The 288358-nt window shown below is 42.5% G+C and overlaps 3 long non-coding RNA genes, 2 other non-coding genes and 1 pseudogene across 7 annotated transcripts, besides 9 other annotated features; 4 read left to right on the top strand and 2 right to left on the bottom strand.

Annotated features, from left to right (window-relative positions):
- The first annotated feature begins 32113 nt into the window (after window positions 1-32113).
- On the top strand, window positions 32114-85481 carry LOC105370739 (uncharacterized). Of its 2 annotated transcripts, XR_932005.3 has the most exons (6): window positions 32114-32218; window positions 35118-35200; window positions 40579-40669; window positions 60983-61143; window positions 63339-63714; window positions 85137-85481. It is a non-coding gene; the product is annotated as an uncharacterized LOC105370739 (long non-coding RNA). The 2 variants fall into 2 exon arrangements; XR_932004.3 differs by lacking the exon at window positions 63339-63714.
- Window positions 42075-59299, bottom strand: LINC00929 (long intergenic non-protein coding RNA 929). 2 transcript variants are annotated; one of them, NR_038852.1, is made up of 6 exons: window positions 59090-59299; window positions 58828-58932; window positions 49799-49903; window positions 43363-43442; window positions 42752-42821; window positions 42075-42228 (listed from the first exon to the last, which is right to left on the bottom strand). It is a non-coding gene; the product is annotated as a long intergenic non-protein coding RNA 929 (long non-coding RNA). The 2 variants fall into 2 exon arrangements; NR_038851.1 differs by lacking the exons at window positions 42075-42228; window positions 42752-42821; window positions 43363-43442 and adding an exon at window positions 48741-49501.
- Window positions 44594-45182: an enhancer, noted in NCBI's record as "NANOG-H3K27ac-H3K4me1 hESC enhancer chr15:26375077-26375665 (GRCh37/hg19 assembly coordinates)". NCBI's record gives its function as "activates a minimal SCP1, AML or CMV promoter by ChIP-STARR-seq in naive H9 embryonic stem cells {active_cell/tissue: H9 hESC(naive)}" and the evidence as "EXISTENCE:reporter gene assay evidence [ECO:0000049][PMID:30033119]".
- Window positions 48278-48970: an enhancer, noted in NCBI's record as "H3K27ac-H3K4me1 hESC enhancer chr15:26371289-26371981 (GRCh37/hg19 assembly coordinates)". NCBI's record gives its function as "activates a minimal SCP1, AML or CMV promoter by ChIP-STARR-seq in naive H9 embryonic stem cells {active_cell/tissue: H9 hESC(naive)}" and the evidence as "EXISTENCE:reporter gene assay evidence [ECO:0000049][PMID:30033119]".
- Window positions 56036-56330: a silencer, noted in NCBI's record as "tiled region #9219; K562 Repressive non-DNase unmatched - State 11:FaireW". NCBI's record gives its function as "represses a minimal TATA promoter and a strong SV40 promoter by Sharpr-MPRA in K562 cells {active_cell/tissue: K562}" and the evidence as "EXISTENCE:reporter gene assay evidence [ECO:0000049][PMID:27701403]".
- Window positions 92500-92569: a silencer, noted in NCBI's record as "silent region_6266". NCBI's record gives its function as "represses an Ori minimal core promoter by ATAC-STARR-seq in GM12878 lymphoblastoid cells {active_cell/tissue: GM12878}" and the evidence as "EXISTENCE:reporter gene assay evidence [ECO:0000049][PMID:35858748]".
- Window positions 92807-92878, top strand: TRE-TTC2-2 (tRNA-Glu (anticodon TTC) 2-2). Its single transcript has one exon. It is a non-coding gene; the product is annotated as a tRNA-Glu (tRNA).
- A 29113-nt stretch (window positions 92879-121991) lies between these two features.
- LINC02346 (long intergenic non-protein coding RNA 2346) lies at window positions 121992-272752 on the bottom strand. The gene is made up of 5 exons (NR_040082.1): window positions 272546-272752; window positions 159091-159778; window positions 125870-125987; window positions 122885-123084; window positions 121992-122745 (listed from the first exon to the last, which is right to left on the bottom strand). It is a non-coding gene; the product is annotated as a long intergenic non-protein coding RNA 2346 (long non-coding RNA).
- Window positions 166038-166172, top strand: LOC124900363 (small nucleolar RNA SNORA48). The gene has a single exon (XR_007064813.1). It is a non-coding gene; the product is annotated as a small nucleolar RNA SNORA48 (small nucleolar RNA).
- Window positions 231772-232272: an enhancer, noted in NCBI's record as "H3K27ac hESC enhancer chr15:26187987-26188487 (GRCh37/hg19 assembly coordinates)". NCBI's record gives its function as "activates a minimal SCP1, AML or CMV promoter by ChIP-STARR-seq in primed H9 embryonic stem cells {active_cell/tissue: H9 hESC(primed)}" and the evidence as "EXISTENCE:reporter gene assay evidence [ECO:0000049][PMID:30033119]".
- Window positions 243645-244144: an enhancer, noted in NCBI's record as "NANOG-H3K4me1 hESC enhancer chr15:26176115-26176614 (GRCh37/hg19 assembly coordinates)". NCBI's record gives its function as "activates a minimal SCP1, AML or CMV promoter by ChIP-STARR-seq in primed H9 embryonic stem cells {active_cell/tissue: H9 hESC(primed)}" and the evidence as "EXISTENCE:reporter gene assay evidence [ECO:0000049][PMID:30033119]".
- Window positions 244145-244646: an enhancer, noted in NCBI's record as "NANOG-H3K4me1 hESC enhancer chr15:26175613-26176114 (GRCh37/hg19 assembly coordinates)". NCBI's record gives its function as "activates a minimal SCP1, AML or CMV promoter by ChIP-STARR-seq in primed H9 embryonic stem cells {active_cell/tissue: H9 hESC(primed)}" and the evidence as "EXISTENCE:reporter gene assay evidence [ECO:0000049][PMID:30033119]".
- MRPS18CP5 (MRPS18C pseudogene 5) lies at window positions 246517-247066 on the top strand (annotated as a pseudogene).
- Window positions 276230-276730: an enhancer, noted in NCBI's record as "H3K27ac hESC enhancer chr15:26143529-26144029 (GRCh37/hg19 assembly coordinates)". NCBI's record gives its function as "activates a minimal SCP1, AML or CMV promoter by ChIP-STARR-seq in naive H9 embryonic stem cells {active_cell/tissue: H9 hESC(naive)}" and the evidence as "EXISTENCE:reporter gene assay evidence [ECO:0000049][PMID:30033119]".
- Window positions 276731-277231: an enhancer, noted in NCBI's record as "H3K27ac hESC enhancer chr15:26143028-26143528 (GRCh37/hg19 assembly coordinates)". NCBI's record gives its function as "activates a minimal SCP1, AML or CMV promoter by ChIP-STARR-seq in naive H9 embryonic stem cells {active_cell/tissue: H9 hESC(naive)}" and the evidence as "EXISTENCE:reporter gene assay evidence [ECO:0000049][PMID:30033119]".

Genomic DNA, 288358 nt, shown 5'->3' with positions numbered 1-288358 from the left:
TAGTCCCAGCTGCTGGGGAGGCTGAGGCAGGAGAATGGCGTGAACCTGGGAGGCGGAGTTTGCAGTGAGCAGAGATTGCGCCACTGCACTCCAGCCTGGGCAACAGAGCGAGACTCTGTCTCAAAAAACAAAAACAAAACAAAAAAAGAATTGCATTACAGATTCTAGACAGAAATATGGTTTTTGTCCTGCAAAAGGAAAATAAAATCTCAGGACTCCAAACTCACTATGCCTAAAGGAAATGTTAAACTTGGAAACTGAGTCATGAAAAAAAAATCTGCCTTTGCTTTTGTTCCTAAGCCAAGTTTTCCTCAGGTGGCCTCCCTTGCTTTGACAATGTAAATTAACAGTTTATCCTCATGGGTACGGGATAAGATGAGACTAGAAATTGTCCCTCCTCCCATTCCCTGACCAATGCATATTTGACTTATTCCTCAACTCTAGGTTGACTTTATCTGATGTAAAGTGCAGATTTACTGAGCATAAGCCGAATGCATAATTGACTCTTCCTCTACCCCATGCTTTTCACAGGCAATGTGTGGCTTCAGTGAGCACTAATCAAATCCTCATGAGAATGTGACCATACCCTCCCTCTTTTATTTTCTTTCCTCCTTCCCTTCCTGCCTTGTTTTTTCCCCCTTCAAATGTTGTAAACTTCAAAACTCTCTTTGGAAAATGTATGGGCCATAGATCCTACTGTGGCTTGTGTCTCTTTTTCCTGGATGTGTCCTCAACCTCGGCAAAGTAAACCTCTAAATTGATTGAGACCTGTTTCCGATACTTTTTTTTTGGTTTACTGCCGCTACACTGGAAAATAGTTTCATCAACGAAATAGCATCGTCCTCAGCACAGATGGTAAGTGCTGTCTGCTTGAAGAATGCCTCGCTTATTCATTTGAGGTGGTGGTGACCAAGTGCAGTCAAAGCCTTGATCTGATTTGATTTAAGCAGCTAGAAATAATCATGGCTGTCCTTCACGGCAACTAGAGGGGAGATTGTAATTAGCAGGATCTTTGTGTTTAGGAAGACCCACCTCAACTTTGAGGCTATTCTGTCTCCACTATTAAAATACCAAAACTAGAATGAACTGCTGGCTGTGCCACACACAAGCATGGCAAATTTAATATAGATCAAAAGGGATGAATTGTCCCCAGCCACATCTGGCTATGGAAGACGTGGCTATGAAAACCAGACATGATTCAGCATCTGTTGTTATGACAGAAGCTCTCCTAAGGAAATTTTGATGAGTAGTTGAGCTGTGGTGAACTGGCCCCAAATCTACTCCCTTTGAATTCATACAGAGCTCAAGGTTGGAAAAGAACCTAAATTAGCTCCTAAATTAGTAAAATCAAGCATTTTTATCATTGTATACACAGATTCTAAATGGAAACACATAAACTGAATAAGACAACTTGATAAAGGCAAGAAAGTAAATGTTACCTTTAACTCAGAGGATGAATATCATGTTTTTGGAGCCCAGGTATAAGAGCTGCATCTCAGGGACGACATTATGACAATAAAGAGTATTTATTTCAGACAAAAATTACATGACCTGTTTCACAGCCACATTTCACCAATTGTGTTGATTGTCGAACTTTTCTCCTTTGAACACATCTGTGGTTCATTGTTCTCCTGTATTATTCTCTTGTCAGCTTAACATTTTCCATTTCTTCTAATATTTCATCCAATTTTAGAGGCCTTTTGATATGGTTAGGCTTTGTGTCCCTACCCAAATCTCATCTTGAATTGTAATCCCCAGGTGTTTAAGGGAGAGACCTGGTGGGAAGTGATTGGATTAAGGTGGCAGTTTCCCCCATGTTGTTCTTGTGATAGTGAGTGAGTGCTCATGAGATCTGATGGATTTAAAAGGCAGTTTTTCCAGCTCTCACTAGCACTCTGTCTCCTACTGCCATGTGAAAAGGTCCAAGTTTGCTTCCCCTTCGCCTTCTGCCATGATTGTAAGTTTCCTGAGGCCTCCCAGGCCATGCGGAACAGAGTCAATTAAACCTCTTTCCTTTATAAATTACCCAGTCTCAGGTAGTATCTTTATAGCAGTGCAAAAACAGACTAATACACCTTTCAATGCAGATGGCTTTATATAAGCTAGTGTTAACCTGCATTTTTATTACTTGGTTTGGAAAAACATAATCCCATCCAATTATTGTACCTGAATGCTTTCTGGCCACTTACTCCCTCCTGAAATCATCCTTGCTCTTCAAAGCATCCTTCCATCTCACTTCTTCCTCTGGAATTCATAGAGAACCAAAATGGTTCTATTAATATATTTGTATGTGCTTTTTGTGGAAAGTATTCTTAACCCCTGATAAAGGGACATGTACAACAATAGTTGTTGCAATTTCACAAACACATTCAGATGGAAAAAAAAAAAAAAACCATCCGTAGGCAGGTAAAGCTATTGTAACAATGAAAAGGAGGCCTAGCGTGAGTAACTTTTTCTCCTAACCCCCCTGCACGCAGTGATGTCTTTTAGGTTCATTGCTTTTACTTATCTCTACATGTATATTAAGGTAACTATGGGAAGAATTTAGTTTATAGTTTAACTTTTTAAAGAAAAGATAGTAATAGTCTTTTTTCCAACATTAACCCCCTGAGGACATAAGAAAATATGTACACAATTAATGATGCCAAAGATTTATAGGAACACGGTGACCTGACTGACATTATCTGAAGTCAACTGACCAAGAATAAAGAAGCTTTACAACCTCCTCGGACCCTTGCTGCTACCCAGATGTCTGTGGTTATTGGTCCCCTCTTGGTCTCAATCCCCTCCCTCTTCTGCCTTCTACTAACGTAAAAGGAGCCTAAAATTCTATTAACTTGAGATGGTTCTTTAGGACACTAGTCTGCCATCTCCTTGCTTCGCTGCTCTATGAATAAAGTTACCTTTCTTGCCCCAGCACCTTGTTTCTGTACTTATTGGCTGCTGCACAGTGTACTGTAGGAGCTTGGATTGGGCTACACTAAGAGGGAGATAAGCAGATGAAGGGTAAAGTCCAGAATGGGGAAATTGAACATAACTGAAAAAAAATGCACCATCCTTAGCTTCCCGAGGCTCACAATGGTATGCAGGGCTCAGTTTGAGTGTGTTGATGGGAAGCAGTTGCTTGGCTGTGAAAAACGGAAACAATCTTTGGTCATGCTCATTCCCATCCTCAGTCCTGGATTTGGCTGCTATGTGCATGATCCGTCATGGCAGTGATGGTGGAAGAGACAGGGAGGGATACTTGATCTGTAAGAGCACGGTTTGCCTTTTCTCTGAATTGGTCCTTCCCAGCGACTCACAGTGGCAAGCAACGGGCTGGATAATGGGGTTTTCTTTACACAGAAGCGAAGTCTGATCTCACCACCCGTAATGCTTCACCATTACCTAAAGTAGATTATTTCTGCTGAATTCACCACTGAACTGTGAACCTTAAAGATAACCAAAAATATTTCACTCCAAAACATCCTACTTTGACATCTTTCGAAATGGTTATTCAAAAAAACGTGTGTGGTGAAACAACCAGCCAGGCTTTCTCTGCATGCCACCCCTTGTCCAAATCTAGGAAAGATTAACTCCAACTCAGGTAACCCTCCATTCTCTCCCAGGGCAGCTCTGACATTACCTGAGACACTTCATCTGCATAACAAGATAGCTTTGGTTTGCTAGGCTTTCCTCCCTTCATCCTCCGATAACCTGTGATGCCACCTCCCCCAGAGCCCAGGGAAACTTGGTCCCATGACATTGTTCTTTAGCTCTTTCATTTTCCCTGAAAATATTCACTCCTATAAGCCCCCATATTCCCTCTCCCCAATGAAGAGGATGTTTAAGTGACAACCATCTTGTCTTTCTTTATGTTTCTATACTTTTTATGCTTCCCATGCACACATGTGCATGTTAATAAATTTGTATGCCTTTCTTCCTATTAACCTGTCTATTATCAGTTTGTTTTATAGACTCAAATGATCGAATTTTCAGGGGAAAAATTTAAACTTCCTTACAACCACAACTGCAACAATGACTATGAAGCTAACATTTTCTACACCATAAAATCCGTATGAAAATCTTTGACTTGCAAGTATTTAGCATTTGCTTGAGTGAACCACATAAATCTCAGCCATAAGGATAATCTCTCAGAGCATCATCAGAAAGATAATGGTGGGTTACAATGAAGATGCAGCATCCGACTAAGGTTTCACAATAAAATGTAAAACATTCAGAGATAGCCCTTCATGCAATGAGAGTGCTGAATAATAACAATGATCTCATTTAAATTTATGTATCGGATAATGAAATGAAATGGCCCCATCATTTCCAGAGGAATCTGTAGAAATCACTGGTTTCATTATTTCATGTCCTGTGCTCTAGAGCTCACCTGGCGTGTAAATGGTCTCATTTATATCCTGTGTTCCTTCCACATCCCTTACACTCTCATCGCCATAGTCACTAATGTACTTTAATGAGAGCAAAGCATGGGGAGACTCAAATGAACCAATAAAAATAGAAGGGATAAAGTATTATTAGGTGGAATGAATACAAAACTAAACTTATGCTATGTGAAGTGCTGTTGATTTTATTGATGCAGGCTTACAAAGGCATGCCAAATTCATGCTTTAGCTGCCCATGAATAATGGCAATAGCAAATCATTTTCTCTAATAAGACATCACTACCATCTTTTCTTCAGGGTCCAAGTTTCCAAATTAATAACCATTTTTATTAATTTTCTTGGATGAAGCGACTACAGTTAGAAATAGTTTCTCCCTCCGGTCCCCATTTATTTCCTACACACAGACTTATGAAGTCAGACATAATTCTAACATTGTTATATAATCAGATTTATCTGTCTGGCAGTGGCAGAGTTTGGGGGCATTTTTTTTTTTTTTTTTTTTTTTTACCAATTTACATGCAAGCTTTAAAAGGGGAAAATTTAAATTTTTAAATGAGGCATAAAAGTGGAAGCAAAAGTTAGTTTCAGTAAACAGCAGAGAGCTGAAAAAAAGTGAAAAATTGGTTTCCTTAAGGGGAATACAGTAAACGACAGGAAACAAGAGGAGAGGAAGACGTGAGAGGAGAGAGCGATGGAGAGGCCTCCTGTTAGCCAGCTCAGATGGCACCTCCTTAAGACCTGCTGCACAAGAAGCACTTTCCTACATGTTTCCAGGAAGCATAGGTGACAAGAGTAGCTTACAGGTGCCTCTGCACTCCACAGGTGGGACACATGATGGAAGCACCAGGCAGATAGACTCATTTTTCTTAATACTAAATGCTGTGTCCAAAGGCTTGCTGGAGAGGAGACTGTCCGTGGGCTCCTGTTTTCACTTTTCAATTCCAGAGTTGATGGCAAAAATCTCAGTTTGGAAATGATGAAGAAAGAACCAACCTTTTGCTGTATTCTCCACACCTCCTGCCATCATCACCAGAGTCTCTGTCTATATAAGAACAGTAATTCTTATTCATTGAACATTTAAAATATGCCGAGAACAATACAAGGCTTCATAGACATTGTCTTATTGTATCTTCACAATGACCATGTGAAGGAGGCATTGTACATCCTGGTTTTCAAATGAGGAAGCCAAAAGGCTCAGGTCTGTCCAGGTTCTAACCACTGTGCCCAGTGCCTCCCCAGCACACATCCTAGCTTTACAGGTTCCCATGGGCTCAAAACTGGACTAACATGGTATGGTGGAAGGTGTTAATGAGTGGAAAACCCATTTGGCATAATCCTGAAAATGTTATTGAATGCCTCTGATTCTAAATACTTGTATCTATGAATAGGAAGAATTATATCCACCTAGTTTAGCAAATTGCACTAAGGATTAAATGAAATATTGTTGGTAAAAGCACTCAGTCCACATGAGCTCAACACATGTTCCTCTCCTGGTTCAGGGACAGTCTCCACTCTGCCTCAGCAACTGCCTGTGGCCACTGAGCTCTGCCCCAGTTCAAACGGCATCCTCTGAAAAGCCCTTCCCTAGCCATAGTCCAGGCGCACATGACACTTCCCCAAATCCACTCTTCAGCCTTGTGTGGCAAGAGCCTCCCGGCCAACACCTGGTGCTCCTCTCTCTGGCTTCTCAAACTCAGCATGGACGCCTGCTAATTCATTACCAGTGCAGATGCCTTTGTTGTTTTGTCTCTGTGTCCTAAGTTCCCTCTGAACCTAAAATGGTGTAGACCCTCTCAAAATGCAAAACTGGAAAAATGTGGGCCTTGCAGCCCGAGCCCAGACCTGCTGAACCAGATCGCTCTATGTTGGACTTGAGAATCCAAATTTTAACAGGCTTCCCCCAGTGAGCCATGGATTCCTGAAGTCACAGGATAAAACACACTGACCTTAAAAAGAAGAGGCTGACATGTCCTTTCCAGTGTTAGGTGTTAAAGAAGTTTCTGGGGATTGTACTGTTAGGCAGATGTTTTGCTGTGATGTTAAGTATCATAATCATAACAATGTAACTACATGAACAAATAACAACAGTGATGCTTTTTATTGTAGTAGGAAGTTAGAAAATAAACAGAAAGTAGGCTGAATGTGGCAATTACCAGATAATAGGGTCAGCCAGAAAAGAAATTCAATCAAATGTTTCCAAATACTCTCCTCCAGAGAGAGAGCGAGAGAGAGATTGCTGTAAAATTCCAATTTCTAAATACTCTAGCAGAGTAGCATGTGACAATGGATATATAACGTATCATCTCACAGAATAAAAAGAACTTGCATTAAAACAACCAGACTTCAGATCCACCAACTAAATAGAATTTCCCTCCTCACAAGATGGGATTGCTGAACACCCCTGATTGTAGTTGTTATTTCTTCCAAGTTTTTATTACAAAAATATTCAAATATACAAAAGAGTTGGAAGGCAAGTATAATGAACGCCAAAGTACTCTTCATCTAGAGTCAATCCTTGTTAAAATCCTACCATGGTTGCCGTATCTCTAAATATATGTGTGTTTGTTGTGTGTGCATTTGTGTACATTGAGTCATCTGAAATTATGTTCCAACACTTGAGCTCCAAATACTTCTTAGCATGCAAGAATAATTCTTAGCATGGAAGGTAATTCTCTAAATCATTTCTCTAAAATCATTTAATCATTTAGAGAATCATTAAATTCTCTAAAATCATTAAATATACATTCTATTTTCAAATGTTCCAAATTATATCCTTTATTTTTAGTTGTTTTTTTCTTTGAATCCCCCAAAAGGATCCAATCAAAGGTCATGCATCAGTTGCGTCACAAGCCTCTTTAGTCTTGTAATCTAGAACCTACAATAGTCCCCGCATTTATGTCACAACATGGACTCTGTGAAGAGTCCAGGACCATTGTCTTGTAGCATATTCCACATTCTGGATTTGTCATGTTCATTCCTCATTCCTGTATCCTTTATTTTTCCCATAAACTGTAAATTATGCCTGGAGACTTAATACTTCCAGATTAAACATTTTGGAAAAAAATACCGCACAGGTGATGGAGGTGCTTCCTATGGCATTACATCAGGAAGTACATAATTTCAGATTTTCCCTTCCTAGGTCAAGCTACATGTGATCATTTGGTTAGAGTGGTGACTGCTTACTCTGTGAACTTAAACATTAGATTTTCCTCTTTGAAGTTGTAAAAGAATTGAAGAGGTGATACTTTGTCACTACGTAAATATTCTATTCCCCCAAAATCTTTTGTATTTTTTGAGACGGGGTCTCACTCTGTTGTCCAGATTGTAGTGTAGTGACAAGACCTCAGCTCACTGCAACCTCTGCCTCCTAGGCACAAGCGATCCTCCCACCTCAGCCTCTCAAGTAGCTGGGACTACAGGCACGCACCATCATGCCTGGCTAATTAAAAAAAATTTTTTTTTTGTAGAGATGAGGTCCCACTATATTGGCCAGGCTGGTCTCCAACTCCTGAGCTCAAGCAATCCTCTCACCTTAGCCTCCGAAAGTGCTGGGATTACATACAGTTTTTAGCCACTGGGCCCAGTCCCTCCAAAATCTTTCACAGAACAATTTCAACCTTCATTGAAAATTCTCGCAGTATCAGTCATTACATTTGGGGTTGCAAAATGTTTATTTTCACATTCTATTATCCTTTCTGCTTTTATTATGTGACATTCTTTTATAAAGAAGGGCTTCCCTTTTTCTCTTTTTGTCGAAATATCACTCTAAATTCATGAATTTTCATTCAGTCAGTATGTGTTTTAGTTATTAATATTATGGCTGTGTAAAAATTATCTCAATGAATAAACAAAACACCGTGGATACATACGAGGGAATATTATTCAGCTTTAAACAAAAAAAAAGGACATTCTGACACATGGTACAACAGAGATAAACCTTGAAGACATGGTGCTCAGTTATATAAGCCAGTCACAAAAAGACAAATACTGTGAGACTCCATGTATACCAGGTACGTAGAGTGGTCAAATTCATAGAGACAGGAAGTAGAAAGGCGGTTGCCAGAAGCTGGTGGGAGGGGAAAAGGGAAGTGAGTGTTTAATGTGTACAGAGTTTCAGTTTGGCAAGACTGAAAGAGCTCTGTGAATGGATGGTGGCGATGGTTGCACCACAGTGTGAATGTACTGGCTGCCACTAAACTGCATGCACACTTAAAAATCGTCAATTTTATGCTGTATGTATTTTTACCACAATTTCAAAATATAATAAAATAAATAGAATCATCTCCAAATACAGTAGCATAAAACTACGGTTTATTGTATTTGCCATTCCTGTGGATCAGGAATTTGAATAAGGGACAGAGGGTGGCCTATCTCTGCTCATCCTCAGCCTTCAGCCAGAAGGTTGGAAGGACAGAGCGGGAATGACCTGCAGTTGATTCTGGGGGTACGGGGGGACCCAGTTACTTGCTCCTTCGTATCCTCTGCATGTGTTCTCTCTAGATGTGCTCGTTTTGGTTTCTTCACACCATGGGTGTCAAGGCCAAGCTTTCTCAGAGAGAGAGAGAGCGAGAGACAGAAGTTTTAATTTTTATGACCTCATCTCAGAAGTCACATAGAATCACTGCTATACTCTCTAGGCTGCAGTAGCCACAGGCACAGGTCTGGATTCAAGGCAGACACATAGCGCCTTCATCTCTGTAGGAGGAATTTTAGTCACATTGTACCAAGAGCACAGAACATATGGGATCTCAGGCACACCACCCCCCCTGCACCACCCCCGCCCCCACCAACACACACACATAGAAAGCCATCATAGAAAATACTTGCTGCCCATAAGGTGCAACTATCAATTACATTCATTATTCTGCGTTGCTCAGATTGTCCCAATCCTGCCAGTGTGAGCCATTTCAAGTACGGTGTTCATATCCTCTTTTCATCACTCTATGAGTCTTTGTGGCTTCCTCGCCTTCTGGCTCCACAGGGCATCTCAGGCTCATTTTGTTCTTTTCCTGTCCAAGCTGGTCTCAGCATTTCTCGAGGAAGCCTGGTTCTCTTGATGTGGGAAATCTAGGGACTGTGTGTGTTCCCTGCTATTGAGACGTCATTGCTTCTAACCCCTTTCAGTAGACAGAGCCAGGAATATCTTTTTCAAACCATGAATTCATACTTGCGGTATTTGCAATTAAAGTTTAATACCATAGGCCAGGTGCAGTGACTTACACCTGTAATCCCAACACTTTGGGAGGCTGAGGTGGGAGGATCACTTGGGCCCAAGGGTTTGAGACCAGCCCAGGCAACATGCTGAGACTTCATATCTAAAAAAGATACAATTTTTAAAAATTAATATTATAAATCTTTTTCCTACCTTCTTTGTTTTTTAATCTTACAGTAAAATCCTGGTTCCTAATAATGTTAATATATTTATTTATTTGCTTTATCCTACAGTCCACATTAAATAATTCAGAATTACAATGCCAATATTATTAACAATAAACTATCAAATGAGCTTTAAAATTTATTTTTAGTATTCATTGTCTTTAGAATATGTCCTGCTAAATATATTTAGCCAGAGAACTATATTTAAGGATTCTTTAAAATAAGTTTTTCCCAATATAGTCAGGTTATCAATTTGATATAGGTTTAGATTTATTTGTTTCAGTTTGTGTTCAACATTAGGGTTTATTTTATTCTCTCTGATTTAACTTTTTGGAGATTTCACATATGTATGAACATCCATAGACACGCACACACACACACACACACACAGAGACACACACACGGACACTACACACACACACACACACACCTCTAGTTCAAAAGTTAAGTTTATCTTTAAAAGTATTCTCAGAGATGTGTCTCTGCCAATCCTGTCCCCTTTGCTCTTTTGCCTTCCATACTCCATAGGTAACCATTTTCTTATGTCTCTTGTTATTGTCTTAGAGTATCTCTTATTTTCTTCATATGCGATAGTGAGCTCACACAATTGACTGCCCTACATTTCGCCATGACCTGGAAGAATGCACTAGGATGGCAGCCTCACATGACGGAGGAATGCTGGCCCCCAATCCACTCTAGGGAGCAATTCCCTGGACACTATTGGGCATTTTGTGAGCCTTGCTTTCAACCTGTGTGGTGCTCTGCCATGAGATTTCAGAGCTTGGTACTGCAGTGGAACCCATCTTACCCTGACCCTCTTTCCAATTCCCACTGCCACTGAGGTTACCTTAGAAAAGCATCCCTAGCACAGCAGCTGGCACATAGTCCATCCCTGCTCCAGTCCTCTCACAGACGCTGTGAAATCCCTCATTGTTTCTTTTCTGGGCTGCTGAACTAGCTTCCTAGCAAGTTTTGATTCCTGTTCTCCTACCTATTAATACAACCTTTATTTTCCCAAACGTAAGTGTAGTGAAGGGCTTACTCTCTCTCCCAATGCCATTTTCATAGTACGTATCACTCCCTGACTCTCATCCCAAAGCCCCCCTACTCTCATCCACCCATCCAAAGCCTGGTCACCCCCTGTCCTCTCTCCCACTTACTCATTGATCACATCAGCTCTGGGTCCACCACCTTCCTTGCCACCCACAATTACGCCATCAGCCTGGGTCCCTCACCATTCTCATGGATGACCCATCTGGTGTGGTCTGGGTGTTTTGTCCCCTCCAAATCCCATGTTAAATGTGACTCCCAAAGTTGGAGGTGAAGACTGGTGGGAGATGTTTGTGTCATGAGGGTGGATACCTCATAAATGGCTTGGTGCCCTCCCCATGGTAAGAAGTGAGTTCTTGCTCTGTGAGTTCATGTGGGAGCTGGTTGTTTAAAGGAGGCTGGCTCTTCCTCCCTTCTCTCTTATTCCTGCTCCTGCCACGTGATGGCTGGCTCCCCCTTTGCCTTCCACCATGATTGTAAATTTCCTGATGCCTCACCAGAGGCAGATACCGGCGCCATAATTCCTGTACAACCTGCCAAACCGTGAGCCAATCAAACATCTTTTCTTTATAAATTACCCAGTCTCAGATATTTCTTTACGGTAATGCAATGACTGCCTAACACACCATCTAAAACTCAGCCTCTTTGTTTCTTGACCTCCAGATCCTAATAATTTTTATTTTCTCTCCACTACCCATTTACGTTTAAGAAAGCACTAAACATCACAATTAAAAGTTTAAATGCTATACCAATGAACTCAAGTATCTACTAGAGTCTTCTTAGCTGATCAATAGGATGCATATTATTCATATTCTTATTCAGTGTACGTAAGAAATTCGTTACGTGAGTTTGAAGGTATGACAAGTAAACTTTTTGATTCTTTATAAAGGCTCATGCATCTGGAAAGAGCTGATCCCGGAAGCTTGATTGGCTGATTTACACAGAGCTAATGGAGCACACTTATGAGTAATGAATAATGGTGGGTGCAAGCTTGGAGACCAATGCTTCCACCATGCTCAATGGCTGCATGAGACAGGGAGCAGGTCTAAGAAGGGAGTGGGATGTCTGGAGGGAGTCTGGGGCCCTGTGGGTTGGCCAAAGCACACAAGAAAGGCAGAATAGACACAGTAGCCATGGAAAAGAAATAAAGAATCTCCAGGAGGAAGCATGTCCAATCAAGGTGTCTTCATGTGAAACGCTTTATGCTATGTTAGTCCTCTTCACTCTCTCCCCAACACAGTCTTCAGTGACTTCTTCATTTTCACCAGAGCTCTTGTACAGAGGGAATGCTGTGGACTAAATATTTGTGTCTCCCCAAAATGTATATGTTGAAATCCTAACCGCCAAGGAGGTAGTATTGGGAGGTGGGGCCCTTATTAAAGCTTTTATAGTGCCCTTATATAAGCTCCCTTGCCCCTTCGGCCATGTGAGAACACAGCAAGAAGGCACCATCTATGATGCAAGAAGCCCTCACCAGACACTGAATCTGCTGGCACCTTGATCTAGGACTCCCGAGCTCCAGAACTGTGAGTAATAAATTTCTGTTGTTTATTAGCCATTCAATTCAAGGTAAGTTGTTATAGTAGCTCAAACAGACTAAGACAGACAGTTTTGGAAGAGCTCAATGAACAGGTCTAGGGGACAGCTGACATGAGTTATGAGCCTAATGGAGTTTACAATGTCTATTAATAGTTGTTAAATAATTAATTAAGGACCACTGATGGAGTACCAAACCCCAGCCTGTCATGAGGTACTCACCTGTCTAGGTAGCCTGCTGCCTGCCCTATCACACCCCTGGAACCTCTTTTTTTTTTTTTTTTTTTTTTTTTTTTGAGACGGAGTTTTGTTCTTGTCGCCCAGGCTGGAGTGCAGTGGCACAATCCCGGCTCACTGCAAAGGCCACCTCCCAGGTTCAAGTGATTCTCCTCCCTAAGCCTCCTGAGTAGCTGGGATTACAGGCACACGCCACCATACCCAGCTAATTTTTGTATTTTTAGTAGAGACGGAGTTTCGCCATGTCAGCCAGACTGGTCTCAAATTCCTGACCTCAGGTGGTTCACCCACCTCAGCCTCCCAAAGTGCTGGGATTACAGGCTTGAGCCACTGCGCCCGGCTGCTGGAACCTCTTTGTAGAGAACAACTTGCAAGTCCAGTAGACATAGTTTGCATTTCACCTTGGCAACATGTGATACTGTAGCTCATGCCCCCCTTGTTGAAATATTATCTTCCTTGCTTCCTTAAATCTCTTCATCAGTCCCAGTTCCATGTAAGAAAACAGAAAGTCTAGGATTTCAAGAAGAAAAAAAAAATTTAATCCAAGAAATTACTTGCATAACAGAAATCACTGGATGAACTACAGAAGCAGAGGTCAGTGGACTTCTGCTGAGATCAGAGCTTAGAGGCATGTCAATAAAGCAGGATCCAGAGGCAGGGAGGCTGCTGCTGTGGCCACACTGTGCCCTCCACACCCACTTCTCTGTTTGTACAGTAGCTGGTGACAACCCACCAGAATGCTGAGTCCAGCCATCACAACCGCCCTAGCACCCAGGGCTTTGCAGCTCATGCCAGCAGTACCAGCAGGAGGAAGGTGGCCTCTGCCTTCCTGCAGCTGTCCATATCCACCTAACTGCAGAAGCTAATTATGATTTCAGGCCTTAGTTGCAAGGGCATCTGGAAGATGTTTCTGCTGCTTGTTTACGTATGTTCCAATGGCTAACACTGGAGAAAGGCTGACGTGCCAGTGGAGTGCCGGTCCACTGTGTCTGCCCAACTCACTGCGTGTTCTTCCTGCTTCCAGGATCACAGCCCTTCCTCCAGTCTTGGTTCCTCACAGGCATCTTGAACCCATTTCATGGTCTACATATTTGTTGGGCTATCTTATTCTCTTTCTTGTTTCCAACTCCCATCTACTTGCTAACATATCTCAAGCCAAGGTTGCTACCACAGATCCATCCCTGAATGTCTCACTGAAATCTCCCCTAGGACGTCTCAAAAACTTCAAGCTCTGTGTGCCAAGAGCTAAACAGATCACATGCCCCCAGATAAACATACCTTTGCCTTGGCCCCTAAGTCGGGCCACAGCATTGCCATTTATCCCATTGCAAAGGCAGGACCCTTTGCACCTGGTTTTAATTGTTTTTTCCCTCTCATGCCCAGACCAATTGCTATGAACTCCACCTGTATTGAAGCCATTCCACTCCACTGCATCAGTCTCCCTCAGACACATGCTCCATATCATGGCCAATGTCTGAAATGCAGGAGCTGAAACTGTGTCATTTTCCTCCTTAAAATCAAAGCTGGGCTAGATGCGGTGGCTCACACCTGTAATCCCAACACTTCGGGAGGCCGAGGCAAGTGGATCACCTAAAGTCAGGAATTCAAAACCAGCCTGGTCAAAATGGCAAAAACCCGTCTCTAGTAAAAATACAACAGCAACAACAACCACAAAATAGCCGGACGTGGTGGCAGGCACCTGTAATCTCAGCTACTCGGGAGGCTGAGGCAGGAGAATCTCTTGAACCTGGGAGGCAGAGGTTGCAGTGAGGTGAGATCGCGCCACTGCACTCCAGCCTGGATGACAAGAGTGAAACACTGTCAAAAAAAAAAAAATGCCTTCTGAAATGAAACATAAACCTTTGCTATGACTTAAATTGCACATCATGATCTGATTCATGCTCGCCCTCTCAGCCACATTACCTGCTTCTCTCCCATTGTTTCACCCTGAACCTTAATAAGCTGTCTTCAGCTTCCCAAATGCACGAAGCTCTCTCCCACCAACATAGTTTTGCACATTCTCCTCCGTCTACCCTGACTTGTTTTCCTAACTTCGCCCACCTGTTTCCTGACATCCTTGAGTGTCAGCTTAGCTGTCCCTAGGAAGCATTTCTCAAGCTGGCAGATCTGAGTAGGTGGACCTTTAATATCCTCCCAGGAGCCTGGTCCTGATGCCTGTATTATCTGGGGACTTGAAATTCAGAGACAGCAAGAACAGTCCTGCGGAGTTGACAATGCCTGGCCCACAAGAAACCTCTCCGAAGAATGCCATTTCTCAGAACCTGTTGATGGCCCAGCATTTCCTGCCAGTTAAATCCTGTATTCCAGAGCCTTCCTATGGTAACAACTGTGCAGCCTACAGCCGTCTGTCTTGGCTCTGCAGCTGCCCTCCCTGTGAAGAGCTAGCCCTTTCCTCGGTGCCTGAGAGTGCATCGCACCTTCTCGCATCTGTGTTTTCATTGATACACTCTTTTTCTGGGATTTCCTACCTTCTCTTTTCAGGCTGCCAGAACCCTTCTCAGTCTTTGAATCCTGCACCAAGCAAACCTCTTCCATGAAGCTTTTCCTCATCCCCTAGGCAGGGCTTGGTTCTTCCTGTCTTTGGGCTCATTGGTACTTTGTTTTACCTTCTCTGAGGCCCACTGAACTCTACCACAACACTGGCTTTTCCTCCCACCTAGACTGAAAGACAAAAGCTCTCAGGTGTGGGCCGGGCGCGGTGGCTCACGCCTGTAATCCCAGCACTTTGGGAGGCCAAGGCGGGCAGATAATGAGATCAGGAGATCGAGACCATCCTGGCTAACATGGTGAAATCCCATCTCTACTAAAAAAAATACTCAAAAAAGTTAGCCGGGCGTGGTGGCGGGCACCTGTAGTCCCAGCTACTCGGGAGGTTGAGGCAGGAGAATGGCGTGAACCCGGGAGGCAGAGCTTGCAGTGAGCCGAGATCGCACCACTGTACTCCAGCCTGGGTGACAGAGTATCAAAAAAAAAAAAAAAAAGTGTACAGGTATGGTGTCTGACGAATCCCTGTGTTTCATGGAGCAGACGGTCGCATGAGCCACTTAGTAAAGACTGAAGGTCATTCTTTTTAAATATCCTAAAAAGCAAGGAAACTGCTCTTCTGACTATCAAAGAAGAAAAGATGTGTCAATAAGCCACAGAATTCCTTACAGCCTTTGAAAAACTAGTCTGATTCATGTCGATGCCATGGGAGAGGACCCATTCCTCTCTAACTACTGATGTGGAGAGAAATCTCTGCTCTCACTTCTGTTCTCACCATTTTATACTTAAACAACTTCAATGGAATACCAGGATAATCACTGCATACTATTGGACAGATTTTTCTACTGAAAGAAATCTGTATGAGTAATGAAAGAAACAAGAAAAATCCTATCACATTTGTGTGTATTAGAAGGAGAGCAGTTGGAATTAATGAAAAGTCAAAATCCACATGCATGGGTTCCAACCAGCAATGTGTATTGCAAACTCACCCTGGCCCCATCAGAGGAATTGACTGTCATTTCTTCTTCACAACCTGCAGACCAGAGAAGGATATAGTTATCACTATTTTACAGGTAAAAAACCTGAGACTCACAAAAGTTAAGTAACTTGTCCAAAATTACAGTCAGTGAATGGAAGGGTCTGGATTCCAAACCAGAACGCTCATTCTTTACCATTCTGCTGTACTTTAAGAATAGACCTGTAATTAGTATGGAGCTAAAGGAAGGGGAAATTCCTGGGGGAGTTACTCTAATGAGTAGGTGAGTATGATTTGTAATTAGCATATCAAGGATTTCTAAGTAAATTAGTGTTTCCTTCTGGAAGGGGCTTGAAACTTGAAAATGGAGTTCTGTTAGGTAGGGTTACATGCTCAGCTTTCCTATAAGAAGCCTCCGAGATTAACTCTGCACCTCACTGTCTGAGTCATCTCAGGCCCTATTATGGAGGTGAGAATTAATTAGATTTGCCTATGTGTGTTTCATCAAACTAAAAGAATAAGAAGCATTAATCACCATCCTCTTTTCTATACTATCAATTTAATTAATTTGGGGCTGGTTTCCCACTGAGTGGTAAAGCTTAGTGATTTTGTGATGTTAGACTCCCAGCTTCCCTTGAGCTCTGTGGGGGTGGGGGCCACTCCCCAGGCATCTGTCTACACTGGCGTTCTACTATGTTCTGGCAATGGGAGAGCTCACTGCGGAGGCTGCAGATCACCTGCATCAGAACCCTGCTCCTGCAACTCAGAAAGATTAGTTAACCTATCTCCATCTGCCACAGTTTTTCTATCTGAAAAGAAGAATCCCAACTTTTTAGGATTGACAGAAAGATAAACAGAGTTAATTCTTACCTATAGTGCAATCTCCATAATTGGTACCTATTACTATTATTGCCAGTTCTTGTACACAGGTTGCTCAATACATGTTTTGAATTTGGGTACTACCATTAATTGAATGCTTGGGTGTCTCAAAAATTCATATGTTGAGGCCCAATCCCCAGTGGGATGGTCTTAGGAGAGGAAACCTTTGGAAGGCGATTAGGTCATGAGGATAGGTCCCTCATGAATGGGCTTAGTGCCATTATAAGAAGATGCAGGAGAGAGTTTGCTCCTCTCTGTGCCCTCCACCATGTGAGGATACAATGAGAAGATGGCCAACTGTGAACCAGGTGGTGGGCCCTCACCAGACACCGAATCTGCTGGCACCTTGATCTTGGAATTCCAGACTCCTGAACTGCAAGAAATAAATTTTGCTGTTTAAGCCATCCAGTCTCTGACATATTTATTATATCAGCTTGAGGCGACTAAGATAAACATTAACAGTAAGAAGAGAAGGAAGGCAGCAAGGGAGAGAAGGAGAAAGAAGGAAGAACAAGGCATCTGGAAATTAGTTCTTTCTGGCAAGATTTTAGTTTCACTCTGAAAACTCTTTTTTAGAGCTCAAATGGCTTACTCTCCTTAAAGCTGGGTCTCCTTAAAGAATCCATCCTTGTCCAGGGCATTATAGGGCAGCGCAAGTGTCAGCTCTCCACAATGGAGTCAGCCCAGCAGCCACTGGAGAAACCCTGAAAACAGACTTGCGCTGACCTCTAACGTGTCTATAGCACAGCCAGCCCCATCCCTGGGTCATTAGCAGGCTTCATGTTGGCACAAAAGCTGTGTAATCTGGGTAACAATAACATGAAGAAAAAAACCCGACATCCTGGGGATGATGCCAGTGATCTGGGCACTGTAATTGCTATAATTAAAAGCAAACCCAGCACTGCAGCAAAAGTAGGTCAGTCATCAGCTTGGCACAGTCTGGATGAGAGTGGAAACCAAACATTAAAAAAAAAAAAGACATGAAGGTAAACAACGTTTTATAATAGTTCAGCAAGAAATCGACTGGGATTCCGCATAGTTGTGTCTGTATATTAAAAGGTAACCTCATCAGTGCCGTGGTAGCTCAGACAATATTTCATAACTGTGGAACTTCAGAGCACAGGGGACATTTTGTTCCAGTTCTTAGTTGATGCTGACTTTGTTTAAGTAACAAACACATCGATCCAAATACAAGCTCCACTTTTTCCTTGTCAGGAGACAATTGCCTTCATATCCAGAGCAGGGATGGGTGCTTGGTGAAATCCCTGACTGCACACCCGTGAGGTTTTCTTTACAACAAATCAATCATGGAAACTGAAGCTGGCTGGAGCCACAAGTGGAAACTGGAGAAAAGGGCTTATATGTCAGGGCCCCTTCCTGTGGCTTCTCTTTTAGATGGACAAAAAGAGAAGTTTCGTGCTAGTCCTACTAGCTCTGTGCAAGGAGTAGATGTGGGACTTTGTAAATAGACAAACGGGGCTAGAATCCCAGCTCCTCCCTCTCTACTTAGCTAAACTTGAGCAAGTTAATTCCTAAAGTCTTGTTTTTCCTCACTATAAAATGTATACAATAATAAATTGAGATCATATACACATATGATATGTATACATATACACATATTACATATATATACATTCTTGTTATGCTATTGGCATCCAATCAATGGAAACCACTGATTTCAGCGCTTTGCTCACATTTTTCCAGGGGATGTCTCCTACCTGCTCTAATGGCCCCCTACCTGCACAAGCCCAACTGGGCCTGGGTCTCAGGAGCAAGAAAAGCCCGTTATGCTTGAGACAAGAAGAAACAAAAAGCGAGCCCAGATTCTTTACCTGCACCATTGTCAGAACGTACTGAGAGAAAGAACACCAGAGTGGAGCTGTTGCCATGCCAGCAAGCAGGCATGTCACTCAAATGCACCCACACAGCTCCCCAAGCTGACACGACCCCTGAGTCAAATTTCTTCATCCCCTCCACCTGCCTGTCTATGAAAATGTTTTGTCTTAAAGTATATTCCCCCTGGAGGAATGAAACACCTTTTATTGGGTGTCAAATGCCCCTCTCTGGTGTCTAGCATGGCTTTTGCTTTGTTTTCTGCCTCTTCCAGGCACTTAGGAGGGACAGGAGCTGTGTCCTCTGCCATCTGCCCCACCACAGAATAGGGCAGGGTGGGCGTGAGGGTCAGAGATGCTCAGGAGCTTCCTGGGACTCATTTTGGTGACAAGAGGGGAGAAAGCAACTGACCCCAGGCACTTAAAAATGTCCCACGCATCTCTATAGCTCCATGCTGTACTTTTCCCCTGCTGGAACCAGACAGGCTGGACATCTCAGTCCCAAGAGGTATTCCCCACAGCCCAACACACCGGCTGTGGCAGATTACAGTCAGAGTGCCTCTTCAGGCCTGACCTTGACCCATCCCTCCTCACTGGGAAGGGCCTCCCTACAGGAACTCCAGCAACTCCAGCCAGGGGCTCAGAGACAGAACTCTGAGCTCCCTGGGCCTGAGCCCCTAGTGGGCATGGTGGCTGTAGTCTCCACAAACCAGCAGACTTAGTCTTTCCTCCTGCTAGTTCCGAGGAATCTGGGCAGTGCAAAAGAGTGGGTTTCCCCCCAGCATAGCCACCCCCTCCATCAAGGGGCAGCCAAAGTGCTTTGTTAAACTGGTCCTGCTCCCCTTGCCACCCAACTGGGTGAGATCCTCCAACAGGAGTTGTCAGACACCCTATACAGGAGCATTCCTGCTGGCATCAAGTTGGTGCCCCTTGAGGTCAGAAATCCCAGATGAAGGAGCAAGCAGCCATCTTTGCTATTCTTCAGCCTCCTTGAGTGTCATCTCCAGGTGCAGGAGTGAACCAGATGAATAGGGCCTGAAGGGAACCCCCAGCAAACCACAGCAATCCTACAGAAGAGAGATCTGACTATTGAAAGAAAAACAAACAAACAGAAAGCAACAACAACAGTGTCAACAAAAAAGTCCCCACAAAACCTCATCTAAGGATCAGCAGCCTCAAAGTTCAAAACTAGATAAACCCATGAAGATGAGAAAGAATCAATGAAAAAAAATGCTGAAAACCCAAAAGGCCAGAGTGCCTCTTCTCCTCCAAATGATTGCACCACCTCTCCAGCAAGGGCACAGAATTGAACAGAGAATGAGATGGATGAATTTACAGACATAGGCTTCAGAAGATGGATAATAAAAAACTCTGCTGCAGTAAAGGAGCGTGTTCTAACTCAATGCAAAGAAGCTAAGAACCTTGATACAAGGTTACAGGAGCAGCTAACTATAATAACCAGCTTAGAGAGGAACATAAATGATCTGATGGAGCTGAAAAACCCAGCATGAGAACTTTGTGAAACATACACAAGTATCAATAGCTAAATCAATCAAGCAGAAGAAAGAATATTGGAGATTGAAGACCATCTTGCTGAAATAAGCAGGCAAACAGGATTAGAGAAAAAAGAATGAAAAGGAATGTACAAAACCTCCAAGAAATATGGGACTATGTAAAAAGACCAAATCTACAATTGATTGGAGTACCAGAAAGAGATGGGGAGAATGGAACCAAGTTGGAAAACACATTTCGGGATATTATCCAGGAGAACTTCCCCAACCTAGCAAGGCAGGCCAACATTCAAATTCAGGAAATACAGAGAATACCACTAAGATACTCCACAAGAAGATCAACCCAAGACACATAATCATCAGCTTCTCCAAGGTTGAAATGAAGGCAAAAATGTTAAGAGCAACCAGAGAGAAAGATCAGGTCACCTACAAAGGGAAGCCCATGAGACTAACAGCAGATCTCTCAGCAGAAACCCTACAAGCCAGAACAGAGTGGAGGCCAATATTCAATATTCTTAAAAAAAAGAATTTTCAACCCAGAATTTCATATCCAGGCAAACTAAGCTTCATAAGCAAAGGAAAAATAAAATCCTTTTCAGATAAGCAAATGCTGAGGGACTTTGTCACCATCAGGCTTGTCTTGCAAGAGCTCCTGAAGGAAGCACTAAATATGGAAAGGAAAAACGGGTACCAGCCACTGCAAAAACACACCAAAATATAAAGACCAATGACACCATGAAGAAACTGCATCAACTAGTGTGCAAAATAACCAGATAGCATCATGATGACAGGATAAATTTATACATAACGGTATTAACCTTAAATGTAAATGGGCTAAATGCCCCCAATTAAAAGACACAGACTGGCAAATTAGATGAAGATTCAAGACCCATGGGTGTGCTGTATTCAAGAGACCCAACTCACGTGCAAAAACATACACAAGCTTAAAATAAAGGGTTGGAGGAAAACTTACCAAGCAAATGGAGAGCAAAAAAAAAAAAAGCAGGGGTTGCAATCCTAGTCTCTGACAAAACAGACTTTAAACCAACAAAGACCAAAAAAGATAAAGAAGGGCATTACATAATGGTAAAGGGATCAGTGCAACAAGCTAACTATCCTAAATATATATGCACCCAATACAAGAGCACCCAGATTCATAAAACAAATTCTTAGAGACCTACAAAGACTCCCACAAAATAATAGTGAGGGACTTTAACACCCCACTGTCAATATTAGGCAGATCAACAAGACAGAAAATTAACAAGGATATCCAGGACTCGAACTCAGCTCTGGATCAAGTGGACCTAATAGACATCTACAAAACTTTCCATCCCAAATCAACAGAATATACATTCTTCTCAGTGCCACATGGCACTTATTCTAAGATCGACCACATAATTGAAAGTAAAACACTCCTCACTCAGCAAATGCAAAAAAACTGAAATCATAACAAATAGTCTTTCAGACCACAGTGCAATCAAATTAAACTCAGGATTCAGAAACTCAATACGACACAAGTACAAAGAAATTGAACAACCTGCTCCTGAATGACTCCTGGGTAAATAATGAAATTAAGGCAGAAATCAAGAAGTTCTTTGAAACAAATGAGAGCAAAGAGACACAGCTCTGAGACACAGCTAAAGCAGTGTTAAGAGGGAAATTTATAGCACTAAATGCCCACATCAGAAAGCTAGAAATATCTCAAATCGACACCCTAACATCACAATTAAAAGAACTAGAGAAGCAAGAGCAAACAAATCCAAAAGCTAGCAGAAGACAAGAAATAGCTAAGATCAGAGTGGAAGTGAAGGAGATAGAGACACGAAAAGCCCTTCAAAAAATCCATGAATCCAGGAGCTGGTTTTTTGAAAAAATTAATGAAATAGATAGACTATTAGCTAGACTAATAAAGAAAAAAAGAGAGAAGAATCAAATAGACACAATAAAAAATGATAAAGGGGATATCACCACTGACTCCACAAAAATACAAACTACTATTAGAGAATACTGTAAACACCTCTATGCAAACAAACTAGAAGAAAAGGATAAATTCCTGGACACATGCACCCTCCAAAGACCAAACCAGGAAGAAGTAGAATACCTGAATAGATCAATAACTATTTCTTAAATTGAGGCAGTAATTAATAGCCTACCAAAAAAAAAAAGAAAAAAGCCCAGGACCAGATGGATTCACAGCCTAATTCTGCCAGAGGTACAAAGAGGAGCTGGTACCATTCCTTCTGAAACTATTACAAACAATTGAAAAGGAGGGACTCCTCCCTAAATCATTTTACAAGGCCAGCCTCATCCTGACACCAAAACCTCACAGAGACACAACAAAAAAAGAAAACTTCAGGCCAATATCTCTGATGAACATTGATGCAAAAATCCTCAATAAAATACTAACAAACCAAACCCAGCAGCACATCAAAAAGCTTATCCACCATGATCAAGTCGGTCTTATCCCTGGGATGCAAGGCTGGTTCAACATATGCAAATCAATAAACATAATTCATCTCATAAACAGAACCAATGACAAAAACCACAAGATTATCTCAATAGTTGCAGAAAAGGCCTTTGATAAAATTCAACATTCCTTCATGTTAAAAACTTTCAATAAACTAGGTATTGGTGGAATATATCTCAAAATAATAAGAGCTGTTTATGACAAACACACAGCTAATATCATACAGAATGGGCAAAAGCTGGAAGCATTCCCTCTGAAAACTGGCACAAGGCAAGGTTGCCCTTTCTCACCACTCCTATTCAACTTAGTATTGGACGTTCTGGCCATGGCAATCAGACAAAAGAAAGAAAGAAAGGGTATTCAAATAGGAAGAGAGGAAGTCAAATTGTCTCTGTTTGCAGACAACATGATTCTATATTTAGAAAACCCCATCATCTCAGCCTAAAAACTCCTTAAGCTGATAAACAACTTTAGCAAAGTCTCAGGATACAAAATCAATGTGCAAAAATGACAAGCTTTCCTATACACCAACAATAGACAAGCAGAGAGCCAAATCATGAATGAACTCCCATTCACAATTGCTACAAAGAGAATAAAATACCTAGGAATACAGCTAACAAGGGAAGTGAAGGACCTCTTCAAGGAGAACTACAAACCACTGCTCAAGAAAATAAGAGAGGACACAAACAAATGGAAAAACATTTCATCCTCATGAATAGGAAGAATCAATATCGTGAAAATGGCCATACTGCACAAAGTAATTTGTAGATTCAATGCTATTCCCATCAAACTACCATTGACATTCTTCACAGAATTAGAAAAAACAATTTTAAATTTCATATGGAACCAAAATAGAACCTGTATAGCCAAGACAATCCTAAGCAAAAAGAACAAAGCTCGAGGCATCACACTACCTGACTTCATACTATACTACAGGGCTACAGTAACCAAAACAGCATGATACTGGTACCAAAACAGACATATAGACCAATGGAACAGAACAGAGACCTCAGAAATAACAACATACATCTACAACCATCTGATCTTCAACAAACCTGACAAAAACAAGCAATGAGGAAAGGATTCCCTATTTAATAAATGGCACTGGGAAAACTGGCTAGCCATATGCAGAAAACTGAAACTGGACTCCTTCCTTATACCTTATGCAAAAATTAACTCAAGATGGATTAAAGACTTAAATGTAAAACCAAAAACCATAAAAACCCTAGAAGGAAACCCAGGCAATACCATTCAGGGCATAGGCATGGGCAAATACTTCATGATGAAAATGCCAAAAGCAATTGCAGCAAAAGCTAATTGACAAATGGGATCTAATTAAACTAAAGAGCTTCTGCATAACAAAAGAAACTGTCATCAGAGTGAACAGGAAACCTACAGAATGGGAGAAAATCTTTGCAATCTACCCATCTGACAGAGGTGTAATATCCAGAATTTACAAGTCCATTTTCATGCTGCTGATAAGGATGTACCCGAGACTGGGCAATTTACAAAAGAAAGAAGTTTAATTGGACTCACAGTTCCATGTGGCTGGGGAGGCCTCATAATTGTAGTGGAAGGCAAGGAGGTGCAAGGCACATCTTATGTGGATGGTGGCAGGCAAAGAGAACTTGTGCAGGAAAACTCCCCCTTATAGTAACCATCAGATCTCATGAAGCTTACCCACTATCATGAGAACAGCATGGGAAAGACGTGCCCCCATGATTCAATTACCTTCTACTGGGTTTCTCCCACAACTCATGGGAATTCAAGATGAGATTTGGGTGGGGACACAGATAAACTATATCAGAACTGAAACAAATTTACAAGAAAAAAAACAACCCCATCAAAGAGTGGGCAAAGATATGAACAGCCACTTCTCAAAAGAAGACATTTATGCAGCCAACAAAATATGAAAAAAAACTCAATATCACTGATTACTGGAGAAATGCAAATCAAAACCACAATGAGATACCATCTCACAGCAGTCAAAATGGCAATTATTAAAAAGTCAAGAAACAATGGTTGTGGTCAAGGCTGTGGAGAAATAGGAATGCTTTTAAACTATTGGTGGGAATATAAATTAGCTCAACCATTGTGGAAGACAGTGTGGCAATTCATCAAGGATCTAGAACCAGAAATACCATTTGACCCAGCAATTTCATTACTGCATATATTCCCAAAGGAGTATAAATCATTCTACTATAAAGATACATGCATATGTATGTTTATTGCAGCACTATTTACAACAGCAAAGACATGGAACCAACCCAAATGCCCATCAATGATAGAATGCATAAAGAAAATGTGGTACATATACACCATAGAATACTATGCAGCCATAAAAAGGAATGAGATCATGTCCTTTGCAGAGACATCGATGAAACTGGAAGCCATTATTCTCAGTAAACTAACACAGGAACAGAAAACCAAACACTGCATGTTCTCACTCATGAGTAATAGTTGGACAATGAGAACACATGGACACAAGGAGGGAAACAACACACACTGGGGCCTGTGGGGGTGGGGCGGGGGTTAGGGAGAGCACCAGGAAAACTAGCTAATGCATGTGGGGCGTAATACCTAGGTGAAGGGTGGATAGCTGCAGCAAACCACCATGGCACGCGTATACCTAAGTAAGAAAAGTACACGTTTGCACATGTATCCTGGAACTTAAGGTAAAATAAAATTAAAAAAAAAAAGTCCCACACAGAGATAATTTTACAAAAGTAAGGTGCTGATGGGGATGCTGGCACCCCCTGAAGTTTCGGTGCCCTCCTGGCATGCTGGGGCCCAATCCATGTGGGGCCCTCGAGAGCAGAGTCCCCACGAGGCCCCAGGACCCCCTGGCTGCTCAGCCAGTGGCAGGCCCAGGCGGGAATGAGGGGCCCATGTGGCTCCCCAGAGACACCATGTTTAGAACTCTCTCTTGACTTTTCTTTAGAATAGAATACTTTGACTCTCAGAAAGACTTCGTGTTGTAAACAATACCATTGGGTTTTGAGGATTTGCTCTAAGCCGTATCTACTATTAATAACATCAAACCGTAATCTGAGGAAAGAATTTCCAGAGTTTGTGTCTATTCAGGCAGTTTGCACACCATGGGGACCAACTCCTCAGGGCTAAATCTATTTTCTATTTTCTTACCCACATTTTTTTTTTCCAGACAGAGTCTGGCTGTGTCGCCCAGACTGGAGTGCAGTGGCAGGATCTCGGCTCACTGCAGCCTGGACCTCCTGGGCTCAAGTGATCTTCCTTCCTCAGCCTCCCAGGTAGCTGGGACTACTGGCATGCACAACCACACCTGGCTAATTTTCTTATCTAAAATTTTTTGTAGAAATGGGGGTCTTGCTATGTTGCCCAGGCTGACCTCGAACTCCTAGCCTCAAGTGATATTTTCTCACCTTTTATTTCAGAATGATCTTGAGCTGCATTCCCCTGAAGTGGACTCTGGTAATAAGATTCACCTGCATGTGACTCATCAGGGAAGGGTCCCCCTACAGGGAAAGCTATAAGAAGGCATGGGAAGCAGAAGAGGGAAGGAGAAGGAATCAAGCCAGAGGGCAACCTCAGACAAGTCCCCACCCACCTGGTCCCCAGGAGCTCTGGAGCTGGCTTACACCTCAGACTTTGTCTCCATACAGGCAAGAGAGCTAAGTATGCATTCTCTGCTCCAGTGATTCATAAGCCACCGTTGTCCTGGGAGGAGGCGAATTCCCAGACACTCCCAGCTCTCTGCGCAGGAGGCTGAAGAGAGTCGAGTAGTTTTCTAGCCTTTTTCTGAAAGTTTCAGGAGCTGTAGAAACCAAAGAACAAAGAAGCTGAGATAGGGGTGTACTGAAACTGAGGTTCCCGGATTTGGCAAGTGCACATGCAGGACAAATATTGCAAGGACCATGCTTGCACTAAAAATGGGCTTGCCGTTGATCTGACATTCACACATAACTGTCTCCTGTCTCGCATCTGGCAATTCCAGCCAGCAGAATCGGGGCAGGGAGAGTGGGGGCGGTGCCCAGCATCTGATGAGCTCAATGCCACCCCGAGGGTCTAGAGATGGTGCCGTGAGAGAGAGCTTGCTGGTCCACAGTATTCACAAAATGTGATCTTCATGCAAAAATGTGTAAGGAAGACGAGCTGAACTTTTCTTAATGCAGCCTACTTTTTTATGCACAATGCGGTAGAAAATTTCCCACTAGATTCCAGATTTGAATAGGGAGAGGCAAGTCTAATCCACTGTCCATGTTAAACTTTTCTTGGGTCCTTGGGACTGCTATGTTTCATTCTGCTTCAGGCTAGAAATCCTGAATTCCTTCCAAAATTGCTCCAATACTTTGCTTCTAGAAGGTTCCAAGCAACATCCTAGGCGTGAGACTTTCACGGGAGTTCCTTGGGCACGGACCTTGTCTATCTTGGTCACAGGTGTTTCCTGTCCTAGCGTCGTGAGGGGTGCTCGGTGAGTATTTTCTGCAGGCTGAAAGTGGAGCTCCCCTTTGCTGTCTGCCCTCTCAGATGTCATCATCCTGACATAAAATTTGCATTGAATTACATTGAAATAAATAATGAAAGAAAGGGTATCGGGACTTCTTATTGAATTGAGTGGAGTTTTGTTAGGAAAGTGTTTCCCCAGCTTCCTGTCTTTGTCCCTGATACCTGTTTCTTTCGGAGGCTCTTGCTCATAAGCACAGATTATTTTTCTGCAGATGCACCAAAAGGTCCCCTGGATCTTTCAGGTAGATATGAACTTGCCCAGTGCTAAGCAGCACCCTGTCCAAACCTAACATTTAGGGACATTGTATCAGAATTAAATAGGCAAGCAGCTCTTCATTCCAATTGTTTTGCCACAAGACACCAAACCCATTCAACGGACATCAAGGTGACTATGGAGCCCCCACATGAAAAGGGGAAAATGTCATCAAACCGACTGGCCATTTAAATTTAATTTTTCATTTTGAAATGATAATAAGATGTTGCAGAAATAGCACAGAGAGGCCCTATGTATCCTTTATCCAATTTTTCCAATGATTGTCTTTTATCTACAAGTAGTATAATGTCAAACTGGGGACGGGGCACCTTATGACTGCTGGGTGGGGCAGGAGACTCAGGCTCCCCCCTAGAGAGCTGATGCTGGGGTCAGCTGCAGCTGCCTAGGCAAAAACTAAGCTTTGTGCCTAAAAAAACTGCAGTTTAGCAGGGGTAAGCTGCAGCTTTTCTATGGGGTTTAGCTGGAGTTTTTGCCTAAAATTTATCACCCTGTCTTGCTAGGCTGTCCCTTTCCTGGCCCTTTAACTAGAGGGGGCTGGCTTTTCTTGGGACTTTTCTTGTCTGTGTTTATTGGTGTTTGGGGTTACTAGCTACTCCAGAAGACAGTCCAGGACATACAAGTCAAAAAGAAAGCCAAATGAACTGAACCCTGGGACATTCCTCAGTCTCCAGGTCCCTAGTAGCTCTGCTCTTTCCTGTACACCTTGCAGTCTTATATTTGGTGTATACATAATGTCCAGAGATGGGATTTTAGCTTTACTTAGCTTTACTTAGTGGAACACATAGGGAAAGTTGTGTTTGCTCCTTCCTATCCCCAAAAATGGAAGCCTCACAGACTGCTTTTTCTGTACTTGGCTGTTTAATTTCTCCAAGGAGGTAAGTCTTTTCTTTCTTTATTACATGCGTTCTATCCAATTAGTGTAATACAGAGTGAAGCTGTTAAAAAAAAAAAAGAAAACCCACATTTGTAAAATAACAAGGCATTAGCTATTGTAGCAGATAATAACCTTGTTATTTTAAATAAAGAAAAAAAAAACCAGTGATGAGGTCATCCCTGGCCAAATGGAGTTCGCAGCATACATCTTTACATGCCACCCCGTCCTCCAGCCCCCTGGCATTTGTATTTAATCTGAATATCATAAGTGTTAAGGATTTTCCTCTCAATGGAACTGGGAGCATAAGCATAAGAAGCCCTAATGAACTGACAAGGTTTCAGCCAGGCTTGCTTCTGTTGTCATGGTGACAGCAGAAGGAAGGTGGAGCTTTATGAATGCCTTGAATCTTTTATAAAACCAGTCCACTGGGCTAACTTATTTTCCTCCTGCCCCCGACCACCTTGATTCACTCCACAGACACCCACAGTACGTAAGACCAGGACTACTGTCCCACATGAACCTATTTGAGTAATAGTTTCTACCAAGTAGTGGTAGTACCTATATATTCCTTTTAAATAAAAAGATCCTTTCCATCTATAGAGCAATTAAAAAAATTCTCCAATCTAACAATTGATTCAGATGAGCATCAGTGAATGCTAAAACCCTTAGAGGAATGGCAATTGGGAAATAAGATATTTGCAAGGTGCCAAAGAGTCCCTGCAGAGATGACTTGCTGATTGCAAAAGGATGGTGCATCTTCGTGATGGAGAATCTGTCAGTTTCCACCTGGGACAGCCAGATGTTATGCGCTTCCAGATGAGATGAGATATGAAGTGCACAGCACTGCCTAGGAAGAATTCTTGCCAAAAATGTTTACCCTGAATCTAAAAAGTCACCTAGACTCAACTTTAATTCACAGAAAATAATATAAATAGAGAGAAACATTAAATACCCAATAAGGAAAAAATCCTATAATTCCAGAGTGTTGAACACTAGACACAACAATCAGACCTGACTTCAAAAAATAAAGATGATGGAGAAGAAAAGCATGGACTATTTTAGACTAAAAGAGACTAGAGTCCCATACAAATCTAATGCAATGAGCTAACTTTGAGTAAATCCTGGCTGGGGTAAAAACACTCTAAAGGACATTTGGAAAATCATGAGTAAAATTAAATATAGTCTGAAAATTAGATAAAATTCAAGACATTAATTTTCTTAAGTGTCATAACGGCATTATAGTTAGGTAGGAGAATATCGTTAATTCTTCAGAAATGTATTCTGACATATTTAGAGTTGAAGAGATATCATATCTCTTCAAATGGTTTGCATTAAAATCATTCGAATGGCTTACATAGAAAATATGGCAAAATATTAACAATTATTAAATCCACTTAGAGCAGGGGCTCAGCAAACCATGGCTCATGGACCAATTCTGGCCAACTCCCTACTGTCTATGAGCTAAGGATGGATTTTACTGTTTTCAATGTTGAAAAAACTGGAAAGAAGAATAATGTTTTATGGCATGTGAAAATTCTATGTAATTCCAATTTCATTGTTCATAAAGACCTATTAGAACACAGTCATCATGGCTCACTTAGGGACAGTTAGGGCTGCATTTGTACTACAGTGTCAGAGCTGGGTAGTTGAAATAGAGACTACGACTTGCAAAGCCTGAAGTTTATGAGACTGACAGCCACAAGTGTTAGGAGGTGCAACAACTGAATGTTCATGCACTACTGCTGAGAGTGCATCTTGTACAATCACTCTGAAAAAGCTTTATTTGTTCGGCTTTGGTTGGAAATGTGTAGGACCAATCGGACCCAGCAATGCTAGTCCACATGCCCAACAGGAATGTGCCTGTGTGCAGGAACAGTCGAGGCTACAGAAACATTTATAGCAGCATTTTCATGATAGCCCCAAACCATATGCATTATACAGCATGAAAATGAATGAAATGTAGTGGCATGCAATGTGGATGGATATCACGAGCATAATATTACTGATCAAAAAAAGCAAGACAAAAAACAACACAGACTGTCTAATTCCCTTTTTATAAAAAGTTCAAAAGCAGGAAAAACTTAAGTCTACTGTTAGAACTCAGCATAGAAGTCACCTTTAGGGAGATGTGAAGGGCTAACACCATCACAGGGCACAGGGAAGGATTCTGGTGTGCCACCAATACTCTGTTTCCTAACTTCAGTGGGTTATTTTGTAATGATTTTTTGGACCACTCATTTAAGTTTTCACACTTTTTTGTAAGTGTACTTCATTTCACCATTTAAAAAGTTAAAACTGGGCTGGGCACAGTGGCTCACACCTGTAATCACAGCACTTTGGGATGCCGAGGCAGGAGAATGGCTTGAGACCAGGAGTTCAAGACCAGTATGGGCAGCAAAGAGAAACCATGTCTCTACAGAAAGTAAAAATAAAATAATTAGCTGGGTATGGTGGCATGCACCTGTAGTCCTAGGAACTTGAGAGTTTGCGGCAGGAGGCTCACTTGAACCCAGAAGTCTGAGGCTGCAGTGAGCTGTGATCTCATCACTGCACTTCAGCCTGGGCAACAAACTGAGAGCCTGTCTCAGAATAAAATGAAACAATAAAGTAAAGAAGGGAAGAAGACTAACATGTGATTCAGCATCTATTACATACTCTAATGTTGTTAGGCACATTCCACGTCCCTCCTTCAGCCCTTTCAGCATTATTATCCATAATTTTGCAAATGATGAAACCAGCTTTCAGAGAGGGTAAGTGCATTATGTACCACCTATAAAAAGTAAAGGGAGAGCTAAATGTGATTTCTTTTTCAGTGCATACTGCCTCAGCTCAGTAATCCATTTAACTGTGTTCTCACCTGAGCTTTGCTATTTTTAAGGATGGCAATTTAAATAATGAATATGCATTATAATATTTTGTAGGTCATATTGATACAGACTTAAACATACACTATGTATATATTCATGTTTATGCACATTCACATATTTGAATGTGAAAAACAAGGTCCAGTTATTTGAAAAGGCCACTTAATTTTAAACAGTTGAATGGTGGTATGAGATGACCAACGTTCAAATTATTTTTCCCTTTTTTATTTAGTGGTAAGTTCATGGGAAAATCAAGAGATGTGGATTATTATTTCTCTGCTCATGGTTTATCGGATAAATTTTAGAAAATCCTTTAGACTCCCTGTACTTTAATGTCTTCATTCCAAAAAGAGAAATTATACAACCCCTCCTCCCTCATAACACTGCTGTGAGAACATTGGAGCAGGAGCATAATAAGACTTTATTGAAAGCACCACCCTGTAGAAATGCAAAGAACCACCAGAAGCTGAGGTATGGCATTTTGCAAGGATCCACATTGCTCCCATGTGCTACACAGGAGCAATCATGAACAAGCAGAAATTTGTAACTATTTGAAAGATAAATGAATCTGAAAGGGGAAATAGAAATGAAATTGTCTTTCTCTAGTCAATCTTCCAAATGAGAAAATGTGTTTCTGTGTCTTCATCTAAAAGCAAGTAAATCAGTAGTTTGATATGTCATGTGATTCTTGAAGAGAAGGGAGTTAATAGTCTAAAACTACGTTTCTTTCTGTGTTCAAGTTGCTAAGTGGAATTGATGTAAAGAATGTTGCTGCTGAAACCAGTGGATACTTTGAACAAGTGTCTATGACGTTTAAATTATGTCCCAAGCATCTTACAGGCACTTCTGGATAGTACAGTTCACTTAATTCTAACAACAGGAACGAGGGTACTGTGGGCTTCATTTCAGAGAAGAGGAAACTGGGATTTGGAGCTGAAGTAACTTGACCAAGAGCAGATGGCAGGTGAATGATACACTCAGCACTTGAACTCAGATTTTCTGATTCCGATTTCAGGATTATAGTCATAAAAAACTTTAAAAAATCATTTATCACGTAGAAAAATAGATCCAGTGCTTTGCTTCTTGGCCTTTTGGCTAAGATCAAGTGTAGATCCAGAGAAGGCAACCCACTGTTACAAGGACATTCTGGTGAATGCATTAATACTAATTAACTCAGAAACCTTCCCTCAGTTCAAAGTTCTGTGCTAGACAATCATGGAGTGCAGAGAAAGAAAGAAAGAGAGAGAGAAAGAAAGAAAGAAAAAAAAAGAGAAAGAAAGAAGAAAGAAAGAGAGAAAGAAAGAGAGGGAGGGAGGGAGGGGGAGGGGAGGGGAGGGGAGGGGGAAGGGAGAGGGAGAGGGGAAGGAAGGAAGGAAGGAACGATGGAAGGAAGGAGGGGAGGGAGGGAGGGAAGGAAGGAAGGAGAGAGAGAAAGAAAGAGAGAGAAGGAAAGAAAGAAAGAAAGAGAGAAAGAAAGAAAAAGAAAGAAAGAAAGAAAGAAAGAAAGAAAGAAAGAAAGAAAGAAAGAGTGGGTTTAAATGCTGGACCTGGTTAAATAATCTGATGATGGAAGATAACATGAGATTTAGAGAAATCAGTAAAATTAATTATGATCCAAAGTATCAGAAATATTTATTAAATCACCAAACCTCTTAGACTGGATTCCTGTTGCATTAAAGGCTGAGACTCCAGCCTGTGACTGACCTTCTAGGGTGTCCTACACAGATCTAACTCAATGGACTCACATCCTTCCCATGTCCAGGCCAAGTTTCCACTTGAAAATTATTCTGTGAGTTAAGATCTTACTCAGCATCAAAGACATCCCTAAAAATAGCTTCACACATTTATTATAGACTTCCTTTTCAACAAAATGTTAAAAACTCTTTCTAAGAGAACCTCTAAAATTCACTTAACATTTGTTAACATTTTTATGATTAATATTTAAAAAGCACAGATGGAATTAAGGAATATAATAAATAATACTTAGGAGAAATAAATCATGCTATTTCTTTCTGTACAATAAACTAGTTTTCCCTCTAGTAACACTGGATTTTCTCAGTAGCTTTACATTTTCTTCACTATCTTCATTCAATATTAGCAACCAAGAGTGGATGCACATTTAATTCTTCAAATACACTGGAGGTTACAGCTCCATGGTAGGCCAAACTAATTCTGTTTTTACATTGACTTTTGTTAAGTGCCATGAGATAAACATGATTCGCAGAAAATATAGAAGCTTGAGTTGTAACAACAGATATTGCAGGGCTTCATGTGTGGTCTGGACCTTACCAACAGCATTCATGAAACAATAAATAAATTCCAATTAAAATATAAGATGTGTCTGATAAATTATGAGGCTATAACCTTAATGGCCCTGTTGTTTTGTAACCATATAATCCAGCTAATTGGTAGCTCAGGGACCAGCCACAAGCCCAATTACCTAGTGAGATAAATTCATGCTTGTATTAAAGCTGAGGAGATCCCTAAGAGACTTGGGAAAGACCTGCCCTTTAGGGAGGAGAACAAATAACTTCTTTGTAGATATCTGGAAGGGAATCTCACAGGCTTTCGCTGGTTGACCTTGTGGGAATTCACTAGCATTTGTATACACAAAGGTAACTGCTCCTCTAGAATATGTTGAAAAACACCAGCTTTCCAGCAAAATCTCCAGTGATACTTCTCTGGCCAAATCAGCTCCAGCCACACTTTCTTTCTCACTGCAGGGCCAAGTTTAACTTGCTTTTCTCTTCTCTGCACCTGCCACCTCCCACTCCATTCCTGAGGATGGTCCCTTCTTCAAAGACTGAAGCCAAAGTGGATACGATCTTCCCAATCCTGCTTTTCTTCTCTTCTAAAAATAAGCATATTTTTATTTAACTTAAACTATGCAATGCTAATCTCTAAAGTGAATCAAAGAGAGGAAAATAAAATGACAAAATAAACTCATAAAAGTTAGACAAGATTCCCAAACCTACAGATTTCTTGCAGCCTTCATCTCCAAACTACAGTCCTGACTCCCTTCCTAGATGATACCTTAGTCCATTGGTGTTGCTATAAAGGAATACCTGAGCCTATGTAATTTATAAAGAAAAGAGGTTTATTTGGCTCACAGTTCTTCAGGCTGTATAAGAAGCAAGGCAACAGCCTGTGCCCCTGGTGATGGCCTCAGACTGCTTCCCTCCTGAAGAAAGGCAAAAAGGAGCTGATGTGTGCAGACATCACATGGTCAGGGAGGAGGCAAGAGAGAGGCGGGTGGTGCCAGGCTCTTTGTAAAACCCAGTTCTCACAGGAACAAATAGAGCAATAATTCACTCATTACTGTGAGGAGGGCACCAAGTCATTCATGAAGGATCCATCCCCTTCATTCATGAAGGATCCATGACCCAAACACCTCTCCTTCAGTCCCACCTCTAACATTGAGAATCAAATTTCAATATGAAGTCTGGGGACACAAACATCCACACTATAGCAGGTATTAACCAGATCTCCTTTCTCCTCAGATCCTTGTCCCCCATCCCACCTTTTTCTCCACTTCCTCTTCCTGCCACTTTCCAGCAATGGGTTGGAAGTCTAGATTGAAGATCACTCTTTTTTTTTTTTCATCTCCATCTAGGTTGGCTCAGTGGGGTGATTCTGTATATCAATATAAACCTCATATATCTATCAGAATCCACTTCAAAGGGCTCAATTGCTCTCCAAATGCAAAACTTTAAAAGACGGCAACATTTCCATCCACAATTCAGATGCAAGGCTAGGTCCAGTGGTTTCAATGGGAAGGGAACCTATGTGATATGATTTGAGAATGATTCTCATAGAGGCTGTCCTCCAAAATGTATGTCACTTTTATTTCTTGGTTCTTAAAGGCACCCCTGAGCATGAAATATAAATTTCCCCCTGAGGATTTATGCCTTATGTTTCTAGAGGGACATAGAGAAGACAGATAACTGTAAGTATTTAAGACAGTTTGCCCCTCTTCCCAAAATATTTTCTCCCTAACTCCTAACTTTTACATGAGTATGTCGTTCTACCAGCAGTTCTGATTCAGTTGTCCAGAAGATGTTGGCACTGAAGCCCTTTGATTAGTCTCACACAGTAGTTAATTAAGGGTATGGTCAAAAAGTGTCAAGCCAACCTCAGTTATGCCTTCCTCCCAACAGTCCAAGAATTTAGTCAATTTTAAGTAAGTCCCAGAGATACAGTGTTTTTCAGATAGCCAAGATGTAGTCTAAGGTCAGACTACTATCCGTGACAACCCACTCAAAGGTATTTAGATTTACTTTCTGATCTTTGGTGTCATTGTCAATAACTAGAGGGGCAACAGATGGGCCACAAAGCATGCCCATTTCTAATGGAGCAACATTCCGTGGCCCACGTACAAACACAGAAGCCAAAGAGACACAGGTCCCTCCAGTTTGGGATTCATTGTTTCACAGTGGTTTGGTAAAGTTGCATGGACCATGTCACTGAGTTGTTGCAGCCTCAGTCACTGCCCGTGGCACATCCCAAGGCCTCTTGGATATGTGGAGAAGCACACGCACATGGATGGCCTTTGGGTCTGTGCATGTTCACAGCTGAGAGCTGAGGTTGATGGCACCAGGCACAGCAGGATCAGGACAAGAAGGTGTGTTCACGTGAGCTTATTGTCTTCATAGCTCACAGACAGGGTACAAACCCAGGAGCAGGTCGGATTGTCAGCTGCAGCCACTGTTTGACTTAGCCATTGTTGCTGGATCTGGGGAACAAAGAGAGTGTTAACTGCCACCAACACCCATGGTCTAAGGTGTTTCCTCCTTAGTTTCCAGGGTCCTTTCTCCTCTTATACCACCTAAATCAGCAGGTCCCATCCAGTTCCTATAGTTTATCTTTTCTCCAGTCATCCGCTCCTTCACCAGTCCCTTTTTCTGGAAGCATCAAGGCAGAATTCCCACATTTCAAAATAGCTCAGTATGATTTTACATATTCCTACTCAAAGCAATGAGAGAAAATGGTCCCTTTCTAGGGACAGCTGTATTCAGTGACCAAACTGGTGTACGGACCTAGAGGAAGTGAGAGAGGTAGAGTCAGAAACCTTTCTGAATAAATTTTCTAGAAGGCATTCAGGTGCTTATCTCTACCAGACATGGAGGAATTTTTGGGGAACATGGAATGTCCATTAAGTACATTGGTCCACTGATAGGTGGCCTTTCTGACAAAAGTGACCTTTATGAAAAATAGGTGTCCTTTGTGACTGAACAAGGTCCAGAAAGCTGATAGCACCACACAACTGAGGATCAAGAGCCCCTGTGGCATGGCTGCAGTTGGTGAGAGCAACACTATTAGCCAGACTTTCTAGACCTCAGCACTACTACCACTTGGGATCCAACAGTTCTCTGTTGGAGGAGCTGCCTGTCCATCGTAGGGTGTTTATCAGCATCCCTGGCCTCCACACTCTGGATGCAATTGCATCTCTTCTGAAATCGTGACAACCAAAATGGCTCCAGATGGTGCCAAATGTCCCCAGGGGAACAAAATAGCCCCCGGTGGAGCATGTTGTCTGCATCAGCAGTGTCCCCAGCACTGAGGACACAAATCTGAAAGCTGCAGGAAGATGTGTACTGACAAATAGGTCTTCTGAGCACACTCTGATAAAGCTAAATGCAGAGCACCAAGGAGGGCAAGGGGCACCACAAGGGCCAGACGTGGGAGGGAGTAGAGGGCCGGGGTGGGCTCAGCTAGCTTAAAAAGGAGGAGATAGTTTTGTGCAAAGCCACAGATGTCACCTGTCCTTTCAGGAAACTGTCAGAAAAGACATCAAGGCAAAGGGAAAAGATCATGGCCTTAGGGTCTAATCCTTGGGTTTGCATGTTGCTTCCACAACATTAGGACAACTGTACAATGTTGGACAAGTGATTTGGCTCTTCTGAGTTTCAGTGTCCTTATCTGAAATGCCCAGGTAATAACAGTAGCTCCTGGGACCTGTGTCAGGGCTGTTCTATGTTGGGATATGGTGAGTTGGTAACTGGCAGCAATACTTGGTAATTCAGGCCTGCTGGAACAATGCGTGAGAAAAGTGTAGAAAAAGATGAAGCAGTAAGGGAGAGAACAAGAGCCTTTTTATGGTTTTTATTTTGCTGTGATGGCTGGGCCATGGGAGAAGTTCATGCATAGAAGATGTGGAACCATCTGTATTTTAGTAAGATTTGTCTGACAGCAGTGTGAGGAACCATTGCAGGAGGCAGGACCAGAGTTGGAGACTCAAGTCAGAAAACCCCTGCCACAGTGTTGGCTTGGAAGTGATAAGAGTCTGAGCAGAAGCAGTGGATGATGGGAGGGAAAGGGAAGGAGTGGTTCTTTGAAGGAAAAAATGGTCCGAATTTGGAGAAACACTTGATATAGAATATTAGGGCAAGGAAAAGGAGGAGAGGGAGGCAGGGAAACAGAGGAAGAGAAGGGAAGAAAAACAGGAAAGTGAGAAAAACCCTGAGAGGTATCCATTAGCTTTAGAATTAAGGGATCAGTTAGTGAACTTGGAAAAATCAATTTCATGAGACTGAGAAGCAAGCATGACTTCTCCCAAACAGCATGTGTATGAACAACTATATTCACTGCCTCCACCTATCCCTGAGAATGTAAGGTATTCAAGTAAATGCACGCCCTCCACATCCCCATAAATGTGCCCCGTATACCCATAGGTCTCACCCTCCATTTTTACTGAATAAATAGTAAAAAATGTAAAGTAAATGTACAATTTTTAATGTCCATAATACTTATTTGCCCATACATATCAATTGAATCAGCACTCATTCATTGAACTGTTTCATTATTTGCTTTCTCACTAAGTTACGCTCATGGTAAAGATGAGATTTTTTCAACTGGGATTTTTTAAAAAATAATTTATCAGTCATTCTAACTAGAACAATGTAACACAAATGATAACACAGAGGTTAAAACGTCATTGAAAAATATTTTCAGACTAGCAGTTTGGTTGTGCTTAATATCTTTGAGGCAAGAAAAAACAGGGGCATTAAAAGATATTTGCTGTTATCATGTGTTAAAAATGGAATTAAACCAGAATTATGATGGAAACAAAAAACTCCACAGCTGCTTTTCTATCAGTTGTATGGAGAAAAATCAAGTATTAGCTTAACAACTTCTTTCGATATCCAAAGCAATAAAATTACTATATTTAAACAAATTTAAATAATGTTTAAAAATTACTTTTAAATCCCTTTCATAGGATTTGAAATGATAGCTATACAAAATGTATTTAATCGTCATATTCAGAAATAATTTATTTCTTTTAGATTCTTGTTGTAATGTTATTAAAAATATGCATGCTGGCAGTTTATATATTTACTATTGAATGTCATTTTCTTGCTATATTTAAGGGATAAATAATTATTACTTGCATAGTGAAGGGAAGTATAAATCATTATCTTAAAAGGAATAAATGACAAACATTAAAGTACTATCTGGGAAGAAAGTAACATTTTTTTAAGTCTAATAAAAATTATTATTTGTGGCCAGGAATGGTGGCTTATGCCTGTAATCCCACCACTTTTGGGAGGCCGAGGCGGGCAGATCACCCGAGGTCAGGAGTTTGAGAGCAGCCTGGCCAACATGGAGAAACCCAGTCTCTACTAAAAATACAAAAAAATTAGCTGGGCGTGGTGGCATGTGCCTGTAATCCCAGCTACTCGGGAGGCTGAAGCAGGAGGAGAATAGCTTGAACCCAGGAGGCGGAGGTTGCAGTGGGCTTAGGTCACGCCACTGCACTCCAGCCTGGGCAACAGAGTGAGACTCCATCTCAACAACAACAAAAAAATTATTATTTGCTAAGAATGTATGTGCTATTGACTAATTCTATGTGGTTATCAGTAAGTGTATTTTGATCTGCAGATGTAAGGCAGTGACATATTTATTTTATGTCATTTGATGTGTCAGTTTATTTCTAAAGAGAATTAAGGACTCTAGAATGAGTATTTTACTCACTATTCTAAAAGGCAGATACTAGACCCTAAGTCAAGCCTGTGTAGTAGGGCTGATAGCCTTTGGGAGGTTGCTGTGGGCTGGGTGTGTGCTGATGCTCTTCCCTAGATCACAGCTCCCGCCTTTCAGCTCTCACAGCCCATCCAGCCCACTCCTTTCCTGGATGTGTATATATACGAGAAATGCACGCACACCCCTATGGCATACACAGATAGCTCATTGCCAGAGCCTCAGGGGTCTTTTGTTGGCCTCTCCATAATTATGATCCTCTCCCTCCCTCTACAAGTCACTATTACTGATTTTGTGATAAATACTTCTCCATGCTTTTATTTATTTTTATTTTTTATTATTTTTATTTTTATTTATTTATTTATTTTGAGACGGAGTCTTGCTCTGTCTCCCAGGCTGGAGTGCGGTGGCACGATCTCGGCTCACTGCAACCTCCGCCTCCTGGGTTCAAGCGCTTCTCTTGCCTCAGCCTCCTGAGTAACTGGTATTACAGGCATGTGCCACCATGCCCAGTTAATTTTATTTGTATTTTTAGTAGAGACAGGGTTTCTCCATGTTGGTCAGACTGGTCTCAAACTCCCGACCTCAGGTGATCCCCCCACCTTGGCCTCCCAAAGCATGCTTTTATTTATAATTTAACCAGCTATGTATGTGTGAAAGGAAAATAAATCTCGGGGCTCCCAAATCACTAGGCTAAAGAGAAAAATTAACCCGGGAACTGCTTAGGGCCAACCTGCCTCCCATACTATTCACAGTCATTACTTTCCTCACTGAGATAAATGAATATCTGATTGGCTCCTTTGGAGAGGCTAACCAGAAACTCACAAGAATGCAACCGTTTTTTCTCTTATTTACCTATGACCTGGAAGCCCCGCCCCGCCACAAGCCTTCCCGCCTTTGCTTCACATTGTCCCGGCTTTTCCGACTGAACCAATGCTCATCTTACATATGTTGATTGATGTCTCATGTTTCCCTAAACTGTATAAAATCAAACTGTGCTCTGACCACCTCGGGCACATGTCGTCAGGACCTCATGAGGTTATGTCACCGGTGTGTCCCCTACCTTGGCAAAATAAACTTTCTGAATTAACTGAGACCTGTCTCAGGTTTTCGGGGTTCACATATATATCCTCACACACATCATCCCATCATTCTGCCTGTTTGGGAACTACATATGATCTGCAGGGATGGAATTGCTTGCTATTTTTTGCCTTGTTTCCCTCCCTAAATATGGAAATTCAACCTTGTTATTCTGTTTAGAATGAAAGAATTTTATTTATGTCCATTGATGTGTAATATTGGATCCCATGAATATGCCACAATTTATTTATGTGTTTTTACTTGCAGTAAATACTTGGGTTCTGGATTGGGGTTATGTCAAACATGCCACCGAAGATTCTTGCACACGTTATGCTGGTGTACATATATGGAAGTGTCTGTGAGTACACACGTCACGGAGGAACTGCTGTGCCATAGGGGATACACACCCTCAACCTTGGCAGATGATGCTGAGCTGCCTTCCAGAGCAGCAGTGCTGGTTTGCACTCTCAGAAGCTTTGTAGAGAGTTCCAACTGCTCCACTTTCTCACCCACGCTTGGTATTTCCAGACTTAAGTTTTTGCCAATGAGCTTGTATATGTAATGGTGCCCTACTGTGGTTTTAATTTGCATTTCTTTTCTTGCTGCAAATATCAGAGCCCCCTTTCTTCTGTTTATTGGCCCTTTGAGTTTCTTCATTTGTGGAGTATATCTCCGAAGTCTTTGGCCCATTTGTTTCCAAGGAGTCTTTTTCTTATTGATGTGTAGATGTTCTCTAGATGTTTCAAATGTCAGTCCTTTGTTGCAAAGTCTCAGTCTCTCTCTCTCTTTATGCCTTGCCTTTTCACTCTCTTAAAGGTGTTTTTTTAATTAACAAAAATTCTTAATTTTAATGTAGTCAAATTTATTTTGTTTAATGCCTTTGGTGTTTTATTAAGATGGGTCTCCACATAATGAAGGTGGAAAAATAGGTTCTCCTGTATTGTCTTCTAAAAGATTTATAGCTTAGTTTTTCACATTCAGTTGTACAATTTTTTCTTAAAATGATTTTCTTTTATAGTGTTATGTCTCTTATTGAAGATAGTTCATATTTTTTCTGTATGGATACTATATGCCCAGACACCCATGGCTTTGGGGGCCATTTCTGTCATATATCAAGTGTCAATGTATTCATGGGTCAGTTTCTGGATTCTCCAACCTGCGCCCCTCGTCTATTTGTCTATCCCCAGACTTAAGGCAAGGTATCACATTTATTATTGTTTTATAATCACCGCTGATATCAGGTGGTCCTCCCTCCCTATTTTTCTTTGGCAATTGTAGGACCTTTGCATTTTGACATGAATTTTTAAAACAAATTTTCAGGTTCTTTGCAACACCTGCTGAGATTCTGAGATGTGAATTGGCATCTTCCATATGGAGTCTTCCAGTCCATGAGCATAGTGTATGTCTCCATGTAATGAGATCTTCGCTAATGTATCTAAACAAAGTTGTTGCTGTTGCTGTTTTCTCTATAAGTCTTGCATATCTTTCGTTAGATTTGTTGCTAGGTACTTGATATTTGGGATGCTATGTTAAGCAGTAAAAATGTAAATTTTGCTTGCTAATAGTGTTTTTCTGATAGATGGGCTTACAATTGATTTTTTACATTGACTTAGTATTTAGCAGGCTTGTTAAACTCTCATTAATTCTGATTTATCATCAACAGATTATGCCTCTTCCCATGCCTTGTGTAATTTAATACGGCTGTGACTAGACAGTGGAGGAAAACATTCTTAAAGCTTCTGATCAAAGTGCATGGCACCCAGTGAGAGAGACAAGCATCCATCATTGTTTTATTAAGACTATGCTCTCAGTGACCCTGTGCCAGGCACGCTCTTAGAAGTAGCCCACTGTGAGCGGTGAAAGGATCTCAGGGAGCAGGACCACAGGAAGGGATGATTCATGAGACTTTTGCAAAACCTAGGCAAGAAAAGGGATATGTGAGGAATGTAGATTTCTTGATATTCCATGCCCTTTCAGGACCACAATCTCCCTACCCTCTGAAATGTTCTTCCCCCTTTCCTATTTTTTCTTACAAAACTAACTTAAATGTCTCTTTCACAGCAAAACTAGCTCTACACCTTCAGAGTAAGTTGCTCTGTCCTTCTTTATTAACTTTATTCTGATCCCCTGTGGATTCCAATGCATTCTAATCCCCTACCACCCACCACGGGACAGCATGGTGTTTCTGTCTATCACCCTCCCACCCTCTAGACTCTTAGATTTTAGGATAGTAATCCCTATACTGATACCGTGCTAGACACGAAATAAGCTCACATAAATCTTGACACGCTGAATACCAAACATATTACATGCAATGATTTCATTTTTACTGTATCTCACTGACATTAAACACTGTGGAGGGTTTTTTGTGGGAGATAAGGGGTTAGAAGTCTTTATTTTTATATAGGTTACATGAACCCCATGACTATTCAAGACTTACAGGTAGGTGGGTTCTCTCTTTCTCTCTTTCTCTCTCTCTCTGTGTGTCTCTTTCCTGAGGAAACATTTTTCTAAAATGTAATTTGAAGTGGAAAACATATCAAATATATATTACTTGAAGAAAGAGCAATAGATATTTGATAATGAACCTAGGATATAGTGTACATATGAAAATAACATAATCACTGAAGGCCAAAGCTACTAAAACTTCAGACTTAGAGAAACAGAAATATTATAGTCTTGTTTCAAACCACCACATCACATTCTTGGTCTCATTTTTAACAGGATAGGATATAGGTTAGGAAGAGGTATAAAAGAGAAAAGAGCAAGACTGTGATTTCACAACATAATCTTGGTGAAATGTCTTGTCTATAAAATGAGAAGTGGGTTAAACCACATGGTCCCAAAGTCTCTCCCAGCCCTAATGTTCCAGAAATCTAAGCAGAAACCACATTATGCATTTGAGTGAAATACAGGGAAGGAAGGAAGGAAGGAAGGAAGGAAGGAAGGAAGGAAGAAAGGAAGGGGAGGGAGGGAGGGAGGGAGGGAAAAGTTCAGAGTTGAATTTTGTAAATGACAATAAATTGCAAGAGAGATCCTTCGTCGCCTTACCTGAAGTCACGCCACCCAGCCTTCCACGTAGCATAAGTATGTAAAATTGCAAGGCAAAATCTCCTCTACCACAAGACAACCTGAAATGATGATTTGGGGTTATTCATATAGAGATTTTGGATTTGACTAAAAAGCTATAAGCCCTGCAATTAGATTCACTTGGACAGTTTGAGCTAAATGATGTGCAAAGCAATTGAAAATAACACTGAGTTCACTCTCCTTGGAAAGACTCCAGTGTAAACAGTCCACTCGACTTTTTTTGGGTTTTGCAGTTTGCAAAAAGGTCTAGTCCTAATTTCAGAGCCATGTAAAGAAGTTCCTATCTGGAATTATACAAAGAACATTAGCTTGATCCTAGAGATGTTTTCTATAATCATCTTCCAGAGGGATTAATAAAATCTTTTCACTTAATTGACTATTCAATGAAAACAATTAATTCAGTAACTTCAAAAATTCATTTTAATACATGTAGAACCAAATAATTATTTGGTCTGACTATGATTCACACACTTTTGCCAAGCATATTAATCTTATTTTGAAGATCAATAGACTGAGTTTCAGAATGCCTTAGTGACTTGCAACAAAGAAATAGCACACAGCTTTCTGATGTGCTGATGGATATGGAGTCCGTGTGGTCAGGAAGCACTACACACCACAGGCCACATTCTGGCCAATGTGGTGAAACCCATCTCTACTAAAAAATACAAAAATTAGCCAGGTGTGGTGGCGGGCACCTGTAATCCCAGCTAATCGGGAGGCTGAGACACGAGAATCACCTGAACCCGGGAGGTGGAGGTTGCAGTGAGCCAAGATCACGCCACTGCACTCTAGCCTGGGCAACAGAGTGAGGTTTCATCTCAAAAAAAAAAAAAAAAAAAAAAGAAATCTGGATATCTGAAAACATTCATTCTGATTTTTGTGTCTTTTGCATGCCTGCTTCTCCCACTCTCTACCAAAGACCCTTGAAATTTAAATTTTTGGATTTGAGGGCTAATATGATATTGATTGTGCTTTTGTTTGTCTTAGGGGAAATATTTGGATCTCCAAAACACAGTAAACAAAATCAAAGTGAAAAATCAGATCCTGAACTTATAACAAAAATTATTTGAGAGCTTTGTAGGTTGTTCTGTCTCTCAAATCTTCTCAAAGATGTGATTAGCACTAAATTCCTATCACAGTTTTCTTGTTTACGATAAACTCAGGCAACAGTCCATGCTGTAGTGTGTAAAATAAACTCTAACGATGCATTTGGTATATATCCCCCGCTGCTGTATTTGGATGTTAATTTTAAAGTAAAAAAAGAAAAAAAAAAATGCCATACCTTCTCTAGAACAAATGAACAAAGTGAGTTACATTAACATTATTTACATAAATTGGTGAACTCAGGAGGGGTTTGCGACATTGTACATGTTAAAGAAAAATGTTCTTTCCATATTTTCAAAGAAGACAGTCTTGGTTTTAAACAACGTTTGCTAAAAGCAATGATTGCTATTTTCCACAGAAATAAATCAACCTGTTTTTTTTTTTTTAATACAGGTATTTGCCCATGAGGGCTGTGCATTGTCATTGAAATGGCATCTGGTGACAAGCCTTAATGATCTCTTCTCTCTCACACTGTCCTTCTCTCTCAGTCCTTTGCAGGATGTCGTTAAGAGGGGATTTTTTTGTTTGTTTTTTTTCTGATAGGGGCTGACTCTGTCACCCAGGCTGGAATGTAGTAGTGGCACAATCTCATTCACTGCAGCCTTGCCCTCCCCGGCTCAAGCCATCCTCCCACCTCAGCCTCTAAAGTTGCTGGGACTATAGGCTCGTGCCACCACACCTAGCTAATTTTTTGGGTTTGTTTGTTTTGGTAGAAACGGGTTTTACCATGTTGCCCAGGCTGGTCTCAAACGCATGTGCTCAAGTGATCTGCCTGCCACAGCTTCCCAAGTAGCTGAGACTACAGGTGCCTACCACCATGCCTGGCTAATTTTTATATTTTTAATAGAGACGGGTTTTCACCATGATGGCCAGGCTGGTCTTGAATTCCTGGCCTCAAGTGATCCCCTCACCTTGGTCTCCCAAAGTGCTGGGATTACAGGCTTGAGCCACCGTGCCTGGCTATGAGGGATATATATATTTTTTAATCAGTTTCAGATGGATCTCCTGGGGCCCCTTATTTCAGTTTTCTGAATTATCATTGTTATTGAACACTCATGACGTTGAGTGCCTTATGGCTTATTGATCCCCAGTGAGGACCTGCATAACAGTCTATCAGGGATTGCCAGGGCTCAGCGTGGGATTGACTCCTTGAGAAAAAATGCAGTGCCTTTTGTGGCAAGATAAGACATTGCCGTCGTAAGCTCTGGTGGCTTTTAGCATGTGCTTATGAAGGTCTTGCCATTTGCTAAATCATGATGGTGGTCAGGAATATCATGCCATTTTGGTGTTCACAGACAAACTGCCCAATATTTGATTTAAAATCCCATTTCTAACTGGTAACCTCACACAGTGGGACTTAGCTCTCAGGAGCAGCAGCAGCTGTCTAGCCAAGGCTGACTAACTAATATTTTAAAGCCAATAGCTGTCTCTTTGGATCATATCTTCCTCGTTTGAGGGCTCCTTTTTAAAAAACATATGTTTATGTTTGTACATATTTTTTCAAAGTATGTTAAGATCATCTTATTTATATCAGCACAGACTAAAAATGGACTTAAACTTTCATTTGGGAAAATTTCCTGTCATTTGCAGATGTGCGGGCACCGGGTCAAGGTTTCCCAGCCTCTGCCTTTGTGTCCGTGTTATTCTTTTCTGTGGCTGTCTGTAGACAGTTACCATGGCTGTCTACTGCTGCATAACCAACTATTGCAACATTTAGTGCCTTACATCAACCATTTCATTATAGTGAATAACTCTGTGGTTCAGGAAATGGGTCAAGGACCAGCTGGGTGAATCTTCTGTTTCGTGAGAGGTAGACTGGGTTCACCTGGTGATGTTTGCTAGTGGCTGGGCTAGTTTGGGGAGTCTGAGATGGCTCCGGGTACATGCCTGAAGTCAGAGCTTGGAGGGGTGGGACATCCGGTGTTTGCTCTCCATGTGGCTTCTCCATGCGGCCAGCTTGGACTTAGGGTAGTTAGATATCTTAGATGATGACTCAGGGCTCCAGGAGAAAGTGTTTCCAAAGACTGAGGCAGAAGTTGCAGGCTGTTAGAAACCTAGCCTCGTAAGTCACATAGCTTCACTTCCACGGCAATTTATGGGTCAAACAAGTTTCTAAGTTCATCCCAGAATTTGACTGCCATGTCCCAATGGTCAAAAAATTGTCATCATTTCTAATCAACCACACACCTTCCCAGAGATCAAGTAGATTATTTTTTCATTCCTGTTCTCTTCATTGATTTGAAGTTATTCATTTTCTGGTGCTTCCCTGCACTTCTCAGCCCTTTTGTTGCTGGGTAAGGCCAGGTGACTACTTCTGGCCAGTGTGAATTCTCCACTTTGTGTGTGAATTGGACAATGTGTGTTGAGTTGGAAGATCCACAGTTTCCAAACAGTCAAGGAAGCTGAGCTGATTCAGCACCTAAAGGACTAACGATCCTCCTATAGTGGAATTTATAGGGTCAAGAGATCTTGAACTCTGAACTGAACATGAAAACTCGAGAGGACTTGTGAGCTATCTTCCTTGGGATATATATGGGAACAAAGGGGTATTTGGCAGCCATAAAAATGGGTTGCAACAGTGATGGAATTTTCACCAAACGTTTTCCATGTACCCCTAGACTGCACTGTGAGTCCCTGCAGGGAGGTTATCCATTGGATGTCATTTCTCAGGCTAAGGTAGAAGAGTGGCTGTGAGCTCCCATGCCTGGCCCTCCCTCTTGGTGTAGAGTGGGGAAGCCATGTCAACATGGCCTGTGTGCGCAATCCATCAAAGCCCCCAGGATTGGCTGGGGCACAGCAGGCAGGGCAGCTGCCTTGGGGAATTGCCCAATCTACAGTGGAATTTATGTGAATAATGAATAAAGTGCACATGGAGGCTAGAGATTGTGGATTTGACTGTCACTCAGCCTTACCTCTCCAATACACAATTCTATTTTTATTGTGTTAGAGGCTACTCTTAAAATGGAAACATGCACACAGTTCATACAACAAAGTATAAAGTTAGCCATTGTCTCCACCCTCCTCCCAATAAAATAAAAAAGTGGTTTTGAATTCCAAGCTCTGATCGCCACTTACCCTCACAAGCTTACGTGTTATTGTCACTTAGCATTTTTGTTTCATCTTTATTTATGACCTCAATATTGGTCATTTTTATCATTACTAATATTCTTTAAGACAAATGTCTTTTTTTCAGATTTACCTATAAATTTAGCAAATTTTGCTCCCTTCTTGTTGTAGTACCTGCCTTTGATTTGGGTTTTATTTCCTCCACTGAAGTAAATAGTTTAACCCTTATTTCAAAAAAAAAAAAAAAAAGGAAGGTAAACTTTCTAAATTTTTTGTTTTTTGAAATATTTTTATTTTACCTCCTCCTCTGAAAAAAAAAAAAAAGTTCAAGTATGTATAGAATTCTAGGTGTCAGCAATTTTCTCTCAGTGTTTTAAATATATTATTTCACTGAATTCTGTTCTCCATACCAGGGGTCAGCAAACATTTTCTGAAACAGAGGGCTTGTTTAAGAATCAACCACATGCAGACCATGTGGTTTCCATCACAGGTACTCAACAATGCTATTGAAGAGTGGAGGTGGCCATAAAGACATGTGCATAAGTGGGCGTATCTGTGCCAATAAAACTGTATTTGCACAGGCAGCCATCCAGACCATGGGTTGTAGTTTGCTGATCCCAGCTCTACAGTTCAAGTTGAGAAGCCTGCTGTGAGTCTAATTGTTTCTTCTATTTTAAAGTAACCTGCTTTAGGTTCGGTTCTTTGTCTTTGGTGATCGATACCTTGGTGCGTTTTAGTTTACAAATGAGTCCTTCTCAGTACTAGTACTTCCTGAATAAGGAACAATATCTTTAATGAATTCTGGAAGAAGGATAACTCTCACTTCTTCAAACATTATCATCCTCTCTTTTTACTTTCACCTCTGGAACTCATATTAAATGTATATCAAAACTTCTCTCCCAACCAGTATGGTGCTCCTGTTCTGCTTCCTAATTTTTTTGTGTTTTTGGTAGAGACAGGGTTTCACCGCGTTAGCCAGGATTGTCTCTATCTCCTGACCTCGTGATCTGCCCGCCTTGGCCTCCCAAAGCGCTGGGATTACAGGCGTGAGCCACCACACCCCGCCCATCCTCTGACTCTTAGTCATCATTTGCTCTTAACCTTACTGAGCCCCAGTTGCCTCATTTATGAATCAAAATAATAATTCCCATGCTTATCACTCAGTTCAGTTGCAGGGGAAGAAAAGTTATTTTAATTATCTAAAGCAGAAAGGAATTTCATACAGAGAACTGGGTGCTCACAGAATTGTTGGCAGAGTCAGAGTGGATGGCTCCCGTCTTTGCCTCTGGGACTGATGCCCAGAACTGGGGAAACAGCCCCGTGGGGGAGCTGCTGCCTTCGGGAAGAACGGTGTTAGCTGTGCAGCAGGATCAGGAAGCCCTGCACTAAAATGCAGCTGTGCTGCACCTGCCGGTCCACATAAGCAAAATCAAACCCTGATGGATGCCCCAGCCCTGCCACTCGGCCTCCCCAAGTGACTGGGTGCTGTTGGTGATAGATCCATGAGGCCATGCTTACCAGCAGGTCAACCAGAAAGGCAGCCCCCACGTCATCCCTGCCCTCCGGATCCGCATCAGGGCTGCTTGTTGCAATCATAGATCACATTCAGGGCCCTCTGCAGTGTGGCGTAGAAAAGCAGGTTCCAGCTTGCCAGCGCCTGCAAGCAGGATGCAGAGCCAGCCAGTTCATGGTATCCTCCACAGATCTCAAAGGCCAGGCCCGGAATCAACGAAACAACCTGCACAACGTGCTTGGCACCGGGCTTGGCGTGTAGCAATTGCCCTCATGTCTTCCAGTGTCTTGTGTGCTTCAAGACCATCCGTTGCCCAGTACGGCAGAACTTGTGCCATCTCAGGGGTTCCTGAAGCTTCAGCACATGGGGCTCACTCACACTTGCAAACATCAGTTTCACCAAAATCTGATTGTTTTTCTAAAAACAACGTGGAGGTGGTGATTTAGAGATTAAACCCATGGTTCTCCTCCATGGGGCAGCATTACTCGGTCCATCAGACACAAAGATGAACTCAGCAACTATACAGCCACAATGTCAACCCTAAGAATCACCATTGTGTCTAACAGGGGGAAGCATGGCTGTGCCAGCACAGTGGCCTGCATACAGTGAAGAGGGCAGCAATGCCGCTCCTGTGTGACTGGCACACACCCCCTCAAAGCCCACAGTGTTCCCCCGTGCACTCGCCCAGCCAGAGAACTTGGTTAGACTCCTCACCTGGAGTCGTTTCTCCCTCCTGTTGTGTACGAAATGTTGCCCCAAGTACCTCAGTCTGCTAACAACCTATTCTTCATCCTGTTTAATGTGGAATTCTGCAGAAGGCTGGGGGAAAAAGATATAAGCACTCTTGTTTAAGGTATTTGATACAAAAGAAGTGAACTAAACTAAAACGATATAAAACTTAAAATACAATAAAACTTCTCCAGACAACCTTCTCCTGACACTGTGAAGGATATTAACAAATTATTATTAAGTAGGCTACTCAGGCGATTATGCATCCGAGTGTTTTAATGTAGGGGGATGTTAAGTGGACACGAGGGACCAGAAGTGGAAAAGGCTTCTCGACGACACATGACTTGGGGCACTGCCTGTCTCCTCTGCGAGCCACACCAAGGCTCCCTGAGTCGGAGTTGTCACGGGGAGTCCTCTGGTTCCATACTGCGGTGTTCATCTCACTTAATCCCCACAGTGACTCTCAAGGCAGGCCCGAGCTGCTGGCTGACACCTTGATTTGTTGCTGGAGAGAGCTGGAAGTCTGGACATTTTAAGGTGGATCTTATCTGCTGAGGGGCTAATAGCATACATGAGAAGTCTAGTCCCAGAAATCAATTTTATCCCTATTCAAATACTGAATTGATTACAAAAAAAATGATAAAGATATTCCAGCACTTTCAGAGGCTGAGATGGGTATATCACTTGAGGTCAGGAGTCCCAGACCAGCCTGGCCAACATGGTGAAACCTCGACTCTACTAAAAATATAAAAATTATCCATTCGTGGTGGCCGGTGCCTGTAGTCTCAGCTACTCAGGAAGCTGAGGCAGGAGAATCGCTTGAACCTGGGAGGTGGAGGTTGCAGTGAGCCAAGATCGCACCACTGCACTCCAGTCTGGGTGACAGAGCAAGGCTCTGTCTCAAAAAAACCAAAAAGATAAAAATAAGGTACAAACATATGCTTTGCAAAGATCTATAAAAGTCTTCTGGGCCGGGCGTGGTGGCTCATGCCTGTAATCCCAGCACTTTGGGAGGCCGAGGTGGGCGGATCATGAGGTCAGGAGATCGAGACCATCCTGGCGAACACGGTGAAACCCCGTCTCTACTAAAAATACAAAAATTAGCCGGGCGTGGTGGTGGGTGACTGTAGTCCCAGCTACTCGGGAGGCTGAGGCAGGAGAATGGCGTGAACTCGGGAAGCGGAGCTTGCAGTGAGCCGAGATTGCGCCACTGCACTCCAGCCTGGGCGACAGAGCAAGACTCCGTCTCAAAAAAATAAATAAATAAATAAAATTTTAAAAAGCCTTCTGGACAAATATTCAAGATATTAACATCACAGTCTTTTTATTTTTGAGACAGAGTTTCGTTCTTGCTGCCCAGGCTGGAGTGCAGTAGCGCAATCTCAGCTCACTGCAACCTCCGACTCCTGGGTTCAAGCGATTCTCCTGTCTAAGCCTGCCAAGTAGCTGGGATTACAGGCATGCACCACCATGCCTGGCTAATTTTGTATTTCTTTTCTTTTTTTTCTTTTTTCTTTTTTCTTTTTTTTTTTTTTTTTTTTTTTGAGTCGGAGTCTCGCTCTGTAGCCCAGGCAGGAGTGCAGTGGCGCGATCTCGGCTCACTGCAAGCTCCGCCTCCCACGGGGTTTCTCCACGTTGGTCAGGCTGGTCTCAAACTCCCGACCTCAGGCGATCCACCCACCTCGGCCTCTCAAAGTGTTGGGATTACAGGCATGAGCCACTGCGCGTGGCCAGTGTCACAGTTTTTTAAGGAGTTAGGAGTTTCTGCCCACACGAATCTGGCTGTAGCCTCTTATAACAAACCTGGTGAAACCAGACTCAAGATTACGTCTTCTCGTTCTGGTAAATCTCCTGAATTCAGCCTCCATTCAAAACCAGGATCATCATTGCAAATTTTCTTTGCCAGCAGGAAGTTTTCCCGTCTCCAAAATCAGAGAACCAATGGCAAATGCCAGGCTACTCCGTGCTTCCATCAGCTTCCCGTAAAATTTTTAAATCGGAACACATTTGCATCTTTGCTGAGCTTCCTTTCAGCGTGTCCACTGACTCTGCCATTAGTATTGGAGGCCTCACTTGTTATGGTTATAAGGCTTCTACCAGTGGCAGTGCACACGAAGCTCTGCTGAGTGAAGGACCAGCTGCTTCACAAGTCCTGTTGGATGTGTGGTGCAGTAGGCCGGCGGAGACATATAACTTGCCTAAAGTTTTCAGCATAAGTGTCACTGTGACCTTGACTTCAATTCTAACTAAAAATCTATCTTATTTTTGCCTCACTGTGAAAACTCTCTAATGATAATAATAATAGACTCGTTGAACACATGCAAGTTTCAGACATGAATAGACATGTATCCAAAGATATACAGTTGGCCAATAAGCACATAAAAATGCACTCAACGTCACTTATCACTAATGCAATGCAAATGAAAACCACCATGAGGTCCCATTTCACACCCATTAAAATGACTACTATAAACAAACAACAGCAAAAAAAAAACACATAAAATAACAAATATTGGCAAATATATAGAAAAATTAGCACCCTTGTGCATTGCTGGTGGGGATGAAAAATGATGCAGCCACTGTGGAAACAGCATGGAGATTCCTCAAAAAGCTGGACATAGAATTACCATGCGATCCAGCAATCCCACTTTGGGGAAATATCCAAAAGAAGTGAAAGCAGGAACTCACACAAATATCTGTACACCACATCCCCAGGCGCATCATTCACGATAGCTAAAAGATGACTAAACAGTGGAAACAACCCCAATACCCACTGAGGAATGAATGCATAAACAAAATGTAGCCTACCCATACCAAGCAATGTCATTCTACCTTAAAGAAGAAGGAGATTCAGACACAGATGAACCTTGAGAACATTATGCTACATGAAATCAACTAGTCACAAACGGACAAATACTTTATGATTGGATTTAGAGGAGGCAGCAAGAGTAGTCAAATTCATAGAGACAGTTGAATGATGGTTTCCAAGAGCTTGGGGAGGGGGAAATGAGGACTTGTGTTTAATGGGTACAGAGTTTCAGTTTTGCAAGACGAAAAGAGCTCTGGAGATGGATGGTGGTGGTGGTCACACAACTAAGTTAATGTACCTAATGCCACTATGCTGCACCCTTAAAAGTGGTAAAGATAGTACATTTTGTATCACGTGTACTTTAGCACAATTTTAAAAATAGCTAAAAAAAATGAGCCTGGTGTGGTGGCGGACGCCTGTGGTACCAGCTACTTGGGAAGCTGAGTTGAGAAGACTGTTTGAGCCTGCAAGGCAGAGGCATGGTGGATCATGCAACTTACCACCTTGTTTGTACTCTTAGAACATCCCCTCAAGACAGCTGTTATCAGCCTGTCATGACAGATGAGGAGATGCATCACACAGGCTGATGATCCCAGCGCCCACAGCCGGACACTGGACCCAGCACATCCAGACGACAGCAGAGATGACACTACCAAGAGCACAGAGGGTGGTGCAGGTGCTCCGACTGGCAATAGCAACTTGCTCCTTAGGAAATGGGCCTCAGACTCCTGTGCCTCCAGCCCTGAGACCTGAAAGGCCCTCCCAACAGGGTTGGAAGCGGGCAGGGAAGCCATTTACCATTTAGAAACTATGAGGCGCAGTTGCTGAAGTTTCCAAGCATCTCATTTCTGCTGTGAAATAGCCATGCAAGAAGGAAAGTGGAGGTGGAGGTTGCAGTGAGCCAAGCCGAGATCATGCTGCCCCAGCCTGGGTGACAGAGCAAGTCTCCGCCTCAAAAAAAAAAAAAAAAAAAGAAGAAGAAGAAAAAAAAGCTGTCTGCATGGCATGGTAAATGCTGGCAGTCTGAACCTTGCTCTTTGTGTGTCATGCCAGCAGACAGACAGCTGAGCTTCTGCTCAGGTAACTTGATATTTAATGAGTGTATATTTCTCCTCTTTGGTATTTGCCTTAAAGTCCTAACATTAATTACATGGTGTGATTTTATTCACCCAAGAAATGCTAACCGATTAACTACTACGTGCAAGAAAATCCTAAATGGTAAAAATTTTATATCTTATTCTTAAGAAATCTACATCCTCCTAGATTTGAATTTCCATCTTCTCTCTGCATTCTTTTAGGTAGACCAGATAGAAGAGACATGTGTAAAGATGGCATCTAAAAGGCAAACCAAAAAGAACAGGTTCTGCACAGCCAACACCCAGTACTTAGAGTTTAAAATGTGAAATTATTCTCTGAGGCCAGGCATGGTAGTTCACGCCTGTAATCCCAGCACTTTGGGAGGCCGAGGCAGGAGGATCACTTGAGGTCAGGAGTTGGAGACCAGCTTGGGCAACATGAGGAACCCCTGTGTCTATAAAATAATACAACAACAACAAAATTAGCCAGGCATGGTGGTGCACACCCGTAGTCCCAGCTACTTGGGAGGCTAAGATGGGAGGATATCTTGTGCCCAGGAGGCCCAGGCTGCAGTAAGCTGCGATTGCACCACTGTACACCAGCCTGGGTGATGCAGTGAGACTCGATCTCAAAAAAAAAAAAAAAAAAAAAAAAGGCTGGGGGCGGTGGCTCACGCCTGTAATCCCAGCACTTTGGGAGGCCGAGAAGGGCGGATCATGAGGTCAGGAGATCGAGACCATCCTGGCTAACACGGTGAAACCCCATCTCTACTAAAAATACAAAAAATTAGCCGGGCGTGCTGGCGGACGCCTGTAGTCCCAGCTGCTCAGGAGGCTGAAGCAGGAGAATAGCATGAACCTGGGAGGCGGAGCTTGCAGTGAGCCGAGATCACGTCACTGCAAGCTCCAGCCTGGGCGACAGAGCGAGACTCCATCTCAAAAAAAAAAGAAAAAAGAAAAGGGAAAAGAAAAATTGTTTGCAATTGTTTCCAGCCATTGTAGAGGCTCTTAAGGAGATTTCCCTTTCGAAGTCAATAACAACAACAGTAGTAATACACCTGAGGATGGCTAGCAGGGAAGCGTGAAGCGTGGTTAACGTCAACACAGGAAAACAATTTCCTCCGTGATCCATCAAAACAAACGAACTTAGAAATAGACACTGTAAGAACCCAGAATACTGAAAGTATTGGGGTGAGAGCCACACTCTAATGCGGGAATCCCGTGGCTGTAAGGAAGCCTCTTTGGAAGTCTTGCCTTCTGCAAGTAGAACTGGTGGGGGTAAATGTGAAATTGGTGAAGAAGGAGGCGATCTGCCATTTTTGGAAGTCTTTAATTGCAGGCCAGATTCTGAGTAATGATACCCTGTTGCCCTACCAATCCTCAGATATATTTAACCACAAATTTATTTTTATCACTTTTGTTTTAGCCATTTCAATGGGAGGAAGTCATCTTTTGTGTCCTCTTGTGATCTTCTGTGATATGTTTTGGAGAAAATAGCTTAAGTGCATTTCACACCTATAATTTTATTGCTTGGAAAGGACCCCAGGCCTTGGCAGACCAGGTGATGAGATCCTGTGCTGACGAGCCCGTGGTCACCCGGGGTCCTGCTTCCGCAGCCAGGCTGACGTGGAAATGACCACATTCACGTTTCTCCCACATAGAGACACTTGGATTCCTGTTCTATTTTAGGCTCATGGAAGGTTCCAAGGGTGATTGATATTCCCCAGCATGTACATGGGATCTCTTTTCCATCTCTTTCTATGCTACCATTCTATCCATTCTCATGCCCACTCCGCGATTTATTCGTATTTATCAAAGGCAGATTTGCATTGCCGTTTCTAAAATGCCATTTCTTTCAACCTAAGTTACCACCCCCACTGCCTCTGCCACCTTCTGATTGTGGGTTGATTTGTGTGTCTCCACGTTCACTCACACGCCTTATGTCATCAATCCTTAACTGGGGTGGGCTGTCAGTCTCTTTTTTTATTAGTAAAAGTACATGTATGATTATTTCTCTCCTTATTTGATGTATTATTTCAAACTACTAATAGTTATAGGGCACCTATCAGCTTCTGTCTTTATAATGAGCATTGGAAGTTCAAAGATAAAAAAAAATCTCGTGGAGTTTATATTCCACCCTTTCTTTTGGTGCCGTGGCATTTGGTGAAAATAAGCATGGCTCTCTTTCTCCTGTGTGAAGGCTCTCCCTGCTCCCACACAGAAGGCACAGCAAGCAATGTGGCTGAGACAGGCCGCCTGACTGGAAGGGGCATGGCCGCGTCATGGCCTTCCAGGATCCTGGCAAGTCTTGTTTCCCACGTACGGCCTATCGTTTCCTTCCCGTCCAGGAACCACTTCCCTTCACAGTCACCTGGAGCATTACGCAAAACCATCCCACCTTGAATAAGTGTGAGCATCCCAAATGGCTGTAGCCTCCCTTCTCTGGGCATTCCTGGGTCAGCCTGTTGCCCACAAACCCAACAGGAACTCAGTTTTTCTAATCCCTGTACTTTCTTCACCTTCCCAGTGAGCAAGCTTAGATTCCATGATTCACCACCTCCATCACATATCTCTGCTAGCCTTACCTCCCTTGCTGCTGGTCTGTCTTCCTGTCACACCAGCAGACACACACACTGCACCAAACATCTTTGATTTCTGTACTCTGACGCTTCGACATCTGGGGCCCTGCTGACCCTGCAGGGACTGCCCCTCCCAGGGCGAGCTAATTCCAAGACAGGGTAAACAACCTGCCAGTGGGTATGCTTTTCAAATACGAACAAGCCAATCCCAGCCAACACCCCCGACCACGTCCAGCCATGACTGGACTCTCACACTGGGCCACCATCCCCCTTCCCACATCACCCCAGGGCTGGGTACCAGACAACAAGGGAGATTCTCTAGGCCCCAGAGCCCACAGAGATTGTTCTCACAACTCAATCTAAACCTGCTGACCCTGCCTTGCCTGTTCTTTCTCACTAAAAGTGCAGTAAAGGTTTCCATCCACAGTCCCCACTTGCCGTCTGACTCCTGGCTGCCCCAGTGCTTCTGTCTGGCCCCCACCAGCATGCAGCATGTCATGCTCCTCCCCTTGGGAACCACAAATCACAAACTATCTTGTCAGTGACAACCATCACCAGATCTGCAGCCTCACCATACCTGAATAATAATAAAGCCTGTAAGGCCAAGGCCAGTGGATCACCTGAGGTCAGGAGCTCCAGACAAGCCTGGCCAACATGGTGAAACATCATCTCTACTAAAATATACAAAAATTAGCCAGGCATGGTGCACGTGCTTGTAGTCCCAGCTACTCGGAAGGCCGAGGCAGGAGAATTGCTTGAATCCAGGAGGTGGAGGTTGCAGTGAGCTGAGATCGAACCACTGCACTCCAGCCTGGGCAACAGGGTGACTCCGCCTCAAATAAATAAATAAATAAATAAATAAATAAATAAATAAATAATAATAAGGCCTGCATTTTAAAAAGCAGACTGCCACCCCAAGAAAACCAAGTATTTCCTTGCCAGGAACTGGCTTGGGAGCAGCCTGGCGATTCTGAAGAAAACCACCTAATAAGGCTAACTGTGTTCACAATGAATTTACAATGACTAACAGGCTTAACACTCCTGCAAACCCCACTCACTTCTGCCAATGACACTAAGACAAGGGCTATTTCAAATCTTCTGCCTCTTCCCATGTCTCCCACCTGAAGGAAATAATGTATACAGTGGTCCATTTCCAAGACAAAGTGCCTTGAATGGGCTTAGGTCAGCAAACTACAGAAGAAAGAGGATATACTAGGCCGCTGCTTGGATAGCAGATGCCTGCTTGTCAGCCTTCCCCTTCTTCCCCTTCTCCTGCACCTTAGTTGCCCTCATCCAAACCAAAGAGGTTTAGTCTAAGATAAAACTTTACTAATCTGCAAGATAGCTCATTTTGTCTGTTCTTACCAGCCTGCCCAGCTACTTAGGTCATAAGTCAAATACTTGAAGAGCCCCTGAGCTAACTAAGATTGCAATGCATTGTGGGTTGCAACAAAATGCAGTAAGACAACCCTAAAGAAACACCTAAAGCCTCTACCCAACAATCAATAGATGACATCCAGGAAGATTGTGACCTCATAGTAGTCAGCCTATGAGAAACCTGGGGAGGGACCTGCGTGCTAGGGCATAAATTGCTCGTTGAAACTATGCTGGGTATGCCTCCCCACCAGACACCTGGTTTTACAAGTCTGTCATTAAAAGTCTCAGTTTCGCTAATGTTTTGGAAGACTTAAATGATGACTAGATCCATTACCTTATTTAATAAGAAGATGAGCATATCTTTTATTTATTTATTTATTTTGAGATGGAGTTTTGCTCTTTCGCCCAGACTGGAGTGCAGTGGCGTGATCTCAGCTCACTGCAGCATCCATCTTCCAGTTTCAAGTGATTCTCCTGCCTCAGCCTCCCAAGTGGCTGGGATTACAGGTGTCCACCATCATGTCTGGCTAAATTTTGTATTTTTAGTAGAGACAGGGTTTTACCATGTAGGCCAGGCTGGTCTTGAACTCCTGACCTTGTGATCCACCTGCCTCGGCCTCCTAAAGTGCTGGGATTACAGGCGTGAGCCACCACGCCTGACCAAAGATGGCCATATCTTAATCATATCATTTCTTCAGCAATTATTACTTAGATTTATTCCACACAAAGAACCTTTCATAATCAAATATTTACCTACCCTAAGGCATGGTTCTGAACAAGAAAGGTAGAGTAAATATTTTATTTTTTTCAAGTCTGTTTCCAGAAGAATGAATTTTCTGCATTGTAAACCAACTTTTAAAGTTTTGTTATAATCCCATCTTTGATGTAGTTTGGTCCATTGCCTTTTGCTCTTAACTGCCTCCTCCGGCCATCAGCCTTGGATGTGGATATCAACAAGCACAGTTCGTTCCCTAGCTCACCCTCTGACAGCCAAGCTCTTTCCTAGGTCTTGGGAGACTAGCCCAGTCAGTGATCTTCCCTTCCAATGAAAGAGATTTTCATTTTTATACAAGGGTTCATGCTAAGTTCCCTCTCCCCGATGGGTCAACCCAAAGCTGGAGTCTGCAGAAGTATGTGAGGAGTCCATATTCAAACACCTGGGCGGGCCTTTACCTGGACTAAAACCAGGGTTGTGCAGGAGCTGGCTTGCATAGGCTCACAGGAGGTGACTCTGAGTACCTCTCCCAAATTCTGTCTGCAGGGACAGCACTGCGGTAGCTGGAAAACAACCAAGATGGAAGTAATTATACCGTGGAAATTGGCAAACACTACAAATCAGAGCTGTTCCTCCCTGGAGATCTGCTATTAAACATTTACTGCACACTCCTGCAAAACCTCCGCAGGCCACCCCACAGCAGCGTGGGTTTCTACCTACCTCTGATTTTTCTTTCTGTTTTTGGTTCCTGGGAATTTCCATTTGCTTGTTTCAAATTGGCTGTATTTTTACATTTAATGACATATCAAATTCAGAATGCATTTGTATTGGTAGCAGGAAAGAAGGCCTTCCCAGTGTGCCACGTTGTCAGAGACACCTCTAAGCCACGGCGAGAGGGTCTGGAGGTTGATGGCGTGTGGGTTGGGGAGGGAGTGGCTGAAGAGGGCCGAGAGTGTTCCGGGACTGGGGAATCATCTGTCTGCTGCTCCCTGCACACAAGGGTTTCCATGACGCCCTGACCTAGTGGCCTACATTCCGATAGGTTTTGAAGTTTCAAAAGACAATAGTAACCACACAGCATGGAGAAAAGTGCTGGGAAAGGCACCAGAGAGTGCAGAGTCCAGCTCAGGATACACCGGAATCTACCATATGGTAAAGGGAGCTTTGCAATCAGTGAGGAAAAGATAGGTTAGGCCTCAAATCATTATTTTATTAAAACAATTTTTAAAACAAAATATTTAACTCATTCCTTGCAACAGATAAGCTCCAGATAAAATACATTTTAATTTTAAAAAAATTATAAAAGTAAAATAATACAAGCTAATTTAGGTGAATATTTTAATATTATTTTCACAAGCAGCCAAAGTTTAAACACTGACACATCATCAAAGCCAGAAGCTATAAAGAAGAATATCCATGGGGTTTATCTATAACTTTTTAAATATCAATTTTTTTTTCTCATGGATAAGATTAAGACAAATAGCCAACTGAGTTTAAAATATCTATAATAGGCCAGGCGCGGTGGCTCATGCCTGTAATCCTAGCACTTTGGGAGGTCAAGACAGGCGGATCATTTGAGGCCAAGAGTTGGAGACCAGCCTGGCCAACATGGGGAAACCCCGTCTCTACTAAAAACATAAAAATTAGCGAGGTATGGTAGTGTGCACCTGTAATCCCAGCTACATGGGAGGGTGAGGACCGAGAATCACGTGAACCTGGGAAGGCAGAGGTTGTATTGAGCCGAGATGGCACCACTGTACTCCAGCCTGGGTGATAGAGCGAGACTCCATCTAAACAAACAAGCAAACAAAAAAACCCCTAAAAAACTACAGTATTATATGGATTGTTTTCAACTTTCATTTCAAAATTATTCTAAAGTTTATGAGACAATAGAAAATAAAACTTTGAAAGAGAAAAATGATACAGAACTTGCATCAGTGCACATAAAGTTTATCACGAAGGTACAATTACAAAAGTATTATTCCAGCACAGAAATAGATTGGCACCCGGTAAAACTGCATAAAAGGACAGATACTGACCCCACTGTATCCAGGGAGTTATAAGTAATAATTTTTGCTGGTGGGGAAAGGAAGAGTCATGCAATAAATGATGCTCAGCCAATTGGTTAATTCCAAGGAGAAACGTTAAGCTAGATTTCTCTGTCACAAGAAACACTAAAGTTGGCTGGGCATGGTGGCTCATGCCACCATAGAGCAGGCGGTTGGGGGTTGGGGAGGCAGTCTGAGGTGAAGCCAGCTGGATTTTTAGTTCGGGTGGGGACTTGGAGAACTTTTCTGTCTTACAAGAGGATTGTAAAATGCACCAATCAGCACTCTGTAGCTAGGATTATAAAACGCACCAGTCAGCACTCTGTGGCTAGCCAGAGGTTTGTAAAATGCACCAATCAGCACTCTGTAGCTAGCTAGAGTTTGTAAAATGGATCAATCAGTGCGCTGTAAAATGGGCCAATCAGCACTCTGTAAAATGGACCAATCAGCAGGACATGGGTGGGGACAAATAAGGGAATAAAAGCTGGCCACCCGCAGACAGCAGCGGCAACCCGGTGGAGTCCCCTTTGACACTGTGGCGTTGTTGTTCTTTTGCTCTTCACAGTAAATTTTGCTGCTGCTGTCTCTTTGGATTTGGGCCATTTTTAAGAGGTGTAACACTCACTGTGAAGTTCTGTAGCTCCATTCTTCAAGTTAGCGAGACCACGAACCTGCCGGAAGGAACCAACTCCGGACATAGCAGATCAAGAAGGCAGTCAGAAGTGGGTAAGGACGTGGCCATCAAAGAGTACTGAGTGTTAACAATAAGACCAAAAGTAAAGGAACAGTGTAGTTCTACGGTTTTTGCCTAAAAATCTGTATATGCAGCGGGGATTTTTACAAAGCGTAGGAGATAAAGTATCTATGTGATACGAGGGATTCTTTTTTGGTGTTGAGTTGTTTGTGATTTTAGTATCTTCATGATATTGTGTTTCCTACAATGTTTTGAGTACATCTTTTTAGTAAACAAAAATGGGTTTATTGGTTTCCTTTTTTAACTGTACGTTGAACATATATCCTGAAACACCATCATGCTGAAATCAATGAAAAACAATAGAAAAGTTAAAAAGTATATTTTAAGTGAGTGGGGAAAATCATTTCTGAAAGTGCAGAGGCTGGAAAAGAAAACAGGGACCAGATTGGCAAGAGCCTGTAGCCCCGCCCCCTTCCTCAGGACGCCTGCGACCTCCAGGGGAAGCAGCCAGGGCATGCTGAGGCTCCAGGCCAGGGACCTACCCAAAGGGCACAGACCGGGGCGGGGACCAGTCAGGAAGGACCACCGCAATCACAGGCTGGCCTGGGGCGGGTGCTCTGAATTCATCGTGGCCTGCTATCTCAGAAATCTCCAGGGGAGCATTTACCCCAAAGAAGTCCCAGAATGACAGTGGGCTCCGGCCAGATTAACCCTGGAAACGTCATGGTGAGCAAAACAAGCAGGAATGAGTAACCGGAAAGAATAAATGTGTGTGTCCATGTCGATGATTTCCAAAAATATGAAAATTTTAATCATAAATTGTTTACAGGTATGTGTGACAAAAATTTTTTTTAAAAATACGTATAGCTTCAAAATGTAGAACTCCTAATTCTACATAGTGGTAGCTCTAAACTTCTCTCAGAAAGAGACAGATCTAAACCATTACCAATGTAAAGGCTTCAAATTCACAATCCCCAGGACTGCATTTATTCAGGAGGGCATATGCTTTGCTTTTGAACACACATGTAATTTTTAAAATAAATTATTCTCAACCACAAAGGCAATCATAAATTTCAAGAAGTTAACACCATTAAAACCACATTTATTTTCACAAAGCAATAAAATTAGAAAACAAACAAACATTTACATAACTCTTAATTAAAAATGAAATAGAAGTAGAAATTGCAAACCTGTGTAACTGAATAATAAATAAGAGCGCCTCTTCAATCCTGTGAGATGAAGGAGGCAAAAGACACTTTGAGAACCATGAGTATTCTTAAATGCATTAATTAGATTCAAAGATGCATTAAAAATAAATTAAGCTTTCCGCTCAAGAATCCAGGAGAAAGAACAGCACAATAAACCCAAATAAATTAGAAGAAAATTAATAAGGAGAAAAACAATTTAATTCAATAAAAACCCACAGACATAACTTTGAGATAATCAGCACCAAAATAATATTTTATGAAATCATCAATAAAACAAACTTCGAATAAGTAGAATAAACAACAGGAAAGACATAAGTAATGTAGGAAGCAAAAGGTACCCAGCAGGGTCAGGCGTGATGGCTCATGCCCAGAATCCCAGCACTCTGGTAGGCGGAGGTGGGAGAACCCCTTGAGCTCAGTAGTTTGAGAGAGGCCGAGGTGGGAGGATCCCTTGAGCTCAGTAGCTTGAGACCAGCCTGGGCAATATGGCGAAACCCTGTGTCTACTAAAAATACAAAAATTAGCAGGGCCTGGTGGCAGGGACCTGTAGTCCCAGCTACTTGGGAGGCTGAGGTGGGAGGGGACAGAGATTGCAGTGAGCCAAGATCATGCCACTGCACTCCAGTCTGGGTGACAGAGCGAGAGCCTGTCTCAACAACAACAAAAAAGCACATAGCGGTGCCGAGGCAGCAAGGATTTATGTGTTATAAAAGATTTATATGCAACTTTAGTTCAATAAAAATAAGGGTCAGCTTGGGAACTGTGGCCTATGTTGGCAACTCCTCTCCATCCTATTTTATTCCTGCAAGAGGGTTTCCTACTACACAACGATTAAATGTGTCTTTTTTGTGATAACTCACACTGAAAAGTAGACATTTTAAGTAAAGAATATGATTGAAAATGAGAGACTTTAGCAAGAGACAAAGGGCAGATATATAAACTAGTGTGCTCACACCTAGGAGGAATATTAGCGTGGGTCACAGCCTTTCTCCCTATTTACATTCTACTTAAATAAACAGGAGGTACATTTATGCCAATAAGAAGATGAGTTGTGATTTGGAAAACCGTGGGGCAGGAGAGGGCATGCAGCATCGTCAGTCATTCCTGCCAGTCAGCACCCTGATTGATGACCTACAAAGCCGCAGCAGCCAGGAGAACACAGGAGCACGCTAGAACGTCCAATCCAAAGGAAAAACAACCTATACTGTAAAGTGATCGTGCTCATCTCAGTGTGTGACAAGGAAGACGATGGCACCTGGTTCCAGGAGCCGAACGTTTCCACATCCCTGTGAGGTAGCTGTCTTCTGCACATTCTTTCTGGGGCATCAGCATCCCACTGTCCTCAGAGGCTTTGAAGTTAGTCTGGTACAGAGGACGTCACATGTACAGCAACAGGTAACCCGGCTGGGGAGGGTGCGCTTCCCGGTCACCCACCGCCATGGCACGTGGCTCTGGCACCACTGCCAAGTCTCTTGAGTTCTCTGCAATTCCTCAAGGGACTCTGTGCTCAGTTTCTCTGCAGAGAAGACTGCAGAGCAGGAAGTAACTCCCAGAAAGGATCACTTTAAGGACAGATTTTCCTAGCAATGACCGCCTCCTGGTACACAGGCTCCGTTTAAGCCTCGTGAATTTTCAATACAAAATTTCCAGAAGAAAGATTCAAAAGCTGCCTCCATGGCTCATTCTTAGATGTTCAATAAGCACCGTGATCTCGGCTCGATTAATTGGAGAGTATTTGGGGCTCTGGCTCAGTGACCTCCTTAAAGCAGACCAGGAACACCTCCTTGAAGGAGGGACAGTTGGCACCCCTCAAACTGGCTGTGCCCACCCATGAGGTAGAGATCCCCCAGCTGTAATATCCGTGGCCAGAACACTGCCTCCCATTTAATATTGAACGGTTATGTGTGTGAATCCCTTAATACCTGGGGTGGCGAGAAGAAAAGCACATTAACAGCTCCAGGTCAACCTAGGGGATATTTTAGAATTATTTGCCAGGAAAAGATTTTTATTGAAAATAATTCTTACTTCGGGGAGTTCACCTGCTCTCCCCAAGAGCAGCCCCCTTGATGAACCAAGGAACCCCAAACTTTCTTGGCCTGTCCTACATCTGCTCATTCACTCCAGGTGTCCCCACTCCCCTACAGATGGTGGACCCGCTGTGTGCCTGTCTAACCCTAGCGCCCAGACCGCTGCACTCATCTGTTGCTGACCAGGCAAAGTAAGCTCGCAGCATTTACCAGCTCAAGGTGATGGTCACATGTGGCCTTTTGGTGTTGGGGTACAACAGGATTTAATCTTAGGATGCAGGTTTAGAAAGTCGCCTGTGTGTTGTTGCTTGCCAAGTAACTCAGATATGAACATTGTGCTGATAAAGACCATGTCAAGCTTCTCATTGTCATTCTTGAGTTCTATAGGGGAATTGATCCTAAGTTGTAAGGCTATATCTGTTTTCCTTGGGACTCAAGCATGTTTATTTCAAAATATAATCTTTCATAAAATGTATCTCAGTATATAAATACTGCATCAAATATCACAAGCCATTGTAGAGACCTACAGAGAACATGGTCATGAGCCCTCCACCCTCTCCTCCTTCTTATCTCTAACAGTTCTACTGCAGGGCTCATTTTAACCTGGTAAATACTGTTCTAAAACTGTTCGTTATAAAAATATGAATACATATATGTGTAAATAAATGCCATCATATATTCCCATCTGTAAACAGATGTGTTTTTCATAGTTTTTAATGACCTAATTTATGTTGAAAGGGTGATAAATATACATAGTATAAATTTCAAATGCTCCAAAAGCATATACACAGGTGTATTGGGTTGAACAATGTCCCTTAAAAATTCGCATCCACCCAGAGCCTCCGAATGTGAGCTTTTTTGGAAAGAGGGCCTTTGCAGCTGTAACTATTCTAGAACTTCAAGATAGCATTATCCTGGATTTAGCATCAGCTCTCAAGTCGTTGACCGGGGACCTCATAAGAAGAGGAAAGCGCCCGGAGGATCACCGAGGGATGATGGCCATGTGAAGACGGAGGCAGAGGCTGGAGAGACGCTGCTGCAGAACCAGGAACCCCAGAGGCCACCAGAAGCTGGAAGAGGCAGAAGGATCCTCCACTGGGGCCTTCAGAAAGCTCCGGGCCCTGCCGACACCTGGATTTCAGATTTTAGCCTTCAGAACCATGAGAGAATGAATTTCGGTTGTTTTAAGGCCTGAGTTTGTGATCATTTGTTATGGCAGCCACAGGAAATAAATACAAAAGGAAAGAATGTAACACACACAGCCCTTGTCTCTTGTCCCCCACTTCCTTTCCTGAGCACTCACTGAGTAGTTTCTCATCTATCTTTCTAGAACCTTCACCTCCACGTGCACTTTCAGCAGATGGTGACAGTACACTCTGTTCTGCCCATTACTTCATAATAAATCTTGGCTTTCATCACGTATTAATTCACTGTTTCACTCTTTATGGTGGCCGCACAATCTTCATTTAATTATTTTTCCTAATCTTGTGCTGCCACAAATAATGCTACAGCAAATGCCCCTGCACACATACCATGTGCACATGTCTGAGTGTATCTATAGGCTACATTCCCAGCAGTGGAATCACTGGGACAAAAAGTGGATTTTTTTTTACATTCTAGTAGTTTTGGCTCAATTGTGTTCTGCCTGCAATATATACAAGTGCCAAGGTCCCTGCACCCTTCCCAGAAAGGCGTGCCCTCACCCACCTTGATCTTCCATAATCTAGGTGAAAAGTGGCATGAGCATTTGAGTTGACTATTTATATAGATATGAACAATTTTTAATTCTTTTCCTGAAAAAGGTTAAAATCCTTTTTTATGTTTCTGTTTGCTGGTTGAGGATTTTATTGAGTTATAGGAGCTCTTTGTTCAGTTAGGAAAACCGTATTTTTCTGTGATATAAATTGTGTATAACTTTCCCAGTTATTTGTCTTCTGATCTTGTTTATGGTGATGGGTGATTGTCAGGATTTTTTTTAGCTGTATGTATTGATTTTTTCAAAGTTTTTGTTTTATGCTGCTATGTGTTATTTACTATGGCAAAATATACACAACATGAAGTTTACCATCTTAACCAGGTTTAAGCATACCATTAAATGTATTTAATACAGTAGTAGTAAATATAGTCACATTGTTGTCCAGCCATTAACCACCATCCATCTCCAGAACTTTTTCATCTTCCTAAGCTGAAACTCTGCACCCATTAAACACTAACTCTCCATTCTGCCTCCTCCAGCCCCAGGCAGCCACCATTCTACTTACATTGCTGTATTTTTATAACATATTTTAAAAGGCATTCACCACTCCCTACCAACATTCTCTTATATTTTATTTTAATTTTTTGTTTTGATTTTTAGATAAAAATATTTGCCTATCTCTGGTTTACTTGGTGAAAAATGTAAATTTATTTGGATATGCAGATTCTCCAAGACCACTTATAAACTTATTCCCTATTAATTTTTTAAATATTCATATTTAATTAAAAAATAAAAATTGTATAGATTGAGTACAGCATACCTTGAAACATGTATACATTGTGGAATGGCTAAATCAAGCTGATTAACATATGCATTATTTCACATACTTATTATTTATCATGGTGAGAATACTTAAAATGTACTCTCTTTGCAATTTTCAAGAATAGAATACATTGTTATTACCTACAGTCACCATGTTTTTATTCCCTACAATTTTTACCCAATTTAGGTACTATCCATTCTATTTATCTTTCCTTTCATGAGTAGGCACCGCACTCTTTTCATTATTAACTTTAAAAAAATGTATTTCAACTTCTGATAAACCTGCTTTTCCACCATCACTCCTGCTTAGAATTTTCCTAGCAATTATTATTTGTTTATTTTTTAATACAAGCTTTCTAATGAGCTTGTCTAGTTCACGCAAATATATTCTGGTGGTATTTTATTGAAATTATTTTAAAAATACCAATTAATATAGTGGTAATCAATATCATCGTGATGTTAATTCTTTCTACCCAAGAAGGGTTTGCTAGTATCTTGATTTGTACTTCTCAGTGGTATTTTAAACATTTTTTCACATAGGTTTTGTACATTTCATATTAAGTTTATTCCTAAATACATATTTATTGTTGCTAAAAAATAGTTTTTTCTGTCATTAAAGCATTTAAATAGTTGTAGTTTGCACACATGAACCCAAATATTTCTGTTTTAATTTTATTTTTAATTAGCTGATTGCATCCTCTATTTGTAACGTTGTCTTGTAACTTTCTTAGAATTTCCAAATATAAAGTATACTATCTGCAAATAATGACCACTTTGTCTTCTCTTTTACATTTTTTTTTTTACTTTTTGCATTGGCTAATAGTTTTGAAATAATATTAACTAGTAGTGATATTTCACATCCTTGTTTTTTACCTAATTTTAGTGGTTGGAAGAGATTCTTGTGTTTTCTCATTAAAAATGACACTGGCCTTTAATTTGAGATTACACACACACACACACACACACACACACACACACGATTTTTAAATGTTAAGGAAGTATGTATTCTTATTTTATTAAGGGTTTGATAAAAAATGGCAAATATTTAAAATATCTCTTTTCAGTATCTACAGAGATAATATTTTTATAGATAAATGATAAATTATATTAATAAAATTGTGTTATATTCAGAAAATTATATTAAGAGATTTTCCAGTATTGAACTACACTTGCATCCTTTAAATAATCCAGAAATTGGTCAGTCTTTATGGGTCAGGAGAATAGGGAATTAGGGTAACCAGAGATTAAGACATAAGCACAAGAACAGCAGGTGCAGCCATTTCTAGGCAAGACTGGGCAGCATACAGGTCACATCTTCACTCCTGCGATAATAAGACAGAAGTTTCCACTTCAGCCTCTGATTCACAGCAGGCCAAGTCTCCACTTCAGGCTCTGATTGGTCGCCAGCCAATCCTTCATAGGGTGTAACCAAATGGAGGCCTCTAAAGGGCACCTAGGGTTGTTACCAAATTCTTTTAGCCTAATAAAAACCCTAAGGAACATTGCAATTGGGGATCTCAAGCTGCTTGCTTAAGCCTGCTCCCACTCTGTGGAGTGTACTTTTGCGTCAGTAAATCTGTACTTTCATTACTCAGTTCTTTAGTTGTTTTGTCTTTTGTTGCTTCCTCCTTTGGTTGTTTTGTTTGAGCATTTTGTTCATTTCTTTGTTCAACACACCAAGAACCTGGAAAAGTCACAGTCAAGACCTTCTATCTGGTAACACGATATTGTCTGCTGAAATATTTTATTAATTGGGATATATTACCTAGAATTTTGCATTGACATTTGTGTCAGCTTAGTCTGATTTTTTTCTGTTTTGTTCTTTTTATTGTTGTTCCATGTTTGGTAAATTTTATTTAAATACTTCAAAAGATTTTCTGCTTTTTCTGCTGTTGGGTAGTTTAAATAGACTTAGAACAGCTTCCTGTTCTTTTAAGGTTTTGGTAGAATTTCAGTGAATTCTATCATAATTTATTTTGTGGTTCCATTTTTGATTTCTGGTGTTTACTTTTGTGTTGGTGTGTCTTTTTCCAACCTGGAGAATTTTATTTAATTTTTATTTCAGCAATGAACTTTATGGCTTTACCATTATTCAAAACTCACTCCTCTGTCTGTTCAAACAGCACAGATTATTTCCCTGCTGTAACAATGAACATAGTGTATTCCCACTGCCAAACACTGTTCCTGTCTCCCTTACGCCACTGTATTTTAGTTGATTATTATTTTAGTGTTTACTTTTAACGTTTAAAAATACTTATTCCTCTATTATTTTATTTGTCAGTTTTGAAATTATCTTGACACCAGCTAGGAAAACAAGAGCATCAGGATTTTTCTTTTTTTCGTTTTTTTTTTTTGAGATAGAGTCTCACTCTGTTGTCCAGGCTGGAGTGCAGTGGCGTGATCTCGGCTCACTGCAACCTCAGCCTCCGGGGTTCAAGCAATTCTCCTGCTTCAGCCTCCCAAGTAGTTGGAACTACAGGCACGTGCCATCACGCCCAGCTAATTTTTTTTTTATTTTGTATAGTCTCAATCTCCTGACCTCTCGGTCCGCCCGTCTCGGCCTCCAAAAGTGCTGGGATTACAGGCATGAGCCACCGCACCCAGCCCAAGTTTCAGGATCTTTAAATCACCTTTTACCCTTTCTTTTATTTCCTTTGAAGGAGCGCTTCAACAGCACCGTCTGCAGCATCAGCATTCTGATATGCAATGTTTATCCTAATCATAAATTAATTCTCTAATCAGAATTCTCACATTGGCTTCAGTCAATTCCAATCACCTTTTTTCCACATGCTTTATCCATTTATCTATTGCTTAGCTGAAATTAGCATTCAGCACTTTCTTCAGGATCAGCTCAAAGGTGCTATCAGATTTGTAAAGGTTTGTCCTCTTGCCTTTATAACTGAAAGACTCTACCTTGGGATAGAATTTTGTCTATACCTCCTTTCCATAAGAACTTGAAATTACTTCTCTACTGCCTTTTAATACTGAATGTTTATATGGAGTAATCTAAGATGTAAAGCCAGTCATGTTTATAATTTTTTAAATTAAGTGCGACAATCATATACATGAATGCAAAGGGATTGTTTCTCAATTCTTGAAGTTCACAAATTTTGTTGGTATAAATTTGATATGTAATGTCCCATATCAGTTTTTTTTGGACAATAAATTTGTAGACTTGAATTTGTTTTTCTTTATTAATGTTTTCTTTAAATATGTATTTAAGTATTCCCATAGGTTTGTCCTTACATTATATCTCTCTTCTGTCTGAACAGTCAAACAATTAAAACATACAGCAGTAGTTCTCCATCAAACTATAATTAATTTATTTAGATTTTAGATGCTGGGGCCAGCAATCTTCTTACTTGTCTTGAGATTTCTCTTCTGATTAAAGCACTACCTGTTTCAGAAACTTTCACAAGTATTCTCCTCAATTATAATAGTTAGGTAATATAACCTAAATCAATGCACATTCAAAAGTATCATTTTTAGCCCTGGCAAGTGAATGCTATTTTAATTGGAGATATGTTCTTAGCTCACAATCCTCTCCTTTCAGTATTTTGCAGATGTTATTTCAGTGTTACCAGAGAAAAGTAGTTTTAAGTAGTCCTTTTTTTCAGTTTGAAGCTTAAACAATTTATACTTGGAACGTCAGAATTTGAAATAGGTATGTCCAGGCATCTTTTCAATTATTTTTTAAGTTAATCTTTTCACTAGCATGTGAGCCTTTTAAATCCGCAGACTCAAGACTTCATCTCAGAAATTTTTCTTTATTATTTAGTTATTATCTCTCTTGGAGCTGTTTATTTTTATCTCTTGGGACTGCTAAATTATTTGCTGGTTACAGTCCCAAAAATTACTTTCAGTTTCCAACATCTTTAATTTCATTATTTCCATTCCTTTGGCATTTTTGTTCTAACATTGTGAAATATTTTTCCAGTCTGCCTATAAAATTTAGAATTGGGGAAGTCATATTTGTGCTCTATTGTATCTCCTCTTGAGTCTTATTGCTTTTAAGCTAAATTGTGGACAGGATTTTTCGCTGGTTCTGATTCAATTTTTTTTTTTTTCCTTAAGACATAGTCTCACTCTGTAGCCCTGGCTGGAGTGCAGTGGCACAATCTCCACTCATTACAATCTCCACCTCCCAGGTTCAAGTGATTCTCTTGCCTCAGCCACAAGTAGCTGGGATTACAGGTGCCCACCACCATGCCCAGCTAATTTTTGTAGTTTTAGTAGAGGCAGGGTTTCACCATGTTGGCCAGGCTGGTCTCGAACTCTTGACCTCAGGTGATGACCTGCCTCGGCCTCCCAAAGTACTGGAATTATAGGTGTGAACCCCCGCGCACGGCCACAGTTCCTTCTCTTCTTTGGCTGCTCCTGAGCTCTCGGCGCCCTCCACTGCTGGGTCAGAAGGGTCGGCTGAGAAGCAGTGAACCACTTAGGAGGGTGGATCTGCTTCCTCTCCTGTGGACTGGCAGTGGGCCAGCTTGCAAACTACTAAGCTCTCTTGAGGCAGAAAGACAAAGTTTATTCTGGGAAACTACCCTTCTTCCAAATCGGTCCTTAAACAAACAAAAATTACCTCCCCAGATCTATTTCACAGTCTGACCCTATCCCCATTTCCTTGATCCTCCCTTCCACCCTGTCCTCCGTGTAACATGCCTCCCGTATTCTCCAATCGCAGCAGTGGACAGAGGACACAGTAGCTAAGTTCTCGAACAATCTTGGGCAAATAGCCTGAAAAGAGGAAAGCTTATCACATGCATTATTTCTGTCATCCTCACAAAACTCTGCAAAGCGTAGGCGATGCCCCCAGTTTTGCAAATGAGGCTACAAAGGCCCAGAGCGGTGGCCATGGAGAGGCTGCGGTGCACATCTGCCTCTGCTGACCTGGAAGGTGGGGCTGTGTGTTCCACACCCTCCCTTGGTCTTGCTTTGTGACTAAGGACGTGTTTCCAAGATAGCTGGAGAAGCAGTTTGAGGCTGTGACTCACACTAAAGTGAATCGTCACTGAGGCCGCAAATGAGTACTTTACAAAAACTATTATAGGAAACTAATTTCAAGCATAATAAAGAATGTTCAAATGTGCTCATAAATTAAATACATCAAAACTAGCACAGGATACTAGGTGGGGCTGACAGCCTGACAAAGATGAAAGCCACTGCCCCTCCTCCGTGCTGGTGGGGGCGTGGCAAGGAACAGCTTCCTCCCCTGCCTGTGGAAGTCACATGGCAGCAATTTGGTGAAAACACAATTTGGATATGTGTATTAAAGAACCTTTGAAAGGCGTTAAAATTTTACACGTTAATTCTAACTCTAGGGTTTCATCTGAAATGAGGTCAAAGATTTGTGAAGCATGTGGTTTATTTCGGCATGATTTTAGATAAGAAAAAGTTGAAAATAAACTAAATGTCCAACACAAAGAAAAAATAATCCCATGAAGGCCAAAAGGAATTGCAACAAATCGGTTGAGTTGGCTATTCCTGGTTGGAAGTGTGGGTAGGCATTTATTTTCATAATTACATGTTTTCAGAAGTTTCTACCATGTGTCATTGGATCATCAGGGTTAGCAGGCACTAGCCTGGCCTGCTAGAGCCTATAGCTGAGTAAGAAATGGCACATGGAATTACGTATGTGCCATAAGGCAAGACTGTGCTTTTCCTGCAGTAGGGACGCCATCGAATGCTGACAAAGCAAAAAATCAGAGGAGAGTCAGAGAACCTAGCATATTGCAAATAAGCATATGAAAAGGTGCTCAGCATCATTTGTCATTAGGGAAATGCAAATTAAAACAATGGGATACCACTTCCCATCTACTGGAATGGCTAAAATCCAAAAAACTGACGAAGTCAATTACTGGCAAGAATACAGAGCAAGAAACACTTTCATACATTGCTGGTGGAAATGCAAAATGCTACAGCCACCTTGAAAGACATTTTGGCAGTTTCTCACAAAGTGAAACATAGTCTCATCATGTGATCTAGGCATTGTGTGCCTAGGTATTTATGCAACTGATTTGAAAATGTATGTCTACACAAAAACCTGCATACAATGTTTATAGCAGCTTTATCCAAAATTGCCAAAAACTGGGTACAACCAAAATGTCCTTCAATGGGTGAATGGATAGACAGACTGTAGATGAAATACAGGAATATTATTCCATGATAAAAACGAATGAACTACCAAGCCACACAAAAACATGTGAATCCTAATGCACATTGCTAAGTGAAAGATGCCAGTTTGAAAAGGCCACATACAATGTGATTCCATTTATATGACATTCTGGAAAAGACAAAACTGCAGAGACAATGAACAGTGGTTGTCAGGGATCTGGGGAGGGAAGGTAGGTGAAGCACAGAGAATTTTTTAGGGTAGTGAAATCATTCTGTGTGATACTGTAGTGACGGATGCATGAAACTATGCATTTGTCAAAATGCATAGAACCTTATAGCACAAAGGGGAACTTTAATGCATCAAATTTTAAAAAATCATTTAGGAGTTTGGGGAATCTCAGGATGAAATGCGGACTGTGGCAAAAGAATCTAACAGTCTTACAAATGTATGACGGACCTCACTGAAGAGAGTTAAGGAGAAAAGTGCTGACCTAAGCAATTTTAGAAATGAGTAGAGATTGCAAGACTAATGGTAAAAGTAGCTATACATGGCACTGTACTCTATATGGTAATTTTTTCCCAAAGTATGAGTTTACACACCTGAAACTATTACACACTATATGGAATTAAAAAGGAAATGAGTGGTGAATGGTGGGTGCCAGGTTTCTCACTGTTAAAGGAGGAGGTTACATATAAGCAAAAGCAGGCTAGAATGACCCATAGGTAATAGATTAGAGTTGGAGACATCAGTATGTACTCACATTTAGCTTCATATATAAATGGATATGTATATATATGAATATATAAGCATATATATGAATATATAAGCATATATATGAATATATAAGCATATATATATATATATATATATATATATATATATATATATATATATATATATATATATATATATGCTTAAGAACCCAATTGCAATGTTCTTTAGGGTTTTTATTAGGCCAAAAAGAATTTGGTAACACCCCCAGGTGCCCTTTAGAGGCCTCCAATTGGTTATGCCCTATGAAGGATTGGCTGGCGACCAATCAGAGCCTGAAGTGGAGACTTGGCCTGCGGTGAATCAGAGGCTGAAGTGGAAACTTCTGTCTTGTTATCAGAGAAGTGAAGATGTGGCCTGGATGCCGCCTAATCTCGCCTAGAAATGGCTGCACCTGCTGTTCTTTTGCTTATGCCTTAACCTCTGGTTACCCTAATTCCCTGTTCTCCTGCCTCATGAGGATTAAATAAACCCTGTTCTGGTTTATTTAAAGGATGCAAGTGTGGTTCAATACTGGAAAATCTCTTCATATAATTTTCTGAATATAATGCAATGTTATTAATATAATTTATACATTTATATGTAAAAAGCCATCATCCCTGTAGAAAATGAAAAGATATATTTTAAATATTTGCCATTTATTTTTTATGAAACCCTTAATAAAATAAGAATACATACCTCCTTAACTTTAAAAATCTCTAGCAGTATCTATAAATGCAAACTCATACGTAGGGTGTGTACACACATACATGTATATACTCTTTTTGTTAAGAGGGCCTAGAAGCAGTGATGCCCCAGGAATAATGAGCGCACCTATCACACAGATCTTGATTCCTAACACGGTTCTCCAATAAAAGAAACCAAAGCTCCCTGAAGAAATGACTGATTCTAGGATTGGGGCAGGGAAGATACAAGATGAGCCTGGTACGTTTTATTGTGCCAAAAGGTAAGAAAAGTGCCAAAACTCACATGCACACAATAAATGATTAAATGAGTAAATAATGGAGAAGAATAGACAAATTTCCTTTGCAGAAGAATCTTAAATAATTCATGTAGATAGTCCACACAGTGAGATGGAGCATAACTCCTGCCTCCCTAAGCGTGGGCTCCATGTAACCCAACGGTGAAACCTGACAGGCAGGACCTCAGCCAGGCCATCAAGGTTAAGGTCGACAGTAGCAAGTCATGTTGTAATAGAATGCAATGAGAATGGCACTTACTTCAGCCATCTTTCCATTAAAAACACATAAATCCAGTCTAATCATGAGGAAAACATCAGTCAAATACCAATTGAGGGGCATTCTGCAAAATACCTGACCAGTACTCCTCAAAACTGTCCAAGTTGGCTGGGCTCTGTGGCTCATGCCTGTAATCCTAGCACTTTGGGAGGCCAAGGCAGGAGGTTTGCTTGAGCCCAGAAGTTTGAGATCAGACTGGGCAACACAACGAGACTTCTCCTCTACAAAACATGCAAAAAGTTAGCTGGGCGTGGTGGCGCGGTGGCGCGTGCCTGTAGTTCCAGCTATTTGGGAGGCTGAGGTGAGAGGATCACCTGAGTCCAGGAGGTCGAGGCTGCAGTGAGCTGAGATTGCACCACTGCACTCCAGCCTGGGCAGCAGAGCGAGACCCTGTCTCAAAACAACAATGGCAACAACACCCAAAACCTGTCAAAGTCATGAAAAGCAAAGGAAGTCTGAGAAACTCTCAGAGCCAAAAGAAATCTAAGGAGACATTACCACTCAATGAAGCGTGGTATCCTGGATGGGATCCTGGAGCCAAAAAAAGACATTAGGTAAGCAACTAAGGTGGTCTGATTAAAGTATGGACTTTAGTTGATAATAGTGTGCTGATATTGGTTCACTAATAGCAACAAATACACCATACTAATGTAAGATATTAATAACAGGGAAACCCACTGTGGCGTAATGGAAATGCTATGTGCTATCTTCACAATGTTTCTGCACATACAATACGATTCTAAAGCTAAAATTTATTAGTAAAACGACATCATCATTATTACTGTATTCAATTGAATACAAATTTATACGTATAATTTTTAGTTTGAAGCAAGTTATGAAAACAGTGGAAATTTAAATTAGAAAGCTGACGTGGGAAATTTGAAGCACAAGAAATTTAACCTTGGTCTTGAACAATCCAAGTATTGTACTAACATTTTTTACGGTAAGCTAATTGTTGAAGACTGTGAATCATGCCAAGGTTTCCTTTTATTTTGAAACCGAAGCCTCTTATTGTTATCTTATAGCTGTTGTGACAAAGGCTATCTTGTAAATGAACTTCTCAGTAGCCACAAAGAGAAACATAGCCTGATAACTTGTTTCTGTCTCTTTTAGACAATTTTGACTGTTTATCTGAGTTAAATCTTTCTAGAGTATATGCATACAACAACTGAATTTTTTTTATCAGTTAATGGGTAAAGTTTCTCACGAGATAAGAGTGTGACAGAATGAAAAAAGGAAGTGCTCTTCAGACCAAGCTAACTATCTTGTTTTAGTAAAGAGAGGAAAGAAAGTTTATATGTATGAAAGAAAGATTTGGACATATTCACACTCAAAAGAGTGTCATCTAGCTGGTTTCCACACAATGGGGATCATTAAAATTTTTATCAAGCCAACCGATCAAAAAGGTCAGACTTAGTCACGAAAAAGATGAAAACGAAGGTAGCGATAGCTCCCATGTTAAACAAAATGCTTTCTTTTAAGCAAGACAATTCCCTCATGAGGGTTTCAAACTTTTTAATATCTCAAGTCTCTACAAAATTTTCAGTCAAATAGTGAAGATCATGCAGTAAGGTGATTTCTTAGCCAATTTTAAATTTACAATCGTCTGCAATTTGTGGCTTCAAACCATCAACAACAACAATAACAGAAAAAGAAGTCTTTGGAAATGTCAGCAGTAGCTAATCCTGAATACTGTGTAAAGATGTTGTTTAGAGAGATAGTTTCTTATGTTTTTCATTAACTGTAGCTAATGAGTATCTTAGTGCGGCAAATTTGGGGCCTAAATTGGATTTAGAAGCTTCCTCATATCAGGTAAAGAGAACCGACTATTTTTCTTTCTTTTTTGTTCTAAAGTGCTACTCGATAAACAGTTTTCTAAAGTGGTCACTGCAGTTTTGAATTGTTTTGGTAAAATTGTGCCACTTAAAAAGCTATGCACAAGAGTAAGAGTTCTAGTAATAAAACATAAATCTGCAGTTCAGCCTGAAGGGGGGTGTGTGTATCTTGAAGAGAGTCATGAAACCTACAGCCTGTCCCTACCGATGGCTGTTGTCTTATTCTGTCTCTGGAGCTTGGCAAAGACCCATTGTCATCCATCAGGGGCCAGACAAAATCTCCTGGTTCCAAGCAGACAAAATTAAATAAAAACAGTTCTCAGGGACACAAAAGCAAGACTGAGGAAGAAGTACTTACAAGATTTTGAAATGGTAATCCAGGGCCAATAGAACACAGGCCTGAGAAGAAACCTTCTCAGTTTCTTCTGAGGTTGGCTTTGATGATGGACTCTCAGGCTTAGAAACACTGTCTTCTTACAAACTTTCCCCTCAGAGACAAATAACTTTCAGGACACTAGACAAGCAGACAGACAAACAGCTGGTGCATTAGACAAGCAGGTGTTAGGTGCCATGAAACAATTTTGCCAAAGAATAGTACAAATTAGATCTGATAACTAAAAATCCCAAGGGACATAACGCCTAGGAAAACAAAATAAACCCATTGCCCAAAGGCTAGACTGAAATACAGCAGTTCAATGTAGCATGAACTTACCTCCCAGCCAGGAAAGGTGGCACCCAAGGCGCAGGGCTGTGCAGATGCGTGCTCCCTCACTGAATGATATGCTTTGGGTCTCTGTCCCCACCCAAATCTCATCTCAAATCGTCCTCCCCACGGATGGAGGAAGGAAAGTGATTGGATCCTGGGGTCAGCTTGCCCCATGCTGTTCTCGTGATCGTGAGTGAGTTCTCATGAGATCTGATGGAATTATAAGCATCTGGCATTTCCTGCTTGCACTTCTCTCTCCTGCCACCATGTGAAGAAGGTCTTTGCTTCCCCTTTGTCTTCTGCCATGATTGTAAGTTTCCTGAGGCCTCCCCAGCCATATGGAACTGTGAGTCCATTAAACCTCTTTCCTTTATGATTTATAAATTACCCAGGCTTGGATAGTATTTTTATAGCAGTGTGAAAACGGACTAATACACAGAGCCCATCATCCCAGTCTGAGGCAGTGCGGATCTCAGCTGCATCTCAGAGGAACTTCTATTTCTATCAGTGTCTTTGAATCAGAGAACACCAGGAGCACCCTTGTGATTGAACAAGGTGGGTTTATTGCTAGTTGCAGTGAGCAGAACACACACCACAGAGAACCATGGCATCTCAGCAAGGAGGTGTCAGAAGCTTTTATATGATTTGGGCTTACGTTGATGAATTGAGGAAGATTCAAGGGAAGGGTTTGCTTTATTTTGGAAATCATACAAAAGCAGAGGCAACTCAGTCACTCGGTGTCTCAACTAATCTTATCTGTGGGGAGGACAAACCAGACTAGTGCAAGTGTAAATATTGTAATTGATAAGGAGCTGTCGTCACTCATTTTAGCCAAGAGAGAAGGATGTTTGGTATTTTGTGGGTGGCACAGCAAACTTGTTTTTGTCTGTGCTTAAATAAAATTATGAAATGGGCTTATTTTGTCTCACTGTATCATGGCCTCAGAGTAACCTTGTCTGAAGTTGGTGTTTGCAGGATTGAGTGTGTGCACAAGGAGAACAGGATGGTCTAGTTGGGAATACCAGGCCAGCTTTTCAGACATCAGGCCTGTTTAGTTTGGTCTGTTTTTTTTCTTTCTCAAAAAGTAAAGTTTGGGGGAAAATAGATATAAGCAAAGAATTAGCATTAACTAAGCATACTATGGGATGGGAAGTGAATTGCAACAACGTGTACAAGGTAGACTGGTGGTGTTAAATCAAGTTTAGCCCAAAGCTGTCTCCTTACATATTTTAAGTTCAGTCTAAAAGTTTCTCTGTACATCGTGAACTGTAACGGGTGGAGGTGTAAACAGACGGCAGCCTACACTTGTGCCAATCACTGAGTTTTGGCCAATCAAATGTAGGCAACTGTTTAAACCATGTTCAAATAAGGCAAACGGCAAGCTGTACCCATTCCAGCTGTTTCTGTACCTCACTTCCATTTTCCTTATGTTACTCTCCTTTTTCTGTCCATAAATCATCTTCTACTACGTGGCTGCGCTGGAGTCTCTGAGTCTACTCCGACTCAGGAGGCTGCTCGATTCGCGAATCATTCATTGCTCAATTAAACTTTAATTTGGCTGAAGTTTTTCTTTTATCAGATGGCGTCAGAACAGATCGAGGTAGAGCTTCTAGCGACCCCCGTGAGCACTGAGTGACCAAGCGAGGGACCCGCCGGGCTCCTTGTGCCCGTTGCTCTCTCAGGGCAGCAGGGGGCGGTGGTAAGATCTCGCTCAGATTCCAAAGCTCCATGGATTTGTATTTTGAGCTCTCCGAGTTTCTTTGAGCAAATTTCTGATGTAAACTTGGTTTGGAAGTCGTGACAGAAACTGCACTGCGTGCGTAATTGGGTTGGATGCAGTAATTAACTGACTTAGAGGCCTCTTACATCTGACTGGGGCAGAAAAACAAATGGTGGTAAATGGCAATATTGCAGGGAGTGTAAATTTGGCTTTTTGGAATTCGCAGGGATTTTTGTGTTCTACTCCTTTGTGTCATTTTTCTTGAGTGCTTAGATAGGAAAAATCATTGGCAAAGCTGATAAAGGGTACCTGAGAGAAAGCCAATATTTTAGGTGAAAATGGGATCCTTAATTTCTGAAGAACTGAGTTCCTTCTGGCTTATACATGCATAAGTATTAGGCCCCAGAAGCCACAAAGTCTGACAGAAATGGTGAAATCTTACTAAACATAACTTATAGTGGAATGTTCCAAATGAACAACACTGCACTGAAGTGCGTTTGAAAATGAGGGCTCCCAAATTAGTCTCATCTAGAGATGCCTATTGATAGGCAGAAGCTTCTAAATGGATTTCAGTATTTTTATTTAAAGACTTTATGAAAGTCAAATAAAAAGCTTAAGTCAAATAAAAGCTTTGATTAAAAAAAATTAAATCTGCTAACTTTTGGCTTAGTTGTGATCTCGAGCCAAAGGAAATAGGCTGTAGCACCAACTGGCTGACTCTGGGAAAGTAGTGGGGTACATTTTACCGGGGTAAAAGATAGGAATGGGTTAGAGGCTCTCCCTTCAGTAAAGTCCCTCTCGGTTAAAAATGGATTTGATACTATGGGATGTTAACTGCTATTTTATTGGGATTAATCTGCCTTCTACTTTTTCCTGATGGCTGTGGGGGACAGGATTAGGCATGTACAGGCTCACTGGACATGGGGAGCTTTTTCCTTCCCAAAGGGGAAAACTTGAGAGCTGATGGGACTGCTGGAAAAGATCCCTTCATGACCGACGAGTGGCCGCCTGAACTTCTGATTCAGTATCACTGCAATGGGTGGGTCTTTCTCTGGGTTCCCTGAGTTCCTCACCTTCCCCACCCTGCTGCAGGCAATTCTTCTGTCTTTCTCTGTCTCTCTGCAAACCAGTTGTTAGAATGGTTAAAAATCACTCTCTCTTGCAAAGTTTTAATTAACGGGCAAAAGTATTCGTGAGGCCAGTCTTAAGCTGTAGCGAATCTGGTATACCTTGTGCTATGAATTTGTCTTTCTGTGTCATTCTGTCATGAAGAGGGGAACCTTAGGATAGAACGCAGGCTTAGGACCTTGTCCTTTCACAGTGGTGGCCCAGGTTCAGGATTCAATTCTGGCCCAAGAGAATGAGTCCTTTCTGGTTTGATGTCTGTGTAACTTTGGCCATTTGTTGATCTTCTTCCCCTCCATGGACAATTTCTAGCTTCCCTTGTAGAATCTTCCTTTCTCTGATCCACCTTTGGAGAGTCTAGATTTTTTAAAAACTGCTAACCACCTCTTTGAAAATACCTCATACAGTCGTGGTTAAGTCAGAACCTTAATTGAGGCTTACTGGTTTTGCCTGTGAGGTTAGTTTTGATAAAGCTTAAAAGCCAGAAATATTCACCATTTGGCCTGGCTAAAGTAGGGTAATAAGAAATTTTAAAAAGCGCTATGGTTAAAAGTCAGCTTAATTAAAAGCAGATATCTAAGCCACGCATATATTTAAAGGGTCTTTATGATTTTTTCTCTTCTTGAATCTTCTTTTCTGGAGAAAAAAGGTTTTTTTCCTTCTCAGTTGGCTGAATAGCTTTTCTCCATTTTGTCTTGCCACTCTTGATGCACACAAGAGAGGATCTAAGAGAACTTCTTCTAACAGCTTGGGACTCCTTGGGGAAAATGGAGGAGGTGCCATAGATCCTGCTTTGGGAAAAACCTGTTTTCCTCGTGAAACCCCAGGAATTGAAAGTAGATAGATCCCTCTCAAAATCTATGGCTAAATATAATTTTAGGGATGGCTAATGGTAACTATGGGGGACACACAGCTTTTTGCACATTTGGATCAGAAAAGCATGCTCACGGCCAGCTAGAAAGTATGGAAATGCCCCCACCCCGGCTGAGAGATAAGACTCCCCTGGGGGATGGGCTGATCACAGAATGGACTGATCAGCTTTGGGTTACTTTGCAATCAAATGCACAGGAAAATGATTGCACTGTCTTGTTCCACAGCATTTCTCTTTTGGGGATCCAGGAGTCAGTATGATAATAGAACCCTGTATTTTGGGGGATCTGTTTTGCCTTCCAGCTGTGCCTGTTTATTAGACCCTAAAAAATAACTGCGTGTTTTCCTAGCCCTGTTCCTCCAAGGACTCCACCATGAAGCCAGTAATCCAATTAAGAAACTTTAAAACTGGCAAATGAAAAATCTTACAACTGCTGGATCTTCTTCTGTCTTTCTGTGTATTTATATTATTGCACATGTGATGTTTATATATGAAAGAGCTCTGATTAATTGGCTTAAAAATAATAAGTGCTTAAATCAAATATTTTGTCAGAAAAGTAAAAAATGTAATGCTTTTTAGTTCACATGACTTCAGTAATCTTTGGGAAATAGAAACAGCTATAAAGGTTATTGGTAAAATAAAGACATTTGGTCTAAATTAGGCAAGTCAGATATTAGGTTTACTAAATACTTTAAGGTCATAAACTGCTTTGACTTTTGAAAAGTGTTCGACTGAACTGCTTCAGAGCTATTAGATTCTAAATAAGGCCTGGGGACAAGTGGAGTTACCCATGCCCCTGGCTATGCTGGAAAGAGTCAGACTTTATCTGCACTTCTGTCTGGTGTTCTAGGTTCCAGACTTGGTACATAATCAGAATCGCTCACTTACCAGGTTTTTCACCAAAAATAAAACTTGCTAAGTGAGGCTGGGTGCGGTGGCTCACGCCTATAATCCCAGCACTTTGGGAGGCTGAGGCTGGCAGATCACCTGAGGTCAGGAGTTTGAGACCAGCCTGGCCAACACAGAGAAACCCCGTCTCTACTAAAAATACAAAACTTAGCCAGGAGTGGTGTGAGTGCCTGTAATCCCAGCTGCTCGAAAGGCTGAGGCAGGAGAACCACTTGAACCTGGGAGGTGGAGGTTGCAGTGAGCCAAGATCATGTGACTGCACTCCAGTCTGGGTAACAGAGCAAGACTCCATCTCCAAAAAAATAATTAAAAAAAAAAAAAAAAGTTGCTGAGTGTTAACATTGTAACATATAATTGAGACTACTGAAGGAACAGTTTTACATGCAGGGGGTATAAAGAAAGTGAAATGTGTTTTTAGTAAAAGATCATAAGAAGTCATGGGAATGTGGATATTTTTGCCTAGATTAAAGGGTTAAAGAATTGTTTTAGGTTAGATAAGGATAAAGCTGAAGGTTTAAGCAAGTTGTGGAAGGTTTGTGAAAAGTTAATCTTGTAAAAGTAACTCTGTGTGTGAACTTACTGAGTAAAGTTAAAGGGGTTTTATTCAGTTTTTCCATAAGTTACATATTGGAATAAAAGCTCAACAGGGTTTTCTTAGAGCACTGATCTGCTCTTTAACAAAAATTTGTAAAGGGTTATAAAGGGTTTATGAGAATCTCACCTTATGATCAAACTGATTAAGATTAAATAGATTTGTCTATAAGGTTTTATTAAAGATTGGGGTTGACATTAATAGTATCCTAATTCAAGGGTGAAACTTGGCTTTTTCTCTTCAACAAGATTTTCATGTAACAATAACGAAATTGTTTCATATAAACAATTGTTTCATGTAAACAATTCGTAAAAACGAATTGTTTCATGTAAACAATAACGAAAGATTTTACTTTGCCTTTTGAATAAACTACTGAATAAAGAAGGGAAAAACAAGAGACAGATGGTTTGGAAAGCTAAGTCTTCCTTCTATCAATAAGTGAAGATTTTTGCCTTTTTAAAAGTTTCGAGTTAGTATTTTGACTAAATGAATGATTTATGGTGACCTAGAATTCTATTTCATAATATCAAGTGTTTCAAACCGTTAACATATTTTATAGGTGAAACCGCCATTGCTAAATTGTCACTGAGATAGTGAAAGAGATCTGACCTAACCGACTCCATCTTGCTTCTAATCTCCAAGCTGTCTTTGTTCATTCCTGGGTGTAGGCTGAACTATCTTTGGGAGAAACTTTGTTTATAGTTTATAATTTAAAACAAACATGGTAACAGTCCTTTCCCAAAAGAAACCCCTTTCTTGCCTGGGGACTAGACTGCCCTTATAGTCAAATTAGCAAATTAGCCACAGATTAGAAATTATGGCTTAGGAGTCATGCAGCTGAGGCTACAAGAGTCTGACCCTCCCTAAACTGCTCCTAAAATCAGTGCTTGAGGTATTTTGCAGCCCCTGCACTTGATGGATCAGCTGACACCATCCAGACTGACAAACTGGCTTATCTGGTCTTGTGGTCCCCACCCAGGAAATGACCCAGCACAAGAAGACAGCTTCAACTCCCTATGATTTCACCTCGGACCTGACCAATCAGCATTTGCAGTTCACTGGCTTCCCCCGACTCACCAAGCTGGTCTTAAAAATTCTGATCCCCGAATGCTCAGGAAGACTGACTTGAGTAATAATAAAACTCTGGTCTCCCACACAGCTGGCTCTGCATGAATTACGCTTTCTTGATTGCAATTCCCCTGTCTTGATAAATTGGCTTTGTCTAGGCAGTGGGCAAGGTGAACCCACTGGGTGGTTACACAGGCTTCCCAAAATCAAATTTCATCTTCAAAATCGTCTCTTCTGACCTCTAACTTTGACATGCTACAGAGGGCCCCTGAAGACTTTAAAAGAGGTCAACAGGATTATTTGACATGTTAAGTTACATGGGAAGCTCTGTAAAAGTAAAAAATAATGTTTAACATTCTTCATGTTATATTTTAGTGAATGATGTTAATATATGTTCCAAAATTGTATGGGATTGCTAAAATTCGAATATGTCTGGTATATGCTATCAATCATAATATGTTAAGTTATTTTAGACCACAGAAATAACCAAATTTCCTTGTCAAGTGTGGCTTTAATTATGACTATTTAAAGCCATTTCCACAGTTAATTGCTTAATGCTGATGCAGTTTCTGAAAACTTCACAAGCACACCAAATCCTAGAATATGGTGTCTTTTGGGAGGTTCATGAAAGGATGGAAAAGACCCTGAAAATCACTCTTGTATACAGGTTTCTGGTAACTTTAAAATCATATCATTTGGACTGGGTAATAATTCCTGGAACTTTAATGAAAAGACTGACTGGGTTACAAAACTGCTAACCCAAGTAAAATAAAAATTAATTGAATACCAAGAAAATACTTTGCAAGATTTTCACGCTAAATCAGCCAATACTGAAATTGTTTAGATATACAAATTGAATGAACTCCATGGTCTAAGTCAAATTACCTATGTTAACCCATCAGTTATCAGCATTATGTATCTAAATTGGAGAAGTAACTGGTATTCGAGAAGACATAAGTCCAATGTTAAGCATGGACTCATGGAGAACCAGGACAGTCACCTTGTCCTTTCTGACTCTTTAAAGATTTTATTAAAAGCTCTGCATTCCATGACTCATCACAGAAAAGATAAAATGACCCAAATTAAATATACATTGGCATGAATTCTAAATTGCTAAAATAGTTTATGACCAATGTTTGGTTTTTCAAACCTATACTCCTGGGAAGACAATCAAAGCTTCAGGTACATTTGGCTACCCAATGGGTCATTTAAACATTTATGGAGGGATTTCATTTAATTGTCATTTTCAGTGAATATTTTCTGGTTGTATGAAAGCTTTACCATGCAAGAGGACTGATGTTATAACAATAATTATGTCACAGGCAAAAAAACTTTTTATGGTTCACTGAGGACAATCAACTCCTTCACAATCTAGAACCCGAAGATTGGATCCTCTGAGACATCAGAGAAAGATTGCTTTAGCCATCCTCACTGCAGTAAAACTTCAGGACCTCGAGCCTTGGGTTCATAATCTCACAACTGAGAAGGGTCCCTCCACACTGTTGAACTGTACACCCATTGGAACCCTTAAGGTAAAGCTAACCAGGGAAGTTTCTCCCTAAGAAGAAGATGGCATCCTTGATGCAAAAAGCTTTTCCCAACATCACAGATCAAGACTTCTATTATCATGAGACTCTTATCTTTGAATACTTTTCCCCTTGCTTATGCCTGTATGAACAATACAAGTGGAAAAGGGGTCTGTTGTGTGCACTCATGGGGTATACTTTTAGTTATGAAGGATTTTGCAGCCAGCCTTATACATGGATAACCTTATATCTTGACAGATGAAAGATGAAGGCCCGATGTAGGTGAGAAACAGAAACTTTAATGGTACACACTTTGCCTCGTAATCAGTCAGAAACAGAGCATTGGTTCACTCCTCTTAACCCACATCATGGGTTAAAGAGAACATTACCAGGAGAGCTTCACTCTTCTAGAAGGGCATCATTTGTTAGGTCCTTTTTTCCATGGTTTCGAGTAAAAAAGGCAATGATGAGAAATGTTTCCCTCATGATAGGCTCTATAGCAGATTCTACTGTAAAAGCCATGGTTACACAGCAGACTTTAAATTATCTTGTGAAAATTATGCTAAATAATAGAACTGGCTAAACAGAAAACTATCTGTGTCACTGTTGACACTTGTGGCCTATAGAGAAATATATCAAAAGTAGATTACAGAGATTCAGTTGTAAAGGATTAGCAAAGAGACCACTTAATTAAGCAAGTCGACTCTTTAGCTCATTCTTTGATCTATTTAATTTTAGGTGATTTGGTTTATGGGGGTCTTGGGTAGGGAGGATACTCCAAACTCTTGCTATTATCCCCCTGATAGTTATAATAGTAGTCTCCCTGGTATGCTGTATTCTCTCAAAAGTTTTAAATGTTTGCATGCAGCCATCTCTAAAATGTCAAATGGTCTTTCTTCAACTGGAATGACAAGAACTGAAAGAAATGTGTGACCATGACGACATCGTAACCTATGAATGACCACATTGAGACCAGAAACCCAAACTGATGGTACTGAAAGTGGCACTAAAGCCCTTAGTTTTGGTCACACTTTCACCTAAGTGAGAACCTGACCCAAAAGGAGGAATTTTTAAACAAAATTATGAGAGGCCATTGTTTTGGACTGAGCTCATGCACTAGGCCCCAAAAGGACCAGACCAAACCAAAATGGAGTCACTCACGTTAAATGTGATGTAATCAAACTAAGACTTTAAGGAAACACACAGATCCTAGAACAGATCAGGTTTTGTTTTTCTCCTGTAAACAGGACGTTCCAGCATAAGGAGGTACCTTCTACTCAGTCCTTGCTCCTACCTTGCAAAACCCACTGTTCTACCATTTCCCAGTGGGTTTAAAGACCAAATAAGTATATTTACAATGGTTACAGTGACATCAATGACTAAAGTTTTGATCTCTCTAATTTGGGGTGAAATTGTTAAATCAAGTTTAGCCTAAAGCTGCCTCCTTACATATTTTAAGTTCAGCCTAAAGGTTTCTCTGCACATGGTGAACTACAACAAGTGGAAGTGTAAACAGACCGCAGCCTACACTTGTGCCAATCACTGAGTTTTGGCCAATCAAATGTAGCCAACTGTTCAAACTGTTCAAATAAGGCAAACACCAAGCTGTACCCAATCCAGCTCTTTCTGTACCTCACTTCCATTTTCTGTGTGTCACTTTCCTTTTTCTGTCCATCAGTCTTCTTCCACCCCATGGCTGTGCTGGAGTCTCAGAGTCTACTCTGGCTCAGGAGGCTGCCTGATTCATGAATCATTCATTGCTTAAACCCCTTTACATTTAATTCAGCTGAAGTTTTTTTTAATCAGTGGTATGATGAGAATAATCCTCTTGGGATGGGGATGGAGGCACCATGGCACAGAAGTCAATTCCGGGAGGATTTCTTTTTTGAACTATTCATTTATTTAGGAGTGCTTCTATAATGAAGTTACATTCAAGCTGAGTCTTGCTGACAGGTACACATTTCTTAGGTAGAGAAAAATGGACAAATAACATGCATAAAATAGGGGAAAGAAAGGATTTTAGGAAGAAACAAATCAGACAAAAGAAAAATGTTTTCAAGCAGTTGGGTGTGTTAGGAGAAGCTTCAAGGATCTGAAGCAGAGAAGTGAGGCTGTGGGTTGGGGCATGAGTCAGATGCTAATAACCTTCCCGAATTGCTAAGGAATTTGAACGTGATCTGATATGATTAATGCCATTAAAGGGTTTTAAACTGTGGACTTGCCTAATCGTATTAGACAGAGGACAAACCTGGGGCATGAGAGACCAGCGAGGAAGCCTATCCAACAGTTCTGGAGGGACCCAGTGAAGACCCACACTCACTGATAATAGGACCTAAGGGAGAACATTGACAGGAATGTTTAACTCTTTCCTTTCAGCCGGAGGTGAAGTCTCACAAAGTTAATGAGGCTTAAGCTTCCGGGAACCTCAGTTGTTCCGGCCTTTTCTAAGCCCTGGGAGTAGCTCCCGGAATATCTTCTTAGAGTCATATGTTTTTGTAAAAATATGCAAAATAAAATGTTTTAATTGCCATCAGTTAAATGTCTCTTTCCCCTGAAATATTCTTTCACTTTAAAAATCAAAGTATCTGTAATTTTGGAAGCAAGTACAATTTTTTGTTGTTATTGCTGTTCTTATTGATGTTGGAGAACCTCAGATTTTAATTAAACAGTGAGCTTTCCATTTAGTCTCCCCTGTTAATATAATAGGTAGATCTGACACTCACAGTTAGGGGTAGAGGAATTAAGTTGAACGATATGAAATTTCCATTGTAGTAAGTCAAAACCAGTGGATTCTTGACAATTTCATGAGGTTAAGCTAATATAATTAAACAGTTACTTTTTAAAATAGAAGTTTTGCTTGGCTTAGAGAACCACCAAAGACACTCTCTGGAAGCAATGTCAATTTTTGTTTTGTTTTGTGTGTTTGTTAGAGCAAGAATAAGGGTAGTCATCATCTTCCTTCCCCACTGGACACATTTATTTAACATGAGTTGAGAAAGTTGGACTTGCCAAAAATTATTTCTACAACCTTAACTATCATTAAAAAGGAAATAAACCTATCAAAAAAAATTGTTGCACTCCAGCCTGTGCAAGACTGTGAGACTCCCTTTCTTTAAGAAAAAAAAAAAAAGTAGTTGCATTTCACCTGTGTACTACGCTCCATGCTTTTCCACGGACAGGGCAGAAAACCAGTGCAGACATGACTCTTACCCAAGGAACTTGCATTCAATTTAAGGTTTTTGAAAACATACATTTAAGAAACTTAAAAACTGGCAAATGAAAAATCTTACAACTACTGGACCTTCTTTTGTCTTTCTGTGTATTTACATGTGTTGCACATGTGATGTTTACATATGAAAGAGCTCTGATTAATTGGCTTAAAGATGATAAAAACCACAAGGCCTTAAACAGTTATCAAATAACCAATAAAGACAAGAAGCACTGCCAGATTCCAGCAAAAGAAAGAGAGCTGAAGAGGAAAGCACACATGTACACACAGAGAACACACGATATCTTTCCCAGCAGCTTGGCCAAATTGGCTGTGTGCACTTAAGCAAGTCCCTTCAGCTTTCTGGGGATGATACTGTTACAGAGGTCTGGGCAGACAGAATGGGGTGAAATGCAGGTAATTTGCTCAGTCAGAACCAAACACCACTGGAGAAGTGATCATCCACAAGATCTGTCACTGGAGGAGCCATGGGTCCCTGCTAACCCCTGTTCAGTAGTTGAGTGGAGGTGGCCAGACTGAGGCTTTCCACAGAACATTTGTAGGGTGAGAGTGGACACTGGCAATTAACCCACAGTAAGTACTACCTTCATTTCAGGCATGATACTAAGAACTCACCCTCGCAAGGACTCAGTGCTCTCACAGAGACTCTTTTTATTATAGAGGGAAATTCAAATTCAAAGGTTCAGTAGTTTTTCCAAAAATTAGCTAGTCAGCTTTTATTTATTTATTTATTTTTATTTTTATTTTATTTTTATTTTCGAGACGGAGTCTTGCTCTGTCACCAGGCTGGAGTGCAGTGGCACGATCTCAGCTCACTGCAACCTCCTGCTCCCAGGTTCAAGCGATTCTCCTGCCCAGCACTAGTCAGCTTTTAGAAGTAGCATTTATGCCAGGGACATCTGACTTCAAAAGAGGGAGGAAACTTATACACATGAATATACACACAGACACACATACACAATCCATATTATTCTACTTTAACTCTCAGGTTGCTCAAGTTAATAAACCATTGATTACCAGTAATAATATAGCACCCAAATTACAACTAATAGACACTGGTTCAGAATGTTTGTTGTCATGGAACTTTCCATTCCTTGATGGAAAAAATGCTGTTTAGACTTTCATTCATTTCATCATATTCCAATATTATTTTTATCATGGGACCAATACAGGATGATCTGCTAAAAGGATTTCACTAAATCTCTCAGTTGGATGATTTGGGGCCAGTGATTTCTACCTCCTGGATATTTTTCAGGTTCTAGCCTTGACAATCCCCAGTTATCTTTCAGATCTAAACATTTCTGAAATCTAAATTCTAAATTATTAAAATACATCAAGTGTCCAATAAATTATAGAAATGTATGATTAATTCTTATTTTTAAAAATTATTTGGATTAATATTACCAAACTGAAGCGAAGGATCCTGATATACTTCTCTGTAAAATGAAGCAAACTATTCAAGCCTTCTTGTTGTACTTCAGTTTCTACCATACTTTACCCCCATGTCTCCCCACCCCACCCCCATCATTGCTAAGGCACGTAATCATCTACTAGAACATTTGTTTCATTTTTGTGGTGCTTGCCCTTTTTCCACGATCCTGTTGTGTCGCTTAGGGTAGTGATAACAAACAAGCCCCAAATTTAAATGATGAATGCAATAAAACTTTATTTCTAGCTTTAAAAACCCGATGTGTTCATTGGTGGTTGGAAGGGGCTTCCACGCAGTGACTCAGGGACCCGCTCTCTTTCCATCTGTGGCGCTGGCTCCTCCTGCAGCCTCAGAATCCTCTACATTCAGGTAGTGGACTAGCAGAGTGGGAAAGGATCGCCAGTTGTCTAAGCATCTGGGCCTGGAATCAACACTCACCCCTTATCCATCCATGGCACCACCGAGAGAGAAACAGCTGGGGAAGACCGCCTCTGCCTGGGCAGGCGATTCCCAGCAAAACTGCGCAGCACAGCAGGAGAAAGCCAGCCGCTCTATTCATTTGTCAGAAAGGTGAATGGCCTTGTCCTGGTGTAGGAGCAGCAGACCAGGATGTAGAGGCCTCAGGGTTCCCAAGTCCCCACTGCTTGCTACTGCCCAGAGTTGTCCCCTCACACTGACTCCTTTAAGACCTGGCCATCACAGGGCTCCTGGCCTTGGGCAACACTGAATTGAAATTTCTAGATTGAAGGTGCACCTTCCTATTTTGATAGGTAATTGTCAGGTTGCTCCTGCCCCAAACGGGCTGTACCTATTGTCATTGTCTGAGATTGTGGCCTCACTTCCTCCCTAATGCTGGATATTTTAGAACTGCTTTAAATTGTGTTGCTATGGTACCAGCAAGGTAGAGCTGGCTCCAGCCCCCATTTGCTGACCAATCAGAACCCCTCTCCTCTAAATCCTCTATTCACAGCCTCAGCCCCTTCTGTGGGTTTTTCTTGCATGCTTAGATTCAGTCGTGCCTTAAGGATAGTCACCTTTTCCTATCAAACATATTTCAAATATTTTCTCCCAGCCTAGGGCTGGCTGTTGCATTGTTTATAGTGATTTCATCCCATAAACGTTTGAAATACTTAAGAATTATTTAATTTCATCACATAGACCTTTGAAATTCTTACAGCTGAAATTAAGAATCTCTTAACCCCTCCATCCTTTTGTGCTTTTTGCTTAGGACGGTTCTGCCGGCTGCAGTGTGGTAGTGCTACTGTGCCTTAGGCTGTGTCTGACACAGGTATTTTCAAAGCAGTATTTCTTCGTGTTCCGTGTATGCACAGCAGTTCCAGAACCATACTGGTTTTGCAAAAAATTTTTAAATGGAATTGCTTGATCATAGGCACGTTTAGGAAATCCTGACAATCTCCCTCCCTGATCAAGCTTTACAAGTTTCTAGGAAATTCCTTTTCTCCACATGCTTGCCGGTACCTGACATTTCCACACTTTTGCTTGTTGGCCAAATGCTGGCTGTCAATCAGTGAGGCTGAGATCTTTCTCAAATGCCTTTTAGCCATAGGCTTCCTCTCCATGAAGGGCCTGGTCTCATTAAGTTCTCACTTTAATATAGCAGTGTTTGTCTTATTATCATTCATGTGTAGTTTCTGATCTATTTAATATCAGTCTCTTTTTTTTTTCTTTTATGGGTTTTACATGTTTATCTGCCATTCAGCAGTTTAGTTTTTTACTTTTTTTTTTTTTTTTGGCCATGGAAGTGTTGTTACCATAGTGCAATTAGTGGGTTCTTCCCGTATGATTTTAGGTGTTTTGTTTTTATTTTTGTTTTAATAATGTAAGGCCATCCCTAAACAAGATTTTTTTTTTAAGTTCAGGGATACATGTGCAGGACGCGCAGGTGTCTTACGTAGGTAAACTTGGGTCATGGGCGGTTGTTGTACGGATTATTTCATCTCCCAGGTACTAAGCCTAGTACCCATTTTTCCTGATCCTCTCCCTCCTCCACCCTCCACCCTCCCATAGATCCCAGTGTGTGTCGTTCCCCTCTATGTGTCCATGTGTTCTCATCATTTAGCTCCCACTTACAAGTGAGAACATGCGGTGTTTGGTTTTCTGTTCCCTGCGTTAGTTTGCTGAGGATAAAGAACTCCAGCTCCAACCACGTCCCTGCAAAGAGCATGCTCTCTGAACAAGATCTTAAAGCCCGCAGTTTCGGAAGGCCTTTCGCTCCAAAACATGTCCTATGGGTTATTCGGGGTTTCATCCATTCGGGCTTGGCTCACGAAATTAGAATTAATCTAAATGCAAAATTTCAGTTAAAATGGCCTGACTGGCAAAATGGGGTCTAATGGCAGGCTCCGCTCGGCGCCCGCTAGGGAACTCAGCCCCGGAGCCAGGCCCGCGCGGCTCGGTTCTTCAGCCCCTCTATTTTCAACCATTCAAACCGTGCTCTTCCCAAATCGCACGGAGGAGCTTTCTGGAAACTGAGGCCGGGCTGCAGTTTCCTAGGGACCAGGGCCTGAGGAGGTCTGGTGCCGCCTCCCGCGAGCCGGGGGGCGAGGGGCTGGGGGCCTCCAGGCACAGCGCTGCTGAAGAACTGGGTAGTGCCAGCAGCCACAGCGCCCAGCCCTGCCTCCGCCTTTCGAGAAGGAGCACACCTCTATCAACAAGCGGTCAGCACCGAAAGCCCGCGCAGGCGCAGGCGCAGACAGGGATTTGTTGTCGGAGGCGTGGCAGAAGGCGGAAAGCAAGGGCAGGCGGAAATGATTCAATTGGTTTAGAATTCAACGGTTACTTGTCATCTCCCACATGGTCTAGCGGTTAGGATTCCTGGTTTTCACCCAGGCGGCCCGGGTTCGACTCCCGGTGTGGGAATGACTGGACCTTTCTTTTGGAACACAGTGAAACTCGTAAATTTATAAGCCTTAGCAAGAAGCTTAAAAACACGACTGTGAAAAGCTACATAATCCTTAAGGATGTGTGGAGACCTGAAGACTCACCTCGTAGGTCACAACCCCGGCAAAACGGGCTGTGTAATCAGCATTGCTGTGTTTGCATACCAAATTTTCACAACAAATGATAATATTTAGGGGTCAAATCTTACAAAGGAATTCTTACGTTCTAGGCAATTCACTGTTCTCTATGCCCCCAGTGAGTGTTTCCGGCCGGCAGATAGCGAGATGGTGAACAGGATGGAGGGACAAGAAGGAGCATGGAAGATCCCATGCCACAGGAGCCTCCCTCTGAAGTTTTTTGAGGACTGAGAAGGGAGGGGAGGCGCTTCCTGAAGCAGGAGTCACTAGGGCTGGGATATAAAGAAGTGAGAGGTCTGCAAGTAGAAATATAGCTTCAGTAGAGGTTTGCACAGGGACGTAGAGGGCAAGGACAGAAACCAGATCCCATTCACCAAGTCAGCTTTCACAGAAGTTGGGGAAACTGAGGCACGGGATCAGCCTCTGGATAGAATCACACATGTGGCTAAGTTGAGGTCAATACTCTTAGCAAATGCACATTTTCAGAGGTAGAAAGTTCTTGAAACTTTCTTAGCTTCTAAGCCATTTCCCAAATGGGATTAAAATATTTCTTTCCGTGCTTAGGCCTGGATACTCTTAACCATAATGTAAGCCTGTGTGAGTAGTGGAGAGCCAACCGCTTCCAGAACAGGCAGGGGCATCCTTTGAAAGTTCTATTGTTTGAAACAATCATTGTGCCACTCACTTGGATTGACCAACTTGTGACTACTCCCAATGCTGATGCTTCAGCCTAATTCGGACAATCAAAATCAAAATCAAAATCAAAATCCGTCAAGAAAGCATGAACATGAACCAGTGAGAGCCTGGACCATTGATAAACCAACAGCATGGGTTGCAGACAGGGATACGATTTTATGTGGGGGGAAATTGTATTATTCATGCAGAGATAGTCACTTCCATTCCTTGACCGAATTTTAATTCTATGCTCTCAGTTTGTGTTGGAGGCAATATAAGATTTGGTCCAAAAGATCATTTGAATCCTTGCAATTATTGCATTAGACATTTCTATTATGTGACATATGACAATTCTTTTATGATTGAGTTCTGAAAAACTTCTCCTGTAAATATCTCTCATACTGGTTGCCATCTGAGACATACTTACAGGGGATGCTTTACAGAAACCCCATCTCTACTAAAATACACATACACACACACACAAAAACTCAATCTTAAAAGATTGTGTAGTGGGAGTGGGAGGCAACTCTCCATTCCCACTTCCATTACACAACTCCAGGGTACCATTGGCTTTGGCCAGAACTAACTTGTCAGCCTCATCCAGGGTTGGCTTCAGGGACAGCTATAGATGGGACTTTGTGCCCCACCTTTTGAAAAAGTAGATGAAAATGTTTCACTTGTTTCATAAATCCAGCAAGCTACTCTGAGCGTTGTATTGTACAGAAATGAAACTCAAGTGGAAGGCTGGGAATGGATGCCAAGTAGCCAAAAGGGTTGACTGCTCTGGTCATTTTCTTATTTGTTTGTGTCCTCTTTAGAATCTTTTATAGTATTCTCCTTTTTGAGGGGCCTGGATCTCTGCAAACCCCATTCCCCAGACTCCCTTTCCAGTAGACATCGGGTTAGCACCTGCCCCAGGGAGGTTCTGTTGGAAGATTGGAATATATCAAGAAAGCAGAGCTTCTGATGGTGTCCTTGGCAGCAGACATTCCCTGATGGCTGCCAGCAACTATGCAATCCAGTGGCACTGAACATTCTGACAGGGATTGTCATCAGCTAAGAGCCACTAGCAGTGGCAGTAGTGGGCAGCCGTGGGCTCCACGAGCCAGGAAGCTTCAGCAGAGCATAAGTGGATTTGACAGTGGTGTGGTCCCAGTGGCAATGGTGTGCCCAGCAGAGGTCTTGCATGGCAAACTCCTACCTGCAGGTAATACCATCCTCCTTTGTTGTTCTTTCAACCCTAAGTGAATGGTGGCATCTGCAGTTACTAATAGCTGAATAATCTAATTGTTAGCCCCTTTTGCTCCTCTAGCTCCTCAAAAAAAATTAGCAACCAATTTCCTCTGTTAGATTTACCTGTTTGAAGTATCTGTTTTCCTGGCTTTAGACCAACCTATGCAAGTGTTATTTTTGTGTAAATTGTCATCTACCATTATGCGCTCAGCCTTACTGACTTTTGGGGGAGGGGGAGGGTGTGCACAACTTATTCTATGTGTCAGAGAAGTTTCTCAGGGAAATGATATTTCAGCTGAGACCTGAAGGATGAGTTAGCAAGGTGAAGGGGGCTGTAAATGTGCATGAGTCAAGTTATTCTCAAGATCTGTTTGTCTTTTGCACAGGTCAAGTGGACAAGTGAATAATTGGGTAGATGATAGGAAAATCTCTGCATCTTTCAAGTCTTTGTTGGTGGCACAAATCTCTCTGATTCCCTCTGGGAAGCAGGATCACTTTGGCTTTACCATTTTGATAAGAAGGGGGAAGTTCTGGGAACACCATTTGTCTTTTCTCACCATAGTAGTCCTCACTCCAAGATTCCGGGAGCACTACAATAATGTCAGTTGCCAAGTATGTATATCTGAATTGTACATAATGGAATCAGGTTGGTCTGCAACCCACAGGAACCATGCTGAGATAGGTTGAGGCCAAAACATCATTTACTTACTAAGCTCCAAGGAACCACACAAAAGTATTGGAAGAGAAGGAGGAATAAATAACAATAAAAATTCTGAGCTTCCTACCTGCAGCAAGGGATTGAAGCAGTGCCACATCAAAATCAGTGTAAATTAATAGAACAAATGACCACAGGTCCTCTGGAGAATGGGGAAGGGGGATCTTTACAACATATTCCTGTTGCAGTGTAGAGGGGCCATTCTTCAAGTAGACCAAGTCTCCCCTTCCTCCAGTGGAACTTTGGACTGTGAGCTGACTCAGTTCTTGGTACTGGATGACACAAAACATCTCCATTCCAGTAAATCGAGTCATGTTTCTGGCCACCAGACTTAGAGTTTTAAAACTGCATAGACCACTCGAGCATACTGGCTCAGATCTATAATCCCAGCACTTTGGGAAGCTGAGGTGGGAGGATTCCTTGAAGCCAGGGGTTCAGGGCTGTAGTGAGCTATAATCGGGCCACTGCACTCCAGCCTGGGTGACAGAGCAAGATCCTGTCTCTTAAAAAATTAGAAATCAATCAAATAAAATTGCATATATCAAACAATCATTCGGTAGACCACCCATTTATTTCATTCTTAGGACATCACTGCCAAAGATCCCTGCTGCCCCATCAATACTTCCGTAACTGAGCCCATTTTTTCCTGGTGGTTTTGCTGTATCTAATACTTAGACCCTGCCACTCTGAGATTCCGTGATTCCCATTGAACCAGGAAGCACTGTGGATTTTCTCACCAACCTGGCTCATGGAAGATTGCTACAAAAGAGTTTTCAAGCATCTGGTGCTCTCCTCACCAATGCATTTCTCAACACTTTAATGAAGAAAGTCTGGTCCCATCTGGGAAATGCAGTGAATGGGCAGGTTTGTGGGTCACACTTGATAAATCTCACTCCAATGTAACTGTGTGCCTAAGCCTTTAAAAGTGTTAGTCCACCTCGCACCATGGGTGTACAACATTACAAACCCCAATGAAAGTGGTCACTGTTAAGTCCACGTTTCAGTCAACTAACGACGGAAGCTGGGAGGTAGAACTACTCCCTGACTCTCAAACTAACATGTGGAATCTACTTTGATAAATTTGGCCTAATTCAATGTTATCTTCTTTCTCCTTGGTCTAGCAATCTTAGGACCCATTTCCTTACATCTTCTTTAACTTCCTTCTAATATAAATTGGCACGTTGTTACAACTCTTTCAATGCTATCTCATGCTTGGTTACACTTTATACTTGACCTCCTAATTTCAGGTCTGGAAATATTGACAGATGGTGAGGATAGATCTGGTAGAGAACTGGCATTCTTTTCAACTGCTATGGGGAGGCACTTATTGAGTCCCTTGGTGTGCCAAGTGTGGTCTGTGAATCAGCAGCCATGGTGTCGCCTAGGAGCTTGCTAGAAGTGCAGAATCTCAGGCCACTCTCAAGGCCTAGTGAGCCAAAATGTTGATTTTGACAAGATCCTCAGGTGATTCTTATGCACACCAAGGTCTGAAGAGCACTGATCAAGGCTTCAAGCAAGAGAAGACAATCTTTCTCAGACAGAGGAAGGGGAGGCCGCTTCTACTGGCAAAAAGCTCAAGGAAATTTGGGGCTTCATGATTCTCAGATTCATCTGAGCCAACCGAAATATCCCCATTCCATTTCTTGGAGGCCCCATTCTTTCGAAATTAGAGCCCTGACTTTCACTTCAGCGATATGGACAGGCTATGAATCTAACTTATATTGAATTCTGTGACTTGCAGAATCAGATTATGGGCCTGATTTTCAACTACATCTCTTATTTCTTGTGGCTAACAAAGGACAATGGATTGTCTGAGGATCATCTGAGAGCCATCACAAGATCTCTTATTCTCTGATCATATATTGAACTGAGAATTTAAGAATTTTTGTAAACCCTCGAGTGCAGTCAGAAATAGCCAGCCCCCCATCACAATGGTTTATTGTAGCAGTCTCTTGGTTCCAGTACCTTAACTTTCAGAGACCCTTTATCCTACGTAATGCCAAATTATAATTTAAATAAATATTTGGCCAGATGCAGTGGCTCACACCTATCATCCCAGCACTTTGGGAGGCTGAAGTGGGGGGATCACCTGAGGTCAACAGTTCGAGACCAGCCTGGCCAACACGGTGAAACCCCATCTCTACTAAAAATACAAAAATTAGCCAGGCATGGTGGTGGGCGCCTGTAATTCCAGCTACTCGGTAGGCTGAGGCAGGAGAATCACTTGAATCTGGGAGGTGGAGGTTGCAGTGAGCCAAGATCACGCCAGGGCACTCCAGCCTGGGCAACAGAGTGAGACTCCATCTCAAAAATTAATTAATTAATTAATTAATATTTTGCCACTACATATGTGAAATACCAGTATCTCATTTTCCCCAGGTAATGAGGTCATTACTGTATTTATGCCCAAGGAAAGATAAACAATCTTAACTTTTTCATCATTTGGGGTCTGTTCCCTGAGTACAGTGTTGCTTGCAAAAGCTGTATCCATGGATGTCTCACTAGAAAAGCAGAATTCACTTTATTTATTTATCTTTTTGAGGGGACAGAGTGTCGCTCTGTCACCCAGGCTAGAGTGCAGTGGTGCGATCTTGGCTCACTGCAAACTCCGCCTCCTGGGTTCAAGCGATTCTCCTGTATCAGCCTCCCGAGTAGCTGGGACTACAGGCACTTGCCACCACACCTGGCTAATTTTTGTATTTTCAGTAGAGACAGTGTTTCACCACGTTGGCCAGACTGGTCTCGAACTCCTGGACTCAAGTGATTTACCTGCCTCAGCCTCCCAAAGTGCTGGGATTACAGGTGTGAGCCACTGTGCCAGGCCAGAATACACTTTAGGTATTTCTAGTAGAGGAAGTGACCAAAGAGCAAAGAGGGAGGAAGTGGCACTAGCAGCACTGGGGAGCATCTCACCACTGACATTGTTAGAGTCTGCAGATAATACTACTGGAACTACCCAGGCTGCTGATGTTGCAGTCAATCAGCTGCTTGTGATGGCCACCGTGAGAGCAGGCCACTCACTACACACCATCTCAGCTTCTGGAAATGCTGAATCTCATAGGCAGCTCTGGCAAATTCTGCTGGAAATGCCAAAGTTACCAGAACCTGGAGTCAATCACTACTCTAGAAAAGAGAAGGAAAAAAATTGTCTCTTCCTCCTACCTTCCAACCTCCCATCAATGATCCCAAAGGCGAAATTGACAGTGCCTGCAATTGACGTAACCTAATCAGGAGCCAGCTGGTCAGGTGAACTGGAAATATTTGTAAGATTACAGCTCCCTGAAATACAGAGCAGAGGAAGCAAGCCTAACATGTATCATACTTTCTGTTACTACTTGTTTGTCTGCTGGTCTTCTCTGAAACTGTAAGTTTTTGGTTTTGAGCTTATGTAATGAACTAGTCCCAAAATATACTGCTTACAACAAAACAAAACAAAACAAAAAACGTTGTTCTGCTTATGATTAAGGAAGGGCTCAGCTGTGTGGTTTGCTGCTCTTCCCCGCAACATTTACCACGGTCACTCCCTTGGCTGGATTCAGCTGGTAGTTGGATGGAGCTGATGCTAGTACCTCACCATGTGGCATCTTGTTCTCCAGCACTTCTCCACATGCCGTGGGAGTGTGTCTCTGGGTAGTTGCACTCCTTACATGGTAGCTGGCTTCCAAAAGGAAGAAAGCAGGAATTTTCACTTTTCTTAAAAAGGTAGGCTCAGAACTGGCCTAGTGTGACTTATGCTATATTCATTCTATTGGTCAACATACTCCCAGACCAGCCCAGTTTCTGGTTGGAGAAACAGACTTTATCTCTCAACAGACGAGGGACATGTGCTTGCACAGAGAGGAAGAATAATGTTGGTCATCCTCAAGACAAGCTACCACATCTACGCAGGTGTTTGTCTTGTTTACAAATCTCTTCCAAGCCTAACTCTCTACATAGCTCATTTTGAGTGTACAGTGAATATTTCTTGAAAGGACAAATAAATGAAGGTCTGGAATTATTTCTTCTGTGGAAGGAATAGCCTTCCTTCTAGCAGGCAGTGACATCCACAGAACTTATCCAATTTTCCTTTTTGCTTTGGCTACTAGGAAGTTGAGTACTAAAAATTTAGTGCCCAAGCACAATAACAATGTTACTCATAGCTTCTCAGTATTGTCTCTTCTTGTCCTCTCTCTGGGCTCTGATCTTCCTGCCGTGCTTTGCCTGTGAGTGCCCTGTGCAGGTATGAACAAAGGCTTTATTTGCTGCCTCAGTAAAGGAAGCTTTATTTTTGTTGATAAAGCAAAATGCTCATAGATAACAAAAAAGCAATTGACCTTTTATTGAAGCTTTCTTTATTAAAAGATATGAGTTCCTCTTAAGGTTCCCTGAGGGAGGAGCAATGCAACTGACATTGTCTTGTGGCAAATAATCTAAAATGGGAAAGAATTGGATGTGACTCATTTTTCTAATATTTGCATAAGGTGCAAAAACCCTAGGTACTCATCAGCTGATTCATCTTCATGGTTTGCATATCATACTTTTCCTTATAGACCGATACTTATTTTGCTGTTTGTTTTTTGTTTTTTTGTTTGTTTGTTTGTTTGTTTGAGATGGAGTCTCGCTCTGTTGCCCAGGCTGGAGTGCAGTGGTGTGATATCGGCTCACTGCAAGCTCTGCCTCCTGGCTTCCTGCCATTCTTCTGCCTCAGCCTCCCAAGTAGCTGGGACTACAGGTGCCTGCCACCACACCTGGCTAATTTTTTGTATTTTTAGTAGAGATGGGGTTTCACCGTGTTAGCCAGGATGGTCTCGATCTCCTGACCTCATGATTCCCCTGCCTCAGCCTCCCAAAGTGCTGGGATTACAGGTGTGAACCACCGTGCCTGGCCTGTTTGTTTTTTTAATAAAAATAAATGATTCATGGCAATGTATTAGCAATTCCTGTGAATTATTTAGAAAGGGGGTTAATATAATATTCACATTAAGATGTAAATAAGTATACAGGAAATATACTACCCAAGAGAGGATGCAAAAGCATAAACGTATCCTGAGGGCTAAATTCCAAAATTCATGGCCTCATCGCCGCACTGTTTTTGACTTTGACTACCCAGGAGCAAAACCCTGAAAGCACACATCCTCTTCCAGAAGGTCCAGATAGATGGTGAGAATCTCAGTGAACATGTTCTGTTCTCTCAGTTTAATATACCCAGAGATGATTATCAATTACAATGGAGCTAAATGTTCACAGTAATGCTTATTGTAGGTAAGACCAAGAGCTCATCCAAGAAGCATGGAATGACTGTATTCTAATTGTTCAGCACTATCAGTATGTGAACAGCCCAAAGAAATGACCCAATTCTTACTCTCCAGGATGTTTTTGCAAAGTGTAGTTATTAGAGGAAAGAAAAGTTAAAATATTAATAATGCATACATTCATTTTGTATTTCACCCACACCCACGTAGGAAAACCTAAAAGAATCAGTTGTCTTCATTTTTACTCATATTTAGTATGTTATCAATCATGGTGTTCCCCTGAGTGGATCTTCTAAAGGGCTCCCTGCAATTTCCTCCTCCTCTTTCTCACTATCATGGCCTCAGTTCTGCTTCCAAAACATCCCACCTACACAGTCGTCAGCCTTCTGGATGTCTTCAACATTCAGGGAGAATTTGGGTTGGAAGGGGGTCATGTGGCAGCCCCTGACGCATCCTCTCTGATTTTCCACTGCTGTGTCTACGAAGACTCCTTAAACAGAAACATCATGGCCAGAAACTATGACTCTTTCCAGCATGCGCTTTTATCTCTGATGACTACACTCCAAGCATCCTCCAAGCATGATCAACAGGCTGGGTGATGCCACCAGAGATGGAGTCTGTACCCCTCCAGCAGGTATTGAGATGACAGTCACAGGGTGATTGGCTCTCCTCTGCCCCCTGTCTTCTCTCCTCTCCACCTCTCTGTGCCTCCTTCCCTCAGCCACCACTTCCATTTAAATTAAAGACACATGACCTACAATGGAGCAGCCGTCTCTCAACAGCAGGGCAGGACTGCACGAGAGGGAGACATCACCCTCTGGAGGGGGCATGATCAAAGTGACTGGTGGTATTTTCAGGTACACTTGCCTGGATCTTCCAATGTTTTCATAATCTATCAGCATTTAATATTATTCTGTTTTAGCACTTGCCCTCATTTTATCTATTGCTATCTTGAACAAGTCTGAATTTGTCTGATTTTGTTGTAAACATTGTACAGATTATGTTATCAACTATTTTTAAATGTTCTTAGGGAGAGAACAAAATGTAAAACAAAAAATGTTAATGAAAATCTCTGAACAGCAGTTACGGATGACTTTCCAGTTCTTCTCTATACTTGTCTGTATTTCTGAATGCTGTTCAATGAACAAGTATCATTTTCTAGACTCAGAAAAGGCTATGCTAACAAATTAGTGTATAGCTCTTCATCTTATGAGGTGTCAGGGCAAGAGTGGGGTGGGAATGTGAGAATGGTATCCACGTAGAGGGTGGGCCATCATGGGGTTTGGTGAAGGGAGTTTCCTCTTGGAGGAGTGGCCAAGCCTGGAGCATAGAGATCAAGCAGCATTAGGAAGGCAGTTATGCCTGGGAGGGAGAAAATGGTGGCAGAGATGGAAGACTGATCAATAGTGGAGGATTGAACAAATCAGTACATATATAAGGATAATGGGAAATAGGTTTCTTACTCTTAGAGAAGAGAGTTACAAATATGAGAAAGGGAAAAACTATAAAGAACACTGTGGATTTGGATTGGTATTGGAAGTATTGGTGTGAACTCCTGGTTTTTAATATGGATAAATAAAAAGATGATGGATAGATGATAGAGAGATAGTCTAATGATAGAGAGATAAATAATAGATGATAGATAATAGATGATATAGACTGATAGATGATAGACAGAGAAATTAATAAAGATGTACATGTGTATGTACATACATTTGTTCCCTAGCTCTGTCCCCTGAGAGAGCTTGAGAACATTAGCACCCTAGTACCAGTGAGCACAGCTAGTGCCCATGTGTAGTGAAAAATTTAGCCCTGCCCAAAGAAAAGTTCTGATCTTTGTCCCCCAGCTTCTGAGAGGCAATCTCTGGATCCCTGGAATATGATGCCTGATAAGATTGTGTCTGTTTTCCTGGGGTCCTTGGATCATACTGGATAGCCTAGCAATGTGATTTAGGGCAGGCACTGACCACATCCATAATACTCAACGTAGGGCTGGCCATCCTAGAAAGAACAACAATGTGGCTTAGGGTGAGAGCTTTTGGTCAAACAATATTAATCTATTTGGAGACTGAAATTAGCCATATGGGCAATGAATAATCGATCATGCCTACTTCAAGCTCCCATAGAAACTGTGGACACTGAGGCTCAGGTGAGCTTCCCTTGTGGGCACTACTCCTGAGTATTGTCTACACAGATACCAGTTCAGCAACATATCCTGATTGCATGAAAAGAGGAAAGTAGGAGCCCTGTAAGAATAGCTATGCTGCTGTGAAAAAAACTGTATTAGAGTGTGTTAACACTATTCCTGGTGTGAGACAATTCATGTTTCTTCCTCTGTTTCTACTACTTATATTTTCTAAATGTTCATAGTAAGCATGTGTTAATTTCAGAGTCTGAAATACACGCATGGAAGAACTAGAGGTTTCCCATTAGCTGCAGAGTCAAGCCCTCCTGGGAGGCACATGGCCCCATGAACTACATGCTTACAGCTCCCCAGCCCCTGCTTGTCCTGCTTCTCTGCACACACCTGCTTTATAGCCATGCTTCATGTCTCAGATTCAACGATATCCTGTTCTGGTTTGTGACTCTTTGCTCTAAAACAATCTCCTCTCTTTTCTGCCTAGTTAACACTTGCTTCTTAAGCTCCCATTCACATTTCATTTTCTCCTGGAAAATTGTCCCAAAGCCCCCAATTCTGAGAGTTCTCTATCCTCCCATATTCTACCGTACATATACCTCTGTTATAGCGTGTTTCCCCTGACGTCTTGTGGTACTGATTGCTCATGCTGACCTCTAGATGTCAAAACTTTGGAAGCGGTTACTAGATCTTACTGTCTTTGTGTTACCCACACCTACCCAGTCATCGACACAAGGCCAGTCCCTAAAGTGTTGATGAGTGATGGATGAATTAACTGACATAATTATAATTCAGTGAAACTCAGCTAAAATCACCTAGATAGGCAGATTTTGCTTCGTTTATTCATTCCTTCATTTACAAAAATGTAGTGAGCCCCTTTTATGTGCCATGAAATGAGTTAAGAGAAAAGATATTTTCTTTGCCTCCAGGAGCTCACAGTCTAAAAGGCGAGATGAGCTATTAACCATTAACATAGGACATGGCGAGTGTGTACAAAGACAGAAGCGTGGGGCGATGGTATCACATAGGAGCACACCTAACCCATCCCGGAGGTGGGGGATTGAAGCACCCAAAGCCAGCGCATGGAAGCCCATAGAAGCCAGGCCTGGAGTGGATGGTGTGAATGCAGGGCCTTGGGAGGCCTGGGTCTTCACCTCAGCTTCCTGTGCGGTGGACATGTCATCTCCTTATATTGTCCGAATTTCCACAACTATAGAAAGAGTCTGTGTCTCTTCTTTTCCATGCATATCAAAAGTAATTGTCTGCTGTCTCCTCTAGACATTGCCAGCGCGTTTTCATATCTGTACATACCTGGGTAGGGGGGCTACTGGGCCTCCTGACATGAGGTGTTAAGAACCAGAGAATCTCCTGCTGAAATAAATAGGTTACCAAAGGAAAAAAAAAAAAAATATATATATATATATATAATATATATATTCATCCTACATAGCAGACATTAAAACACTTAACAAAACCCACCAGCAATAAAAACGATGTATTAAGATTTTTTAAGCCAGTGGTATTTTTGATGTTACATGACAGCCTTCCTTTGTGGTGACTGCTGTATTTTTTAGCCTTGCTTTGATCACGGCTGCTGGAGACAGCTGTTTCTATGCTCCCCGAAAGCATGTGGCACCGACATTCGTCATGTGGTTCTGGATAGCCGCCATCCGTCATCTCCTCTCCCAGTGAGTTTCACTCTCCCATCACTCTCTGCATTCTCTGATCAGTTATCCCAGTGTGGGAAAAACAAATCTGCAAGCCAGCCTCCTGATTTACCACATTAATCTATTATTCAATAATAACGTTCCTTACAGAGCTGCATTAATTAAAAGCAAGCACCACAAGAAAACTGTCACTTCGAGTGTCATTTGTCACAACAACCTGATGTTCTTTTCTTTCTGTCATTTTTAGAACTTTGGTTGCCATGGTAACCCATAGCAGCTTTTATATATAGCATCACTTATACTCAGTTAGTTTATTTTATTTCATTTTTTTGGTACCATCAAGAAGACAAGCTGTTTTTTTCCTCCTTTTAACAGAGCTTATAATGTGGTGGAATAATCAGGCCTAATGACAGGTTAATCCACAAAGGAATATTACATGTTAAATGAAAAATTATTATTCTACATCTGTATATTAAAATTCACTGTTTAAAAAATACTCTCTAAGAAGAAGCAAGTCCAGGTTTAGTCTCCTAGGTACTGGCTCATTAGAAGTTCGTAGCCCTAGGATGCAATTAGTATCCTATAAAATAGCAGACAAGCAAAACAACTGCAGATTCAAGGGAAATCCAGGTATGCATAACAAGCAATACTCAGCTTCGAGCTGGCTTCTTTGCCTCTCTGGGGTTGTGGGGCTCGCTGACCCTGCCCAGGCTTCTTCTGGGGCGCTCAGTTCTTGCTACCCACCCACCAAGAGCCAACTCCAACGTGTGCTGAGAGCAAAGCCTTCCTGGAGCTGGTAGTCAGAAAAAGTGGTCTTCAGCAGGGTACAGATAGCCTTCTAGAAGAGTCCACACTACTTGCCAAGCAGGGAGAGACTGAGTGGGAAGCAGCACAGGCAGATACTGTGTCTGAATGTGGTATCCAAGCCAGTGCACCCTGTGTCCACAGGCCATTCTCAATTTTCCCCTAAGCCCCTTCACCTTCTAATCCTGCCAGTCTCATTATTTCTAAGCTCATCCGAGTCTATTTTCATTTTGTTTCACCTTCTAATTGTAAGCCCCTGGCCTGAGCTGATCCTTCTTTTTTCTCCCATTCAAATCCTACTATCCTGAAACAATCCAAGTCCTGTTTCCTTGGTGACTCCTAACACTTTAGCTCTTGGCAACCTTTTAATTTCTTTCTTAATCTTCATTTCCCTGAAGGACTGCAGCACTCAGCAATTAAATATATGCCCACATTTCATTTAATTTGACATATACTTATTGGGCATTTACTACATGCCAAGCCTTTTATGAGGCACTGTGGAAAAAAAAGATGAACAAATTGAGGTTCAGATTCAAAAGATTTTAGTATAGTGGGAAAAAAACAAAATGAGAACAAGATCATTCCAGTATAATTTAGTAAAAAAGATGTTCACAATGCAGACAAATGTATAAGCCGTATGTAAAAATATCTGGAGTTTCCTGGAGAAAATAATGCCTGAAATGAGTCTTCAAAGATGAGAAATATTTACGAAGCTAAGAAAGAGGACAAGGGCATTCCAGGCAAGGGAACTGCATGGGTAGGGATCCAGAGGCTGGGGATGTCAGAGGCTCCACAGACAATGCAGCAGGCATTGCAAGAAAATAAAAAGAAGGAAGGAGGAAGCTAGGGACAGGAACCACGTACTAAAGATTCTTGTTCATTTTGTACAAGAACTTGGGCCTTATTTGGAAAATAAGAAAGAGCCATTAAAAGGTTTTAGGCTTGGGAATGACATGTTTGGATTTGTGTTTAGGTTGGAATGTTGTATATTTCTGAGTCCATCAATGTTTCCTGGTATACTGTTATATTAAGCTTATTTCTTCTATTAGGTAGAATTTGAAAATATAATTCTTTTTTAACATTTTTTTATATCTAGCACAATTTAGAATATATAAAAGTAAGAACTCTAGAAATATATGAATCTTCCAAGAACCACTCTTCCTGATTTTCTGTGACTTACTCAGATAGCCACAAGAGTGGTTTACACAGAAGTCCTAGATACAAAAGCATGATGAATGGAAACAGCTCACTGTCAAAAACATCTAAGGTAGATTGATCGAAATGTTTGGGATGCAGCAAAAGCAGTGCTCAGAGGGAAATTTAGAGTTGCAAATGCTTTCATAAAGAAAGAGAAAAACCTCCAATCAATGACCTAAATTTATACTTTGAGGAAATAAAGAAGCATACTAAACTTAAAGCCAGCAGAAGAAAAAGAAAAATGAATATTACAGCAGAGAGAAAACTTAAATAGAAAATAGAAAAACAATTGATAAAATCAAGAAAATCAAAAGCTGGTTATTTGAAAAGATCATCAAAATTGGCCAACCTTTAGCTATGTTAAATTAAAAAAAAAAAGAGAAAAAAAGAAGACTGAAATTACTAAAATTAGGAGTGAGAAAGAGTACATGGAGTCTGGCCTTACAGAAATAAAAACGATTATAAGAGAGTAATGAACACTTTTACAACAAATTATATAACCTATCTGAAGTGGGAAAATTCCTAGGAATACAAAAACTACCAAAAACAACGCAAGAAGAGTTAGATAATCTGAAAGTACCTATAACAAGTAAAAAGATCAAATCAATAATAAAAAACCTCCCAGCAAAGAAAAACCCAGGACCAGGTGACTTCACAAGTGAATTCTACCTAACATTTAAAGAAGAATTAACATCAATAATTTTCAAAAACTTTCAAAAAATAAAGGAGGGAATACTTTCTAAGGCATTTGATGAGGCCGACATTAGCCCTCATACCATAGCCACACAAAAATATCACAAGAAAACTGTAAATCAAAACACCTTATGAATATAGATGCAAAAACCAACAAAATACTAGCAAACTGAATCCAACACTATATTAAACAGATTATGCTTCATGACCAAGTAGGATTTATTGTAGGAGTTCAAGAGTGGCTCATGTAAAAATTAACCCATTTATGCCTGAGGTTGCAATTATTTGAAATTTTGCAATCAGATTTTGGCAATGACTTTGAGCAGTAGGATATAAATAACTCCCACATGCTTAGCATTCCAATAGTGGAACACTAGGCATAAATTGCTAATATGTCATATTAACAGAACAAAGGCAAATAATCATATAATTATTTCAATAGATGCAAAAAAAAGCATTTCATAAAATTCAGTAGCCTTTTGTGATTAAAAAAACATTTAAAATCTAGGTGGAAGGGAACTTCCTCAACCTGATAAAGGACATTTATTTAAAAACCCACATTCATTACTTAAGCACGAAAGTCTGAAAACTTTCCCACTTAGGTCAGAGACAAGATAAGGATGTCCACTTTTGATACTCGTACAGTGTACAGGAAGTTCTAGCCAAAACAATTATGCAAGAAAAACAAGTAAAAGATATTCAAATCATTTTTCAGGAAGAAATGCAACAGTCCCTATTCATAGATGGCATAATCACATACAGAGGAAATTCCACAGAATCCACCAAAAACTGTTAGAACCAATAAACAAATTCAGCAATATTGTAGCATACAAGATGTATATTTTAGTAATGAACAATCTGAAAAAAATTAAACTAAATAAGTCACCAGGGATCAGTTCTGGAGAAACAGAGATATATGACCTTTCAGACAGGGAATTCAAAATAGTTGTTTTGAGGGAACTCAAAGAAATTCAAGATAACACGGAGAAGGAATTCAGAGTTCCATCAGATAAACTTAACAAAGAGATTGAAATAATTAAAAGGGATAGAACAGAAATTCTGGAGCTGAAAAATGCAATTGGCATACTGAAGAATGCAACAGTCCTTTAACAGCACAATTGATCATGCAAAGAAAGAATTAGTGAGCCTGACGACAAGCTATTTGAAAATACACAGTCAGAGGATCAAAAGAGAAAAGAATAAAAAATAATGAAGCATGCCTACAGGATCTAGAAAATAGCCTCAAAAGGGCAAATCTAAGAGTTATTGGCCTTAAAGAGGAGACAGAGATAAAGACGACTTTATTCAAAGGGATAATAACAGAGATCTTCCCAAACCTAGAGAAAGATATCAATATTCAAATACAAGGTTATAGAACACCAAGCAGATTTAACCCAAAGAAGACCACCTAAAGACATTTAATAATCAAACTCACAAAGGCCAAGGATAAAGAAAGGATCCTAAAAGCAGCAAAAGAAAAGAAACAAATAACATAAAATGGAGCTTCAATACGCCTGGCAGCAAACTTTTCAGTGGAAACCTTACAGGCAAGGGGAGAGTGGCATAACATATTTAAAGTGCTGAAGGAAAACATCTTTCACCCTAGAATAGTATATCCAGTGAAAATATCCTTAAAACATGAAGGGGAAACAAAAACTTTCCCAGACAAACAAAAGCTGAAGGATTATTATCAACACCAGACCTGTCCTACAAGAGATGCTCAGCCCGAGGCCCTGTTCTCCTTCACATGTGGACTCCAGGTTCAGTGTGGTTGGCTGCAGGGGGAGATGTTCCCCTGTGAGCTTGGCTGTGTTTTGGAGTCTAGAGAAGAGAAAGGCTGTGAGGAAACAAAAACAAAGCAGCTGAGCAAAGAGAAGCAGAGAGGAACTGGGACAAGAAACTATTGACTACAGATCACTCCTAAGGGGCAATTCTTGCCTGAAACTCAATGGATCCGCAGAACTTGGACTTCATCAGAGACCCTGTAACTCTAATTTTTTTCATATAAGCTACTTTAAGGGAATTCTGCATCTTGCAACATCTTGCAACCTATGTACACCTCTTTTTTCACTGCAGATGAAAAACCAGGGATCTGATATGATTTAACTATAATAATTAGTTTTTAAGTGATATTTGTTAAGCATTCATGAGAATGCATCAATTCTAAGAGGTTTAATCAGGGAGACTGATACCAAGAAACAATAATGTTGGTACTGTTATATTTTGTTTTTTACTGTCACCAGAAAAACAAAGTGTGCTTAAAAACAGGAGGAACAATTCTTTGTTTCTGTCCACAAGGCCCTAATAATCTAGCAAGAGGGCAGAAGATGGCCACAAGACATCTCATGGTCCAGTCATGGAAAAAAAGTGACAAAATCCTGACAAAATGAATAATTTCACCTTAAAAAAAAGACTATGTAAAGAAAACTTAAGATTATAAAATATTGGTTTTTGATTATCCAGTTCATTAACTATACCTTCACCTGCAGTTTATAGATAAACATTCATTGAAGTTTTTTGTTGTTGGTTTTTTGTTTGTTTTTTTGTTTTTGAGACAGGTCCTCACTCCATTGCCCAGACTGGAACACAGTGGCATAATCATGGCTCACTGCAGCCTCAACCTCTAGGCCCAAGCGATCCTCCCACCTCAGCCTCTCAGGTAGCTGGGACTACAGATGCACACCACCATGCCTGGCTAATTTTTGTGTTTTTTATAGAGAGGAGTTTTCGCCATGTTGTCCAGGCTGGTCTTGAACTCCTGGGCTCAAGCAATCCATTGGCCTTGACCTCCCAAAGTGCCAGGATTACAGGCTGGAGCCATCATACCCAGCCTCATTGAAGGTTTTATTTAACATTGTTATAATAATTTTCTGTGCATATATTTTTTATTTTCCATATTCATTAGCAAATGCTAACATGCAGTTACATAAAACAAGAGATTATGTTTCACAAAAATTCTTGACATTTGATTTACCCCTGTAATATTAAAAGAAATCCAGGACACAATTTTTTATTTTTGATTATAGTCCCTTCTATGTAGCAAAGCAGACTCTTTCAGTCATTCTATCTCCTAAAGCTCTGACAAATTTATAAAGTCAGAAGAAAGCTGTTTTGGTACAGGACTTACTTATAAATTATATATAGCAAACTTCAGTTCTGTTTTTAAGGTTAAGAAAATGAAAAACTAGCTGGGTGTGGTGGCGCACACCTGTAGCCCCAGCTACTCTGGAGGCTGAGGTGGGAGGATCACTTGAGCCCAGGAGTCAGAGGCTTCAGTGAGCTGTGATTGTACCACTGCACTGCAGCCTGGGCAACACAGCAACACTCTGTCTCTAAAAAGAAAAGAAAGAAAGAAAGTGAAAAACTAGAATTTATATTAATACGTCTGTCAATAAACTGGTACCATAGTCTAAATCAGAGAGTGAATGAATGAAATTAACTTGCACCTGACTGTTGTTCACATCCAAGTCCATTTGCTTATTGAAAACTCAGTGAAATATGATGATACAATTGAAGCTGAATTTGTAGAGAGGGTGTTTCTGAGCTGTGGAAATGATTCAATTTTGTATATGTCTAAGTCTGCTTCACGATGAAGGTACCGATTCATAATTGATAAATATTTCCTTCTTGAGTGTTACTTTCTAAGACAACACAATAAAATCTGTAATAGAAGTACAGGCTTTCTCACAACCTTCATCCAATTTCAGTGAGAATAAAGAGGCAGAGGTAAACATGGGAGGAGAGAAAGTCTCATAATTTATTTCTGTATGTGTGGGTGTTTATGAAAGTATGGATGGAAGAACTGGGCAATTGAATCTATCCTAGAAATGAGGGATCCCAGAAAATCATAGATTTGTAAGAGATTGAGTTTGGAAAATCCAAAAGTTTGCTTGAGGTTCTAGAATTCTAATTCTAGTTGTTCAAAGTGCCCAGTGTGGTGAGATACTTGTTTATTCTATCACATGTTCTTCTAGTAAATACATCTAGTGTCCAGAGACACAACACAAACGCCTACACTCTGAACAAATATAAATAAATAAATCTATGATCATGCAAACTAACCATCCAGGTGTAGCTCAAGACCTTGTGAGATGCAGGAATAAAAGAGAAGGAATTTCATTTACCCCGACATTGCATCTCTTATAATAATTAATATACTGTTTTTACCTACTAGTGCTGTTGAATTGTGTTGAATTGAATTGGTCACCATAGTTTAGTATCTTCAGTGGTTACAATATAAGATCACTGGGCATGGCATACGTAAAGTCAGTCTTGTTTAGTAATCCCAAGACTGTCAGCCTATCTTATTTCATTCTTGTAACTGGAATTCGAGATGTACAGTAGCACATTTCTCTTCCAGACACAGGGATCCACATGCATAATGTCTGGATCATCATATAAAGTCATCATATAGAGCTCACTCTTTCCAAAGGTCATTCAGGAACATATTGATTACATAGCTTCTTGTGGGGCAGGATGAATGCATATAATAAGATGGGGGGTGGTGGATAAAGCCCCTTTAGTTCTGTTTCTACCACATCCGCAAGATGCATGCTTTGTCAGTGCCTGTCTTTCCCTCCATAAGAGACGGTGTTGGTAAAACCTACCACTTGGAACCTGAAATGGATAGGAGGAGTAACCAACACACCACTCCTGGAGCCCCCAGCCTCACCCCTTGTAAGCCTGCAGAGCCTCATGGGGAAGGACCCACACCATCTGAGGGGAATATGAAGCTGCCTCAGCCACACAGCCCAGGCCAGGAAAGTTAACAGGTCTCAGAAGCAAATGAGATGATTTTTTTTTCTACCCATAAATAAGCAGAAAGGTTCCATAAATATTTCTTCTCCAGGCAAGCCGATAGTCAATTTTACATTGTTCTATAAGAAAAGTATTTCTGTCCCCAAATTCAGAAAACCAGAACCCTCCTCCAGTCTGGAAGATATGTGCCATATGTGAAGATTCCCTGTGGCTAATCCCCTTCCAAAGGAGCTGACTTTTCATGTCATACTCAAACCAGGAGGCAAATTGCAACATAGCTCCCATCACCCCAGAGTCTTCTTGGCAAGTGGTAAAGCTGGTGTCTCTGGTCCTGTTTTAAAAATTTCTCAGACTTCATTTAGAAGCCAGCATTTTTTTCAAATGTTATTCAAAGTCAAACCATAATCTATAGTTCAACATTTCTTGCACAAGCTATGTTAGCCCCTCTTGTTTGAAATGAGGATTTATTTTATTTCATTTTGCTTTAATGCTGGTTTTTGTTGTTCAGATCCTCCTAGAAGTTAAGCTATTTGCATTTCCACGTCCTACTTGAACATTGGGGAAATTGGCTTGATGTGACATATAGAAAATTATGGAGATGGATCTCTCTTTGGGGGTGGATTTAGAAGAAGTAGAAGTTGTGGAAGCCTTAAACAATAAAGAATAGCAAACATTGCCACAAACATTAATAGTAGATAAGGTGTAAAAAAGACAGAGACAATAGATGAAGGGAGGGCTGTTTCAGAATAATCCTTGCAGGGTTTTATAGGAGGGATCTGCTGATTATTAAAGTAAATGGGGACAAGTGTAGGTTTTGAGAAAAGACTGATACTATAGCGGCATTCTCCCAGGGCTCGCAAATGGCCCTCTGAGTTCCATGAAAAGCAGAAGAGTTCAGAGGCATCTGCTAAACCTGACATATGATGCCTGATTGCATGACCCACCAAATGCCTCCTGAACAGTCTCCACTGGGAGCAGTATGTAGTTGATTAATTTTAAAAATTAATCAAGTAAAACATTACTGAAAGTATTAAAAGATACTCTGAAAGAATGTTAAGTCTAAATATATAAATACACATTATTCACAAATCTTGTGCAGTAGAACAAGATCTTTCTTTACTTTGAGTATGGTTATAATTCTTTGTTTTGCTTGCATTAAACATGCCCATAGTATTTCAACTCTAATGATCAGTTGGGGACCATTTAAGTGAGGTAAAAGATTTACAGACATTTGCAGAGCAATTTGAGGTAGAATCTTTCCAGATTTTTGTAAGTTTCCCCTCCCCTTGATGCTAACCTTGGCCATTAAATTAGCAGTCTTACCCATTATTCAAAAAGATTCAACTAATTTTTCACAGAAACAACTCTCTCTTCACATGTGTTTTTCTAGGGCTTATGTACTATTGCATTATATTGCACAATTACAAGAAAATGTAAAATGAGCATATGTAGGTCTGAGCTCAGATAAGACTCAGTGGTTGGACGCACCCAGTGGCCTTGAGAACTCCCTGTATGTGAAGTCTGATTGCTTTAGGAGGTGCCGAAGGGATCTGTGTGTTCAGGCTCCATCACATGGAGGTTGACTGAGGATACATCTACTGCACCAAGAGAGGGGAGCGGGAGCACCTACTCTCATCAGCTGTGTGCTCCAATGCAGAAACAGAGAGCACCCAAAGACAGAATGATACATAAGAGAAACAAAGAATGACCAACCGATTATGAGGCCAGTGGACAGCACAGAGAGAAGCAAGAGAAATGTCACAAAGCGTTCACAAACATTCAGGAATTTTAGCCATGGAATTTTTTTTTTTTTTTTTTTTTTTGGTTTATACAATGTTTAAAATTACTTAGGTTGGGAACAAGGGAAGTACATTTTTATCATTTGAATTACAATACAAGACTGTAATAGATTAAAAGCACATTTGCCTCTCAATTAACTCTCTGTGATGTTTTCATGCTTGTTTCTCTTGGAAAAACACTGTTGTTGAGTAAAGGTGAACCATTGACCAGGCATTACTTAAACAACAGCACCAGGTTAAAGGTGACAGAGAGCATAGGTGATACACTGCTCCACTCCCCACCTGCTCTAGGGAGACACAGCTCACTCCCAGGCTTCTTAAGAGTATCACATGAAGTAACGCATCTGAAAACATGTTGTTCTCCTCCCTTACCATGTGCCACCCTTGTGTTAGATTGTACCAAGATGCATAGCTAACATGGTGACTACAGGCACACCATAGAGATATTGCAGATTCGGTTCCAGCACCACAGTAAACAAATATCCCCAATAAAGCCAGTCACACAAATTTTTAAATTTTTGAGTACATGTAAAAGTTATGTTTACACTACACAGTCTATTATATATTATTATGTGTGTATTAGTCCATTCTCAAGCTGCTATGAAGAAATACCTGACACAGGGTATTTTATAAAGAAAAGACGTTTAATCGACTCACAGTTCTGCATAGTTGGGGAGATCTCAGGAAACTTACAATCATGGCAGAAAGCACCTCTTCACAAGGTGGCAGGAGAGAGAATGAGTGCTAGCAGGGGAAATGCCAGGTGCTTATAAAATCTTCAGATCTCGTGAGAATTTGCTCACTATCATGAGAACAGCATGGTGGAAACCACCCCCATAATTGAATTACCTCCCGCCAGGTCCCTCCCATGATACATGGGGATTAAAGAGAATTACAATTAAAGGTGAGATTTTGGTGGGGACACAGCCAAACCATATCAGTGTGCAATAGAATTATGTCTAATATAAATACTATGCATATCTTAACTAGAAAACACTTTACTACTAAAAAATGCTAACAATCACCCGAGCCTTCAGTGAGTCATAATCTTTTTGCTGGTGGAGGGTCTTGCCTTGATGTTGATGGTTGCTGACTGATCTCGGTGGTGGTTGCTAAAAGTTAAGATGGCTGTGGCAATTTCTTAAAATAAGAAAACAGTGGGCCAGGTGCCATGGCTCACGCCTGTAATCCCAGCACTTTGAGAGGCCTAGGCGGGTGGATCACGACGTCAGGAGATCCAGACCATCCTGGCCACATGGTGAAATCCTGTCTCTACTAAAATACAAAAAAATTAGCCAGGCATAGTGGCGGGCGCCTGTAGTCCCAGCTACTCGGGAGGCTGAGGCAGGGGAATTGCTTGAACCCGGGAGGCGGAGGTTGCAGTGAGCTGAGATTGCGCCACTGCACTCCAGCCTGGCAACCGAGCGAGACACTAAAATAAACAAACAAACAAACAAACAAATACATACATAAAATAAGACAACAGTGAAGTTTGCTATGCCGATTGATTCCACATATTTCTCTATAGCATGCAATGCTGTTTGATAGCATTCTACCCACAATGGAACTTCTCTCAAAATTGGAGTCAACCGTCTCAAACTCTGTCACTATTTTATCAACTAATTTATGTAATATTCTAAATCCTTTGTCGTCATTTCAAAAACGTTCTTAGCATCTCACCAGGAGTAGATTCCATCTCAAGAAACCACTTTCTTTGCTCATCCACAAGAAGCAGCCCCTTATCTGTTCAAATTTTATCATGAGATTGCAGCAATTAGCCACATCATCAGACCCCACTTTTAATTCTAGTTCTCTTGCTATTTCTATCATGTCTTCACTTACCACCTTCACTGAAGTCCTGAACCCCTCGAAGTCACCCATGAGGGCTAGAATGAACTTTTCCCAAACTTCCATTAATGTTGCTATGTTGACCTCTGCTCATAAATCACAAACAATAGCATCTATAATGGTGAATCCTTCCCAGAAGATTTTTAGTTTCTGTGCCCAGATCTATCACAGGAATCTGTGGCAACTATAGCCTTACAAAATGTATTTCTTAAATAATGAGACTAGAAAATCAAAATTACTCCTTCACCTATGGGCTTCAGAATGAACGTTGTGTTAGCAGACCATGAAAACAACATTAATCTCCTTGTACGTCTTTATCAGAGATCTTAAGTGACTAGGTGTATTGTTAATGAGAAGTAATATTTTGAGAAGAATCTTTTTTCTGAACAGTAGATCTCAACAGTGGGCTTAAAATATCCAGTAAACCAACATTTAAATAGCTGTGCTGTCATTTAGGCTTTATTTTTCCATTTACGGAGCACAGGCAGAGTAGATTTGGCATAATTCTAAGAGCTTGAGGATTTTTGGAATAGCAAATGAACACTGGCATCCACTTAAAGTCATCAGCTGCATTAGCCCCTAACAAGAAGATCAGTCTGTCTACTGAAGCGTTGAAGCCAGGTGTTGACTCTTCCCCACCAAAGAAAGTTCAAGATGAAACTGGTCATGGTGGTTCATCCCTGTAACCCCAGCACTTTGGAAGTCCTGTGCAGGAAGATTGCTTGAAGCCAAGAGTTCAAAACCAGCCTAGGAAATTTAGTGACACCCTCATCTCTGCAAAAAAATTTAAAAATTACCTGGGCATGGTTTAATCATTTCTCGCTTTTGATTTAAAGTGAAGGATGTGCAACTCTTCCTTTCACTTAAACACTTGAGGCCATTATAGGGTTATCAATTAGCCTAATTTCAATACTGTTGAGTCTCACGGAACAGGCAGGCCTGAAGAGGGAGAGAGATGGGTGGAATCGCTGGTTGGTGGAGCAGTCTGCACACACACATTTATAAATTGTTTGCTGTCTAATATAAGCATGGTTTGTGGCACCCCCCAAACAATTACAACAGTAATGTGTCTGAAATTGGTGGGCTCTTGATCTCACGGACTCCAAGAATGAAGCCCAAGACCCTGACCGTGAGTGTTACAGCTCTCAAATGTGGTGTGTCCGGATTTTGTTCCTTCTGACGTCCAGAGGTGTTAGAAGTTTCTTCCTTCTGGAGGGTTCACGGTCTCGCTGGCTCAGGAGTGAAGCCGCACACCTTCACAGTGACTGTTATAGCTCCTAAGGCTGCGCATCTGGAATTATTGTGCGTTCCTCCCCATGGGTTCGTGGTCTCGCTGGCTTCAGTAGTGAAGCTATGGACTTCCACGATGAGTGTTACAGCTCATAAAGTCAGTGTGGACCCAAAGAGTAAGCAGCTGCAAGATTTATTGCAAAGAGCAAAAAAAACGAAGCTTCCACACTGCAATACGTGACCCAAGTGGGTTGCCACTGCTGGCTAGGGCAGCCTGCTTTTATTCTCTTATCTGGCCCCACCCACATCCTGCTGATTGGTCCATTTTACAGAGAGCTGATTGGTCCGTTTTGACAGGGTGCTGATTGGTGCGTTTACAATCCCTGAGCTAGACACAGAAGTTCTCCACATACCCACTTGATTAGCTAGATACAGAGTGTGGGCACAAAGGTTCTCCAAATCCCCACCAGAGTAGCTAGATACAGAGTGTCCATTGGTGCATTCACAAACCCTGAGCTAGACACAGGGTGCTGATTGGTGTGCTTACAAACCTTGAGCTAGATACAGAGTGCCGACTGGTGTATTTACAATCCCTTAGCTAGACATAAAGGTTCTTTAAGTCCCCACCAGAGTAGCTAGATATCAGTGTCCACTGGTGCATTCACAAACCCTGAGCTAGACACAGGGTGCTGATTGGTGTATTTACAATCCCTTAGCTAGACATAAAGGTTCTCCAAGTCCCCACCAGACTTAGGAGCCCAGCTGGCTTCACCCAGTGGATCCTGCACTGGGGCCGCAGGTGGAGCTGCCTGCCAGTCTGGCGCCATGCACCTGCACTCCTCAGCCCTTGGGTGGTCGATGGGACTGGGCGCCATGGAGCAGGGGGCAGCGCTCATCTGGGAGGCTTGGGCCGCACAGGAGCCCACGGAGCGGGGGAGAGGCTCAGGCATGGCGGGCTGCAGGTCCCGAGCCCTGCCCCACAGGGAGGCAGCTAAGGCCCGGCGAGAAATTGAGCACAGCGGCTGCTGGTCCAGGTGCTAAGCCCCTCACTGCCGGGGGCTTGCGTGCCGGCTGGCCGACCTCTCCGAATGCGGGGCCAGCTGAGCCCACGCCCACCCGGAACTCGCGCTGGCCCTCAAGCAACGAGCGCAGCCCCGGTTCCCGCCCACGCCTCTCCCTCCACACCTGCCTGCAAGCTGAGGGAGCCGGCTCTGGCCTTGGCCAGCCCAGAAAGGGGCTCCCACATTGCAGCTGCGGGCTGGAGGGCTTCTCAAGCACGGCCAGAGTGGGCACCAAGGCGGAGGAGGCGCCAAGAGCGAGCGAGAGCTGTGAGGGCTGCCAGCACGTTGTCACCTCTCAGTAACATCAAAGATTACCAATCACAGAATTACAGATTACCGTAACAGATATAATAATAATGAAAAAGTTTGAAATATCATGAGAATTACCGAAATATGACACAGAGACATGAAGTGAGTATCTGCTGTTGGAGAAATGGTGGTGATGGACTTGCTCGAGGCAGGGCCCCCACAAATCTTGCATTTGTGAAAAAAAAAAACAAAAAAACAACTGCAGCATCTGCAAAGCACAATAAAGCAAAGCGCATAAAACAAGGTATGTCTTGAGGAGAGGAGGGAGGCTGTCTCAATCACTTTGGGTGTGAAATACACCTATGAAATGCCCTCTCCATTGTGCATACTCAACAACGCTTGTTAGGTTAAATTTAGAGACCTTCTGATGCCAAGACTATGCCTCTTGTATACACACTTTCATGATTCTAATGCTTTTTGATGATTGTATAACGATGGTAGGTGTGCAATAAATTGTAATCAAAGACACATTAATGGCTTATACTTACAGGTTATTTTCTCACAAAACACCAAAGGCGCTTAAGAACAGAAAGTTAGGGAACAGGAAAGATTATTTGACATCACATAAGTCTTTGTAGATAAATTACCCTTATCTTGTTTACAATACACATCAATTTTAATGATACCAATTTTTTTAAAGTTTCATTCACATCAGAACGAAAATTTGGGATAAGAAATAAGTATTGAAGATTTTAGTCTCATTTGAAGTAGATGTACAGAAAGTCTTCCACCTTCAGATTGGTTTACATATGCTGTGTATAACACTTCCCACAGCTGGGAGCTCAGGAAGCAGTGTTGGTGATCAAGAATCCTGTGTTGTCACTCACCACTCCTTAAGCTGCCCTGCATATTTGAACAAGTCAGGCAATGTGTTTCTTTTCCTCTATTTTACTTCACCTTAGCTATCATTTTTTTAAATGATGTATAAGGTATCGCTATTAACTTAATTAAATTTATTATATATGAGAAAGTTCATGGGTACCTGAGAAGGTAAAGAAAGTATCACAATTAAGAGGGTAATGAAATCCACTGTAATGACAGCTTCTGGATGTATAATAACTGGAGTATATTATAAATACCAGCTTCTTCATTGTACATTAATATCTTCCTGGTACTTCTCATAAATCTCCATCCCTTTTCTCCATCAATAATGGATAATGAATGAAGGTTCTTATTCCAAATTCTAGACTTCAGAAAGCTTATTTACAGAAAGGCTGAGCAGTTAAGTTTTTATCTTTCCATAGCCTGTCATCCAACACTTCCATTCAGTCCACCACTGTTGTTTTGGTGCTGACTGTTTAACTCATAAATTCCTGCTAGCTTTATCCCCTTTCTTCAGGGGACTCATTTATTCATTGGTACCCCCAAGCAGAAGAAACAGAGGAAAAATACTAAAATGAAATTTAAACCCATCCGTTTTCTTCTTGCTGAATGTAAATAAAAGTTTCTAAACCCAACCTTCTCCTCACCTCAATATCATGTCCAAATCTTACCCCTTCTCAGGGCTCCAACAATTTCCTCTCTCAGTGACTTCAAGGTGGCACTCATTCGTCATCTGCTGCTGCTGCAAACACTTGGCCCTGGCGTCTTGGAAGCAACTCAGGTTTGGTGTGTCAAAGCCATGCTCATACTCATCCCCCAAGCATCTGGACTTCCTTTTGGCTTCTGTCTTGGTTAGTGAAGCCACTCTTGCCCCAGCAGCCCAAGCTAATACCTTGAGAGGAGTCTGTGAAGTCTGGGTAGAGAGCAGGCTGTGGTGAGGTGGATGGAGCTCTGCCCCTGCCTGCTGCCCTCTGCCCTGGATCTCCACGTCCATTCCAGAAGACCAAGGCCAGTCTGCCCATCTCGGGTTCTTTCTGGCAGTTTCATGGTCGTCTGCTCAGCCTATAAGTGGCCTCCAATAGCCTACTCTATACTGTGGCCAGACTTACGATCCTAAAACACAGAGTGGATGTAGTGGGGTTTCTTCTTAGAGCCTTACATGAGTTGTCAGACCCAAGACAAGGGCTACAGCCTCACCCTGCCCCCATCACCCATCTCATTCCTTGCACCCCCACCACACCCCGTTTTCCTCCCTCCAGCCACTTGGAGCCCCAGGCATTCTTCTCTCCACTTGGAGCCCCAGTCATTCTTCTCTCCAGCTGGTGCCAACCTCCACTCTTCTCCATCATCCTTTCCTCCTTCTAGGGAGGTGCTGTCTCTCTCTCCCTCTCTCTCTCTCTCTGCCCAATGTTCACTGTTCATGTCAAGTGTCACCCATGTCCCCCCTTCTTTGATGAATGTATGGACTTTCCAAGGAAAATGTAATTGCTTTATCCTCTGGGCTCCCATAGCATTGTGTCCACACTGGCCATGGGGGGGAGGGGGTCCCATGGGATGGGGGCTCTCTCCTCTCAGCTGAGTGAACTCATCCCTACGCTAATCTGGAACATAGTGGTGGCAAGTAAATGTCTGTTAAGTGAATGAATGGAATTAATTTTTTAAAAAAGAGTGAATGCACAGCATTATCTATAAACAACAACAGTTGTATCAGGAATGCTGATTTGGGGGTTATTTAGAAATGTGAGCAATTCCCAGGCACTCTCTCCCCCATCCTCCCTCTATGCCCAGCAGTATACTACTGTTTCTGTAGCTGAACCATGGGCCCTGCTCTGAGGCTTTGGGGCAAGGGTAGGTATTAGAGAAACTTGTGTGGATGAGAGCGATGAGGACTCAGTGGAGGTGGGGAGCCTAGTGGAAGTACAGGTGTGGACAAAGACCTCTGTCCCTAAGAAATGTGGAGTTTCAGCCAGGTGTGATGGCTCACACCTGTAATCCCAGCACTTTGGGAGGCCAAGGTGGGCAGATCACCTGAGGTAAGGAGTTCGAGACCAGCCTGTCCAACATGGCGAAACCCTGTCTCTACTAAAAAACACAAAAAACAGCTGGGCGTGGTGGCACAAGTCTGTAGTCCCAGCTACTCGGGAGGCTAAGACAGGAGAATTGCTTGAACCTGGGAGGTGGAGGGTGCAGTGAGCTGAGATCCCTCCACTGCACTTCAGCCTGGGCCACAGAGCAAGACTCCATCTCAAAAGAAAAAAAAAAAAAAAAAGAAAGAAATGTGGGGCTTTGAATCCCCTCCATGCTTTGTGACTGTGGTCGTAGGATGTATTTCTCAGGGCCCCAGTAGGGAAGGACTCTCATTAAATCATCTCAATAAAGTTGGAGGGAAGGATTGATTCTATGAAACTCTCCACATTACAGACCTCAAAACTTCATTGGGAATATAAGACATAGTTTCTCAGAATCTGCCTTTTCTCTTCTTTCCTTCTTTATTTTCCTTTTTCTTTCTTCTTTCTTCCTCCCTCTTTCTTTTTCCTTTTTCTCTTTCTTCTTTCTTCTCTCTCTCCCTATCTCTCTCCCTCTCCCTTTCTCCCTCTTTCTCTTTCTTCCTTAAATCCTACCCACCAGTACTCAATATTCCCAATAGCCTGACCCCAGCAACAGCAGCTCTGACTAGAGACCAGCTCTCCAGTTCTCATGAACAGGTACCCACATTATTAATGCAGGAGCTTCCAGCTGGGATCTCTCTAGTTAAATAAAACACAAATCCAGGCTTGGTAAAGAGAGATTTTATTTAAAAGATGTTGCAAGGGACAGAAGGGACTCTTGCAGTAGGGGGGACACTCTGGCCATCATAGCAGTCTGCAAGCAGGTCCGGGGTTAGGCAAAGAGGGTTCATCTTTCACAGGGAGGAATGAACAAAACTAGAAAGAATGGGGTGTGAGGATGTAGGGTGAAAGGGTGATATATTTGGACAATGGATCAGGGAGAGTCCGAGGTCAGCCTGCTGCAGGAGGAGCTACTAAGGAGGGGTGTGTGCTGGCTCAGGATGAGGACAGGACACAGGGCAGGTACATGGGGAGGGAGAAGAGCTGAACCAAAATCTGGTTAGCAAGAATGTTGTTCCGATTGACCAGTGGGAACAAAACAGCTCATCAGTTATGAAGCAAAGAATCGGAATTTGGAAGGGCTGTGTGTTGGCTCATCATAAATGAGGGGACATCATGAGTCCTCTACGTCCTATAAGGAAGGCTATTTTTTGCAGTGGGCCATTCCCTAGAATGCAGATGGCTCCTTAACTTCACTGTTTTCCAGGATCACAGGGCTTGGGCAGAGCTCAACACAGTCTCCATCTGGCCAGTCAGGGGTTGCTCAGCTCCTGAGCCCAGGCCGCTCTGCTTCTTAGCTATTTTTGCCAGGTGTTGCTATTGGCAAGTGCAGCCCAATGACTGCAGATCCTGGGAGGTGTCACGAGGCCGCTGAATGCCTCGCCTCATGAGTCAAGGAACTTCTGCGGCCCCTTCCACTGCCTGCAAAGGAAGATTTTACAAGGATAAGAAAACACAGTGAGTTAGGGGGAACCACAACAGTGGTGATATTTTATTTACTTCTCAACATAGCCCAAGCTCCTTGATGTAAACAGTATTTTATTGCAGTGAGTGTGCATACCTGAAATTCATTGAGGGAAAGGATGTGGCACGTAGCACAGGTACCATCAGAGAAGGCAAGAGAGAATCCTGTCAGCAAAGAGCCGGAGGGGAGGAGAAGGGAAGGGGGTGCCCCTGCATCCACCATGTGCTCTGGCCTGTGCCAACAGATAGGGCACCTCAGGCAGGTCATTTGATCCTTCTGCAGCTCATTTTCCTCCTCTGCAAAGGGATAAACACAGCATGAACTTTATAGGGTAATTACGGGATTAAGTAAGTTACTATACGTGAAGTCTTTAAAACAGGGAGCCACTTCGCAGGCATTACATAAGCACAGCCAGGAGCAGCAGACGCAGCAGTAGTAGTACTAGCTAGGAACTTCATATTAACGCTGCAAATCTCTGCAGAGGAGACGCTTCCTGCACTTATTAGGAAGGACTGTAACTGGTCACATGTCTGCACCCACCTGAGACTGTGAACTCCATAAGAAACAGAGACCATGATGCTCTTATAAATGACTGCATCCCCGGAACATAGCACTGGCCCTGGAACATCACAGCCAATGAAAATGTGTGTTGAATGTACACTAGTGGGTAGGTAAATGGATGGACAGATGAATGAATAGAAGGAGGGAAAGCAGGAGGAAGGAAGGAAGGAGGGAAAAAGAAAGGGAGGGGGAGTTATACAAAGAGATGGATGGAAGCAGGTACAGCACAGAGGGAGAAGGACAGGGAGGAAGAGAAGGAGAAATACTAGAAGCCTCTCTATTTCTTAAATCATGTGGCAGATAATGCTAGGGTTATTGCCTTTTATCGTGAAATATGTTTTGCAGAAGAGGAAAAAAGGGAGGTGTTTTATAATTGGATTTGACTAGTATTCTGACCTAATTTTTAGATGAAATATACCTGCTTTTTGCTGGGTAGCCAGGTGTTTAGACTGAGCACACAAGGCTTCCTGAGTCCTTCCTCCCTGTTCCCTTTCAGCCATAGTACCTTTGTTTCGCCTACGTTGTCTTACGTGATAAACTGTTTGATTGGCTGGCCTTGCATTTCAACTTGGCTTCTCATTGGCAGCTTGCAGTTTCCAGGGAAAGCTCAACAGAGTGGGATGAGGGGACAGCTTGTCTTTCATTTTCCCATAAATTCTTGCTTAATGGTTTCCAATAACATTTTCCTTCAGTGATTATTCTGTCACTCGTTCCTGAATGCAGTTTTCCACCACTGAATTGAAACTGTTTGCCTTTTCAATTGACAAATTATATCAGATAAATGCCACCCATTACTGCATAAACAATTAAGATCCTAGAAAGATTTGCTCAACTGCATTTTGTTTGTGACTGGTTTAGAATTTTCTGATTTTGTTTGTATATGGCAATCGCAGTCACCTTCCCTGCCCTGGGTTGCTTTTTCTCTCAACCATATATTTGCAAAAGGTTTGCTGGCCTTGCCCCCCCAGGATATGAACAAAAAATTGCAAGGAGTTGAGTGGGCCTGGGAGCATGCAGATAAGAATGCTGGACATGACCTTGGAAGTTCTCCAACCTCCCCAAGTTGAGTCTTTGTTTCTACATGTGAAAAATATGCACAGTGAACCCCAAGCCACCAGGGTGCCCGGAAGATTGGACTGAATCTTGCATTTAGAGAAAGCACTCAGGAAGCAGTGGGACTCAATAAATGGACATTTAATCTGGATCTGAGTTGCACTACCTGCTTTTAGCAGCTGGAGAAGCACGCTGGAGCTGTCCACGGAATGCTCCGCTTTGCTAAGATAATCATCAAAAAAGGAAAGTGCAAAGCGGGTATCCATTCCATAAATCACCAGTTTGTCAACTCACTGTCCAGCCCTACAGTGATTGTTTGACAAAAACAAAAAGGTTCACAAAAGACTGCACATGCCTCAGAGAGCAGGGCAGTGTTAGCAGGGGAAGCTCAAGCTCCCAAAGTCCGAGCTTCACTAAGGGTGCTGTGAGTTGTCAATCACACATCCTGTTCCATATAGTTGTGGCGTATACCCTCCAGGAATTGCTAATTTTTAAAATTTGAAATGCAATAAAATCACTTAACAGTAAAACTGCACTGAAATAATTGCTTTCATTCATAAGGCATTTCAGTGTCTTGCAGGGCCTCATGTGCTCATTCATCAACGAGCCTCCGGCTTGTCACTGTGAAAATCAATTACCTCTGTACTAAAATGCTGTCATCACCACCATCAATAAACAAGCATTAGGTATCTACTGGGTCTGAAATGCTCCTAATAGGAACTATTATATTTTAATGAGAGAAGAGGATTTTTTAAGGCCCTGATAATATAATGCCAGATAACATATATCACAAATGATTTGGAACATTCTATATCATATGCGATTTTAAAAATATTTTTATCAGTATCCACCACACTGGTACAATTGATTTAGAATTGCTTATGATCTATCCATCTCTGCCACTATTTAGGACTGGAGTTGGGTAGGGTAGGGTGTGCTGGGATAGCAAGGTACAGCTCATTCATTCTCCCATCGAACACACTGGCATTACTGTGGGCCTACTCAGAGCCAAGCACAAAAGGTTCAGGCCTGAGCAAACATGACGTGGTCCTTGCCCTCAAAGAGGCTTGAGACCAGCAAAAGAGCCACAGCACGACAGGTGACATTGTCACAGTGGTGTGAGCTCCAATGAGCGTCTCCAGGAGAGTGAGCCACGGAAGGCCTGGCCTGGTTGGTCATGATAAGAGTTAGTGACCTGGAAGGGTTGTATGGGCCCAGAGGGAGCAAAAAGGACCCAGGAAGGGAACACAGATCAGTGAGGGAACCCAGCAAAATTGGGGCTCAGAACAAAAGTGGTGAAGGTGGCTGGGCACAGTGGCTCACACCTGTAACCCCAGCACTTTGGGAGGCCGAGGTGGGTGGATCATGAGGTCAGGAGTTCAGGACCAGCCTGGCCAACATGGTGAAACCCCATTTCTACTAAAGATACCAAAAAAAAAAAAATTAGCCAGGCATGGTGGCACAAACCTGTAATCCCAGCTACTCAGGAGGCTGAGGCAGGAGAATGTCTTGAACCTGGGAGGTGGAGGTGACAGTGAGCCGAGATTGTGCCAGTTCACTCCAGTCTGGGTAACAGGGTGAGACTCTGTCTCAAAACAAGAAATAAAAAACAGTAATTAAAAAAAAAAAAAAAGAGTGGTGAAGGTGAGGCGAGGCGAGGCAGGGTGCCCAAGGTGCGGGGCTAAAGGCCTGGCATGTGTGGGGTGGGAGGGGAGAGGGGATATGATCAGACCCTCTGGCAGCCTTTGGGGAGAGCAGACTGGGAGAAGAAAGAGCAGGTGCCCAAGCACTGTGTGCACACTCTACCAACAATGAGGCAGCATGGCCCCCCGAGGCCCTGGGGCCCAGGGAGAAGCGGGGTGGCTGACAGATACACAAGCTGCTGTGCAGCAAACTGAAGGAGGACAAAAGAAAACAAGGCAAAAGGAAATAATGGCAGCACATCATCCTGAAGCCCAACTTGACAGGTGGGTCCTGGTGCCGACTGGGCCATAGCGATCTCTTCTCCAGCAACAGTAAGAGGTGGCTTAGCCCAGCACATCCAAGGGCAGGGCACCCACACAAGGAAGCAGAGTTGAGCTTGCAGCAATGCCCCTCCCTTGTTGCCTAAGGATGCAAACTCCTGATGAGAGGCCAAGGAAGATGTGGGAGGAGAACTACAGCCCAGAGGTAGGAGGAGGAGAGGGACACCAACCACCAAATCTTTTCAAAAAGGAAGCACAAGTATATGTGATGCGTCTGTAGGATCCTAAGGACAGCAAAGAACCCAGAAAACACAGGAACCCACTCCTCTGGATCCAAACCAAAGCCCTGATGCATGAAGCCTGGGTAATAGCACCCTGGCTGTGCAGAGGTGCAAGGAGCTTAGCAAACCTTACCACACTAATGTCATTCTCCAGGTGAAACAAATGGACCCTGTTCTGCTCCCGGGCTCCTCTCTGAGTCCCTCTGAAAACTCTCTTTGAAAAAGTACCCCAGTTTCCAAGTCTGGAATCAGCACAAACACACCGGCATCCTAAATGGATCCAAATAGGAGTGTCTGGTTTCCAGTTCTTCCTCCAAATGGCAGCCCACATTTTCCTTCCTCCTGCCTATAGGTTGAAGTGTCACCAGGATACTGCACAGACAGGGACATCACTTCTAAAAACAGATGTGGGATCAAATAACATTCATGTAAGCCAAAAATCATTTTACTTTGTCTAGGCTGATAACTAATTCTACCTTACTTGGGTTATCAAAGTGGCACCAGAGACAACCCACAGGAGTTCTAGTGTTTCTAAAGCTCAAGATCTGTGACAGCCAAAGAAAAACAAAAACAAAAACAAAAAAACACCCAAATAAGCCCCAAGGAGGGAGGCAATTGTGTACCAGCTCCCATAGCTAGGACTGCCACAACCTAAATGTCACTACCAGAAGGCTTGCTGTTTCACGGGAGTGCAAAATGCCCGGAGAATTTAGAGCTCCTCTGATCAATCTCTGGGGACAAATGTCCTCAGGCGAATTTCATGCTCATGTGAAACATTGAGTGAACCACCGTTTATTGCAAATCCAAGTTTTTTTTGGTCTGTTTGTTTTGAGATGGAGTTTCGCGTTTGTCCCCCAGGCTGGATTTCAGCTCACTGCAACCTCCATCTCCTGGGTTCAAGCGATTCTCCTGCCTCAGCCTTCTGAGTAGCTGGGATTACAGGCAAATGCCAACACACCCAGCTAATTTTTGTATTTTTAGTAGAGACAGGGTTTCACCGTGTTGGACAGGTTGGTCTCGAACTCCTGACCTCAGGTTGTCCACCTGCCTCAGCCTCCCAAAGTGCTGGTATTACAGGCGTGAGCTGCCGTGCCTGGCCTCATGTCCAAGTTTATTTCAATTAAGGTGGAAGCATTCCAATAGCTTTTCTTTTTCCAAGTTAAAGTCAACTCATTGTAGATCTTACCATGTTTTTATGGAACTGCTCTTCAAAATTTGATCAGTATGAATCATTTTATGATGATACGGTTTATGATGAAGTGGTTTACTGGAAAATCTTATGGGAGAAATGTATGTGTGCCCTGTTGTGAGTGCCCTAGTTTGGAGACCTTGGAAATCCATCATAACCTCAGTTATTTATGCAGCACCTGTTTTCTGAGAATGAACTAATCTCCTAATTTCATACCTTTACATTGCAGTTTGCAGTGATTAACTGGCGCACCCTGTCCCATCATGTCATCGTATTGCTTGGCGGTAGTATGAGGTCACTTCCCATGGCATCAACAGCTAGATGAGCCTACTATGTCCCTAAGGGAAAGGTTGCAGCTAGTTCAGGGCACAAAGACGAAACATTCTTAAAATAAACAAGTAAACCCAGAGGCGAATAGAAGACAAGTTTTAGGAAAATACTTGCTAAAACTAGAAAGCAAGATGGAGAGGGCTTAGGAGAAAACAAGACATGTGAGTATTGATAGGAACACTGAGGATGGGTCCTTCTGAGCCAGGATCCCACAGTTCTGCCTCACCGGCACCACACTGCAGGTCCGGGAGTTCCGCAGCCCTCTGGATGGGCACGAGAGGACAGCAAGCGTGTTCCTGCACTGCCTGGAGAAATGCAATACTGAGGCTAAGAGCCAAGGTCCTGGAAAGCCTCGCAGCCCAGACCAGACCAGGGGCTGACCAGGCCCTGCAGAAGGGCTTAGCAAACACCCAGGTGAGGTGGAGAGGCTCTCAGGGTAGGTCCCAGCCCCTCAAGCACACACCATATAGAAGAGAGCCCCGCCTCTCAAGCTGCTGGGAGCTCCTGCCTGAGTAAACCCATCCTCCAGGGAAGGAGCCTGAGGGGAGATCTTGAATTTACCAGAAAACCCAGAAATTGACAGATTACTTTTTTGTATAGTTTTCTTTTTTCTTTTTTTTTTTTTTTTTCCGAGACAGAGTCTGTTGCCCAGCCTGGAGTGCAGTGGCACAATCTCGCCTCACTGCAAGCTCTGCCTCCCGGATTCACGCCATTCTCCTGCCTCAGCCTCCCTAGTAGCTGGGACTACAGGCGCCCACCACCACACCCGGCTAATTTTTTGTGTTTTTAGTAGAGACAGGGGTTTCACCGTGTTAGCCATGATGGTCTCAATCTCCTGACCTCGTGATCCGACGGCCTCAGCCTCCCAAAGTGCTGGGATTACAGGCGTGAGCCACCGTGCCTGGCCTTTCTTTTTTTCAGAGAAAGGATCTCTGCCACCCAGGCTGAAGCGCAGTGGTGTCATCATAGTGCATTGCAGCCTCAAACTCCCGGGCTAAACCCATCCTCCTGCCTCAGCCTCCCAAGTAGCTGGGACTACAGGTGCCACCAAGCTTGGCTAAATATTTTTTTATTTTTTTGTAGAGACAGGATCTCACTATGTTCCCCAAGCTAGTCTCAAACTCCTGGCCTCAATAAATCCTTCTGCTTTGGCCTCCCAAAGGGCTGGGACAGTTTCCTTTTTTATACCCAAGTTTGTGACACGAAACCTGGAGCCCACCACAGGGGAGTCTCTGGCAAGTTGGCAAGCTCTGCAGACAGCTCCACATGAGGCACTCTTGCTGCTGTAGTTATTGTTGGATGTGGGATCTCTGCATCAACACAAGCAAAAATGAAATAGATGACAGAGATGAGGGTCTGGATGGAAACTGAGAGGTGAAGCCGGCTGGGCTTCTGGGTCTGGTGGGGACTTGGAGAACTTTTCTGTCTAGCTAAAGGATTGTAAACACACCAATCAGCGCTCTGTGTCTAGCTAAAGGTTTGTAAAGGTACCAATCAGCACTCTGTAAAAACGGACAAATCAGCACTCTGTAAAATGGACCAATCAGTGCTCTGTAAAATGGACCAATCAGCAGGATGTGGGTGGGGCCAAATAAGGGAATAAAAGCTGGCCACCCCACACCCTCAGTGATAACCCTGTGGGGTCTTCTTCTGTTCAGGGGGTAGTTTTGTTCTTTGCCTGTTCACAATAAAGGTAGCTGCTGCTGATTCTTGAGTCCACACTACTTTCCCCAGAGGGTCTGTAGCTTCGTTCGTGAAGTTAGGAAGAGCATGAACCCAAGCCTCCTGGGAGGAACAAACTACTGTGGATGTGACGCCTTTAAGAGCTGTAACACTCACTGCAAAGGTCTGCAGCTTCACTCGTGAAGTCAGTGAGATGACGAACCCACTGGAGGGAAGCAACTGCGGACACACCATTTTTAAGAGCTGTAACACTCACCGTGAAGCTCCACGGCTTCATTCTTGAAGGCAGGGAGACCGAGAGCCCACTGGAAGGAACCAATTCTGGACCTAATGTGATGTATTTGTTGGCACACGCCCTGGTCAGTTGTGTTCCAAATTGTATTACCAATCAGAAAAATGCATAGGCATATTTTATTGTGGTAAAACCAGATAAAAATTAGTGTATTTTACTTTTAACTTGAAAGAGCAATATATGAATCTTAAGTTAACTATAGTTTGCTGTTTTTTTTTTTAAGCAACTTCCAGAACATTATTGAGGTTAATAGAAACTCAAACTAGTGTGCTACAAATTTGGTGTCCACATCTCTGTCCTACTGGCCTGTGGGACCTGATAAGCCTTCTGAATTAGTGTGTTTAAAGTACAGGGGGCTGGCCACTCATGCTTTATAATCCCAGCACGTATAAGAGGCTGAGACAGGAGGACCTTTTGAACCCAGGAGTTCAAGACCAGCCTGGACAACATCGACCCTATCTCCATAAAAATTTAAAAATTAGCCAGGCATGGTGGTGCGCACCTGTGGTCCCAGCTACTCAGGAGGCTGAGGCAGGAGGGTGCTTGAACCTGGGAGGCTGAGGCAGTGAGCTGTGATTGTGCCATTGCACTCCAGCTTGGATGACAGAGCGAGAGCGAGACCCTGTCTCAAAAACATAAAGCTTGAGGGAGGAATGAGGAAACTTCGTGTCTTCTAATTTCTGATACCCTTGATCTATGAGCAGTATAGAAGCAGGCCTCCTGAAACCAAGACAGCCCATTACTGGTATCCCTAGGAGTGAACAGCACTGGGATTTTGGAAGCCTGTGCTGAGAGCAAGCATGGGGAATCCACCCAAGTGCCCATCAATGGTAGACTGGATAAAGAAAATGTGGTACGTATACACCATAGAATACGGTGCAGCCATGAAAATAACAAGATCATGCCTTTGGCAGGAACATGGATGGAGCTGGACGCCATTATCTTCAGCAAACTAGTGGAGGAACAGAAAACCAAACACCACATGTTCTCAATTGTAAGTGGGAGCCGAATGATGAGAAAGAAGGTAGCAACGGACACTGGGACCTACTTGAGGCTGGAAGATAGGAAGAGGAGGAGAAAAAATAACTATTGGGTACTAGGCTTAGTACCTGCATGATGAAATAATCTGTAGAAGCAACCGCTGTGACACGAGTTTATCTATATAACAAACCTGCACATGTACCTCTGAACCTAAAAGTTAAAAACGAAAGAAAAAAGAAAAACACAGACAATTAAAAATAATTTTTTATTATATATTATTTTACATTTGTTATGGGTCTATATTTACACAAATACTCTGTAATATGATGGCCACTAGTCACAGTGTGGCTCTTGAATATGACCACTTAAAATTGAGATGTGCTGCAATTTAAAAATAATATACATTTGTAAATAGTTGGTACAAAAAGAATTTAAAATACCTAATGGATATTATTTTACACTGATTACATGTTGAAATAATATTTTTGATATATTGGATTACATTGAATATATTATAATTAATTTTACCTTTTTTAAAGCTTTTTCTAATGTGGCACTAGAAATTTTTAAATGACATATGTGGCTTGCATTATGTTTCGATTGAATAGTGCTGGTCTGTATGATTCATCTTCTTAGGAAAGAAATAAAAGGAACATGATTCCATAAATATGATGAATATCTCTGAGTCCCGTGATATCAGGAGAGGAAATGACATACTATTAATTTCAAATAGTTGACAATCACTCATTAAGGAAGTTGACATTATGCAGTGTCTACTTTGTGCCTAACACTGCTGGCTGTTTCACATAAATTATCTCAGTTAAACTGCCCATATCTGTCAGGGGGCAGGGTTAAGTCAAATAAGTAAAATCACTGGAGGAAATCATTAGAGAAAAAAAATATGTAGATGTAAATGGATTATTCTATGGCAACTGCTTAAAAAGTCTCTGATAGGCAGGTGCCTTTGCATATAAATCCACCACTTGAAGTTTGCAGGAAAGGCTATCAGGAAGGGAAGACGGTTGTAAATTGGGAAGAGCAAGGACAATGTAGAACCCACAAGCACACATTGCAGCTCGTCAAAAGTGACTGGACCCATCACCAGTGTTGCGCTGGAGCCCTCTCCTATCAGCTCACAAGAGTCTAGTGTATGGATCTCTTCCTAACTTTGCATTCAATGACACCACATTGAGAGCTTGAAATCAGCCACAAAGGGAGTACTTACACCGCATCAATTGGCAAACACTATAAACCAGGGCTTTTGCTTTTTCCAGAGAGGTAGTTTTAGAACCTATCCACATGTCTGTGTGTGTCAGTCTCTCACTGCCCCCAACTTTGATAATGCAGGTGACCTGCAAGAGAAGCAGATGCCCCTCATTGTGGAGCTAAACACGTCTCTGACCCAGGCATTGGAGGAGCTGAAGGAGCCTCAGGTGAAGGTTGAACAGCTGCAAGCTCAACTGCTTCTGCACACCTACGAGGTGAGCCAGCAGAGATCGACATTGCATGTGCCCCTATACCCACCACACCCACCTTTCAACAGTAACAGCAATGCAGCTACACAGCAACACAGTTGCTACTCCATTTCCACTCTCTAAATCTGTGCAAAATGTCCTTCAAGGCCCATCCTAACTGGAAACATACAGGAACAAGAATTCTGGGGAATGCATTTTGGCTTAGCCAAATTGGTGTGTTTCAAAGTCACTACAGCCATTTGAACAGGGATTATTATACCCATTTTAAAGGTGAGGCTACCAAGACCCAGGAAGGTTCAATAACATTTCTATAGTCACAAAGCCAATGAGGCAGGATGTGGGCAGGATGTGTGACTCTAATTTCTGTGCTCTTTCCACTGTCAGACACTGGGCTCCAAAATAAAGGCTTCCTCTTTCCTCTAAAATCTGGAACATGACAAGGATTCTCACTTTCACCGCTGTTATTCAACATAGTACTGGAAGTCCTAGCTAGAGCAACCAGGAAAGATAAAGGGCATCCAAATTGGAAAGAAAGAAGTCAAACTATCCTTGTTTGCAGATGATATGATCTTATATTTGGAAAAACCTAAAGACTTCACAAGAAAACTATTAGAACTGATAAATTCAGTAAAGCTGTAGGGTACAAAATCATCATACAAAAGTCAGTAGAATTTCTATGTGCCAACAGTGAACAATCTGTAAAAGAAATTAAAAAAGTAATCTCATTTACAGTAGTCACAAAGAAAATTAAATACCTAGGAATTAACTTAACCAGAGAAGTGAAAGATTGCTGCAATGAAAACTATCAAGCACTAATGAAAGAAATTGAAGAGGGCATCAAAGAAAGGAAAGATATTCCATGTTAATGGATTGGAAGAATCAATATTGTAAAAATGTCCATACTACCCAAAGCAATCTTCAGACTCAATGCAATCCCTATCAAAAAGACCAGTGACATTTTTCACAGAAATAGAAAAACAATCCTAAAATTTATACAAAACCACAAAAGACCCAGAAGAGCCAAGCTATTCTGAGCAAGAAGAACTGAACTGGAGTAATCACAGTACCTGACTTCAAATTATACTACAGAGCTATAGTAACCCAACCAGCATGGTACTGGCATAAAAGCAGACTTATCGCCCAATGGAACAGAATTGAGAACGTGGAAACAAATCTGTACACCAACAGTGAACTCATTTTGAACAAAGTTGCCAAGAACGTACACTAGGGAGAAGACAGTCTCTTCAGTAAGTGGTACTAAGAAAACTGCATATCCACATGCAGGAGAATGAAACTAGACTTGTCATATGCAAAAATCAAATCAAAATGGATTAAAGACTTAAATCTAAGACCTCAAACTATGAAACTACTACAAGAAAACATTGGGGAAACTCTCCAGGGCATTGGTTTGGGCAAAAATTTCTTGAGAAATACCCCACAAACACAGGCAACCAAAGCAAAAATGGACTAATGGAATCACATCAAGTTAAAAAGCTTCTGCACTGCAAGGGAAATAATTGACGAAGTGAAGAGACAACTCACAGGATAGGAGAAAATATTTGCAAACTGCCCACATGATAAGGGATTAATAACCAGAATATATAAGGAGCTCAAACAACTCTACAGGAAAAAAATCTAATGATGTCATTTTGAAATGGTCAAAAGACCTTAATAGACACTTCTCAAAACAAGACATACAAATAGCAAACAGGCATATGAAAACGTGCTCAACATCATTGATCAGCAGAGAAATGCAGAGCAAAACTACAATAAGATATCATCTCACCCCAGATAAAATGGCTTTTATCCAAAAGTGAGGCAGTAACAAATGTTGGCAAGGATGTAGAGAAAAGGGAACCCTTGTATACTGTTGGTGGGAATGTAAATTAGTACAACCACTACGGAGAACAGTTTAGAGGTTCCTCAAAAAACTAAAAATAGAGCTACCTTACAACCTAGCAATCTCACTGCTAGATATATACCCAAAAGAAAGAAAATCCTTATATCAAAGAGATATCTGCACTCTCATGCTTATTGCAGCACTATTCACAGTAGCCAAGACTTGGAAGCAACCTAAGTGTTCATCAACAGATGAATGAATTAACAAAAAATATAGTACATATACACAATGGAGTACTATTCAGCCATAAAAAATGAGATCCTGTCATTTGCAAAAACATGGATGGAAATGGGGGTCATTATGTTAAGTGAAATAAGCCAGACACAGAAAGACAAACATCACATGTTCTCACTTATTTGTGGGATCTAAACATCAAAACAATTGAATTCATGGGCATAGAGAATAGAAGGATGTTTACCAGAGTCTGGGAAGGGGAGTGAGGGTTGGTGGGGAGGTAGGGATGGTTAATGGGTACAAAAAATAGAAAGTATAAATAATGTCTAGTATTTGACAGCACAACAGGGTGACTGCAGTCATTAATAATTTAATTGTTCATTTTGAAATAACTATAAGAGTATATAATTGGATTGTTTGCAACACAAGAGATAAATGCTTGAGGAGATAGACACACCATTTCTCATGATGTGATTATTATGCATTGCATGCCTGTATCAGAATATTTCATGTACCCCATAAATATTCACCTACTATGTGCCCACAAAAATTAAAAATTAAAAAAAATTTATAATTTTTTTTTTAAAAAGCAAAATAAAGGCTTTCTTTGAACAGGCATGTTCCCCCTGCAAGGAGACTCCTGCAGAAGGAGGGAAACTGACCTCATCATTACCACAATTAACCTGCTGCCATCCCTGTACTGGCTTCCCATTAAGACGCTCTCATGAAGCTCACACACCCTGTGAGATGAAAAGGTGTTGCTCACAGGCGAGGAAAGCAAGATGTGGAGAAGTTTTAATAACTTTCTGGCCAGGCACAGTGGCTCACACCTGTAATCCCAGCACTTTGGGAAGCTGAGGCAGGCGGATCACTTGAGACCAGGAGTTCGAGATCAGCCCAGGCAACATGGGGAAACCCTGTATCTACTAAAAATACAAAAATTAGCTGGGTGTGGAAGCAACACACCTGTATTCCCAGCTACTCTGGAGGCTGAAACCTGGGAGGCGGAGGTTGCAGTGAGCTGAGATTGAGCCACCGCACTCCAGCCTGGACTACAGAGCGAAAATTCGTTTTAAAAAAAAAACAAAAAAAACCCCACCTTCATATAAGACCCTTTAGGAGTTTTACAGGAGACAGTGGAATAAACAAGGGGCAGAATGACAGAGGTCAGGGCACATCCCAGCCGCAGCCCAGGGACCGAAGGGAAAAGTAGTTGAAAATGTGATACTAGCTATTGAAAATGCTTTAAATCTGCTTCATTAATTGTAAGGCATACAGAGATTTATTTGTTTCAATGCAGCATAAAAATACCATGTTTCTCCTAAAGATGTCCAAGGAATCAGGATCCCTCCTAACCCTGACTCAAGTCTAGGGGAGCTGGGTTTTAAGCGGCCGACTGCCTCAGCCTTGTGGGCCTGGCAGGAGGATTCTTCCTCACCACAGGCCTCCTGTCCGCAAATCCTGCTCTCTGGGTCTGTTTGCAAATGCCTCTCCGCTGCAGATGCCTCTTCCTTCTTCCCATGTGAGGCCAGGCACATCCCCTCTCCCTGGCAGGCAGATGGCAGAGGTGGGAAGTGAGTGCAGGAAGCCTGATTGCAGTTGGTTACAGGGGCGGGAAAGTGGCCCAGCAAAGCCTGAGGGAGGCCTTTTGATTCCAAAGATAGGGCAGCAACTGCCTCTTCCATGAGCTCATCATTGCTCTTCTTGCACACGTGTGTTTTGAAGAGAGAGGGAAAGAGGTGTGAACCACAAACACAGGGCGACTAAGATGCACCTTATGGTTCCAGGCATGTGCTTGAGGTGCGTGTAACTTTGTCTCTTGGTTCAGCTTCCTGTATTATTTTTCCAGCTCTTGTTGAAAGTCCATAAAGTTAAGTTCTGTTGATCCAGAAGTATAAATGACTAAAAAGAAATATAACAGATCTGATGGCAAAGAAGGAAGGGATTTCTCTGAAATGGGCAGTTTGGGCCAGGGATGGCGGCTTATGTCTGCAATCCCAGCACTTTGGGAGGCCAAAGCAGGAGGATAGCATAAGGCTTGGAGTGGGCAACACAGCAAGACCACATCTCTACAAAAACAATTAACCAGGCGAAGTGGCGCACACCTGTAGTCCCAGCTATGTGGGAGGCTGAGGCAGGAGAATCACTTGAACCCAGGAGATGGAGGTTGCAGTGAGCCAAGATCACGCCACTGCACTCCAGAGTGGGTGACAGAGCAAGACTTTGACTCAAAATAAATAAATAAATAAATTTAAAATAAAAATAGGCAGTCTGGTTTCTGAACAATATGGCCACATTGCCTCATAATGTTCTAACTTGCTTTTATTATGAAAATTGTGTGTATTTCTGAAGGATATTTGATGCTCTCTTTTGTAAATATTTTTTGGAAGCATTTTACATATGTTTATTTAATTTTATAAGGGTACAGACACATACTTAGTATTTCTTATTAAGTATATAATATGTGTCCATAACACCTTGGTATTTCTGAATAATTTAGAGAAAATAGACTTTCCCCCTTGAAAAGAATTTCTGCTTATAAAAATAGAGTTGCATTCAATTATTTTTATCAACATTAGTAATAATATTGGTTACTCATTCAAGTGGTGTGAATGTTTCAAATCAATTTCAGTCTGACCAATGTTTGCTTACAAAGCAGCCACAAGAACACCCTTGTTAACAGTAACTCAGAAAAGAAACTGACCAGCTCAGAGAAAGAAGCTGCTTAATCACTGCTCAGTCACAGACGCATTTAAGAAGTTCTGTCTATTCTGTGGTCAATATTGAGCAGGATTCCTGAATTGTAGCAATAAAGAAAAAACTCATTTTCCAAATAAATGTGTAATGTCCTAGAAACTGGAATTCTACACCCCCCTGCTGGATTTTCTGGTTTATGAGATTATTTTTAACAACATGGAAGAAAAACTGAGACATTGTATGGATTGGAAAGGCTGTCAGTTGTTCTAATAGGGTCATCTGCTCTCCAACTCAGGCTGCCACAAATGAGTATGAGGATTTATCATGGAACTAGCATTTGGAAGGCAATAGAATGAAACATGCAATTTAAAGCATTTTTGCCCTGAGACTAGGCACTAACATGATTTTTAGGAAGTGACTATTTTCTCCCAAAACATGACTTGTCCTTCCATTTTTTTAAGTGGTGGCTTTGCATAAGCAGAAATTTTTAATTGTGATCATGTTCAATTTATCATCTATTTAAATGGTTAATGCATTTTGTGTCATGTCTTAGAAATCTTTCCCAAGCATATGCAGATATTTTATATTTTCCTTAAGACTTTATAGTTTTATCTTTATTTATAAACATAATGCATCTTATATCACATATATATGTATATGTGTGTGTGTATATATATATATATATATATACACACATACACACACATCCAAATGTTCTAGCATCATTTATAGAAAAGAAGCTCTTTTCCTCATTGAATTGCTTTCATAGCTTTGTTGCAAATCAATTGGCCATTTATGTGTGGATCTATTTATGGGCTCTCTGTCTTGTTCCATGGATATATATGTCTACTGTTATGTAAATACTGCTTGGGTTTCTAATCCATCATGACAAATCATGCATGGATGTTAAACATTTGCTAAAATGTTGGCTTTTCTGTCCTAACCGTCATCCTGTTGCAAGTTTGCTCTTCATTTCACTTTGTCCCCAGGGATAAAAGCATTCCTGGGTCTGTTTTCACCTGGAAAAATCGTATACCTTTCTAGAAATTAATTAGCTTAGATTTCTTTATGTCCTCAGCTCTCTGGTGTGCTTAAAACAACCACCACCACCATGATACTACAACTTATCAGAGTTTTTCCTCTGCGACAGCGTGAAGGCAATGTTTCCTGCAATTTTCCACCTCTGGACTGAAGGCAGAAGTCCATGCAGGAAATTATATTTGAGAGGTGCAATTCCCGTAAGTAGTCAGGCTGCTCCAGATGGTGGTAGAGGGAAGCAAATAGAGCTTGGTGGTGGTGCATTCTGAGCATTAGGTTTTTCCAGATAACCCAAAGAATATGCTCTTATTTCATCTCCCTCTGGAAGCACAATGGTAGACACGCGCTTACTAGACATTGGAAATCAGCCTGGGAGCAATTTTTCTCATCTACAGTTGACCTTTGAGCAACATGGTTTTGGACTGAGAGAGTCCATTCATACTTAATAAGTCCTTCCTGCCTCCCTTTCTACCTCCTCCACCTTTCGCCTCTGCCACCCTTGAGGCAGCAAGGCCAAGCCCTCATCTTCTTCCTCCTCAGCCTACTCAATGTGAAGATCATGAGGATGAAAACTTCTATGAAGATCCACTTCCATGTAATGAATAGGAAATACATTTTCTCTTATGATTTTCTTAATAACATTTTCTCTTACTTTATTGTAAGAATTTAGTACATAATACATATAACATATAAAAGATGTGGTAATCAACTGTTTATGTGATTGATAAGGCTTTCTGTCAACATTAGGCTATCAGTGGTTAGTTTTTTGGAGTGTCAAAAGTTTCCTGTGGATTTCTGACTATTATGGGTTCGGCACCTTTAACCCATGCATTGTTCAAGGGTCAACTATACAATATTGGGCCAGAATTCAAAGCACATTAAATGGAACTAAGAGCAATCTGCATTTTCTAATTAGAAAGCAATATTCTCATTTGCATTTACAGAAAGACAAAGCAATGCAAAGCAAAAGCCAGATAGCATCATAGTCTTCTCCATGCTGTGCCCCTCCCAAGAGCGGGGGCACAGGCACATCGGGAGTCCCACTTCACCAGACACATACAGAGAAAGTTCCAGATGGCATGAAAACAAGAGAAAAGGAGCCTTGCTCCTCGAATGGCCACATGGAACCAAGAGCTTCTTTAGTCAGCCCTCCGTGTCTGGAGGTTCCATATCTGTGAATTCAACTAACCTTGGATTGAAAATATTAAACAAAAATGCACCTGTACTAAACATATACAAGATCTTTTTCTTGTCATTATTCCCTAAACAATACAGCATAACAACTATTTACATGGCATTTACTTTGCATTAGGTGGTATATATAATCTATAGATGATTTAAAGTATACGGGGAGGGGGCGTACCTTGGTTATATGCAAACGCTACTTCATTTTGTACCACGGAATTGAGCATCCCTGGATTTTGGTATTTGAGGGAGGTCCTCGGACTAATCCTCCAAAGATACTTAGTGACAACTGTTTATATTTCCTGGTTTCTACGTGAGAAAAAAACAGACTTCTTTGTACTTAAGGTATGAAATGTTATTCTCTTTCTTGCAGCCACTTAGCCTTGCCCCTGACTAATGCCATAGTTCGCCCAGTGGTTTGAAGCCTATTTCTGTAATGATCTACTGCAGAGATGGGGACCAGGAAAATAGACAACCACGGAGCTCTGTACAGATCATCATATTAACTCCTACAACTCATCGTATTAATTCCTCAAAGGGCACTTAATTAGAAGTCCTAGGTGATGACACCTGGGAGCACCTTTGCTTGTTTTGAAAACAGATGGAAAGTGATAAGGGTATAGAAAGGAGAGAAATGATGAACAAGGGAAGCAAGTGGGAATAGCAAATATAATTGTACAGAGAGTTCGAGGAGTTAGGAATGGGGCAGGGGCGTAGGCCAGGCGTGGTGACTCACGCCTGTAATCCCAGCACTTTGGGAGGCTGAGGCGGGCGGACTGCTTGAGCTCTGGAGTTCAAGAACAGCCTCGGCAATATGGTGAAACCTCATCTCTACTAAAAATACAAAACACTAGCCAGGTGTGGTGGTGGGCGCCTGTAATCCCAGCTACTCAAGAGGCTGAGGTGGGAGAATCGATTGAGCCCAGGAGGCAGAGGTTGCAGTGAGCCAAGATGACTCTGTCTCAAAAAATAAATAAATAAATAAAAGAAATGGGCAGGGGTGGGTCAGTCTGAAAAATATGAAAGAGAGAAATTCAGCCGGTGTTATAGAACATTATTTTCAATCCCAGATTGTCAACATGTAACAGGATTTTTGAAGGGAAGGAGGTAGCAAAAATTTTAACCAGACGAGCTAATCTTTGGACATCTGGAGTAGTCCCATAAGAAAGCTGTGCTTCAGGCTGGGTGCAGTGGTTCACACCTGCAAGCCCAATTCTTTTAAAGGCTGAGGTGAGTGGATCATTTGAGGCCAGGAGTTCAAGACCATTCTTGGCAACATAGCGAGACTCCATCTCTACAAAACTTTTTTTTAAAAAAACTAGCTGAGCATGGTGGCACACACCTATAGTCCCAGCTACTCGGGAAGCTGAGGCAGGAGGATGGCTTGAGCCCAGGAGTTTGAGGCTGCAGTGAGCTATGATAGTGCCACTGCACACCAGCCTGGGTGACAGAGTGAGATCCTGTCTCTAACTGTGCTCCCAATCTATGGTTCCTGTCTGTAGTGGCAGAATTTTAAGATGGCTCCTAGACCTTTGCTTTCTGGTGTCACTCCTGAGATCATTACATGTTATATTGAAAAGGCCAGTTAGGTTACCTGGGTGGGTCTAATCTTATCACATATGCCCTTTGAAAGCAGAGTTTTCTTCAGCTGGCAGTAGAAGTAAGAGAATTTTGAGGCATGAGAAGGACTTGATGCTCCATTGCTGGTTTGAAGATGGGGAAGGACACACAAGAAGGAATGAGAGTGGCCTTTAAATCTGAGAGTGGCCTCAGCTGACAGCGGGCAAGGAAACAGGGACCTCAGTCCTGCAGCCTCATGGAACAGAAATCTGCCAACAGCTTGAATGAGCCAGTAATTGAATTCTCCCCAGAGCCTTCAGATAAAAGCCGTGAAAGGAAGATATATTGGGCCACCAAAATCACTAAGCTAAAGGGAAAAGTCAAGCTGGGAACTGCTTAGAGCAAATTTGCCTCCCATTCCACTCAAAGTCACCCTTCTGCTCACTGAGATGAATGCATATATGATTGCCTCCTTTGGAAAGGCTAATCAGAAACTCAAAAGAATGTGACCATTTGTCTCTTATCTACCTGTTATCTGGAAGCCCCGCACTACTTCTAGTTGTCCCGGCTTTTCAGACTGAACCAGTGTTCATCTTACATTTGTTGACTGATGTCTCATGCCTCCCTAGAATGTATAAAACCAAACTGTGTTCTGACCACCTTGGACACATGTCATCAGGACCGCCTGAGGCCGTGTCACAAGTGTGCATCCTCAACCTTAGCAAAGTAAACTTTCTAAATTAACTATCTGTCTCAAATGCTCGTGATTCACAAAGCCCAGTGCACTTTTATTTAATCTTGGGATGTCCTAAGCAGAGAACTCAGCCACACCATCCCAGACTTCTAACCCACACAACAAAGAGGTAAAAATGTGTGCTGCTTTTAGCCTCTAGGTTTGTTATCATTTGCTGTGTGTCAATAGAAAACTGATACTCAAGTTGTGCCGGTAGGTACAGATGCTTCCAGGTGTGTTGGTTGGGGAAGGCAGGTGAGGATGAGCCCAGTGAGAAGAGGCTGGGATGCAGATGCAATGAAGGAGAAAGAGTGGGACCCAAAAGGGGAAACTGCAGACTTGTTGTCCATCAGGCAGGCAGCCACATGCTATCTAAGACCTAAAAGGCTCTGGTGATTCAAAGAATTGGTTTCCATGAGGTCCTGCCAGTACCAAGGAGGTCACACCGAGCAGCCCCACTGTTCAGGTTTAGCATCACTGCAAACTCCCAGCAGGGCCCAGCCAGTCCCCAGCCAGAAGAGAAGGAAGGGAGACTTAGTGAGGGAGTTTATAAGAAACAGACAGGTGTCAGGACCCCGGAGAAACAGTCTGGGGGTAGGACAGAGCTCTTATCAGTGAGAAGTTGGACAACCCAGAAATATCTCAGGCACCTGGGACTAAGCCAAAATACTGGGGAGAGAAAAACAGAGATGATGGGGTTAGGACATGGGGCCAAGAGAAGCTGCAGCTCCGTGTCTTATAATGATACCAGGTCAGCCACATAGAACTAACCCCAGCCTGCACCAACTCCAGGACAAAAATAGTAATCTCTGTTGACACTCAGGATGCATTGAAGAGCTGGAAGTAGACCACACCGGAGCTGCTAGTAGCGGTCTTAAGGAGCTGAGGAAGAATGCCGCTAGTGTCTATGAAGGACTCACACTGTGTAGAACGATGAACTCACCTCAATACAAGTTTAGCTTCAGTTTGGGCCAGGGGCAGAGAAGTGGACTGTGACGGAGGTGGGGTGCGGATGTCCATGACCATAGGCAACTTCCTTTGATGCTGTCAACTTTAATTTTATAAACTGCAAAACTGGCGTACTAATCCCTGCTATTGGGGTTCAAAACATACCACTCCAAAATATGACTGTAGAATCCATCACCTCACAATGTGCCTCTTTGGTATATTGATTACTTTGAGCTGATTATTTTGAGAAAATGTGAACACAAAAGTAACTCTGAAAAACTCCCCTATAAATTTACTCCTATAAAGGAAATTTTCATTAGTAAAAGTATGCACACCAGGAAGACAGCTACTCCCAGACATCTTTCTCACTTACAGACTTTTATCTGCATGACGAGGCAGAACCTCTTCCCCGACATGTCCTCCCCTCACCCTTCCATGCCCTGCCTCCACCACCCCTGAAGCCCCAGCCCCTCTTCCTTTCTGGAGCTCAGGATGTCAATTAAGTTTCAGTCATCTGGCCCTTCTCACATTTTTGTCTCACATTTTTGTGGGACTGCTGTGCATACGTACGTAATTAGAATAGTTTTTATCCTGTTCATTTTTTTTTTTCTTGAGACAGAGTCTGGCTCTGTTGCCCAGGCTGGAGGGCAGTGGCAAAATCTCGGCTCACTGCAACCCCCATCTCCCAGGTTCAAGCAATTCTCTGCCTCAGCCTCTCGAGTAGCTGGGATTGCAGGTGCCCACCACCATGCCTGACTAATTTTTTTTGTATTTTTTAGTAGAGTCAGGGTTTCACCACATTGGCCAGGCTGGTCTCGAACTCCTGACCTCAAGTGGTCTGCCTGCCTCGGCCTCCCAAAGTGCTAGGATTACACACATGAGCCCCTGTGCCCAGACTGTTCATACTTTTTTTGTTAATCTAATTCATAGCCCAGTCAAAGAACCTAGAAGGGTGAAGGGAAGCCCTTTTTTCCTTCACTACACTGCCCTGTCATGAAGGTAATAATGTGTGAAAGGAAAATAAACCTTGGGACTCCAGAATCACTAAGCCAAAATCACTAAGGGAAAAGTCAAGCTGGGAGCTGCTCCGGCCAACCTGCCTCCCATTATATTCCTAAATAAGACAGCTACAAAGACAAAAAAGCTACATATCTCCCTCACAATTTTCCCGCAAGAAAATTCCCAGTGGATGAAAGACAGGGCTAAGTTGTGATTTTTTCTTATTTTGCCCAAATTCCTATCTAAGGAGTCTGGGGAGTCATGCCCTACAAACCACAAATTCTCATCAGATGGGTTTTATTTAACCCTATATATCGTGACTTACTTTCCAATGTGACTCTGGCATAACATTTTGTGACAAAGAAGAAGATAAAAATATTTTACCCCAAAATATGTTTCTTTGCCATATTTTGAAATGGCCCACTACACTGCCCTGTCATGAAGGTAATAATGTGTGAAAGGAAAATAAACCTTGGGACTCCAGAATCACTAAGCCAAAATCACTAAGGGAAAAGTCAAGCTGGGAGCTGCTCCGGCCAACCTGCCTCCCATTATATTCCTAAATAAGACAGCTACAAAGACAAAAAAGCTACATATCTCCCTCACAATTTTCCCGCAAGAAAATTCCCAGTGGATGAAAGACAGGGCTAAGTTGTGATTTTTTTCTTATTTTGCCCAAATTCCTATCTAAGGAGTCTGGGGAGTCATGCCCTACAAACCACAAATTCTCATCAGATGGGTTTTATTTAACCCTATATATCGTGACTTACTTTCCAATGTGACTCTGGCATAACATTTTGTGACAAAGAAGAAGATAAAAATATTTTACCCCAAAATATGTTTCTTTGCCATATTTTGAAATGGCCCTGCAAAGCCATCCTTTGTGGGGGAAAATTTGCATCTGTAAAAAATCTCTATCAACATAGCTAGATCTTTTTCTTCCAGGCCCCCCCACCCAGTCCTGAAGAGATTAACTGAGAGTCTAGTACCTTTTGGAGGTCTGAATAGGAAATATTTGTCATTTATTGTCTCTATGGGCAGCCACTATAAGACTTCAAAAGAATCTTGGTCTTTACAATCTTTTATCTTAACCTGAATATTCCATTTCTTTCTTTCTTTCTTTCTTTCTTTCTTTCTTTCTTTCTTTCTTTCTTTCTTTCTTTCTTTCTTTCTTTCTTTTCTCTTTCTTTCTTTCTTTCTTTCTTTCTTTCTTTCTTTCTTTCTTTCTTTCTTTCTTTCTTTCTTTCTTTTTTTTCCCAAGAGTGTCTCACTCTGTTGCCAGGCTGGAGTGCAATGGGGTGATCTCTGCTCACTGCAACCTCTGGCTCCCAGGTTCGAGGAATTCTCCTGCCTCAGCCTCCTGAGTAGCTGGGATTACAGGCAGCCACCACCACGTCAGGCTAATTTTTGTATTTTTGGTAGAGACAGGGGTTTCTCCATGTTGGCCAGGCTGATCTGGAACTCCTGACCTCAGGTGATCCACCCGCCTCCCAAAGTGCTGGGATTACAGGCGTAAGCCACCATGCCCGGCCCCGAACATTCCCTTTATATCCATCCCAGGTCTTCAGACAAACTCAACCGATTGCCAACCAGAAAATGCTTAAATTCACCTATAGCCTGGAAGCCCCTGCTTCAAACTGTCCTGCCTTTCTGAACCAAATCAATGTATTTCTCAAATGTATTTGATTAATGTCTCATGCCTCCCTAAAATATATAAAATCAAGCTGCACTCCGACCACCTTGGACACATGTTCCCAGGACCTCCTGAGGGCTGTGTCATGGGCCGTGGTCACTCATTTTTGGCTCAGAATAAATCTCTTCAGATATTTCACAGAGTTTGACTCTTTTCGTCAACAACAGACAGAACTCAAAGTCATCCCTCTGCTCATGTGAGACAAATGCAAATCTGATTGCTTCCTTTGCCCTATTGTTTCACTAAGCCAGATTAAGGCGTAAGCGACTATTCCTGTAAATGGCACATTCAATGAAGAGCTAATCAGAAACGCAAAAGGATGCAACTGTTTTTCTCTTTTCTACCTAAGACCTGGAAGCCCCCTCCCCACTTGGAGTTGTCCTACCTTTGCAGACCGAAGGAACCAGTGTTTATCTCTTGTCTCCCTAAAATGTATAAAACCAAGCTGTGCCTGGACCACCTCGGGCACATGTTGGGACCTTCTGAGGCTGCATCACAGGTGCATCCTTAACCTTGACAACATAAACTTTCTAAATCGATTGAGACCTGTCTCACATACCTTTTGGTTTACAACTGTGAAATATATGTGTATCTGAAATATATATGTAAATATATGTGAACGTTCTCTTAAGCTGTCAGGTGAGAGGCGCTGGTGTATCATTTAATTACCCACCACCATGGTTCTAACAGAGCTGGCCAAACAAGAGAGGGATGTGATCTGACTCTTCAAGTGAGCCCACACAAGCACAGCAGACAGATCCTAGCACCCAGTCTTCCTATTTGAGAATACTGTGGTGCCAGCCAAGGCAAGGAATTACCCGATTTTATTACATCCCATACTCTTAAATATGTATTAGATACCTACAGCCTTGCTTGTGCCGATACCATGGAAGGATGCAGCAAAGATTGCAGACTTGCCTGGTGACTGATGGCGACATTAAAACAGGCAAAAATGCCCCTCTCTGATCTTCCTCACTCTCCGAAGGCATAGGAGTTGACTTTCGGATAGCAAATGCAGCAATCCCTGGAGGGTTTTCAGCCAGCCGCCTGTGTGGAATTTAAAGTATTATGCATGATTAATTACCAAAAAATTCAGGCAGGCACTCTCTGTCAGGAAAGTGTTTAAAACCTTCCTGGTGGCAGATTGTGCTGCTAGCAAGAAAAATAGATGCTTCAATACCACTCAGTTTCCAAATGCATTTCCTTTCAGAAATGCTTGTGTTAGCCTGCAAATATGTGCTGTCCTACTCTGGCAATTTTAGATGCGCAGCCCCGAAGCAAAGGCTCCTTCCTGTCCTGCCAGAGAAGGGGGCGCGATTGGATGCCATGCAGAGGTGCATGACACGCATCACAGGTACGTGGCTGCCTGTCTCCTGGGCACCCTTTCCATTTTTCCTTTGCAGAATTTGTCTATGCAGCATATTAAAAATCTACCTCTACCTTGATACACTGAAGTTCTCGCAGTGAAAATGTTTATTAAGAAACATATCTGTGCCAGCCGTGGAGGCTCACGCCTGTAATCCCAGCACTTTGGGAGGTGGAGACGGGTGGATCACCTGAGGTCAGGAGCTTGAGACCAGCCTGGCCAACATGGTGAAACCCCATCTCTACTAAAAATACAAAAAAAAAAATTAGCCAGGTGTGGTGGCGGGTGCCTGTAATCCCTGCTACTCAGGAGGCTGAGGCAGGAGAATCACTTGAACCCTGGAGACGGAGGTTGCAGTGAGCCGAGATTGCGCTATTGCACTCCAGCCTGGGCAACAAGAGGGAAACTCTGTCTCAAAAAAAAAAAAAAGAAAGAAAGAAAGAAAAAAAAGAAACAGATTTTTGCCAGGCATGGTGGCTCATGCCTACAGCACCAGCCAGTTGGGAGGCTGAGGTGGGAGGACAGTTTGAGCCCAGGGGTTCCAGCCTGCAGCGCACTATGAACTCTCCTGATGAAAAGCCACTTATTCCAGCCTGGGTTACCTCACCCCCCAAAAAAAATGTTTTGGAAAAAGCTTTAGTTCCAGAAATGTGATCATCTTGATATAATTTTAGAGGGAATTGTTTTTCATAGCCACCACAGTGGAGGGAAAAGTGCTTTCTTCTATCCTTCTAGGTACTTTCGTTGGTCTACAAAATAAGTTGACATAAGACACATTAACCGGAGAAAAACACTTTTAATTATGTACGTACTCACAGGGAGTGTGACAAACATAGGAGACTCAACAAAGCAGCTAGATGACTGAGACTTATACGCTCTCCCTATCCTGAGCTACAGAAAGGAGCAGGGGCTTGGGCTTTGGGGGAGAGTGGAGACATGTTATGAGAGTAAAACCATCTTTGCAAAATTATAACTGAGGAAATTATGACAGTGAAAGAAATCAGACCTAACCAACTCCATCTTGCTTCTAACCCTTAAGCTGTCCTTGTTCGTTCCTGGGCATAGGCAGAACTAACTTTGGGAAGGAATTCAGCTCATGGTTTGACCCTAAAACAAAATTGATAACAACCCTTTCCTGAAAAGAACCCCTTCTTGCCTGGGACCAGTCTGCCTTTGCAGGACTAACAAATTAGCTACAAGATTAGAAATTACAATTTAGGGGTCATGCAGCCTCTGGTTCCAAGAGTCTGAACCTCCCCAGATTGCTCCTGGGGATAACATCACTATTGTAAAACCTAAGATCAGCACTTGAGATATCTCGCAGACCCTGCACTCAATGGATCAGCTGACACTAGCTAAACTGGTAATCCGGCCCAACCAGTTCTGCCATGGCACCCAGGAATAGAAGACATTAAAAAAACCTAACTTCAACCCCCTGTGATTCCATCTCCAACCTAATCAATCCCCACCTCCCAAGCCCCTATGTGCCAAATTATCTTTAAAAACTCTGATCCCCGAATGCTTGGGGAGACTGATTTGAGTAACTATGAAATTCTGGTCTCCTACACAGCCGGCTCTGTGTGAATCACTCTTTCTCCATTGTCGTTCCCCTGTCTCGATAAATCGGTTCTATCTAGGCAGCAGGCAAGGTGAGCCCATTGGGTGGTTACAAGAGGGTAACAAGAGGGGAGGAAATGTATGGTGAATAAGCATTGCCTGGTTACCCAGATAAAAGTCTCTCTGTCAGAGGTGTTTCAACCAGAGCAACTCCATATTGAATAGGTGCTAAGTAAGATAAGGCTGGACCTGCTGGGCTGCATTCCCAGGAGGTTAGGCATTCTTAGTCACAGAATGAAATAGAAGGTCAGCACAAGATACAGGTCATAAAGATCTTGCTGATGAAACAGGTTGCAGTGGGCCGGGCTCAGTGGCTCACGCCTGTAATCCCAGCACTTTGGGAGGCTGAGGTGGGAGGATCATGAGGTCAGGAGATCAAGACCATCCTAGCTAACCCGGTGAAACCCCTTCTCTACTAAAAAAAATACAAAAAATTATCTGGGCGTGGTGGCAGGCACCTGCAGTCCCAGCTGCTCGGGAGGCTGAGGCAGGAGAATGGCGTGAACCCAGGATGCCAAGCTTGCGGTGAGCGGAGATCGTGCCACTGCACTCCACCCTGGGCAACAGAGTGAGACTCTGTCTCAAAATAAATAAATAAATAAATAAATAAATACAAGTTGCAGTAAAGAAGCTGGATAAATCCCACCAAAACCAAGACAGCCATGAGCATGAACTCTGGTCGTCCTCACTGCTACACTCCCACCAGCGCCATGACAGTTTACAAATGCCATGGCCACGTCAGGAAGTTACCCTACATGGTCTAAAAAGGGGAGGCATGAATAATCCACCCCTTGCTCAGCATATCATCAAGAAATAACCACAAAAATGGGCAACCAGCAGTACTCGGCGCTGCTCTGCCTATGGAGTAGCCATTCTTTTATTCCTTTACTTTCTTAATAAACTTACTTTCACTTTACTCTGTAAACTCGCCCTGAATTCTTTCTTGCATGACATCCAAGAACCCTCTCTTGGAGTCTGAATTGGGACTCTTCCCCATAACATCTCTGTTGTAAAATTATCTCTGTTCCTAGTACAGCCATCTTTACTAATGAAATGTTTTTGTAGGTATAAATTTCCTGTACAAAAGGGGAACTTTTTGCTTTGTTTTAGCAGTTGGGGGAGGTAAAGCACTTTCTCTGCTTTGGCTGATTCTTAACTTATTTTAGTTCAAAGTAATGAATATGCCAAAGTGGAATATTTGGTGATGGCGTATCTTGAGCCCTCTGTTCCAGCTAAATCCTGCTTCATGAGGAAAGAAGAGGGTCCTTTAGAAGTGCCATCATTGCTCGAGATGATCCTGTAGCTGCCCTGCAATTAATTGTATAAACATACTAGGTGAACTTGGAGTTCTCCTAGAAAATAGAAGAAAACCCTGAAAAGTCTCTGTCACTCTGCAGGTTATGACTACCATAAGGACATGTTATACAATACACGTGACCATGCTTGCAGTTCTGTTCTGCAGGATGCCATGCAGCCATGCATGCTAAGGTTAGAAAAATAGACTGAAAACATAAGATAGACTGTTAAGTAATAAAATTAAGAAATAAAATAGTATAAACTGTACATTTTTAACCATCCTATTTAAAAATTAATTTTCTAAAAAAACACTGAAAGGCCAGGTGTGGTGGCTCCCGCCTGTAATCCCAGCACTTTGCGAGGCCAAGGTGGGTGGATTACCTGAGGTTAGTAGTTCAAGATCAGCTTGGTCAATGTGGTGAAACCCTGTCTCTACTAAAAACACAAAAATTAGCCAGGTGTGGTGGGTGCCTGTAATCCCAGCTACTCGGGAGGCTGAGGCAGGAGAATCTCTTGAACCTGGGAGGCGGAGGTTGCAGTGAGCCAAGATCATGCCATTGCACTCCAGCCTGGGCGACAGAGCAAGACTCCATCTCAAAAAAAAAAAAAAAAAAAGAAAAGAAAAGAAAAGAAAAAAGAAAAAAACACTGAATGGAAATGGATCACATGATTCTTTTCTCCCCACTTTTCTCTGTTTACCAAATCCCTTTATTGAGCAAGTATTACTTTTACAATGATAAAGGAAAAGAAAGAAAACAAGGAGTGACAGAGCTCAAGGCCGGAGACCATGCTGCTGATGGGCTGTGTCATCTAAGTCCAGCTCCTCTAATGTTTTCTGAGCACCTGCCAGGCTCAGTGGACACACTGGGATACTACTCAGGGCAAGACACCATGTTATCCTCCTGCAGCAACAATCGCTCCCTTTCTGTACCGCTCACACAACTTCACCTTGCCTCATCTCAGCAGATGCAATGGATCAGAACCTATGGCTAAATGACCTTGTCAGCACAGCCACCTGGATGTTGTATGGCAGATGCACCTGAGAGCAATAACTTTACCCCGAGAATGACCCTGTGGCCTAAGAAGAATGTGTGTACCTTGTCCCAAGCTAAGGAATCCAAGAGTAGCAGATCTGGAGAGTCTTTCCTTATCCATGAAGGATGTCCAAACCCCTGGCCCATCCTTTGGAAAGCAGGCCATACAGAGGATTGAGGCCCTTTGTTTTGGGTCAAATGAGGTTGCCAGGTGGAGATGGCTAGGTGGAAGGTGCTAAGTGAAAATGTGATATAAACTGCATGCTTTTTAGAAACAGTAGCAGTTCTCCAGTCTAGCCCACTGCCACTGGACTGTCCCTGTGTGTTTGTAAATTCTTCAGATAAACCCCGTGACTCACTTATTATCTCTGGACTTCTTTTTTGGCCTCTCAGACATACTGCCATCCTTACGGGAGTCAGTACGGGTTCAGCACAACAGTTGTGACATTCTAGACCACTCTGAAACCACCTTTGGCAGTGAGGGAAGTCTCACATGGAAAAATTCTGGCAGTGAAAGAAATTGGACATCGCTGATTCCACCCTACTTCTAACCTCACAGGATGCCCTTGTTCATTCCTGGGCGTAGGCCAAACTAACCTTCAGATGAATTTAGTTTATAGTGTAACTTTGAAACAAAGATGACAACATCCCCTTCCTAAAACTAACCGCCTCCTTGCTCTGGGACTGAAACCACCTTTGTAAAACTGACAAATTAGACACAAGGTTAGAACTGTGGTTCAGGAGTCTTGCAGTCGAAGGTCGCAAGATTGCAACCTCCTGTAGGGAACGTCACTACTGTTAAACCTAGGACTGGTATGTGAAGTGTCTTTTGGACCTTGCATTTTGATGGACCAGCTGTGGCCACCTGGACTGGTAACCCATACCAAGACAGTGACTCAGCTGGTCTTGTAACCTTCACCTAGGAACTGATTCAGCACAAAACGACAGCTTCAACCCGCTATGATTTACCAACTAAGATGGACCCTAAAGTTAATGAAACAGAGTTACTTACAGGCCGGGCGCGGTGGCTCACGCCTGTAATCCCAGCACTTTGGGAGGCCGAAGTGCGTGGATCACAAGGTCAGGAGATCGAGATCATCCTAGCTAACACAGTGAAACCTTGTCTCTACTAAAAATCCAAAAAAAAAAAAAAAACAAAACCCAAATTAGCCGGGCATGGTGGCGGGCGCCAGTAGTCCCAGCTAGTCAGGAGGCTAAGGCAGGAGAATGGCATGAACCTGGGAGGTGGAGCTGGCAGTGAGCCAAAATCACACCACTCTGCCTGGGTGACAGAGCGAGACTCCGTCTCAAAAAAAAAAAAAAAAAGTTATTTACAAATGGAAGTTTAGGGCCTGGCTGGCATGGCAAATTTCTAAATTCTTACAGCTACAAGAAAAACCACACCCTTGCTAAACTCTCCAACAAAAGGAATTATTAGGCTGATTTACAACCCAGACCACTACAACCCTGATTGGAAAGAGAATCGGCCTTACAAGCATTCTTTTTTTTTTTTTTTTTTTTTGAGACAGAGTCTGGCTCTGTCACCCAAGCTGGAGTGCAGCGGTGAGATCTCGGCTCACTGCAAGCTCCACCTCCCAGGTTCACGCCATTCTCCTGCCTCAGCCTCCCAAGTAGCTGGGACCACAGGCGCCCGCCATCACGCCTGGCTAATTTTTCTATTTTTAGTAGAGACAGGGTTTCACCATGTTAGCCAGGATGGTCTCGATCTCCTGACCTTGTGATCCACCTGCCTCGGCCTCCCAAAGTGCTGGGATTACAGGTCTGAGCCACTGCGCCCGGCCACAAGCATTCTTTTCTGATAAGCAACTACGGAACTTAAGCCAGTTTCAACAGCTTATAGAGGCTGAGCACAAACTGTCTCTGTGTTCTATAGTTCACCTTTTGACATAAAGACCCAAATTCCACCTCATTTTAATGCAAAAAACCCCATCCCAAAGTGAACATGGGATGTATGTTACATATATTATGTATGTATATATATGGATATGTACATTTATATGTTAATATGTATACATATTGCATGCATATATACATGTATAAGTATATGTGTATTCATTTAGCATGTAAATATGTTACCCATTCTGCATGTGCATAAATATGTACATAACACCCATAACTATGTACAGCTTTCCCTCCAAACCTGCTGAATATGTTTGACTCTATTGTGTAATGTGGACCCTGTGAGGCATAAAACCCAAATTGTCCTTCCAGTCTTCAAAGAGAGAGCACCTTCAGTCCATGCTGGCGACTTTCTCCTCCTGGCTTGCAAACCAATATCATCAATAAAGGTCTCCTTCCTAATATTTAGCCATCTTGGTAGTGTTTTGGATGACAAAAGGTTTAAAGAGTTGTGACCAATGTCCATCTATGGCAAAAAGTCAACTTCCGTCTAAGCCGAGTTGGCACCCTGGGAATTGGATTACCTTGCTCAGGACAGCAAATACGTCTAGAACTTGGAACCAGAGTCAGTGAGGTCCAAGTCCCCTAATGGCTCAAGAGACTTCATTCACTTAGGCTTAAGGAATACATTTCTACTCCTAAACCAGTCACTGTTACTCTAATGTAGTGTACGTCCTTCAGGCTCTACAAGTCCAAAACTGAATCATGCTCCTGTGCGTCTCCTACACTGTTAACGATACTGTTGAATACCCGATCACTCAGTGACCAAACTTCACTGGTCTCCCCTGTGTGTTCATCTCCCAAGTCCTCCACGTTCAGGTTATTTTGCAGCCTTGTTTTTGTCTCTGAGCCCCTTCTTTAAGCTACTCTCCCCTTTCCCTTTGGTTGATGATTCAGGTTACGCTCTCCTGATTTTTGGGCAAAACCACTCCTCCTTCTGCTGTGCTGCTCCAGAGGTTGTTCTTTTGTTTGTTTGTTTTGTTTTGTTTTGTTTTGCGATGTAGCCTCACTCTGTTGCTCAGGCTGGAGTACAGTGGCACCATCTCGGCTCAATGAAACCTCCGCCTCCCGGGTTCAAGCAATTCTCCTGCTTCAGCTTCCCAAGTAGCTGGGATTACAGGCACCCACCACCACACCCGGCTAATTTTTGTACTTTTTGTAGATACGGTGTTTTGCCATGTTGGCCAGGCTGGTCTTGCACTCCTGACTTCAGGTAATCCACCCACCTCGGCCGCCCAAAGTGCTGGGATGACAGGCGTGAGTCACTGCGCCCGGCCCAAGGTCACTTCCTTAAGGTCTGTACAGTCAGGTCTTTGACTGCCTTTCATGCCTTCCCTGCATTCCTTGGTGTCTCCTACCTCTGCACCTTTGCCTGTGCTGCTCCTTCTGCCCAGCAGGCCCTTCTCCCTTTTTTCTCTGGTGGTCTCCTGCTCATTCTTCATGTTCCAGATCGTTGTTTTCTTCCCCTAAACCTCTCCATTCCTCTTCTGTCTGTAAGCTGCCTCTCTGCTTTTGCTCTTCTCTCTACTGGTAGAGTCCAGAGGGGTGTCTGACTCCCCCCCAGACTCTGTGCTGCCAGAAAACAGCCCACAACCTGCTTATTGTGTGACCAGGTGCTAGCACACACCTGGCCTGTGGGAGCTGCATGGCGAAATGAAAGGATGACTGATGAACGATTTTTTTCCCGTAGCCTGGGAAGAGAGCTCACCTTTCTTCTTTCGGCAGGTAGTTACTGGCCACCACCTTCAAACAAACCTTCAAATGTGCCAGGTGCAGTATCTGATAACCAAGGAATTTCAGATGAGAAGAAAAGCATAAAAAATGAAACCTACCATAATTGAAAACCCGTAATGACTCCATGGTGGCAAGCTGTGACCTCTCATTCCAGGGCTCTTCTTCTGCATGTTGCCTAAATTCAGTTCCATTAATTCCACATGTTGTCACAATTACCCATTTCTGAAAATAATGTATACTCATACATAAATATAATACATTCCTGAGTGCCTCTGAAGACCCAGCATATAGACAAAAGGGTTATTTGTAAACCGGTTGCTGTGGTTGGAATGTGTCCCCCAGAGGTCCTGTGTTGGAACCATAACTCCTAGTGCAACAATGTTGAAAAGTGGGGACTTAGGAAGTGATTAGGTCATGAGGGCTCTGCCCTCTGATGGATTCATTGCATCATGATGGAGGTGGGTTCACTATTATGCGAGTGGGTTCCTGACAAAAACGGTTGAATTCAGACCCTCCCCATCTCTTGCAGTGAGTACTCTCTTGCTCTTCCACCTTTTGCCATGAGATGACATGGCAAGAAGGCCCTTGCCAGATGAAGCCCCTCAACCTGGCACTTCCAAACCTCCAGAATTGTAAGAAATAAGTTTCCTTTCTTTATAAATTATCTAGTCTGTGGCATTCAGTTATAGCAGCACAAAATGGACTGGGACCATGTTCACATACCTAATCTGCTTTGCTAGGCAGAGTTGCTTGAAGGCAGAAACATAAATTGCCTCGTACCTTACAGTTGAGTGTATAGCTGAGCCATGAATGAAAGCAGATTTATTCATTTAATAGGCACATCTTTCAAGCAGGCTTTGATTATTCTCAAATTATTCTCACTGAGAGAAAGGACACCTCCCAACCACAGTGGTCAGCTGTCACATCAGTAAGTATTCAACACCCAGCTTTTAGGACCTCCCAGTCCCACCACACAGCTGGAGGATGCCACTGTTTGCAGAGAAAGGTGTCGTGCGATGAGGCATTAGGTGAGGGCAACTCACAAAATCAAAGCACAGGGGCGGTGGGCATCATGGCTGCCATTCATCACACAGGCTGCATCTGCCACCACCACCAGCCTTCCAGCAGTGGGAACCCCCGGGGCCACCACCTCAGCTGTGATCTCCCTGCAGCCCCTTCCTCTGTCCACTCTCTATTTGTGAAACAGGTTCACCAACAACCAATCCAATCCCAAGGGAGGACTCCACTGCATGGAGGAGAGCAACCATCAGAAACAGGAGTCCAAGCAATTCTGCTCCCTGGAGTGCAATGCTACCAACTGCCCAAGACGAGTGAGACAGAACACACTCACAATTGGTTATAGGAAATAGGTTTATTACTCACAGATAGGGAGCAGGGGACGAAAGAAGACTAGGTTCCACTGTGAGCCAGTCCCCCAAGGCTCAAGAAGCCTTCCCAGAGCAGATGGAGTCTCGACTTCATCTGCCCCGCTTCCACTACAGCTGAGGAAACCTGGCAGGCAGCCCACCCTGGGTTCTAGAACTCAGGGGACACGTGGCTCACTAGGAAAAGCTTTGCTAAAGCAAACGAAATATGGCCTGAGAAGGACTCCATACTTCTATATTTGAGTCCTTGTGGATGAACTATAACCTAGCTTAATAGGCAAAGATTGAAAACCTAACTAAGGAGTATGTGCTTGTAACAATATTAAGTCTTGGCCAATCCCAGCAGCCATACTTCAACCACTCACAGACTGCTGAGTGTTCAAACTACTCAAACAAGGCAAACGCCAACCTGTAACCAATCCAGCTGTTTCTGTACCTCACTGCTGATTTCTGTTTGTCACTTCCCTTTTTTTGTCTATAAATTTGTTGTGACCACGAGACACCCCTGGCGTCTCTCTGAATCTGCTGTGAATCTGGGGGCTGCCCGATTCGCAAATTGTTCATTGCTCAATTAAATTCCTTTCAATTTAATTCGTCTAGCTGAAGTTTTTATTTTAACAGCTTTGAAGGACGTGCTGCTTCCGGGAGAGAGAGAAACTAAGCCTGGGCTGTCTAAGACAGCCCCTCCCCAAGATATCACCTTCCCTAGGAGGGGCAGGAACAAGGCCCACTGTTCTGGGCAGTTTCTCCCTGTCTCAGGATATTGCATTCCCAGCACACGCCACACTTACTCTGCAAACCACAGGCAAGAAGTAAAGTGGGGAGATAGCCGGTTGGCCAAGGCTATCCCGGGACTGTCCAGTACTATTCAAGGCCCCCTCAAATCTCAACACTCGCTTCTTATGGAGACACCAAGACCTTGTACATTCTGGGGGAAACCTTCCCCACACTCTTGAATTCATTACCACATGCTCCGTGCTGGCCTGTCACATACGTGTAATGATACATTTGATTACTTGTCACTCTTTCTTTAATGCTTGTCCTCCCTGTAATTCTGTTAGGCCACAGATAAACCACTTCTAGTCCATGCAACACTATCTCCCTGGCCCTTAGCCCAATGCCTGGCACACAGTTGGTGCCCCCCAGTGTTGCCAGTTGGCTCACGGACCGACTGCCCTTGGAGTCATGCTGCTAGGGATGCTGCCCGGCCTCAGGTCCGAGAGCATCAGAGTGTGAATGTGAGTATTGACAAGTGAAGCTGACTTGGCTTCTGGGTCCGGTCGGGACTTGGGGAACTTTTCCGTCTAGCTAAAGGATTATAAACGCACCAATCAGCACTCTGTAAAAATTGACCAATCAGCAGTCTGTAAAATGGACCAATCAGCAGGATGTGGGTGGGGTCAAATAAGGGACTAAAAGCTGGCCACCCCCAGCCAGCAGCAACAATCTGCTTGGGTCACCTTCTGTGATGTGGAAGCTTTGTTCTTTCGCTTTTTGCAATAAATTTTGCTGCTGTTCACTGGGTCTGTGTTACATTTAAGAGCTGTAACCCTCACTAGGAAGATGTGCAGCTTCACTCTTGAAGCCAGCGGGACCACAAACCCACTGGGAGGAAGGAACAACGCCAGAGGTGCTACCTGAGGCACAACCTTTAAGAGCTGTAGCGCTCACTGCAAAGGTCTGCGGTTTCACTCATGAAGTCAGCAAAACCTGGAACCCTCCAGAAGGAAGAAACTCTGGTCACATCTGAACATCTGGAGGAAAGAACTCCAGACAGGCCATCTCTAAGAGCTGTAATACTGACTTCGAGGGTCCACGACTTTATTCTTGAAGTCAGCAAGACCAAAAACCCACTGGGATTTCAATGCTGGACACAGTATGTGACTGTGAGCCTGAATGTGTTCCGGTGAGTGGGCCTGAGTGTGTATTAGTGTACGTGTGGGGGAGAGTTTGGGTGTGAGTGCGCACACTCCACTGCACTTTTAGCATGAGCGCAAGGCTTTCAAACCAGAAAGGGCAAAGGTTTTAATTCTGTTCAGATTCGTGGAGTTCACGTCATGTTGTTTTAAGATGCATCCCAGCCGTGTTGCTTGTGTTTTCCAAAATGTGTATTTATTCAAATCTAAAGAAAGATGTGCATTTGGTTTTTAAAACTGCAGAGCGCTGAAAATCTGGCCTCTGAAAATCTTTTATCTGCAACTGTACTGGTTGCGGCTCTCTGGGCTCTGGCAAATCTGCATTTCACGCCACGTATTCCCAAACATTGCATGTCCTTGTAAACCACCTGGGCAACTCACTGAATCTTTGGATTGGTTCTGTCTGATCAGTTCTTTCCTGATGATGAGAAGCCAGGGTTCTGGCTGGGCACGGTGGCTCATACCAGTAATCCTAGCACTTTGGGAGGCTGAGGAGGGCAGATGGCCTGAGCTCAGGAGTTTGAGACCAGTGTGGGCAACATGGTGAAAACCTGTCTCTACTAAAACACAAAAAATTAGCCAGGCATGGTGGCGGATGCCTGTAATCCTAGCTACTCGGGCTGAGGCAAGAAAATTGCTTGAAACCGGGAGGTGGAGGTTGCAGTGAGCCAAGATAGTGCCACTGTGCTCCAGCCTGGGTGACAGAGCCAGACTCTGTCTCCAACAACCACGAAGAAGCCAGTCTTCTGTTCTCCGTGATATGCGTTAGTTCAGTCCCAGGAGCGTGGAGTAACCCTGCCCTTCCCTGCATTTGGAGTACGTGGAGCACGAAGCACACAGGTTAGCAACCAGGCTCAAAGAGCAGATAGCCTAGTTCAATTGCAGAGACCCCAGAAACCACAAGCTGTTGAGCTGCACTGCTTGTTTTCCATTACACATTTAGAAGTTGCTGCTTTAGGTCACTGGAAGAGTGCAACAGTGACAACAAACGAATAGCTGCTGCTTTGGCAGGGGTAGGTGAGGGTGTGTGGAGACAAGGATCACCATCCTTTGAATGGCAGGATTTTTCTCTCCCACGTTCATTTCCCTAGGCAATACCAACTCCCTGGGGGGCTGCTTCGGCTCCGGCCCCTCCACCAATGATGGTGGAGTCCGCCTGTCCCTCCTGCAGCTGTCTGTGCGAATCTACTCCTTTCACCTCTAAAAGCAACTCACAGCAGGCACCCTATGTTCCATGTAACACCTTTCTCTCAAAGCTGTATCATTTGAATTTGTCCCCATCATAGGAAGTAGCAAACCTCAGGAATTTCTTGCCAGTTTGTGTGCTATCTTCCTTAGCTTCGTTTGATTGGAGTTGCTCTCCTCCCTTAGTCAGCATGTGTGACTGCAAGTAACTCTGTAGTGGGTAGGCTTTGGGCGTGTAGAAGCAGCCTATGCCTCCCACCTCCACCAGCGGGAAGCTGGCCGGTCAGCTCGGATGCCTGCACAGACACACGTGCAGAGGCAGAGACAGAATCCAGGCATCCCTGTCTTTGAACTTTTAAGTTCCACAGGGTTAGTCAGCCATGAGGCTTGGGGCTGAACATCTATCTTGAGCTACCTATGCCGAGGCGATGGCCAGATGAGAGCAGGTGCCCTGTTGAGGTGCGGTCCTTGAGCAAGGGCAGGAGGGCTGCATGTGTACCAGGAAGGAGCGCTGTAGCCCCTTTGTCAGAGAGCAAGACCCAGTAATAATGGCAGGTGTGGATAATACTGGAAGGGCAGCAGCAGCCCTCAGATGAACACGTGGGGCCTCCACAGGAGGTGACAGAGCGCCAGGCAGGAGAACGCAGACGGGGGCGACAGGAGCCCTTGGCAATGGGAGGAAGAGGAAGGTGGCCTGAGGAAACAGGGGCTCACTAGGCCTTTCTCAGCAACAGCAATTCTCAGAAGTTGGTTCATGGATGCTCTTGTTTTGATATGATTAATTTTTAAGTAGTTTTTGGGCTGAAAAGGAAAAAAAAAAAAAAAGGTTGGGCAGATGCATCTGTTACTCCTACGCAGCATATGGCAGTAAACTGGCATTAATTTTACTATGTTTATGTGTTTACTAATTTATTATATTTAGTATGTTTATTATGTTTGTATGTAGTTATACAGAAACAGGAAATAAAATACAAATAGGTGGGCTTCTTTTGGTAAAGAAATTAGTTATTTTTAGTTGTGAGGTAAATTTCAGTCAATTCGACTTTATACAACTCTTGCAATTGATATGTCTTTCCATGATCTCAATTTTTAAAAAATGCAAACCTTTATTCCAAGTGTAATTATCGAAGGACTTTTTAGACATAAAACAGAAAGTTCCAGCTAATTACAAATGTGACCGACTAAGAGCATTTAACAGGACAAACCTACAAACTCAGAGTTCCTAAGAATCATCTACCTGTCAAACACTTCCAGCCAATGATATCCCTCTCCATGTAGCCAAACATAGAGCAGGCCGCATAAGAGGTTATTTTAAAAATGATTAATACCCAGCGTTGTCTTTCTTATTTGCAAACGATGGTTATTACTGTCATGGACCATTATGAATGGGAAGACAGACAGTAGGAAATGCTGCATTACCTATTAAAATTTAATGTAGAACGTCATCCCTCAGTACCGAGGGAGGATTGGTTCCAGGACCCTAGCGCATACCGAAATCTGCAGATGCCCAAGCTCTTTATGTAAAATGATGTAGCATTTGTGCATAAACTACACACATGCTCTCATATACTTTATGTCATCTGTGGATAACTTACAATACCTAATACAATATAAATGCTATGCAAATATTTGTTATACTATATTTTTACTTTTATTATGTTTTATTGTCCTATTATTTTTTATTTTTATTTATGACTATTTTCAGCCTGCAATTGAATCGGTGGATGCAGAACCCACAGATATGGAGATCCAATTGTACTTTGAAATTTCATTCTCATAAGAAACTAAGGCTTGCTGACTGTTTTCCCAGCAGTCTTCCAAAATTTACATTGGTACAATAAGGCAATCTAGATACCATGGCAGATCGCCCAGCTGAAAACAAGTAAAACTGCCGAAAAAAAATGTGGGAGAGATATTTTTACAGGCAGCAATAATTTGGCAAGTGAAGCAGAAGATTCAGCGACCAAAACTCCAGTGAAAATTGGAACCTAGGAGATGAGCTGGTTTTGCCTTGAGGGCATCTGGCAAACCCAGGGATCTCCAGCCTTGGAATTCCAGGGCCAATGGTGCAGGGAAAAGTGCAGAGCCAGCCCACACTGGGACCTGGGACACAGCCTCTCCAACGCTGCGGGACAGGGAGGAGCTTTTCCTGGGGTGTCCCGGTGGACTGGAAATGTACCCACTGTCCGTAGGACTAGCCGCATCAATCCTGAGCACTGAATAGAACGGAAAAACATTCCTGCTGATAATTCATGATCACCAGCCAGCCCTCAGGAGAGTTTTCAGCTCGAATTTGAATTACCCAGGTGGTCAGAAAAACCTCAAGTTGAGGATTCAGCTTAATTTCATCTCTGGCTGATGACAGTGCCCTGGTGCTCGGCAGCAGAAGGACCCACAGAGGCAGGCATCAAATCATTCCTGTGGATAACAGAAAAGTTGGACATGCAAAAATTCATACATTGGGCAAATCAGACCTGGAATTAAAAATAGACCGGCTCGGCCAGGCACAGTGGCTCACGCCTGTAATCCCAGAACTTTGGGAGGACAAGGCGGGTGGATCACGAGGTTAGGAGTTCAAGACCAGCCTGGCCAATGTAGTGAAACCCTCTCTCTACTAAAAATGCAAAAATTAGCCGGGTGTGGTGGCGGGTGCCTGTAGTCCCAGCTACTTGGAGGCTGAGGCAGGAGAATCGCTTGAACCCGGGAAGCAGAGATTGCAGTGAGCTGAGATTACGCCATTGCACTCCAGCTTGGGCAATAGAGCAAGACTTCATATAAAAAAATAAATAAATAAATAGACCAGCTCATACACCTACTATGTACCCACAAAAATTTAAAATTAAAAAAAGACCAGCGTATTATGTTTAAAGAACTAAAAGAACTGAATATACAAATAAGGAGCAAGAGACTTTATTAAACAATCAGGTCTGAAAAAGAATCTAATCAAATTTGTAGAAATAAAAAATATATAAACTAAAAATAAAGTTTAACATTAGGCTAGAGAATTTGTGACCTGAGACTTGGATCTGAAGAAATTATTCAGAATGTATGACAAAAACATGAAGAAATAGGACATGTAAAAGACGAGTCAAGATATAGGTGGAAACCAGGAGAAGTATTAACATATCAGAGTTCAGGAAGGAAAGGAGAGAGAAAATGAGATCAAGGCAATATTTTAAAAGATAATTCTGAGAATTTTCCAGAATTGATTAAAGACCACAATCCACGGGATGAGGAAAACCAATGAATCCCACACAGAATAAATTAAAAGGAGCCTACTCCTAGACAGTAACATAATATCATCTATGTGCAGAGGGAATTTTATACACTGGAACAAATATCTCTCAAAACAAAGAAGAAATAAAGATATTTTCAAATCTACCACTGAGCAATTTTCTCACCTACAGACCGTAACTAAAGGAATTTCTAATACATGGTCAGAGATATATGAATTGAAGAACAAAAGAAATATTAAATATCATAAAATATAAATATTCATTTGTAAAACAACAACACTGTGAGATTTTAAAACTACAAGATCAAAGGTAAAATCAAAATAGGTGGCAAATTAATCACAGCACAAAAGTCAGAAAAACTGAGTTGTGTTTAGGATGAAAATAAAGATGTGAACTTTAGGTTTTAATAAGTTAGGCTAGAATTTCTAAGGTAATTGTGCTAGGCTTTGTTTTCCAAAGGTAGCTGCAACAATATTTCTCATCTGACGTGTCCTTCCAAAAGTGGAGTCTAATTCCCTTTGCCTTGAACCTGGGCTAGACTCTGATTTTCTTGTCGTCAAAGGATGTGGTGGAATGATGTTGTGAAGACTTCTGGGTTGAGAAAGCAATGCACTGCCCTCTTCTTCTAGGGTCACTGTCTCCTGGAACCCAGCTGCTGTGCTGTGAAAAGCCAAGCCCTATAGGAAGGTCCATGTAGGAGCTCTGGTGGCCAGCCCCAGCTGAGCCGAGCCTGTCAGTCAGTCCCGCCTGCAGGGCAGGTGTGAGTGAAGATGCCTCTTGATGATTCTGGCCCCAGCCTTTCAGGTATTCCCAGCTATGGCTCCAGACAACAGAGAAGAAAGACCAGTCATCCCCACTGGGCCCTGCCTGTCCAAATTCCTGACCTGCACCATCAGCGAGCCACTAATTCTTATTATTTTATGCCACTGACTAGGGGATGTTTGTTATGAAACAGCAGTAACTGGAGTAGTAGTCACTCAAGGAAAAAATAAAGATGTCTAACTTCCTAATTGTTATAGGGGAAATATATACAGAATAACAAACAAATAGTCCAAAAGAAAGAGAAGAAACCAAGAAAGCTTAAGGAAAATAGTAAAAATCAATCCAAATTTATTAATAATAATGATAAATGGGACTGGGCATGGTGGCTCATGCCTATAATCCCAGCACTTTGAGAGGCTATGGCAGGAAAATCACTTGAGGCCAGGGGTTTGAGATTAGCCTGACCAACATAGCAAAACCCCGTCTCTACTAAAAATGCAAAAAATTAGCCAGGCATGGTGGCACATGACTGTAATCTCAGCTACTCGGTGGAAGAATCCTCAGCTACTGAGGTGGAAGAATCACTTGAACCTGGGAGGTGAAGGTTGCGGTGAGCTGAGATCTTGCCATTGCACTACAGCCTGGGTGACAGAGCGAGACTCTCCCAACAACAGCAACAAAAGAAGATAAATGGAAATGGAATAAATGTGCCAAACTAATGATAAATTAAATGCTAAAGAATATCTGACTGGTTAAATAACAAAATCCAGCTATATGCAATTTAAGGAATATATCCAAAATACAACAACATATACTGACATATACATATTAGGAATAAACATGGGGAAAAGTAATAATAATTATAATAGATACTCACTATGGGCCAGGTATTATTCTAAACACTTTATGTATTAATATTAACTCAATTAATTCTAACAATAATCCATACTGAAACCTAAGTTCCACGAAGACAGAGATTTTTGTTTGCAACTGTTTCTCTCAAGCATGAAACAATTCCTGACATATAGTGGGTGCTTAATAAATATGCATTAAGTTGATGAAGAAATGAATGAATGAACAACCTTGTGAGGTCAGTCTTATTATTCTACCCATTTTGGAGATAGATAGGGAAATTGGAGCACAAAGTGACAGGGCCATCTATATTAGCTGAAATAGCTGTATTAATATCAGAACCATGGTGGCTTATGCCTGTAATCCCAGCACTTTGGGAGGCTGAAGCGGTTGGATAACTTGAGGTCAGGAGTTCGAGACCAGCCTGGCCAACATGGTGAAACGCCACCTCTGCTAAAAATACAAAAATTAGCCAGGCATGGTGGTGCATGCCTGTAGTCCCAGCTACTTGGGAGGCTGAGGCACGACAGTCGCTTGAACCTGGAAGGCAGAGGTTGCAGTGAATTGCACTCCAGCCTGGGCAACAGAGTGAGACTCCATCTCAATAAAACAAACGAACAAAAAATCAGAACAAATATATTTTGAAAACAAAAAGCATCACAAAAGAGAAAGAGGATCATTAAATAATGCAAAGATATCCAAATAAACCAAAAAGGTATAATAACTGTAAACTTATATGTAATTAATAACATAGCCTCAAAATATATTAAGCCAAGTTAGCCTCATTACAGGGAGAAATGGATAAATCGACCGTAGTAATAGGTGTTAACATACCTTTTTCAGTGATGATAGATCAAAGAGATAAAAACAAATAACCAGGCAATAGAGCATTTGAATAAAAATATGTAAAAGCTTGACTTGAAGGACATGTATAAAATACCTAACTACTATAAAGTACTTATTCTTTTCAAGCACAAAAATACATTTATTGACCAAATAGTGGGCAATAAGCTAGTCTCAACAAATTTCAAAAGGTTGGTATCATACAAATCACATTGGCCACCACAAAATGCCATTGTTACAAAAAGATAGATAGACAAACCACATATATTTGGAAAGTATAAAATACTCTTCTAAATAACATAAAATAATAAATCAATGAAAATTAGAAAATATTTAGAACTAAATTATAATAAAAATCACATATCAAACTTGTCAGATGTAGCTAAATCAATTCTTAGAGTAACATTTACAGTGTTACATGGTTATATTAGAAAAGAAGATTAAATATTAATGAGCTGCAGAATTAAATCAAGAAAGCAGAAAACTAACAGCAGAATCAAACTGACAAAAATAGAAAAAAATGAAGTAGAAAAGAGTGGAAATCCATGAAATAGAATATAATAACACAATAGGCCAGGCACAGTGGCTCACACCTGTAATCCCAGCACTTTGGGAGGCTGAAGCAAGTGGATCACTTGAGGCCAGGAGTTTGAGACCAGCCTGACTAACATAGCAAAACCCCATCTCTACTAAAAATACAAAAATTAGCTGGGTGTGGTGGTGTGTGCCAGTAATTATGGATACTTGGGAGGCTGAGGCACAAGAATCACTTGAGCCCAGTAGGTGGAGCTTGCAGTGAGCCAAGATCATGCCACTGCATTCCAGTCTGGACACCAGAGCCAGATTCTATGAAAACAACAACAACAAAAAAAAAAAAAAAAAAGAAGAATATAAAAAAAATATAATCACACAATATAATCACACAATAAACAACATCGTAAGGCAAGACTCGATGCAGTGGCTCTTGCCAGTAATCCCAGTACTGAGAGAGGCCAAAGCAGGAGGCTTGCTTGAGTCCAGGAGTTCCAAGACCAGCCCGGGCAACATAGCAAAAGCCCATCTATACCCACCCACCCACACACACACAAAATTAGCCAGGCATAATGGTGCACTTGTATTTCCAGCTTCTCGGTGGGAGGTGGCTGAGGTGGGAGGGTCACTAGAGCCTGAAAGGTCAAGGTTGCAGTGAGCTGTGATGGCGCCATTGCACTCCAGCCAGGCAACAGGGCAAAATTCTATCTCAAAAAACAAAGCAAAACAAAAGGCAAAAGTTAGTTCTTTTGAAAGACTAATGAAAAAGAAAATCTGTCTATATTGAATAAGGAAAAATGAAAGAAGACACAGAGAAACATGAGAAATGGAAAAGGTGCCCCTGACCTGGGAAGAGAGGGGCCTGGCTGGTGGTATCCATCTCATACCAGCTAGGGATGAAGAAACCGCTTGCTCATCCCAGCCTGGCTCCTGGTCTATGCCCATGCCTGGTTCGTGCCTTGGACATATCAATTGCTGGAATAAATTTTTTTTTAAAAATAGAAAAGATGATATAACTCTTGTCCTACAGGGATTTAAAAAGTTAAAAGATATTGGCAACAGCTTTAGATAAATAAACTTGAAAAGTAAAAGGAAATACACATTTATAGAAAAATAGAGGTTGCCAGTTAATAAAAAGGACATAGAAAGTATGAATAGTTATATGATTTCTCAAGTAACTGGATCAGTAGTTAAAAGTTTTCCATCAAAGACCAGTGGAGCACGGTGGCTCATGTCTGTAATCCCAGCACTTTGGGAGGCCTCGGTGGGTGGATCACCTGAGGTCAGGAGTTCGAGACCAGCCTGGCCAACACGGCGAAACCCCATCTCTACTAAAAATACAGGTGTGGTGGCAGGCACCTGTAATCCCAGCTACTTGGGAGGCTGAGGCAGGAGAATTACTTGAACCTGGGAGGCAGAGGTTGCAGTGAGCCAAGATCGTGCCATTACACTCCAGTCTGGGTGACAGAGTAAGACTCTGTCTCAAAAAAAAAAAAAAAAAAAAAAAGTGTTGCATCAAAGAGAAAACACGATTTGAGCTCTTCTGAATATTTACCAAACTCAGACTCTGGGATTTCCAAATTCTAGAGAAAGAGAGGGCTTCCAATTTGTTTTATAATGTTACCATAACCTTAAGAAGCCAAAATCAGACAGAAACAGCATAAGAAAGGGAAATTAGAGTCAAATCCCAGGCATCAATAAAAGATAATGCATCCTGATCAATTTGAGTTCATTCTAGGAAGGCAAGATTGAATAAAATCATAAAATCAATTAATGTATTAAAACAACAAACCAGAAAAATAAACTTCTATAATGTTTAGAAAAAGTGAATTTATCAAAACCCCACAGAGAATATTTTACATAATATAAAATGCTGAACACTTTTTTTTAAAGGTGAATAACAAGAGCAGAATACCCATTACTACTATTACTATTTAAAATTGTGCTGGAGGACTCAGGCAACAAAAGAGGGAGAAAATATTTGAGGAATGAAAAGGAACAAGCAAAACTGACATTATTCAAGAGCATTTAGCAAGGCTCCTGGAATGAAAAGCAAGATACAAAAATTGATTCGGTTTCTATACACCAGTGACAAAGAGAACATGCTTTTTATGAAGATATAATAGACTCAAAAATAAGAAATACTCGGGAATAATTTTAACAAAGGATGTCTGAGATCTTTATGAAAAATGTTAGAACACTTTTTTGAAAGATGTTTTTTAAAACCCCAATAAATAGATGTTTGTAAATTTGAGTTCTCAATATCATAAACATGTCCATTTTTCCCAAATTGATCTACACATATAATGCAATGCCTATCAAAATTCCAGCAATTTTCTCTTTTTAATGGAGATTTTGAGAAGCTGGGTTTGTTGTTGTTGTTTTGAAACAGGGTCTTGCTCTGTAGTTCAGGCTGGAGTGTAGTGGCATGACCATGGCTCACTGCAGCCTAGACCTCCTAGGCTCAAGTGATCCTCCCTCCTCACTCTCCGGAGTAACTGGGAACACGAGCGTCGGCCATCATGCCTGGCTACATTTTTTAATTTTGGTAGAGACAAGATCTTGCTATGCTACCAGGCTTGTCTTGAACTCCTAGCCTCAAGCAATCTTCCCACTTCGGTCTCCCAAAGCACTGGGATTACAGATATGAGCCACATGCCTGATCTTGACAAGCTGATTCTAAAATTACAGAAAACAGCAACGGCCAAGGATGTCTTTGACATTCCCAAAGTAGGAGAGCCAGGCAGGGAGACTGATGAGGGACTTACAACTTGACAAGTGGAATAGAGTGCACAGCCTAGAATCAGACTCATCCATACCCAGAACCCCGACTTACCACAGTCATTGCTGCAGACCACTGGGAAATAAATGCTGCATTTGATAAAAAAAATTAACTGAATCTCTACTTCTCACCACACACACACACATTAAAAGTGAGGGGTAGGTACATTAAAGGTAATTAAATGTGAAGAGCAAAATGTAAGTCTTTTAAAAGACCATGTATGAGAACAAATTTATGACAGAAGACAAGTTGACAAAACATGCACACACACACACGACACACACACACACACACACACACGCTACAGACTCTACCTGAAGAGACACATACATTGCAATTGAGAACTTCTGATTGTTAAAAGACATCAAACAGAGAATGAATGTATACATCACATGACAGGTTATGTATCTACAAAGGGGCATGAAGACATACACATACCACAAAATGGGGCCGATATATCTCACCATCTTATATATTCTGGATATAGCACCCGGAATACAAAAGAACTCCTTACAAGTCAGGCATTTCCTGGAAAACAAAGCACATGAGGGCCAGGCGCAGTGGCTCACATCTGTAATCCCAGCACTTTGGGAAGCCAAGGTGGCCGGATCACCAGAGGTCAGGAGTTTGAGACTAGCCTGGCCAACACGGTGAAACCCCGTCTCTACTAAAAATACAAAAATTAGCCGGGTATGGTGGTGGGTGCCTGTAATCCCAGCTACTTGGGAGGCGGAGGCAGGGGAACTGCTTGAACCTGGGAGGTGGAGGTTGCAATGAGTGGAGATTGTGCCACTGCACTCCAGCCAGGGTGACAGAGTGAGACTCTGTCTCAAAAAAAAAAAAAAAAAAAAAGGAAGAAAGAAAGCACACGAGGTCAATAAACAAATAAACACATGAAAAGATGTTCAGCCTCACAGGTACCTGGGGAAACACAAGCTGAAACCACGGGTGCTATCGCTTCACACGTCCCAGACTAGCTATGACAATGTCAAGCATGAACAAGAACACGAGCAGCCAGTGCCCTGGGTACAGCTTGCGCAAGTGTAATTGTTATAACGGTCAGCAATTTGGTAATGTGCATAACCTATGGGCAAGCGAATCCATAGCTAGATGTATGAACTAGAAACATTTTGCAATTTATATGTCAGGAGTCACATATAAGAGTGTTCATAGCCCCACTTTATGTGAAGGCAAAAAACACTGAAGACAGTCCAAATAGCCATCAAAAGTTGAATGAGTGGGTGTATTACAATGTATTAATTTAAGGACTACTATTTAAGAAAAAAAAATGAGTTAATTACTCCAACCCACAACACCTCAGTGAATCTCAGGAATTAGCTGAGGAAAGAAATGAAATTACAAACAATATAAGTAGTGTGCTTGAATTTATATTGGTTAAAAACATGCAAAGCTAAGCAATGCACTATTTGTGGATACAAATAAAATTAAGAGCATGATAATCACACAATTCTGCACAGGAATTTCCTCTGACTCTGGGGGCTGGGAAGGGGAATGAGGTGAGAGCAGGAAGAGCCTCTTAGAAGACTTTTCAGGTATGGTTCACCTTCTTCTTTCTTTGATTTTTTTGTTTGTTGGTTTGTTTTGTTGTTGGTTTTTGTTTGTTTGTTTTTGAAGACTGAGTTTTGCTCTTGTTGCCCAGGCTGGAGTGCAATGGCGTGATCTCAGCTCACAGCAACCTCCACCTCCTGGGTTCAAGCAATTCTCCTGCCCTCAGCCTCCAAAGTAGCTGGGATTACAGGCAGGTGCCACCAGGCCCAGCCAATTTTTTGTATTTTTAGTAGAGACAGAGTTTCACCATGTTGGCCAGGCTGGTCTCAAACTCCTGACCTCAGGTGATCAGCCCGCCGCAGCCTCCCAAAGTGCTGGGATTAGAGGCGTGAGCTACCGCGCCGGCCTCACATTCTTCTTTCTTAAACCAAGTTGTCTGTACATATTTTTTTGTTGGTGGTATTATTTATTTCTTAGAGACAGGGTCTCACTCTGTCACTCAAGCTTGAGTGCAGTGGTTCCATCCATGGCTCGCTGCAGCCTCAAACTCCTGGGCTCGAGTGATCCTCCCACCTCAGCCTCCTGAGTGGCTGGGGCTACAGGCATCCACCACCATGTCCAGGTAGTTGGTTTTATTTTTCTAGAGATGGGGTCTTGCTATTTTTCTCAGGCTGGTCTCAAACTCCTGGCTTCAAGTGATCGTCCCATCTCAGCCTCCCAAAGTGCTGGAATTACAGATGCAAGCCACTGCACCCAAACATAAATTTTTATTATGTATAATTTTTGTACCCCACATAGATTTGATAATACTGTTTTTAAAATCTATTTTATCTTCAATTTAAGGACAATTAAAAACTTTTTATAGAGTAGCCAGGTTTTGCCCAGAAATACCATATGATCTTTAATTCTCAATAACTGGGTGAGAAATATCTCCTGATTAAACCAAATGGGAAGGAATAAAATGAATCAAGGGATGTTGGCTTTAAATTTTTAGTCTTTTGATGGAAAACAGCAAGGAAGCAACTTCCTACTGATCATCTAGATTGAGTAATGTCCAATTAAATAGAATGTAGCTAAAAATAAAACTTCACCTATGATTATATAATGGTAGATTGGTACAAAGGCAAAACTGCCCTGCACGGGGAACTTCAACCCTACCATAAAGTTGCAAATCTCTTCTAAATTAACCTCTGAAGGAACTCCTGAGAACTCGTTTGTAAAGTGAGGTTAAAAAAAAAAGTTTGTAAAAATTGTGTGTTGTTAGGCAATTCTATCATTTTCCTGGTCCGTGAAGTGACCTGACAATTACGTGTTTTGACAGAGGGTTATGGAGCTGGCTTGGTTAAGCATATAGTAGTTTCCTGCCAGGTGGCAAGCGCCCCCTTCTAGGCAATCACTGCCAGGTTCACCATCACAACAGACACGACCTGGGGTGACATCAAGAATCCGCAAGTCAGCAGGCATCCTCAAAGCTAGGGAAAACTGTCTGTATGCCAGAGAACATAATGACAGTGTCACGCTTCTGAGCCACTATCCCTCCGCGACGGGGAATAGGAGACAGGTACTACCAGCTTGCTTATCCTGGGGTTAGAGCCTGTCTAGGTCTTTCTTGGGAGGTTCACTTTGGGATAAGTCACACTTTGGGTCATCACAATTTACATATCTCATTCTGATGAAACAGCCAAAATGAATATTGCACCATGTGTTTTAGGGAGTAAAGGATATGAAAGTTGTCATCTGCAACTTGAGTGGTGTGTTCAAAGGCAGGGGGAAGAAAAGTTGTTGACAATGGCCAACTGTAGCCCTATGTTATCAATGATTCAGTAATAAGAAGTCTGATTTATTGAGCATTTACTATGGTCTTTTTCTTTCTTTCTTTCTTTCTTTCTTTCTTTCTTTCTTTCTTTCTTTCTTTCTTTCTTCTTTCTTTCTTTCATCTTTCTTTCTCTCTTTTTTTTTCTTTTGACAGAGTTTTGCTCGCTCTTGTTGCCCAGGCTGGAGTGCAGTGGCACAGTCTCGGCTCACCACACCCTCCACCTCCAGGGTTCAAGCAATTATCCTGCCTCAGCCTCCCAAGCAGCTGGGATTACAGGCACGTGCCACCACGCCCAGCTAATTTTTTATTTTTTTAGTAGAGACGGGGTTTCTCCATGTTGATCAGGCTGGTCTCAAACTCCCGACCTCAGGTGATTTGCCTGCCTTGGCTTCCCAAAGGGCTGGGATTACTGGCGTGAGCCACCGTGCCCGGTGGCATTTGCTGTGTTTCTAGGCACAGTACGAAATGCTTTTCACAGATTTTCTCATTTTCAAAAACGTCCTCTAGGGAGTTGCTTCTAAATTAGGAAACTATTGCTCAGAGAGACACACTGACATGGCACAGATCACACGGTGTTAGAAGCAGGGGGCCAAAGCCCATGCTCTTAATGACTCCACGTGCCAAGACTCAGGAAGATGATTCTGCCATAGGTTAAACATATATACCAAGGTGGTGGAAATGGGAGTCCTGGAATAAACCCTCACGTTTTGGGCCAAGTGATTTTCAACAAGGTTGCCAAGACCTTCCAGTGAAGACAACAATGGGTAATCAAAAGAGGGATTGGCCAGAAAAGATGAAAGTGCAAAGATCAATAAAAAGTGATCCTGGTGGAAGTGAGATCTGAGTTGAAAGCGGAGTTACAAAAGAAATAGCTGACCTTGGGAACGTTGACACTGCTGTTATGCAACCAGGGAATTGAGTGAAGGAGAATTTATTGTCATGAATTAAGAAAGTGGCTGTGACAAAGAGGAGGAAGACACCCCAGAAGAAGTGACTCCAGCAAAAACTTTCCATATTATAGGAAGCCTTATTGAAAACAAAAGGAATAGAATGCAGGAGATGATCCCACAGAAAGGAGTATGACACGTCGCCAAGGGTTAGAAAAGATGCACACTCCCTACTGTAAGGGATGCGCTAAGAAGGCACACACTGCTCAAACTCTTCTTAGAAAGGTGTTTTCTTTTCTTTTTTTTTTTTTTACAATCAAGTAAAACACTTTAATTCTCAAAGTTTCTAATGTTTCAAATCACGATATGCTATATAAGTAGGAGTTTTACTAGTTTTTAATTTCCCTATGCATTTATAACCCACAATAAGAGAACTTTTAAATGTTTTCACAAATTTTGTTAAAGGTCCCGGAGCAATGCTTTTGATTATTAGGATCATTTTGCACAGTCTCAGTTTGCAAGGACATTTTTACAGACTTGCACTACAGGTCAGAGTAAGAACAGCCAATGTCCATTCAGCGTAAGATGGCTCGGCCATCTACACTTGCTTCACGGCCGTGACGGGGAGGTTGTGAAGATGAGTATGAGGAAACGCACAGACTTTGGCAGGCGTGTCATTTGTTCATGTAAAAGCAGCTTGCCCCCATGGGACCAGATTGAACTCAACTCCAAAGAGGAGATGTGAGAACATTCTTTTTCATTTTCTTTTTTTTTAAGTGCAGTGGTGCGATCTCGGCTCACTGCAACCTCCACCTCCCAGATTCAAGCGATTCTCCTGCCTCAGCCTCCTGAGTAGCTGGGACTACAGGTGCCCGCCACCATGCCCAGCTAATTTTTTGTATTTTTAATAGAGACAGGGTTTCACCATGTTAGCCAGGATGGTCTCGATCTCCTGACCTCGTGATCCGCCTGCCTCGGCCTCCCAAAGTGCTGGGATTACAGGCATGAGCCACCACACCTGGCCGATGTGAGAACATTGTAGTGTGCAATGAGGCCTTGCCATCTACACCAAAGGCAAGGGAACCTCCCTTTGACAAAGCTACCTCTGCACTGACTCTTGCATGGAAACATGGCTGTTGTGTTACTTGCACCATTTGGGTAACAGAGAAGTTTTTCAGCTACCTCCAGAGATAGGGCCTTTATCATAAGGAGAAACACGGAAACAAGGGAAATCTCATAGGAATGCAGATCATTATGTAGATGAGCCTTATGAGAAAAGCATGAGTGGCAACCGTGCCTGAACCAGGCCGCTGAGGGCCCCAGGCAGCAGGAAGAAGGGGTTATCTTAGTGTGCGGCGGCCACTCCGCTTCTTCCCCTCTGGATTACACCCCTACTGCCCCCAGGTGCACACCTCACCTGAGTTCCTCAATGGCTTTTTCTCCTAAGTCCAAAGTCCAGCTCCATCATGACTGCCTACGGCCATTCTCGCGGCTTCAGTTCTGCATCTTCTCCTGAAAATGACCGAATCCTTCTCTCCACGTTTCCCTATCCGCATTCAAAGAGGGAAAATCTGGCTGGCCTTACTAATTCCACCTCCTCTGTTAAAGAGGAGCCTCCCACTCTCAGACACTCCATGGCAGGGACATCAGCCAGGAAATCACAAAGGTTGGGGTGTGGGACAGAGCAGGAGGTGCAGACAGGGACTCCAGGGAGGGCTGAGGCCGGGGGCCAGGTGTCTCCATGCCTGGCGGCGTCCTGCAGTCAGGCCTAGTGTGATGGTCCCAGCACATGAACAGGACCCAAATGTTTGCCAGAAAGAAAAGCTGTTTCTGCATCAGAAGTTGGGTAAACACTTGCCTTCTAGATACTAAATGAAGAAGAATTAAATATGTGTTTTTGTTTTGAGATGAAATTTCACTCTTGTCACCCAGGCTATAGTGCAGTGGCGCCATCTTGGCTCACTGCAACCTCTGCCTGCCAGGTTCAAGTGATTCTCCTGCCTCAGCCTCCCAAGTAGCTGGGATTACAGGCATGCGCCACCATGCCTGGCTAATTTTTTGTCTTTTTAGTAGAGATGGGATTTCACCATGTTGGCCAGGCTGGTCTTGAACTCCTGACCTCAGGTGATCTGCCTGCCTCAGCCTCCCAAAGTGCTAGGTTACAGGTGTGAGCCACCACACCCATCCTAATAACACATTTTGACAAATTGTTGGAATCTAAATTAAGCCTAATGACTGCTACTGTAGTTATTAGCAATTATCTTATTAATAAAAGTGTATCTTTCTGTCCCTTGTCATATTTCTTTGGTTCGTTTTGCTTCCATTAAATGGGAGAAAAGGATACTCGAGTAACTTTTCTCACCCACCCGTGACAGCATCAGCGATTATACTTGAATTGTCTTTTAGTTCTACAAGTTATAATGTAGATGAGAGATGAATCCATAGATTAACACTGATCAAACAAAGCTTCTGAAACTATTATCTGATCCATTATCACTTTCTATAAAATTATAGAAGGAACCATTTGCAACTGAATAGAGGATCTCTGAGTTTTGCCTCCTTGATCATCCCCTGTAAAGAAGACAAAAACAGCAGAACAAAATCTGAAACCAACTTATATGAAGAATTAACCCAGAAGCTTAAGGGATTCTAGTGATTAAAAAAAAGAAAGAAATTATAGTTGAAATAGAAAGTCAAACTTTATAGTCTTACAGAGAAATTCTTACCCATTTTCCCAGAGAAGTCATAATCTATGCAAAAACAGAGAGAAAGGAGAAGAGGCTTGTTTCTTCCTAGCAATGAGAGAGAGAGAGAGAGAGAGAGAGAGAGAGAGAGGGAGAGAGAGAGAGAGAGAGAGAGAGAGAGAGAGAGGGAAGAGAAGAGAAGAGAAGAGAAGAGAAGAGAAGAGAAGAGAAGAGAAGAGAAGAGAAGAGAAGGGAAGAGAAGAGAAAAGGCCTGGTTCTCCCTAGCAAAAAAGAGAGAGAGAGAGAGACAGAGAGAGAGAGAGAGAGAGAGAGAGAGGAGGCTTGGCTCTCCCTAGCAAAAAAAGGAGAGAGAGTCCTGGTTCTCCCTAGCAATGAGAGAGAGAGAGGAGGCTTGGCTCTCCCTAGCAAAAAAAGGAGAGAGAGAGAGGCCTGGTTCTCCCTAGCAATAAGAGAGAGAGAGAAGAGGCTTGGTTGTCCCTAGCAAAGAGAGAGAGAGAGAGAGAAAAGAAGAAGAAGAAAAAAGAAGAAGAAGAAGAAGAAGAAGGAGGAGGAGGAGGAGGAGGAGGAGGAATAGGAGGAGGAGGAGGAAAAGGAGGAGGAGGAGGAAGAGGAGGAGGAGGAGGAAGAGGAGGAGGAGGAAGAGGAGGAGGAGGAGGTTTCGTTCTCCCTAGCAACAAGAGAGAGAGAGACAGAGACAGAGGAGAAGAGGCTTATTTCACCCTAGCAACAAAAGAGAGAGAGAGAGAGAGAAAAGAAGAAGAAGAAGAAAGGAGAAGAAGGAGAAGAAGGAGAAGGAGAAGGAGAAGGAGAAGAAGAAGAAGAATAAGAATAAGAATAAGAAGAAGAAGAAGAAGAAGAAGAAGAAGAAGAAGAAGGAGAAGAGGCGGCGGCGGCGGCGGCCTGGTTCTCCCTAGCAAAAAGAGAGAGAGAGGCCTGGTTCTCCCTAGCAATGAGATAGAGGGATGGAGAGAGAGAGAGAGACAGAGAGAGAGAGAAGAGGCTTGGCTCTCCCTAGCAAAACAGGAGAGAGAGAGAGAGAGAGAGAGAGAGACCTGGTTCTCCCTAGCAACGAGAGAGAGAGAGAGAAGAGGCTTGGTTGTCCCTAGCAAAGAGAGAGAGAGAGGGAGAGAGGAGAAGAGGCTTGGTTCTCTCTAGCAACGAGACAGAGAGAGAGAGAGAGAGAGAAGAGAAGAGGCTTGGTTCACCCTAGCAACAAAAGAGAGAGAGAGAGTAGAAGAGGCTTGATTCTCCCCAGCAATGATCTATGAGGAAGGCACTGAAGTAGCAGCAGTGGTAGTAAAAATATTGATACTTCTGTCTAAGTGTTACACTAAGTATGTTATTTGTATACTAACTCTGTAATCTTTACAATATCAGTGTTCAGTAGATGTTTTTTTACCCACATTTTACAGAAGAAGAAACTGAGGCTTATATAGGTGTGTAACTTACTCAAAGCTACACAAGAAACAAATATCCAGAAAGTGGTTGACCCTGAGGCCGTGCTCTCCAACAGACGCGATCCCAGGAAAACGTGCAGGCAGCCGTGCATCCTCTAGAGACTGATCCCAGGCCCACAAACAGCTGTCAGAAAGCAGTGCTGCTTTCCAAACCAAGGTCTTCTGGTGCCTAATCTCGTTCCTTTTCTACAAAATGCAATTACCTTAACTGTGAAGTGGAATAAACAATTTTGCTTCTCTCCAACCTAGCCATTTCATAATATAAGGTGTTATTAATGCCAGGATGTCATTTCTCAATTTCCTTAGTTTTAATTAATTTGCTTAGCATACTTTAATGTATATCTGATAGTTTAATCTTTTATAATAAAAAGTCTGTTGTAAGTTAATTAAAAGTGTTATTATGTCTTAAAACAGCAGGTTTTAATGGGCTGTTGATCACAGAGAATGGATTTCTTTATAATGATGTTTTTCTTCTTTAATTGTGAAGTATTTGTATAATCAACTATCATTATTGCCAACTTAATGGCAAAAGAAAATTTAAAAAGTAATTTTGCAAATACTAAAACTACAATATATAGATGAAAACAAGAATAATACAATGACACCTTGGATTTTAAAATAATTATGATAAATAATTGAACTTACAACATCTCTGTGGAGCAAGAAAAAAAACCCACTTCACTTGTAGGCAAATTGTAGCTGAAAGGAAGATTGAAATTATTTTCCCCAAGTAAGCAATGGTGATGACTTTGAAAAGGTAGGGTAAGGTTTTTGGCTCCAGGGATAATGGCATGTGAATTTATTTCTCTTTTATGAAACAGAAACAAAAATTAAAATTACAAACTTCAAGAGATTAAAGATTCTTTGAATCTTTGCTGAGAGAAATGAAAGACCTCAATAAATGAAGGGAAGTTTTTTGTTCATCAATTAGAAGAGTTTTGTTTTTTTTTTTTTTTAGTTTCACTCTTGTTGCCCAGCTTGGAGTGCAATGGCACAATCTCGGCTTACCATAACCTCTGCCTCCAAGGTTCAAGCAATTCTCCTGCCTCAGCCTTCTGAGTAGCTGGGATTACAGGCATGCACCACAATGCCCAGCTAATTTTGTATTTTTAGTAGAGATGGGGTTTCTCCATGTTTGTCAGTCCGGTCTCAAACTCCCAACTTCAGATGATCTGCCTGCCTAGGCCTCCCAAAGTGCTGGGATTACAGGCATGAGCCACTGCGCCCGGCCTAGAAGAGTTGATATTTTTAAGATGCTTATTCTTCCCAAGTTGATCTGTAGATCCAATGCACTCCCAGTCAAAATCCTGGCAATTTTTCACAGAGACTGACAAGCCGATTCTAACATTCACATGGAAATGCAGACAATCTGGAAACTGCCAAAAGTACTTTGAGAAGGAACCAAGTTGGAGGACCAAGACAGTTAAATCCAGGGAAGAGAATAAAGAGTCCAGGTATAGACCCATACATATATGGACAACTAATTTTTGACAAAGCTGTAAGGGCAATTTGGTGGAGAAAGGGCAGTTCTTTTCTACAAAAGGCACTGGAATAAATAACAGATTATATATACATACCCTGATATGGTTTGGCTGTGTCCCCACCCAAATCTCATCTTGAATTGTAGCTCCCAGAATTCCCATGTGTCATGGGAGGGACCCGGTGGAGGTAACTGAATCTTGGGGGCGGTTTCCCCCATGCTGTTCTTGGGATAGTGAATAAGTCTCACAAGATCTGATGGTTTTATAAAGGGCAGTTCCCCTGCACAAGCTCTCTTGCCTGCCGCCATGTAAGATGTGACTTTGCTCCTCATTCGCCTTCTGCCATGATTGTGAGGCCTCCCCAGCCATGTGGAATGTGAGTCCACTAAAACTCTTTCCTTTTAAATTACCCAGTCTCAGGTATGCCTTTATTAGCCATGTGAGAACAGACAAACACATACCCTATGCCAAAAAGTAACTAAAAATGTATCTTAGACATAAACACAAAGCCTAAGGTGATAAACTTCTACAAGTATAAATAGGAGAAAGTCTTTGTGCTCTTAGGTCAGTCAGGCAAAGATTTCATATTTATGACACCAAAAACACTTCATCAAAATTAATCATTCTGCTTGCCTGAAGACAAGCTACAGATTGACAGAAAATATCTGCAAATCATAGATCTACTTAAAACATCTAGAATATATAAAGAATTCTCAAAACTAGGTAATGGGAAAATAACCTTTTTTTTTTTCTTTTTTGAGATGGAGTCTTGCTCTGTCGCCCAGGCTGGAGGCAGTGGCGCAATCTCAGCTCACTGCAAGCTCCACCTCCCAGTAAACAACCCATTTTTTTAATGGACAAAAGATGTGAGCAGGCATTTCAGCAAGGAACATATATGGATCACAAATAACCACATAAAAAGATACTCAGTATCATGAGTTATTAGAAAAGTACAAATTAAAACCACAAGGAAGTACCACAATGCACACATCAGAATGACTAAAGTTAAGATTGATCATGACAGAAGTTAGCAGGGATTCAGAGGATCTTGAACCCTCATACGCTGCTGGTGGAAATGAAAATGGCACACTCATTTTGGAAAGCAGTTATCAGTTTCTTAAAAAGTTAAAAATTCATCTACCATACGATCCAGTCACTTTACCCCCAAGTATTTGCCTAAGAGGATTGAAAGTCAATGTGCATACAAACACATGCACATCAGTGTTCACAGCAGCTTCATCTGTAATAACCACATGCTGCAAACAACCCAAATGTCCATACAGAAAAGGGAATGAACTATGGATTCATGCTGCAACATAAATAAATCTCAAAATAATTATGCTTAACAAGAGAAGACAAAGCAAAAAAGAACATATTCTATGGCTCTATTTATACAAAACGCTAGGAAATGCAAATGAGTCTATAGTGTCAGAGCAGCTAGTGGCTGCCTGGAAGGGTCAGAAGCAATTATAATGACTCTACAGGGGTACGAGGAAATTTTGGAGAGTGACAGATATGTTGACTATCTTGATTGTGGTGATGGTTTCTTGAGTATTATACATATGTCAAACATATCAAATTATATTATTTATGTGCAGTTTATTGTATGTCAATTATAATGCTATAAATATCTTTTAGAAGTTAAATTTAAAATACAAATGTTAAGGGTGGATGTTGAGGAGATACAGCTAAGGGAAGCTTGTACAGTTTCAGGCAGTTCCAGCCTGGATTCCAGTATGTTGCATAACATACTGAACTCAAACCACTGAAAAGGAGGCTTAGCAGTTCTGCCTCAGTTATCCTCTATATGTCCCCAAACACAAAATCATCCCACCCTAAATCCACTCTAAGGCCCTACTTCCTGAACCTTTTACTCCCAGCAGAGGTAATGGTTCTCCAGGCCCCTGATACTGAAAATATCCATGTACCAGCAGTACCAGCATCTCCTGGGACCTTGTAATGAATGCAGGATCTCAGGTCCCACTGATACCTACTGAAACATAAATTGCATTTGAACAAGGTCCCCACAGGCTTGAGGGCACATCAAAATTTGAGACACAGTGCACCTGATGGAGCGTGACATAGGGAGGGCCTGTCCACGAGGACATGGGGTCTGCACCTGTTTCCTCCCTTTGCATGGCCCAGAAAAGCAGAAAAGAATGTGTGTCCTTCCTATGAATAATACAGGGAGATGGCATGTGAAGTTCAAGGCTCCTCTTTCCAAAAGCCCTGGCAGCCGGCAGAGCGGTGTGCAGGGGGGATGTTGAGGAGATACAGCTAAGGGAAGCTGGTACAATTTCAGGCAGTTCCAGCCTGGATTCCAGTATGTTGCATATAAACTCAAACCACTGAAAAGGGGGCTTAGCAGTTATGCCTCAGTTATCCTCTATATGCCCCCAAACACAAAATCATCCCACCCTAAATCCACTCGAAGGCCCTACTTCCTGCACCTTTTACTCCCAGCAGGAGGCTTGAAGGAAACCAGTGAGACCGTAGCACCAGGCACACAGAGCCACCCTCTCTCTGACTTTCTTTGTTGTAGAATCAGCAAAAGATTCCTCCCCTCCTCCTCAATATGGGCCATAGCTTTTTGACAGTGGCATGGAGCAATGGTACCCTCCAAAATGACAACCACCATCAAAGTAGTGACACAGTCACTACCTAAGTTACCCTCCAAAATGACAGCCACCATCAACATAGTGACGTGGTCACTACCTAAGGTACCCTCCAAAATGACAGCCACCATCAAAGTAGTGACACGGTCATGCCAGGTCCAAAGGCCTGTCTTTTTGTTCTTTAGTTTTCTCTCTTTCACTGAATAACAAAGGGACCCTCACCTGGGCTGGCCTCTGTCTGACGTAGTTTTAAATCTCAAGTCAGCAACACTGAGACTAGATTCTTTCGCCCGAAGATTTTCCAAGCAGCTGTATTGTTTGAAAACACAGTTGGAAATGTGTTCAAGAAGACGTTGGCTAAAAACCTAATCTTGTGATCTACAACTAAGAGGTTCTAAAAAAAAAATATCATTTGTTTCCCCCCCAAGAAAAGTTTTTTAACATCAGAGACGGGCATGTCACAGAGCAGGAACTGCATCAGGGGGCCGTGTGGGCTCCAATGGCCGGAAGCCCCAGAAGGCAGGCAAGCTTCTCAAGCACCTGTGCGATACCTATAAAGGGATGAGAGAGGATGAATGAATAAATCAGGAGAATGTCTAAATAGGTAGAAAACCGTAGGCACCCTGCAAAGCGCTAAGACAAAGATGGGAGAAATGCAGCTTTGGTGTCCAGGCAATAATGTGTAGATTAAAAACAAAGAGAGAGAAAAAAAAAAGAAAAGTTGTCATTAAAATGCTCCAAAATATACTGAATGGAATATTAAAGTCTCCCTTCAAGTCTGCTCCTAAATATGAGTTAATAAACCTGGGATTACACAGTGCAGTTGATTAGACAAGGGCCTCACATACAGCAAGCTCATGGTAGCTAATGTGATACCACAATAGGCTCTTGTATAGTATTTTGGAAGCATTCACTGAATGAATTCAGAGTCAGGTTTCCAATAAAACAAACAACACTCCCTTTACAGATTCTGTTTCAGTCAAAATTCCTAATTCGAGGGGAGTAAATGCCATGAGAAGAAGCTAAATCTTGTTAATGATCCTGCATGTGCAAAAAATATTCCCTGGAAAGTGCTAAGTTGCTACAAAAATGTCTGTAGAAGGGAAAAATTAATTCATTTGTGCTTTTTTGGTGATTCTCTTTCCTGGTAGAATCAGTAGTATTGATTTTTATTTGTAAAAGTCACTTCCATTTTTTTTTTTCCTCTTGACTATGTGTGTCAGCTAAAATTTTCCCTACTAGGAAGTCGCAGCTGTGGTTGTGAGACCTGGCTAACCTGCATTAGCCACGATTTCAAGCACGTCATTTAGTTTCTTTGACTGTCTTCATATGAAAAAGACAAGCAATCATGTTTTGAGAATTAAATTAGATCATGAATGTGAAAGTGCATTAATAGATGTAAATGTTAAAAATTGAAACTACTGTTATCATCTATTACTATTTTAATTTATATTCTTTTAACTAATTCATCACATGATTAAGTCAACAGAAGGAATCTGAACAGCCTTCTGACCCATTCACTGCATTTCTGTAAAAACAGATCCCAATAGGTCATTATGTACAAAATAGAAATTACAATTTTCAGGTATATGCAATTCCTACATGCAAGTTTCCTTAAGGCTAGAGATAGGCTTAAACTGAGTCCTATTTATTGCTGCTCTATGTCTTGACTATAAACTTTGACGTATCTGGGTTTCTCTGCAAGCAAGGATATGGAGAAAGATATTTCAGATGAACAAAAAGGACATTCAAGAAAGTAAATTTTGGAAGGCAATTCCCCATGGTCCTTTTGCACCTCTTGAATCAGCTTTCGTTCCAGACTGTCATTTCAAGGATATTTTTATAGCAAATAGCTTTGGAAGATAGAGATAGTGTCTACTTCTGGGGCAGAGGGTACATTTATTTCCTGACCAGGATAAGAAAGAGAATGCCTTTTTCTGTGGCATTGGTTGGGGCTTCCTAAACTCAGGGGTTCTTAGCTGTAATGCAAACTCTCTGTCTACCCTGTCCACATGGACCCTCTGTGTCATCCTCATGGGCTGTGGAGGGTAGAGGGAACTGATATGAACCTGAAGCTCATGCTGCCTTCTATGCTACAATAGTCTATCGTCTCTGACCCAGGAGTCTCATATCTTCTGGCAGCATCTAGGAAATGGCGGTGGGCTAACTTATTACCTTGAAAGTAGCATAAACTCTTCACAGTTCTTGACAGTAACATTTTCAAGGTGTTTACTGTTGATTTCTGAAGCATTTGGGCATCTTAGAAACTCCTGTTAAGTAGTGATTTGAACAATTCCATCACTACCACCAACGAACTAAAGAGAGCGCATAAGTCCACACAGACACAATTCTGGTAAAGCAGAGCTTTTCAAACTTGAATGAGAACTCGGATTCTCATTCAGTTCATCTGGGGCAGAGCTAAGATTCTGAATTTCTCACAGCTGCCTGGTGGTGCTGCCTCTCCTTGTCTGTGGCCCTCACTCTGGGTAGCAAAAGTGTGAATCATTGTTCCAGTGTTGATCTGATTCTGATTCAACATTGGGTGTATGTTAGAAAGAGATCATCCTGGCCAGGCACGGTGGCTCACATCCAGCACTTTGGGAGGCCAAGGCAGGTGTATCACCTAAGGTTAGGAGTTGGAGACCAGCCTGACCAACATGGAGAAACCCCATCTCTACTAAAAATGCAAAATTAGCCAGGTGTGGTGGTGCATGCCTGTAATCCCAACTACTTGGGAGGCTGAGGCAGGAGAATTGCTTTAACCTGGGAGGTGGAGGTCGCGGTGAGCCAAGATCGGACCATTGCACTCCAGCCTGGACAACAAGAGTGAAACTCTGTCTCAAAAAAAAAAAAAAAAAAAAGAAAGAGAGATCATCCTAAGCCACACCCCATCCAGGCTGCATCAAGAGCCCTTGAATGGGTCTGCGTCTTCCATAAGTCTCTCAGTGATTCCTTTGCACATTAGCATTGAGGGTCTTCATCCTAATTTCCAATGATGCAGAGAGCACAGACTCCTGCAGCTGGTCCCAAGCTGCAGGATGCCCAGGTCCTCTCCTTCATCACTTGAAGGGTGGAGAGACTGGAAGCCCCAGGAATCACCTTCCCCAGATTACAGTCAGCAGGACAGAAGCACATCCTGTGCCACTGGCCACAGCAGCACTCTTATCTCGCATTGATGGGAGCATGTTTTTTCTGGAGAGTTCCACACATTCTGGAGCACAGACTTATAGGACTGGAGGGCTGGGAGAGGGTATCCACAGAGGTCCCCTCAGCCCTCCTGATCAAGTGGGCCACACTGCGTAACTCGCCTTGGGCCTCAGTATCCCGTTTGTGGAATCAGTTTTCCAGGGAAGAGTTCTTCCTGCTTTCATGTGCTGGAGTCTAAATCATGTTCTCCAAATGGAAGCGATGTGTTATGGACTGAACGGTATCTCCCCAAAATCCCTGTGTTGAAGTCCTTACCTTCAGCACCTCATAATGTGACTATATTTAGAAATAGTGTCTTTAATGAGGCAATGAGGTAAAATGTGGCCATTAAGGTGGACCCTCATTCAATCTACCTGGTGTGTCCTTACAAGAAGAGGAAATTTGGAGACAGAGAGACACCAGGAATGCGTAGACACAGAAGAAAGACCAGGTGAGGACACAGTGAGAAGGTAGCCTTCTACAGGCCAGGAGAGAGGGCTGGGAAAGAACCAATTCTCCCAACACCTTGATCTTGGACTTCTGGTCTCCAGAACACTGAATAAAGAAATTTTTGTTGTTTGAAGCCCCTGGCTGTGGGTGCTGTTTGTTATAGCAGCTTGATCAAACTAACGTACTATCCCACAATCAAAAGGTTTCCAAGAAGCAGCGTTCTCAGTCATCCCTGCAATCCCTACATAGTATTTCATAGCCATCTCCACTGGGAAGTTCTTCCTGAAAGCATATCTTCATTTCTTCGACTAGAATGAAGGTTCCTTTTCTCCCTTCTTTAGTGAGAGAGAGAAAATGGCCACCATTCTCCATATAATAGCTTTTCACAAAGGTAAGCACTCTAAATAAATCATCCTTTCCCAAACTGAATAAATGGAAGCCCACAAGAAACAAACAACAACACTGCTCTGGTCTAAAAATGCAGACGCTAAAAGAAATGGAGGAAGGGCGCTAACAGGAAGCAGTGACTCGCAGCTGAAAACTAGGCAGCAGGTCTAATTTGTCCTTCGTCTCCTTTCTGTTGCATTTCGCGTTTCGTTTCCATGGAAATCCACTTTTGTGGGTGATCTCTCCTCGCAAGAACTACAGGCAGATTTTTCAATTTGCATAACGCAGTGATTTATGGTGCAGATACGAAGCTGGCAGGAAGGATGGAGGGTGGGGGAAATGGGGGACAACTGGAGCTGGGGGTCGGCCTCCAGTGAAAGCCGGAGATCCCAGATCCGCGGGGAGCACGGGGGAGCCACCGAGCAGGGCCTCAAGCCACGCACCAATGAAGTCTCTGAGGGACATCACTCTCCTTTTTCTCATGGAAAATGTATTTGCAAAATCCAGGGCATTCAAGTTGGTGTTTGGATATGGGAAAAATAAAAATAAAAATAAAAAAACCCTGGGTAACAGCAAATCTAGGGAATGTTATCGGGCATCAAGCGATCCCGAAATAGATCGTATTTCTGTGGGGAGGGCACACACGGACACACAGAAGCGCGTAGTGGACCCGCCCCCGCCACCCTGCCTGCCCCAGGCCTCCTGCTCTCACCTGGCTGCAGGTGCGCGAGTCTTTGAACTCCCGGACAGCCTTCCTCACTGAATCCTGACTTCCTTTTAGAATGAGCGGGGAGTGTTCAAAAAACCCAAGCCCCACCTCAGACCACCCAACCCAAACCAGATGCAGCAGTCCTTCGGGCCGGCCAGAACCCCCGAGCCCAGGATCTCGGACTGGGAGCGGATTCCCACCTGGGGATTCCGGTAGGGCAGCGAGGGCGGAGGTGCAGTCGGTGAAGGTTTCACGCTCTGCCCACCTTGCGCTCCTCATTCCGCACCCTCCGGGCGCGGCTGCCGCCTGGCCTGGCTGCCTCTCAAGGTCCGCTTCTACTTGGAGTCTTGCCGCGCCCCCCTCAGCCTGCAGCCCCTAAGCGGGCTACAACGCAGGCTTTGGGGTAGTCTCAGGTTCCACGTCCAGTGTTCCCACCTCGGCCTCCCTGCTCTTTGGCTCCCCCCGCTGGCCGGGCGGGCTTGACATTAAACCCCACTTGGAGGGTTCTTAAAGGACGCCCAGGTGCCACGTGGAGGGCTCAGAACCCCAGACATGGACTCTCCACAAACGACAGCTCTGATGGATCGGAGGACCCACAGGAATCCAAGCTCAGCGGGTGAGAAGGTGGCCTTCTACCAGCCAAGGAGAGCGGCCTTGAGAAGAACCGATTCTGCCCACATCTTGATCTTGGACTTCCGGGCTCCAGAACTGTGAAGAAATAAATTACAGACTCCAGGCCGCAGGAACGGTTCTTTTTGCAGTCTACTTAGTGCCAGCTTTCTCACATTTTTTGTGCTTTTTGTTGGTAGTTTCACTGTTTAAAACGGCCCCAAGCATAGTGTGGAAGGGCTGGCTCATGTGCTGTGCCTTATGGAGAAAATATGTGCCTTAGGTAAGTTTTGTTAGCCATGAGTTCAATATTAATGAATCAACAGTGTATACTAAATAAGGGGTCTTTAGACAGAAGCACATGTAAAGCAAAGAAAGTTATGAAACACACGGCCGGGCGCGGGGGCTCAAGCCTGTCGTCCCAATACTCCAGGAGGCAGAGGCGGGTGGATCAACTGAGGTCAGGAGTTCGAGATCAGCCTGGCAAACATGGTGAAACTCTGTCTCTACTAAAAATATAAAAATTAGCCAGGCATGGTGGTGCACACCTGTAATCCCAGCTACTTGGGAGGCTAAGGCAGGAGAATCGTTTGAACCCAGGAGGCAGAGGTTGCAGTGAGCAGAGATCATGCCATTGCACTCCAGCCTGGGTGACAGCGCGAGACTCTGCCTCAAAAACAAACACACACACACACACACACACACACACACACAAAACAAGGTTGATGAAAACATGACCAGGGGCTCACAGGAATCTAACCTTGTATTTCCCCTGGAAGCAGTGGTTCGGTATTCACTGATTTGCTAATTCAGTGTTCACAACAACTTTGTAGAACATAAACACCTCAAATAATGAGATTCAACTGTATGTCCTTTAAACTACTCCCACTTATAGACCTAATGAAGGGGAAAAGCATGCTTGAAAGCCCAAGAAAATTTACTCCGTGCAACCCTGGGCTCCATGGACATGGGTAGGCCACTGGCCAGCAGACTGGTTTATGTGGTCACTGCAAAAAGTTGTCAGGTTTGGCTGCCCCAGATCCCAGCTGTTAGAAATGGCACATTATCTGTAATATATCCAAATACCATGAGCTAACTGTGAACTTATCTGTGAAATTACAAAATTCGTTTAAATGATTTTGAAAGCCACTTCTAGCCCCGAATGTTGTGTTTTGATAATTATATCACAAAATGTCTATTTCTTTCACAAACAGGACCATGTCTAAGCTAGGTCCTCAAGCATTACGTATCACTTTAATGAGTGAAGGGAGCACACACCTTTCTCACTGGGATGTTTCAAGGACGTTTGAGCATACCATTCTGCAAATATCCATGCTTATGCCAAACTGCATGTACTGAACTGAAGCACACTCAGCTTTGGGGTGGGCCCCAGGAGGGTTGGGTGGGAGGAGCTGGGTGTGTGTGGCTGACCTTTCAGTCTGGTTGGGAAGACAAAGCGAATGCAAATGAAACAAACAGGTAGGAGTTCGATGGCTGAGTGGGCCATGCTGCACTTCAGTGACAGAAACTCTGGAAGCTGAATTTCCCTGCAGGCCACCCACTCCTGGCTTCTCTGTGCATCTGGCTAAGGCATTCCGAGTATCAGTGACTCCACACTCCCTGCTCACCTGCCCAGTGACCCAGATGTTTTCAAGCTATGGATTCTAAGGACTAGTGGAAAGAGAGAGCTGAAATGATTGATGGCTTCTTGAGTCCATGCTTCCAAACTGACCATGTGTCGCTGACTTTCCATCCATCTCCAAGAGAAAGGGTCTTCATCTGTAATCCTGAAGCCATCCCCACAACAGTTGACAGAAATAGCATGCCAGTTATAATTAAGCAGGAATCTGGCTGCACTTGGGCCCACTTCCTTGTTGCTGAAAGTCAAACAGCATTAGTTATTGACCATTTGCAACCCCATTGTTCCCACAGGTAGGATCCTGACATTAGAATCATAAGACTTTTGTTTAAGAATTGCTTAAGATGTTTTCCAGATTCTGAATTCCAGTGAAACAGCTGAGGCCAACCAGTTTGAAGACCCCTACAGGGGAACAGAATCAGCAGGAGAACACAGCTTCTTCATCTCCCCGACCCATGACTTCACCATGCACTCTTCCACCAATCAACCATCTCCTCATTTCACCCACTACAAAATCCTGAAGATCCCTACCCCCTTGGTGTCATGTGCATCCATGTGAAGAGACCACCAAACAGGCTTTGTGTGAGCAAGAAGGCTGTTTATTTCACCTGGGTGCAGGTGGGCTGAGTCCGAAAAGAGAGTCAGCAAAGGGTGGTGGGATTATCATTAGTTCTTACAGGTTTGGGATAGGCATACAAAGTACCTTCTTAAGGGCGGGGGAGAATATATTGTATCAGTTAGAGTGGGGCAGGAAAAAATCACAGTGATGGAATGTCATCAGTTAAGGATATTTTCACTTCTTTTGTGGATCTTCAGTTGCTTCAGGCCATCTGGATGTGTACGTGCAGGTCACAGGGGATATGATGGCTTAGCTTGGGCTCGGAGGCCTGACACCTGGGGAGTCAGATTTGAGGTTTCCTCCCATTTCCTCATTTGGCAGCCCTTTGTTAAATCTCCTTCTCTTTTGCAACGCAGTGTCTCGGTGTACCGACTTGCCGCATACATCGGGCAGTGGACCTATTATGGTTACAATCCTAGAAGCTGGAGGAAGACACTTCAATCTTGGGACCAGCAATAGCTCCTTGGGCAACCATGTGCTGTGAATGTACAACTACAATTTTTGATTATGAGGTAATCTTTCCTGACCTTCTGATAAATGGGGCATCAAGGTCCAAGACAGACTTTGGTTACAGCATTGCCTTATCTGGCACTCCAATGAGAAGGAAATCTCCATCCTACCTGGAAATTACAGAAGCTGCTATGTGGTTGGTATAAGAGGGTCCCTTGGGATTCAGAGCCCATGAGCACATTTTCTGTACTGTATATTCTCCTGACATTTAGAGGGCATTTCAAAATATAGTCATGACATGGAAGGTGGTGCAACTCAGAGCAGAGCATCGGCCTAGGCAAAGAAACAAGGGTCTTTTGGAGTGACCCATGCCAGATTTTCTAACTTTCATCATCTCTATTCTTCAAGGCTAATCATATGTTTGTCTTAGGGCTGTCTCGGGGTTATTGCGAGGTTGTTGTAAGGATTAAATGAGGCATGGCACGTACAAAGCACTCAGGGAAATGCCTGGTGTCCTGTGTTCCAGGTGGTCATCATTATTACCTAAGCAGAAAACATTTATTATTGACCACACGTGTACACAGCTTAAAAATTCTGTTCTGGGCTGGGTGTGGTGGCTCACACTGTCATCCCAGCACTTTGGGAGGCCAAGGTGGTAGGATCACTTGAGCCCAGGAGTTCAGGACCAGTCCAGGTGTCATAGTGAGACCCCATCTCTATAAAAAAGTTTTTTAATTATGTAAAAAAATCTGTTGCAATTTAATCATACCTTTGTGCTAGTAAAACAGAGCTTTATTCTTTTGCCCAGATGCAAAACCAGAATGCAGCCCCCTGAGTGGTGGGTTTCAGCACTGATGTGGCACAGCTCTCAGGCGAACAAACACAGAGTGAATCAGCACAGTTGCCGGGCCACATTCTCCCAGCATCACTGACAGCCTCCTCCTGCAGCCACCAGGAAGACCTGAATTTATCTCCCCGAGTAGCCACCATTTATCTCCAAAACCCATCGTGGAATCGTAAAGACTAAATGTATAAATTGGGACAAAACCTCAAACTTTAAAAAATAAATAAAAATCACAGTAGGCTATGATTTGCAGTTCAAAGGACGTTTCCAATTCAGTTTATTCCTATTCTCCTCTTGGATTAGGTTGAATTTAAATTTGAGAGTGAAGGAGAGAGAAGGAACTTTTGTCTTTCCCTAGTAATCCCCTCTGCAGCCTTTGCTCATCAGCTCCTCCTGGGGACCACCGTGTGTTTAGATGGCAGAGCTTCAATCACCATGGAAACGGATCAGAGAAGCTCTGGTTCTGAAAGGGCAGGGTCTTCTGGTTGCCATAAGCAATGTTTTCCTAATGGTTTTTCAAGGCTAGAGATGTGTTTATGGTCCGTGGACTATTTATTTGTATCAAAAATTAAAGCCTGCTTCATGTGATCTTTAGCATTTGCCTTCAGTTAGATTTTCCTTTCGTTTGTATGACTGTCACTTTGTGAAAACAAATTAATCTCCCAGAACATTATAAACACCACACACCATCATCAGTAAGGAATGATTCTTGTTTTATAAGACCAAGTGGTAGAAAATACAGTCATGCTTCTTCATGTTATATAGATATAGAAGAACATCTTATTAGCCTGTGCTTCTCAGCTGTGATATTCAAATCCAAGCCATGTCAGCCAGAGTGAAAATCACTTGAAGCAGTGGATGGGAGGGAGTCCTGGGGGCGATTTGTCTCCTGAATCTGAATTACAGGGCAGGGCAGACAGTGACTGCCTCTTGTTCTCCCTAATTTTCTGTATTCACAGTTGACTGGCAGGGTGTAGGCACTTCTTCAGCTTTCATTTAGTCATTAATTCATTACTTCATTCATTCATTTATTCAGAAGCATGCACTGAGTACCCAGCATGTGTAAAGGATGGATAGACCATAAAGCAGACACAGGATTAACTTCACATCACGTCAGTCGTCACAAAGCTCCTACAGAAAGTATGGTGCAGGTGCCGCATCAGGAGTCAATGTGTCAATAATGTATTGTGAAATGACCCAGATTTATAATGCAAAAGCTTTTCCTACAGATAATTAAGACATAAGTGCATTAACTCAGGGAGAATGAAAAATAAGCCAGATCTCTGGCCATATTGAAGGTCTACCTAACTCAGAAGAGAAGGTCCTTTTCCATGAGTGCACCATTCAAAATTCAGAGCCAACTAAACACATGGGTCCTTTGCTAGTCTCTTTAATCAGGTATCCATAATCCATTGTATTTGCTGTAGGGGTTTCTGACGGATTTTTTTGTTGCATCATCACACACCTATGTTGTGTCAGACTCCACAGGCATTCCAGAGGAACTTGCCATTCATTCATTGATGCGACTAGTGCTGTATGAGACCCCCGAGGAGCCAAAAGGACCTTTGAATTCATCTCTGCAGAGTGTCCGCACCAGAAGAGGTTAAGAACTCGTTTTCTGAGAGTGTGCTGGCCTACCCCAGGGGAGTCTTTGAAAGATACCTTTGATTTCCACCTTTATCACCTCCCCAGGACCAAGACAGGTAAGCCCCACTTTCAACAACCTGTAAATGAAAAATAAAATTCTAAGCTCCCAAACCAACCGATGGACCCCTCTCTTGGCCAAGGGCATTCCAAAGAAACCTGAAAAATTAGTTCAGGCCACGAGTGGAAGTTGAGTCAGACATGTCTCATGATACCCTCCTCCCTTTGGGATTCAGGCACAACTGACCAGCATCAACATTAAAATAGGGATTTTAAGACTGACAGAGCAGACTCTTTGTAGCAGTAAGAGACCAAATTCCACCCTGACTCTAGTACAGCATCACACGACAGACAGCAGGCCCTAAAAGAAATCAAAGTATTTTACCCAGAAATATTCCTTTGACATATTTTGAAATGGCCCTGAAGAGCTTTCTGTTGTGGGGAAAAATCTATGGTCTGTATAGAATTACCTGCCCTTTCCAGATCTTTTCCCTGATCCAGGAGAGAATTAACTAAGAGTTTGGCACCTTTTAGGTCTGATAAGAGTTCCCAAGTCGGCTACCTGGCGGCTTCAGCTGCATGATAAAAAACCTTGGTCTCTACAACCCCTTATCTTAACCCAGATATTCCTTTCTATTGAGTCCAGGACTTTGGATAATAACATCTCTTTCAATCAATTGCCAATCAGAAAATGTTTGAATCCACCTATGACTTGGAAGCCTCCACACCTCAAGTTGTCCCACCTTTCCAGACCAAACCAATGTACATTTGACATGTATTGATTGATGTCTCATGTCTCCCTAAAGTGTATAAAACCAAGCTGTAGCCTGACCACCTTGGGTACATGCCATCAGGACCTCCTGGGGTTGTCTCACAGGTCATGGTCCTCACACTTGGCTCAGAATAAATCTCTTCAAATTTTTTCATCAACAAACCTCACAGTCTAACACAGAGGCAGGTGCATTCATGACAAGTCACAATAGCTATCACTAACAACGCTGCCTTAGGCGTCAAGCAAAGCACCGTGGTGAGTAATTCTGTTTGGGGATGCCTGAGAAAGCCTCAACATGTAGTCCTCTTTTCGATCACTCATGTCAGACTAGAAGCACCCAGCAGGGTGCATGCCCTTGGGCAGGTCCTGAGCACCAGGTGTGGCTGGATTGTCCTTCCAGACACGGGACTGGGTGAGAGATGACCAGGCACTGTGCAGCCCTCATGGGTCCCCTGGGATGGAATGCTGTGGAGGGACCAGGGAGAGACCGTGGGTATCTGGGGACACATGTAGAGCACATTCCACAGCAAACAGGTGGTAACTGGAGATGTTCAAATTGCAGAGCATGGTGATGAGGTCTATCCTGGGGCTTTGTAACATGGTTACATGTTACATCAGGTAGCATCAGCACTTTTAGATAATTTCATCACTAAGTCTCCATAGAGGAATTCAGAAATCAGCTTTCAACAACTCACTCTAAAATATTCTCACAAAAGATGTGAAGCAAAATAAGCAATTTGGAGAACAATGGAATGTGCTCTATGCAACCATTTTGTTTAAATAAGAAAGTGAGAAAATAAAAAAAATGTGGCCCATAAATTAAAAAAAAAAAAAAAAGCAAACACAAACACAGAAAACAAAACAAGTACCTCTGGGAGGACAACAGCTAGTGGAGTGGGAAGATGATAAAGGAGGAGACCACCCCTCATATTGTCTTATGCCCAATTTCTGCCTCCAAAGAAAGAAGAAATAAAAACTAAAAGGCAGAAATGAAATCCACAGGCAGACAGTCCGGCGCCGCGCCCTGGGCCTGGTAGTTAAAGATCCACCCCTGACCTAACCGGTTATGTCATCTATAGATTCCAGACATTGTATGGAAAAGCACTGTGAAAATCCCTGTCCTGTTCTGTTCCGTTCTAATTACCGGTGCATGCAGCCCCCAGTCACGTGCCCCCTGCTTGCTCAATCGATCACGACTCTCTCACGCGGACCCCCTTAGAGTTGTAAGCCCTTAAGAGGGACAGGAATTGCTCACTTGGGGAGCTCGGTTTTTGAGAGGTGAGTCTTGCCGATGCTTCTGGCCGAATAAAGCCCTTCCTTCTTTAACTCGGTGTCTGAGGGGTTTTGTCTGCAGCTCATCCTGCTACAATGGGACCCGAGCAAAGGGGGATTTCCCAGGCCACCTGTTGACATTCTTGATGCATGAACCATGTTAATGTGCCCCTACTAAATATTAAGTTCAGAATTTTAAAACTTAATTAATATTGTGTGAGGAAGCTGAAGATCCAGGAAATTAAGTCCTCATCTGAGGCCTCAAAGCTCCATGACAGTCACAAAGGGATATTCAGCCTCACCTGGCTGCCCCGATGTCCCCTGCAGACCCCCTGCAGGCTGCCTCCCTCCTTCCGTACCTCAGTCCCCCAAAACAAACACTCATTGCCTGGAAAGCCACCTCAGCGGCCACCCTCACTCCCATTGCACCTCATTTATGTCGCTATCATATAGTACAAGGTATTAATGCTTCCTGATTCTATAATATGTCTTCTTATTAAGTGTTCCCTTAGAAGAGACCTAGTACTTATTATTTTATTTTATTTCCACCAAATTTAACCAGGTAATTCTTATTTCCCCTTTACAAAACTGAAGCTAGGAGTGATTAAGTTGCACAGAGCCACACAGTTCTTGAATCACAGAATTAGACTCTGATGACTTGAATTTCGTATCTCATGTTTCTGTGTGTTCCATGCTCTTTGCTGGAAATGTGTTGATCATTTTTGTTTTACCAACACTCTCTAAAGCCTGGCAAAAAAATGCTGACTACATCTGTTTTCTGCATGAACCCTGGGAGCAGGTTTAAGCTGGGCTCTTGAATATTGATGGAAGGAGGTCTTGGCAATATTTGACGATCTTCCATGATTTCCCCAGCAAAAGGATTTTAATGGTCTCCATGTGAGATGACAAAATTAACTCCTTTCCTGCAATCCCATTTTGGGGTCGTAAAGCAGAGAGACAAATCTGTAATCTTGACTAAATTCACCAACTCTGAGAATGCTATTCAAACAAAACCACTCACTCCCCTCTGTCTCTCCTGGAGATGGAGCCAAAGAAACACTCTGTTCTGGAGCAGCTGCTTTTAGGAGTGTTTTTATCTACAGTAAAACAATGTGCTCTTCCCACCTGCCTTCACTTTGTGTTTCAGATGATAAACCTACCGGAAGGGACCATAATGAAGTCTTTTTCTTTCTTCTCATTAAGGGAATTTGAGTGTGCCGCATTGCTGGGAACTCATATCTTGTTTTACTTCCAGTGTGACACTTTACACCAACATCTTGTACATTTTGTGCAAGTGTATGAATAAGTGCACCCATCTCTCCTCCCGTGGTAGAAAACACACATCTTGAAAGGCATCAAAACGTTTCAATGTAACCCAAACAATATACCATGCTCACCCTGATCTCACTCGCTCTGTCTTGGAAAATTGTAGTGCACATCTAACGGTTGGCCAAAGTCCTTGAGCACAGCCCATTTCACAGCACTTAGCTCCTAATTGAAATTTCACAGTACAACACTTAAGACACAACTCCAAATTGCATCGCCATTTGAGTAAATGTATTTTCCCAGCCATTTAACTGTTTGTGATTTCTGCTTGGGTCTATGCTGCTTATGATTTGCTGTTGGTTGCCCTTCCCAAGAAGTCTTTCAGTATTTATTTGAGGATATTCTGGAAAGTCCTATTTCTCTTTGAATTGAATTTAACCCAGTAGTTTAGTTTATAGTCTCTCCCAGTGGTGTGCCTTTGGAAGGAAAGAGAACATTTCCATTCTCAGAGGAGACACTAGCTCTTGGCCCCCTCACCCCAGGCATTTCCAAACTGTCAGCCCTTATGGGATTCCTTATTTGTTCTGTCAGCCCGATCCTAATATGAGATGGTGTAGGAACTCAATGCAATGAGCAATATGTAAAGAATAATTCATTTGAAAACATAAAAAGTCTGTTAATAGGGAAGATCATAGTAACAATCCTTTTCTTTCTAGATGGACTATTTTAAAAAAAAATTATTACAGGTACTTCAAATAAGCAAAAGAATAGAATAGTATAAATGTCCCATATGCCCATGTTCCAGCTTCAACAATTATCAATACTGTGTTAACTTTGCATCATCTACCACATTCACCTCCATTTTCTTCTTTGACTGGTTTTGTACTAGATCACTTGCTAGAGAATTTTAAGGATATATCATTTCATCCCATAAATATTTCATTCAATTTTCTCTAACTGCTAATGACTTTATTTTATTGTTGCCACCATGACATAATTACCCTTCACAGAATTAACTTTAATCTCTTAACTTCATCTACTGCCCAGTCCATATTTGAAGGCTCCCAATTGTCTCAAAACATCATTTCATAGTTGGTTTATTTTAAATCGGGCAACAAATAGGTTTACATATTGCTTTTGATTGTTATAACTTGTTTCTTTTATCTGTGAGTCTCTATCTTCTTTTCTCCAGACCTGGGATCTGGCCTCTGGAATTCTCTCTCCCCACTCTGTCCTAGATTTGAGAAAGGACTCCCTTATTGGGACACTTAATTGTTCATCTATCCCATATATTCCCTGCCAATTAGGGTAGGTCTGATGACTTTCTCCTTGCAGGTCGGGTTGCTTATTTCTTTACTGAAATAGAAATACAGATTCACTGAAACTCAGGGCATATGGGCCACCCACTTTTTCTGCCATCCAACACCTATATCCTCTCTGCAGTGTGGCTTCCAGTCACTTGCCCACAGCGGGACATTATCTAAATCACCCTTTTGATGGGTAGAGAGACTTAGTTCCCTGAAACATAGCTGAGAAAAACAATGGAGAAAGAAAGGGAGATCTAAAAGGGCTCTGTCCAAAACCCAGAACTAATACAACTCACCTCCTAAGACCTCACATTGAAGTGCCTTGGCAAGGAGGTAGAGCCAGAATTGAGGAAACCGAGTTGAAAGCCACACCGCAGACAGACCAACTGTGCTTAAAGTGGAGGTCCCAACCTGGACAGGCTCTCTAAATGGTTTGGGTGGGACCACAATGTTCCCACTGAAGTATTGAGTCAATTTGAAAACACTGTCAAGAAGAGACAAGGAATCCACTACTCTTGCCATTAAATGTCTCTGCTAAAATAAGGAAAATGATATCGAACATTTTGCATCCCCTCCTGGAGACCTTTGTGGGTGCAGTTGGGTAAATGGCTCCTGACAGCACACGAGGCTGCGGCCTGGCCTTGTGCATGAGGGACTCACCAATGAGGCAGCTTTGGAGGGTCCTTCATGCAACAGCAACTGACCTGTTCTTGAAATACCTGTCCTTCTGGCCAGCTTTTTTTTTCCCCAAAATTCTAAAGTCTTTTATTAATATTTTTAAACTTCTGCTAATGTTGAGTCAACTCTCCCTCCATCAGTGCCTTTGGTTCACTATGATTATCACTGTCCAATCCCAGTCTGTCTGTGATCTGATCTGCTGAAGCATCACTCGTTTTTTAAATTTCCAAATTCTGTCATATAATCCACAAAGTTGAGGCACTTAATGTAGGTGTCTTCCTTAAAACCTTCCTGAAAATGTCAAGCAGGATAGGGCCAAAGCCTGAGCTCATAAACCATCCATGGGATCCCCCAGGGTGGATTCCCATCCACTAACTAGTCCCTGAGGTTTCACTGTTCAACTAGAGGTCAACACACATGTCAGGCTTCCAACTGCCCATGATGTCTCTCTTGACTATAAGGAAATACCTTTCTCTGTTTTTTCTGCGGCTTCCGTAATTTGTATATTGGTTCGCTTGATGGAGTTTCATAACTCCTATAGGTTCTCTTCAGTCTCTCTTTACTTTTTTTTCCCATTTTGTTCCTCTGACTGGGTGATATCATATGACCAATTTTCAAGCTCACTGATTTTTCTTCTTGGTTACATCTGCTGTTGAAGCTCTCTGAAATTTTTCAGTTCAATTCATTGTGTTCTTTAGCTCCAGAATTTCTATTTTCTTTTAAAAATGGTTTCTACCTCTTTGTTGAAATTTTCATATGGTTCATGTATTATCTCCTGATTTAGTTTAGTCATCTACCTGTGTTTTCTTTTCAACACTCCTTAGCAACATTGTACTGAAGTCATAGCTAATGCAATAAGGATCATGCCTGTAATCCCAGCACTTTGGGAAGCTGAGGTGGGTGGATCACAAGGTCAGGAGTTCAAGACCAGCCTGGCCAAGATGGTGAAACCCCATGTCTACTAAAAATACAAAAAATTAGCCGGGCATGGTGGCAGGCTCCTGTAATCCCAGCTACTTCGGGGGGCTGAGGCAGAGAATTGCTTGAACCTGGGAGGCAGAGGTTGCAGTGAGCTGAGATCACACCACTGCCATCCAGCCTGGGTGACAGGGTGATACTCCGTCTGAAAAACAAACAAACAAAAAAAAACACCAAACACACACACACACACACACACACACACACACACACACACACACACACACAAAACCGAAAAGAAAAGGAAAGGCCCGAGCAGTGGCTCACACCTGTAATCCCAGTGACACAGAAAGGCTAGGCTCTTGGCTAAACTCCACCCTTAAGCCTGGAACTGAGGCTCTAAGTGAAAACAGCTGAGCCCATTTTTCTGCCCAAATGTTGCCTTTTTGGCCTGCCCTGCCCCTATCCTGTGCCCATAAAAGACTTCAGCTGGCAGAGCAACACAAGTGGCTGAGCGTGGAGGATACAAGTGACTGGGCAGCAAGCAGAGAAGCGACTGAATCTCAGAGACTATGGATAGACATGGCTAACTTCAGACAGTGCAGTTTCCGAGGGATGCCTGGCCAGAGACAGTTGGGCTTCGGGAAAAAAATACTTTCCCATCCCCTCTTCAGCCCCTCCCTTTCTGCTGAGAGCCACCCACCACTCAGTAAAGTCTTCCACATGCATCACCTTTCTTTTTCTTTTTTTTTTGAGATGAAGTCTCGCTCTGTCACCCAGGCTGGAGTACAGTGGCCCGATCTCGGGTCACTGCAACCTCCGTGTCCCAGGTTCAAGCGATTCTCCTGCCTCAGCCTCCTGAGTAGCTGGGATTACAGGCAGCTGCCACCATGCTTGGCTAATTTTTTGTATTTTTAATAGAGACGGGGTTTCACCATGTTGGCCAGCCTAGTCTCAAACCCCTGACCTCAGGTGATCTTCCCACCTCGGCCTCCAAAGTGCTGAGATTACAGGCATGAGCCACCACGACCAGCCGCATCACCTTTCAAACAGTTCGTGTGACCTGATTCTTCTCGAATGCTGGACAAGAACCTGGGTGCCAAGAGGGCAGGGGCTGCCATCCTGACCCTCCACTGAGCTGGTTGTCACTTGGCCGTCCCCAGATGGCAGAGCTGAAAGAGCATTGGTTGTAACACGCTTGGACGCTGCTGCGGGCCTACACAGAACCTGCTGCCGCCAGAGAGGAGTGACCAGCCACTTCCAGTGTTGGTTCGCTCCAGTTCCTGCACTTGCTTGCTCACATGTTCCCTCCCTGGAGGAGCGGCCAGCAGTGGGCTGAATGAAACGCCCATGAAGAGGGTCAAGAAAACTATCCCTTCTCACCAGCACTTTAGGAGGCCAAGGTGAGTGGATTGCTTGAGCCCAGGAGTTTGAGACCAGCCTGGGCAATATGGCAAAAGCTGGTCTCTACAAAAAATACAAAAATTAGCTGTGCATAGTGGCACATGCCTGTGCTCCCAGCTACTTGGGAGGCTGAGGTGAGAGAATCACCTGAGCCCGGAGATTGAGGCTGCAGTGAACCAAGATTGTGCCACTGCACTCCAGCCTGGGTGACAGATCAAGATTCTGTCCAAAAATAAAAATTAAAAAAAAAAAAAGTTGAGCTGTCATAATTGAAATAAAAACCTGAAACTGAGGAATTTCCCTTTTTTTCTCAGAACACTTGTCTTCTTTTTCTTCCTTTAATAAGTTGGTGCACCAGTTACTGCTTTAGAAGTCAAAAGATGATTAGACAGATTTCTAGTTTCCTTGGTGTATTTAGCAAGTACTTCCCTGTTTCTTGGTTCAAAATAAGGGATTCATATTTTTTCATGTCATACACCAATGCTTTCTGTAATAAGCTTAATTACTTTAGATCTTTCTGCTGGAGCCATTTCAAAATAAAAACAGAACTGAGATTCCCTGCAGGATACCCTTGCACCGGAAAAGTAATCAGCTGACTTATTTTTGTGCATTGAAAGCACAAAATTCTGAGTAAATGCCACCACGTTTCATCACTAATTGGGACAGACCCATCTGATCTTTCCGTACAAGGATGTCCCTGCCGAGAAACTTTCCAAAATGGATTCACTTTGCCGGGGACAGCAACCCTCACCTGAACCGCCTTGCACACACCCTGGGATGCAGTGGCTGTAGTTAGCATTGTACGGGCATCAGAAGAGGGTTGTTTTCAGTGGAAATGACTTTGAACTCTCCATGTCACACACGGAAAGAAATCAGGCTACAGAAGTCATCATAAAATATTTTTATGTGGTCTCAAATGTGTTGTTTCAGGAAGGTCTTGGAAAGCTTTCAGTGCTTCTATTTTTAGGGCTGAACGAGAATTCAGGGACACGGGAGAGTGAGAAGCAATCATTTTTGCTCCGAGTATTTTAAGATCTCTGGGAAAAGATTACTTTTAGATGAACTTAATCTTTATTTTACTTCCCCAGGATTTTTTTTTCTCCCCAACCTGTAATTTTCTGGTGAAACCACCCTAACCACCACCATTTCGAGTCTCAGCCCCTTACTATGACCTCTTAGCCTCTGTGTGCATTTCCCCTAGAGCCAAGCTTAGACATGGCAGCTTGATGTCCCCCCTGAGCCCAGCACAGTGGCTACTAGGTTAATAGGGGCCAAAAGAAAAACACCATAAAATAATAACATAACAAGCATGGTAGGCAGGTAGGCAGGCAGGCAGACAGCAAGGAAGTTCTCTCTCCAAACCAAAACCTCCTTAAGGGTGGTTGTATTAGTCATGTTCTCCAGAGACACAACCAATAGGATGGATGGATGGATGGATGGATAGATAGATAAATAGATAGATATGGATATGTGGATGGATTGATAGATGATTGATAGATGATAGATAGATAGATGTGGATGGATGACTAGAGACAGACGGATGGATGGACACATATGAATGGATGGATGAATGAATAGACACAAATAGATAGAAATGGTTGAACAGATGGATAGACAAATAGAGATGGATAGATGGATAAATAGATAATGAGGAATTAGTTCATGTGATTATAGGGCTGAGAAGCCCCACCATCTGCCATCTGCAAACTGGAGACTCAGTAGAGCTAGTATCTAATTTAGCGTCTGAAGGCCTGAGAACCAGGGAAGCCAATGGTGTAACCCCCAGTTCAAGGACAGGAAAAGATGAGATGAAATCTTGCAGTTTAAGCAGTGACGCAGAAAAAAAAGAGGCAAATGTCTCCTCCCTCCCTTTGTTCTACCCAGGTTGTCACCAGGGTGGATGCAGTGCCGCATGTTGGAGACGGTGATCCACTTTACTGAGTCCCCCAGTGTGAATGCTGACTTCATCTCGAAACACCTCACAGACACATCCAGAAACAAGGTTTAATCTGGGCACCCATAGTTCAGTCAAGGCAACACATAAAATTAACCATCACAGCAGTGTCTCTTTTCTATTTTTTGCTTATCTCCACATGGCATTTTGACATAGAAGACACTCAAAAAATACTGACAGACTGAACTCACAGAGGCCTGCGTTCTGCTGTGAAATGGTGTTGCAAGTCCTCTCATGCATCCCAGCAAAGTGAGTTTATACAACAGATGCTCAGGAGGGGCTTGTTGACTGAACAAAGAGAGAGGAGGGAGAGAAGCAGCAGCTCCCCGTTCTAGGCCTGTTGGAGTTCAAGCCAAAGCTGAGAGCACTGCCAAAAACAGTCCTGAGAAGAGAACATCCTGGGTGAAAACCCAGACCTCCAGTCCTCCACACAAACATGTGCCCCACCCTTTGCTATTACTTTATTTTTATAATGGAAGGATAGGGTCTCACTATTTTGCCCAGGCTGGTCTTGAAGTTCTGGCCTTAAGCAATTCTTCCTCAACCCCCTAACCTGCTGGGATTACGAACATGAGCCACACCACGCAGCCGGGTATAGGTTCTTCTCTTTAAGGCAGATAAGTGATTTCTCCCTGCTCCAAAGGTCCTGCTCTTCTTTATCCAAGGGTGAACGATGAACAGCACAAGGCTAGAGACTTACTCCCACCTCACTCCTGGCTTCCCTGTCCCCAGTGTGGCCAGGAAAGACCAAGACCCCTTCTTCATCACAGCTTCAGAAACAACTGGCAAAGTTGCTTTATTCTCCTTAATTTCAACAGCTTTGCTATTTTCGTGGAAGGAGTTCATTCCTTCCAGTGGGTTCTCGCTCCCAACGACTTCAAGAATGAAATCACAGACCTTCTCAGTAAGTGTTACAGCTCTTAAAGACACTGTCTACAGTCTGCTCTTTCACGACGTTCAAATGTCACTGGAGCTTCTTCCCATTGCGTTCATGGTCTCGCTGACTTCAGGAGTGAAGCCACAGACCCTCACAGTGAGTATTACAGCTCTTAAAGGTGGCACATACACAGTTGTTTTTTGCTCCTGGTGGATTCGTGGACTCGCTGACTTCAACAACGATCCTGCACCTCCTCACGGTGAGTATCACTGCTCACAAAAGCAGCACATACCAAAACAGCAATCTACCAAAATTTACTGTGAAGTGCAAAAGAACAGAGCTTCCACAGCGCTGAATGGGACCAATCTGCATGCCGCTGCAGGCTCCGGTGGCCAGCTTTTATTCCCTTATTTGGCCCTGCCCACATCCTGCTGATTGGTCCATTTTACAGCGTGCTGATTGGTCCATTTTACAGAGTGCTAATTGGTGCATTTACAATCCTTTAGCTAGACACAAAAGTTCTCCAAGTCCCCACCCTATCCAGAAGCGCAGCTGGCTTCACCTCTCATTTTGAGGTGAGCTTTTTGACTTGGAGGGACACACACGTTCACCATTCAAGTGTGTCCCCCATAGGCAAGGTACTTTCTCTTCAAGGTAGTCACAATTCCCTCCCCATTTTGAAGAAGAGAAAATAGTGGGATGATTTTCTTAAGAAATCCTTATACTTCTATGCAGTAGGATTCTCTGATGGATGCCAAAGAACCTGAAAGACCCTCTGTGAAATAAGGAGAGTCTCCTCTGGCCCACAGCTGAGTGCTTGTCCTCATCACAGCCCCCAGAGCCAGACTCCCCTGGCCCCTGCTCTCCCACTCGGAGCAACTTAATGCATGGCTCCTTTGACTGCCAGCTTCACGGCTGATAAAGAAGACACCTCTCCACCTGCAGCAAACGCAGAGCAGCACAGCTCGGCTCGCTGGTGAAGTCTCACGCTTCCTGTTAGAGGAGCTTGTTCCATGCCCTGAACGTCTTTCACTGGGTGCTACATGGGACTCGTGCTCATGTTCCACCCTCCTTGGCCTTTTAAGCCATTGAGCATGTAATGTTCTACTCTTGTAATAGTACATTTGGCAGGAGGCATAAACAAAATCACAGACCGTAAGCTACAAAAGAAAAAACAAAAATACTGCTTGAGCTATATCAGATGCTGATGGTGGCCTGCACATTTAGATATCCATGAATCTCAAATGTAGCCTTCTGAATCCTCACCATAAATTTCATCCCTGCTCAGGGAATCTGCTGTAATTTACATCCTATATTATACAGCCCAGGCAAAAGGGGAACTGTGCCTTTGTGTAAGCCCTCAGCACTAACAAAAGGCTTTACTGTGAAAGCCATGCTCCCATTTTTCTTTCAGATTTACATCAACAGTTCTGTCCTAATATTAAGTGGGCTATTTTACACCTTCACAGAGTAAATAGTTGGGCTGGCAACATATACACATTTTTTTCATTTCAGCCTTTATAAGTAAGCGATGTTCACTCAAAAACATATATCTTTGTAGGAAGAGGAAGACAAAGGACTCTGGTTTATTTCTTGGAAAGGAATTCTGACCTTTGCCATCAAGTCTGGCCTGAGAAAGAGAGAGGTATTATCTGGGTCACGAAAGGTTGCATTCTGTTCCTCCTTTCTTCCCCACTACCTCTAGTTGCAGAAAAATGCTTGAAATATCTCTAAAAACATGGCATCATTTATTCTACAATTACATGTTAGTTTAGAAGTGAATATCCTTAAGATAGGTTGCACGTCAGCTGACACTAAAACATTCATGATTAGATTTTTGTCAAAAAGATGGAGAAATGGGATAAACATATTTGCATCTAACCAAATGTACATCCTCCTGGATATTTTAAATCTTCTTTAAATTATTTGCAACACCTAATACAATCTAAATGCTGCGTAAATTGTTGTTATACTGTATTGCTTAGGGAATTATAATAAGAAAAAAGTTTGTACATATTCAGTACAGATACAACCATCCATTTTTTCCTCGAATATTTTTGATTTGGGGTTGGTTGAATCCACAGGGAGGAACCCACAGATATGGAGGGCTGACGGTAGATATATAATGTTTACATGGTTTCCAAGGCACTTACATGGACATTATATAATTTTCTCTTGGGGATTTATACAATCAGCAATACTTAGTTTAAATAGTCTAAATAGCTCATTTGTTTATTTCAAAATATCCCTTTTATGGCCACTTTCCGTGGATGAGTGAGCCCCCTCATTCACCATGCCTCTCTTCTTGTGCTCTAATTCCTGATAATGAGGTCATAAGCTATTCCCTAAGCCAACTGGGTGGGGACACAGGCGAGAAGAATGTCTGAGAGGCTATGCCTTCTGAACATTCCGAGTAAGAGATGGATGACGGTCATGCTATGAATAGCCACGCGTAAATCTCAACAATTTTTAGTCCATTTATTGCCCTGCATGAGACAGCTGAGTAAAATTCTCATAGCATCATAGGTAATTAGCAGTCTATGGCTTCTCCCAGAAAATCTCTTCTATGTTACTGGCCTTCATCCAAAAAGTGCATCCTGTGTGGCTTCCTTCCCCTCCCAACACCAAATTAAAGGAAGGTAGAAGCCAGCCTCATCTCCCCGCTGGCCAGTCAACCCTTGCGGTCCCAACATCAAAGGAAAGCCATTGCGGATGAAATGGTACCATGTTGAGCAAAGCGGGAGCAGGGCCATCGGCTCCAGGGTCTTGTCTAATCCAACATTTTAAGATTAAGATATCAGTTTCTTAAATTACCATGTATCCAATGGGTTGTACAGAGCATCCATTACCACTGACCAAATGATTTGTTGTTTTTAATTAAATCCAGTAACAGTTATTGCCACTTTTGCACAATCTTGAATACTGCAGTGTTTTTGGAGATGAATCTAGCTTCAATAAAGCAATGTACAAGGTTCCTTTTTTATTAAATTTAAATTAGCTGGAGAGTTTAAATAAATCACCACTGAAAAGAAGAGTGAGCAAATATTATCAGCTCAATAAATCTATCCCTGTGCATTGAAAAAGATAAGCTTATATTAACTGCTGGACTGTATGGCAGAGTTACAGTTACATCTACTGGAAGTACTTAGGGGAAATAACTCACTAGTAAAACACCAAGATACAAAGGGAATGTTTCTTTTGTATTTTCCTTTTAAGGGTTCTGTGCCAATGCACTGCTTCTGCTTCTTGCTCTGACCTCACTGAGAGCGCTTTTAAACCCACAAATATTATCACAGACATGATGGACCATTCATGTGACAAGAGTAACTGAGTACAAGGAAAAACTAGAAAAAAAGAAGTTAGATGACTAAAGAGGTTTCAAGTGTGTTTTAAAATCTGATATACCACGAAATGGTTTATTTCCATGTAACTGAAAGTTAAAAATGTGTTTCCTGCCAGAAACCAGGAAGGGAAAATACAGCAAGACTTAGTTTTAATAAGTAGACACCTTAATAAATTGCATGAGGTTTAAATGAGAAAATAACATAGCCTTTCTTAGTCATGATGAGTTAGTGTCCTGACAGTTTCATTAAACATGACATGTTTAATTGTGTAAGCTTTCTTACATACATACTAAATTATCCTTAAAATTTTCATAACGCTGGCCAGGCACAGTGGCTCACATCTATAATCCCAGCACTTTGGAAGGCTGAGGCAGGGGAATTGCTTGAGACCAGGAGTTCGAGACCACGAGTTCAAGGCCAGCCTGGGCAATATAGCAATACTCTATCTCTACAAAAAATAAAATAAAATCATTAGCCAGTCATGGTGGCACACACCTGTAGTTCTAGCTTGAGCCTAGGAGTTTGAGTCTGCAGTAAGCCGTGATTGTACCACTGCACTCCAGCCTGGGAGGCAGAGTGAAATACTGACTTTAAAAATCCATAATGCTGGCTGGGTGAGGTGGCTCACTCCTGTAATCCCAGCACTCTGGGAGGCTGAGGCAGGGGGATTTCTTGAGTTTAGGATTTCAAGACTAAACTGGGCAACATGGAAAAACCCTGTCTCTACTAAAAATACAAAAAAAAATGAGCCAGGTGTGGTGGTGCATGCCTGTAGTCCCAGCTATTTGGGAGGCTGAGGTGGGAGAATCCCCTGAGCCTGGGAGGTCAAAGCTGCATTGAGCCGAGATCACACCACTGCACTCCAGCCTGGACAACCAGAGTGAGACTGTGTCTCAAAAAATAAATAAATAAATAAATAAATAAATAAATAAATCCATAATGCTGCTGCTTATACTTTCTCTATTCTACACACACACACACACACACACACACACACACACACACACACACACGGAACAATTCTCCCACAGTTGCAGGCACTTACATATTCAGCCACAGGGATAAAACAGTACATGTTTCCTTCAACTTTTATTACCTTCTGTTACCTTTAATGGAATGTAGCCATTAAACATATGCCATGTTCTCACATCACATTGGATGTTGGAAGTAGTAGGAACATTAGAAATGACATTATCTAATTATTTTAAGGTGAGAAAACTGAGATTGAGAGCAGTGGACCAATCAGTTGGCAGATCATGAGACATCAGTGATTGCACTAAGAGAAGAACCCATATCACTTGTGTTCCAAGTCAATGTTCTTTCCATTACAGCAAATTATCTCTTTGTTACAGATGGCTTATTTAACCAGCCTAAAAATGAATGGAGAGGAGACAACAGGCTCCTCTCTAATTTTGTATACTCTGGGTACATTTGTGAGTGGGAAGAAGAAGAGTGTCAGAGGTCCCGGGTTTGAGCATGGTGAACTGGAGAGAGGATCAGCTAAGGAAGAACCCTTCCTTTAAGATTGAATTCTGAGATTAACTAGCTGTGTGGCCCTGGATAAGTCATTTACCCTCTTTGGGTATCAATTTCTTCATTTAAAGAAGGGATTTGGATTATCAGTTGATCTACGTTATATTGCAGTGATTGTCATTTGATGAATGATTGACTACCACTCTTAATAAAATACAAGAACAATTATATTATCATAACATGGTGCCATACATTCCAGTGCCTGTGTAAGTCAAATAGAATCTCACATAAAGTATAAATGTCATGGTGTCTCAGTTGTTCATTGAAAGTGCTCCAAACATATGAAGCACTGGATTTCTTTAAGTTGCCTGTTGTTTTGTCTTGTTGGCATCTTTGGCTCCTCATGCAGGATTGTAACTGTATCCATTTAAATAATTAATAATCAATTGCAAATATATAGCACTAGAGTGAAGAGACAGCCAAGTCACTTTCCTTAACAAAGTAGTGATTATCAGACTTACTTTCCACTATAAACAATACAAAAATGGACAAAATATATGAAGCAATGTTTTCAGGCATTGAAAAGTACATAGTATAGAGCTGTGATCCTTGAGAAAAGGGAAATACGCTGAGTGAGCCTGTGTTCATCCAACTTTCTGCCTAAGGGCACTTTCCAAACTGCAAGAAGAGGGATAGAGCCCAAAGAGAAAGCTAAGTTCTAAGCTGCTAAGTAGGATGGAATTTGCAGAACAAGACATAGGAGAAGACACAGCTTCGAAGATGAAAATTACTGTATGTCTGCATAGTGATCCCCTGAAATTTTTGGCAAAATATGAAGCTATTTCTGCATAGACTGAAACTCCATGAGGTCCATCAAATAATAGCTGATTTGAAGCGGCCGGGTGTGGTGGCTCACGCCTGTAATCCCAGCACTTTGGGAGGCCGAGGCAGGTGGATCACAAGGTCAGGAGATAGAGACCATCCTGGCCAACATGGTGAAACCCTGTCTCTACCAAACACACACACACACACACACACACACACACCACACACACACACAAATTAGCTGAGTGTGGTGGCACATGCCTTTAGTCCCAGCTACTTGGGAGGCTGAGGCAGGAGAATGGCTTGAACCCAGGAGGCAGAGGTTGCAGTGAGCTGAGATTGCGCCACTCACTCCAGTCTGGTGACAGAGTGAGACTCCGTCTCTAAATAAATAAATAAATAAATAAATAAATAAATAAATAAAATAGCTGATTTGGGGTTGTGAGCTGAATGGAGGCATGTGGAGCAGTGAGACCCTACTACATACCCCAAGCGTTTCATTGAGATCCCAAACACTTCACTAAGGTGCGGTAGCTGAGGTAATGTAGTGTTATTGTAGCCCAGTGGGTCTGGTTGGGAGCAATTGTATCTCCTAGAGGACTAATAGCAATGTTTAGTTATTTTTGGTTGTCACAACTATGAGGATGCCACTCATACCTTGTGAGGAGAGGTTAGGAATGCTGCTAAACACCCTACAATGCACAGGCCAGTCCCCCTCACCACAGAATCCTCCATTCTAACATTCCATAGTGTCACTGTTGAACACATATTCAGAATCCAAAACGTGTTGAAATATCTGGCCTTGAATAAATATTTATAGAAGGGGCTGGGCATGGTGACTCATGCCTGTAATCCCAGCACTTTGGGAGGCTGAGGCAGGAGAATCACTTGAACCCAGGAATTTGAGGCCGCAGTGAGCTATAATCACACCACTGCACTCCAGCCTGGTGACAGAGCGAGACCCTATTTTTAAAAAATATGTATATATAAAATATATATATAAAATATATATATAATATATATAAAATATATATATAATATATATAAAATATATATATAATATATATAAAATATATATAATATATATAAAATATATATAATATATATAAAATATATATATAATATATATAAAAAATATATAATATATATACACACACACACATAAAATAAAAGATAATTAAATATTCTTAAAAAAAAAGGATTGGGGGCTGTGGGGCATGGTGGCTGAGGTGGGCGGATCACGAGGTCAGGAGATCGAGACCATCCTGGCTAACATGGTGAAACCCCGTCTCTACTAAAAATACAAAAAATTAGCCAGGCGTGGTGGCGGGCACCTGTAGTCCCAGCTACTCAGGAGACTGAGGCAGGAGAATGGCTTGAACCTGGGAGGCGGAGCTTGCAGTGAGCCAAGATCACGCCACTGCTCTCCAGCCTGGGCAACAGAGAAAGACTCCATCTCAAAAAAAATAAGAAGGATTGGGGACAGCCAAGCACCCTCTTCCTTTTGAGCACGCTGGCACTTGAGGCATGATATCCAGCTCAGAAAAGGAGCTACAGAATGTCAACTAGGAGCTGCACCCCCGCAGGTCCAACAATTCCAGGGAAGGAGGTAAATCTTTGAGGCCAGAGTCTGTGGAGAGAGAAGGAGGAACTACCTTTGCAGAAACTCAAAGCAGGAACAGTGTATTTGAATTGGAAGGAAAGAAAGTCTTCACCTATTTTAAATCTAACTTAATCAGTTGGTTAAAATGGGGAAAAGAAACCCCCTTGTACAATGCTGAAAGATATAGAAAGAGCTGGGAGTCAATGGCAACCAGGCCAACAATTCATGACTTTTTCTATTCTTTGGGGGTAAAAATTACACGGATAAAAATGAGAAGATAATAAAGAGAAAGTTGCTTCCATTCAGCTGCACGTACTTCTTAATCTTTGAACTAAACCAAGCAGAAAAATGAGAGACCACCCTGTTGTTCTCCAGAGCAAGTTGAGTGATAGACGTAGATGTCTGCCATGAAATTGAGTAAGGCCAGGAAGTGCTTTTTTCTCATTTGGAGGTCAAAATATACATTTCTTTCTTCACAGATGGGAAAAACCTTTTATCAAATTGCTAGCAGTCACACTTCAACATGCAAACATGTTTCCTTATAAACATTCCTGGTATTAGTTGTTCATGAATGCATTTTTCATTTTAGAAGGTTTATGCACCTCAAAAAAAGTAATCATATGCATTTATAACGACTGACAGCTCGATTTGTTAAATTATGTGCTAAAGTGTGAGAAACATGATACTTCTGTCTTTAAAAGTAACATTTAGCATATTTTTGTCATCCTACCTTTCATTTTTTTTTTTGAAGAGATCTTGCTTGAGAGTTTGGAATACATAGGGCTTTGTTAAGATCATCTTCTATTCTCTGAGACTGTCACAAAATGTCCTATTCTGCCAGGTTCTCTGACTCACCAGCAATTCAAGTGCTCACAAATGACAGAAGACGAGGCTGACACGGGGCCTAACCCAGGTCTGCCAGCACACACTTCTTTGTTCTACAGAGGGACAGAAAGATGTTTTTCTTTCTACCAGCCACATGCACGTGCACATATACATACCCACGCAGAGACTAAAGATACCACAAGACTAGACTTGGAATCGATGTTACAATGTCCTTGAAGCAAAAAAGTTCAAGAGAGGTGGGCTCTAACCTTGCTTAGGGTAATTCAAATATGTTTTGACTAACGCAATGCAGTAGGTCAATAAGTGATCACGGTCCAACTCTGTGATTCTATGCCATCGGATACAATGCAGGACACCCAGTTAAGTTTGCAATGTTGGAGACATCTGTATGCTAAAACACTATTTGTTATTTATCTGAAATTCAAATTTAACAAATGTCCTGTGTTTTTAATGCTAAATCTGGCAGCCCTAGAGTAAAACATATGCGAAATAGAAAGAAACTCCTTACAGGAGGCTCGATTCACCCACATTGGCCTCTTCGTCCTCTAGAGCCTTCACCTGAACTGACTTTGGTGGGTTTAGCCACAGCTGTCCCCAGTGTGGGCAGTGAAGAGAATCCTTGAGGGTAAATGAGTCCTCAGGAGCCACAGGGCCACAATGGCTGCTGCCATCTCTGCAGCCGAGGGCTGAGGCATGGTGCTCAGCAAGCCAGCCCCTTGAGGGGGTTGGAGATGCTTGGTGGCCTCTGCTGTGTTCTTCCCCAGGTCCACAGCCTTGCCACAGCCTGGCTGGAGCAGCAGAAACACCCCCATTCCCTATCCACGACCTCAACCCCTTCTCCACATTTGTTTTCTTCCCAAGGAACAGAAAAGCTCGGGGGTGAACCTAGAGGCTTTGTATGCATTCTTTTTGGTGTTCTTGTTTAAATTCACCCATGATGCTGTGAGGAGCATAGCTATTATCCAGAATTTACAGTTGATGAAACCAAGGCTACATCATAAATATAGACCATGCTCTCAAGGACGCCAAGCAGAAGACACAAAAGACGTGGCCCTGTCCTCACAAGTGTGTTATCTAACAGGAGAGGAGGACAGCCATATATTAAACACATTTATAGACTCACACATGACAGACAAAATGCAATTTAATACAGTTTAGCTCATGAGCCCTTTTGACAAACAGAAATTGCCCATGCCTTCCCTGGATGTTATCTGGGGTATCCCATGAATCATCGCTAAAACCAGGTGATGGCAACGGTGAGTTCAAATTTGTTTTTTCAAGCAACATGTTTTCCTCTCTGTATTTCCCCTCTGCTCTATTGAGACTCACTGGTAAAGGATACCATTTTTCTTCTTTTGCAAACATGTATTCACAACTACAGTGTTGGCATTTGGCATTTTCCCTGGTGAGCCCTGGTGTTAAAGAATATATAACAGGGCTGGGCGGGGTGGCTCATGCCTGTAATCCCAGCACCTTGGGAGACTGAGGTGGGAGGATCACTTGAGCCCAGGAGTTTGAGAGCAGCTTGGAGAACATAGGGAGACCTTGTCTCTACAAAAAAAAATAATAAATTAGCAGGCATGGTGGTGTGCACCTGTAGTCCCAGCTACTCGGGAGGCTGAGGTAGGAGGGAGGATCACTCAAGCCTGGGTGGTCAAGGCTACAGTAAGCTGTGATTGTGCCACTGCCCTCCAGACTGGGCAACAGAGTGAAACCCTGTCTCTGAAAAAAGTTCTTTTTAAAGAATATATAACAGCAATAATTCTAGCATTATCATTCTTTCTTTAGTTTTGATATGTCCTTATCAGTACCTTGAAGCTTGTGGGCATCATCAGATTCATGGCCTGGACTTGAAATCCAACAGCCCTAAATTAGATACCATGTTCCTCAACTTTACAGAGGCCTGAACTTCGTGGGAAGGATGATGCATGTCAGAGCCAGTGTAAGTGGGAAGAGCCTTGAAGAAAGTCAAGGAAAGAGTTGGACAGGGACCTGGGAGGGCATTAGAGAGCTCGTCTCATTCAGGATATGAAGATTACAAATTCTGATGATTTCTTTTCTTTAAATAACTGCTCTATTGGAATATAATTCTATACCATAATGCTCATTCTTTTAAAGTATACAATTCGATGGTTTTCACTATACTTAATGTTGCTAACCATCAGCACTAATTCCAGTATGTTCTCATCACCCCGTGAAGGAACCCCATACACCTTAGCAGCCACCTTCATACCCACTTCTACTCCAACCCCCAGAAACTACTAATCCACTTTCTGTCTCTATGGATTTGCCTGTTCTGGACATTTCATATAAATGGAATCATACAATGTGTGTCCTTTGGTGTCTAGTTATTTTACTGAATTCAATGTTTTCAAGGCTCAGCTATATTGTAGCTTGTATCAGTATTCCATTCCTTTTGAAGGCTGAATAATACTCCATTGTATGGATATGCCACATTTTGTTATGCTTTCAGCACTTGATGGACATGTAGGTTGTTTCCACTTTTTGGCTTTTATGAATAATGCTGTACTGAATATTTCCTATGGACAGATGTGCCCAGATCTCTGGGCAAACACCTAGGAGTAGAGTTTGCTGGGTCATATGGTAACTCTGTTTATTTTTTTTGAGAAACTGCCAAGCTGTTTTCTATGGCAGCTATACCACTTTACATTTTCGCCAGCAATGCATGAGGCTTCTTATTATTTCTTAATGTTGACAGGAAAATATATCTGGCTGAGCATGGTGGCTCACACCTGTAATCCCAGCACTTTGAGAGGCCGAGGTGGGTGGATCACCTGAGGTCAGGAGTTCAAGACCAGCCTGGTCAACATGGTGAAACATCATTTCTACTAAAAATACAAAAAAAATTAGCTGAACGCAGTGACAGGTGCCTGTAATCCCAGCTACTCAAGAAGTTGAAGCAAGAGAATCGCTTGACCCTGGAAGGCAGAGGTTGCAGTGAGCCAAGATTGTGCCATTGCACTCCAGTCTGGGAGACAAGAGCGAAGCTACATCTCAAATAAAAAAAAAAAAAAAGGAGAAAATATATAAAATACTAAATTGATGCAGAATAAGCAAAAATGTGAATACATTAGTGAATATTGAAACTATTGGAAAGAAAGCCCCCAAAAATGCCTTTCAAAAAGTTGCCAGGCCTGGACAGTTGTGTTAGGTCATTATTGCATTGTTATAAAGAAATACCTGAGACTGGCCAGGCACGGTGGCTCATGCCTGTAATCCCAGCACCTTGGGAGGCCAAGGCATGTGGATCACGAGGTCAAGACATCGAGACCATCCTGGCCAACATGGTGCAACTCTGTCTCTACTAAAAATACAAAAGATAGCTGGGAGTGGTGGTGCACATCTGTAATCCCAGCTACTTGGGAGGCTGAGGCAGGAGAATCACTTGATCCCAGGAGGCGGAGGTTGCAGTGAGCTGAGATTGCGCCACTGCACTCCAGCCTGGCAACAGAGCGAGGCTCTGGCTGTGTCAAAAAAAAAAAAAAAGAAATACCTGAGACTGAGTAATTTATTAAAAAAAAAAAAAGATGTTTAATTGGCTCATGGTTCTGCAGGCTTTACAGGAAGCATGGTGCTGGCATCACCTCAGACTCTGGGGATGTCTCGGGAAGCTTATAATCACGGCAGAAGGTGAAGGAGTAGGCACCTCACAGAACAAAGGCAGGTGCAAGGGAGAGGGTGTTGGGAGGAGGTGCCACGCACTTTTAAGCGACCAGATCTTGCAAGAACTCACTGTCAGGAAGACAGCACCAAACCATGAGGGATCCACCCCCATAATCCAAATACTTCCCACCAGGCCCCACCTCCAGCACTGGGGATTACAATTCAACATGCGATTTGGCTGGGGACAAATATCTAACGTATAGCAACAGTTCAGAAGCAAATTCTTCTACATCCCCCAAATCAGTGAGGAACTTCATGGTAGCCATAAGGCCTCAGCATCAAATATTCCCCATTGCAGAGGTGGGATCACAGCTCCTACCTCCTTGAATTGAGATGTGGCCACAAGGCATGAATTGGCACTGAAGTGTGAGAAGAAGTGATGTGTGTCACTGCTGGGCAGAGGCTTTAAGGACTAAGGTAAGATTTGCGATGCTCTTTTTTTTTTTTTTTTTTTTTGAGATGGAGTCTCTCTCTGTCACCCAGGCTGGAGTGAATGGTTCAATCTCAGCTCACTGCAACCTTTGCCTTCTCGGTTCAAGCAATTCTCCTGCCTCAGCCTCCCAAGTAGCTGAGGTTACAGGTGCCTGCCACCATGCCCAGCTAATTTTTGTATTGCTCTCTTTTCTTCTACTGCAGGAACCATCTGCACTCCACATGGCAGGTCCCTGTCAGCCTGTGTCCAAAGTGACCAAGACATGAAGCAGAGACCAAAGCATCAGTAGGCATGCAGTGTGACAAAGAGACAAATGTCTGCCTGTTTAAGCAGTGACATTTTGGACTTATTCCCACAGCAGAACCTAACCTATCATGCTGATGCAAAAGTTAGTACCACAATCGGAGCATAATAAAGAATCTATATGTGGCATGAGCTTACATGCCAAACAGTACAAGGGTGAGGGAAATTGCTATGGGAAACCAAAATGATCACAGTCTATACAATGTTGTGGCAAAATATTTGGTAAAATAATTGCCTGCAATAACTGAGAAGTCAGGTCATAAGAACTTTCAACTCTAGGAGAAGAGGTTGGAAAACATTAGCTGTACATGCCAATTATTACTGGTTGTGTTTAGCAAGTTTTTACAAGAAAAAAAGATAAACCCAGAAAAGAACTGGCCAGTCTGCAAGTGGAGATAAAATAAAATAGACAGAATCCAAAATATCATGGATTTATAGAGTCCAAACAGGCAACTTCTTCTGAATCCCAAATGGTAGAAGGTAAAACTGAGGTGGCCTTTGAGAGATGGGCCCTGCTCCTGGATTCAAGAGGGCTTCAAAGATGAGGTAACACCCTGAGATATAGTCAGGGATCTATCAAATTGTAGGAACAGGAAAGATCATTCCAGGCAGAAAGGATAGATGTACAAAAAAAAATTGTGAAGCAACCTAGAGTGTTTAAAGAAATATAAGTGGTCAGTATTGCATCATAACAGCGTCTAAACTCTCCCAAGCCCAGGATCTAAAACAGGTGAAAAAGGACTAGCTCCAGGTTCTGTGAAACTTTGAAATTCACCCGACTGAGTAGCCAGTGATGAGGGGCCGTGTCACTGCTCAACACCAAGCCAATCTGTCAACATTATCGAATCTGTTTCCTACAAAGACCGCTCTAGCAGAGGAGTGGTGGGGTTGGAAGGAGCCACTAAAGGTAGATGGGCCAAGTAAGAGACTCAATCCTTCCATAGCCAAAGCATGAGAGTGAGGCCCTGAAATCTACAGGGGCTCTGAGGCTGGAGAGGAGGACATGGGTTCTAGAGATATGTAAGAGAGAGGGTCAATAGGACTGGACAACAGATGAGATGGAGGTTTTTGGTAGGATAAGGAAAGAATGGGATCAAGAATCATTTCCAGATCCCTGAGTAGGGAACAGGGTGAGCACAGGGACTCACAACCAAGGCAGGGAAGACAAGAAGAGCAGGTGTGGGAATCAGGAGCAAATAGAATGAGTCTGTTTTGGAACACATTGAGCTTGAAATATTTGTGGCATGGCCCTTGGAAATGTCCAGTAGAAATTTAACACCCGAGGGAAAAGGTAGGGACTCAAGGCAGATGCTTGATCTTGGGTGTTGCTTAGACATCCAGGGAAAATAGTTAGCGCCACCAGCCACCCCACCCTACCTGGGGGAAAGGCAACACATCCTCACCACCAAGAACACAGCCCAACTCCACTCTTCCAGCCCATGGAAGCTGATAGAAAGTGGATGTGGTGTGTCTTTATCCACAGTGGGCAGATGCTTAATTCAAGTAGCAGTAAACCGTTGCCATCATCTGGGAAAGAAAGAGGAGAGAATTTTTTACTCTTCCTCCCCCTATTCCTGCCCTGAGCCTCCCTCTGAGTAAAATAATCTATCACCCTGTTAGCCATGGTTCACTCCAGAGGATGGCCAGATGCTGACTGGGAGGAAACTGGCAGGCAGGGCAGGATGCTTGGGGACATCTCACTCACCACTCCCTCAAAGGTGTGATGAACAAATACCCTCAAGCAATTTCACTCACAGTGACCAGTAGCTGACAAGATTAAACTACACCTGCAATGTTAATTGGTCCAAGTGAGAGACACTGAATGCATGTATAATGATGTGCTCTAAGGGTGGGGCTCCCTGGGAGAGACTTGGAGACTCAGAACTGTGCACAGGAAGTGTGTTGGGCATGCTCAGGAGCAACCCTGGGAGAGGAAACCGCCTTTGCAAAATTATAACTGAGGAAATTATGACAGTGAAAAAAATCAGACCTAACCAACTCCATCTTGCTTCTAACCTTTAAGCTATGCTTTTTCATTCCTGGCCATAGGCCAAACTAACTTTGGGAAGGAATTCAGTTCATGGTTTGACTCTGAAACAAAATTGATAACAGCCCTTTCTCAAAAAGACCCCCTTCTTGCCTGGGGATCAGTCTGCTTTTGCAGGACTAACAAATTAGCTACAAGATTAGAAATTATAGTTTAGGGGTCATGCAGCCTCTGGCTCCAAGAGTCTGAACCTCCCCAAATTGCTCCTAGGGATAAGATCAATGCTTGAGACATTTTGCAGAGCCTGCACTCGATGGATCAGCTTACACCACCCAGACTGATGGTAATCTGGCTCAGCCAGTTCTGCCATCCCATCCAGGAACAGAAGACAGCAAGAGAAACTCACTTCAACCCCCTATAATTCCAACCTGATCAATCAGCGCTTCCCACTTCCCAAGCCCCTACCCACCAAATTATCTTTAAAAACGCTAATCCTTGAATGCTCAGGGAGGCTGATTGGAGTAAGAATAAAATTCCAGTCTCCCGCACAGCTGGCTCTGCATGAATTACTCTTTCTCCATTGCAATCCCCCATCTTAATAAATTGGCTCTGACTAGGCAGCAGGAAAAGTGAACCCATTGGGTGGTTACAGAAGCAGGACAGGGTAGAAGCAGCGAGTGCACAGGGATGCTTCCGTCAGTCCTACAGGGAACTCTGAAGCCTGGCTATTTCTACATAGGGGTCCACCTCAAAGACAAAAAGGCAGGGGCTTTGTAGCCTCCTGTGGGTCAGTCAGGAGCAGATGTGACCTGGATATGTCAGTTCCCCAGTGGATAGTTACCCAAGTCAATGGCCATTGTCCCTTTGAAGAAAGGCTGGACATCACAAGGTCCCTCTGCATGGGGACCCAGCTACTCTTCAGTCAATGGGGTCCACATTTAAGATTCTAGAATAAATAGCTGAGGCATATAACTCTAAGACAAGATAGATAGGTAGGTAGGTAGGTAGGTGGATAGAAATTTTTTCCTGGGTACTTTGCCTCAGAGAATGGATACACAGTATTACTTTCAAAGATTTTACACTTTTTTTTTTTTCAGAGCAATTCAAGCATAGAGAATGAAAACTGGCGATCTTTCTTTCGGCACAAAAGTTCTTTTCATATTTTCTAAGCAGACAAAAAGAAGTCTATGTATTACAAGCACACACCTACCAAACTCTATACATGTATGTATGTGTACGTTACATGTATGTATGTGTATGTGTACGTGTGTCTACAAAAGTTCTCTGAGGAATCTGCTACCACAGAGGCACCTCCCTCCAGGAAGAGTTCTTGTTGCTCAACTGCAAATCTTGAAGTCGGGACCCAGCCGGGGTCCACTCTTCCCACCTCAGCCTCAGTGCTGCGCAGGGGGCAGGTGTGGGGGAGACGTTTTCCTCTGGAAACAGCCCACTTCAAGTTCAACGAAAGCAGCTTCTTCCCTTCCTCTCATATCTCACATACCGTGAAAGAGGAATGTGCTCCTAAATATTGAATCTACAAGGCTGCAGGCATTTTTGGAGAAAAAAATTAGGTACGAGCTTGATAGAGGAATGAAACAACAATGGAGGAGCATGTGTGTATCATGTGCGTGTGTGTGGTGTGTGTGGCATACGTGTGTACTGTGTGCGATGTGTGTGGTGTATGTGGTGTGGTGTGGGGTGTGTGTGATATGTGTGTGGTGTGTATGTGTGTATAGTGTGGTGTGTGTGTGATCTGTGTGATGTGTGTGGTATATGATATGCGTGGTATGTGATGTGTGTGGTGTATGGGGTGTGTGGGTGGTGTGTGTGTATGCCTGATGTGTATGTGTGTGGTGTGTGTGATATGTGAAGTGGTTGATATGCATGTATGTGGTGTGTCTGTGTGTTATGTGTGCTGTGTGTGGTGCTATGTGTGTGGTATGGAGTATGTGTGTGGCGTGTGTGTGTGGTATGTGTAGGATGTATATGGTATGTGTTTGGGGTGTGTGTATGTGTGTGTGTGCCTGATTATGTGTGTGTGTGATGTGAATGTGTGTCTGTGTGGTATATGTGGTGTGTGGTGTGGAGGGGTGTGTGTGTATGTGTGGTATGTATGTCTATGTGGTATGTGGTGTGTGGTGTGGGAAAGTGTATGTGTTGTGTGTGGTATGTGGTGCGTGTACACCTGATGTGTGTGTGGTGTAAGTGTGTGCCTGTGTGGTATGTGGTGTGTGGTGTGGGTGTGTGCACCTGATACGTGTGTGCGTGGTATAAGTATGTGTGTGGTGTGGCGGGTGGATGTGTGGTGTATGGTGTGTGGTGTGGGTATGAGAGTGAATATGGCCCTGATGAGAAACAAAATGAGGGTTCCCCTATGGAGCTTCTGTTCAGTTCCAGCCTGTCATTACGTGAAATCAGCTTCATTTTCTTCTGGCACACGTCTTCTCTCCTATTGTTACTCTAGACCCAAGTTTTACTTGAGTGAACTTATGCGATGGGCATGTGTACAGTGGACCCCTCAGCAGACATCACTTGTTCCGGAACAGACAACCTTTGCTTATGCCGGTGTTGCCCATAGGAGTTACAACAATAATGCAAGAAAAACTAAACTCAAAGATGACGGATTACAGGTGTGATGTAGATTACATAACAGAGTTACTGCATAAAATACAGGAGGCCCAGTTAAATTTGAATTTCAAATACACACACACAAAATTTTAGTGTGAATATACCTTATGCAATATTTGAGACATACCTATACTAAAATATATTTGTTTTGTCAATATGAATTCAACTTTAGTGGGCATCCTATATTTTTATGTGTTAATTCTGGCGATTCTACTATATAATGCTGGTTCTTATTGTGATTGTATAAGAAAGTTGCTGGACTCTAATCAGCAGACCCATACACGAAGGAAATACATTAGCCCAAACATCAAACTTCTCATGAATGAACATACATATGTATGTTTTAGGCTGAAATAAGACCATACAATTTTTTATGATTCCCTACCATAAATGATGTTTTCACTTAACCAACCAACTTACAAGTCAAGTTTGCATCAGCAAAAACAATTTCTGTATATATATTTTTTAATTTTAGAAGTGACCCATTATGTAGAAATGGTGAGATCCTTTCGCTCAATTCTCAATGAGTTGGAGCCAACATTTTGTCTCAATACTGTGCAGTGAAAAGTTCTTTTCAAACTATTGACATCCCCAAAGGTATGCACTTAAGAGCTTGTCCAAGTCTGTCGCTTTCCTATTGGCCTCCACCAGGGAGTGAGTGAGCGAGCAAGACATAACAAGATGCCCCTCAGTTGTGCACTTACTACATATTCATAGCTGCAAATGTCTGGCAAGACAAGGACAAGGCTGCTTAGAAGATGCACAAACAGAAAGCACTAGCCTCATGAATGCCTGGAGGAATTAACTCACATTACCAATCCCCTCCCTCCCATCTCTTCACCCTATAGAAACCAATGTCCACTGAAATCTTTAAGAAATAAACATTTTCTTTAGAAAAAAATTCTGTTTCTAAATATGCATATAAAAATGATCCCTTCACTTAATTTAAAAATATTTTAGTTATGGCTTTACAGAGAATATGTTCCTAATAATGGAGAAAAAAAGAAGTATCTCTATGTAAAATACAGAGAGCAAATAGACTAAAATATAGTGGTTATCACGAAGTGATATGATTGTGGCTGATTTTATTTTCTACTTTTCAAATCTTTATACTTTTTACAATAGATATGTATTAATTTCATAATCATAAAAATGGACCTTGTTTTTAAAACCCACTGTGGTTTTCAAATATGTGTCCTGGTGCAGATACAACCGGTGTTGTCCCCAAGTGCCGGTGCTGCCTCTCCTGGGTACTAGATTTTTTCCATTATCTCCACCTCCAAATCAAAGACTGATGCCCTCCAAGAAAAGCTCTGGAAGTGCTGACAAGCTGCTACCTCAAGGGAGTTCAAGAGCTCCTTGTGTTGAGAAGGAAATAGCTGGAGCACATATATAACCCATCAAGCTGCAGCCTAAAGATAAGATCAAAAAGCAGCCAGAGAATGAAATGGAAGGCTTCCCTGCTTCTTCACACAGGTGAGATTCTCACTTTTCAAGTTCAGAGTAAAATAAGTATTTGAAAGTAGAATCCACACGGGAGAAATTTGGGTTCACATTATTAGTACACTAACAATATGGAAGAGTCTTCAAATCAACTCAGGAAAATGGCTTTAAAAGAAAAGAAAGGTCAGGAGTGACGTCAGCCAGATGATGGAATAGAAACCCCTCACCAGGCTCTTGTTCCCCAGCATAGACACTGACTTAACAACAACATATGGACCAAATTGCTTTTGTCAGAGTTCCAGACCCCAATTAAGAGGTTGCAGCATCCCAGGTGAGCTCAAAGCCAAGAAAAGCTGTGTTGATCCAGGTGGTGAAGTGAGTTGCACTCTGTCTGCCCTGTCCCCTTCCTGGATGCAATATGGTGTAACTGGAAGAAAACTCTGCCCCGGGGCCTTTCCCTCGAGAGAGAAAGAGAAGAGCTGAATTTGTGTCCAGTGTTCTGGATTTTCAAGGGGCTGCCAAGGGGTTAGTGCTGGCCTTGCCTAACTCGAGGTGCAGACAGGGCTCCACTGTACTTTGGATGTCAGACTGGGGACAGCTGAGAACAAGGCCAGCATTGTGGCTTGTTACACCAGAGACACTACAGTATTGCAGACAAGCACCAGGAGGTGCAAGGGATTTTGGACTCCTGAGAAGAAGCACGACAAATCTCTTTTATTGGGAATGAAAGGTTTCAGAGTCCCCAGAATCTCTAGCTAGGCTGATTGGTACAAATCCTCCTGTATATAAAACCAGTTTGTAAAGACTGAGAGGGGTGGCTGGTTTCTTCAAATGCCCAAATCTCAACAAAGGATCACAGGCATATATAGAATAGAGAAAGGTGACCTAGTCAAAGGAACAAAATAAATCTCCAGAAAATGACCTTAAAGATATGGAGATATATGGCCAGCCGCAGTGGTTCACACCTGTAATCCCAGCACTTTGGGAGGCCGAGGCAGGCGGATCACAAGGTCAGGAGATCGAGACCATCCTGGCTAACACGGTGAAACCCATTTTCTACTAAAAGTACAAAAAATTAGCTGGGAGTGGTGGCGGGCGCCCGTAGTTCCAGCTACTGGGGAGACTGAGGCAGGAGAATGGTGTGAATCTGGGAGGTGGACATTGCAGGGAGCCTCAGACTGGGTGACAGAGCAAGACTCTGTCTCAAAAAAAAAAAAAGATATGGAGATATATTAATTACTTGCCAAAGAACTCAAAATAACTGTCTCAAGGGTATTCAATGACCTAAAAGAGAACATAGATGGACAACTTCATAAAATCAGAAAAACACATGAACAAAATGAGAATATCAACAAAGAGATAGAAACTGCAAAAACAACACAGAAATTCTAGAGCTAAAGAATACAATACTTTGGGAGGCCGAGGCGGGTGGATCACGAGGTCAAGAGACAGAGACCATCCTGGCCAACATGATGAAACCCCGTCTCTACTAAAAATACAAAAATTAGCCAGGCATGGTGGTGGGTGCCTATAGTCCCAGCTACTCAGGAGGCTGAGGCAGGAGAATCACTTGAACCCGGAAGGCAGAAGTTTCAGTGAGCCAAGATTGTGCCACTGCACTCCAGCCTGGCGACAGAGAGAGACTCAAAAAAAAAAAAAAAAAGAATACAATAATTGAATTGGAAAATTCACTAGAGGGTTTCAATAACAAACTTGATCAAACAGAAAAAAAGAATCAGCAAACTTTCATATGTCAACAGTGAACTCATTCTTGACAAAGATGCTAAGAGCATACATTGGGGAAAGGACTCTCTTCAATAAATTATACCAGGAAAACTAGATAGCCACATGCAGAAAATGAAACTAGACCCCTATCTCTCACCATATACAAAAAATCAAATCAAAGTGGATTAAAGACTTAAACTTACGACCTCAAACTATGAAGCTACTAAAAGAAAACATTGGGTAAATTCTCCAGCTCATTGGTCTGGGGAAAGATTTTCTGAGTAATACTCCACGAGCATAGGCAACCAAATCAAAAATGGACAAATGGGATCACGTTGAGTTGAAAAGCTCCTGCACAGCAAGGGAAGCAAACCACAAAGTGAAGAGGTAACCCACAGAACGGGAGAAAATATTTGCAAACTACACATCTGAAAAGGGATTCAAAACCAGAATTATGTAACAAGCTCAAACAACTCTGTAGGAAAAAAATCTAATAATCCAAACAAAAAATAGGCAAAAGATGTGAATAGATATTTCTTAAAAAGAGACATACAAATGCAAACAGGCTTGTGAAAAGGTGCTCAACATAACTGATCCTCAGAGAAACGCAAATCAAAACTACAATAAGACACCATGTCACCCCAGTTAAAATGGCTTTTATCCAAACAAATACTGACAAGGATGTGGAGACAAGGGAACTCTTGTACATTGTTGGTGGGAATGTAAATTACCACAGCCACTGTGGAGAGCAGTTTGGAGGTTCCTGAAAAAACTAAAAATGGAACTACCATATGACCCAGTAATCCCACTGCTAGGTTTATACTCAAAAGAAAGGAAATCAATATATCAAAGAGATATCTGCACTCCGATGTTTGTTGCAGCACTGTTCACAATAGCCAAGATTTGAAAGCAATTATCTGTCCATCAATACATAAATGCATAACGAAAATGTGTTATATGTGCAGTACTATTCAGCCATAAAAAAGAATGGGATACTGTCATTTGCAACAACATGGATGGAACTGGAGGTCGTTATGTTAAGTGAAATAAGCCAGGCACAGGAAGACAAACTTCACATGTTCTCATTTATTTGTGGGAGCTAAAAATGAAAATAATTGAACTCGTGGAGATAGGGAGTAGAACGATGGGCCTGGCATGGTGGCTCATGCCTGTCATCTCAGCATTTTTGGAGGCCAAGGTGGAAGGATTGTTTGAGCCTAGGAGTTCAAGACAAGCCTGTGCTACATAGCAAAACCTCACCTCTACTAAAAAATCAAAAACATTAGCCAGGCTTGGTGGCAATGAAATTCAGTGGAACTCATGGGACACCATCAAGTAAGGGGAAAGCTTCATGACAGTGGATTTGGCAGTGATTTCTTGGATATGACACCAAAGGCACAGAAAACAAAAGAAAAAATAGGCATATAAGAATACATTGAACTTTAAAATTTCTGTGCATCAAAGGAAACAATCAAAGTGAAAAGGCAGCTTCTGGTGGAAGAACATATTTGCAAATTGTATATCTAAGGGGTTAATATCCAAAATATTGAAAGAACTACTACAAGCCAACAACAGAAAAACAAATAATCTGATTAAAAATTGGCAAAGAACTTGAATAGACATTTCTCCAAAGAAGATATGCAAATGGCCAACAAGCGTATGAAAAGATGCTCAACATCACTAATCATTAGAAAAATGTAAATTAAAACCACAATGAGCTGTCACCTTATACCCATTAAGATGGCCACTATTAAAATAACAGAAAACAACAAGCACTATCTAGGATGGAGAAATTGAAATCCCTGTGTGCTGTTGGTGGAATGTAAAATGGTATAGCTGCTATAACGAGCAGTATGGAGGTTCCTCAAAAAATTGTAACTAGAAATACCACATGATCCAGCAATCTCATTTCTGGGTATACATCCGAAAGGATTGAAAACAAGATCTCAAAGAAATACTTGCACACGCATGTTAATTGCAACATTATTCACAGTAGCTAAGAGGGAGAAGCAATCCAGTGTCCATAAGTGGATGAAACAATAAAGAAAATGTGGGCCAGATGCAGTGCTTCATATCTGTAATTCCAGAACTTTGGAAGGCCAAGGCAGGAGAATAGCTAGAGCCCAAGAGCTCAAGACAAGCCTGGGCAAAATAGTGAGACCCCATCTCCACACACACACACAAAAAATGTTTTTAATTAGCCAGGCATGGTATCATGTGCCTGTAGTCCCAGCTACTCAGAAGGCTGAGGCAGCAGGATAGCTTGAGAATTGGAGATTCAGACTGCAGTGAGCCACGATCTTGCCACTGCACTCCAGCCTGGGCAACAGAGTGAGATTGTCTCAATCAATCAATCAATCAATCAATGTGGTCTATCCATGCAATGGAATACTATAATATTATTAGCCTTAAAAAAGAAAGAGGCCTTGTCACATGCTACAACATAGATGAACCTTGAAAACATTACACTAGTACTAGTTGAAATGAGCCAGTCACACAAAGACAAATAGTGTATGATTTCTCTTACATTAGGTTCGTAATTAGTCAAACTCATAGAAACAGAAAATAAAATGGTTGTTTCCAGAAGCCAGGGGATAGAGAAATGGGGAGTTGTTGTAGAGTGGATATAGTTTCAGTTCTCCAAGAGGAGCAAGTTCTAGAAACTCATTACTCAACAAATGTATATACTTATCACTACTGCACTGTATACTTACAAATGGTTAATATGGTAAATTTTATGTTGTGCATTATCACCATAATATTTTTAAAAGAAGGGGCTTGTGTTTCCCTTTTGTGATCACCCATTTTTCACTTCAGCATTTTGAACTTTAGGTTTCCTGTAGCTGTTTTCCTGACCCCTGGAGATACCGGGCTCAGAATGTCTCCAGCACCTTGTAGGCAGATACTTCTCAGCATCTTATTGGGCTCTGTGTGCTTGATGCTTAAAGTGACATGGAGACATGCCACTTGCTGAGAGGCAAAGAAAGGCAAAAGGTGACTGCTTTCCTGGCTTCAATGAAGGCAGAGAGAAGGGATATTGGAGGCACAGATGTTAAGGCATAAGCAATACCAAGAGTTGCCAACAGAAGAATTAACCCCTGTCCTGGTAACATTTGCAGGTGTTTTTCACAGGGCCAGTGGATTTCATGTGAGTGCTGTCCAGCACCAAAGGAAATGGCCAACACACATGGAGCAGCCTGCAGCGTCCAGCACCAAGGAGGGTGGCCAGCAGGCATGGCGCAGCCTGCCTGTCCCAGGAAAGCAGGAGTCACAGGACACACTGGACCCAGGTAAACATGTATATTAGTTTCCTGTGGCTGTTATAGCAAATTACCAAAAATTTCATGACTCAAAACAACAGAAATTTATATTTTCTCACAGGTTTGGATTCCAGAAGTCCAAAATTAGTATCACTGGCCTGAAATCTAAGTATCAGCAGAGCCAATGCTCTCAGAGGCTGAGGGGAAAATCCATCCTCTGACTTCCTCAGCTTCTGATGGCTGCTGGCATTCATTGTCTTGCAGCTCCACCACTCCAGGCTCTGCCTTCTTGGTCACAGGGCCTCCTCCTCTTCTGTCTGAAGTTAAATCTCCTTTATCTCCCTCTTATAAGGATATATGTGCCAGGATTTAATGCCCACGGAGACAATCCAGGATAATCTCTCCTCAAGATCTTTAACTTAATCATACCTGAAAATATGCTTTTTCCAAATGAGGTAATATCTACAGGTTCTAGGAATTAGGACTTAATTATTAGCTCCCACTTATAAGTGAGAACATGCAGTATTTGGTTTTCTGTCTCTGTGTTAGTTTGCTTAGGATCATGACCTCCAACTGCATCCATGTTGCTGAAAAGGACATCATTTAGTTCCTTTTTATGGCTGTATAGTATTCCATTGTGTATATGTGCCACATTTTCTTAAAAAGAGATTTATTATGGGGTCCTGGCTTACATGATTATGAAGGCAAAGAAGCTGCCATCTGGAAGCTGGAAGACTCAGGAAAACTGGTGATTTAATTCTGTCCAAGTCAGAAGGCCTGAGAACCAGGAGAGCTGATGGTGTACATCCCAGTCCCAGGGGAGGAGAAGATAAGATGGGATGTCCCAGCACACCCAAAGAGGTAGAAAGAAAGGGGGCAAATTCCCCCTTCCTCCTTTTGTTCTACTCAAGCCCTCACCAAGTTGGATGATGCCCATCTCCATGGGGCCATCTATGTTACTGAATTCACTGACTCAAAAGCTAATGTCATCTGGAAACACTCACAAACACACCCAGAAACTATGTTTAATCTGAGCACCCTGTGGCCTAGTCAAGTTGGCATATAAAATTAACCTTCACAGTGTAATCCCAGGACTTTGGACAGCCGAGAATGGCGGATCGCTTGAGCTTGGGAGTTTCAGACTGGCCTGGGCAACTTGGTGAAACCTGGTCTGTTTCTTTTCATTTATTTATTTATTTTTGAGACAGAGTTTCACTGTTGTCGCCCAGGCTGGATCTCTTGTTGCAGTGGCACGATCTCAGCTCGCCACAACCTCTGCCTCCCGGGTTTAAGTGATCCTCGTGCCTCAGCCTCCCAAGTGGCTGGGATTCCAGGCGTGAGCCACCATGCCCGGCTAATTTTGTATTTTTATTTTATTTTTTTTTGGTGGAGATGGGGTTTCTCTATACTGTTTGGGCTGGTCTCCGTGCTCCGCCTGCCTCAGCCTCCCAAAGTGCTGGGATTGCAGGCGTGAGCCAACACTCCCAGTCAAGACCCGGAATGGAAAAACAAAACGAAAACCACAAAGATTAACCAGGCATAGTGGGCCGCACGGGTATCCCAGATACTCTGAAGGCTGATGTAGGAGGATTGCTTGAGCCCGAGGGCCCGGGGGTCAAGGTGGCAGTGAGCTGTGATGGCGCTGCTGCACTCCATACTGGGCGACAGAGCGGGACTCTGTCTCAGGAAAAGGGAAAGAAAAAAAAAGAAAGTAAATAAAATTGCTAAATCAAGGAACAGCTTGACAGTAATTATTGACAGAAATAGGGGCAAAAGTTAGCAGACACCAGTGTTCACTTAGTGGGAACTGCAGGTGTCCCCAGACAGGAGGCTGCTACTTCTCCAAAAGAAATCTATTATTGACTACCAATAAAAAAATACACTGTAGATTTGTTATGATACACAAATGGCTAAACTTTATATAGCCACGACAGTATTCTAGCACTGCTCTAAGCCTTTTCCTGCTCTGGAATAGCTACTATTGTTACCTCCATTGTACAGAAAACAGATGCCAGAGGGAGGACCATGGAAACTATGAAATTGACTTGTAAGTTTTGGACCTAAAGGTTCTTCCTGCTCTACTCCTTACATCGCCACATTTTAGTTAACATATCTCTTAAAATACTGGTCCTTTCTATATTTAGAGGGACTCCTCTTGCAATTTGAAGTGTTTTTTTGCACTAAGCATTTGGTCATAAGATCATCTGTGATTCATGTCAGTTTAAGTACCTCTTTAGACATTGTTCAGTTAGGAATGTAAATAGGAGCTAGCATTGTGTGTAAAAGGAAAGAACAGCTGCTTACAACCATTTTTGTTTCATAATACAAATGTAAATCAATATGTTATTGGAAATGCAGGCTGGGAGGGGAGGGGAAAAATGCAGAGAGAAAAGCCCCATCTCTGCTTGGAGTTCAGCACTGGGTCTCTTTTCCCTTCCACCTTCCTTGTCAAGGCTGCCACAGTGACAGAAGCACACAGGGCTGCCTTTTAGTGACACCTGCTGGGACAGACCTGGCAGAAGGGATTGCACATTTGCATGTTTCCTGGCTGCCTCTGTTAGCCCCTGAGTCAGCAGCCCACTCCAATTCATGCTGAGCTTGGACAGCTCGGGTTTGAAAAATTCCCCCTTCCCTTGGAGCAACCGCTTTCCAGCCTCCTCATCATTCCAAAAGGAGAATGACCTACATGCCAGCATGACAGAGATCTGGAAATTTATAGAAGCTCCATTGTGAGCCTAAATCCTTAACAGGGGCTCAAACTGCCAACACCGAATGAACAGAGAGGTTTTGCAATAAAGCAGGAAGTCATTAAAATAATGAATCACCCGGCTGGGTTTTGAGCTCCTTTCCCACTAATTTAATGGAAAGATTTATTGTCTTTACAATGTATACTTTCAGAAATTTTGCATAAATTTATTATTTACATTTTAACATAAGTAACTCCTTTGTGTTTTATCACTGAGCAAATTCTATGTAGCAAACCAATGCTATATTTTGGCAAACTCACATTATAGCTTAGAAAATACTAAAGACCCATTGTAAACTGAGGGCAGCATTAAGCAAATTATACTTACCTTTGTGACTACAAAACTTAATGATTCAATGCTTTTCCTGTGAAATTTGTCTTTCAATGCTGATAGTCTTTTAATAAAAAATGTCAATTAAATATTTTCATATTTTCTCTTAATGCAAATATACAGAAAATAAATTTTATCTTAAAAGGTAGTGTTTCTCATGGGAGAAGAAATAAATTTTTTAGTTGCTTTCTCAACCAAGTATGTGAAAGGAAGTTGTTTCCCTTTATATTTTAATAATTAATTTAGTCAAGGCCATATTTGGAGCAAGACTGTTTCACTTTCGCAGTAGTAGAATTTTCAGTGTTTTATGTCTCCATTCATAGCCCATGACACGAGGTTTACTAGCTCCCCATTTTTGCTACGCTAAACAGGGATGCGTTTCCAGGAAGAGGAGTGCTGGGCACCAGGCAGGACTCTGGCGGCCCCACATGGCACTGGTCTCAGGATACACGGGCTGGAGGAAGCATCCGACCCGGCACTTCCTGTCCTGAGCCTGTTGTCTGATCCTCTGTAGGTTCTGCTTCCTTCCTGTCTTGGAGGGCTTGGGCAGGAGGGCGGCAGCCCTCCTAGAAGGGGCGCTCCTATGTGGAGGGGACGCTCTGCGCGGTCCGGGCCGTGGGGTGTGGGTTCTGTGTCCTGGCCTGAGCCTCTCCCAGGAAGCGACAGCATGGAGCCGGGGATCTGGTGAGGAGGTGAGGAGCGGAGATTGTTAGCCGCCTCCCTTTAAGGGCAGACACTAAAAAGAAAAGACGTTTGTGCAGAAAGGCCCCGCCCATGGCCTCCTGCCCACCTGGAGCTTGGAAACTCCCAGGGAAAGGCCCTGGAACAAATGCAGGCAAATGTGAGGATGCTCAGGCTCAGCTCTGCAAGGAGAGAACGAGCTTTCGGGTCACCATGGAGGAGTGGGCCTCACTGGTCAAGCCTTCCCCACTCTCAGCCTCAGTTTCCCCGCAGAGTGGGAAGGCCAAAGAGACTGTCAGCAAAGGGCCTGTGCAGGAGCCACAGTCGTGGTCAATACATAGTTGCCAGGTGCCAAGCGTTGCCTGAAACCAGACTCAACTATGCAAGAAATAGCAAGCCAGCAGACCCGGCTGCAGGATCTACAGGGCCTGTGCAAAGTGGAAACGCAGAGACACTTTGCGAAAGTCATTGTGAAATTTAAGACACCAACAGGAGAGGATTGAACACAGCAGGAACCCTCTGAGGGCTGAGCTCTGTGCAGCAGCACAGGTGGGACACTCATGACAGAGCCTGCCATCCTTTAATTTTTCTCTAAGTATTTTCCACAAAATGAATAGACGTCCCAATCTCTACTGACAGGAAGGAGGTTCAGTCTCTGATTTTGAGAACTGCCCTGCCCTCCGCCCACTGCTCACACAGGGCTATGCCAGGCCAGGTGTCCCATCACGTGGGACAAGCCTGCAGGATCCCTGGGCCTGGCCTCCAGCTCCTTCAGGCCCATTCCCTCTCAGGCCCTCCCACCACCTTGGGGATATAGAAACTGCAGGCCACAGCTGCTCCTGGGACCGACCAGCATCTCCCCTCACCTGTGCAGAAGCCTGTAGCTCCTGCCTGGAAATTTCAGAGCTGGCTTTCTCTCCACCTGACATGAGCTGAAAGGCCCATATAGCAGAATCATTCCCAAACAGCAAACTACACCCCCTCCCCAACCTTCACATTCTCTCCCAAGTTGAGGAACCCGCTTAGGAACAGCAAAGAAAGGGAAGAAAAAGCAAACACAGGAGTTTGCCTATAAAAACCGCCTGAAACCGAGCTTGCAGTGAGCCGAGATCGCACCACTGCACTCCAGGCTGAGCGACAGAGCGAGACTCCGTCTCAAAAAAAAAAAAAAAAAAAAAAAAACCGTCTGAAAGTCCTGAACCCAGGAGGCGGAGCTTGCAGTGAGCCAAGATGGCTCCACCGCACTCCAGCCTGGGCGACAGAGCAAGACTCCGTCTCAAAAAAAAAAAAAAAAACCGCCTGAAAGTTTACCTCCTGCCCCACCGTGATTGAGAGCAGACCCTTAACTCTCCCAGGACAACTGCTCTGGTTGTGTTGACTTCACATTCTGGCATCTGAGGCCGCTCGGAAGGCGTGGGACACAGACCACCACAGCGCAATGAGGACTGAATGGGGTCCATGGTCTTGAGAAATAAACACCCTCAGGAAAAAAAAAAAAACTCAGAAGGAAGGTCCTCTCAGATGAGAAGGGGTAAAAGTCCTTCTCCCTCCACATGGATCCACATCCCAGAGACTCTAGCCTGGCTTGGGAAAGCTCCCACAAGAGAGGCCAGCCCACACAGGTTATCTCATTTTTGTTCTTAGCTCTTGAGAGATGACAACCTGCTAACAGTCCTCGCTTGCTCTGGGCGTCTGCTCGGCCTCCTGGCCACGCTGGAGGAGCCCTTCAGCCCACAGCTGCGCTTTGGGGGCCCCTCTCTGGGGCTGGCGGAGGCCCGAGTGGGCTCCCTCTGCTGGCGGGGAGGTGTGGAGGGCGAGGGAAGGGCAGGAGATCCGGGCAGCGCTGGCTGGCCAGCGCAGGTTCAGGGTGGGTCCCGGCGTGGTGGGTCCCGGCTCACTGGGCCCCGCACTCCGTGCCACTGGCTGCTGCTGGGCTTCATCAGAGGCAGGGTCCTCTGTGTGGACTGCCTTTCCCTCTTGGAGGGGTCATTGGCTACGATAGCGGGTTTCCCTCTCTTTGTTGCTTCCTCTCTTTTCCTCTGCTTCCTCTGGGCTGCTGGAGTGCCCAGGCTAGGTACGGCAACGTTGGGCAGCGAGTACCAGTGAGAGATGAAGCCTGGCTTCTGGGATGGGTGGGGACTTGGAAAACTTTTCTGGCTAGCTAAAAGATTGTAAATGCACCAATCAGCACTGTGAATCTAGCTAAAGGTTTGTAAACATGCCAATCAACACTCTGTCAAAACGGACCAATCAGCTCTCTGTAAAAAGGACCAATCAACTCTCTGTAAAATGGACCAATCAGCTCTCTGTAAAATGACCAATCAGCAGGATGTGGGTGGGGCCAAATAAAGGAATAAAAGCAGGCCGCCCGTACCGATAGCAGCCACCATTCCCGTTTTATTCACCGCTGTAGAGGTGTTATTCTTTCGCTTTTCTGCTGGTTGCTGTGTGGTTCCACGGCTCTTTTATGAGCTGTAACTTCACCACAAAGGTCTGCGATTTTATTTTTGAGGTCAGCAAGGTCACTGACCCAGTGGAAGGAGGAACACCAGATCTGCCACCTTTAAGAGCTATAACACCTTTAAGAGCTATAACACTCACTGCCAAGGTCTGCAGCTTCACTCTTGAAGTCAGCAACACCAGGAACTCACCAGAAGGAGAAAACTCTGGACACACCTGAGCATCTGAAAGAATGAACTGGGGACATGAAACTTTAAAAACTGTAACACTCACCGTGAGGGGCCATGGCTTCATTCTTAAAAGTCAGTGAGAGCAAGTACCACACTACTTCTAGACACGCTAAGATCCTTCCCCTTGGGCTCTGTGCAAAACCTTGGAAATGTCACGTTTAAATATTTCAATGTGGTCTCTTGTGTGGAGGTGGGATACTGGACATGGAGGGAGAGCTGGGTTTCCATCTTTCAGCTTCAGGAATTGAAGGAAAAGAGGGTGTGCATCTGAGCAAAGTGGGAACAAGCAGCACCACTTGCTCGGACAACCTTATGACTCAGGAGGGCACGTGAGCACATAACACACTGCAGTCTCTCTTAAGGGAGGCTTTCCAGCGCCTCCAGCCACAGTGGAGGTTCCGTTCCTCTCCCAGAAGCCCATGAAGGTTTCTGCCAGACCCCCAAAAGCAGACAGGACCCTCACGTGTGGGGTGGGGTGTACATGGAGCAGGCAGCATTACTGCAAGATGTGGACAGGATTCTTTTTCAATTTCAGGTAAAGGTGGGGTTCCAGGAGCACTGCAGAATGGGCCCTCACGGCAGTGTCAGGGAAGATTCGTCTCAAAAGATGTTGCCTGGGTGGTAACAAAGGCCTGGCCAGGGACAGGCTGGGGCCTGCAACTGGGTCATCTGTCCTATCCTAGCCTGAGAACAGGACCAATTTAGTGCCCGTCAGAGTTTGCCTTAGAACGGAGATGGGGCCGCAGGTGAAGGCGGAGCGGCAGGTAGTATTCCTCTGGCTTTCCAGCTGAGGAAAGCTCTGTCTCAGGTCTGGGGAACTGTCCGCGGTTGTCGTTTTCCAGGGTTGGTATGTCCAGGCAGTGCCCAGGCTTTTCCTTTCTGCCCAGCTGCCATGCCCAGGAAAAAAAAAGCTAAAGTCACAACTGTGATCTGCGTGATTTTTTTTTTGTCTTTGTTCAACTTTTCTATCACCCCTGTTCCAGAAACTCCTACATATGGCAGAGTGCTTTCCACTGAGCTCCCTTTTGAGTAGCTGGTCACCGTGCAAGGTTTTAATGAGGCACAGCCATGCACACGGTGAATTTTCACACCATTTCACTTTAAAGCAGAGCCACACGTGAGCTCGGACGGTAGGGGGTTTCTGGTAAGGAAAAGAGAAAACAAAGTCTCAGAAGCTGCAACGACAGGCCTCAGGGAAAATTGAATCGCCCTTGTCAAAAAGCAAACAGATGACTCCTTACAAATATAGAATGGACGTGTGTTGCTGCTTTATTTAACTCATCAGTGAAGAGTTCACCAGGAAGGCAAAGTTGGTTCAAACGGAGTTCATGGAACAAGGTCTAGAGCATCAATCGGAAAGGAAAGAGGAAAAATGTCACTGAAATAAGTTTGCCAAGTGGTGGCAAACCTGGCTAATGTCCTGAAGTGGCAAAAGGAAAAAAAAAAAAATAAGACTGAACAAAATGCTGAAGGCTTTGATATGATCTTCTCCACTGGACACCAATAGTTTGCATCTCTACTGACCAAGAGCAAGTTCACCAGTCACCTCACAGGCTTTAGGCTTGAATGGTGCAGAATTTAAAATGACCCCAGGGCTTTTCACCTTAATCCCTGGGACAGCAAACATGATGAAGCACCTTGCTCACAGTTACGCTCTCTTACCTGGCAAAGGGTATTTTGCAGATGTAATTAAGGTTACCAAATTACTTGACTTTGAAGTCATCAAAAGGGGGATTGTCTGGGTGGGCCTCATTTAATCACTCTTGCCTTAAAGGCCAAGAGTTTTCTCCAGCTGGTGGCAAAAACAAAAGTCAGTAGGTGGAGGTGGGTGCGGGGGTATGCATGAGTTGGAGGTTCTAGGTTGTTGGGATAGAGGGGCCATGTAACAAGAACCTGAGAGCAACCTGAGGGAGCTGAGAACCAGGCTGGTGACTGGGAAGGAAATGGGACCTTGATTCTACAATTCCACAAAACCTGCCAACAACCTGGATATTACCCAAAACTAGAGAAAACAAACAATAATTAAATAAAGCGGGGCAAGACGTGCAAGAAGAGCTCATCTCACAGTTCATTCCTAGCCTTCCCAGCTGGCTTCCAGATCCCACGATCTCTGCATCATCCCAAAGAGAAACACACTTGACAGGACACCCTACCATCAAATCAAGCTTGTGTTTTTCAGATATTTTTGACCAACACCTACATCATAGGAAATATACTTAAAATTGTAACCCAATACATGTGCGCATGCATACACACACACACAGACCACGCACTTGAAGCTAAAGTTTCACAAAAAATACCTGATATGATGTGCTATAGGCCGAATTATGTCCCTCCTGCAAAATTCATATGTTGAAGCCCCGACCCCCAGGACCTCAGCATGTTCCCTCATTTGGAGAGGGGGGTCTTCATAGAGGTAAGTTGAAATGAACTCATATGGGTGGGCCTTAATCCGGTAGGACTGGTGTCTTTATAAGAAGTGGAGATGAGGACAGACAGATGCAGGGGAATGACCATCAGAGGACACAGGGGGAAGGCATCTTGCTGTCTACAAGCCAGGGAGAAGGCCTCGGAAGGAACCAACCCTGCAGGCACCTTGATGTTGAATCTACAGGCTTCAGAACAGTGAGACAATCCATTTCTGTTGTGTAAGCCCTCCAGTCTATGGGACTTTGTTACAGCAGCCCTAGCAAACCTAATGCATGGTGCATTCCAATAGTTTCTACTCTATTCCTTTTGTTTCTTCTTTAATGCTGTTTGAAACAAAATCGATTCTAGGATCACAAATAGACCACACATGCAGGTTGAAGAACTGAGAGCAGTCTAAGATCCATTTTCTACACCAGTAATTGAACACGTGTTACTAATAGCTTCAGAAATGAAAAAGTCTATATACGTATATATATCCAAAACAGAGAATCACCTTGAGGGAGGGAGTCTAAATATAATGGCTTTAACAGAGGAAATGAATTTCTCCAATCATCCCTGACACAAACATAATGAATGATACCTTCCAACGCTCTTTGAAAAAGTAAATGAACTCGAGTTTAAGGAGAGTAAAGCAATTTTTCCAGCTCTTTCTGAAGCAATGATCAAGAAAGGTCTTGGTATTTCCATGTCACGCTGCAGAGAAGAAAGCCAGGAGTCAGCCAGGATCGAGCCACTAGGCTTGTGCTGTCCATTCTGAAAATTTTGGGAAAGAAGAGTGGGTACCTCTGGGGCTGGGAGAAATCTCTTCTCTACCAGAAAGGCAAGAAATTATGCCAAGCGGGGTGTGGTGGCTCATGCTTGTAATACTAAAACTCTGGGAGGCTGAGGTGGGAGGATTGCTTGAGCTCAGGAGTTTATCAGCCTGGGCAACATAGTAAAAACCTGTCTCTACAATTTTTTTTTTTAGTTAGCCAGGCTTGGTAGTGTGTGCCTGTGATCCCAGCTACTCAGGGGGCTGAGGTGGGAGGATTGCCAGGAAGTCAAGGCTGCAGTGAGCTGTGATTGTGCCTCGGCACTCCAGCCTGGGTGACAGAGTGACAAATTGTACCCAAATCACGTGAAAACTTACAGTATTTCTAAGAGTAGAGTATTGGCAAAATGACACAGTCCTGCTTCCAGGAATGCTAGAAAACCATGATCTTGGAGTAAATATCATCGTCATCCTCCGCATCACATACTGCATGTAATGGGAGGGATTAGAATAGTCATGAGAATATGTGTCTGGAATTTCACAGCTTAGTAAACACGTCCCACAGATAGTATGTTGAAGCCTATTGGCTCTTTCATGAGTCGGGTGTTGGTGCACAGAGGGTCCAGGCCTGGAGAATGGGGAGCGGGCCCCATGCTCTGGAGCCAGGTGGGTGTGAGGGCCTGGGCCACATGGTGGGTGCACCCTATCCTAGCCCAAACCCGCGGTGAGCCTCTACTTCCTGGGGCTCACTTTGTACTGAGGGCAAGATAACATTGCTTCAAGCTGCAGTGAGAAGTAAATATATTAGTCCTGGGAAGCACTTAGAATGGTGCACAGCCCCCACCCCCACCCCATCTAACCCCCACTGCCCCTGTCCCTCCTTCCGCCCCACCCCACTGTTTCTGTCCCGGGGTGTCAGTCTTTATTATTTGAACACGAAACACCCAAGGCCCTTGTGAAAATGCAGGTTCTGTTTCAGCGCCTGGGGTGAGGCCTGAGATTGCACTTTCTTAACCAGCTCCCAGGTGATGCTAAGGACACTGGCCTGTGGGCCTTGTTTTGGGTAGCAAGTATCTAGAACATGCAACAGAAACTGCTTGTTCCTCAGAGACAGAAGAGGTTGAGTATGGTTAACCATTTTTACATATGTGTTTTTTTAAAAAACACGCTTGGATGCCACCGTGCAGGAAGTACAAACCAAGGGCTGGGTCAAACCTCCTGGCCAGGCAGCTTGGACAGAAACATAATGAGAAGCATCTGGGCTTCATGCAGCTGTGACTGAGGGGACTCTCTGAGCCCTCACTTCCAGGGCTGCAGGTCATGCACCCAGCCCAACCGCAGCTTCTGCTCAGCTGGTGAAGCTTACAGGCTGTGAAAGTTAGTGAAATGCTTTGTGTTCAATCGCCTGGGGTAGGCTTCAGGTATCCAAACTGGGGTCGGGGGGGGGGGGCGGCGGGGGGGCAGGGCTAAGGCTGGAGCAGAGGCAGCTTTGCCATGGAAGCTGAGGGACCCCCTACTTTGGGATGCCCTACGGCTCTTGCACCTGGGTCCTTACTGGCATTTTTTCCAAAAACCAACCACATTTCAGAAAGCATCACAAATACCCACCCCTAGCTCTGCCACACTCGCTAACCAAAATGTTTTCCTGCCCAGTTTCATCCTTCACCCTGCCCCCTCCCCCCTCCAAAACTTGGTGGGCCATGCTTCTGGGAGAGTGAAACTCTTCCATTTTATTTATTTATTTATTTTTATTTTTTTGGTTTTTTGGGTTTTTGTTGTTTTTTGTTTTTTTTTTTTTTTTGAGACGGAGTCTTGCTCTGTCGCCCAGGCTGTAGTGCAGTGACGTGATCTCAGCTCACTGCAAGCTCCGCCTCCCGGGTTCACGCCATTCTCCTGCCTCAGCCTCCCGAGTAGCTGGGACTACAGGCGTCTGCCACCACGCCCGGCTAATTTTTTGTATTTTTAGTAGAGACGGGGCTTCACCGTGTTAGCCAGGATGGTCTCGATCTCCTGACCCCTGGATCCGCCCGCCTCAGCCTCCCAAAGTGCTGGGATTACAGGCGTGAGCCACCGCGCCTGGCTGAAACACTTCCATTTTAAAATCATACCATTTCCCTATAGCACATCCCGAATGCTCTCACCCCAGAAGGCAGGAGGGGAGCGCCAGAGCAAGACCCGGGTGCCCATGTGCACAGGGGCACGATGCCCAGCAGGTGGAGGCAACCCACATGTCTATGGAGGGATGAGCGGATATGCACAATGTCTATGCACACAGTGGAGCGTCATTCAACCTGGAAACAGAAGGGAGTTCTGACACATGCTACACTAAGGATGAACACTGAGGACATGATGCTACTGAAATAAGCCAATCACAAAGTAAAATTCCTGTGTGAGTCCACTCACATGAGGCACCTAGAGGCATCAAGCTCATAAAGACAGAGTCTTTGGGGGGGAGAAAAATGGTATTTAATGGGGACAGATTTTCAGTTTTGCAATATTAAAGAGTTATTGAGACTGGTTACACAACAGTATGGAATGTGTTTAATCCCACTGTACTCTACACTTAAAAGATGGCTAAAATCAGTGCTTTGGAAGGCTGAGGTGGGAGGATCACTTGAGGCTAGGAGTTTGAAAGCAACCCAGCAACAGAAACCATGAAATCTCCATCCAAGGAATACCCTCCACAACCTACCCCAAACCAACATGAAAGTGAGGTTGTGTGAAGGTGCGCTTGCTCTTCAGACACCTCAGCACAGTCCTCTAACTTCCTTCCAAGTGGATTGCTATCATCTCTACAAAAATTTAAAAATTAACTGGGCATGGTGGCGTGTGCCTACAGTTCCAGCTACTGGGGAGGCTGAGGTGGGAGGATAGCTTGAACCTGGGAGTTCTTAGGCTGCAGTGAGCTGTGATCACACCACACCGCGGCAGCCTGGGAGGAAGCAAAATCTTGTCTCAAAAGAAACCAAAAAAGGCTAAAATGGTAAACTTTATGTTATGTATATTTTACTAAAATTTAAAAAAAATATTTTTTTAAAAGAATTCTTCAAGGAGTCCTCCCTTAGGATATGATGGGCCTAGAATCAAGATCTCTCTTCCCTTCTGGGGAGTGTTTCTTGTTTCCACCAGGGGCTCATCAGAGGTGGCGTGAAGCAGGACATACACAGAACTGTGAAATCTCCATCCAAGGAATGCCCCCCACATGCTACCCCAAACCAACATGAAAGTGAGGTTGTGCAAAGGGGAGCTTGCTCTTCAGACACTTCAGTGCAGTCCTCTAACTTCCTTCCAAGTGGGTCACAGCATCTGATGCCCTATGGAGCTGGTCCTGCACCTTCCATGTTGGGGGTGTCATAGTCTGTGTGTGCAGCTGTAACAAAATACTGCAGACTGGGTAATTCATAAAGAACAGAAATTTATTCTTTCACAGTTCTGCAGGCTGGGAAGTCCAAGATCCAAGCACCAGCAGGTTCGGTGCCTGGCGAGGGCCCAGGTCTCCGCTTCCAAGATGGTGCCTGTTGCTGCGTCCTCCAAAGGAAAGGAAGGTTGTGTCACCACATGGTGGGAGGCAAAAGGGCAAGCCAGCTGAATGCTCTGTGAGGCCCCTTTTATGAGGGTCTGATCCCACTCAAGAAGAAAGAGCCCTCGTGGTCTAATCACCTGCAAAAGTCCCTCCTCTTAATACTATCACATTGGCCATTAAGTTTCCACACCTGAATTTTGCAGGGGACACATTCAAACTGTAGCAGAGGGCCTCACAGCCAAGCAAAAGTTCACTTGATTAAATATATACATCTTGGTACTGTAATCCTGTTATATATCAAATACAGGCAGAACTGGGGAAAATCAGGATATGTTTTTTGGGGATAAGAAGGATAAAAGTCCAACCTTATGTAGTAAGACATTTTATCCTTAACTGGCCAAATGATAATTCTTCCCTACTGAAATCAGTTACTATATCTATCTATCTATCTATAATCTATCTATCTATCTATCTATCTATCTATCTATCTATCTATCCATCTACTTATCTATCTACCTATCAATCTAAGCTGCTGGCTTAAAATGTGTCTTACTTGAAAGCTCTCTCAGACCACAGTGTGGGACAGAGGCCTCCATGAGTGCTTCTCACACCAGCACAGAACTTTCTATTATTCGTACGTGGAGGATGTCAAGTTTATTCTTATGAAAAGAAATTGTTCGCAGGAAAGTCACAGGTTTTAAGAGAAATGAAATCATGACGCCCATGAGTTGCGCATTTAGAATGCTAGCGGTTTCTTCAGGAGTCTGTGACAAATTGTCGTGTCATCAGGCTATCACATGCTCCATCTGCCTTCCTAGACTCTTACAGAATTCCCAGACCAGGATAGATCCCATTCTCCTTTTCTACATCTTCCCACTGCAAACTCTGGCCTCAGATAAGAATATTGCTTTGGCAGGGGGTGTAATGTTATTAGAAATAAAGTTAATTAGGAAATGTTTGTGTCTAACCTATTGAATATATGAAATATAATTAATTTTCTGTATCAACTCTTAGAACTGTGAATTGAGTGGCAGGGATGAGGATGAGCTCACAGTAGGCTGGGTATGCACTTTGCCTTCTGGGATTCAAAGAAGTAGGTCCATGCTGTCAGGGCCCAAGCTTTGCTCTCCGTCTCTTGCTGCCCGGACATCTCTTTCCCCTGCTGTGTCCCTTGGACTGTCCTGGGACAGCATCCTCAAGCCCTCCCCGTCTTCCATTTCTGCTGTGCCTCATTAATCGCAAGGAAGCCCATTCACCTCCATGCAGCCAATCAGCACTTAGCCTTTCTTTCTTTCTTTCTTTCTTCCTTCCTTCCTTCCTTCCTTCCTTCCTTCCTTCCTTCCTTCCTTCCTTTCTTTCTTTCTTTCTTTCTTTCTTTCTTTCTTTCTTTCTTTCTTTCTTTTCTTTTTTTTTTTTTGAGACAGAGTCTCACTCTGTGGCCCAAGCTGGAGTGCAGTGGCATGATCTTGGCTCACTCCAACCTTTGCCACTGGGGCTCAAGCGATTCTCCTGCCTCAGCCTCTCAAGTAGTTGGGACTACAGGCACACGGCATCACACCTGGTTAATTTTTTTGTATTTTTAGTAGAGACAGGGTTTCACCCTGTTGCCCTGGGTGGTCTCGAACTCCTGAGGTCAGGAAATCCACCCGCCTCAGCCTCCCAAAGTGCCAGGATTACAGGCATGAGCCACCATGCCCGGCCCTCTTCTTAAATGCTTCTAGTGTTTGATGACTATTAGATTTTGGTGAATATTAGATTTTGACACATAGCATGCATGTTCTAACATCTCAGAACCATTTTTTTTGAATCAAAAACAAATTTAAAGGAAGGGATATGATATTTTTTCCAATAAAAACAGGAAAATGGACTTGGCAGTGGCTGCCTGCTAGGCAGTAAGTGATTGAAGAGTGACTTCATTTCAGAAACATAGCTGCTTTCATCTTTCAGTAAATGAGTCTAAGACCTTTCTCAGGGCACATGCATAAAATAAGGCTAGACATTTTTATAAAACTTACGTCTTTATTCAAACTACAGGAAAAGAATCCAAATGGAAAGCAAGGCAGTGTTCTTCAGGCTAAGGCTTTTTTTTTTTTTTTTTTTTTTTTGAGACGGAGTCTCGCTCCACTATTGCCCAGGCTGGAGTGAGTGCAGTGGTGTGATCTCGGCTTACTGCAAGCTCCGCCTCTCGGGTTCACGCCATTCTCCTGCCTCAGCCTCCCGAGTAGCTGGGACTACAGACCCCCTCCACCACACCCGGCTAATTTTGTTTTTCGTATTTTTTAGTAGAGACGGGGTTTCACCATGTTAGCCAGGATGGTCTCGATCTCCTGACCTCGTGATCCGCCCACCTTGGCCTCCCAAAGTGCTGGGATTACAGACATGAGCCGCCACACCTGGCCAGGCTAAGCCATTTTTATTGAGCATTTACCCCTAGAGGGAGTTCTACAACCCACTAAAGGCCAGGCCTGACTGCATCCTCCCAATTCCCTGTTGTCAAGAAACGCTGGGCCGGGTACAGTGGCTCACGCCTGTAATCCCAACACTTTCGGAGGCCGAGGCAGGCGGATCACTTGAGGTCAGGAGTTCAAGACCAACCTGGCCAATATGGTGAAACCCCTTCTCTACTAAAAACACAAAAATTAGCTGGGTGTGGTGGAGCATGCCTGTAATTCCAGCTACTCGGGAGCCTGACCGATGAGAATTGCTTGAACCTGGGCAGCAGAGGTTGCAGTGAGCTGAGATTGTGCCACTGGGCGACAAAGTGAGACTGCCTCAAAAAAAAAAAAAAAAAAGAAAGAAAGAAAAAGAAAAGAAACCCTGTAGCTAGCGATGTAAGTCGTGCGCCACTAGCTGGCACTGTCGCTCACAGCACACTGCAGGCCTCTGCACCTTTTGCCTCCCTGAGAAAGGCAAAGAAGAATCCCAGTTTACCACGGTGTCCTGTGCTGCTCAGCCTCCGAGTCGTGTCCCTCCCATCAGAGGCCTTCCACGGAGCTCAACCCCTCCCTAGGGCTTGGAGGACGGTGGCAACAGACGAATCTACATACGGGCCTGGCATGTGCGGGCTGGATCAGCTGGAGTTTGAAGGAGAGAATCCGATTCAAAAGAGAGCAGGGGAAGTGGTACCGAGAGAAGCAAGGCAGATGGCAGCGCAGAGTCTGAGAGCGGGAGGGGGCACTTTCAGCCTCAGGAGACGCTCCTGGCAGAGGGCTAGGGCCTGAGATGGGGCAGGGGGCGGGCAGAGAGTGGCTTCCTTCTTCCCTACTGTTTTCCTCCCTCCCTCCCTTCCTTTCTGCCCCCTCGGGGCAGCCAGTGCACAGAGCTCTGCCACCGTCCTTCAGGTAACACTTCACATTACCCTCTCCATGTGGCCTCAGTTAACACATGGTATGTAAAACAAGGAGTTGAGATGAGACCTCTACCGAATTATAGTCATACTCTGTCACAGTCCTCGTGGCACCTTTTCTTTGTAGAGTCGGAACAAGACCCAGAGTATATGGGATGATGAAACCTGAGCATCAGGGTGGCAGGAGCTGTCAGTTAGGAGTGAAGGCAGAGAGAGAGGGACAGACACCACCACCCACCCCACCGCAGTGCAGTCAGTGAAGGCAGGGGGATGGGCTGACTCAATGCATTCACCCAGTGAGTGGGTCGCTCTAAAATACTCATCATTGTTTTCCAGGGCAATATTAGCATTGGCAGCTTTTAAGAGCACCTGAGAATCTGCTCAGAGCATGTGTATCACTGCCTGACTCCTAAACCATGGGATGATTTAGGAGACGTGAGTGATGTGCCCAAGGGTGAGAGTTGAAGGAGAAGGGGGCGGAGACTGTGTATTCCCTGACATTCCCCATTCCCAGTCAGCTCGGGGATCATAAGCTTTGGTGACAGCCTGTGAGCGGTGCCCTGGGAGCCACATTTGCTTTCGCAGTACTATGCTTTGCTAATGTTTGGGAGGGGGACAGCTAACACGTCACACATGTGACAGCCCGGCTGTGCACCGGGACAATCCCCCTTCCAGGCCAGGAAACAAGTGGGTTCTATAAAGGACACTGAACACATTCCTCTGGAGTGGAGCAAGGTGCTTTTCAGTTTTGGCAGCCCAAGGACGAAAAAGCCCAACCACATCCTGCAGTGGAGGAGAGACGGAAAGTCAAATTTAGGGATTCACTCTCACTCCGCACAGGCATCCCCAAGACAAATGGACAATTGTAGTGTTATTTTAAGATTTAAAATTTTCCAGAGTTCTGAAACACCTTTGAGAACTTTCAAAGAAAGCTATTTCTGTCCTTTGAAGGTTAGGCCAACATTTACACTTCTACCTGAATTGTCCAGCTTCTGGCATAGTTAAGCACTTCCCAGCTTCTCCAGAGAAAGCTATGTTCATGATGAGAAAGTTCTTATTGTGCGGTGATGTGAGGTGACACTGCTGGGGGTGGGCAGAGCCCCAGAGAGACTGTTAGAGATCACATGTTTCCACAGGGGTCCTGAAGACGTGCAGAGGTGGAATAAGATCTCCCGTTGGGCTTCTCCCTCTCCACCGACACACTCTAAGCTCCTTGAGAAGGCCTAACATTGGTGTGGAAACCATATCTTCATACTTCTGTGGGTCACAGCCAAATTTATACATGAAAAAGACAAAAGATCATTTCTGTTTCTTTTATGAAATAGAGTAATTTTATACTTTTTCTGTTACCAAATTCAAATTCACTTAACTGTAGGAATTTTAAAATTTACAAAGTTAATCAGAAATGCACTCCAACCTCTTTTCTTCTAACTCTGCCTTAGAATTTCAGAGATAAGGATGTTCATCTTCAATCAGGGGATTGGCCCTTTCTTTCTACTGCTCCATTCTCATGTAGGAGTGATTCATACGCACAAAGGACTATGTTAGTGAAGGGAGGCTGATGCTCACATGAGGGTCACATGCTTCTATGCAGTTCACAGTTAAATATGAAACTGAATGTCAACAAGCAGTTTGGTACAACAATGGGATATCATTCAGACCATCCCTATAAATAGCTGGCATTTATTGAGCACTCACTATTGCCCCAGAGACTTTCTAAGTACTTTATATGTATTAATTATTTACTAATTGTACTCATAGGGTAGGGCTTCTCAACTTCAATAAGTTTGACACTTTGGGCTGTGTATTGTAGTGTGTTTAGCAGCACTCTTTCCTGGCCTCTTTCCACTAAATGCTAGTAAGATCCCCTCCCAAGTCATGAAACCAAAACTGTCTCCATACATTGCCAAATGTCCCCCGGGAGTTAAAACCACTATACCGTCACCCCCAGGTGAGAAACCACTGCCCTATGGCTGCTCCATGAAACATGAAATGGTTGGCAGAAAAGCAGGCCTGGAAAAGTTATTTGGACCTAAGCTATGAACTGGGAGAAATGTTCCTAATGTCTCTGAACACAATAGTTTATGTTGGGAAACCCTCCAGGGAAATTAAGGGGGCAAATTCTGCTTAAGAAAGAATTCTGGAAGTGACATCTGCAAGATGGCAGAATAGGAAGTGCCAGCCCTTGTTCCCCTCAGAAATACTGATTTAATAACCATCCATAGATAAAATTACTTTTCTGAGAGCTCTGGACTCCAAGCAAGAGTATTCAACACCTTGATGGGGCACAGAAATGAGAAAAGACACATTGAAAAGGGTAAGAATATTTTTACTTTACCAGCACCAAGCCTCCTCTAGGCCAGTAGAATGCAGCACCAAGACAGATCTCCTTGGCCCATAAGTTCTCCCATGGGGGAAAGAGAGCATGCAGTGAGCATCTGACTCTTCTGTAGCCTTTTGATTTACTGCCTGAGAGGCTCACTTCTGTTATGCCTCACCCAGAACACTGAGTGAATCAGAAAGGCTAGATTGCCTGGGGGCTGCTAAGAACAACAGAAATAGATGAGGGCTCTCAACAACCAACATGCAGACCTCAACGGCATGCTGGTGGCGCACAGCAGCAGGCCACCTGCCCATGGACCACAGCAGCAAGCCTGCTTACCCACTGACCCCAGCAGTTTTCCAGCCTATGGATCCCACCAGCCAGCCCACTCAGAATCTCTGGCCAGCCTGACTGGGAAGGGGTTTCCCTGCTGAAGCCAGCCTGTAAAGATTAAAAGAGATGACTCCTTCTTCAAAAGTACAGGCACCAGTGCAAAGCCATAAGGATCACAAAGAATCAGGAAAATACAACGATGCCAAAAGAACACAATAAAACCGATAACTGATCTTTTAAAAGATGGAGACCTAAGAACTGCCTGGAAAAGAATTCAAAATAAGTGTCTTAAATAATCTCAGTGAACTATTAAAGAACACAGAAAGAAAGCCACATGATATCGTGAAAACAATACATGAACAAAATGAGAACTTCAACAAAGACATAGAGATGATAAAAGAAAATAAATTTTGGAGCTGAAGGACACAATGACCGAACTGAAAAATTTCAGAGGAAACTTCAACAGCAGACTTGATCAGGTAGAAGAAGAGGCATCTGTGTGCACAAAGAGAGATCGTTTGAAATTATCCAGTCAGAGGAACAAAAAAAAAACAGAAATAATTTTTTAAAAGTAAAGAGAACTTAGGGAACTTATGAACATCATCAAACATACCAATATATGCTTTATGGGATTTCTACAAAGAGAAGAGGAAGAGAAAGTGGTAGAAAACTTATTTAAGGAAATAATGGTTGAAAACTTCCCACATCTGGGAAGGGAAATAGACATCCAGTTTTATGAAGCCCAGATAACCCCAATTACCCAATTAGAAGAGTAAAGAGAAAAAAGAATTTAAAAAAAGAGTGAACAGGGCCTACAAGAATTGTGGGGCGCCATCAAGTGAACTAATTTCCACATAATAGACATTCCCAAAGGAGACAAAAGAGAAAAGGCCTAGAAAGCATACTTAAATAAATAATGGATAAAATTTTCCCAAATCTGAAAAAAAAATGACACCATCCAGGTACAAGAAGCTCAGAAGTTACCAATAAAATTCAGCCCAAAGAGGAAATCCCAAAGGCACATTATAATCAAATTTAAAAAAATCAAAGACAAAGAAAGAATGTTTAAAGCAGCAAGATAAAAGAAACAAACCAAATGCAAGAGATACCCAATACAGCTTTCAGTGGATTTCTCAGCAGAAACCTTGCAGGCAAGGACAGAGTGGAATGCTGTATTTGATGTGCTAAAGGAAAAAACTACCAACCGAGCATACTGTGCCTAGCATAGCTATTCTTCAGATACTAAGGAAAGATAGACTTTCCCACACAAACAAAAGCAGAAGGAATTCATCATCACCAAATCTGTGTTACAAGAAATGCCCAAGGGAGTTCTTCAATTTGAAAGAAATGGTTGCTAACATGTAACAAGAAAATATCTAAGGGTATTAAACTCACTAATAAAAGAAAAAAAGACAAATTCAGAATATCCTAATACTGCAATTGGGGCAAGTAAATCACTTATTTCTTAAGTATGAAGACAGAAGACAAAACTATTAAACATGATGGTAACTACAACAATTGGTTAAAAGATAGGCAATATAAAAAGATGTAAATTGAAACATGAAAAAGTCAAGATGGGGCATATTAGTGGAGAGTTTATTTTTGTTACTTTTATTCTTTGCAGTCAAATTAAGTCATTATCAATTTAAAATAACCTGTTATAACTATAAGATGTTTTTTGTACACATGGTAAACACAAAGCAAAAACCTGTAATAGATATACTAAAAATAAGTGGCACAGAATCAAAACATACTACTAGAAAAAATCACTTAACCATGAAGGAAGACAGTAATAGAGGGAAAAAGAAGAAAAGGTCTAAAAAAAACCCAGAAAACAAATAAAGTGGTGGTAATAAACCCTTACCTATCAATAATAACCTTGAATATAAATGGATTAAATTATCCAGTTAAAAGACAAAGAATGACTGAATGGATAAAAAACAAGACCCATGGCCGGGCACAGTGGCTCATGCCTGTAATCCCAGCACTTTTGGAGGCCGAGGTGGGTGGATCACAAGGTCAGGAGTTTGAGATCAGCCTGGCCAACATGATGAAACCCCATCTCTACTAAAAACACAAAAATTAGCCAGGCATGGTGGCAAGCGTGTGTAATCCCAGCTACTCAGGAGCTGAGGCAGGAGAATCACTTGAACCCGGGAGGCAAAGGTTGCAGTGAGCGAAGATTGCGCCACTGCACTCCAGCCTGGGTGACAGAGTGAGACTTCATCTCAAACAAACAAACAACAACAAAAACAAGACCCAACTATATGCTATCTACAAGAAACTCATTTCACCTAAACCTATGTGATACAGCAAAAGCATCTCAAAGAGGGAAGCTCGGCAATAAATGCCTACATAAAAGGTAGAACCAGTGGAGGAATGTGGAACCATGGCCACTATAGTTGCTCTTTGCAGTGGTCTGGGGAGGAAGAAGTTGACACACCTTGTAATGGCTGCTGTTAGCCTTACACATCCCAGGACTCATATGGTGCTATGGAGAAGAGGTTGTTCACAATATAAACAGATATCCAGCAATGAGGACCTGCCCATTCCAATGGAAAATTCTTATAAAGAAGCCCTTAAGAAATGTATCTTGTGTGGAAAGCAGGTAGATTTTAAGAATGTACAGCGTCCCAGTTTATTTCTCCATTTGTTGGATGCATTTGTGGAAGGCACAAAACAGGTCTTTGTGGGAAGAAACAGAAAGAAATCACAAAAGCAATTAAGAGAGCTCAAATAATGGGGTTTCTGCCAGTTACATCCAAGGATGCTGCATATCTCAAGGACCCTAAAGTTTGTAACATCAGATATCAGGAGTAAATTATATCATGTTACCACCGATAAACTTATTTTACAGGTAAAAAAAAAAGGTAGAAAGACTTCAAATAACCCAATGACACACCTCAAGGAACTAGAAAAGCAAGAACAAAGCCAATGCAAAATAATTAGAAGGAAAAAATAATAAACATTAGAGCAGAAAAAAATTAAATTGAAACCAAAGAAAACCATATAAAAGATCATTGTTGTTTCGTTTTGCTTTGTGTTTTAGTTTAAAGAGAGTTTATTCAAGCACAAAGATTTAGCACTGTAACCCAGGACGTGCTTCCAAGTTGTCTTGGGGAGTGCTCCAGAGAACAAACGAGAGACTCAAGTTTTTAAAGAAAACAAAGGATGAATCAGGAGAGTTGGTGATTACCAAAGTTATTCATCAGCAATTCTCATTGGTTTACAAAATGACATTGGTATTAACCAATTGTCTATCCATTGTTCAACGATAGTGTGTATGGCATTGTATGGCTACTTGCTGTCAGTTAGTCTAAAGCCTACATAGCAGGCGACTTCAAGAGGTAATTATTTCACTCAAGGGGGAGTGAGACTTGACTGCTATTACAATTTAAATGCTTTTCTGAGCCTAATAATTTAAAGATTTATTTCTCATTTCCCCCTTTTGAGCAAAATCTTTATTTTTGAAATAACTGATCAAAATCTGAGTGTCAGAAAGCTCACTTCTGATAGTCCTGTCTCACACTGAGGAGGGAAGGAGGAGAAGTCTCAGTGAGGAATTTTTATTTTAAGAGCATTCAAAAGTAAAATTAGGATGGCATCACAGAGTGGCAAAGAATGAGACCTCAGTCAGATCATTGATTTATCACCTGTTGAATCATCTGTAGTATTTGGAAATGCCATCATTTTAGTTTTCTTGGAAGAAGTAATATATAAGGATTATAAGCAAAAAAGAGAATTTGTATGAAAGAATGAAAAAAACAAAAAGACGAGTTTCATTAGGAAGCCAACTGAAAACATCATGAAGAAAATTAAATCCAGGTTCTTCTTTCGAGATTTGTTGTAACCAAGAAATAATTCAGAGTTTAGTCCAAATTGTAGGAAAATAATAAAAACTCAGAAACAGTGGTCAGGGCTAGAATCTAATAAGAAATGTATATAATTTCCTGTGAAACAGTTTTTCTTTCTCTAGTTCCCCATTTTTTTACCAAAGGGAAATCTTAGTAGGACCAATTTACTTGTAAAATAAGTTTCCATATGACATTTGACCTGCTAATTTGTACAAAATGCAACAAGAATAGTGATTAGCCCTAAAGACAGCTTTGTAAGTTGGCTTTGCTGGAGCTTTTTCATAACAAATTTCAGATTAGACTTTCAAAGCCTCTTGAGGCTGCGAAGACAAGCCATGAATTCACCATTAGACTTTGCCTGTAATACTTATACAAATTGAGTGAATTCCTGTCTTCTCAAGGTCCCTAATTATCTTGAGGTTCCTGGGCCTGTCAGAATGTGATATTCTTTTCTTACTGTAAGGTCAGGAATCTTGTAAGAGAACCATGTAGATAATGTACCAGGCCAGTCTTTCTCCAAGTCTATTGGTCTTATAAAGTCAATTTCATTCCCTCAAAGCAGTTTGGTCATATCCAAAAATGTGTCATTCCAGTCATTATGTCAGGGAAAACAGATTCTTATTGAACTTATGAAAATATCTATATTGCCATAAAATAAGAACACTCAAATAATTCCCAAATTTTGGAGAAATCAGGTCAAGAGAAAGGCAAATGTTTTAATTTTGCTCACAAAACTCTACTTTACCCAATTGCTATAAGCTATAAATACCTCAAAAAGAAAAAAAAGTATTTGGCTCTGAAAACAAAATATAAAAAGAATCAGTAATGTTTCAACCAAAAAAGTCATAAAAAGCATTTCAGTCTTCTATCAGTTCAGTCCCATGTAATTAACTTTTGTTCTGCTTGATGTTGGGTTAGCAATCCTCATAAGCACATCAACTTTTTCTTATTACTATTATTATTATTATTATTATGATTTTGAGACAGAGTCTCGCTCTGTGGTCCAGGTTGGAGTACAATGGCGGAATCTCAGCTCACCTCAGCTCAATCTCCACCTCCTGGGCTCATGTAATTCTCCCACCTCAGCCTCCCAAGTAGCTGGGACTACAGGCATGGGACACCATGCTTGTCTAATTTTTCTACTTTTAGTAGAGACAGGGTTTTGCCATGTTGCCCAAGCTGTCTTGAACTCCTGGGCTCAAGTGATCCACCAGCCTTAGTCTCCCAAAGTGCTAGGATTACTGGCATGAGCCACACACCAGGCCCACATCAGCTTTTTAACTGAAGTCCTGAAAGTTTTTACCTATTCCAATGGTATTATCTTGAAAGTTATGAGAAATCTGTGTTCACAAGTACTTGTCAATATTCTTTCTATGAATTTCCTTTTGCTGACTTGTCAGGTTCTGAGTTCCCTTCACTGCAGCTTCAAGCAGAATGGCTTTGGTGTCCTACTCACAGTGCCAAAACTACATGGTCCAAGGGAAAGTGTCCCCTTTGCCTCCTGAAAGTTTACAAAGGCTACTGCAACCTTCAACAGGTTCAGCTGGACAAAAACAGCCCATGCCTGTACCAGGGTGCCAGCTGTCAGAGAAGCAGCAGAAGTCAAAGGAAGCCTGCTTCAGGTCCCATCTTGGTCACCCAAATGTCAATTTATGTTTACTGATTTATTATAAAGGATATTAAAAAGACACAGATGAAAGGGTGCATAAGCTAGGTCTGACGGAAGGGATTCAGAGCTTCCATGCCCTCCATGGGCATGCCACTCTCTGGGAACCTCTATGTGTTCAGTTCTCCAGAAACTCAAAAATTTGTTTTTTTTTTTTTGAAAAGATAAACAAAATCACCAAAGCTTTAGCTAAGTAAAAAAAAAAAAAAAAAGAGAGAGAGAAGAACCAAATAAATTAAAACAAAAATAAAAAGGAGACATTACTACTGATACCACAGAAACACAAAAGATCATTAAAGACTATTATGAACAACTATATGCCAACAAATTGGAAAACCTGAAAGAAATGAATACATTTCTGCACACATATAACTTACCAAGACTGAACCATGAAGAAACAGAAAACCTGAACAGACCAATAACAAGTAATGACATTGAAGTACTAATAAAAGGTCTCCCATTAAAAGAAAAAAAGTCCAGGAACTGACAACTTCAGTGCTGAATTCTACTAAACATTTAAAGAACTAGTACCAATACTACTCAAACAATTCCAAAAAATTGAAGAGAAGGGAATACTTCCAAAGTCCTTCTACAATGCCAGCATTACTGCAATACCAAATAAGGATACAACAAAAAAGATAACGACACAGCAAAAAGATAAGGATAAGGATACAACAAAAAACAAAACTACAGGCCAATATTCCTGATAAATATAGATACAAAAAATTCTCCGCAAAATACTGGCACACCAAATTCAACAACACATTAAAAAGAACATTTGTCATGATCAAGTGAGATTCATTCCAGGAATTCAAAGACGGTTCAACATACACAAATCAACGAACATGATATATCACATTAACAAAATGAAGAACAAAAGACATAATGATTGTTTAAATAAATGCTGAAAACATTTTATAAAATTTACATTGCTTCATGATTAAAACTCTCAACAAGCTGTATATAGAAGAAACATATCTCAACACAATAAAAGCCACATATGAAAAGTCTACAGCTAAAATCATACTGAATGGTGAAAAAGTTGAAAGCCTTTCCTCTGAAATCTATAACAAGACAAGAATGCCCACTTTCACTATTTTTATTCAATATAGTGCTGGAAGTCCTAGCTAGAGTAATTAGGCAAGAGAAGGACATAAAGGACATCCAATATCCTTAACAAGCATCAGTACAAAAATTCTCAACAAAATCCTGGCAAACGAAATCCAGCAGCAAATCAAAAAGCCTATGCACCATGATCCAGTAGGCCTCATCCCCAGGTTGCAAGTTGGTTCCACATATGCAAATTAATAAATGTGATTCATCACATAAACAGAACTAAGGATAAAAACCACATGATTTTCTCAATAGATGCAGAAAAGGCATTAAATAAAATTCAAAATCCAGGTGCAGTGGCTCACGCCTGTAATCCCAGCACTTTGGGAGGCTGAGGCAGGCAGATCACAAGGTCAGGAGATCGAGACCATCCTGGCTAACATGGTGAAACCCCCTCTCTACTAAAAAATACAAAAAATTAGCCAGGCTTGGTGGCAGGTGCCTGTAGTCCCAGCTACTCGGGAGGCTGAGGCAGGAGAATGGTGTGAACCCAGGAGACAGAGATTGCAGTGAGCCAAGATCATGCCACTGCACTCCAGCCTGGGTGACAGAATGAGAAACTGTCTCAAAAAAAAAAATTCAAAATCCATTTATGTTAAGAAGTCTCAATAAACTAGGTACTTAAGGAACATACTTCAAAATAGTAAGAGCAATCGATGCAAACCCACAGCCAACATCCTGCAAAATTGGCAAAAGCTAGAAGCATTCCCCTTGAAAACCAGCAGAAGACAAGGATACCCTCCTTCACTACTCCTATTCAACATAGTATTGGAAGTTCTGGCTAGGGCAATCAGGCAAGAGAAAGAAATAAAGGACATTCAAATAAAAATGAGAGGAAGTCAAGCTATCCCTGTTCAAAAATGACATGATCCTATATCTAGAAAACCTCAGCCTCAGCCCAAAAGCTTCTTAAGGTGATAAACAACTTAAGCAAAGTCTCAAGGAACAAAATGAATGTGTGAAAATCACTAGCATTTCTTTACCCTGACAACAGTCAAGCCAAAAGCTAGATCAGGAATGAACTCCCATTCACCACTGCCACCAAAACAATAAAATATCTAGGAATACAGCTACTAGGGAGGTGAAAGATCTCTACAATGAGAATTAGAAAACACTGCTCAAAGAAACCAGAGATGACACAAATGGGAAAACATTCCTTGCTCATGGATAGAAAGAATTAGTATCATGAAAACGGACATACTGCCCAAAGCAATTTATAGATTCCATGCTATTCCCACTAAACTACCACTGACATTCTTCACAGACCTAGAAAAAACTATGGTAAAATTCATATGGACCCAAAAAAGAGCCTGTATAGCCAAGGCAATTCTAAGCACAAAAAACAAAGCTCGTGGCATCACATTACCAGACTTCAAACTATACTACAGGGCTACAGTAACCAAAACAGCATGGTACTGGTACAAAAACAGACACATAGACCAATGGAACAGAATACACAACCAGAAATAAGACCACACACTTACAACCATCTGATTTTTTACAAACCTGACAAAAACAAGCAATGGGGAAAGGATTGCTTATTCAATAAATGGTGCTGGGATAACTAGCTAGCCATTTGCAGAAGATTGAAATTGGACCCCTTCATTATATCATATACAAAAATTAACTCAAGATGGATTAAAGACTTAAATGTAAAACCCCAAACTGTGAAAATCCTGGAAGATAACTTAGGCAATACCATTCAGAACACAGGCATGGGCAAAAATTTCATGACAAAGACACCAAAAGCAATTGCAACAAAAGCAAAAATTGACAAATGGGATCTAATTAAACTAAAAAGCTTCTCCACAGCAAAAGAAACTATCATCTGAGTAAGCAAACAACCTACAGAATGGGAGACAATTTTTGCCCACTATGCACTGACAAAGGCCTAATATCCAATGTCTATAAGGAACTTAAACAAATTTACAAGAAAAAAACAAACAACCCCATAAAAAAAAGTGGGCAAAGGACATAAACAGACATTTTTCAAAATAAAGCATACATGCAGCCAACAATCATATTAAAAAAATACTGAAAATCACTGGTCATTAGAGAAATACAAATCAAAACCACAATGAGATACCATCTACAATTAAAAAGTTAAAAAAATAACAGATGCTGGTGAGGTTGTGGAGAAAAAGGAATGCTTATACACTCTTAGTGGGAGTGTAAATTAGTTTGGCTATTGTGGAGGACAGTGTGGTGATTCCTCAAAGACCTAAATACAGAAATGCCATTCGACCCAACAATCCCATTACTGGGTATATACCCAAAGGGATATAAGTCATTTTATTATAAAAACACATGCATATGTATGTTCACTGTAGTACTATTCACGATAATGTAGACATGGAATCAACCTAAATGCCCAAGAATGATATTCTGGGTAAAGAAAATGTGGTAACTATACCCCATGGAATATTGTGCAGCCATAAAAAAAAAAGAATGAGATCATGTCCTTGGCAGGGACATAGATTGGAGCTGGAGGCCATTATTCTTAGCAAACTAACACAGGAACAGAAAACCAAATACTGCATTTTCTCACTTATAAGTGGGAGCTAAATGATGAGAACACATGGACACATAGTGGGAAACAACACACAGTGGGGCCTTTTGGAGGGTGGGTGGGAGGAGGGGGAAGATCAAGAAAAACAACTAATGTGTACTAAGTTTAATATTTGGGTGATTGTTGGGGAACAGGCCCCCAAATCTGGCCATAAACTGGCCCCAAAACTGGCCATAAACAAAATCTCTCCAGCACTGTGACATGTTCGCATGTTCAGCATGATGGCCATGATGGCCACGGTGAAGGTTGTGGGTTTACCAGAATGAGGGCAAGGAACACCTGGTCCACCCAGGGCAGAAAACCACTTAAAGGTGTTCCTAAGCCACAAACAATAGCATGAGCGATCTGTGCCTTAAGGACATGCTCCTACTTCAGATAACTAGCCAGAGCCCATCCCTTTGTTTCAGCCCATCCCTTGGTTTCCCATAAGGAATACTTTTAGTAAATCTATAATCTATAGAAACGATGCTTATCACTGGCTTGCTGTCAATAAATATGTGGGTAAATCTCTGTTCAAGGTTCTCAGCTCTGAAGGCTGTGAGACCCCTGATTTCCCACTCCACATGCTATATTTCTGTGTGTGTGTCTTTAATACCTCTAGCACCACTGGGTTAGGGTCTCCACGACCAAGCTGGTCTCTGGTCTCGGCAGGTAATGAAATAATCTGTACAACAAACCCCCATGACATGTTTACCTATGTAACAAACCTGCACTTGCATCCCTGAACTTAAAATAAAAGTTAAAAAAAAAAAGGAAATAAAGGGCATCCAAATTGGAAAGGAAGAAGTCAAACTGTCCTTGTTCACAGGTGACATGATCCTGTATTTAGAAAAACCTAAAAACTCCCCCAAAAAACAACTGGAAATGATAAATGAATTCAGTAAAAGTGGCAGTATACAAAATCAACACACAAAAATCAGTAACAGATTTATACAAGAAGAGTGAACAAAATGAAAAAGAAATCAGGAAAACAATTCCATTTACAATAGCTACAAAAAATACCTAGAAATACATTTAACCAAAGGAGTGAAAATCTCTACAACAAAAACTATAAAACACTGATGAAAAAAATTAAAGAGGATATAAACACATATGTGAAAAGATATCCCATGCTCACAGATTGGAAGAATTAATATTGTTAAAATGTTCATACTACCCAAAGTGATCTACAGATTCAATGCAATATCTATGAAAATACAAATGGCATTTTATATTATTTTTTTCTGACACAGGGTCTTGCTCTGTCACCCAGGCCGGAATGCAGTGCCACGATCACAGCTCACTATAGCCTCAACCTCCCAGACTCAAGCAATCTTCCCACTCAGCCTCCCAAGTAGCTAGGACTGCAGGCAGGTGTCACCACACCCAGCTATTTTTGAAAATTTTTTGTAGAAACAGGGATTTCACTGTGTTGCCGAGGCTGGTCTCCAACTCCTGGCCTCAAGCAATCCTCCTGCCCGAGCCTCTCAAACTGCAGTGATCACAGGTGTGAGCCACTGCCCCCAGCCAGCATTCTTTAAGAAATAGAAAAAACAATCCTACAATTTGTGTAGACCCACAAAACACCTTGAATAACCAAAGCAATCCTGACCAGAAACAACAAATCTGGAATCACTATCTGACTTCAAAATATACTACAAAGCTATAGTAACCAAAATAGCATGGTACTGGCACAAAAAACAGACACATAGACAATGGCATTGCAGAGAGAATCCAGAAATAAATTCACACATTTACAACAAACTCATTTTCAACAAAGACACCAAGAGCATGCATTGGGAAAAGGATAGTGTCTTCAGTAAACAGTGCGGGGAAAACTGGATAGCCACATGCAGAGTAATGGAACTAGAACCCTATCTCTTACCACATACAAAAATCAAATCAAATCAAAATGGATTAAAAACTTAAATCTAAGACATGAAACTATAGATCTACTGAAACAAAGCATGGAAAAAGGATTCGGAACATTTGTCTGGGCAAAGATTTTTTTGGTAAGACCTCACAAGAGCAAGCAACACAAGTGAAAATAGGATGGGTGTAGTGGCTCGTGCCTATAATCCTAGCACTTTGGAAGGCCAAGGTGGGCAAATTTCTTGAACCTAGGAGTTTGAGACCAGCCTAGGTGACATGGTGAAACCCCTTCTCAACAAAAAAAAAATATATAAAAATTAGCTGGGTGTGGGGCATGTGTTTATAGTCCCAGCTGCTCAGGAGACTGAGGTGGGAGGATTAGTTGAGCCCAGGAGGTTGAGGCTGCAGTGAGTTGTGATCACACCACTGCACTCCAGCTTGGGCAACAGAGTGAGACCCTGTCTCAGAAAAAAGAAAAGTAAAAATAGACAAATGGGATTATATCAAGCTAAAATTTCTGCACAGCAAAGAAAACAACCAACAGAGAGAAAAGATAACCTACAGAATGGGAGAAAATATGTGTAAACTATCCATCTGCCAAAGGATTAATAACCAGAATATTAAGGAACTCAACTTAATAGTGAAATTAAAATAATCTGATTTAAAAATGGGCAAATGATCTGAATACATATTTCACAAAAGAAGACAAATAATCAATGTGTATATGGAAAAAATGTTCAACATCACTAATCATCAGGGAAATACAACTCAAAGCCAAAATGAGACACCATCCCACCCTAGTTTAAATGGCTATTATCAAAAAGAAAAAAAATAGCAAATGTTAGCAAAGGGGCAGAGGAAGGGAAATGCTAGCACGCTGTTGGTGAGAATGTAAATTAGTACAGACACTAGGAAAACCATGTGACGGTTCCTCAAAAAGTGAATCCAGCAATCTCACTGCTGGGTATACCTCTACAAGAAAGGAAATTCATATATCAAAGAGATATCTGCACTCTTGTGTTTATTGCAGCAGCATTCACAATAGCCAAGTTATGAAATCAACCTACGTGTCAATCAATGGATGAATGAATAAATAAAATGTGGCTTATACACAAGTGGAATTCTATTCACCTTTAAAAACAAGGAAATTCTGTCATTTGCAGTAACATAGATAGAACTGGAGGACATTATGTTAACTGATATAAGCAAGGCACAGAAAGACAAACATCACATGTTCTCAGTCACATATAGGAGCTAAAAACATTGAGCTCATGAAGGTAGAGAGTAGAATGATGATTACCAGAGGGTGAGAAGGAGAAGGGGAAGGAAGCAATTTTTAAAAGTCTGGTTAATGGGTACAAAATTCAATTACAACCAGGCGCAGTGTATATTGCCTGTAATCCCAGCACTCTGGGAGGCTGAAGTGGGAGAATTTCTGAGCCCAGGAGTTTGAGACCAGCATAGGCAATATAGCAAGACCTCGTCTCTGCAAAAAATAAAACTAAAAAGCTAGCCAGGCATGGTGTTACATGCCTGTAATCCTAGCTACTTGGAAGGCTGAGGCAGGAGGCAGGAAGGAGGATTGTTTGAGCCCAGGAGCTTAAGGCTGCAGTGAGCAATGATCATAATACTGCACTCACAGCCTGGGCAACAGAGTGAGACCCTGTCTCTAAAAAAAAGAAAAAATCAGTGGAGGGAGGTAGAAATTTTAAAAAGTAAAAATAGAAATTCAATTACATAGAAGGAAAAAGTTCTAGTGATCCATAGCACAGGAGGCTGACTAGAGTTCACAATTTTTTTTTTTAAGACGGAGTCTCACTCTGTTGCCAGCCTGGAGTGCAGTGGCACGATCTCGGCTCACTGCAACCTCTTCCTCCTGGGTTCAAGCGATTTTCTTGCCTCACCCTTCTGAGTATCTGTGATTACAGGCACACACCACCATACCCAGCTAATTTTTGTATTTTTTAGTAGAGACGGGGTTTCACCATGTTGGCCAGGATGGTCTCGATCTCTTGACCTCGTGATCCTCCCGCCTAGGCCTCCCAAAGTCCTGGGATTACAGGCATGAGCCACCAAGCCCAGCCCACAATAATTTATTGTACATTTTGAAACAGCTAGAAGAGAAGATCTGGAGTATTCTCAACACAGAGAAAGAATAAATGTTTGAGGTGATAGATATCCTATTACCCTCATTTGATCATTATACATTGCATGTATGTATCAAAATATCACATATAACCCTTAATTATGTATAATTATTATGTATAAATGAAAAACAAGAAAAATTTAGAAAATATCTCAAGACAAATGAAAACAAAAACACAACATATTAAAACTTATGGAATAAACCAAAAGCAATATGAAGAGGGAAGTTTATGGCAATAAATGTCTATAAAGCAATAAAAAAGAAGAAATATCTCAAATAAACAACCCAGCTTTACATTCAAGGAATTTGAAAAAGAAGAGCAAACTAAGCCCAAAGTTAGCAAAAGGAAGCAAACAATAAAGATGAAAACAGAAACAAATAAAATAGAGAATAGAAAAATACCAGACAAAAATTTAAAAGACTATGATTTGTTTTTTTAAAAAGATAAACAGAATCAACAAATCCTTGGCTAGACTAAGAAAAAAATAGAGAAGACTGAATAATATCAGAAAGAGGAGACATAAAAACTGATACCACAGAAATAAAAAGGGATCATAAGAGACTACTATGAACTGTTATATGCCAACCAATTTGATAACCTAGAAGAAAAGGATAAATTCCTAGGGACATAAAACCTAAGAAGACTGATATCAAGAAGAAATGGAAAGCCTGAACAGACCCATAGCAAACAAGGAGATTGAATCAGTAATAATAATAATTTGGAAAACCTTCCAACAAAGAAAAGCCCAGGACAAGACGGCTTCACAAATAAATTTTACCGAACAGTCAAAGAAGAACTAACCTCAATTCTTATTAAACTCCTTTTAAAAAAATGTAAGAAAAGGGAACACACTCAAATGCATTTTATGAGGCAAGCATCACCATGATTCCAGTGCAGACAAAGACAACACAAGAAAACAAAACTACAGGTCAATAGCATGTGAACATTGATGCAAAAAGTCTTCAACAAAATGTTGCCAAACTGAATTTAACTACATATTAAAAGGATCATACACCATAACCAAGTGAGATTTATCCCTGGGAGAAAAGGATGGCTCAACATATTCACATCAATCAATGTAATGTTGATTATTGACAAAATGAATGATAAAAATCACATGATTGTCTAAATAGATGCAGAAAAAACACTTTAAAAAATTCAACATTTTTCATGATATAAACCCTCAACAAATTAGGTATGGAAGGAACTTATCTCAACACAATAAAAGTTAGTTATGAAAAGTCTATAGCTAACATTATACTCAATGGTGAAATACTGAAAATTTTTCCAGTAAAATCTGGACCAGGCAAGGATGCCCACTCTTGCCACTCCTCTTAAACATAGTACAGAGAATTCCTAGCCAGAGCATTTAGGCAAATAAATAAATAAACGGCATCCAAATTTGAAAGGCAGAAGTAAAATTATCTCTGTTTGCAGATGGCATGACCTTATATGTGGAAAACCCTAATGATTACACACACACACACACACACACACGCACACACAGAAAAACTGTTGCAACCAATAAAGAAATTCAGTATACTTGAGAATATAAAATCAACATATAAAAATTAAGGCTAGGCACTATGGCTCATATCTGTAATCCCAGCATTTTGGGAGGCTGAGGTGGGCAGATAGCTTGAGTGCAGTTGTTTGAGACCAGCCTGGACTACATGACAAAACCTCATCTCTACAAAAAATACAAAAATTAGCTGGGTGTGGTGGCATCCACCTGTAGTCCCAACTACTTGGGAGGCTGAGGTGGGAGAATTGCTTGAGCCCAAGAGGTCGAGGCTGCAGTGAGCCATGATTGCACGATTATACTTTAGCCTTGGTGACAGAGTAAGACTCTGCCTCAAAAAAAAAAAAAATGCAATAGAGATGCAGAAAAAAAAATAGTTGCATTTCTATACACTAACAACAAACTATTCAGAAGGAAAATTGTATTAGTTTGTTCTCACACTGTTAATAAAGACATACCCAAGACTTGGTATTTTATCAACGAAAGAGGTTTAACTGACTTACAGTTCCACATGGCTGAGGAGACCTCAGGAAACTTACAATTATGGTGGAAGCCACCTCTTCCCAGGACAGCAGGAAGAGAGAATGAGTGCCGAACACAGGAGAAAGCCCCTTATAAAACCATCAAGTCTTGTGAGAACTCACTCACTAACATGAGAACAGCATGGGGGGAATCTGCCCCCATGATTCAATTACCTCCCACCAGGCCCCTCCCAAAACATGTGGGGATTATGGAATTACAATTCAAGATGAGATTTGGGTGGGGACACAAAGCCAAACCAGATTGGAAATTAAAGAAATGATCCTATTTGCAATAGCATTAAACAATAAGAATAAATTTAATCAAAGGGCTGAAAAACATGTACGCTAAAAACTATAAAACACTGATTAAAGAAATTAAAGCAGACGCAAATAAATGGAAATACACTTCATGTTCATAGACTGAATGATTAATACTGTTAAAATGTCCATATTACACAAAACTATCTCTATATTTAATACAATCTTTGTTTTTTTTTGTTTTTGTTTTCGTTTCTGTTTTTTTTTTGAGACAGAGTCTCACTCTGTCGCCCAGGCTGGAGTGCAGTGGTATGATATCGGCTCACTGCAACCTCCGCCTCCTGGGTTCAAACAATTCTTGTGCCTCAGCCTCCCAAGAAGCTGGGATTACAGTCATGTGCCACCATGCTTGGATATTTTATTGTTGTTGTTGTATTTTTAGCCGAGACAGAGCTTCATCATGTTGGCCAGGCTGATCTCGAACCCCTGGGCTCAAGTGATTCACCCACCTCAGCCTCTCAAAGTGCTGAATTACAGTCATAAGCCACTGCAATCAACCTGAAATCTTTATTAAAATCCCAATGTATGTTTTACAGAAATAGGAAAGGTAATTCTAAAATCATATGAATCATAAGCAAAGCAATTTAGAGCAAGAAGAACAAAACTGGAAATATCACATTACTTAATTTCAAAATATATTACAAAGCTGCAGTAATGAAAACAATATGGTACTAGGTTATAAAAAGAGATACAGACTAATGGAATAGAATAGAGAGTGCCAGAATAAATCCAGGCATGTACAGTCAACTGATCTTCCACAAGGATATAAGAATATACAATGGGGAAGTTGTAGGCTTTTCAACAAATGGTGTTGGAAAGACTGGTTACTCACATGAGAAAGAATGGAACTGGATTCTTATCTCATAATATACACAAAAATCAACTCAAAATAAACATTTAAATGTAAGATCTGAAACAGTAAAACTAGTGGAAGAAAACATAGGGTTTTAAAAAGCTTCTTGACATTGGCCTTGGCAATGATGTCTTGGATATGGCCACCAAAGCACAGGCAACAAAATCAAAAATGGACAAGTGAGATTACATCAAACTAAAAAACTTCTGCATAGCAAAGGAAACAACAAAATGGAAAGACAACCTACATAGTGAGAGAAAGTATTGCAAACCATGTATCTGATAAAGGGTTAGTGTCCAAAATACATAAGGAACTCCTACAACTTATTAGCAAAAATAAATAGATAAATAAATAACCCAATTAGAAAATGGGCAAAGAAATTGAGTAGACATTTCTCCAAAGACATACAAATGACTAACATATTGATGAAGATGTGTTCAACATAATAATCATCAAGGAAACGCAAATCAAAACCACAATGAGATCGCACCTATGAGGATGGCTACTATTAGAAAAACAAAAGATAAGTGTTGGTGAAAATGTGGGGAAGAGAGAATGCTTTTACATTGTTGATGGGAGTGTAAATTGGTGCAACCACTATGGAAAACAGTATGGAGGTTCCTCAAAAAATTAAAAGTAGAACTACTATGATTCTAAGTATATATCCAAATAAATTGAAAGCAGGATTTGGAAGAAGAAGGAAGGAACAGTAACCTGTTCATTGCAGCATTATCCATAATATTAAAAACATGGAAGCAACCTAAATGCTAAATGTCTGTAGACAGATGAAAGGGTGAAGAAAATGTGTGTGTGTGTGTGTAGTATGTATATATATATATATATATATATATATATATATACACACACAGTGTGTGTATACATATAGTGTATATATAAACATTGAATACCATATATATGGTGTTTAATATTTCGTCATATAATACACCATATATATGGTGTTTAATGTTTATATATATATATAGAGTGTGTGTGTATGTGTGTGTGTGTGTGTGTGTGTATGGTGAAATATTACTTAGCCTTTAAAAAGAAAGAATTTTTTCCTTATTGACAACATGGATCAACCCGGAAGACATTAAGCTAAGTGAAGTAAGCCAGACACCAAAGGACAAATTTACATGATACCACTTATACATGGAATCTAAAATAGCCGAAGTCATAGAAGCAGAGAGTAGCACGGTAGTTGCCAGGGGCTAGGGAGAGAAGAAAATGGGGAGATATGGGTCAAAGGGTACAAAATTTTGGTTGTGCGTGATGAATAAATCTTCCAGATCTACTATTCAGTAGTATATATTATACATAGTATAGTGTCTATGGTTAACAATAACATATTGTATACTTAAAAATTTACTAAGTGGGGCTGGGGGTGGTGGCCCATGCCTGTAATCCCCGCACTTTGTGAGGCCACGTGGGGAGGATGGCTTGAGCCCAGGAGTTGGAGACCAGCCTGGACAACATGGCAAAACTCTGTCTCTACAAAAAATAAAAAAGTAACCAGGCATGGTGGCAAACACCTTTGGTTCCAGCTTCTCAGAAGACTGAGGTGGGAGGAATTGCTTGAGCCTGAGAGGTTAAGGCTGCAGTGAGCCATATTCACGCCTCTGCACTCCAGCCTAGGCAGCAGAGAAAGACCCTGTCTCCAAAAAAAAAGAGAAAATTTACTAAGTGGGTAGATCTTATGTTAAGTGCTCTTATCACAAATAGTAATAATAATAATTAATAAACAGGGCAGGAGGAAACTTTTGGAGTTGGTAAATATGTTTATGGCATAAATTGTCATGATGATTTCATAGGTACATAATTATCTCCAAATTCATCAAGTTGTGTACAGTAAATTTGTACAGCTCTTTGTTTATCAGTCATACTTCTGTAAAGTGGCTTTTTAAAAGCAGAGAGAGAATTCTGATAGCCAACCATGGGATGGGAAAGAAGGGAGAGACAAGAGATGGAGGCACCAATGAAGGTGCTCATCTGTCTACAGATGCATGACGCAGCCTACATCTGTGGGCTGAGCATGTCCTTAAGCAAACCTGGTTCATGTACCAGTCTGCACAGGTGTAATTTCACAACAGAATCACTGCAGCCATGTCAGCTACAGGAATGAAACAGAGGCACTTCACCTTTTGTACTCTGCATGGGTAAAGCCTCTTCTGTGTTAATTTTGGTTGTCACATGTTAAAGGACATCAGCAAATCAGAACATTCAAGACAGCGAGAATACCCATCACTATGTCATAGAGGAGATGACTGAAAGAACTAGGCACATCCAGTCTGAAACAAAGAAAATGTCGTTAAATGATGGGAAAGGGTCTAGTGTGTATTACACTGCTGGTGCCTTATAAATATTCGTGAATTTTAGGAAAAAATAAAAGAGGGAACAGGACAGCTGCTTTCATACAGCTGAAGGACTTTCATAGAAAAGCAAATTAATACTAATGGTTAGATGGTGCTGGGATTCACAGATTGAGAGAGCTATTAACCTAGATGATTCTGAGATTCTCTGATTCCATCCAATCTCCCCAGAGTCCCCAGGGAATCAGCCTTACCTGGAGAATTGTGTTGGCTTTGAAGACTATGTTTAAAAAGGAATATTCACAAGCTGGAACAGGTCCAGAAAAGAGCATCATCTTATAACCAGCATTATTATATTCAGTTACATTTTAGCAGGTTGATAAGGTGCACTTTCTTCTTTCCTCCTTAAAAATAACATTTAATGCTTTACTTGATTATAAAAGTATTCATATCCTTTTAAGAATATTTAGAAGCAGTCTTGGCTGGGCGTGGTGGCTCAGGCCTGTAATCCCAGCACTTGGGGAGGCCGAGGTGGGCAGATCACAATGTCAGGAGATCGAGACCATCCTGGCCAACATAGCGAAACCCCATCTCTACTAAAAATACAAAAATTAGCCTGGCGTGGTGGTAGGTGCCTGTAATCCCAGCTACTCAGGAGGCAGAGGCAGGAGAATCCTGGTGACAGAGTGAGACTCCGTCTCAAAAAAAAGAAAGAAAAAATATTTAGAAGCAGTCTCACCATCCCAAAACAACAATTTTTAATATTTTAATATTCTAGTATATTGCCTTCTAAGTTTTTCTATGCACACAGGCAGATTTCTACTTTCGAATATAATAGAAAGAATAATACAAATCCCTAATCAAATCTTGCCTTTCAGACGCAACCTTCACAGTTTACTTCTGGCATTATGGACATCATCACTAATTCTGAATCTTTTCTCAACAATTGAGCTCACAGGTATGACTGCAGCTGACAGCCCACTTCAGATGTCCAACTTCATATTGTCACTGCCTTTGTGAGAATGACAAATCTTGCCACAGCACTTTCATAGTTCCATTCCCCTCTCCCTTTTATAAAATAATGACAAGATGTAATAGAAATATTCAGACAATTGCCCAAGCACAGCAATGATGCAGGTGCCAAAATTAAAACTTTGGCCAGCAAGCAGTTTCCTGGTAAGATTCCTCAAAATGCTGATCAGTTGATGTATAAAGTGCTCAATCAGCATGTGAAAGACAGATTGGGAGAATGAGTGCAAGTCAAACAGAACAAAATCAAGATCTCAATCTCTTTCGTCTCTAAGTGAAATGCATGTTGTGATTCAGGTTTTAGATCCCACTCTGTGCATATAACGTATTTCTGCCGCGTCATTAAACTTTCCTTGAACAGATTGGAAATGGTGTATAATGTCCACCCGATGAATTTACCTTAATAAATTTAACTATTCTCCTTTCATTAATACTTATGCTACGGGCAATTTTTATCATAAAAATTATCCTAAACTTAATATCCTTGTAGAGAAATTTTAATGTGCATTATTTTTGTAGGCAAAATGCTTAGAAGTAAAATATGACTTTAAAGGGTAAGCATTTGAATGATTCTTGATCCGTTTTGCCAAATTGCTCTCAAGAATGTGATCCTTTAATGATTACAGTCACACCAACAGGACGGAAAGCTACTGTTTTATCCTTCCTGCAAACTTTTTTTGTTTTTTTGTTTTTTTGAGTCTGAGTCTCGCTCTGTCGCCCAGGCTGGAGTGCAGTGGCGCGATCTCGGCTCACTGCAAGCTCCACCTCCCAGGTTCAAGCAGTTCTTCTGCCTCAGCCTTCAGAGTAGCTGGTACTACAAGCGTGCAACCACCAGGCCCAGCTGTATTTTTAGTAGAGACTGACTATTATCTCCTTTTTTCCTTCAGTCCTTGACAGTAGGCAAAATGCTATTTTTCTCATTTCCATTTCTATATTTGAAAGATAGAATCTCTTCATATTTATTAAGAGATTGTATTACTTTTGTGTGTGTGTTTCATTCACTTTTTATCCACCGATATTTAAAATATTCAGCATTACCCTTGTGTTTTGCTGGGATTTCTTGAATGAAACATATTCAAATTCTCCACCAATGGAGAAACCTGCTCAGAGCCAGCCAAGGTCCAGCACGGAGTTGGAGCTGACAAGCACGGCGGTGGGTGGGGAGCACCGCAAGTCAGGGTGCTGCAGAGCAGAGGCAGCGGGACTGCTGCGGGGCTCGGCGGGTGAGGAGAGGCACGGAACCCCAGGTGCCTGCGCACCGCTGCGCTCCCCAGTACCCCCATCATCAGCGGAGTGGGAGGGCTGGTCCCTGCTGGGAAAGGAGACGGAGGTTTTCATGCTTTTTGTTTTGTTTTTCTTCTGTTTTGTAGTTTTTTGTAGAGACGGGGTCTTGGTCTCACCATTTTGCCCAGCCTGGTCTCGAACTCCTGGGCCCAAGCGCTCCTCCCGCTTTGGCCTCCTAAAGTGCTTAGAGTCCAGGCGTGAGCCACCGCGCTCTGACAGGAGACAGAGGTTTTCAGACTTTCCTGTGTATCAGAATCACCTGGCCTGCTTCCTAAGACAAATGGCTGGGCCTCCCCACAGAGCCTGGGATTCAGTAGGTCTGGGGTGGGCCAGGAGAAGGAGCCTCCTAACCAGCGCGCAGGGAAAGGCCGCGCAGGGGCTGCGGCGAGGTGGGTCCCGGCGAGGTGGGTCCTGTGCACCTGCCGCGCGCGCACAGCCGCGCCTCGTTCCCTGCTTTCAGGGGCCTTCAAGCTACCCCTCAAGCGAAGAGGCAGTGCCTTCTGAGAAGGGTGTGGGTGCAGGCCATTGTGAGGTGTCAATTCTCTAAGTTCTTCATCTCCCTGCCCGACCCCCGCAGCTGGTTCACACGAAATCACCTTCCACAATGCCTCTCCATGTGACAAAAGCAGGGCTTGTGCCTGGCCCATCCCCAGTCTCAGAAAAGAGTGTAAAAGACAACCGTACCAAGAGACCCTTCTGAATAGAACCCCACGGTAGCTGATGAAACACCTTGCTCCTGCCAAGGCCTCCGCCTTCTGGCCCTGAATACTGTGCTGTCCCTATAAGCCCGGGCGTGGAACCGCCGGAATTCAGCATTGCTACAGTGCAGCTGCAAGAGTGACCTCACCCCTTCCAACCCACCTCCACTCCCCACAAATTACTCTCAAAGGACTCACAGATCCCGAGAGAAGGTCTTACCAGAGCACAGCAAAAAAAGTGTGGAATTCTAAAAATACCTTTTGTTCTTTCCTACTTCATTAGTAGAGATATCATTAGCTAGAAGGAAAAATCTCTCCAAAAAGCAGGAGCAGTGTAGGTTAATGGTGCAGATTCTTTTCGTTGTGAATGGAATGTTTTCTCAGGACCATCGAGATATACAAGACCTGCACATTAATATTTGGTGAGCTTTCCTTCAGATTTCATGTATCATTCAATAAGGAAATCAAACTCATGTGGTCAAATAAGGTTGTAAAATATTCCAATTGCATAAATCCTCACTTTTATTTGATCAGAGAAAATGTTCATTATGCTCTGCCTTTTGTTAATACAAAATAAAAAGTATACCCCAGGGGTTAGACCAAGGACAATTTTGGTCAATTATCTTTTTAAAATGAATTTTTTTTTTTGACATTAAAAAAAAAACTCTAATTATCCTTCAAGCCAAACCCTGGAATCCAGTGCATGCTTGCCTACACATTTACTGAAGTGATATCATGGCTTCTTCTATGCTTTCCACCCATGTACCTCAGTCTAGTTACGTGTAACATTTTATTGTTAGAAATTAAGTGTTGCTGACCAGCATTGTTATCTTGTTTTTACAATTCAATAGTATACATAATGGAATTATATCTCATCGCTATTGTTTTAATCTTGCTATTGGCACTCTTAAAAGACAGATTCGATAATTTATTTCTCAATGTTTTTTGTAATATTCCTCAAATTGCATGTTAACATTTATTTATGTATAAAAATTGTCTATTTTTTTTAACAGAAATTGACTAAGATGTGACAGATGGTTTGACTTTTCAGTGCAACATCTATAAAAGCTAACATGGGATGGATGTGATGCAGAACTGTACCGCCTTCTAACAGCAAGCAATGTTCATCCATGGATACATGAATTAATTGGGAAAGAATTCTCATCTGTTTCATTAAGTGATGCATTCCCAAAACAATTTTAATAATTTTAATAATGATTTTAATGCATTTGTTGTTTTGATCAGTTTATATATATATTATGTGACAGAGAGGTATGACAGAATAATCAATAAAAGACATCAAGAAAAAATCAATATTACAATAAAATTGTGTGGAAAAGTAGAAAAAATAAACATAGAAGGAAAAACAATTTACAGTTGTCAAAGGTTTTGTTTGTGTACTTTTTTTAAGGATGATAGTGTATTTCATATTACTAGAGCACTTATATTATATTGTATACATTTAGGGCATATACATTTACTATGTATGTAGAACATATATTAATATATGTGTTTTATATATATATACACACACATACACATACACACACAGACAGTAATATTGTTTCCAGTTTTCACTTTTAACAAAATTGAATCAAGTAGTCAGATTGAAAATAATTTGTAATGATGGATTATTACATAATTTGGGGCATATAACTCCAAACACACCTAAAGTATTGAATATCGTCATAACATATACGTTATATATACACACACAATTCATACAGTATATGTTATATATACATATATAGCTATATACATATATCACATATTGTGGTAACACATAATCTGTGTGTCTGTGTATATATATATAAAACATATACTGTATTAACGTATTCTATATGTATATATATTGTGTGTATATAAATATATATATAGTTAAAGGTCAATGTTTCCGATATACCAAAATTACATTCTTTTCAGATATTTAAACTTGGGGTGAAACATGTCAACAGCCATCTTTGCAATGTGCAAAAAGGTATACAGTTTTTCAGTGTACTTTTAGGAATTTGCGAGAAAAAGTTTGGAGAGCATTACTGTAACTATGGTGTTTAATTTGAATGGGCATGTTTTTCTGACATACAGAGGTGTACATCTTCTCTATGGTTGAATCCCATGTTTCTTTGTGCCATTACTTTTGCTGCCTTCATGCTTAGCTAGTTCTTCCTCATTCAGTTCTATCTTCTAGGGGTTTTAGTAGCTCCTTGGGAGTGTATTTTAACAGAACAATCTCTGACGTCTCTCACTGATCCCGTTTCCTAGTAACATCAGCACTTACCTTTCTGAGACATTTCTCAATGTCTTCCCACCACAGGCTGCAAGCCTTTGTCCTCTCACTCCTTAAGAGAGTGTCCTGTGACTGTATACCATCTAGCATATTTTTAAGTTGATATTTAACATTTTTATCATACATTGAAATAGTTTCAGCATATGGCATATGTTGACATTACAAAAATTACATGCTCTTTTAAATGTGTCCAGTGGAATCTAAACAGCCTGAAAATTATATACCCACCATCCCCCAAATTTAAAAATGTGTGAACATGGCTGGGCGTGGTGGCGCACGCTGGTTATCCCAGCACTCTGAGAGGCCGAGGTAGGAGGATTGCTTGAGCCCAGGGGCTCCAGAACAACCTCAGCAACACAGCAAGACCTTGTCTCTACAAAATTTGTTTTTTAATTAGCTGAGCATGGCAGAAGGTGCCTGTAGTCTTAGCTACTCAGGAGGCTGCGGTAGGAGGATCACTTGAGCCCAGGAGGTCAAGGAAGCAGTGAGCTGAGATCACATCACTGCACTCCAGCCTGGGTCATAGAGTGAGACCCTGTCTCAAAAAAAAAAAAATGTGTGTGAACAATCTCCTCCTTAAGTATCCATTTTTTCTACTGCAACTCCTGTTTTCATTCCTCTTCCTCCACAGAATTTTATTATAACAATTTCTTATGCTTAAAACTCTTCTGTTCATCACACTATCAGGTTTCTTGCTACAAAAGCTATGTATAAAAACTTACAATTTTAATTTTCTTCAACATGTCTCTAAATGTTAAATAACTTTTTCCAGTTATTGTAAATGATGTATTCCAGTTATCATGGTTATTAACACTCAATTCATGAAGGTAAAATGACTACATTATAACTTGATAATTATTAATAGTGAAAATATACACTTATCAGAAACACATCTTATAACGAGATAAATGGTACTAAAACTGTTTTCAAATTACTTTATGTATCCATGGATGAATATTACTTATCGGTGGCATGACACATGATTCGGTATCAGTTGGATTCCTATTTTTTATATATGTAAGCATGGCGAAAAACGTTTTTACATGAGTAAATACATCTGAATGGAAAGTGTTTTGTTGTAAAGATTCCACTCCTTCTAAGTTATGTGCTGAAAATTACATGAAGATTGATCATAAAAAAATTTTTTTGAGATAGTCTTGCTTTGTCACCCAGGCTAGAGTGTAGTGGTACAATCATGGCTCACTGCAGCCTCAAACTCCTAAACTCAAGGGGTCCTCCCACCTCAGCCTCCTGAGTAGCCAGGATCACAGATGTGTGCCACCACGCCCGTTAATTTTTATTTTTAGTAGACGCGGGGTCTCACTATGTTGCCCAGGTTGGTCTTGAAATCCTGGGCTCAACCAGTCCTCCCACCTCAACCTCTCAAAGTGCTGGGATTACAGGCATGAGCCACTGCACCCGGCCTAAAAATTACTTTTAATGATCTAATCCATCAGTTTATAAATTGACTAGATCCTCTTTCAGTTCATGGAAAGCAAAGAACTAGAACAATCTGACTTGCCAGAAGATTAGTAACACAGCCATTAGTCACTCACTTTCTCACACTTTCCCAACACTGCAAATATCCTCTGGTGGGTGGGCTGTGGCCATGGCCAGGGAGGCCTTCCTCCTCTGGGCTGATGCAACATTGCCCTGGGTGGAAAGATCTGCTTGGGGAGGGAGCTGGGTGCTGTGGAGGAAGGCGGGGAAGAACTGCATCTCCATCAGGGCCTGCCCATGAAGATGGTGTTAGGTTCTGGAACACAGCTTGCTTAACACTGCCTGTGCCCTTGCAAACTTTGTGTCTTGCTGGGGCTTGTAGATCCCAGTTTGCAAATGGTGGCATTGTGTAAATCCCAACTCCCTCAGGCAAGGGCAAAAACACATCACCTCAAACTGTGTTTTGTGCTTTTTTTTTGGCAGGGGGACTAACGTTTTATAATTTATTTATTCATATATTTAGCAAACTGTTATGGAGGCTCCTGTACCACCTGACCCACCCTTCAGCTGAGAGCCCCACTCATGCTGGGTACCCAGGAAACTGCAGGCCTGGCCTGGAAGCTCAGCAGCTGAGTGGCACATTGCAGGGGATGAAAAGCCAGGAGGATAAGGCGGCCTGGGGGGACCCTGAGGGCAAGAACTATGAGATGTCCTCCAGGCGAGAGAGGAAGAAAGCCACTGCGGGGAGGATCGGCCTGGAACCCAGACTGACAGCTCTTCCTTTCCAAACACAGCCCCCAAGAGATGGAGAACCCAGATGGCCCCATTTCCAGACAAACAAATGCCACTGTTTTTGTTCTTTCACAAATCTGGTTCCCTTGACAATTAAAACCAAGTCATAGCTGGGTACAGTGGTGTGTGCCTCTAGTTCTAGCTACCCGGGATGCTGAGGTGGGAGGATCACTTGAGGCCAGAAGTTCAAGACCAGCCTGGGCAACATACTGAGACCCCCATGTCTATAAGAAAGAATAAAATTAGGTTATAGATCATATTTTAATAAACTTGTTTTCAGCACAATGTCTAATTTTAAAAATAAAAATGTGCTCTTAGTAGTCAGACTTGGACTATTGCTGTTGTTTAAAAAAATACACACACCTTTTTCTCAAAAAGAGATGATTCTGAAAGTTTTCCAGCAGGAAACATCTCTAATGTAACTGGAGTTAATGAATGATGACTTAGGTAAAAGACACTTTCTATCCATGCTGCCATGCCAGCCTCCTGGTCCGCCAGGGAGAGCTGTGGCCTGCAGCCCAGGGGTCATGAGGGTGAGCTGGCCCAGGAGGACCACGTGGAATGCTTCACAAGATTGCCTCAGATGGAAGGGCATGGTATAGAAGGCAAATCAGAGGAGGAGTGACATTTTCTGTGGTTATAAGGAAGACAGGTGAGGCCGAGAGCTTGAAGAAGGGCTTGCAGCTGTCCTGACATTAAAAGGCTTGTTCATTATGGGGGTCATGAAGCTGTTTCTCATCTTGCTTGGGCTCTTTGTGGAGGACAGATGTGACACCCTCACATCCTTGAGGCTGGCGTCTCAGATTTTTTGGTGGCGAGTCCCTGAGGCCCACTCGAGTGAGCCAAAGGCAGGAGCCCATGGGATACTTGGCCAGGACCCACATCCCTGGAACCTGGGCTGTGTGGGGCCCTAGACTAAGATCTCTCCTCGACCAACTGCCAGCCAGGCTCCTCTGAGTCCTCTTCTCAACAATACCTCCACGCTGGCCTATAAAGACTTCAGCTAACACTAACATGGCATCTAGCAACTCATGGCCACATCCCTAGGATGACACCAGCCCCCCTTATAGTCCCTACCTCAGGAAACTCAAGACCGCCAAAAAATACCCTGTTCCAGCCAATCCCTGCAGCTACGGCCCCTGTCTCCCGGCCTCTGTGGGACATCAGGAGCTAACTTCGACCAGAGCCAGTTAGCAGCCCAGTGGGGCCGGCCCCTCCTTCCTGGGCTTTGCAATTTCTCACTTCCTGACTCCAGCAAGCCTTCCCTCACCCCTCCCTCCTCCCTTGGAAAAATCCACTCACCTCTGTACACATCCAAGCTGACTTCAGTTCACACTGTAACCTCTTCCCCACTGCAACGGTTATTACTGTGAAAAATCTCTCCTGACCCTCTCACTACTGCCTGGCTTTGTTTGTCTTTGACACTCTGGGTTCAGGTAGGACAGGGTGTGCCCGGCCACAGCCCCCTCAGTAACTCCAGGCTGGCCCACTTCCTGCCGTGTGTGAGGTTTTGGAGTGGCAAGTTTGTTCTGCTTTGTTTCATGGTTTTCAGTCCCTCCCAATATCCCCTGGCCTGTGGTCACCACAGTCAGCCCAGGCCAGCAACTGACCCAGGCTGGAGGTTAACACCACGGAGCTGCCCACACGTGTGTGCCCGAGTCCCTGCCCATGCCTCAGCAATGGTCACAGGCTTCTCACCTCCATTCAGCCCCCCTATTTGGGGCCCTACCTTTAGCCAGCTAGCCAAGTGCTCATTGTAACCCAGTATTTGTATTCATTCACCATAGAAAATTTGTCAAATGGGTAATGCATTTCTTTTTACCCGCCTCTTAGTGACTGGGCTTATGATCAGAATCAAGTGCTATTTTGTGGCCACTGGCCCCTCATTGGCCCCTTCCTCAAACCCATGCTGGATCTGGAGTGAAATGCCCTCAGGTTGACCCCTGCTCGGAGCCCAGGCCAGGTGAGACCGGCTGGTGGGTGCACTTGGAGATCACACCCCAGCTGCTCAAGGGACACTTTGAGCTAGAGCAACATGCATCAGTGTGCACAGAGCCCTTCCTGTGCACCCGCACTGCAACTAGAGCTTTCTAAGAATTGTCTCACTCCATCCCCAAGAATTGTGTGGCTGGGGGGATATGCTCACCCACATTTTGCAGATGGCAGAGAGTCTTGCAGAGCTGCCAGCGTTCCTGAGGCTCACACAGCCAGCCATGTTGGGGCGGATGCTCCGGCCTCTCGTCTGGCTCCAGAGCGAGGCAGCGCCTTGCAGCACATTCCCAACAATTTCCTCATTGGGAGGCTTCCTAGGAAACCAGCCTCCCTGCATATGTGGACACTGCGATGCATCAGCCCTATGCCTGCTTCCTCCCAAGCTGAAGGCACCCACTCATGAACCGCCCTTGATATGCCAGGGCATCTTACGCTGCACTGGGTTCCTATTTATGTGTAACCACATTTCACTACCTAAACAATGCCTGTTTATTATCTCATGGTTCTGGTAGATCAGGACTGTAGACAGCCTTGAGCCGAGTCCTCTGCTGAGAGTCTCCCAGGCTGAAATCCAGGCATCAGCACAGGCTGCAGGCTCATCTGAGGCTGGGGATCCTCTTCCAGCTCACTGGTGCTTGGCAGGATCCAGCTGGGCTGTAACACTGAGGTCTGTATATTCTTGCTGGCTGTCAGCCAGGGGTCACTCCAAGCTCCTAGAGGCCACTCTCACATTTGGAGAGTGTCAATCAAAATATGACTGGGCAGCGGCTCACACCTGTTCTCCCGGTACTCATAGAGGCAGAGGCAGGAGGATCGCTTGAGCCAGGAATTCCGGACTTGCTTGGGTGGCATAGGGAGACTGTCTCTACAAAAGGAAAAAAAAAAAAAAAAGAGCAAAATATGGCAGCTGACTTCCTCAAGGCCAGAAGGAGGATGTCTATTGCTGCCTCTTGTCTCCTTTAAGGGATCACCCGATTAGGTCAAGCCCACTCAGGATAATCTCCTTTTTATTGACTCAAAGTGAACTGATCAGGGACCTTCACTACATTTGCAAAGTCCCTTTTTGCCTGTTCACACTGAAACCCTGTTGTCTTCACAGGAGTATCCCACACTCAAGGGGAGATGCTATTCAGAGTATGTACATGAGGGTGGGGACTTTGGGAACCATGTTACAACTCAGCCTACCGCACTCCCCATTATCAAATTCTCCCAGTCCCTCTTCCTGAGGCCAAACCTAATGCTGGAATTCCTCACCCCTCCCTGGACCTCAGAATAGTGAACTTCACTCTCACTTAAAAACAAGGACAACTAAATGACAGACCTGGTATTGTAGAAACTCAGGAGACTGTATTGCCTTCATGCACCAACTGGTGACAGGAATACGTGGATCTGTGAGTCAAAAGGGTACACTCCACTTAGACTCATGGAGGACGGGCACCTTCTCCCCACCCAGGCCCAGCTCCACATCGTTCTCACACTGTCACTGTCAGACTGACCTCTGCCCATTCAAAGCATTGCACATAAGCTTGGGCATAGCTTGCTTGCTTGTGAGGACTGAAGTTTGTCCAGACAGATGAGGCTTTGCTCAACACCTTGGCTCCAACCATGTCACATGGATCCTCCTCCACATTCAGCATTGCAGATTGGCTGAATTCCAAATGCCTCACAACTAGGGCAAAGGAAAGGCAGGCCTTCTGAGACAGAAGGGAGACAGTGAGTTATCACAGGGCAGCTCACGTAATAGGTATGAGCCATCCATGAGAGTGGTTGCCCACTCCTAGAGAACAGAGGGAAACGGTGAACAAGACCGGACTCCCAACTTGCACTATTCAACAAGAACCCACGAGAACTGTGCCGCGCTTAATTGAGTATTCCTGCCTCCCCGGCAGCCATCAGCTAGCATGCAACTTTAATCTGTCCTATTAACTGATGTCTGCATGTGGTGAAGGAAGAAATTCACATGGTTCAGAAGGGCCATCAGTGAAATCACAGGCCTTCTCACTCCACTGAGGTAACCACTGTCCGTAGCTTCTGGCTCCAGTTCTTCTGTGAGTTTCCATTTATGTCTTTTTCAAGTAAGTCCTGAGAGATTTCCCCAGCTTTAGCTTCCAGATTTGCAACTTGGTGTTCAGCCATTTCCAATTTATTATCCTGCTCTAACCTTTGGCTCATGTTTCATTTATCATGTTTCAAAATTCCAAGAACACATTATATTTCTCTAAAACTCCTTTTACACAGCAGTCCATTGTCATTTTAAGGCTGTATCTTCCTGTAGTGTGTGTGTGTGCGTGTGGTGTGTGCGTGTGTGTGTGTGTATACACAGTCACTTGTCACTTAACAACAGGGATACACTCTGAGAAATGCTCATTAAGTGATTCTGTCATCCTGCAAACTTCATAGATAAACCTGGATGGCATAGCATCCAACACCCCTAGGCTGTATGGGACGGCCTATTGCTCCTAGGCTACAAACCTATACAGCATGTTACTGTACTGAATACTGTAGGCAGTTATAACACAATGGTAAGTATTTGTCTATCCAAACATATCTAAACATAGAAAAGATACAGTAAAAATGTAGTGTAAAAGATGAAGAATGGGACACCCGGATAAGACAATTACCATGAATGGGGCTTGCAGGACAGGGAGTTACTCTGGATGAGTCAGTGAGTGAGTGGTGAGTGAATGTGAAGACCAGGACATTACTGTAGAATACTATAGACTTTAGAAACACTGTACACTTAGGCTGCATTAAATTTATAAAAAATATTTTTTTCTTCAGTAACAAACTAACCTTAGCTTTCTGTAACATTTTTACTTTACAAACTTTTAAATTTTTAAAAACTTTGGACTCTTGTAATAACACCTTAAAACACAAACACAAAATATGTTGTTTCTTTATATTCTAATACTCTAAGCTTTTTTTTCTATTTAAAAACTTTTTAAAAACCTTTTTAAACTCTCTCGTTAAAAGTTAAGACACAGCTAGGTATGCTGGCTCACACCTATAATCCCAGCACTTTGGGAGGCCAAGGCAGAAGGATAGTTTGAGTCCAGAAGTATGAGACCAGCTTGGGCAACATGGTGAAACCACATCTCTATAAAAAATACAAAAATTAGCCAGGTGTGGCAGTGTGCACCTGTGGTCCCAGCTATTCAGGAGGCTGAGATGGGAGGATTGCTTGAGCCCAGGAGGTGGAGGTTGCAGTGAGCTGAGCTAGCACCACTGCACTCCAGCCTGGGCAACAGGGCAAGAGCCTGTCTCAAAAAAAAAAAAAAAAAATGAAGACACAAACAGACACATTAGCTTAGGCCTACACAGACTCAGGATCATCGATATCACCACCTTTCACCTCCATATCTTGTCTACTGAAAGGTCTTCAGGGGCCATGACATGCATGAATCATGGCCGAGATCGCCCAATGCACTTCAACCTGGGCAACAGAGTGAGACCCTGTCCCAAAACATTAAAATATATATATATAAAAAATAAGGCCTTCTTCTGGAATACCTCCTAAGGGACTGCCTGAGGCTATTTTACAGTTAACTATTTTTTTTATAAGTAGAAGGAGTACATTCTAAAATAAAAAGTATAGTAAATACGTAAGCCAGTAACATAGTCTTTCTCAAGTACTTAGTCTTTACTATCAAGTACTTGGTACTGTATGTGATTGTATTGCTATACCTTTACGAGACTGGCAGTGCAGTAGGTTTACTTCCACCAGCATCACCACAAACACATGAGTAATTGCACTGCACTAAGACATTAGGATGAGTATAATGTCACTAGGAAACAGAAATCTTTTAGTGCCATTATAAACTTATAGGACCACGGCTGTGTTCATCACTGAACAAAATGTCATTATATGACATGACTCTGTGTGTGTGTATATATATATATATATATATATGAGTGTATATATATATATATATATGAGTGTATATATATATAGGGCATGTATATATACATGTAATATTAATATAAACAATTATATTACACACATGCACTCAATTAATATCTGTGTCCAGTGAAGTTTCCCCTGTTCTCTGGATTCCTTCTTGATCTTCCTCCCTTGTTTGTAGTTTTCCTCACTCTTCAGGTTTTCTTTTGAGGACTGCAGAGTTTGGTACAGGTGGTGAGGAGGGCGGAACCCTCTGGCAGTCAGGTCAGGCAAGGTGCGCTGGCGGAGGGTGGGCTGTGGGAGCCTTGTCCCCAGCGCAGTCAGCTCTGCCCCATCAGGACCAAGGGCAAAGGGTGGAAAGCAAGGACCCAGCACCTTCTGTGAGCCCACACAGTGATTCACCAGATCCCCCCACCACTCCTGCTCTTTGCCTTGAGAGACCTCAGCTTGTTTCTCATGTCTCCCAGGGAAAAACCCTGCTGACCTTCTTACATTCAGACTACAGTTTACCTCCTGCTCAAACACTCAACCCCACTCTCAAGGTCCTCTCACGATTTCCTCAAAATTCATGGCCCACGGATGCCCCTTTTCTGTGTTCCAGCATCTGTGTGTTTTCTTTCTTTTGAAAGTCTCTTTTCTGTCATTTCAGTGGGACTCCTGGAGGAGAGGACAGAGCTGCATGGGTCCTGCCCACTGTGGCCATCATTGTCTCTGCACCCACTGCCTCTACCCACCTTGTCTCTTCAGAGCTGGGGCTTGTGTGTTCACTGAGGGCTTAGACACCCTCTTGCATTCAATGGATGGAAACCCCATGCCTTCCCTGGGGAAGCAGAGACCATGGCCTGCATGAGGTTCTCAGTACTCAGAGTACCTATGGTGAACACAGAGGCCAGGCCCCACTTTCAGAGATGCTGATCCAAGAGGGTTAAGATGGACCTGGGACTTCAGCCAGGGTGCATGGTGATGCAATGGCAGGACTCTGACCACTGTCACACAAGGCTGTTCAGTAGCAAAGAGGCCCAGGTCTGATCCACCTCCATTACTTACTTACTGTGTGCCCTTGGGGGAATCTAGCTCAATCTCCAAGCTGTAGAAAGGAAAGTAGGGTGGTCCCTACCTTCTGGGTTTGACTGGATGATTAAATGGTAAAATGCAGCACAAGAAAGAACATAGCACATGGAATGTGCTAAGTGGATGCTAGCTATTAAAATTACCACCTACACAATTGCGTGCACCCCAAGGTTCCCATGCTTCGGGCTGGTTTTGGCAGGTTTCCCCAGGTATTGAGGTTGGAGGCCACTTCTAGGGTGTCCTCAGGAGCCAGTGGAGCGTGAAGGACAGTCTCTTCCTTCATGAAGGCCTCTGGCTCAATGCCGATGGACCCTTCCTGATGGCTCTTCCTGGTCTTTCAGACTCCTCCGTGGATGGCAGCCTGTCTGCAGTTAGTGCTCTTTTATTTTTATATTTTTGTAGAGGCGAGGTCTTACTATGTTGTCCCAGGCTGGTCTCAAATGTTTTTCCTCAAGGTACCCTCCTGTCTCAGCCTCCCAAAACGCTGGTATGACAGGTGCGAGCCACTGCACCCAACCAAGTCGTCAATTTCTGCAGTAGGCAGAATACTTCCCTCTAACTCTCTCGGATAATTTTTCTATTTCTCATCTATTATTCTTGGGAAGACTAAATGCCAAATATATTAGAATTTTGCCCAAATTAGAAGAAAAGGCAGAGTGGCTACTGAGTCCTTTATTGTATTGTATGATTGGATCAGGTGAATGTTGTGGTTGGGGCCACTCAGCCCTCATTCTTATCCCTGAGTGCACTCTCTTTTCTGGGTGACTTTGCAGGAGGATGTGCTCCAGAGAGTACCTTGCATCAACCCAGAACCAAATAAACAATTGTTCTGTTTCTTTTTGTTTTCTTTCTTTTTTTCTTTTCTTTTTTTTTTTTTTCCACTGCAATGGAGGCTTGCAATGAGGGAGAGAGACTGGACTTAATGACCAAATATTTTTTGTAAATATCTGTCCTTGGTAACAAGAGCTTTCATTTGCTGTGAGAAAAAAGAAATAAAAAGTCATGGTGTTAGGAACACTGATATACAACTAGAGATGTAAGGACATCTTCAACACAAGGAAGAGTTGGATAATAATTCCAAAGATTCCCAAACAGCCCATGATTGCTGGATTCAGAACTGGGCCCATGGAGAGAACAGAGATCAAGACCAGAGCTCTAGCTGCTGCCAAAATGAGCAACAGGAGTTTTCTCCACTTTGAAAAGATGTGAAGATATCAGCTGGTGATAAATCAGGTGATTGAGATAAAATGGAAAATTTTCCTTTCTAATCTAACAGGAGTGTCAATGGTTGGAAAAGAAAGCTGATATGGAATATCAATGTAGGTGGGTCAAAGTTCATCTTGATAAATATCAAAGGGAAAAATGACCTTGATTTAAATTGTTGGTACATAACACTTCAAAGGAGAAAGGTGGTTGCTTCAAAGTACCCCCTTTATTATTTTATCCTGCTGTGGAACTGAAAGATGAAAACATCATTGTAACAAAATAGATGTCAATTTAAATAATGTCTACTCTGGAAAACATGATCTTATCAAAGAAAAAGAAGGAGGGAGGGAGGAAGGGAGGAAAAGGAAACACTAAGCACAGTGATTCTGAGAATCAAGGAGATTATTTCCTTCTGGCACAAATGCAAAAACATGAGATTATTAAAAATTAGATTACTATGGAACAATTTGTTTCCAATTCATCTTTGCTGTTATCTCAGTTCATATTTTAATGACATTGCAGGGAAAATTGAGTGGTTTATCTCTCTTTTAAAAATTTTATGATGCACCCTCCCCGGTCCCATGTGAGTCTGACTTGGACGCAGCAGGGGCTTCCTCACATTGCAAGTCTACAAGGAACACAGAAGGAACTCTCCTTGGACCACAGAGCCCAGTGGTGCTGGCATGGCTTGCCGCCTATGTTATACCCGATGGCCACCTGGGGTTGGCTCTAGTATTGCAGACCATGGGCACCCTGGCTACCAAACACTCCTCCCCAGCAGCATTGAGATCAGGAATGCGGTTGCCACCTGGCAGTGAGACCAGGAGAGGCTGCCCTGTTAGGAGAGTTGAAGTAACTTTAGTTCAGATACTGAAAGTTTTTCAGAAGTCTTTTCCAAAAGAAACGACTTCTCAATATTTCTATCATTCTTACAAATGTGCTTTTGGATGCTGATTTAGAATCAAGCTTCCTTGCAATTATTTTGTTCTCAGCTCTACCATGTGTTGGACTCAATAGTACTCCCACCTGTTACATAGTTCACTTGAGCTATTGGTATGATGCTTATTAAACATAATAATAATAATATTCCTCTGACCCCAACAATGTTTAAAAAGAATTATATCCCACAGCCAAGTGGGATTTATCCCAGGTATGCAAGGCCACGTCAACATTTAAAAGTCAATTAATATAATCCATCACATCAACAGGCTAAGAAGAAAAATCTCATGATTGTATTATAGATGCAGAGAAAGTATTTGACAAAATCCAATACTCATTCATGATTTTAAAAAAACCCTCAGTATACTAGGAATAGAGAGGAACTTCCTCAACTTGGTAAATAATATCTACAAAAAGCCTACAACTAACATCATAGTTAATGGCAAGAAACAAGAAGTTTTTCCACTAAGTTCAGGAAAAAGGCAAGGATGTCCCCACTCACCACTGCTTTTCCGTATCATCCTGGAAGTCCTAGCTAATGCAATTAGACAAAAAAATAAAATAAAGGTATACACATTAGGAAAAAACTTCTGAGACTAGTGAGTGATTATAGCAAGGTTGCAGGATATAAGGTAAATGTACAAGTGGAATTTGAGATAATAACACTCTTTGTGATCATTTCAATTTGAATTCCCAGTGCTTAAATTAACATGCAACTTTTCTTTGTTTTCTAGTTGTAAAGTTTCATCTTTCTGTTTTCTTCAGCTGTTCTCTGACCCTGCCCTGTCTGCCATTCCAAGCCCAAGGCCCGGGAGCACAGTGAGCGAGCAGGTCCCTCTTCCTTGCCTGTCCCATCCTCATGGAGAGCACACATCACTCTGCAAGAGCTCCAGGCTGTGCTTAGCCAGTCACAGCTGCCCTGGGAAACAATTACAGGTAAAGCAATAATTTGCTTATAGTTTTTAGTGAAATGTATACTTCTGTGATTAATAAACAGAAAATGTGAGGGTCAAATGCAATAAACTCTTGTGGTTTGGAACACCATATTTCCTCTTGGGAGAGAAGGAAATTAAGAACTTTTTTTTCCTCTAATTACACAACAGTAAAAAATTGATTCCCTTTGTTGTAGTGAGGGTTGGTGGGGAGGGCAGCAGGGAAGGCAGGCTTTGAGAATTTTAAAGCATAAAAGATGACATTCCTATAAAGGATTGCCACTTTTTGTCACGTGATAACATAAACATAGCATTTGGAATTAATACAGTAACAAAACTATGTTAGTTGCACCTAGATCAGCTCACAAATTCTAATAGTATTACACTCCAATTCTCTAGAAGTGCTGCATGAAGAATCCAAGCTAGATATAAATTTACTAATTTAACTTTATTTTAAAGAACACCAGGGTGAGGTTTTCTACTTTGAACATGTACCAGGTTAACTTGGAGTATGAGGCTCTAAGGATCCCAAGTAGTTGGCGATGTTTTTAACATATTTTTAACTGAAATAATGAAGAATCACTTATTACAACTGAAATAAACTAATCCTAACTGTTTCTATATACATTAACTGTTACCGATGTTTATCTCCCTCCTGCCCCAAGATTTCAAAGACTCATTATTCCCATAGCTGTAAAAATCCCAAATGTCTTATGTTCTCCCATCTTCTGAGTCCAGCCCTCGTTTTCAGTCTCATTTCCTGTGGTGTCTATGGCACCCCCTTTCTACCCCAACATCATTTGTTCCAGCACCAAGACTCATCACTGTTCCACAGACCCATCACACGCCTCCTTGCCTTCTGCTCTTCACACATGGCATTCCCTGTCTGGCTTTTTCTCCTCCACACAGCCTCTTACAGCTACTAGAATCCGATAACTCTTCAACGCCAATCGCAAATGCCACCTCCTTGTCAAAAGCTTTGAATTCCAAGTGAACATCTTCTTCTTCTGTTCCCCCTTGAAATAGGATTCCAATCTAGCATTGATCACATTCATTCTTTTAATATAATTCAGCATTTTACTGGACCTTGGCAATGTATCTAGCTCCAGCACATATGTTTAGGCACATACTATTAAACAGTCCCTGCCCTCTAGTAACTTAGGGTTTCTTCCTTGTGTTGTAATACTTTGTGTTCATTCTTCATTAATTTTAAGGCTACCTAGGGCAGTACTTTTCAACTTAGCTTTATGCCTAGGTTATTGACCAACGGTAAAGGAAGTCAGGTATAAATGCAAATTAACTCACACCCAGGAGGCTGCTCTCTGCACCTGTGGGATTCCACACACTCTGCCTTCAGAAAGCAACCCAGTAATTATAGAAGACCTGAATGTACAAGTTGATCATAATGTTCATATGGAAATATAAACAAGTAAAAATCACCAGAAAAACTCTGGAAGAAATAACAAAGGACTAGCCCTGCCAGATATTAAAACATAGAATTCTTTCTTTTTTTTAGGTGATGCTCATTCATTTATTTCTCATTTTATCCTCATCACACTGGGCTGGGAGAGGAGGAGTCACGCACCAGTGTATAGATTGTGCTATTGCCTTGCTTTGAGGCAGAATTGAGATCCAGGTTCTAATTGTCTCCAAGTTTCTAGCTGGGACAACAGCAGGAAACAGGCAGGGGGCTGACCCTCAGGCTCATGTTCCAGGACTCCCATCTGGGTACCTGAGGATGCTCCACGGAAATCATGCATGGGGGCCGACAGCAGCCCCTTAAAGCAATGGGGATGACAGACCCGGAACTGATAACAGGAGTTGCAGGAACAACCACATATGCACAGAGAGGACCTGAAAAGACCTTGTCCTTCCATCTGTATCCCAGAATCCTGGCAGGGCCTCTCCATGAGGACAGGGCCAGGGCTGGCTCCTTGGCCCATGGCTGGTCTCATGAGTGGCCCAGAGTGAGTCCTGCTCTCTCCAGCATCTGTAGACTGTAGACATTGTTACCAGCTCCTGCTGGTGCCTCTCTGCTTGAGGTGCTGGGCAATTGTCTTGGACCATTCACGATCCTCTTCCTCAAATCTTCACACTCAAGAAATCTCCATTCTTTTAAGAAACACTGGATCTCCTGGTCACTCTAAGTTTTAACTGACTGCATCTGTTGGTTTTTCTGGTTCCTTGGTTTCTTTTTCCTTCTTTACTTCCTGGGGTTTTCTAGTAATTTCCGCCTGAATTCTCACTGTCTCCACTTTGATTCCTGAGTTTTTTTTGTGCAGCCACAGGGTCTAAAAGCACAGGCAGAGAGTTGGCACAGCCTGTGCTCTGCTGGAATTCAGGTGAGTCAGGAGTGCCTGAATGGAAAAATGTGTTTGCTCCTCTATACTCCCAGCCAGCTCTCTATGAAGCTTCCTTAATTAAAGGAGTGTGGTATTAGCAAATAAAAGGACGGCAGACCAGCGAAAGAATGTAAAGGCCTGAAATACAGCCAGGTACACATGGAGATAGAGCAAATGATACAGACCCTAAGTCAGCAAGTAAAAGATGGAACCCTCAAATAAATATTTTTGGGACAAATAGATAGCTATTTAGAAGTAACATTCAATCCATTCCTCACTCTCCACACTAGAATAGTATATGACAAATGTAACAAAAATCTAAATGTAGACCAGGTGCAGAGGCTCATGCCTGTAATCCCAGCACTTTGGGAGGCCGAAAAGGGAGGATCCCATGAGGGCAGGGGTTTGAGGCCAGCCTGGGCAAAAAAGTGAGACCCTGTCTCAATTTAATATATTTTTAAAAATCTAAATGTGGAATATTGAGACTATCTAAATTCTAGAAGAAAATATAAGTAAACTTCTTTATCATCCGGAGTAAGAAAATCTCCCTAAATATGGCTCAAAATTCGAACTTCCTAATTATGACTCAAAATTCAAAATGTATGAGCTTCAAGTCAGTGACAAGTAAGAAAAAAAATTGGAAATAAAGTAGAAATTCAAATTTTAGAAGCAATAAAAGACCAATAATAGAAAGATGGGCAAGACGTCTAAATAGAGAGTGAGCTCCCAGGGGGAAAAATGTAAATAGACCTTAAACATATGAAAATATGATCAATCTCAAACAAAATAGAAAAAAAAAACAAATTAAAACTAAACTGAGATACCATTTCTCACCTACCAGGTTGACAAAAATGCAAAACACTAATGACAAATGATGCTGAGAGGCCCTGGGAAGCAGGCATCCCCAGATATTGGGGGCGGCACTGCACAACGGTGAGCAAAACTGCATATACGCTTACTCATGACCCTGCAAACACACCTCCTGGAATCTAACTTCAAGCTACATTTGCAAAAATGTGAAAACATATAGGCAAAAGGGTGTCTACTCACTGCAGCCAAAGGCCAGCCAGAGACAGCCCACATGTCAAAACAGCAGGAAACTGATGGAATACATGACGTGGGCAATGCAATTGTAAAAAGGAAAGAGGAATCTGGGCAGGGGTTATGTTGGGGTTCTTATATTATTCTCTTGAGTTTTGTATTTCTTTTTTAAAAAAAGTATCAAAAAATGTTAAATTCTGCACCCAGCCCCCTACCCCAAGGGAGATGGGCCCTGATAGAAAGTCGGGGCATCTTTCATGAACACAGAGATCTGAGGATGGCCTGTGCCTCTTCAGGAGCTCACAGCAGCCTTCTACTTGAGGAGTGTTAATAGAGTTTCTAAAGTTTGAAAGTCACTGCTGTATAAGACTTATGCCTGGCTACTTTACAGAGCAATATTTAGTTGCCATCGCAATTCTTTTCCACTCTTCAAATTTATGAGCCTGGCTGCTCTTCAGACTTCCCCTGGCTGCATCCACTTCAGTTGGCATTGTCTCTGGCTGCCGGCATGCAACTGCAGTGAAATGCGTTGCTACAGCTTGCGTTACCTCTTGCCTTTTCAGTACTGCATAGTCCCAAAGTCTCTCTCTCTGAGCCCTTAGGAAGCACTGCTCATGGGAGCTAGGGCATTACTAGGACTGCTAGATGTCTTTCACAGCCAAAACACACAGCCTCCACAAAATCCCCACCCACTCGCCCCTGGCACTGTAAAGCAACCATGCAAATGAATATATGAAATGGGTAAAAGCTTTGTGTCCAGACAAACATGTGCACAGGGATGTTTATAGCAGCTTTATTCATAACTGCCAAAACTAGGAAGCAACCACCATGTCCTTCAGCAAGTGGATGGCCAAATAAACTGTGGTACATTCAGAGAATGCAATATTATTCAGTAGTAAAATGAAATGAGCTATCAAGCCATAGAAACACATGGAGGAAAGTGACACGTATGTCACAGAGTCAAAGAAGCCAATCTGAAGAGGCTACCCACTGCATGGTTCCAACTGAACGACATTCTGGAAAAGGCAGAACCATGGAGACAGGAAAGTGATCGGCATTTCCTGGGGGCTAGAGGAGAGAGAGGGATGGATAGGGGAGCACAGAGGATTTTTAGGGCAATGAAACTACTCTGTACAATACTGCAACGGCGGATACAGGGCATTATACATTGGTCCAAACCCACACAATACACAACACCAAGAGTGAAGCATAATGTAAGCTGTGGTCTCTGTGTAATAATGATGTATCAATGTGGCTTCATCAATCATAAAGAAATGTGCCACTCTGCTGGAAATATGGACGGTAGGGGAGGCTATGCTTGTGTGGGGGCGGAGAAGATGTTGGGACCCTCTGCTCATCTTGCTGTGAACCTAAAACTGCTGTAAAAAGATAAAATATTTTTTTAAAATGAGATTTTATTGATAAATAGAACGTGCTAGAGAAATTGTTATGTGCCCATTAAGTGGGAGGTATGTTATGCAGAAATGCCAGCCACATAATTTGACCCTCTCATGATTTCTTATTCCTGCAAAGACGGATGTGGCTCATAGCTTGGTCCACCCAGTGCAGGAACGATATGAATAAGTATTTCCATTCTAGCCTAAATGCCTTCCCCATAATGCTTCCAAATCCTTTATTTCCTTTCCCAACTCAAAAGCAGTAAATTGAAGGTAGCAATTTTAGGATCCTATCTGAATTTTCCACCTAACTAACTTTTCTTTTTTCTTAAATCTTGGCAGCTTATGAATCCGCACACATTCCTCTGCCTTGGAGACCTTAAAAAGATTCTAGCGGTCGGGTGCGGTGGCTCACGCCTGTAATCTCAGCACTTTGGGAGGCCAAGGCAGGTAGATCACGGGGTCAGGAGATAGAGACCATCCCGGCTAACATGGTGAAACCCTGTCTCTACTAAAAATACAAAAAATAAGCTGGGCGTGGTGGCAGGCGCCTGTAGTCCCAGCTACTCCAGAGGCTGAGGCAGGAGAATGGCGTGAACCCGGGAGGCGGAGCTTGCAGTGAGCCGAGATCCCGCCACTGCACTTCAGCCTGGGCAACAGAGCGAGACTCCGACTCAAAAAAAAAAACAAGATTCTAGTGACATAATAAATTCTGCCTTATTTCCACCCAAGATCAAAAGCTCTTTACACTTAGTTCCACAGGAATGTGGGGGCAGCAGGTGACCTTAGCGGTTGACGTGAATCTCTCAAAGGCTGGCCGCCTCAGAAGAGATCAAGCCTTAGATCTTCCTTCCCCTGCATGCGACTCTGCCGCCAAGTCTCAGGAGGGCATCTGTACTCACATTTGCAAAAGGTCAGCCGAGCGTGATGGCTTGCACCTATAGACCCAGCTACTCTGGAGACTGAGGCTGGGGGTCACATGAGACCAGGAGTTTGAGACCAGCCTAAGCCACACAGTGCGACCTGTCTCTAAAAAAAAAAAATTGTTTTAAATTAGCAAGCCATGGTGGCATCCATGCGCGTGTAGTCCCAGCTACTCAGAAGACTGAGGCGGGAGTTTGCTTGAGCCCAGGAGTTCAAGACTGTGGTGAGCTAGGATCAGGCCTCTGCACACCAGCCTGGGTGTCAGAGAGAGACCCTATCTCTAAAAACAAACAAACAAACAACAACAAAAAAAACTTGCAAAAAGTCAGGATGGGCATGGAGAGAAGGCACTGGCAAGGAGGTGGCTCCCTACAAGTTTCTTACATCTTCCCTTATACCCTAAATCCTGCCCTCTTTTCCTCCTACCTGGATAATGATTTTCTTCCTTTGGCCTCTCTGATGTACATCCCACCCTCAATATCTTCCCTTTAGTCTACTTTCCATTATGAAAACCTGGAAAGGAAAGAAGCTTCAAAGTCAAAATCCCCTAGTATTCAAAATTGTTTAGGAACCATGAAGTACCAATTTTCCCCATCAGATAAGCAAAAGAGACAGATGGATAGTATCTTATAGGTTTGGACGTAGGGAAATAGCTCACTCCATGCAGTGGCAGATACAAACTCCATGCAGTGGCACAGCATTTTGGAAGGGCTCTTTGGAAGGACTGCACCTATTCAAATTCAAATGCATGTTTCCTTGACTGAGATACCAGTTCTAGGAATCTAGCCTATATCAATTCAGTCAGTGCCAAAGGTATACGTGTAATGTATGTTTTGAGTCATATTGTTTGCAATAGAAAACCACTTATATGATCGAAATACTTATCAGTATGTCACTGGTCAAGAAGGTTTTGAAAACACTTTGCTAGAGAATGCAACAGAGCTACCACAAAGGGTAAGATCCAAACAGCCTGCAAAGAAAGATTTTCTATATTGTGCTTCTGCTGTTATACGATAAGCAAAGACCAGGGTCACATGTTTCTTTTGTAGTTTAGCCATATGGACTCCCAAGGTGTAAACACCACCCCCCATGGAGTCATGGCATCAGACTCCTCAGCAACCTCAAGGACAGGTTTCAGAGTAGCAACTGGACTGCGTCTCACATCCTTGCCTCAGCCCAGTAAAGGTCTTCCTGCAGAATCTTACCCTGGCTCACACCTCTTTTCATTCCAAAATACAAAGAAGATCCATGATTCCATCTCAGATCAAATCTAGAAAATAACAGTTATACATTGAGGCCAAAAAAAAGAAAGAAAGGATAAATATTTAAAAAACAAAAATATAGAGGACAGGCTAGATGCAGTGGCTCACGTCTGTAATCCCAGAACTTTGGGAGGCTGAGGCAGGAGAATTGCTTGAGATCAGGAGTTTGAGACCAGCCTGGACAAGAGAGCAAGACCCTGTCTCTAGAAAAAAAAAGAAAAAAGCCAGGTATGGTGGTGAGTGTCTGTGGTCTCAGCCATTCAGGAGGCTGAGGTAGGAAGATCTCTTGAGCCCAGGAGGTTGAGGCGGTAGTGAGCCAAGATCACACGACTTACTGCACTCCAGCCTGGGCAACAGAGAAAGACCTTGTCTGAAAAAGGAGGGATGGAAGGAAGGAAGGAAGGGAAGGCAAGGGAGGGGAGGGGAGGGGAGGGAGGGAAGGAAGGAAGGAATAAAGGAAAGGAAAGCTCACTAAGGAACCAATAATGAGGAAAGTGTGAGCACAGCTAACATTCAAGAACAACAGCCGTTTGGAAAAATGGCTGCAAGTAACAATTAAAACAAGCAAATAAAAAAGCAACAAAGTACAATTTTTACATAATAAGTCAACAAACATAATGATAAAAACCCTGGGCTCCAGAGGCTCTGTGGAATCTGGTGCACTGTGCATACAAGTGAAGTCCCCACACCCTTTCCCCTCCAAGACACACACTTCCCCAAGCCAGGCGTAAGCACCCAGATCTGCTGGCACAGAATGGGGAGGTTGGGCAAGTCTGCGTGGGAAGGGAACAGAGATGAGGGCCTGGGAGAAAGCACGGGTGACTTGACTAGAGGCCTTGAACTTCCCCTCTCACTGGTCTTTTTCTTTAAAACAAACCCATTCACCATCCCTCCACCCCTCCATGTTCCCTGCTGCTCCTGATTGATGCAAAAGAACAAACACATTCATTTC

This window comes from Homo sapiens, chromosome 15 (genome assembly GCF_000001405.40).
Source record: "Homo sapiens chromosome 15, GRCh38.p14 Primary Assembly".
NCBI lineage: Eukaryota > Metazoa > Chordata > Mammalia > Primates > Hominidae > Homo > Homo sapiens.
The sequence above is the reverse complement of the archived record's forward strand: the minus strand, read 5'-3'. Positions and strand labels throughout refer to the sequence as shown.